The sequence below is a fragment of the Leptodactylus fuscus genome, chromosome 5, assembly GCF_031893055.1.
Source record: "Leptodactylus fuscus isolate aLepFus1 chromosome 5, aLepFus1.hap2, whole genome shotgun sequence".
In the NCBI taxonomy this organism is placed as follows: Eukaryota; Metazoa; Chordata; class Amphibia; order Anura; family Leptodactylidae; genus Leptodactylus; species Leptodactylus fuscus.
Genome location: NC_134269.1, coordinates 205,334,670 through 205,623,027, shown reverse-complemented (window position 1 = coordinate 205,623,027; position 288,358 = coordinate 205,334,670). Strand labels below are relative to the sequence as shown.

The 288,358-nt window shown below is 42.3% G+C and overlaps 1 protein-coding gene across 3 annotated transcripts; it reads left to right on the top strand.

Annotated features, from left to right (window-relative positions):
• Nucleotides 1–62,651: 62,651 nt before the first annotated feature.
• On the top strand, nt 62,652–260,501 carry TSPAN9 (tetraspanin 9). Of its 3 annotated transcripts, none has more exons than XM_075275092.1 (8): nt 62,652–62,723; nt 113,078–113,157; nt 239,833–240,024; nt 241,605–241,679; nt 251,030–251,131; nt 251,227–251,358; nt 252,560–252,643; nt 259,486–260,501. In XM_075275092.1, the coding sequence occupies exons 2-8, from the start codon at nt 113,095–113,097 to the stop codon at nt 259,555–259,557; spliced, it is 720 nt and encodes a 239-aa protein (XP_075131193.1). In that variant the 5' UTR covers nt 62,652–62,723; nt 113,078–113,094; the 3' UTR covers nt 259,558–260,501. The 3 variants fall into 3 exon arrangements, with proteins under 3 accessions (XP_075131193.1, XP_075131194.1, XP_075131192.1); XM_075275093.1 differs by lacking the exon at nt 62,652–62,723 and adding an exon at nt 112,418–112,538; XM_075275091.1 differs by lacking the exon at nt 62,652–62,723 and having other exon boundaries at nt 112,618–113,157.
• The last annotated feature ends 27,857 nt before the right edge of the window (nt 260,502–288,358 follow it).

Below are 288,358 nucleotides of genomic sequence, written 5' to 3'. Positions count from 1 at the left end.
CGGGAAGATTGCCAGCTCTTGTAAACGTCTCAGCTGCCGCTCAGGCCGCGCGGCTCCTACTAATCATTAGATCATGAGGAGTGCTCGGGGTTTCTGTGTGATGCGGGCCCTTACAGGCCATCATAAATTATCTATATACAGGGATCATTGACGTCCGCTCTGCAGAATCCTCTACTGCTATTTTATGCCGCCTAATATATAGTCTATGGCTTCAGGGTAGACTTCGCTGCACCAGTGGTCTTTGGTATTCCAGTGCAGTGTTGAACTGGCCCAGAGAATCCTCTGGGGGGCCCAGGCTCTAACACACAGACGGTCCGGCGTAAATTGTGCACTGTACTATTGTCTATATCCAAGGGGCCCCCGGAATCATTGTATGGGATGGGCCAACCCAGAACTATGCAGGACAGAGGCGATGTAGTGACCAGTGCAGGTGCGGAGGATTTATCAGCCATCTTTTTTTCATACCTTATACCATTTCGACCTTTATGTTAGATCAAAATGTGTCCACGCTATTAAAGAAGCATTCCAGTAAAATAATATTGGTGCTCCATTCGGATTCCGTTCCAAGGCAGAGATTGCAACGGGACGTGGAAAAAATCAGGGTCCTGCTTAATCTTGCTACAGTCTGCGCGGCGCGGATTTGCCCCATTCATCTGGGCCTACTCAGCAGAAGAAAGTGGCAATGGAAGACATCGGCATCCCGCGTCAAATACGGTGGTGGAAAATCAAGAGGAATTTCTCTTCATTTTCCGCCATGTGAACCTAGCCTTAGGGTATGTTCATACAGTGGAAAATGAACATGAATTCCCCTTCATTTTACACCGCCGGCAATTTCACCGCAGTCTAGCTGCAATGGGATGGCGATGCACTGCCTCAGCATTCCATCATGGCATCCCGCTCCTGATTAAGCCCAGATGAATCAGGAGGGAGTCTCAAGCCGCGGACTCCGTGGCTGAAGCAACCGCGGAATCCAAGGCAAGATCGAGCAAGACTATGGTTGAGCGATCGGGATCGGAAAAGATCGGATTCCGATCGGCGATCGAGTAAATTTCACGATCGCGATCGGAGTTCCGACCCGATCTTTTCCAGTGGGATTGAGATCGGAGGTTATCTCAAGATCGGCTCACCCCTAAAGTGACTTTTCCCATAGAAAAACAATGACTAGGGTTGAAGATCGGGATCGGAAAAGATCGGATTCCAATCGGCGATCGAGCAAATTTCACGATCGAGATCGGCTGGAAAATGATCGGAAATCGGATTTTAAAATCGATCTTGAAATCTCAAGATCGGCTCAACCCTAAGCAGGACGCTTCTTTCTTCCGCGACCTCTGCCTCCCATTGAAACCAATAGGAGGCGGATTTCAGAAGGAATCTTCTGCGGATTTGGGGGTGAAACCCCCCAAAACCCCCAAACCTGCGGCAAATAAGGGCCCCTTCACACGGCGTAAGCGCTCAGCTCATTCCGAGCCGTTCACGCTTCCGGCTTTACGTGTTCCCACTGAAGTGAATGGGAAGTGTTTAGAAGCGCTCGCGTGTACGGCTCAGAATGAGCCGAGCGCTTACGCCGTGTGAAGGGGCCCCAACAGTGGCCTTACTCCCCTGAGAACCAAAGAATTGGGTGTACTGAACTCCTATCCCCTGGTCTTCCTCCATCAGCTTATGGTGGATGACAAGACAAGAGGCCACCATAGACAACAGACAGTCGGCCATTCCCAGTCTACACTTGGATGCTTCCTATGACACAGATTTTGTTTGTTGCTCGTCCCCCGCATGCTATATACTATTCTACACGTCCAGATGACGTCTCGTATTCTACCGCATCAATAAACAAAATGTAAACGCTTTATTTAAGAGGTCACTGGGAAAAAACAGTAAAAAGTCATCGGATATCCCTGTGCAGCACATAAAAAGCCATCTAAAGACCGGTATACTGGCGTGGAATAACGACACGACTTTTGTTGGCAATACATAAAGAACAGCAGACGACCGGTAGTATTTCCGCTTTGGCATAAGTCATATGAACCCATATAAATACCGATATAAAGTAACAAATTCCTTAAGGATCAGGGCAACTCTATATCCCCCAACGTGCCGTACACTCTACAAAAACAGACGTTTCCATTCAGGGTCTCCGTACTCATCCCAACCCTATAGCGGGGAGGGGGATGCTTATTCCCTCCTATAATAAATCCGCCATATCACCAGTGGTATAATATAAAATCTCATTTTACAGAGAGCCCGGGCCGGTAAATATATCTTTTTTAATGTCAAGCTTTTTTTGTAGGATGGAACGTGAAAGGCCGAACATTCGTAGTGGAAGTAACACGTTTATTTAGACAGCTGTGTTGTAACTTTCTAGCCCCCTACCGGGCGTAGGTCTACCGGCAATACCAGATATTTTCGGTCGAACTGAGAACATAGTTAAAGCAGATGTCCAGCTATGGTCCATGAGTAATGCTTATCCATGCTTATGGATTGCCTCCTGATACTTCCGAAATCCGGAGAATGCCTTGGCGCACAAATCCACAAAAGAAAAGACTAGCTCTGGTGGACGGTGCCCATCATATGACCAAAAACTGCTTCAATTATGACCCTACTACAGGTCTCTGGAGATCAACCCCCTCATCATTCAAACAATTGTGTCCCATTTAGAAGACCCCCTTTCGTATACTTATCTCTTGGGTTGAAGGACAGCTATAAAGAGTATCTCTTGCTCTGGAGGACTTGTCTTACATAGACAATCCACTATATTGAGTGGACATTATGTAGTCCCTAATTTCCCCTGTGGTGGCACTGTAACTTAGTAACATAGTGCATGAGGTTGGAAGAAGACAAGTCCAACATATAATTCTAGAACATTGATCCAACGGAAGGTGAGCCAATGCCAATTCCACCATGTCAGGGGAAAAATTCCTTCCCGACTCCAATCCTGGCCAAGCTCTGGAGAAACGTGTCCATCTCCAAAAATTTTGAACTCGTAACATATAATAATGTTTCTTTGAAGAAAAGCATCCAGTCCCTCCATGAACTTGTCCATTGCGTCCACCATCACAATGTCCTGTCGCAATAAGGTCCATAGTCTCGCCACTCTTATAGTAGAATCCTCATCTATGATGCTGGTGAAATTTTCTTTGGTTGAACAGATTACCCATAGATAACTTTCAACTGCTTGCGAATGGGATCCTAGCATGAAGACCCTTTGTTTATTGTCAAAGGACCCTTCCATCTTAGAAGAAGAAGTAAATATCCAGCTCACCCCGTGAATTAGAAAAACCTGTTCCTGGGCTGCCCGGATGTGGATGGATTTTGGTCCACGTGCTGACCCTTCGATCTTATTGGGATTGTCCAAAGTGGAGAACGCCTTGAAGAACCCGTGCAGAAGGATAATGTCGGGGAACCCATCTAAAATGGTCCATAGACAGGACAATTCTCTCCTTGATGTTTTTCACCGTGAGGATGGTTGGCATACTTTACGAGGTATCTGGAACATTTAGAATTTTCTAGTGGAAGGTCCCTCTTATGTTTTCTCAGCCAGGACAACACAATACTCATGACCATGACTCACGATGAGTCCCAATTATCCTAATTACGTCTATGGTTGTCTTAAAGCCCTAGTGATGTCCATCTTTCTTCTCGAGGGTGCACAAAGCAATGACTAAATCCCAAGTCACACATAAAACTTGAGCTCTGGGAATAATACTTGAGCTGTTGATTGATCTTTTTGGAAGTTCCTTGGTTTCTGCTCTGCTGATCTTTTATATTTTATATCATGGCCGCGTTTCGAGTTGCAGTCACACACGATATCCCCGGCAGTCACAGCTGTTTCACCAAGTGCTTGCCTCATTGCTGGACCATGCCTGATTACACTGGAGATGGTCACGCTAAATACGTCTGGGATTGTTTCAATTTTCGTGAGAGATTCACCCGCGTTTGGTGTACTGGGGGGGAGTAATGACTTTGGAATTCAATCATTTCTGACATTTTCTTTTGGTATGTGACTTTTTCTTAACCATTTTTGTGCCAAATATCAGTGCATTATCCGTGACTTGGGTATTGAAGATCCTCTAGGCTTCCTCTAAGACCCCCTTAAGCCACTTTCCAACCCCTTATTTATTTATCTTCCTTCTATAGCGCCATCCTATTACACAGCGACATTCCCTATCGGGATGTCATTGGAGTGTGGGAGGAAACCGGAGTACCCGGAGGAAACCTTCTGTCAAATAATGGAACAAGACGCCGTATGGTGTAACCATAGCACTGACCATACCTATGAGCAACCTCAAACATCTCAATGACCACCAACCTAGACCTATAGTCTGTATCCTAAACCCCTATACCACTGACCAAAATCTTACTAAGGGTCCAGGAATTAGCAGACTCCATATTTGCAATATAAGATACTTGACCTGACCTGACCTCCGCCTACTCACCCCCTACTCCAATAGGCTTTATCTTCTATGAGTTTCTTTTCTTCCGTATCTCTGCCTCCCATTGAAAACAATGGGAGATGGATTCCAGGAGGAATCTGCTCCGGATTCGGGGGTGATATCCACCTCCAAATCTGTGGCAACTCTAAGACCTACCTTCATCTTACTGGTAACACTTAATCTCTCCACCCTTTACCATGACTCCCATCCATTCCCGAGACTTCCAAAAATAATGGCGACCTACCGGACTCCCAGGAGTGTGCCACGTGTTATATGGTGAACGTGTCACCAACAAAGGGACATGGCCATGTACAAAAAGGGATGTATCCCAGCCCAAAAGGGGGCATGTCATCCCCAAAGGAACATGACAACTAGAGATCAGCGAACACTAAAATGTCCGAGGTTCGAAATCCGATTCGAACAGCCGCACACTGTTCGGCTGTTCGAACGGATTTTGAACCCCATTATAGTCTATGGGGGGAAATGCTCATTTCAGAGGTAGGCAAAATTCGATACAATTATACTTACCAAGTCCACGAGTGACTGTCGGGCTGGATTCCCCTTGAAGTCTTCTCCCGGTGCAGCGCCCCCGCAGCGTCTTCCGGCTGGAATTCACTCTGCCTAAGCATCCGGGCCTAGGCAGAGCCGACTGCGCATGCGAGGTCGGCTCTGCCCGGCCCGACACCTCAGCAGAGCCGACTGCACATGCGAGGGCATGCTCGTGCATGCACAGTCGGCTCTGCCTAGGCCGGGTGCCTAGGCAGAGTGAATTCCAGCCGGAAGACGCCGCGGGGACGCTGCACGGAGAAGACTTCTAAAGGTAAGAGAAGAACCAGCGTTGATTGGCAGAATGTATAGCATTCTACCAATCAACGCTGGTTCTGCATCGAACCTTAAACTTCGAACAGCTAGTAGTGTTCGATCGAGTACGAGTATTTCGAATACCATAGTATTTGATCGAACACCTACTCGATCGAACACTACTCGCTCATCTCTAATGACAACCCCCAAAAAATTTGCACCGTTCTCTGAGGGCTGGATAACAAAAATTACCAAGATGAGGAACCGTATCTCCATTAAACCAATCATTGTACCATAATGTTGACATCTTGGCCCTATATGAACATAAATTTCGGTTTGGATATGGGCCACCAATGTTTCCGGACCTGGGGTGTAGATTCAGTCCTAGAGCTTTGCCCTACATGACGGAAAGCCTGGCTTCTAGCTTTATAGGACGAAACATGGCTGCATCACGTACAGAATCTTTTTTTATAGGACTGCCGCTGAGCGCGTTATCACTTCTTCCTGCCATAGATTCAATTCATTTCATATTCATATTTGTTCTGGTAAATTTACAGTTGCCGACTCTGTATTTATGGCGCGGTGGCGGCCACATTTTTAAATCCGCTAACGCGGCTTATTAGTGCACGTGCCGGTTTGTACAGATTAAATATTCATGCAAATATTTGTTTTTCAAATATATCAACGCAGGATAACAACATATGTTCACGGCGCATATAAATTTTTAAGCAATTTTTTTTTTTTTTTGCTACAAGAAGTCACAGATTTGCAAGAAAATGACGGATAAAATACCGAGTGGAAAATTCTTTAAAAAAATGGAATCTGCAGTGAAGTTCCCCTTAGGGTAAGTTCACATTGGGTTTTTTGGTCAGGATTTTGAGGCCGTATCTGACCAAAAAGACGGCTCCAGTTGAAATCAATGGGAGCTGATCAGTTTTTTGTCCCGGGAGCGGTTTGTTCCGGCTCTCGGAACAAAGAAGCGAGATGCTCATTCTTTCAAGTGGAGTCGCCTCACGACATCAACCTGAAGACACTCCCTTCCGACTAGGCCCATTCATTTGGGCCTAATCCAGAGCGGAGTGCACTGCACCGGCATCCAGTCGCAGCTACCCGTATCTTGGACCGGAACCTGAGGCGGCCTCCGCCTCAGGTGGCGGTCCAAAAAACCCAGTGTGAACTTACCCTCATTAGACAAAATGCACGGAGCGTTAATCCGCGTGAAGGCTAAAAGCCTCCCATTGATTTCAATGTGTAGCGCCCGTAAGCCGACACATTGAAATGAATGGGATCTGTTTTGAGCGCTCACACTCTGACACATGTATACGTGCCAAAATGCGCGCGCGTTAACTCCGTGTGAACGGAGCCTTATTAAATGGATTCGTCTTAGAAATGGGGTAATCTTTATTTCAGACTAAAGGGTTAAAAAAAAACAAAAAACAGTGCTCATCTTACCAGTCCTCTAACGTTCCTGTTCTGATAGTTAGGTTAGGTTCACATGGCGCAATGTTCGTAGAGGAATCTGCCACAAAAATTTCATTTCACTTAAAGAAACATCAGATGGGGGGGCAAAAAATAAGCCTCCTGCACAATCTTTGGGCCTAAAGCTCCCATTGAAGTGAATGGGAGTAGGAAATCTTTTTGCCCCCGTCAGAGCAATATCCGCAATAGATTTAGCATGACTGGTCCCAGTGCAAAATCCACCATGTGAATATAGTCTTACCGGGATCCTAGATGTTGGAAAGGTAGAACATGGGTTCTCCCCGAACTACAATAAATCATTAGGTCTTACTGAACTAAACCATAGGGCTTCCACTGGTCTATAGACTAGTGGAACTGATCTACTTGGCAATCCTATCTTCCTCTAAGCATTGGCAGATTGTGTAATGTGTTTGGTCACCTTAAAGGGAGTCTGTCAGCAAAATCCTGTATATTAACCCAGCCCACACATAGATAGATTAGGGTCACCCGACTCAAACGGTGTTTTCTCCTTGTAAATCGGAGCCTCTGTTCCCAAGATATCGCCATTTTATCTATATGCAAATGAGCTCTTTGAAGACTAAGGGCGCCGCCATTGCTACAAAGTGCTAACTTGCATGTTTACAAAAATCACCATATCTCGGCAACGGAGGCTCCGAATCACAAGGGGAAAACACTTTCTGATTCAGGTGACCCTAACCTATCTATCTATAGGGCTGGGTTGATATGCCAGATTCTGGGGACACCCCCTTTAAGTCTTGAAACCTAAAACGGCAATTACCGTTCATGTCACACAAGAAGCGTGGGCTTTATTTTTGGGGAAAAATACATCCCATAAATGTTTATTACCACCACTATAATGAGGTTAGTCAGTTCCGAGCGTACACACATATTTCCCAGCCACCAGAATTATAATGGAGCAGCTGTCAAATGTACTAACAGTAATTGATATCCAAGTACATTTAACCATGTGATTGTAAGCTCCGCATTCAACGGCGTCCATGCCGCCATCTGCAGATTTTGGCGTCATTAAGCGCAGGCCACAGACTCTACCGTTCTGTTGTAAAAATTCAATATACAAAATACTAAGTACTGTCACATTTCCTTTTACTGTACTCAAGGGCTAGTTTATGAAAAGCCATGAAAACAAATGTGTTTTGCAAACCCATAAAACCATAATGGAGACAGCGTCTAGTAAATTAAATGCTTTAGAAAAGAAAAATAAGCGTGGTTATGGCCCGCCACAAGCACCGAGAGGGCTCCTGGGCTTGTAAATCAAAGACTTCACTCATTAAAGCAAATGTACCAATTGACGCTATTAGGGTAAAGACACGTGTCATGTCGTGAGCTTACAAAGAGCAACTGGCGCCAATCTTGCGTGAAAGTTATTGTAGTACCCTGCCATGAATGCCAACTGGCACCAAGATGGAGGAGAGGACATAGACTTTGGAGGTCCTTATAAGGCCTAACTCCGGTTGCAGCTACTTTCACTTAAATCGTCCTTCTACATGTTTGTCCATCTAGTTGAACGTCATCTGAGATCCTTCCTGTATTGGTGACGACCACATTGTCTGAACCTGTAGTTCAGAAGAAACCCCATAGTGTAGTTTGGCAGAGATCCTATGGATTCATTTGATGGAGAGCTTATGGTCTAGTTCAATGGACACCCTATGGCTTTAGTTTGTTGGAGAACATATGGTCTAGTTCAATCCAGAACTTATGGTTTCATGGAGAACCTACAGTACAGTATAGTTCATTGAAGACCGTTTGGTTTACTTGGATGAAGTATCTGTGATTTAATTTGTGGACAACTTATGGTCAAGTTCAGTTAGAACTCAATTGTTTTGCTTGATAACAATTGTTTAGTGGAGACTCCATGGTCTAGTTTAGTAGAAGTCTTCTAGTTTGGTTCTGTGGATATCTTATGGAGAAGCTTGGTTGTGATTCTACGGTTTAGTGTGGTAGAGAGCTTATGCTGTAATTCAGTTGAAACCCCATAGTGTAACTCAGCAGAGATCCTATGGATTGGTTTGAAGGAAAACCTATGATCTACTTCAGTTGAGAACCATTTGTTTGGTGGAGAACCAAAGGTATAGTTTGATAGAAAACCTACGGTCTAGTTCAGTGGAGACTCCATGGTCTACTTCAGTAGATGCCTTATGAGATCCTATGGATTAGTTTGGTGGAAAACCTATGGTCTAGTTACATTACAAACCTTTAGTTTAGTTTAGTTCACGTGGTTTAGTTTGGTGGAGAACCAAAGGTTTAGTTTGCGGTCAAGTTTGGTTGGAGACTCCATGGTCTACTTCAGTAGATGCCTTATGTAAGTTCACTGGAGATCCTACAGTTTCATTTGGTAGAAACCCAATGGTGTGGGTCAATGGACACCCTGTGGTCTAGTTCAGCAGAGATCCTATGGATAAGTTTGGTGGAGAACCAAAGGTTTAGCTTGTTGTCTAATTCAGTGGAGACTCCATGGTCTACTTAATTCTACTTCAGCCTTAAGGTATAGCGTTGTTAGTTCATTGGAGATCCTATGGTTTCGTTTGGTAGAAACCCAATGGCCTGGGTCAATGGACACCCTGTGGTCTAGTTTAGCAGAGATCCTATGGATAAGTTTGGTGGAGAACCAAAGGTTTAGATTATGGTCTAGTTCAGTGGAGACTCCTTGGTCTACTTTAGTAGATGTCTTATGGTATAGCTTTGTTAGTTCAGTGGAGATCCTACGGTTTTGTTTGGTAGAAACCCAATGGCCTGGGTCAATGGACACCCTGTGGTCTAGTTCAACAGAGATCCTACGGAGAAGAGAACTGAAAAGTTAGTAGAATAGTAGAGCAATTCTAGAAGTTTCCGCTGACAGACTGTAGACTCTTGAAGACTTCTGAATAATTTTGTTTAATTATGAATATTTCAGGCTTTTATTAGTAGAAAAGTTTCTCTTCAATTCACATTCAATTTCACTTAAAAATAGAAGAATCTATGGAATAGAAATATCCATTAAAGATGAAGATAAGGAAATCAAGGTGGAAATTATGCTAATTGTAGTATAATTGGGCGCTGACCCCGGTATAAATTAATGTATATCATCTGTGATTATCTCCCCGGGGCCACTGACCCTAATTAATAAGCAAGTAACCAATTAACTTCTCAGACTATGAAAATTATGAATTGCGGTGAAAATCTGACCTGTGGACGGTCCCTGGTGGCGCTCCGTGGACAGTTTGATTCATATGATGAAGAGGTCGGTCGGTGACATTTGATGGAAAATAATCATTAAAAAGCAATAATTGACTTTGCGGATATTTGTGGGTCACACCTGGAGCAGCTTCTTTTATTCTATGGCTCAGTGTGAAGAACAAAGACATGGCGGTATCTTTCAGCATCACTATCAATCGCCCTCTCACCCTAATGATGCTGAAGATGGGGAAAGTAGAATTATACAGGGGGCCCCAGAGCTTCGTGTTACACCCCTGTACGGACCCTCAGTAATCATACAAGGGGTGACCAACAATGGAAAGTGCTGAGAAAACGTATTAAAACTTTTAACCCCCTGGATAGATAGAACTCATTGTAATTGTAATTACTACCTCCGTACAGCTAGTACATAGATAGAAAGAATAAGATATAGAAAAATAGGCAAATAAATAGGAGATAGATAGATAGATAGATAGATAGATAGATAGATAGATAGGAGATACATAGATAGATAGATAGATAGATAGATAGATAGATAGATAGGAGATAGATAGATAGATAGATAGATAGATAGATAGATAGATAGGAGATAGATAGATAGATAGATAGATAGATAGATAGATAGATAGATAGATAGATAGGAGATATGGATAGATAGATAGATAGATAGATAGATAGATAGATAGATAGATAGATAGATAGATAGATAGATAGATAGAAGATAGATATGAGATATGGATAGATAGATAGATAGATGATAGATAGATAATAGATAGATAGATAGATAGGAGATATGGATAGATAGATAGATAGATAGATAGATAGATAGATGATAGGAGATAGATCGATAGATCGATAGATATTAGATAGATAGAGAGATAGATAGATAGGAGATAGATAGATAGATAGATAGATAGATGATAGATAGATAGATAGATAGATAGATAGATAGATAGATAGGAGATAGATAGATAGATAGATAGATAGATAGATAGATAGATAGGAGATAGATAGATAGATAGATAGATAGATAGATGATAGATAGATAGATAGATAGATAGATAGATAGATAGATATTAGATAGAGAGATAGATAGATAGATAGATAGATAGATAGATAGGAGATAGATAGATAGATAGATAGATAGATAGGAGATAGATAGATAGATAGATAGATAGATAGATATTAGATAGAGAGATAGATAGATAGATAGATAGATAGATAGATAGATAGATAGGAGATAGATAGATAGATAGATAGATAGATAGAAGATAGACAGATAGATAGATAGATAGATAGATAGATAGATAGATAGGAGATAGATAGATAGATAGATAGATAGATAGATAGATAGATAGATAGATAGGAGATATGGATAGATAGATAGATAGATAGATAGATAGATAGATAGATAGATAGATAGATAGATAGATAGAAGATAGATATGAGATATGGATAGATAGATAGATAGATAGATAGATAGATGATAGATAGATAATAGATAGATAGATAGATAGATAGATAGATAGATAGATAGATAGATAGATAGATAGATAGATAGATAGGAGATATGGATAGATAGATAGATAGATAGATAGATAGATAGATAGATGATAGGAGATAGATCGATAGATCGATAGATATTAGATAGATAGAGAGATAGATAGATAGATAGGAGATAGATAGATAGATAGATAGATAGATAGATAGATAGGAGATAGATAGATAGATAGATAGATAGGAGATAGATAGATAGATAGATAGATAGATGATAGATAGATAGATAGATAGATAGATAGATAGATAGATAGATAGATAGGAGATAGATAGATAGATAGATAGATAGGAGATAGATAGATAGATGATAGATAGATAGATAGATAGATAGATAGATAGATAGATATTAGATAGAGAGATAGATAGATAGATAGATAGATAGATAGATAGATAGGAGATAGATAGATAGATAGATAGATAGATAGATAGGAGATAGATAGATAGATAGATAGATATTAGATAGATAGAGAGATAGATAGGAGATAGATAGATAGATAGATAGATAGATAGATAGATAGATTTTTGACACCTCTGAACCAACTGCAAATACAAGCCCAATAGCAACTGCTACCTCTGTACAACTAATAGATAGATAGATAAATAAATAGATAGATATTATACAAATATCTGCCAAACAGTGTGTTACAGCCTGTAAGGGTTAACAAGATGTCGCTTATGACACCGGAGACCTTACAGCCTATATGTGAATAAATTCCTATTTCCACGGCGGTTCCAGTTACAGAATGTAAATACTGTCACCGTCCACGAGATATTTGATATCGGATCAAGAATGTGAACACTTAACACTATGACCCTGTTATGAACCAAAGCGGTATAGAATATACTATCACATCGTATCCTTACGTGACTGCCCGTGCTCCCATATTCCTAACCCTAAGGGTGCAAACTTTTCTTTTTTACAGTTGTGAATTTGGATTTCTGGATCTGCTTTTTAGTAAAGGTGCAAAATCCAAAATCTCAAGTAAAAGCTGCATTTGACTGAAACGCGTTGGTCCAGTGTCCTCACGTACTGGTTCCTTACCAGCGGACACCCCTGAGTTTGCTCTAAATCTTGGACAACCCCTTTAACAAAGCAGACTCTAGTTTGCTGATATTTTCTGCAACTTTTGGCACATCAACAGTTGTGAACCTAGAACTCCCGCGATGCTCTAATTCTAGATCAAGTATCAATGTTAGGAGTTACAGTTTATCAATTGCTGGGGGGCAGAAGGTTGCTCACCCCTGTTGTAGGGCCCATAGAGAAGGGATCATTGTCCAGGTTCACACGATCAGACTCGACCCCCTTTCTCCGAAAACTGTATAGACTGGCTCTACGGTATCTCCAGCCTTGAGATGGCCCTATCAGGCAGGTTCCACCACCTAGCTTGAGAACAATGTGGGACACCTAAAATGGAAGAACCAGGAACCCTGTGAATAGTACTAAACTTGCAGTACCTTTCCCAGCCACTAAACATGTATGGAGCTATGGTGAGGGATCTGGGAATCAGACCCCCATCAACTCTCTAACGTTCAAGAGATTCCAGCCAAAAAGGGGTGACCTCCCGGCATCACGGGAAAGTGGGCTTGGCAGAATCATCTGGCATCTATTGGGCTTGTGATCATTATACATATAATGTGGACACTTTAAATGCCAGTTGGGTTAAACGAAAGGTTACACCAACGCATTTTGGGTCCATGTCACAAAAAGGGGGCAAGACATGCTACAAAAAGTTGCGCGTTACATCCCAAATGGGCAAAAGAGATGACTGCACCAAGCCATCTAACTGCCAGGTTCCACTTAATTTTGGAGTGGTTCAGCAGTGTGGCCATGGACAGGCCAAGGGTGGCAAGTCATACGAAAAAGAGGTGACCTATAGAACTGGAAGAGCTGACACTTGGGTCCCTCATGTCCAAAATGGGGAGTGATTGTGCCCATAAGGGTGTGATTTTGAGGGGGGGGGGGGAATCACGTGAATGTTGGCGAGTATGCGGTAAATGGGGTCACCTATCGGCAGAGGCTTACCGTGCCTTTAGGTAAATATGGACCTTACCATGATCTTCACTTCTATAAGGCTGAACAATAGAGATGAGTGAACACTGTTTGGATCAGCCGATCCGAACAGCACGCACCCATAGAAATGAATGGAAGCACCTGTGACGCTGACTTTGCCGGTGGCCGGTCGCCGTGCCAGGTGCTTCCATTCATTTCTATGGGTGCGTGCTGTTCGGATCGGCTGATCCAAACAGTGTTCGCTCATCTCTACTGGACAACCCTTTAACCATAGAGATCAGTCTTAGAAGTTTCTAATACCCCTTGGCGCGACGTTCCGACGAGGCTTCCGTCCAGTTCGGAGATCTCCAAATGATTCCAATCAGCAGATAATGGTCGTGTTTGTCCTCTACCTGATTTCCATAATGAAATCTTTAGCATACGCTACCCCCCAGTCCCCCGCCTCCTACCCCCCAGTCCCCCCGCCTTCCGGATGATTTGTTCACACTTATTATTAATTGAAGCGTCCAGCTGCGCCGTCGCTGCCAAGTGCTTTCTAATTAATTCACATTAGACCCGGGATCAAGGTGAAGGATTTTAAGGTAATTGCATAAAAGCAATAGTGACCACAAATTACATTGATTTATCTGGTAGCATTTTGGATCCCGGGCCCGGTCACCTCACTATTCTGTAGGTTAGCTCATAATTTACCTTAATATGCTAATCCTGGCGGAGGCGCCGGCCGTACCGATCGTCCTTAGCTGCAATTTAGTAGCTAAGTGCCGGAATTAAAAGACTGTGACCTGAGCAAATCTATTCAGGGGTTAGAGCGCTTCTAGAATCAAGACGTTTCGGGGGAGAGGATTAAAAAAAACTTACAAAAACAATTTTTATTTTTTATTTTTTTTTATTGATATAACTAATTAATAATAATTCAATTATTGTAATATCTGTGACTGTATTAAAAAAAATTATCTGTTTTTATGTTAAACAGTTTCAATATTTAATATAAATTGTATTATATATTTTTTTATTTTTTTGTTAAAAAACTCTATCCTGCAATTTTCACTCTGACCACTCATCCTAATAATAGACTTAGGCTGAGTTCACAGGGTTTTTTGGTCAGGAATTTGAGGCCGTATCCATATGACCCGGTCAGGTTTTTTTGTCTGGGAGCCGGTTTGTTCCGGCTTCTGTAAAAAGAAGCGAGATGCTCATTCTTCAGGCCGATTCACCTCGCGATTCGGCCTGAAGACACTCCCGACTAGGCCCATTCATTGGGCCTAATCCAGAACGGAGTGCGTGACTGAATGCCGATGCAGCGCATCAGAATTCAGTCGCAGGTACCCATTTTTTGGCCTCCACCTCAGGTTCCGGTCCAAAAAAACCTTGTGCGAACTTACCCTTACACTTTCTGTAGAGGTTTTCTTTGCAGCATTCACCTCATTTACATCACAGACAGGATCACAATAGAAGATAACGCCTCTATAGATAACACCACTGACCCATCATTACATCCACTATTGACAATAGATGATGTCACAGCTTATCTCCTCCCCCCTCTATGCATGGAGCATGTCTAGAAAACGCTCCCATAGACCTCAATGAGTCAGCTCCAGACTACTGCCACCTATGATCATGACTATGCCGTAAAGCAGTTCATTAAATGCTGTTTACAGAGCAGAGGAGAAGCTCAGGCAAGATGGTCGCCCCCATAATCATAGACAGAAAATGGAATTTAAAAAAAAATCTACAATCAGGAAAATAAAAACAAATTTGAAAAACACGATTCATTGTTAAATAAAAAAAAAAAAAATTGGTGGCAGATTCTTATTAAATTTATCCATTTCAAAATTCTAATAATCTGATATGAAATTCCAACTATGTTATTTTTGCTCTTCATGTAGCATCAACATATTCTGTAGAGTTGTATAGAGACTGCAGTCTCTCACATGAGTTCCTGTTCCTCAGGGGCGGAACCAGGAGGAGGGGCTTACTGTCTATGCGCTATTCATGAAGGTGTTTAGGTACAGGACTAGGGAAAAGAACTGTCATTAACTTGGCCACAATTTTACCCAATGTTATCCCCCTCGATGAGCCTGTGAGGATGTTATTGGTGTTCGGGAGGATATGAGAGAACCCTGAGGAACCTTACATAAGCACGGGGGGCAAATTCATACACCCTGAAGATGTTGACCTAGGTCAGATTTGATCCTAGGCCCTTAGTGTTTCAAGACAACAGTGTTGACCACATCTTAAGAAATGAGGCCCTCCATGTTTTATAGTACTGGAGGTCATATGTCCACCTGGGGGCGCATTATCATCATGTGCTAGCAGATTTCCCATAGGCGGTCTCCACATGTAGACAGGGATCCGGCCTAGTCACCTGCTGACATGGCACTGCGCTGGATTTCGAGAGTCTGGAGGTCTTCCTATGGAATATGACTATGGACGTGTTGTGTTGTATGTTGCCAATGGTGCGGGATAAATAACACACAACTATCTCGCACTCTATATATACCGTATACCTATTGTTAGGGCATTGCCAGTGCGAAGCCATAAATATCCATTCCATCTAATGGTTGTAAATCCTCCGGGAGGGCGATGAGGATAATCTGACACCGGATCAACTATGTCAGGTATGAACACTCAACACTGTGAACTTGTCCTGAACCTACGAGGCCGCGATAACGCCGACCACTGACATAGTCCGCATCACGAAACATTGGGTGACTTTGTATTACAAGTAGTGGATCGGTTTCTTTTCCAGTAAAAAAAAATAAATCACCAAACCCCAAATTTAAGAACAAGGGGTTAATACCATGAAGTGACTCTCTTTAGGATAGACCACCAGTTTTTGGTTGGTAGGGATTGAAAGGATTTATCGGGACATACATATCTAAAAAGTGGGGGTTCAACTTCTGAGACCCTCACCGATCAGCTGGTGGAAGAGGCCGCAGCATTGGGGTGAGTGCTGTGACCTCTTCACCGAATACCAAGAACAGCTCTGTACTGGGGTTGAGCCAATCTTGAGATTTCAGGATCGTTTTTAAAATCCGATTTTTGATCATTTTCCAGCCGATCGCAATCGTGAAATTTACTCAATCGCAGATCGGGATCCGATCTTTCCCGATCCCGATCCCTCAACCCTACTCCGTACTTTGTATAGTGGTTGTGCTTGGTATTGCAGTTGAATGGAACAGAAATTCTGCTGTACCATGTGACCAATGAAAGTAATGTCATCGGTACAAGGATAAGGTTGCCGCACTCGTGACCCGGAGAGGGTCCAAGTGTCTGATCACATATCCTAAGGCCACGTTCAGATGACCAAGGCTGTGAACAACATCCGTTCTTCACGGTCGTCTTGCACCCGAGGGTCACCCGTTTTCACAATATCCTCCATACATTAGAGTGTATGGAAGGATCCGTAAAAAAGGACAAAAATAAGACATGGCCTATATTTTGACAGTCCGTGAGAACCATTGGCAGAGGTTCTTTTTGGTTTTTTGGCCATGGGGGAAAAAAACCCATACTTGCCAAGATTTCCCCAAAAACTCAAAAAATCGTTAACCTTTTTGTGTGCACAGCCATGCCCCCTTTGAATGAGACTATGCTCCCTTTGTGACATCATCACACCCCCTTTTGTATACCACTATGCCCCCCTTTGGGCATTGAATGTGCTGGCCGTGACCTCTTTTTGGAAGTGCCCAAGGTAACTGCGACTCCAGGTTTGTCTGCTCTTCCAAAAGTCCAGGAGGTCTCGGCCAGTATGGCAACTTTGCAGGTCACGGGGGGATTGTTTTATAGGATGTCACCCTGGCCCTGGAGCTCGGAGCCCCTGTGCTACATCAGAAGACCAAGGTAACTATAAAAGCTCTGTCCTAACATTCTGTGCCGCGGCCGCTTCAGTTCCTGCAGCCTTGGATGTCAGAGAGTTTAGGATAAGATCTCAGCCTTTATCCCATGCGGAGATGGAGTACCCTCATGTGCCGCGCCGGCCATAACTGACCACAACCTAAAAGTTACTACCAGTCCTCCGTGCAATGTTCCCGCCAGCACTTCCAGAATCATCCCATACATCTGGTGTCTCTTTGAAGGTAACAGAGAAAACAACTCGGTATATCACTGGTTTCCAGATAGGGATGGTCAACCTGGAGGTCATCCAGTTAGTTAATAGATACTGATGTAGCAGAGCTGAGTGTTATATAGTGTGCTTTTGTACATAGGACCTAACACACTACATTCAGCATTGTCACATGGAGTGCTAGTAATTCTCACCTACAGCCAAAATTTTCTTAAAGGGGTTCTGCCAAATTGAATATGGTGTCGAACATGTTATAAAGCAGGAAAAGCTGAGCAGGTTGATATATAGTTCTGCTGGGAAAAAATCAGGATAACCTGTATTTTATAGACATAAATCCTTGCCTGCTTATGAGTCAAGGGGGCGGTCCTATGTAGTGATACAGGGAGTGTTGCGAATCAAGTAACTCCACCCACTTGACTCATATATCAAACTGCTCAGCTCCTCCTCCTCTCTACAATGCTGCCTACAGACAGAGCGTCTTATCTAGGATGTGAGTTATTATTAGATATCTGTGTGACTCCTATTTAGGTCAATAAAATCCATATAAGTCATATTCAGACAGGCCCCCCTAGTGGTGACTTTACCATAGAAGCATACTGAGCAGGACGCATGATTGTTCCGGCACAGCTTCATTGGGATATAAAATTTATTATTCTAATTAAACTGCTTGGATTTTTTGATTGAATTAATAAAAATTAAAGAATATGCCCAGAAATGAGAAATTCCTAATCTACGGCAATAAATCAGTCTCTACGGACTCATATCCTTAGACCTTTGTAATAATTGGATGTGGTAAAAATCATGACAGAATTTACTTAATATAAGTTTTACTCCATATTATGAAGTCCTAGTAAAATTTAGCTGACCGCCATCTCTAGTGTCCACCTTGTTTCATACAATGTGATATCAACATGACCATCTCTAGTGTCCGCCTTGTGTCATACAGTGGTGATATCAACATGACCATCTCTAGTGTCTACCTTGTGTCTTACAGTGGTGATATCAAGATGACCGTCTCTAGTGTCCACCTTGTGTCATACAGTTGTGATATCAAAATGGCCTTCTCTGTTGTCCACTTTGTGTCATACAGTGTGATATCAACATGACCATCTCTAGTGTCTACCTTGTGTCTTACAGTGGTGATATCAAGATGACCGTCTCTAGTGTCCACCTTGTGTCATACAGTTGTGATATCAACATGACCTTCTCTGTTGTCCACTTTGTGTCATACAGTGTGATATCAAGATGACCATCTCTAGTGTCCACCTTGTGTCATACAGTGTGATATTAACATGACCGTCTCTAGTGTCCACCTTGTGTCATACAGTTGTGATATCAACATGACCTTCTCTGTTGTCCACTTTGTGTCATACAGTTGTGATATCAACATGACCATCTCTAGTGTCCGCCTTGTGTCATACAGTGTGATATCAAGATGACCGTCTCTAGTGTCCACCTTGTTTCATACAGTTGTGATATCAACATGACCTTCTCTGTTGTCCACTTTGTGTCATACAGTGTGATATCAAGATGACCATTTCTAGTGTCCACCTTGTGTCATACAGTGTAATATCAACATGACCATCTCTAGTGTCCACTTTATTCATATAGTGTGATATCGTGACCATCTCTAGTGTCCACCATGTGTCATACAGTTTTGATATCAACATGACCATCTCTAGTGTCCGCCTTGTGTCATACAGTGATGAGGTCATCGTGAAGTCATGATCTTGATAAAATTAGAAGACCTGCAAAGCCCAAGAGAGTCAAATGGATCTTGAAAGCCAAAGCAGAGATGGAGGAGAGTTCATGGTGACATGGTGGACTATGTCTTAACACCCCTCCCCAACGTCTTATGAAATATATTAAACAGCTACTTTGATAAATAGACATCAAGAATACAGATAACTAGGCTATTGCCCTGTGGTGCTACCCCATGGTAGGCGATCCCCAGTGTCAAATAAAACCTAAGGGGCCCATACTCATCAGATTGAAGTTGTCCCAATCCTCTGATTTTGGTGGAGTTGGCCAATTACCTGAATCTCATGGAATATAAGCAACCACCAGAGGTATCTGACGGAAAGGATTCAGGGTTCGGCCTAAGACTGTTGAAGGTTATTTCTTAATCCACAAGTAAAAAGGTAGATCCTAGCAGGGATTGGCTCTGATGTCAATTTAAAGTCAGATAGTCTTCTACTGGATTTTTGGGATGGATTATTTGCTTTCCCCAACCCAGCCACTTGCTGCTAAGGTAAGAGCTCCAAAGTCAACTCCATGTGAGATAGTCTTCTGCAGAACCTTGTCGATTATATCAGAACCTTAGTCTACCAAATGATCTCTGGTAGGCCATCCCAGCCTTGGAGGTGACCCAGATTGGTACACCCCATACACTCAACTTTACTTCTTCTAGCGATAGGAAGATGAAGAACTTGGTGGAGAAACATTGTGTGGTGGTCAGAACTAGGACATGTAACTGGTAGACCATAACGTCAAGTGATTGGCTCCAAAGTCAACTCTAACTGGATTAGTCTACTGCTGGACATTTGGGGCTCATTACTGTGCCAGAACCTTGGTCCACCTCTCTAGTAGGCCACCACTTCCTTCGAGTGGTCCATACATTAATCTTTACTCCTTTTAGCAATAGGAAGGTGAGGAACTTGACAGAGGAACATTGCCAAAACATGCGTGTGGTGGTCACCACTGTGATGTTGTTATAAGTATGTTCTGTATGTTCTGTTCTGCTTACTTATTCTGCTTTGTCTGCCTAGCAACAGTGAGGTAGTAATGGAGGAGGAGCTGAGCTTAGGGGGAGGAGTTGTTAGACAGGGAGCCATGATGGAGCATGGAATAAAGTGTTCTGATCTACAAGAGTAACCATCTCATAGTGGACTTATTCCAGAAGACCTGCATCCTCACTACAACACTACAATTGGCGACGAGGATTAAGAATAATCAGCTAAAGGTATTTCACTGCTACAGAAAACTGTGTACAAGACTGCAATCCTAGCACCAGCCATGGCCTGCTTACCCTCCTTTGCTGTATTTGATGTGCACCAGCCCCAAGCAAACTTGGCAGCATGCTGGAATAAATGGCTGAAACGCTTTGAGATATTCCTGCAAGCAATGAACATTACTGACAATGCAAGAAAGAAAGCCATGTTGTTACACTATGCAGGGGAGCAAGTCTATGATATCTTCACAACTCTGCCCAATACAGGGGAGGACAGTGACTATGAGCTAAGCAAAGCAGCACTAACTAAGCATTTCTCTCCATACATAAATGCAGCTTTTGAAATTTTCAAGTTTAGACAGTCAAAACAGTCAGCAACAGAAACCATTGATGAATATCATGTCCGCTTAAGACAACTTGCAACTTACTGTGAATTTTCTGATATAGACAAGGAAATTCTGATGCAAATCATACAAGGTTGTGTGTCCTCTAAGTTAAGGAGACAAGCACTCAGAGATCCCACCATGACTTTAGCAAAGCTACTGGACATTGCACGTATTCATGATGCAGCAGAGAATCAAGCTAAACTTATAGAGAACACAGACTGTATACCAGAGCAGCCATCTTCTGTAGCAAAGCTCACTCAGAAGCCACATGTGCCTCACACACAGGCTGCAGCCTGCTACAACTGTGGAGGTCCTTATCCTCATCAGAAACCATGCCCAGCAAAGGGAGGAACTTGTCATAACTGTGGGAAACAAAATCACTTTGCAAAAGTCTGCAGATCAAAATCACAATCTTCTCTCTCTGCTAAACAAGCCTTGCCACAGAAAGTTCAGGCAGTGCAGTCAGTGTCCCCTGCGGATGAGCCCAGCAGCACCTGCTTATTCTCAGTGACTGAGGGGTCTCGCAATGTGCATGCAATGTCTAATCCCAAACAAGTCATCTTAATACATGGCAATCCGGTGGAGACACTGGTAGACACAGGGGCGTCTGTCAATGTTATTAGTCATGCCACTTATAGCCAGCTAAAGAACAAACCTGCTTTGCAAGGCACTAACCTGAAGATATATCCTTATGGTTCAGCTACTGCATTACCCCTATGTGGCAAATTTCAGGCATTACTAACGGCTGAAGGGAAATCCATCACGGACACTTTCTATGTAGTGGAGTGTTCTGCAGACACTCTTCTCAGCTGCAATAGTGCGGTATCTCTGGGCCTAGTGAAACTGGCAAACAGCGTAACACACTCCTCTGTCCAAAATGTTATGCAGAAATATCCTCAACTCTTTCAAGGCATAGGAAAGCTGAAAGACTTTCAAGTGAAATTACACATTGACCAGTCAGTCCAGCCGTCAGTTCAACCTCACAGGCGCATCCCATTCCATGTCCGCAAGCTAGTGGAGAAAGAGCTACAAGACCTTGAGACAGATGATGTTATTGAACGTGTCGAGGGCCCAACTCCCTGGGTCTCACCAATTGTTGTTGCGCCTAAACCTAAGCAGCCTGGTAAAATCAGGTTATGTGTGGATATGCGACATGCCAATCGAGCCATTCAAAGAGAAAGGCACATTACACCTACCATTGATGACATTCTCACAGATCTAAATGGTGCAAAAGTATTCTCAAAAATTGATCTAAAATCTGGTTATCATCAGCTTGAATTGCATCCAGACTCCAGATATATCACAACTTTTAGCACTCATGTCGGTCTAAGAAGGTTCAAGAGGCTGAACTTTGGCATTTCATCGGCTGCAGAAATCTTTCAGAATGTTATCAGGCAGGTTCTTTCAGGAATACCTGGAGTCCTCAATGTTAGTGATGACATCCTTATCTTTGGCACAACCCAAGAGGAACATGACAATCACCTAGAACAAGTCTTTCAGAGACTGCAAACCTGCAATTTAACTGTTAATCCATCAAAATGCGAGTTCAACAAGACGTCATTGAATTTTTTTGGCTACATTTTTTCTGAAAATGGTGTTTCTGCAGACCCTGAGAAAGTAGCAGCCATAACCTCTGCTAGCCAGCCACAAAATGTCTCAGATGTTCGAAGTTTTCTTGGTCTGGTCACATACTGTGGACGATTCATACCTGATCTGGCTACTGTTTCTGAACCCCTACGACAACTCACTAAAAAGGATACTCCTTGGTCATGGACAGTTGAACATCAATCAGCTTTTGATACACTTAAGTCCAGTCTTTCTAGTGACGCGGTCATGGCCTATTTTGACCCACTAAAGTCTACTGAGCTCATTGTGGATGCCAGTCCTGTAGGCCTTGGTGCAATTTTAACTCAGGTGTCCAAAACTGGCAGTATCTCCACAGTCTCCTATGCGAGCAAGGCTTTAACAGAAACGGAACAGCGCTATTCTCAAACTGAGAGGGAAGCTCTCGCAGTTGTATGGGGATGCCTTCATTTTCATCTTTACCTCTTTGGTCGTCCATTCACAGTGGTCAGTGATCATAAACCACTCATTCCAATCTTCAATAAACATTCATCAAAGCCACCCCCACGACTTGAACGCTGGCTACTACGCCTGCAGAACTATCGCTTTCACTTGAGATATGAGGCAGGAGCTGGGAACCCTGCAGACTATTTTTCAAGACACCCTTCACCACAGTCTACCAAAGACAACTTGCCTGCCACTGTCTTAGCTGAGGAGCATGTAAATTTCATTGTTACTCACTCTGTGCCAAGAGCAATGACCCTCGAAGAAATTAAACATGCAGTGGATTCTGATCCCCAACTTCAGTTGGTAATTGACACTGTTCGGTCTAAGAACTGGAACTCTTTTCTAGCTGAGACTCGTATTCAACCGCAGGGTCAAACAGCATATTTACAGGCCTTCTTTAATGCAAGACACTCTCTTTCTGTATCTGACTCAAACATACTACTACGTGACAACCGCCTGGTCATTCCTCAGAAACTTCAGAGTAGAGTGATCGATCTGGCCCATGAGGCCCATCAAGGTATAGTTAAAACAAAGCAATTACTTAGGGAGAAAGTATGGTTTCCTGGACTAGATAAACAAGTGGAAGCACTTATTGCCACATGTATACCTTGCCAAGCAACTACGGTGGACCATAGCCGAGCACCAGTACAAATGACACCTCTACCAGACAATCCATGGACTGCTGTGAGTGTTGATTTCTGCACTTTGCCGGATCATTCCTATTTACTGGTTGTCATAGATGATTTTTCTAGGTTTCCAGTCATTGAACCCGTTTCCACCACCTCTGCAAGAGCTGTCATACCAAAACTGGACAAAATCTTTTCTGCGTATGGCATACCTGAAACAGTGAAGACTGACAATGGGCCACCTTTCAATAGTGCAGATTTTCAGTCTTTTGCAACTTATCTTGGTTTTAACCACAGGAAAATAACTCCTTACTGGCCTCAAGCCAATGGTGAAGTGGAGCGCTTCATGCAATCAATCAACAAAACTCTTCGGATTGCTACCATGGAACACAAGGATTTGCAGCAAGAATTGTACAGATTCCTTAGACAGTACAGAGCCACCCCACACTCTACTACAGGAACTCCGCCAGCGACTGCGCTTTTCGGCAGGCCTTTGCGCATTAAGCTTCCAAACATCCCAGTAGTTCACGTCCAGACTCCATTGGTCCTCAATGATTCCCTTGCCAAAGGCAGGATGAAAAGATATGCAGATAAGAGAAGTTGTCGCTTCAAACAGCTGGATGTGGGAGACTGGGTCCTTGTTAAAAGGCTGAGACCCAGTGACAAGTTATCATCCCCTTATCATCCAGAACCCTTTCAAATCACACACGTTAAAGGTACCATGGTTACTGCTCAACGCCAGGGTCATCAAGTGACACGAAATGTCTCCCATTTTAAAAAGCTTCGTGACTACAACCCAGGAGCAAGTGCAGAGGAGACAGATGATGAGGACATTTCACCAGGTACAACTGGTTCAGCAACACCAACAAGAGATACCGAAAATTCACAGACTGTTTCTGATAACGAGATGTCTCAACGCTACCCGACAAGGATGAGTCGAAGGCCACCAACGCACCTCAGGGACTATGTTCTGCAGTAAAATTTTCTTTTCAGTTCGGACCTTTTATTTATTGTTCATTTATAATGTTTGCATTTTATTTTTTTTTTATAAGAAGGGGAGAGATGTGATGTTGTTATAAGTATGTTCTGTATGTTCTGTTCTGCTTACTTATTCTGCTTTGTCTGCCTAGCAACAGTGAGGTAGTAAGGGAGGAGGAGCTGAGCTTAGGGGGAGGAGTGGTTAGACAGGGAGCCATGATGGAGCATGGAATAAAGTGTTCTGATCTACAAGAGTAACCATCTCATAGTGGACTTATTCCAGAAGACCTGCATCCTCACTACAACACTACAACCACCAAGAGGAGCCCCATTATGACTTTGACTTGAGTCTCCTTCCCCTCTATTTTTGTTCTTGACCTTGGTATAGATACACTATATGATTTAGGGGAAGGTTTTACCAAGTATTTACCATGTACAGTGGGAAGCTTCTTTTATTAGCGGAGTGTATTATTTTGACTAACAGAAGCCGGAGCAGCATGAATCTTCATAATGTTCTCACCTAATCTACAATCTCAGAAGAAAAAGAGAGAGAAAAAAATTGGAAATGCAATAGAGTAAGTCATGTTGATGAATGTGTCCCGGCGGAGGGGAGAGCGTTTGTTTGTCCTGGCTTCCTTTCAGCTCCATTTCTATGCAGTTCGCTATAGTCTTGTAGACCTCCCATGTCTTGTAGTCTAAATCGGTATCGGTAGATGACTTCAGAGACCGTCACAGACCAGGTGACTTTGTATTATAAAACTTCCAGCCGAGATCTGTCTATTCTTTGATGGTTCTTATAATACTATGGTAATAATGTGTCTTATAAGACGAAGGATTCCATGGCTGTGCGTGGTGGGGGCTACCATGGGGGACTACTTAATATACAGTATACAGCTCAATACCTTCAGAGGAGATGTCCTGCAGCCTGGTAGTAATATGGACCCGGGACATCCCATGTTATCAGGTCTCTTGTCCACCATGCCCAGGTCTTTAGCACTGGGTCACACATGTAGTGCCAGGCAAACAAGCATTTAGGCAACAGGTAATTCCCTCCACTCCCCTGTAACTGTGCATGCTCGGACCGGCCAAGTATGCTGATATACTGATAGCTGATATACTACCCGGGGCTCAGTATGTTGCTTTAGATCTGTATCTAAATACTATAGATAAGATTCAGTATCTATCTATCTATCTATCTATCTATCTATCTATCTATCACTGTCTAATCCCGTATCTCATATCACTACGTATTTGGGATATATTATTGGGTTCTCTTGATATGCATGTTATTCATTGATCTCCAGCTGGACATAGTGAGAGGTATCACAGACATACATGTATAGGTCAGATATCAGTATACAGGCGGTGCTCTGTATCATGTACACTGTGGAAAACACCCAAATGTTGCCTGGAATTTTTCATGCGGTGACTGATCTGTGCAAGATCTGATGTCATTTCACATTGTGTACAAGGATCTCTCAAAAAGCTTGGTCTATCCTATCATCTATCTATCTATCTATCTATCTATCTATCTATCTATCTATCTCCTATCTATCTATCTATCTATCTATCTATCTATATTCTAGGTTATCGGAGGACTTTATGTCCCCTGACCTCCTGATCCTTGGAGGACACGGCAATATGGCTCCCGGCGATTGGATACTTATCTTCTGTCCTGTGGATATGGGGATAACCATCCATAAAGGCACAAACCCCTTTAAGTAGAAGGTCTGGGTGCCCCCTGCAGAATATGCATCTAACACAACCAGTCTGTCTGAATGAGGCTTTATAGGTGACAATAAAATTCAGTCTATTTACCTGGGTTTTTTTTGTTATTTTTTCTAGAATTTTTGGAGAACGCCTCGGCCTCCCAGGAGCGGCAGCAGGTAAGCCCCATAAATGTTATCTGGCTGTTTTTGGCAGGCCTGAGCTGCATTTACAATGTGTAACATAACACAGCTGGACCTCGGGGCTGACCAAGAAAAATAAGGCTGTGTGTGATTTTACTGCGGCCAGTCGTGTGTCCAGGGGCCCGGCCGGAAATGATAACTTGGAGAATAATAAATCTCGGCGGCCCCGTCTGCCGACCCCCGAGCAGCTTCTGTTACTGCGGAGAGTCACTTGTCAGACGGGGTTTTGATATTGAGATTCTCATTTTAGATTTAGATATGAACAAAGTGAGAAATTTACTGTGGTGGGCAACAAACACCCCCCATTATAGGAGCGGCCCCACAGTGGTGATCTGTATGACCCCTTCAGCCAATCAGTGGTCCATACCGTTACGTTCATAGGTCACATGGCCTGAGCGCGCCTCAGTCCTATTTCAGTTGCAATACCAAGCACGGCCACTGTACAATATATGGCGCTGTGCTAGGTAACTACTAAGGGCTAGTTCACGCGTGAAAACAGTGTCGATGATTTTGGTCCTTAGTAGTTACCAAGCACAGCGCCATATATTGTATAGTGGCCGTGCTTGGTATTGCAACTGAAATGGGACTCAGGCCATGTGACCTATGAACGTGACGGTATGGACCACTGATTGGCTGAATGGGTCATACAGCTCACCGCTGCGGGGCCGCTCCTATAATGGGGGGGTGTTTGTTGCCCACCTATCTTATATTCTGCAGTAAATGAACTTGCCAAAACCGCAACCAAAAACCGCAACGTGGATTTTTCCACCTTCCATTGACTCCCATTTAGAGATGAGCGAACACTGTTCGAATCAGCCGATCCGAACAGCACGCACCCATAGAAATTAATGGAAGCATCTGTGACGCTGACTTTGCCGGCGGCCGGCTGGCGTCACAGGTACTTCCATTCATTTCTATGGGAGCGTGCTGTTCGGATCGGCTGATTCGAACAGTGTTCGCTCATCTCTACTCCCATTCATTTCTTCAGGCGGAATCCGCTAGTGGAAAATCGAACACTAGCGGTTGCCATAGGGCTCCATTGTATCGAGGCGGATTTTGAGGCCAATTCCGCGGTCAAAATCCGCTCCATTGGCCCCGTGTGAACTAGCCCTTAAAGAGCCCGCAGCACTCACCTGAATGCTGCAGCCTCTTCAAACAGCTGATCAGCCTGGGTCCCGGGTGTTGGACCCCTACCGATCTTTAAGAGCCCAGAAAAACAATTTATTTTTTAATATCCTTTTTTCTCCAAATTTTTAAGCTCCATTTCATTCTTTTTTAAATGTATTCATCGATTATATATCATTAATATCTTTATATTTAACTTCTTATTCCTTTTTATTATATTTTTATCTATTTCATATTTTATTTATTCCATTTTTATGACACCTTTTACGTATTTTTACGTTCTATTTTCCGCCGTTATTCTTTCGCTTATCTATTTTATTTATCCGTTCTGTATTTTACATATTGGCGCATTAATTTACGACATTTAAATTTTTCCTTTATTATTTCCATTTATTTGATGTATTTATTCATGTGTTTCTCTTCGACCCGTCACTCACTTATCTTTGTATCTTCTTTAGATTTGCGCATTATTTATTCATTCATTTGTTCTTTTATGTTCTTTACTTAATTAGGCATTCGCTTATTTTTTTATTTATTTTTTTATTTTTATTTTTTTATTTTATTTTTTTATTTTTTATTTATTGGGTAAATTATTTATGCGATCTTTTATTTATTTATTTTTTATTTGGTAAATTATTTATTGTGCGTTTTATGTTATTTACGTATCAAATTTATTTTATTTTATTATTTTTCTGGATTTTATTTATTTATTTTTTATTTATTTTTTATTTATTTATTTTATTTTTTATTTATTTTTTGGGTAAATTATTTATGCGATCTTTTATTTATTTCTTTTTTATTTTTTATTTATTTATTTATTTATTTAATTTTTTTAATTTATTTTTTGGGTAAATTATTTATGCAATCTTTTATTTATTTATTTTTTTTAATTTGGTAAATTATTTATCGTGCGTTTTATGTTATTTACGTATCTAATTGAATTTATTTTATTATTTTTCTGGATTTTATTTATTTATTTATTTTTATTTTCTATCAGTCTGTAGTTATTATATGACTCTGATATTTGCAATAATTATAAGCGAAGCCATATGACCCAGGACGACCGTAAGATATTAATATGAACATGGTGATAAATAGCGCACATACTTTATGATACGATACCGGGCTGTAATGTATACGCCATATGTAACAGATCTCCCTAATACACAAGTTTCCATTGCCCGGGTATATATGTGCAGGACTGTATTTGGCCAAAGTATTGCTATACGCTAAATCCATCTAATCCACCGAACCCCCGCCGCCCTCGGATTACAGTCTAGTTTACATTACCTATGACAACGAGCCTACAAGACATATATACAATCATGTATATACTGTATATGTATATAAATAATATTTGTAAACACAAATAGTCACACAAAGTTGTATCATTTTGTATTTTAGATACATTGTAACAGTAACAAAAAGTGAGAGTCGCTTTTCAGTGTCAGTTTCCACTGCGGCACTAGAATTATATTCATGGATCAGGAAGATCAGGATGAACAATTCACATGATTAAATGGAAACTTATTGCACTAATATTATATTGTTCATCCTATAAGCAGACAAAAGACCAATGTGACCAAATCCATGACTGGTGTCTTCCTTCTACACCCCATGGACATAAATCAGAGCCCCGGTGCCGATCCTGTAATTCTGCCGCAGCTCATATTTCAATGGCTGACATGGAGCATATGGCTATAGGGTAACAGGATCTAGAAATCTGTTGCGGTGATTTACTAAATAGCGGTATTATTAGACAAATGAGCGGATTAACACACGCGGTACGTCTGATCGCTCAAACCCCGGACTACAAAGGCGCAGACACAGGTCAGGACAGCTGGGCGGGCGCAGGAATGTCCTCATCCGGTGAAATAGATCCCCACATAGGCTTTGATATAGGACATAGAGGAGTCGGATCAAGAGGGTGAAAAAAACAGACATTGGAAAATCTGATTCATACCGTCATATACCGCCATAGCATATACACCGTAAATAATATGTATATATATATATATATATATATATATATATATATATATATATGACTGCCATCTCTGCTCCCCTATAGCTACGCCCCTGTCTTACTTTATTATTTAACAACTTTTTAGACCCATTTATATAGGACATACCGCCAACATGAGACCCATATATCACTAGTACATATGGTACATACAGCAGACCCCATAAATATATAGCGACGACGCAGCAGATTCCACATGTATATACTTTATAGACCTGAGACCAGACCCATAAGTCAGTATATATTCTCCCAGGACCCTAAATATTTAAGTAAATATGGAGCCCAGACCAGGCCCTCCCATTACAGACCCTGACCAGATCCTCTAGTATATTGACCCCAGACCGCCGAACCAGCCCATATACAGACCCCAGACTAGTCACATAGACAACCCCCTGTATATAGACACTCAGATCAGATCCGTTCTTAACACAGACCCCAAGCCCCACTGTATACAGATCCCAGACCAGATCCTCCTTAGTGCAGACTCCATACCGGGCGCCCCTAAACACAGACCCTAAACAAGTCCTAATACAGACCCCAGTTTACGCTGAGACCAGATCTTCCTTAATACAAACCCCAAACCTAATTCCAACTCAACACAAATCCTTTATACAGACCCCAGACCCAGAGTCCAGATCAGCCCTTATACAGACTTTATACTAGGTGAGTGCTTATACATATCCCAAGACCAGACCACACTGTATACAGACCCCAGACCGCACTGTATACAGACCCCTGACCATACCGTATACAGATCCTAGACCGCACTGTATACAGAACCCTAGTATAGACCCCAGACCCGATCACTCCTTAAAGGGGTATTCCCACCTCACATACTCATCAGTCTTTACTGCTGTAAAATCTTCTTTCTTCCTGGTTTCTTGCATCATTTGGTGGGCGGGGTTTCATATGCAACCTGCCGTTTAGCTTCGCCCCCAAATTAGCATGTAGCTCCGCCCGCCCATATTGGACTATGAAGTACAGGCAGCAGCAACTCCATTCTGTGTTACATAAAGAGACTGCCTGTCTCTGCCATAATGAACACAACTGAATTAGCTAGCCTGATAACTGGGAGAACAGAAGAAATGAAAGCAGCTCCTCTCCCCTATCTGCTAACAGGGAGCTAGGTCACGTGGTGCAGACACAGGAATAGCTAGAAACACAGGCTCGCTCCCTGTACTTAGCCCCCCCCTGAGAGCAGCAGATACATCACTTGACTCATGAGCAGCTAAGTCAGGGCTGTGGCCACAAAGAACTGAATAAAGTAAGATAGTGGACAAACAAAGCAGTTTTGCTGAAGCAGTGTATTTAGGAAAAGTCTTACATCCACATTAACAAGCAGTATAGATAGGATCCTTGTGATGGGACAACCCCTTTAACACAGACACTTTTATATAGACCCCAGACCCCTGATTACAGATCTTAGACCAGGCCCCAATCTACACCACACATTCGGATACCCCGTCTCTCTGGGTCCCTCCAGTCCTGGGCATTGCTGCAGACAACATCTTGCACTATAGATCCCAGCCAGGCTGCTCCATCCAGCTTCACTATATCTACCAAGCTTCTCCCTATTACAGCCAGCACTGCTACATGTGACCGTCTCAGCTCTGCTATATGTGACTCTTCAGTTCTGCTACATGTGACCGTCTCAGCTCTGCTACATGTGACTGTCTCAGTTTTCCTATATGTGATGTCTCAGCTCTGCTATATCTGACGTCTCAGTTCTTCTACATGTAACCATCTCAGTTTTCCTATATGTGACCATCTCGGCTTTGCTATATGTGACCGTCTCAGTTCTGCTATATGTGATGTCTCAGCTCTGCTACATGTGACTGTCTCTGTTTTGCTATATGTGATGTCTAAGCTCTGCTATATGTGACCATCTCAGCTCTGCTATATCTGACGTCTCAGTTCTGCTACATGTCACTGTCTCAGTTTTGCTATATGTGACGTCATCTCTGCTACATGTGACCGTCTCAGCTCTGCTATATGTGACGTCATCTCTGCTACATGTGACCATCTCAGCTCTGCTATATGTGACGTCTCAGCTCTGCTACGTGACCGTCCCAGCTCTGCTACATGTGACCGTCTCAGCTCTGCTATATGTGACGTCTCAGCTCTGCTACATGTGACCGTCTCAGCTCTGCTACATGTGACCGTCTCAGCTCTGCTATATGTGACGTCTCAGTTCTGCTACAAGTGACCGTCTCAGTTCTGCTACAAGTGACCGTCTCAGCTTTGCTATATGTGACGTCTCAGCTCTGCTATATGTGACGTCTCAGTTCTGCTACAAGTGACCGTCTCAGCTCTGCTATATGTGACGTCTCAGTTCTGCTACAAGTGACCGTCTCAGCTCTGCTACATGTGACCGTCTCAGCTCTGCTATATGTGACGTCTCAGTTCTGCTACAAGTGACCGTCTCAGCTCTGCTACATGTGACCGTCTCAGCTCTGCTACATGTGACCGTCTCAGCTCTGCTACATGTGACCGTCTCAGCTCTGCTATATGTGACGTCTCAGTTCTGCTACAAGTGACCGTCTCAGTTCTGCTACAAGTGACCGTCTCAGCTCTGCTACATGTGACCGTCTCAGCTCTGCTATATGTGACGTCTCAGTTCTGCTACAAGTGACCGTCTCAGCTCTGCTACATGTGACCGTCTCAGTTCTGCTACAAGTGACCGTCTCAGCTTTGCTATATGTGACGTCTCAGCTCTGCTACATATGCACACAATAACCCCTGTCCTGCCTCTCCTCGCTGCGCCGCACTTTCCGAGCACTTGAGATTCCTGTCAGACATTGGAAACTTGACGCTACTTTTTCCCATTATTTCGCCTTTTCAAGGCTCGCAGCTAATTTGCAAATCATTTCCAATATTCTGAATAATGGTTTTCAGGCGTCGCCGACAAACACCTTGAATACTTAATAGTTCTTCTTATGAAACAATAGCGAGTGTTCATAATAAGAGGCGCTCGCCGCCCCCCCCCCCCACCCCCACCGCTCCGCCAGGCGAATATTTCATCTTCCTTGTAGACGACTTGGCACAAGTACTTATTAAGTACTGCACAATATTGCATTCCCCTGTAGCGCGGCGCTTGGTGGGCGCTGGTCGGAAACCGTTACTATTTGTGCTAAAGAATGTGATTAAAAATTAAAGACTGTGTTTAATACAAAAGTGATGCATAGCTCTGCACTGGAGCTGCATACACAATACGGCAAACCACGACTATATGCAAAATTGTTCCATTTTGTTAGTTTAGATGCATTGGAGCAATACAAATATTGGTTGAAAAAGTACATTTCCTTTAAGTGTCAGTCTCCACTGTGGCTCTTGCATTTTATTCATGAATCAATCATTGATATTTGCATTGGAATGATAGAAATATTGGTTGCAAAAGTACATTCCCTTTAAGTGTCAGTCTCCACTGTGGATTTTACATTATATTCGTGAACCAATTTGTGGTAAGCTGGCGGCAGGAGTCGTGGTGATTGGTTTTATACTGAGACCGATACATATATTTCCTCTACATTGTATCTAGATTTTAAGAAATAAATGGAGGTATATTATAAGGGGGGCCCCTGCTATAAGCTTAAAGGAGTCTTGTGGGGTTTACATGTTGGATAAGTCCTTGAGCTAACTTGTGAGGGTCCAATCTGGGACCCCACTGTAAAGGGCACTGTGCTCATGAGCGTTAAAATTATTGCTGACTTGGTATAACAGCAGCTCAGTCCCATTCAAGTGAATGGGGCTAAGCTGCAATACCAAGCACAGCCACTAGTATATGTACAGCACTGAGTTTGTAATCAAATTCTGCAGTCTCTTCAATCAGCTCATCTGTGAAGTTCTCAGGTGTCAGACATCAATGTGTATGTCCTGGAAAATCCCTTTAACAAGGAACTTACACCACCTCCATTGCATCTCATAGCTGCCGCTCCACTGATTCCAGTGCAGTTGGAATTTTTTCTCTAGCCCTCACCGTTCCTGAGCAGTCAGTGCTGTTAGTTTTGCTGCCTGATGCGTGACTAGACTCTCTAATATCAAGTGGGTGGTGTCAGACAAGGTCCAATCAGAGGCAGACAGTGTAAGACCCCGCCCCTTTTTCACCCACTTGCTATGAGAGAGTTTAGTTAGCACATCAAGTACCAAAATTATCATTGTCTATTACTCATGAATGGTGGGGGCTAGAGAAAAAATTCCAACTGTGCCAGAATCAGTAGAGTGGCACCTATTAAAGGATGAACAGAGGGGCTAGGGATGGTGAAAGGTCCTCTTTAAAGGGATATTCCAGGATCAGAAAAGTGATCGCCCAATCATATGACTCTTGGCTCCCCTGTCTACCAGTACTGTGGCAGATTGAAGACTAAGGTAAGAAGCAGTGTAGCTAATGTTCCGAGGTTAAGACACCTACTATGGGCATCAATGTCGCCCCCTTCAGGTCAGGACCATTTACCCTAGGGACCACTGCTCAGCCATATTCAATCAATATGTGATAGATCCTCATTCATTGTGGGTATTAATGGCACCCCCTCAAGGTTGAGGCCCACTGATCAGCCATATCCAGTCAACAGGCCTCAGTGGTGCCCCCTTCAGGTCAGGACGCACACGTCTCACCACCCCAAAGGCCCTATCCAAACAGATACATTGTTTCACCCGCTGACTTTTACCGCAGATTCACCGGTTAAACTTTATTTCAAGACAAACGCAATATATTCTAATCAGGGTCCAGATGAAAACAGGGATATGGCGGTGTAAAAAATGAATAGTTTATTCTGTAAATGAGATGTCTGGTGATAACCGCAGGTTCCTAAGGCAAATTCATGTTTGATTCGCCCTCATCTGCCGGATTTGTTATATCTGTCAGATTCACTTAATGCAAATGCGATTTTGATTTCCGAACTTCATTGTAATATATTATTGTCTGTGCCGGTTAACGGGGGACACGGCACGGCGCCGAACCGGTAATTGAAAGTGACTGATTAACTTGCTAGGACTTGGCACATACTCAGAGCGCAGTCTGAATCTTGAAGTTTCCTCTACTTCTGAAATACTCCGTAAAGCCACACTGACATATTGAGACCGCAATTTAGACTCCCTACTAGGGATACGACGTTTGCGATCCCTCTGTTATTCCTCCTGTAAATGAATGGATGAATAAAATAATAAAGGGATACAACCATTCCCTTATTAATAGGCTGTGACTCACTCGGCCTTCTCTGGACAGTAACATCTAGGTGTCAATTTATTCATACATTTCCAGGAGTAATTACAGAGGAACGGCAGTGACAATTTAACAATACATTTCCAGGTGGAATAACAGTAACGAAACACAGTCTATTTGGTAATAGATTTCCAGAAAGAATAACATTACTTTGTGCTATTCCTCTATTATTCCTCCTGGAAATTTATGAATACATCAACAAGTTGTCAGCGCTGATTAGATAGGGTTACACCATGTAGAGACTCAACTTGTTGGCAAGAGAACAATAATATCCAGGTATCAATTTAGTCATACATTGCCAAGAGGAATAACAGAGGAATGAGCAATGCAGAGTTTGGAGAAAAATGTTTGAAATTTGCATATTAAAAGTGCAGGGACACGTGACGGACAAAGGGAGAGTAACATCCAGTTGTCAATTTGTTCAGGCACTTCCAAGAGGAATAACAGAGGAACGACATAATGCTCAGAAAAGGAGATTTGAAGTTTGCATAAAAAGTGGAATATTAACCAAAACATATTTTCATGTTTTGTGTTATCCCTCTGTTATTCCTCCTGGAGATGTATGAATAATACCCTGGAACTAAAATTGAACAGGGTCACTTTATGTAGGTACTCATCCTATTGACATGGCCACAGTATCATCCAGGTGTCAATTTCTTCCTACATTTCCAGGAAGAATAACAGAGGATCAACACTATGCAGCGTTCTTAAAAAAAAAATGCTTGAAATTTGCATGGAAAGTGCAAATACTATCTAAAACTGACATCCTCTTGATATTCCTCCTGGAAATGTATGAATAATTTAACAACGAGGCACAAGCATTGAATAGGGTTACTCTGTGGAGGGACACACGCTATTGACAAGGGGACAGAAACATCCAGTTGTCAGTTTAGTCTTACATTTCCAGGAGGTGTAACAGAGGAATGACAACATGTTCTAAGAAAAATGGTTGACATTTTTATGACATCTTTATGTTTTTATAGGTAAAACTGACTGAAGAAAGTTTTCTTGTTGTGTACTGTTCCTCTACTGTTCTTCCTGGAAATCTATGGATTAGTTATCAACCTGGCATAACTATTGGAGGAGGTCATTCTTTGTCGGGACACTCCTTATTGACAAGGGAACGGTAACCTCCAGGTATCATACATTCCCAGGAGGAATAACAGAGGAATGTGTTCTCTTGTATGAGATCATTCTTTGTCGGGACACTCCTTATTGACAAGGGAATGGTAACCTCCAGGTATCATACATTGCCAGGAGGAATAACAGAGGAATGTGTTCTCTTGCATGAGATCATTCTTTGTCGGGACACTCCTTATTGACAAGGGAACGGTAACCTCCAGGTATCATACATTCACAGGAGGAATAACAGAGGAATGTGTTCTCTTGGATGAAGACATTCTTTGTCGGGACACTCCTTACTGACAAGGGAACGGTAACCTCCAGGTATCATACATTCCCAGGAGGAATAACAGAGGGATGTGTAAGTAGTAACAAAAACTGAGATATTTGTATTCCCCATTTAGTAAGAATTCTACATTATGAAGTTCCTCTGTTATTCCTCAGTCCAATTTGTCAAAATAGTCATACATTTCCAGGAGGAACAGCAGGGGAACATCACAATGTAGAATTATAAGGAATACAGATACTTACTAACTATATCTTTCACGGCTACAAATCTATTGCACCAACCGAGAGCAATGGAGTATTTGGTCAAGTAATATCTCCATCCATGCTGAAAAGAAGCCGAGTGTGAACATGTTTCTATCCCAGCTCAGTTCTCCTGCCCTGTCCCCTCTCACTTTTTGCTTTGGTATTTAGTAGATGTCGGCCCCTGTGTCTTTGCACTATGTGGTCCTGGAATAGTGCGGATTCCCTGGCGGTCACAGACGGAGGGGCCGGTCCTCTGCAGGCACTTGACTCGTTGACAGGGCCAGATTTAGTCCTGGATGACGTATTCTCCTGGGGCCGCCCCACCCCAGGGCACTTCAGGGCTTTAGTGCTGGAGTCGTCCTACATGTCATACTAACAGCATTTAGAATGATGATTCAGAGGCCTAGCTTCTAGTGATCAACCTCTACGTCCCCCTGTTATTCCTCTGGGAAATGTATTTCTAAATTGACAGCTTGCTCTTGCGAAAAGTGGACAGGAGGAATTGTAACGTGCAGATATGTCTGCCTAAGATAACTAAAGTATATTTGCATTCTGTTGTTCTTCTGTCATTACTCCTGGAAATACATTATTCATACATTTCCAGGAGGCATAATAGAGGGATAACACAAAGCAAGAAGAAATGCTTCAGTAGACATCAGTTTTTAGATAATATTTGCACTTCTCATCCACATTTCATACGTTTTTATCTTTGAACGCTGCATTGTGTCATTCCTCTGTTATTCCTCCTGGAAATGTATTAATAACTTGACAACTGGAGGTTACTGTTCCCTTGTCAAAAGGGTGTATCCCTACATAAAGCGGTGCTTTCAATGATTCAATGTTTGTGCACATTTGTTAAATGTCATATGTTTCCAGGAGGAATAGCAGAGGGATATCTCAAAGCATGATAAGATGCTCCAGATGAGATAAGATGTCAGTTTTAGCTAATAATTGTATTTGCACTTTCCATACCAATTTCAAATATTTATTCTTACTATACTGTGCATTGTAGCGTTGCTCTGTTATTACTCCTGGAAATGTTACTCTTCCTTTTTCAACAGGATCCATTGCCCTCCTATATACCCTTTCCCGGGGTGGCCACATTACAGCAGTCTGAATCTCATGCAAAGATCTGTCACCCCTTGGCTTTGCTGAAGTGTCTTGCTTTGTGCTATTCCTCTCTTATTCCTCCTGGAAATGAATAGATGAAAAAAATTAACAACCGGACATAATTCCCTCTATCAGCATGACTGACAATGGATCTGATTGGACAGGATCAGGGGATCAGTATCATCCAAGTGTCAGTTTTTGTTCATCTATTTCCAGGAGGAACAACAGAGTTTCCCTCTGTTGTTCCTCCTGGAAATAGAAAGAAAAGCAAGAAAAAATGTTCCAGGCCTTGTGAGTTTTAGCTCACTAGCCTATTATTAGGCTTAGTGGCCAGACAGTAAATTGCAGGTTAGAGTCCTTTTTTAAAAAATATAGTTAAAAAAAAAAAAAAATCTCAAAAAGTAATTTTTTGTGCCGCGTTCCCTTTAAACCGGAAATGTGAATTTTCCTTGTGCGCGACCAATATAAAGTAGATGATTTATTTTTATGCAGAACAGAAGAGGAGATAGAAGGGATTATCGTCTACCCTTTGCGTTTATAACGGAGGAAGAAGCGGCGGCGGCAGGTTTTTTTTTTTTTGTTTTTTTTTTTAAGGTTTTTTTAATACGGTTTCACATAAAAGATTGGATGACAAACATCTTGTTTAAGGCCGGTGCGAGAAGTTCAAGCGCTATTATGTGTACAATAAAGCAGAATGTAATAGCCGCTCGCTCAATGGGCTTAGCCTGTTTTGTGCCTCTGTAAAAATCCATGGGGGAGGGGATTACGGTCGGACCTCCGCGTTTTATGTCCGCTCATTTAAATGGCGGTAAAAGAGATTATCCGAAATAGAGGGCACAAGTTGCCTGTTGCTAATAGTCTGCGACATTGTGGCCATTGTTATGGGTGTTTTATCCAAAAATGTCACCACCAGACCTTGAGTCCTCCTCATATGTCAGCTTCTTAGTGATATCTGTTACTGGGAAAGCTGGGTAGCCAGTCGAAACATCTTTTAAGATTTCGGTGCCAGTATGCAGTGATACCTCCCCTTTAACACCATCATAGAAGAAGAGGATTCGGTGGCTATAGGGCCAGAATGTTATAGAGCAGATTGTTATCTTGTTGCATAGAATGTGGTGCAAATTGTTATCACGTTATATAGAATGTGGCGCAAATTGTTATCACGTTATATAGAATGGGGCACAGATTGTTATCTCGTTGCATAGAATGGGGCACAGATTTGGTCGCACAGAATGTTTCACAGATTGTTTTTTTGTGGCACGGATTGTTTTTTTTCTGACACATTATTTTGTTGCCTACAATATTTCCCAGAATTTTATCTGGTAAGGCATAATTTGTTTTCTAAAAACAACAACACCAAACACATCATGTCACAAAAAAACAATCCGAGCCAGAAAAACATCTCTACAAGAAAACGTCTCCCAATAAGAATTGGCCCAAGGGGACTTAGTTGCCCATTTGATGCCCTTTCTCCTGCACATGTCCATGACCTCGTCACCCCATAAGAATCAGCCCAAGAGCACTTAGTTGCCCATTTTAAGCTCTGTGCACGCCCTTGACCTCGTCGCCCCATAAAAATCGGCCCAAGGGCACTTAGTTGCCCATATTAAGCCCTGTGCATGCCCTTGACCTCGTTGCCCCATAAGAATCGGCCCAAGGGCACTTAGTTGCCCATTTTAAGCCCTGTGCACGCCCCTGACCTCGTCGCCCCATTTCAACTGGATATAACAAAAACTAAAGATGCCAAATTCCCATAGAGGGGGTAGGGGCTTGGTAATCCAGTACACCCTACGATTAACCCTTTGCCTGTGGCCCGGGTCGCTCCAAAAGTTCACCTTTCCAGCCCCTGTGTTCTATATTTGCGAAGACGTCATGTGTCACGCTCACGCCGCAGTCGTCATTCCTGTAACAGATGCTTAATGGATGGCCACGTGTAAAGGATCACTCTTTGCTAAGATCTATTACCCTGTGGGATTCACTGAGTCTGCACGTCGGTGGTATTTCCTGACTTCAATCTCCCGGCTTGCATTTTTTACCCAGTACAGCATATGACAGGCACTGTGTGTGCTAACCTCCATAGCGCGCTGCTGATTCATGCATCTGCGGAGCGCGCGCTGACATGATAAATGGTATACCTGGAGAGAGTAGATTTGCCGCTTCTGAGCCCACTTATGCCTTAAATTACGGAAAAATTCCAAGAAAAAAAATTCCACACGAGCTTTTTGACTCATAACCGTAATAACGTTTTCCATAACAAAATATCGATTTGCATATAGGCGGATTTATGCAAATTGAAAACCGGTCTTTTGAATTTTTTTTAAAAAATTTTTTCCATTGCAATTCATTCCAGAGAGAGATCTGTGCTTGCTGCTTCATACAATTTTAAAGGAGAGCCCCAGGCAAGGGTGAAGAGCCAAAATTTCAACCCGGTCTTATTAAATCTCATTAGTACGAGATATGGATTTTGGCTCCAAAGCTGCGGTGCAAGATTGTACGAGTCCCAGGGCAAAGAAGTCTTATAGATTACAAAATTGTACATAGAGGCTCATAAAATATACAGAGGTGTCTGGTATTGGTTAAATAAAGGACTAGATTGGTTAAATAAAATAGTGACCCCCAACCAAAGTTTGAAGGATATTGGATGTATGAGAATTTAATGAGAAAAGCGTCTTAAAGGGGAACTCTCACCAGAACCAACATATCAATCCAACCCTGCAGATAGATAGGTTAGGGTCACCTGAATCATAAGGTGTTTTCCCTTTGTGAATCGGAGCCTCCACTCCTGAGATATGACTGTTTTTGTCCACATGTAAATGAGCTCAAGGGCGCCGCCATTGCTCTAAAGAGGTAGTGACCTATTGACAAAAACAGTGATATCTCAGCAATGGAGGCTCCGATTCACAAGAGGCAAAGACTGTTTGATTCAGGTGACCCTAAGCTATCTATCTGCAGGGATAGCTTGATATTGATTCTGGTGACCAGGCTCCCTTTAAAGCTCCTGTACATGTATTATATGTAGTATAATGATGAAATAGCGAGTACAATTGCATCCACTTAGGCCTCACAGAGAAGTTTTTGAGTTGGGATCACTGAATCAGACACGTTACATTGTATGCATATTTTTGCTAGGTGGTACTGGAACCTGTCAACAATTTGTTGACAGACACTCTGCTTAGTCCAATAATGTAGTGCATTCTGGGAGTTCTAGGTTTAGTTACGTCCGTATTTGCCAACTCTCCTTCAGTTTCTTCTGCCAAGAATAGATGAGACCTCCCGGAAGATTTGGCAAATATCCCAGGGGCCTCCCAGGGAGTAGTGCTCTGTGGTCCTTCACTGTGTGTGATACCAGGATGCTTCATCATCACCAGATATCCAAATGCACACACCACATAAAGGGGTGTGGTCTGTTAAACAGGTGTGGTCTATAAAACGGGGGCAAATTTTTTTTATTTTTTTTTTGGCTTCTTAAATACTCCCACACTTCCCAGAAACCAAAAGTTGTCCCGGGCATAACGCAAGGGACTGTATAAAATTTACTAACTTGGAACTAAGTAACTAACTTGTCCATGGCCAGGGTACTTAGATACAGTGAGAGGGCACCTATCACTTTTGTTCCAAGTAGAGTAGGCCTATGACTCTCCATTTTTGGCCCAGCTAATCCAGGTATTGGAGAGAAGTGGGGGTAGGTGAGTATCACTTCTTTTTTTCTAGTTTATACCACCCACAGACTTACCCTTTATCCCAGCCAACCCCTTTAAAGCGGTTATCACCAGCAACTCTCTATAAGCCTAAGGGTGTATGGATGTCTTGGGACAAATTTCGCTCTCACAATAAAAGCCCATCTGTGTATTACTTGGTCAACCGTTCTTTGGAGTGGCCAGCATGTAATACCACATTTCACCTGTAGTGGCCACTGCAGTGAAACCTCTGGCAAGCAACGATCGCTAGGATTGATCACCAGGCCTGCTTTATTTGAGGATAGAAAACAACAACTTCATATCCAAAAATTTTCGAAAGTCCGAATAGAGGCAAAAAAGTTTGTGAACCATCAGTCTATCAGCCAGGGGTGTGAGCAATGACTTGGCCATAGCTGGGATTGATCTTCAATAGATTTCCTTAATTTTGGAGACACATTCGACCACTGATAACATCTGAGCTGGCGTCACGTAGCGCCCCTGTGTGCAGAATTTTCGGCATGCTGTCAGTATTTGTATCGGTTTTAATAAGGTCACCTTGGTGTGTACTGCGTCCGACAGTAGACAAGAAGCTCCCAACAGATTGCGGTATTATTTATAGCATTGTAGGAGCTTTTTTGTCTTCCTTATATACAACGTGTCGCCGCCGTCGTCTTCCGAGAGGAATGCAGTGTATAGCGAAGCCGTTTAGAGAGATTATATTGTGTGACTCCGGCCTTGCAGGATATGAAACAGCGTTCAGGAGTCATTAATGCCTTGACCCCGCGGTGTCACGCGCTTCCATGCTTTCTATTCTTAGATTTCTTTTGTCATCTGAAGTTGAAATACGGCAAACACAATGGCATTCGGTGTTTAGTTTTTCCCCATCCGTCAAAACTGGACCTGTTTCTGGTCATTCGGTAAATGGTCCCAATATCGATTCTCATTGTAGAGGGAGACGACAAAAATAGACCTCATGGGTATTAGCATAAACAGGGCAAATGTCAGGGCCCTGTGGGCTTGTTGGGCCAATGGTGATTGGTTAAACACCTTCTACGTGCCAAGCAAGGGTTAGACGGGGAACCTACATACATCTGGAGTAGACCCTACATAGCAAGAACTGGGGTCAAGTTTGGCCCTTGGCATGGAACATAGCTATAGGAAGCTCAGAGGTGGAGGCTGTACCTAGGCCCCGCTCAGGGCCATTTTAATACAATGGTGGGCCCTGTGAAAAAGTTTCATAAATGGGTCCTCCCCACCATCAATACCTGACTCATGGGAATTATAATGCCCCGTCAGTGGTATAGTGCCCATTAGTAGCCCTCACACTGTATAATGCCTCCCTAGTGGTCCCATACAATAAAATACCCGTCAATGGCCCCTCACACTATTAAATTCACCTGCAGAGGTGTCCCCCAGTGGCCACTCAGACATTACATCCCCCTACGCTTTGCCCCCACAGTATAATGTTAATACCGGGCCCTGGAGCCTCAGGGGAACCCAAAAGTGTCTCTATTACATAAAGCAAAATTATTATAGATAACACATGGGAAGAGGTGAACAAAGACAATAAAAATATAAATCATTTGGTGTGACATTTGCCCTTTGGAGGAGGAGTCCTGGAAGTGATGATCCGGCCCCTGCAGAGCCCTGATCTCAATGTTATCCACTCTGGGATGACATGAAGAGAGAGAAGGATTGGAGCAAGCCTACATCCTCAGAAGATCTGTGCTTAGTTCTCCCAGATGGCGGCGGGAAAGGCAAAGGTCACACCAAATATTGATGGGACTTACATTTGTGTTTCTTCATTTTGGTAATTCCATAAATGAACCATTAACCCTTCTATTCCTGAAAGCACTCTTACGTCTTACCACCCAGGAATCCAACAATTTTGATGGAAACCAAAGTTCCTTCTAGATCTTCTATGATTGACGTAAATGTCACCCACTGCGGGGCTTGATATGTTCACTGGCATGTAGGATCAGACTCTTCTAGGTTTTCTCAGAAAGTGTCTAGGAATATTCACGGAGTATGTAAGGTAACAAGTCTGCCTGGGTAGAGGAATCCTTGGAATTTGGGCAGCCTTATCTTGGTGACTAGATGACAATTGGTGACCTCGAGGCAGAGCCACCTTTCCGCACCCTCTGTTCTTCCTCTTGCAGCCTCGCTCATTTGTCACCCTCTGTGACTAACAACTAGAACTATCTGTAAATTACATCATTGGTATTCATAGAGCAGAATTGAGAAGGTTCTTTGTGCATTTCCAGCCATTGCATTCAGGCAAATGTGAAGGAACGGAGTGATCATTACTAGAAATGGAAAGAAGGAGAAGCTTCTGATTTAGTCATTTTTCATCCTGTCCTATTGTTTTTTCATGTCTTAATACGTTATATAATATCCAGTCCCAATATCAGAACGAGAATTAATGAAGATAACAACCTGTATATACCAGCAAAAACATCAACAAAATACACGTACGCCATAGTAACCATATAGACAGCGGTGTCCTACTGGTAGACCCTCTACGATGGTGATAATGAGGGTCCTTGTCCAAATTGAAGCAACATCAATCAAATGGTCCTTCCCTTAAGCAAGGACTTGTATAGACTCCCAAAAATAGTGCCATATAGTACTGACAAAGCAAGGTCTTAAAGGGAGTGTGTCAACAGAACCAGCATATCATCCAAGTCCTGCAGATAGATAGGTTAGTGTCACCAGAACCAGCATATCACCCCATCCATGCAGATAGATAGGTTACTGTCCCAGAACCAGCATATCACCCCAGCCCTGCAGATAGATAGGTTACTGTCACCAGAACCAGTATATCACCCCAGCCCTGCAGATAGATAGGTTACTGTCACCAGAACTAGTATATCACCCCAGCCCTGCAGATAGATAGGTTACTGTCACCAGAACCAGCATATCACCCCAGCCCTGCAGATAGATAGGTTAGTGTCACCAGAACCAGCATATCACCCCAGCCCTGCAGATAGATAGGTTACTGTCACCAGAACCAGCATATCACCCCAGCCCTGCAGATAGATAGGTTACTGTCACCAGAACCAGCATATCACCCCAGCCCTGCAGATAGATAGGTTAGTGTCACCAGAACCAGCATATCACCCCAGCCCTGCAGATAGATAGGTTACTGTCACCAGAACCAGCATATCACCCCAGCCCTGCAGATAGATAGGTTAGTGTCACCAGAACCAGCATATCACCCCAGCCCTGCAGATAGATAGGTTACTGTCACCAGAACCAGCATATCACCCCAGCCCTGCAGATAGATAGGTTACTGTCACCAGAACCAGCATATCACCCCAGCCCTGCAGATAGATAGGTTAGTGTCACCAGAACCAGCATATCACCCCAGTCCTGCATATAGATAGGTTAGTGTCACCAGAACCAGCATATCACCCCAGCCATGCAGATAGATAGGTTACTGTCCCAGAACCAGTATATCACTCCAGTCCTGCATATAGATAGGTTAGTGTCACCAGAACCAGCATATCACCCCAACCCTGCAGATAGATAGGTTAGTGTCACCAGACCCAGCATATCACCCCAGCCCTGCAGATAGATAGGTTAGTGTCACCAGACCCAGCATATCACCCCAGCCCTGCAGATAGATAGGTTAGTGTCACCAGACCCAGCATATCACCCCAGTCCTGCAAATAGATAGGTTACTGTCACCAGAACCAGCATATCACCCCAGCCCTGCAGATAGATAGGTTAGTGTCACCAGACCCACCATATCACCCCAGCCCTGCAGATAGATAGGTTACTGTCCCAGAACCAGCATATCACCCCAGTCCTGCATATAGATAGGTTAGTGTCACCAGAACCAGCAGATCACCCCAGTCCCTGTAAAGTCTGATCAGTAGGGGGTCTGACTCCTCCAGCTCCCACCTCTGGATCATGAGCCTAGTGATGTCTGGAGAACTGCCATGGCAATGATGTCAATGTAGGAGATTCTCTGCATCTGCTTTGGGTATCTATTGACTTGCAATCTGTGGTCATAAACTGGGATACCGGCTATCGACAGCCTCGAGTCTGCTGACATATGGGTAAAGAGCCCAGGGGATCCAAATCCCCCTGGCTTCCTGCCCTACTCTATGTTCAGATCTCTAATACTACAGTCCCACAATATATTCGGCAATTATTAAGTAACTGTTTATACAGTATCCAAGTATTCTATGGAAAGTACCTCCGAGCAGTTGGTTCGCTCTAAATAAATGGTGCGAAATAAGTCGGAGTTGTAGCTCAGATACAGGAACCTATTTTCATGTTGGGTGACTTTGCTGCCAACTCGGACAGTTGTCTACCAGTCTTGAATCAATTCTTCCATCTTTACTAGTCCAAGGTCCTCCCAGCTCGGCAACTACAATTTTAATTTGGATCACCACAACCAGTGTGCTGGTTTCCAATGGGTCCACCAAGTAGAACTTGAGGGAGCGATCCACTGGGGGTTATGATCTTGTGATTCGTTTTTTGTCCATATAGAAGCCATGGCTCTTCTATAGAGACTTTTTCCAGCTAAGGATCCATACACTGTATGTAAAGTATTGTGAAAAAGTTTTAGGCAGGTGTGGAAAAAATAGCGCAACGTAAGAATGCTTTCAGAAATCAAGCGTATTGTTTTTCAATTAACAAAATGAAGTGAATGAAGAAAAGAGAAATGTAATCCCATCAATATTTGGTGTGACCTTTACCCTTTACCTTCCATCATTTCTTCTCGGTTCTTGCAGAGTGTTTGGCAGGAATCAGTAGGGAGATTGTTGACGCCACCATCTTTTAGACCTAAGCCCAGATCTTCTGAGGATGTAGGCTTGCTCCAATCCTACTGTCTCCTCATGTAATCCCAGACAGACTGGATGGTGTTGAGATCAGGGCTCTGTGGGGGCCGGATCATCACTTCCAGGACTCCTCCTCCAAAAGGTAGCCACACCAACCCTATAGCATGACCATCTGATTTTTGTTTTTATTTCAACCTATGGGCCTCACCATTGACCATCCAATAGGTAGCATGAACTTCAGGGTCCGAGGTTGATGGAACAGATTTAGGAACCCGATCTTGGCACCGTCCCATCTATGCTTTAGCAGACTAAAGCAACCAAACTAAGCAACCCCATAGCCTGTCCTGTTTTTAGTTTTTAGTCCAAGCTATGGGCTTTACGACTGTCCATCCAACAGTTATCATCCAGGTTACAAGGCTGGTGAGGCATATTTATAAACCGTCGCTTGGCAAAGTGAGAACTTGCTCCGCCCATGCTTAATGTAAGCAATTCACCAACTCCAACTCTTTGGATCCTTTAATAGGTTCCTCTCCAATGATTTTGGCATAGCTTTCCTGCACCAATCAAAGGATGGAGTTGGTGGAGGTGGTGGAGGGTCCTCTTTGATCTCACCAACCCCATAGCATGTCCCCCTGTTTTTACTGCAATTTTTCTACATTGTCTCCCTACAAAATATTTTTTAGAAAACCCCTATGGCACAGTTCAGTCCTGGCGCTCTCCTAATCCGGGCTTATCCCGTAAAATAGCGAGGTGATTCGATAAGGACATAGTCGTTTAATTCTCTACGCCAAGCCGCATCGGTTTTCTTTCATACAAGTAAGGAAAGATGTTACAAACCCTGAAATGCGATTGTAAAATCCCCGCTTTTATTTATGGAATCTGTGCACAATTTCTCATGCCAAAGTCTAAGTGTTAGAATCAAATACTGTTTTATGGATACTCGCTAATCCCCATTGCCTGCAACCAGCTCATAGACGCAATATATTTCCAGAGCTCAAACGGCTTTAGCTGTCCCACTGTACTGAGTCATACATCGTGTACGGTGAGCGAGGGATGGCAGGCCGCAGCTGTCTAAGGCCACTGGAACTCTATTCTGGGTTCTGTTGCTGTGGGAGGCGAAAATGGGGAAAAATCTATATATCACAATAGCAGCTTTTTACTTTTACTCAAAAGTTTGCAGCTGTGATATAGATCTGATTATATATAGCAAGTCCCAAGTAATGTCAGCGATGGGAATTGCTCAAAAATATAAAGTGATTTATTAGAATAATATAAAATTCTAAAAAATATAAAATGATGTATTAAAATAATATAAAATACTAAAAAATAAAATATAAAATGATGTATTAAAAAGTATCTAAAAATATAAAATGATGTATCAAAAAATATATAAAAATATAAAATGATTTATTCAAATAATATAAAATACTAAAAAATAAAATATAAAATGATGTATTAAAAATATATAAAAATATAAAATGATGTATTAAAATAATCTAAAATACTAAAAAATAAAATATAAAATGATGTATTAAAAATATATATATAAATATAAAGTGATTTACTAAAATAATATAAAATACGAAAAAATATAAAATGATGTATTAAAAAAATATAAAAATATAAAATGATGCATTAACATAATATACAAAAAATCTAAAATGATGTATTTAAAAATATATAAAAATATAAAATGATTTATTAAATAGTATAATCAAAAATTGATTTATATAAAAAATAAAATATAAAAAAACTTATTAAAAATATAAAATATAAAAATCTAGAATGATGTAATAAAATAATATAAAATACCAAAATAAATACAATGATTTATTTAAAAATATTTAAGGATTTATAAAAAAAAATATATAAAATATAAAATGTTGATTAAAAATATATAAAATGATTGATTAAAAAGCATAGAATAAAAATAAAGATTATATATATATATATATATATATATATATATATATATATATATATATAATGAAATAATTTATTAAACAAATATAAAAATCTAACAGGATTTATAAAAAAAAAGTATAACAATATCCAATTATTAAAAAATATAAATGATAAAAGAAGAAAGTTAAAAAAAAATGTAACATATAAAAGTAGAAAACTATTTATTAAAAAATATAAAATGAATTAGAAATAGAAAATATTTTATCAAAATATTAAATACAAAATACAAAAAAATATAAATTGATTTAGTAAAGAAATCTAGCAATTGATATGTTAATTATTTATGGCGGCCATTTTTGTCATTCGGTTGGTATGTACAACTGCATCAGAGACAGGTAAATGTGATGCGACTTTGGAGAGTTGTTCACGCATATGACTGGTTTTGAGCGCACTTGGGTAGCATTAGAATCAATGCTATCCTGCAGGCTCATGTACACATCAAGTTGGAGTAAACTTTTAGAGTAAATTGGAGTCAACTTTTAGACAGTCTGTGCAAAAGTCTCCATTCAGTGGTGGCCTTCTCTCCTCGGGATAGGCCATAAATGCTTGATCGGTAGGGGCCAACAACCGGCTGTACAGAGGAGCCATAGTGACCAGGCACCTTCACTGCAGCTCAGCTCCCACTCCCAATGCATTACACACTTTAATGCCTCCATAAAGTATATTGTCCCTCAACACTGCCTCACACAATATAATGGCCCCATCACTGGTTTCCATACAGTATGGGGTGGACCAGTGAAGTGGCCACTGTGTAGGGGGACCAGTGAAGGGGCCACTGTGTAGGCGGACCAGTGAAGGGGCCAGTATTAGCTCATTACCTGTATCGTCCCAAGCCTTGTTCCTTCCTGCTCCAGGCACAAATGACAGGAAGAAGCAGGAGGTCGCTGGGGAGCAGGAAGGTAAGTACCAATACTTACTCCTTGTCCTCCAGGTTGTATGCAACCACTAGGGGAACCTTGCTGTTGTTTTCCAGGTTGTATGTAACCACTAGGGGCACTCTGCTTCTGTTTGTACTCTAGTAGACTGCTCCTTGGAATTCTTGTATCTCTGTAAATCTGCTCATCTACAACCCATAGATGATATCCCTATTGTATAACTGCTATTATAGTTTAGTACATAAAAGTGCAAAACCAGCCCATAAGTAGTAGGAATCTGCTCACTAGTATCTCAGGAAACTTGTAGGCCACTTTTTAAATTTTCGATGAACCATTTTCTGGATGACTCTCCAGGTTTCTAAACTATGGTGTAGACCGGAGACCGGAAGGTCAAACTGCTGCAGCCCATATGACCACTCCAGGGCCTAGATAGTGGCCAAGCAAAAAGAAAATATAGCTTCCAAAAGACTAAAGCCAAAAAAGTTAGGTGCCAGCTCCAAATCATAATGATTAGAGATGAGCAAGTAGTACTCGATCGAGTAGGTATTCGATCGAATACTACGGTATTCTAAATACTCGTACTCGATCAAGTACCACTCGCTATTCGAATGTAAAAGTTCTATGCAGAACCAGCATTGATTGGCCGAATGCTATACAGTCGGCCAATCAACGCTGGTTCTTCTCCTACCTTTAGAAGTCTTCTCTGTGCAGCTTCCCCGCTGCGTCTTCCGGCTCTTCATTCACTCTGCCAGGCATCGGGCCGCTTGTAGTGCGGGCATGTGCAGTCGGCTCTGCCCAGGACCGATGCCTGGCAGAGTGAATTCAGAGCCGGAAAATGCCGCGGGGACGCTGCACAGAGAAGACTGCTCGGAGGATCCAGCCCGACCCTCACTCGTGGACTTGGTAATTATAATTTGATCGAACGTTGCCTACCCCTGAAACAAGCATTTCCCCCCCATAGACTATAATAGGGTTAGATATTCGATTCGAGTAGTCGAATATTGAGGGGCTACTCGAAACGAATATCGAACCTCAAACATTTTACTGTTCGCTCATCTCTAATAATGATCCCTTGACTGGTGGAATTCGTCCAGTCGTAATGTAGAGCTCCGAGAGGTGACATGTCTAAATAACGTCGTCAATAGACCCGTAACAGCGACAACCTGGATAAATAGGGCAGCCACTTTGAAATTGTCTGCAAACCACAAAGTCATCGAAAATTTTTTTCTTTCCCACCAGCTTTATTCATCCTCACCAGGAACAGAAACATTAGTAGGTTTTCATAAAGGCATACGTTTGGCTCTAAATCACAGACTTTGCCTCGACTTAACGTTGTTATGTATTCAGATTTTGAACCCATATGCCTCCACGAGAAAACTGCTGAGCTTAATTTTTTTTCCTTAAGTTATTAAAAAGGAATTTGTTGCCTGGCATTTCATTTCAGAAGGTGAAAATTCTTCTTCACAGCTGTTTTGCTTAAGTGACAAAGTGGTCGTATCTTGTCCACCGCCAGCAGAAAAGCAGTTTATCTTCTGACTCCACACCGTGATGTCTCTCTCTTTTTTTATAAGTAGAATGATTAAATCGTGGTAGAGTAATAAACCGATGCAGAATACAGCCAGGGAATAAATATCCGAGCCCAAGACTCCTACAAGGAACAAATCACCGGAAAGATCTTTCCGACATCTCACTGCTATATTCACGGGGAGTGGAAACCAGACGACGGTATCATTAAGGAGCGTTTCTCCCTAAAATCTCCAGTAAATATAAATTCTTAAGACGTCTTCTTCTGACAAGTTCTGTTTATCTGATTTTTAGTTCAGTCTGTTTTTTGGAGACGCGGGAAGTCAACCTTAATGTTTAGCATTAAGGCCTCAAAGCGGTTGTCATACAACTTCATGATGGTGAGGAACGTTGCTCTTCGTGCCGTAGGTTGGACTCTAGGAAACAAGCACGTTATGGCTGCCGTATTGGATCAGTAAAAAGTAACTTAATGATGTAAAATTTACAAAAAGTTGATGGATGACCGACTCAAGGTGGCCATACTTTAGGTCAAGAGCTTTTCAGCCAAGGTTATGTGTGTTATAGTTGGGGAGCATGGAGTAAGTTTGTCTTGTCATCTTCAAAAAGAAAGGGTCAAGCATGTTAAGTAGAGATGAGCGAACAGTAAAATGTTCGAGGTTCGATATTCATTTCGAGTAGCCCCTCAATATTCGACTACTCGAATCGAATATCGAATCCTATTATAGTCTATGGGGGAAAATGCTCGTTTCAGGAGTAGGCAACGTTCGATCAAATTATACTTACCAAGTCCACGAGTGACGATCGGGCTGGATCCTCCGAGCAGTCTTCTCCTTGCAGGGTCCCCGTGGTGTCTTCCGGCTCTGAATTCACTCTGCCAGGCATCGGGCCTGGGCAGAGCCGACTGCGCATGCCCGCACTACAAGCCCAATGCCTGGCAGAGTGAATGAAGAGCCAGAAGACGCCGCGGGGAAGCTGCACGGAGAAGACTTCTAAAGGTAGGAGAAGAACCAGCGTTGATTGGCCGACTGTATAGCATTCGGCCAATCAATGCTGGTTCTGCATCAAACTTTTACATTTGAAGAGCGAGTGGTACTCGACGAGTATTTTGAATACCGTAGTATTCGATCGAGTACCTACTCGCTCATCTCTAATGTTAAGCTGTAACATGCACAACAACCCCCCCAACACATACAGATATGGCAAATAATTTTGAGGCCACATGGTATGCGGCCTCTGGAAATGCAGGACCTGGACTACCGAGACAATGACTAGGAGAATCGGCTTGTTCTATGTTCCTCGTTCATATGTTTCTTAATATTCTGTATAATTTATTGTCATGTTTGTTTCGAGGGAGTTGAATACAGAGACAGTCTTTTAGCACCATGGTCATATTTAACTTTGGGTATTCGTACTGTATTTTATTTTTGTTTTGCTTTGCTCATTTTCCATTAGGGAAGGGCATGTCCTAATTTTAGTTTGTTGCCCTACCCTGTGTAGAATGAGGTGTGTTCATGCTTCGCTGCTGAGTAGTAGGAACAATAAAGTCCTAAATGTGTCTAAAGACATTGGTAGACTATAAACACTATCCACAGCTCAGCAAATGTTTGGTATCTATGAAGATAAGCTTAAAGGGCAACTCCATAAAAAGAGATGCTTATAGTCCAGTACAAAAGAATATAGGCACCTAATAAATTACCTAACCCTATCTATCTGCAGGGCTGGGGTGATATGCTGGATCTGGTGACAGTAACCTATCTATCTGCAGGGCTGGGGTGATATGCTGGCTCTGGTGACAGTAACCTATCTATCTGCAGGGCTGGGGTGATATGCTGGTTCTGGTGACAGTAACCTATCTATCTGCAGGACTGGAGTGATATGCTGGTTCTGGTGACACTAACCTATCTATCTGCAGGGCTGGGGTGATATGCTGGTTCTGGTGACACTAACCTATCTATCTGCAGGGCTGGGGTGATATGCTGGTTCTGGTGACACTAACCTATCTATCTGCAGGGCTGGGGTGATATGCTGGTTCTGGTGACAGTAACCTATCTATCTGCAGGGCTGGGGTGATATGATGGCTCTGGTGACAGTAACCTATCTATCTGCAGGGCTGGGGTGATATGCTGGATCTGGTGACAGTAACCTATCTATCTGCAGGGCTGGGGTGATATGCTGGTTCTGGTGACACTAACCTATCTATCTGCAGGACTGGGGTGATATGCTGGATCTGGTGACAGTAACCTATCTATCTGTAGGGCTGGGGTGATATGCTGGTTCTGGTGACAGTAACCTATCTATCTGCAGGGCTGGGGTGATATGCTGGTTCTGGTGACAGTAACCTATCTATCTGCAGGGATGGGGTGATATGCTGGTTCTGTTAACAGTAACCTATCTATCTGCAGGGCTGGGGTGATATGCTGGGTCTGATGACACTAACCTATTTATCTGCAGGACTGGGGTGATATGCTGGTTCTAGTGACACTAACCTATCTATCTGCAGGGCTGGGGTGATATGCTGGTTCTGGTGACAGTAACCTATCTATCTGCAGGGCTGGGGTGATATGCTGGTTCTGGTGACAGTAACCTATCTATCTGCAGGGCTGGGGTGATATGCTGGTTCTGGTGACAGTAACCTATCTATCTGCAGGGCTGGGGTGATATGCTGGTTCTGGTGACAGTAACCTATCTATCTGCAGGGCTGGGGTGATATGCTGGTTCTGGTGACACTAACCTATCTATCTGCAGGGCTGGGGTGATATGCTGGTTCTGGTGACAGTAACCTATCTATCTGCAGGGCTGGGGTGATATGCTGGTTCTGGTGACAGTAACCTATCTATCTGCAGGGCTGGGGTGATATGCTGGGTCTGGTGACACTAACCTATCTATCTGCAGGGCTGGGGTGATATGCTGGGTCTGGTGACACTAACCTATCTATCTGCAGGGCTGGGGTGATATTCTGGTTCTGGTGACAGTAACCTATCTATCTGCAGGACTGGGGTGATATGCTGGGTCTGGTGACACTAACCTATCTATCTGCAGGGCTGGGGTGATATGCTGGGTCTGGTGACACTAACCTATCTATCTGCAGGGCTGGGGTGATATGCTGGTTCTGGTGACACTAACCTATCTATCTGCAGGGCTGGGGTGATATGCTGGGTCTGGTGACAGTAACCTATCTATCTGCAGGGCTGGGGTGATATGCTGGTTCTGGTGACAGTAACCTATCTATCTGCAGGGCTGGGGTGATATGCTGGTTCTGGTGACACTAACCTATCTATCTGCAGGGCCAGGTTAGTATGCTGGGTCCCTTTATTTCAGATTTCCCTAGTAGGATATTTCCAAATGTAAAGTTTAGTAAATCCATAGCCTAAGATAACTAAATTTCTATTTACACACACTCAATGGTCTGGAAAATACAATTGGTGTATTATGTTTAATGTAATTTTTTATGATCTTTGTTCCCTGTATCTGCATTGAGGAAGGGAATATGCTAATTCCATTGTTAAGGCAGTGTTACATATTACAGGTGAGGGAGCTCGCTGCGGCGCCGGATCTAGTATAACACAGATTGCTTCTAATGGGCTGTGAAACTAAACAGTTCCTGAAATCTCCTGGTGCAAATGACAGCTAAAAACTGTGCCATCTCCGCTCCCTTGTTTGCAATAGGATTAAGCATTTTACTCACATAATAAAAGAAGTGCCATCAAATTAGCCGTATCTGTAAAGCAAAAGCTTTTCCTTGTTGCTCTTCGACCACCAGCTCTTGATACTTTCGGGATGGATTTTCTTGGGGTGGACAATAGAGATAGAGTAGTTTATGGTCTAGAAAAGTAGTCTGGGGGTGAAGAAGCATGATGCGGATCATTGAGACACTGCTGGATGGCTTCAAGGAGGTATCGGTGGGCCCAGAGTTTAACTATACCCTTGAGACTATAATGTCTATGAATGCAATAACTCCATTTAGAGGTGACTTCAAGGCCTTTGACGTACTAGTAGGGTTTACTTCTTATGGATTGATTCACAGGTAACATATTATGGTCAACCAGAGTACCAGATATCCTAAATGGGTCCCAATGAACATAAGACAACTCAATTTGGAGTTGACTTTAGACCTATTGACTTACCAGTAGGGTCTATTTATTGGGAATTGATTGTCAAGTTGTGGGTCAAGGGTGGTTATAGTATAGGAGATCCCAAACGGGTCACAAAGTCCAGAAGACATTTGAGGTGACCCTTGAGCCAGTGAGTTACCAATAGGGTTAACTTTTTATGAATTGATTCACAAGTAACATATTAGAGTTGAACTAACCCATAAGAGTAATGGACATCCCAAATATGTTCCAAAGGATTGGCCCACAAGAGTACCAGAGATCCCAAGTGGGTCTCAAAGGACTGTAAACAACTCCATTTGGAAGTGACTTTAGAGCCAGTCCATCACCAACAGGGGCGACTTTTGCGGGTTATATTAGGGTCAAATTGGCCCAAAAGAGTACCAGAGATCCCAAGTGGGTCTCAAAGGACTGAAGACAACTCCATTTGGGGGTGACTTTAGAGCTAGTCCATCACCAACAGGGGCGACTTTTGCGGGTTATATTAGGGTCAAATTGGCCCAAAAGAGTACCAGAGATCCCAAGTGGGTCTCAAAGGACTGAAGACAACTCCATTTGGAGGTGACTTTAGAGCTAGTCCATCACCAACAGGGGCGACTTTTGCGGGTTATATTAGGGTCAAATTGGCCCAAAAGAGTACCAGAGATTCCAAGTGGTTCTCAAAGGACTGAAGACAACTCCATTTGGAGGTGACTTTAGAGCTAGTCCATCACCAACAGGGGCGTCTTTTATGGATTATATTAAGGTCAAATTGATCCACAAGAGTACCAGAGATCCCAAGAGGGTCTCAAAGGACTGAAGACTAGAGATGAGCGAACAGTGTTCTATCGAACACATGTTCGATCGGATATCAGGGTGTTCGCTATGTTCGAATCGAATCGAACACCGCGTGGTAAAGTGCGCCAAAATTCGATTCCCCTCCCACCTTCCCTGGCGCCTTTTTTGCACCAATAACAGCGCAGGGGAGGTGGGACAGGAACTACGACACCGGGGGCATTGAAAAAAATTGGAAAAAGTCATTGGCTGCCGAAATCAGGTGACCTCCATTTTAGACGAATAGTGGATTTCAAATCCGGGTCATATGAGAATGTGAACTTTGTGACTATGAGACAGGGATAGCTGTACAGGCAGGGATAGCTAGGGATAACCTTTATTTAGGGGGGAATGTTATTAAAAATAACTTTTTGGGGCTCTATCGGGTGTGTAATTGTGATTTTTGTGAGATAAACTTTTTCCCATAGGGATGCATTGGCCAGCGCTGATTGGCCGAATTCCGTACTCTGGCCAATCAGTGCTGGCCAATGCATTCTATTAGCTTGATGAAGCAGAGTGTGCACAAGGGTTCAAGCGCACCCTCGGCTCTGATGTAGCAGAGCCGAGGCTGCACAAGGGTTCAAGCGCACCCTCGGCTCTGATGTAGGAGAGCCGAGGGTGCACTTGAACCCTTGTGCACCCTCAGCTCTGCTACATCAGAGCCGAGGGTGCGCTTGAACCCTTGTGCACACTCTGCTTCATCAAGCTAATAGAATGCATTGGCCAGCGCTGATTGGCCAATGTATTCTATTAGCCTGATGAAGTAGAGCTGAATGTGTGTGCTAAGCACACACATTCAGCTCTACTTCATCGGGCTAATAGAATGCATTGGCCAGCGATGATTGGCCAGAGTACGGAACTCGACCAATCAGCGCTGGCTCTGCTGGAGGAGGCGGAGTCTAAGATCGCTCCACACCAGTCTCCATTCAGGTCCGACCTTAGACTCCGCCTCCTCCGGCAGAGCCAGCGCTGATTGGCCGAAGGCTGGCCAATGCATTCCTATGCGAATGCAGAGACTTAGCAGTGCTGAGTCAGTTTTGCTCAACTACACATCTGATGCACACTCGGCACTGCTACATCAGATGTAGCAATCTGATGTAGCAGAGCCGAGGGTGCACTAGAACCCCTGTGCAAACTCAGTTCACGCTAATAGAATGCATTGGCCAGCGCTGATTGGCCAATGCATTCTATTAGCCCGATGAAGTAGAGCTGAATGTGTGTGCTAAGCACACTCATTCAGCACTGCTTCATCACGCCAATACAATGCATTAGCCAGTGCTGATTGGCCAGAGTACGGAATTCGGCCAATCAGCGCTGGCCAATGCATTCTATTAGCCCGATGAAGTAGAGCTGAATGTGTGTGCTAAGCACACACATTCAGCACTGCTTCATCACGCCAATACAATGCATTAGCCAGTGCTGATTGGCCGAATTCCGTACTCTGGCCAATCAGCGCTGGCTCTGCTGGAGGAGGCGGAGTCTAAGGTCGGACCTGAATGGAGACTGGTGTGGAGCGATCTTAGACTCCGCCTCCTCCAGCAGAGCCAGCGCTGATTGGCCGAATTCCGTACTCTGGCCAATCAGCGCTGGCCAATGCATTCTATTAGCCCGATGAAGTAGAGCTGAATGTGTGTGCTAAGCACACACATTCAGCACTGCTTCATCACGCCAATACAATGCATTAGCCAGTGCTGATTGGCCAGAGTACGGAATTCGGCCAATCAGCGCTGGCTCTGCTAGAGGAGGCGGAGTCTAAGGTCGGACCTGAATGGAGACTGGTGTGGAGCGATCTTAGACTCCGCCTCCTCCAGCAGAGCCAGCGCTGATTGGCCGAATTCCGTACTCTGGCCAATCAGCACTGGCTAATGCATTGTATTGGCGTGATGAAGCAGTGCTGAATGTGTGTGCTTAGCACACACATTCAGCTCTACTTCATCGGGCTAATAGAATGCATTGGCCAGCGCTGATTGGCCAGAGTACGGAATTCGGCCAATCAGCGCTGGCTCTGCTGGAGGAGGCGGAGTCTAAGATCGCTCCACACCAGTCTCCATTCAGGTCCGACCTTAGACTCCGCCTCCTCCAGCAGAGCCAGCGCTGATTGGCCAGAGTACGGAATTCGGCCAATCAGCACTGGCTAATGCATTGTATTGGCGTGATGAAGCAGTGCTGAATGTGTGTGCTTAGCACACACATTCAGCTCTACTTCATCGGGCTAATAGAATGCATTGGCCAGCGCTGATTGGCCGAATTCCGTACTCTGGCCAATCAGCACTGGCTAATGCATTGTATTGGCGTGATGAAGCAGTGCTGAATGAGTGTGCTTAGCACACACATTCAGCTCTACTTCATCGGGCTAATAGAATGCATTGGCCAATCAGCGCTGGCCAATGCATTCTATTAGCGTGAACTGAGTTTGCACAGGGGTTCTAGTGCACCCTCGGCTCTGCTACATCAGATTGCTACATCTGATGTAGCAGTGCCGAGTGTGCATCAGATGTGTAGTTGAGCAAAACTGACTCAGCACTGCTAAGTCTCTGCATTCGCATAGGAATGCATTGGCCAGCCTTCGGCCAATCAGCGCTGGCTCTGCCGGAGGAGGCGGAGTCTAAGGTCGGACCTGAATGGAGACTGGTGTGGAGCGATCTTAGACTCCGCCTCCTCCAGCAGAGCCAGCGCTGATTGGTCGAGTTCCGTACTCTGGCCAATCAGCACTGGCCAATGCATTTCTATGGGGAAAAGTTAGCTTGCGAAAATCGCAAACTGACAGGGATTTCCATGAAATAAAGTGACTTTTATGCCCCCAGACATGCTTCCCCTGCTGTCCCAGTGTCATTCCAGGGTGTTGGTATCATTTCCTGGGGTGTCATAGTGGACTTGGTGACCCTCCAGACACGAATTTGGGTTTCCCCCTTAACGAGTTTATGTTCCCCATAGACTATAATGGGGTTCGAAACCCATTCGAACACTCGAACAGTGAGCGGCTGTTCGAATCGAATTTCGAACCTCGAACATTTTAGTGTTCGCTCATCTCTACTGAAGACAACTCCATTTGGAGGTGACTTTGGAGCCAGTCCATCACCAACAAAGTCTACTTTTATGGATTATATTAAGGTCAAATTGGCCCACAAGACTACCAAAGATCCCAAGTGGGTCTCAAAAAACTGAAGACAACTCCATTTGGAGGTGACTTTGGAACCATTAACTTACTAATAGGGTCAATTTCTTATGGATTGATTCACAAGAAACATATTAGATTATTGGTTATAGGTACTGTGTATACAATAACAAATATTATGGTGTGTATCTGTGGGCCCAAATAACCCTAGCATGGTATGTCTCTTTACAACACCCGTTCACTTAATATAGTAGACCAAAATAGAACCTGTGTAGTAAGAATCACTGTCAAAATAACGAGGTTGTACCCCTTTGAGCTGTACAAGTCAAACACAGCAGAAAATCTAACCCACAACGGGCATTCAACTGAAACCAAAGTCAGATGTTGATAGGGAATATTTTACAGAAGAAACTATCCTGTTGACCAGTTGACCTTCTGGATACTTACTGATGGAAACTATCCAAGGCTAGAGCTATAGGTGGTGCAGATGTAGCAATCTGAACTGTGCCTGATGTCCCACATAAACATACAGTAGTGTTATGTATAGCACACGGTAGGTGGGGGTCCTGTTAGAAAAATTTGTATCGGGGTCAGGAACATGTCTCTACTTTGTGTGGTATCTGCCCTAAATCTGCTATCCTTTGGGTGAACTGGAAACCCATAATTGGACATTTTCTCCTGAAGCATGACCCTGGTGAAAAGTGGTCAGATGTTAGAAACATAACAACGCTCCCCGTCCTGTATAGAAGCCAGAGTTTGTTCTGATAGCTCTTGTCCTTGATCAAGAAGATCTTGTGAGCAAAGGATGTTCACAAGATCTTCCAGAAATATGAGAGTTGTCCTTGGTGGACAAACCCTTTACTGAAATAGTCAACATGGTTATGGATGTCCTTGACCATGGAGGACAAGCTCGTTATAGCTCGTTACTGCTCGTTATGGCAGTTGACATGATTTTAAGTTTTGTAGACCTACATCAGATTTGGTGCAAGGTTTGGTCTTCAGATTTTGGATCTACTGGGCAAATATGATCACTTATTTTTGCTCTCGTTGAATTGAGTAGACCGGATGTCTCCAACTTGTGGATCTCCAGCTTTCGTCTGTCAGAACATGGTAGAAATTCAGTTGACCACTGAAATAGGATGTAGGCCATTGGAAGTCTGGCGATTTTACCGAAATGTGTCCGGTTAACAAAGGGTCAGCACATTTAAGAGAACCATCTGAATTTGATTTCTTCTGTAATGGTCAGAATGGATGACATAGTGAAATTCTTGATAGCGATTGGTGAACAGTAAGCAGACAGGAGACATCTCCATCTCTCCGAAGAACAAAACATAACATTGACTTGCACCTGAGCTATATGATTCCACATTACAAGAATTTGGAGTTGTATTCCCCCGGTGGACAGATTGATGTATTAGTAGCCTAAACTCTCAGACTTTTTGGCATGGTTTCCGTAGTGTGTAGTGTCTGATCTGTAGCCACCTAATTCACTGTAATTATTTTATTGTGTGCTTCATGGAGGTTCTAGAGGCTTAGCTAAAGAAGTGTCCTTTGAGGCCAAGTCTGGTTTTTGTAACTCTACATGATCCAAAAGCTGTATGTAAGACTTTGCCGTAATCCCAAAAAAGCAAATACAAGACAGACAAGTAGAGCTAATGGCCTCAGTAAATTATGTCCTTTGAAAGCCTAACCTGATATCCAGTTACCCCCCCATATCATATTCCCCTGGGCCCAGGGAGGTGAGATATGGGGAGGTGTTTGGTGGCCTCCTCGACTGTTTTTTTAATAAAATATCAACCCTGTAGTATAAAATTAGAATTAGTTTTACTTGGTGGGCCTACAACACCTGTATTATATGGGCCAATTCCTGGATACCACCATGTCCCACCCACTATTCATATAACATTTTTTTCAGTGTATTTAATTTTGTGTAATACCTAATTGCTCCTGTGGGAGTGCTGTAGGGAAATTGAAACCCTTGAAGGTTTTGCTACAGATCACAAGTGATCACTGGGTTTTCCATCAGTTCATTGCCCAGGAACCCTTGTAAAAACGAGGAATTTTACAAAGTGGAGAAGTTTTTTAGGCAACTACTTGCTGTTGTGTTGTTATACGCATGAAAAATCAATAATAAAGGCAAAAATCATATTCTATCAGAGCTAAAATTGCTTCCAGAATATTATTTAGCGTAATATTGCATTTTGTGAGAGTTTCTGCCATACAAATTGTTGGTTTGCAGTTAATTTTAGGTTGATATTCATATCCAAGGTTATAGGAAAGGACAATGAGTTGTAAATAAATGGATGAATTCATGAATAAAGAATCTAAGGATGATCACTTGTCAGAAGCCGTGGACCAAAGCAGTCTTTTTCCTTGGTGAGAAGCCTAAGACTCTTCTTTGGTGACAGAAATAGCAAAAAACAAAAACATAAAGTCACATTATATTATTCATTAGCTTTAAAAAATTCCAAAAATTAGATCAAATCTATCCGATCCTGTTATGGGTTTGTGCCCCGAACTTATTCAATGTAAGAACCTAGAAATGAGTCCGATGAGTCTCACCGAAGTCATTTCTGGTACTTCCGGCGCATGCATGGTTGTTGGAGAAGTACATTATTCACTGCGCATGCGTCCGAGTTCTGGCGCATGCGTACTGAAGCCAATGGGCACTGCTCTGGCTGTAGTGAAGAACAGGACAAGAACTTTTCTTTATTGTATGTAAAATGTGGATATGGACATGGTTAGAGATTTAATGTCCTAAATAGACCAGACTGCCTCACTGACAGGTTCCCTTTAAGCTCTACTGTGTTATTACTATCTTTAAGTCCCGTCAATGAGCTATTCCTCTGTTGGACATGGAGCAGACTGGCAGGAGATTGTAGCGAAGAGTACATGAGGAATGCATCTTCTCGGATTGCTGGTGGTGAGGGTTTTCCAGATCTGGCCAGCCCACTAAATGTTGGAATCCAGGAGGGGTGGGCTCGTAGGAGTCTATATTTGGCCTGTGCTTTGGTATGTAATGTGTAGTGGATACATAGATGGACCAAGATATTATGGTGCATAGTGTATCTCAGGCCCCAAAGAACCCAAGTATGGCAACCAAGAGGTCAGGAAAACAGAATGAGGGGTGACAGAATAGCGAAGTCCAGAGAGAGAGTTTGGAGAGGTGTACATCATCACTCGGTAACCAGCAAATGAATAGTGGGGTCGCAGTGGCAGCATGACAAGCCCCATATGAGAGCCCCTTGCCCATGTCAGGTAGAAGACATCATCATTATTCTTCTGTTGGTTCTCTTTCCCAAGTTGCTCTTCATCTTTGACCCCCAGTAAATTGGTTGAAGCTCCAAACCCGATTGCCGTCTTGTGTCCATCACTGGCACGTTGTACTTCTATCATTCATTTCTAGGTTCAGTGTTCCATTAAGGGGGTTGTCTAAGATTTATCCATTTATCTATCCTTAGGAAAGGCCCTTCCTCAGATCAGCTGTTCCAAAGCCACTTCCAACAACCATACCATACAAAACAAGGGGCCAAAAGCAGTTGGCTCCGTGCCCCACATATAGTGGCCCAGCTCCGATACTGCATCTCCGTTCCGATGGTCACTATACAAGTTGCCCCCTTCACGATCAGTTGTTTAGGCAATAAGACATACATTTTGGACAATCCCTTTGAAATTAATCAACAGAACCCAACTGTATCTGTTTCACCATCGCACTATAGATGGCAACGAAAATGTGGTTCCATTTGCTGTGTTACCATGTGGTGGTGCACGGCGATAGCAAGCGCCATCTTAAGGCAGGATTCTATAAACTACCACTATTTTATAAGCGGATATGTGCGCAGATACCAAAAATATCCCTTTTTATGGTCGCATTAATGGCTTCGAGGGACTTACCAAAGAAGAACAAGACCTGCAGTAAGAATTCCAGCTCCTCCACTCGTGACTCTTTCCTTCCTAGCACCGACTTTGAAGCCAGCAGTGATATTTCTTCTATGACAGTATAATTTAGGACCCGCATTACTATTTATTGGTTAAATGCAAAATAGTGGATTCATAAAGGGAAATGTATATCTACTTCCATTTCCAACGCTCAGGCAATTCTTCTTGTATCTCTCGCTCTCTAAATAATAGAATACTCGGCTTTTGTTCCGTGACCTCCTTTTTACACTTTTTTTTCTAATCTTCTTTCGCAGGGCTCGCTTGCGCTTGCACTTCTAAGCAGACTCCGGGATTGATTAATTTGTAACATCTGGATATCCCATTATAGAAGCAGGTGAGTTGTAAGAGCAAACAGAAGGTCAGAGAAAAAGCTTTGTTTAGAGGAATCATTCTGGGAAGATGATTTAATAAGAGCGAAATGGAGTCTTCAGAAGTCGAAATTACCACATACAAATGTGGAAGGAGCGTGGCGGGAGGAGATGACAAATAACAATATCGGGAGATGAACATTTCGTGTTTTTAGGTTCCTGGATAGCGGGGAAAGGAAATAACAAAGTTTCAAAAATTTTCAAAAATGTAAAAATTGTTCACAAATTTTACTTCCAATGTAGTGACGTTGGATCTTCTGTCTCAGGTTTTTGTAAAGGGCCAAGCTTCGAATTGTATAGACTCATAATATGGCACCTTCTCCATCACATGGTATATTAAGAGTCCCTGCCCACGTGGACAGTTTTGGTATGGAAACTTTGCTCTTTCCAAGACAGCACTGTGCTCGGAGACCTAAACCCACAATATGTATGAGGTCCCTTCTTCACTATGGGACAACTGTCTGATACGGTATTCAGGGAAGTAGTCCCATGTTGAGTAGAACTATGATACTCTGAGTCCAGGTGTCCGGACACAATGCAGTGTGGATTATATGGACTGCCCGTAAAACAGGTACCCTTAAGAGATTATCTCATAATCAACACTTAGGCCCCATGCACATGACCATTTGGGCTTCCACTATGGGGCCGAGCTTGTATTTGGATGACCCTCAGCGTGACATCTGAGTTCATTTCATGGTCCACTCACCTCTATGGGGGCTCCCAATACTTACCTTTCCGAAGACACAGAACAGGACCTACTCTATAATCATCCATGTCATTGCACCAAAATGGATCAGAAGCCTCCATAGATGTGAATGGACTCAGATGTTACTCTGAGGATGACAAACTGTGCCCTGCACCGAAAGCAAACATGGTCATGTGCATGGAGTCTTATGGCCTATCCAGAGGATGTGGGTTACGTATCGATAGTTGGATGTCCCACCGTTGGGATCCCTACCGATCAAACAAATGAGGTTCTCTTGGAACCTGTCTGAATGGTGTGGTGGTGGCACATGACTTGACTCAGCTTTTTTCCAACAATTCTATAGACAATGACTTTGACTACCATTCCAATGGGACCTTGGTTCTTGTCATCGTGGGGGTAGGTGATAAGCATTAATCATGGCACAGCCCCTTAAAGAAGCTACCATATTAGGGCAGCCCATGGAGTGCCAACAACTCTCTAATATGGGACCATAGAGGCTCGACTATGTTGCCTAATAACCAAACCTTTATCCCAAAAATGTCTACTAAAAATAAACTGATGTCCCAAAATATTTCCGCCAGATATCTTCTCTTCCCCTAGCGTTTACGGTTAGTTCACCACCCGCTCTATGGAGTTGGTGATACAAAGTTCTCAGCTACATAAAGAAACTTTAAAAAAAATGTTTTCTCCACTAGATTTTGTTTTGTATTTTGTCAAATCAAATTTGTCCTTTTCTTTTTTACATTCTCGACTGTTTTTGTAAATATGAAATTTTGTTATTTTTTCAAATATTTCTTAAAATTGCTTTCTGAAGACTCCGAAATCTTTAGCGGTAAGAATATAGCGAAGGCCTAACAACATTTCACCTGTTAGTTTTTGATGTGCGGATTATATCAGTAACTCACAAATCGCATTGTACCGGGTGGAAATCGTTCATGTTGTTTGCCGTAACGTAATAAGGACTTCATTACCCGAATTCATGGAAATGCTTCGTACTATTAGTTGCAGATTCCTGGCTCGTCCCGATATGTGTATATAGGTACAAAAAAATGAATCCCTAATAGGATTTTAAATTTTAATCTATTTTTTTGTGTACCATAAAATTTTACCAAAATTTTGTCAAAATTTAATCAGTAAATTAGATTTTTTTTCAATTTTTTTTAAATTTTTTTAAACTTTTTGAAATTTCCTATCCTGTGTCACGTATAGTTGGGACCTGTGGATCAGTTTCCCATCTTGGCCAGCACTTGCCCACTCATTCCATTCTTTAGAATATTTGGCCCGTTCCCATGGGGTCTATTATTATTTTTTGATATTATTTCAAATCTCGTCAAGATGAACAAACACAGACAATGATCCCTGAGGAAAAGTATGCAAATTAGCTGTCCTCCAGACGAAGAAGTAATTTGCATCCTATATTTTATGTGTATTTTTTTTTTTACATTTTTAATATTTTTTTTGTTTTTTTTTCCAAAAACACCAATTACAAAGTCTAAAAATAAATCTATGAAAAAAAAAATGCCCATAGCGCTTTACTTTCAATTTCATTCCTAGATTAAAATGAAGTATTACAAAACAATTACGTCAAGATCAAATGGCCTCGACTAGGGAATCGGGAGGGGGTCCTGTTGTATAAATTTGCCACCAGCTAAATCTACAAAAGACTTTAAGTGCTGAGTTGTTAAAAAACGTTATTGTGGATTTATATGCGCGGTTAATGAGAGACGCTCCGCATCCGAGATATGGAGGAATATGATTACATTGCCGTTTATAGGCATATGGATCAAATATATCCTGTACTAACTGCTCAGTAGAGATTTACGGCAGGAACGTCTTCGCCTTTGTTTCGATATTGTTATTGTTCGGTATAATCTGCAGTGATATCCCTGTTGTCAAAAACTCTGTAACCTCCATCCAACGCTCATGGGCCAATTATAGGTTAGATGGGTCCACCAAGCCCCATTGGTTTCACTGGGATATTTGGGATTGGGCTCACTGTTGTCAAAAACTCCGTAACCTCCACCCAACGCTCATGGGCCAATTATAGGTTAGATGGGTCCACCAGGCCCCATTGGGATCATTGAGATCTTTGGGATTGGGCTCACTGTTGTCAAAAACTCTGTAACCTCCACCCAACTCTCATGGGCCAATTATAGGTTAGATGGGTCCACCAGGCCCCATTGGGATCATTGAGATCTTTGGGATTGGGCTCACTGTTGTCAAAAACTCTGTAACCTCTACCCAATGCTCATGGACCAATTATAGGTTAGATGGGTCCACCAGGCCCCATTGGGATCATTGGGATCTTTGGGATTGGGTTCACTTAGGGGTGGTGGCCAAATGTATTGAGACTTGTTTCGTGAACATTCTTGAGCTTCACTGGGGAAATTTGCGTCAGAGTATAATAATCGAAGGTCAGGGAAAGTACCCCAAAATCACTCATCTCTAGAGATGGACAAGTTTTTTGGGTCGAACAGGTTCTGTACAAACCACACCTTAAATTGGCGTAAAACATGACATCACGACACGTCAAGGCATGCTCATGTGACCACTGGTGGCCCAATCATAGGCCTCAGGGATGGACATGATGTTACCAGCAGCAAAAGAGGCAAAGGAAGGTTCCAGCACAGACCCCGCCAATCAGATATTGATGACCTATCCTGAAACCACCTGGGGGTTGGAAACCCCCTTTAGGCTGGGGCCCCACGTTGCAGAAAGGCAGATTTTGTCACGTTTTTTTGAGCCACAGATAGGACTAGATTGAGCAGAAGTTACAAGTATAAGAGCCTTCTATATATTTCCAATTCCATTTGTAGCCATTCTTGGCTTTGGCTCAAAAAAACGCAACAAAAAAAGCTGCGTTTCCGCAACGTGGGGCCCTAGCCTTAAAATACATATAGCAAAGTATTCCCAAACTTTCACCAGGCTCACCAATATTACATAAATTCCCTTTTTTTTATTTTCTGTCCAGAAACAGCGCCACTTGTGTCCATGGGTGTATTTGGAATTCATTTATTTTAATGGGGATGAGCTGTAATACCATTTGCAACCCATGGATAAGAGTGGCGCTGTGGCGTAAAAAAAAATTCTGACCCATCTTTGACTTTGTGAACAATCCCTTTAATTTGTTAGTAAATGAAGTTGTCCATTAGGGATGGGGAGGTTGTCAGGCTGCGCATTAGTCTTCCAGGCTGTTGGTTGAGCTTACAGACATCTCCTTCTTATTTTGCAGCTACTTCCCCTTTCATCACATTCTGTCATTTTCTTTGGGAAATGAAAAGTGCTGTTTCTCCCTGTGTTACCTTCCCTCTGAAAGGCATCGCAGCGGGGAGCCGCACGTCCCCGCACATATTATTCTCTCTGTGCAGATGGGGAATGTTTCAGCATCTCAAATTGATATTTTCGGAGGCCCTTCAATCCGACATCTTTTTGTTCTGGTTAAGCCCTGGATATGGCAAATAGAATAGCCCCTTATCTAATGGACTGCCCCAGTGAGGAGGAGGAGAGGGAGGAGGAGAGGGAGGAGGCGCCCCGCTGTAATTTACTTCTAGACATTTGTAACTATTAGTAGATTTTTTTTTAATGTGTCATTTATTTACTTTTGTGCATTTTGACATAAAAATTAATTACCGGTAACTAAATGACAATAAATTACAGTAAGTGACATTTTTAGCGCCTATAAATTTCTATCATCTATCTTCTATCTATCTATCTATCTATCTATCTATCTATCTATCTATTATCTATCTATCATCTATCTATCTATCTATTATCTATCTATCTATCTATCTATCTATCTATCTATCAATCATCTATCTATCTATCTATCATCTATCTATCTATCTATCTATCTATCTATCTATCCATCCATCCATCCATCTATCTATCATCTATCTATCTATCTATCTATCTATCTATCTATCTATCTATCTATCATCTATCTATCTATCTATCTATCTATCTATCTATCTATCATCTATCTATCTATCTATCTATCTATCTATCTATCATCTATCTATCTATCTATCTATCTATCTATCTATCCATCCATCCATCTATCTATCTATCATCTATCTATCTATCTATCTATCTATCTATCTATCTATCATCTATCTATCTATCTATCTATCTATCTATCTATCTATCTATCATCTATCTATCTATCTATCTATCTATCTATCTATTATCTATCTATCTATCTATCTATCTATCTATCTATCTATCATCTATCTATCTATCTATTATCTATCTATCTATCTATCTATCTATCTATCAATCATCTATCTATCATCTATCTATCTATCTATCCATCCATCTATCTATCTATCTATCTATCTATCTATCTATCATCTATCTATCTATCTATCTATCTATCTATCTATCTATCATCTATCTATCTATCATCTATCTATCTATCTATCTATCTATCCATCCATCTATCTATCTATTATCTATCTATTATCTATCTATCTATCTATCTATCTATCTATCTATCATCTATCTATCTATTTATCTATCATCTATCTATCTATCTATCTATCTATCTATCTATCTAGCTATACATCCATCCATCTATCTATCCATCCATCCATCTATCATCTATCTATCCAGGGGCGTAACTACCGTGGTAGCAGCAGTAGCAGCTGCCACAGGGCCCGGGCCATTAGGGGGCCCGGTGACAGCCGCTACTGCTGCGTTTTTTTTTTTTTTTTTTTTAAGTCCGTTACGGGCCCTATTCACTTGCCGATCCTGGCGGGGCCGGGATCGGCAAGTGACACTGCGGGCCCCACAGAGGCTATCATTATACTCGGGGGTCTTTGCAGACCCCCGAGTATAATGATCGGCGGACCGGAGAGGTAAGGTAACATAAAAAACAGTGTTACTTACCTCTCCGCGATCCTGCCAGGCCTCCGTCATTCGTGTCTGACGTCACATGACCCAGGCCAGCTTCCCGGGTCATGTGACGTCTGACGTCATTAAAGCTGGACCAGAGCGGCAGCCGACAGGAACAGGTAAGCAACTATCTCTGTTCTTTTAATGGTTTTAATCCCCCGGGTCTCCGATTATTATACTCTGGGTATAATAAATGTTTATAGGTGTCCACAGTGGGACATATGGGGACACTATAGGGGTTAATACTGTGTGTGCAGGGGACACTATAGGGGTTAATACTGTGTGCAGGGGACACTATGGGGGTTAATACTGTGTGTGCATTGGACACTATAGGGGTTAATAATACTGTGTGCAGGGGACACTATAGGGGTTAATACTGTGTGTGCATTGGACACTATAGGGGTTAATAATACTGTGTGTGCATTGGACACTATAGGGGTTAATACTGTGTGTGCAGGGGACACTATAGGGGTTAATACTGTGTGTGCAGGGGACACTATTGGGGATAATACTGTGTGCAGAGGCCACTAATGGACATAATACTGTGTGCAGGGCTTACTAAGGGACATAATAGAGTGCGGAGGAGGGGGTCAGTCAAGGTCTTCGGCATCGGTTTGGGGAGGGCTGGGCCCCATGTCAAAAGTTCGCCACGGGGCCCCGCCATTCCTAGTTACGCCACTGCTTCTATTAATATGAGGCACATGGAGTTACTAAATTGTAATGCACAGGACCAGATTTTTTTTTATCCACAATTTGTCCTGATATAGCGGTCAGCGGTGACAGTATTTAGTCCTGTAGGGGCCACTAAGGGACATAATACTGTGTGCAGGGGGCCACTATTGGGTATAATACTGTGTGCAGGGGCCACTGAGGGACATAATACTGTGTACAGGGGCCACTAAGGGACATAATACTGTGTGCAGGGGCCACTATGGGACATAATACTGTGTGCAGGGGCCACTATGGGACATAATAGAGCGCGCAGGAATGCGTAGGAGGGACTCGGTCGAGATCTTCGGTGTCGGGGGGGGCCCCATGTCAAAAGTTCGCCACGGGGCCCCGCCATTCCTAGTTACGCCACTGTATCTATCTATCTATCATCTATCTATCTATCTATCTATCTATCTATCTATCTATCTATCTATTTATCCATCCATCCATCTATCTATCATCTATCTATCTATCTATCTATCTATCTATCTATCTATCTATCTATCATCTATCTATCATCTATCTATCTATCTATCTATCTATCTATCTATCTATCTATCTATCATCTATCTATCTATCTATCTATCTATCATCTATCTATCATCTATCTATCTATCTATCTATCTATCTATCTATCATCTATCTATCTATCTATCTATCTATCTATCTATCATCTATCCATCTATCATCTATCTATCTATCTATCTATCTATCTATCTATCCATCCATCCATCCATCCATCTATCATCTATCTATCTATCTATCTATCTATCTATCTATCTATCTATCTATTTATCTCCTATCTATTATCTATCTATCTATCTATCTATCTATCTATCTATCTATCTATCTCCTATCTATCTATCTATCTATCTATCTATCTAGTATTTTTTGTTGTAATCCTTCACCCTTCCACAGTAAATTCCCTCTAATCCATCATCTAATAATCCTGGGATTCTCGTATTCCCGCATTTATTCCAGAAACTGCAAATTATCTTGGCAGCGAATCACTTGAGAGAATCATCCCCATATGCTCCTGCACTACTCATCTGATGACAAATATTGTTCTCCGACATCCAATAATCCACCACTTCAATAATCCGGCATCGTAAAATCCCATTGTTGGCCGATTAAAGGGATTCTATTAAGTAACGCTCTCTTATTAACCCTTGCAGCGTCCATTGCCAGCCTGGGCAGTGCGGTGGTCTGGGCCTACATCCCCTGTTCTAGGATTGCAGGGGACAGAGGCTTGTAATGCAGTTTTGGATGGAGGACGAGTGACGCGGCTTCTGCCCTGTCCTCTGCATTGTGTAAAATCCAGCGGGTAGGATATAGCGTGTACAGCACCCAGTTTGGAGGGGGGGTTGGCGAGGATTGTGCTGGGTGCCAGGTGGGATTGCCAACAAGCCACTCTGCCTTGGCCAGGGTATTTAGATATAGGAAACTTTGAAGGAAAACCAACGCATAGCGGGTGCTTTACATAACAAATATTCTGCTATTATAGCCCCAGGATACGGCCGACTTCTCCCGCACAAGCTGCAGGCAGGGATCTACATATGTGACTTGAATGCAATTCATATGAGGTTATTAGAAATATTTTACATTTCCTTTAACTTCTATAGCGTTCTGTTGGCGAGCCAGGCAGACGTGCCAGTCATTTCATTGTATTTGATGATATCATAACAAAGGGAGATTGAATCACTAGAAAATAACCCACATTGTAATGTTAAGCATATTTTTTGAGAATTTTTGATAATTAAAAAAAAATTAATGTCAATATTATAATATATTATCTTTATATTATATTATATTTATATTTATTTATATTTATATTATATTATTATAATATATTATCTATATATTTATTTATTTTTTATTTATTTAATTTTTTAGTACTATATTCTTAGATAATTCTTACTCTGACCACTACGCCTAATAATAGACAGATACTTGCCAATTTCTATATATTTATATATTTTATTTATTTAATTTTTTAGTACTATATTCTTAGATAATTCTCACTCTGACCACTACGCCTAATAATAGACAGATACTTGCCAATTTCATAAAGGCTTTCTTTGTAGCAGCCTCTTCATTTAGATCACAAACAGGATTACAATGGAACATAACACCTCCATAAATGACATAATTACGTCACTACTGACAATAGATGATGTCACGGCTTAACTCCTCCCCCTCCCTACTCTGAGCATGTCTAAAAAACTCTCCCATTGAACTCAGCTCCAGTCTATTGCTGCCTATGGACTTGACAATGCCAGAAACCACATCACTAAACGCTGTTAACAGAGAAAAGAAGAAGCTCCATCAAGATGGCCGCCGCCAGAAAATAGAATTTAAAAAAAAATCTAAAATCAGAAATATAAAAGGTTCTAAAAAGTTATAGATTTCACTGATTTTAATAAATAAATTTTAAAAAATTGACTACAAATTCCCTTGAAGATCCTGAACCCGTCTACAATATTCTGGGATTACTGTGGTTTGATATCAAATGGATAACTGGATAGTTATAGAAAATTTATCCCTAAGGCTGGGGTTACATGGAGGAAGGAGACAATGGGAAAGAAGAAATTGTGAAAAAGTTGCGACACCATTGGATTTTTCTCAAAAAATTACCCTTGGTCATATTTCCCATAGATCACTGCAGCTTCAGTAATTTACTGGGATCTGTTGGGGGAACAGATACATATTAGCCATCTGGTCCCGCTGACATTGGTTGGTTTGGTCAACATTCATCTAATGTTAATGGCCACCATAAGGGAAGAGAACCTCAAGGAAGCTCCTTGACTTGCCCCTGAATACTCGGTGATCTCTTGGCCCAGAATGATTAAGGACACAAGTGAAATTCCTCTGATGTAACTTTCTGTAACTTCACATGTCGTTCATAAAGGGACAGATCCATGAAAGAAGATATCACATCTCAGGAGGCTTTGCCATTCTTGAAATATTTGGCAGCTCCGACATGGTACACTTGAATATTACATCATCTGAGATTCCTCATGGGACCGTACAGAGTGCTACAAGGAATAAAATGTAATAATCGTGGGCTCCATGCTTCCAAAGTAGGTGCAACATCAATAGTATTCATAGCTTCCTGTAATCCCCCAACCCCCGTTGCAGATCCATAGGATGGAGCATTGACATGTCCACTCTTGATGGTTGTACGGTTGTCTTCACACGCGTTGACCATACATAATTTTCTATAGAAACCTGGGAATTACTTCTCCATTAGATTGAAAGGATTTATTCCCATGTAAATCATAGAGGGCAGGACCTTCTTAGAATAAATGGTTAATAATGTGGTTACTTCTCTCCGAGATTCTTGCACCGTAATGTAGTTCAGTGTCAGGAAATCAATAAGTAGTAATAAATTGTAGAGATACGGCTCCAATTACATCCAATTCCTCGTTAGTACATTAAATCATCAAGGGCTATGGTGCGACTGGATGTCCATACAGAGCAGTAACATCAGCTCGGAAATAATCAGGATCTCCATGTGACATTAATGTGTAAAGTCGCAACGTAATTTACTTCTATTTGCATAATGAAGCTGGACTTGGCCTTCTGACTGCCCTGAATTCCCGGCCTGTGCGAAAATTGGAAAACTAGGAAATCAAATCCAATATTATTAAAGGCTATAGACACATTTGCACGTATTGTTATTGTTTCTTTGCTTCCTAAAAATCCTCTTTAAAATCCTATCATTTTACTGCTGTAGAGTCTGTGTTACTCCTTCACATAGTTGGCTGTGCTGTTGCTGTTGATGTAGATCAGTGCACTGCTCCTGGCTGTGTTCACACATTCTAATCCCCCCTTCCTTCTCTTGAAGATAGCATCAGGGGGAATGTCACCGTTTAGATAAGGGGGAATGCATCCGAGTCTTCAGGAAGTGCAGCTCATACACTGTATGGTATCAGAATATAGATAGGGATATGAGTTATTTGGAAAGTTGTAACATTGGGAAATCTAATCTAACATTATTACATCTATCTCTACTCTTCCTCCTTCATTCTCTTGGTGTTGTGGATGCATCTAAGTCTTCAGGGAGGGCAGCTCACACACTGTATGGTAGCAGAGTATAGATATGGATATGAGTTCCTGGCTAATGGGAAAAATCTAAAATTAATAAATCTAATCTAATGTTAGTAAAGGCTATAGACACATTTGCACAGATTTTTGTTGTTGTTGTTTATTTGTTTACTAAAATGAAGCAAAAAGTCTTCATTAAAAATCCTATCATTTTACTGCTGTAGAGTCTGTGTTACTCCTTTACATAGCTGGCTGTGCCACTGCTCTTGATGTAGATCAGTACACTGCTCCTGGATGTGTCGATTTCTTCTAATCTCTCCCTTCCTTCTAAGATAGCATCAGGGAGAATGTCAGAGTTTAGAAAAGGGGGAATGTATCCAAGTCTTCACACACTGTATGGTATGGGAGTATAGATTGGGATTTGAGTTACTGGAAAAGTTGTAACATCGGGAAATCTAATCTAACATTACTAAAGGCTATAGACAGATTTGTATTGTTTATTTGCTTCCTATATTAAGCAAAAAGTCTTCCTTTAAAAAAAAATCATATGATTTTACTGCTCTAGAGTCTGTGTCACTCCTTCACATAATGGGTCGTGTGGCTATTCTCGATGTAGATCTGATAGCACACTACTCCTAGTTGTATCAGGTGCCTCTATTCTTCTCCCTACCTTCTCTTGTTGGGGATATAATCAGGGGCCAGATTAGAGTATAGAAAAGGTGGATAACATCCGAGTCATCAGGGAGGGCAGATCACACACTGTATTGTATCCAGATATAGATAGGGATAACAGCATACTTTCTACATGGGGATGGATCACACAGACTGTGTACCAGTGTAGAGAGAAAGGAGAGCAACCTGAAAGATAGAACAACTCTTGTAACTCAAGGCAACTGCTGATGTATTAATAATCTGTGGATAAAACCAATAAAACTTGACCCTAATAGAAAATAACTTCAAATCTGATGTGAGAAGTTGTCTGCCACTGGACCCTTGGAGTCCAAAGCTGGGTCCATTAGAACTGGTGGGCCAGCCTGACCTTGATGTTAACCAAGCTGTTCTGTTTGCTCGAGTTGCACCTTAGAAGTCTAATGGAACGGTCGACTGAACCATGACTAACCCTCCACGAGGTTCAAGTCATGTACACCCCTATTATTCTAGACACTAATGAGGTAATATACAGTCCGTGGCCTTATAACAAGGTGACAATCACAGTAATGTTTAGTGACTTCCTTTGGTCACAGGTTTTAAGGCTTGTAACCTGCTGATAATGATCTCAGAGGATCATCAAGTAATGAGATTAAAATAACAAGATTCACCTCTAGAAAAACCTTGGATTTCTTCCTGCGGGTTTAAAAAAATAAGAGCAGTAATGAGGAGAAAAGTAGAATTGTCTGGAGAACGGCGGCATGGAAAGTGAAGACATCAAATATTTATGTAAAATATCGACATGCGGGAGAATAGGAATGTGATTATTGTTACTGTTTACTGGGTTAAAACCTTAATATTATGAAATAACAATAATGTAAATACAAGTTTTCTCGTCCTTCTTTGTTTATGTAACTACTTCCTCCTCTTCTTTTTTCTTTCTTCTTAATCTTCTTTCTGTTCTTCCTTCTTTTTTTCTTCGTTTGTTTCTTGTTCTTCTTCATCCGTCTTTCTTATTTGCTTCCACTCTTTCTTCCTCCATACCTTCCAACATTCCTTCAATAATCCCTTTTTTCTTCCACTCATCTTCCCATCCATCCAATCTCACTTCCTCCTTCTCTTCTTTCCTTCCATTCAATATTTTTTCCTCCATTCCTTTCTTTTTATTGACTTTCCTATTTCTTTCCTTTATGTCTTCCTTCCTTCCTCCCCCTTCCTTCCACTTCTTTCTGCCTTCCAACTTTCCTTCCTTCTTTCCTTATGTTATTTACTTCATTCCATCTTGTGGTCTATTGCTAATTTCTTCCCTTCTCTCTTACTCAATTTTCTTCCATCTTTCCTCACTTCTTCCCTCCTTTTCTCTGCCTTCCTTCCTCTCATCCATTGTTTGTTCCTTCTTTCCTCCCATTATTTTTTCTTTGCTTCTTTCCTCCCTTCCTTCCTTCCTTCCTTCCCTCCTTCTTTCCTTCATTCCTTTCTTATTCCTTCCTCCTTTCTTTCCTTCCTTCCTTCCATCGCTTCCATTTCTTCCTTCCTTCTTTCCTTCCTTTCTTCTTCCTCCCTCCCTTCCTCCTTTCCTTCCTTTCTTCTTCCTCTCTTCCTTCCTTTCTTTGTCCTCCTTCCATCACTTCTTTTTCCTTCCTCTCTGCATTAAATCTGTACCCGGACCCCTACCTTCCTTCCTTCCTTCCTTCCTTCCTTCTTTTCTTCCTTCCTTCCTTCCTCCTCCTTCCATCGCTTCCATTTCTTCCTTCCTCCTTTCCTTCCTTTCTTCTTTCTTTCTTTCTTTCTTTCTTTCTTTCTTTCTTTCTTTCTTTCTTTCTTTCTTTCTTTCTTCCTTCCTTCCTTCTTCTTTTCCTTCCTTTCTTCTTCCTTCCTTCCTTCCTTCCTTCTTCCTTTCCTTCCTTTCTTCTTCCTCTCTTCCTTCCTTCCTTCCTTCCTTCCTTCCTTCCTTCCTTCTTTCCTTCCTTTCTTCTTCCTTTCCTTCCTTCCTCCTCCTTCCATTGCTTCCATTTCTTCCTTCATTCCTCCTTTCCTTCCTTTCTTCTTACTCCCTTCCTTTCTTCTTTCCTTCCTTTCTTCTTCCTTCCTTCCTTCCTTCCTTCCTTCCTCCTTTCCTTCCTTTCTTCTTCCTCCCTTCCTTCCTTCCTTTCTTCCTTCCTTCCTTCCTTCCTTCCTTCCTTCCTTCCTTCCTTCCTTCCTCCTTTCCTTCCTTTCTTCTTCCACCCTTCCTTCCTTCCTTCCTTCCTTCCTTCCTTCCTCCTTTCCTTCCTTTCTTCTTCCACCCTTCCTTCCTTCCTTCCTTCCTTCCTCCTTTCCTTCCTTTCTTCTTCCACCCTTCCTTCCTTCCTTCCTTCCTTCCTTCCTTCCTTCCTTCCTTCCTTCCTTCCTTCCTTCCTTCCTTCCTTCCTTCCTTTCTTCTTCCTCCCTTCATTCTTCCTTTCTTTCCTTTCTTCTTCCTCTCTTCCTTCCTTCCTTTCTCCTCCTTCCATCACTTCCTTTTCCTTCCTCTCTCCACTAAATCTGTACCCGGACCCCTACCTCTTATATGCATGGAGGTGGAGTAGGTGAGCTATAGACCATCGCCTATTGTCAATGGTGGATCCTGTGTTATCTATATACTAGGCGTTAACTGCCATTGTAATCCTGCCTGTGATGCTAATAAGAAGTGATCTCTACAAAACAGGAAGTGCCAGTACATTATGAAGTTCAGTTGTCAAAGCGAAATCTGAACAATCTCAGGAGTTTTTGAAGGCATGGAAATTTTTAAAAAATTCTTGAAAAATATGTTTAATGTAAAATTCTAAATTTAATCAATTTTTCTTATAAATGTTTTTTAAAAAAAAGTCAAAATCAATCTAAAATAAAAATCATTTCTAAGGTCAGACATGATAACGCCGTAGCCGTACGAGCTGTATTGTGTATGTCGCATCCTCAGATACAGACGGTTTTTCAAGGTTAGCGGGCCCCGTCAGTGCACTTATCCTGTCTACAGCTATTGATGCACTTTGGGGAGAGACATTTACACCAGATTGATATTTGGAGAGCACATGACACGCACACGAGTTGTCGGCATCTGACAGAATCTCCCCAGAACGCTGCAGAAATGGAGGCCGCTCGGCAATGTTTGAGGAATCAGTGAAAATAAACATTTGGTCTGGCAGCTAATTAGAAATTAATGCCCCGTCTATTCCTAAAGCCTTCTATGTGAGGAGAGGATCTTGGCTTCAAAGGAAACGTTCAATTTGTTCTATGCATGGAAGGCGGCAGCGATGCCTGATTTAGTCTATTCCCTAAGTATAGTGCTGCTCTATAGAAATAGGAAAATTGTATTTTCAGCTCTGTTCACACTGCGTTTGCCGTTTATGAGCTTCAGGCTTGTATATTGAACATTTCAATAGGTCTGATTGATGTGACAAATGCCAAATAAGAGTCCACATGGGATATGTCAGGCTGGTTGGTATCAGGGCCAGCCTTACATTAAATGATGCCATGCGTATGTTATGCTGTTGTACCGTTATATAGTGTGTCAATAACCATACCACGTCTAAGTATCAGAGCCTTATAGTATGGTACCTAAATAAAAGGGCTATAGGTTACCCAAACTGAAATTCAGTTATGTGTATAACAATTCTGTTGTATTGTACTGTAAATAAGTAGTCACATAACACCGTCATATAGTGCTCAAATAATACTGTTATATAGTGCTCAAATAATACCATCATATAGTAGTCACATAATACCGTCATATAGTGCTCAAATAATATTATCATATAGTAGTCACATAACACTGTCATAGTGCTCAAATAATACCGTTATATAGTGCTCAAATAATACAGTTATACAGTAGTCACATAACACCATCATATAGTGCTCAAATAATACCGTTATATAGTGCTCAAATAATACCGTTATATAGTGCTCAAATAATACCATCATATAGTAGTCACATACCATCAAATATTGCTCACATAATACCATCATATAGTAGTCACATAACACCATCAACATGATGACGATGAGCTGTAAGCCTCGCCCTTCTGACAGTGGAGGGATATACTGTATCTAGCACCCCGGCGTATACACTGAATTCAGCGCACTTTCTGCTTTCTAGCGTTATATAATACCGCCTGTCTCTTTAACTATTTTTTCAGCCAGATTCATGGACCATCCATAATCACTTTTAAAGAACTTAAAGGGGCTATCCCGCTATAAACATGTAGCCTCTATCCTGTGGATCTGTGATCTTTGAGGGTCTGACCAGTAGGATCTTCAGCAATCTAATGATCAGATGCTAAGCAAGTGGGGACCCTTTACAAGAACTACTTTCTTCCCAGCAACAGCGCCACCCCTGGCTGTTTTTGGTATTGCACTCACTTGAATGAGGATGTCTATAACCAGAGAATAAGTGTTGCCTCCTCCTTTATACCACTACCGGCTAGATTTCCTAGACCGTCTATGGCCCACCTCCGAGACCTTTCATTGGGTGCGATCAATCATCCTGTCCTTGTAGACGTTGCCGATCCGTTCTCCTCCCAGCACAGCCAAATGTTAAAACAACTTATTTTAGGACAAACCGAGCACAAATCACGGTGTAATTCTGAGATATGATTAGCTCCTCGATCACAGAATTATATCCCGGTGTCTCGGTTTCCAAAGTCAATAATTGGTGTGTGTTTGATAGAACATCATGCCAGTCTCGGGAGTAGAGACCTCATTACTGAAAGTACGTGGGCCTGGTTTTTGGACGACAGTCAATTGCTTGTTCTATTCTTCACGTTAAGTCCTGGGCGGGTGGTGGCGGTAACGCTGCCTTTGCATTTTCGAGGCGCGTAAATGAGGCCTGTGCTTAATGACGACAGGGTCATAAAGCGTAGATTAGGTACACCTGTAATGCGTTTGCATTTAGAAAGCCTCATTAATTTGATTAATCTAGAATAAAAAAACTAAACAACCCGTTCAGTAAAACTCCCGCTATTGTATATCGCGTGTCGGCACCGGCCGGCCATGGCGTTTTACGGGAAAAGAGAAATGAGGCCACCAGGGTAATGTTTCACAACTGGGTGGTGGCGCTGAAACTTCTATACCAGGCTAACATGGTGTCCACGTGGTCCTATACTATGGACTTGTAGGTCTCCGATGTGCCACCATGTAGTCAGTTTTGTTGGAGTCTGCCTTGGCCTAATTTGCGCCAATTTTTGCAACTTTTAAAAAAGTTGCAATTGATAAATCAGGAGTTCAGACAACGGGACGGGCTAAACACGCCAGCCAAAGAGCTAGAAAAGGTTGAAAGTCCCTGCTCTGCAATTTTTTTTCTTGCCATTGCAGGGTTATTTCTATCGAGAGCATCTCCATGATAGAAGGAACCTGGAGAAGGACGCTATGGGCCCATAGACATCTATAGGTGTGGTATGTTGGGGTCATGTCAGGATAAGCGTTGTTTAGGAACAGAGGAGCAGATGGAACAGGCAAGATTGATCCATCTAATGACGGACATCAATGTTACCGAGGAACCTCATTGACTATAGTGGGATATGTTGGGTATCCAACATCTTCAGCACAGAACCTATCCTGACATGGAGCAGACCAACTACGATTGTTTAAGGGATGTTCCATGGTTCTTTTTTGATGACCATTTAGATACGTGATTGGTATGGGGCCATCACCAGCACCGAACCTCTTCTTGGCCCCTATCCATCTAGTACACATGGCTCTATACGTTTTGCAGTGGCGGCAATACTGTAGCTGCACCCACTTTGGAGCAGAGCGGTAATAGTATGGTTTGGCCATTATAATGTACCATCAAACAGTTGAACGATGTTGGAGCTATGGCTTGGGCTAGCTTAACAAAATATGGAAAATCCCAAAAATTTCATACACAAAAGATAAAAGTTTGCCCAACCGGCCAACTATGTGCATGTGGGTCTACCAAAAGAAGGATCGGGCATGTTGAATTTCAATGCTCAACCCTTATGTTCCAAACTTTTAGCTTACTCCCCTCTCCATATTGAGAAGACATGCATGCTTGGCTGAATTAAGCCATGTATGTGTAAGGGTGGTGGGGAATGGTCAGGAGTAGGGTTGAGCCGATCTTGACTTTTCAGGATCGATTTTGAAATCCGATTTCCGATAATTTTTCATTCAGACCCGATCTCGATCCCAATTCCGATCCCAATGCAGGTCAATGGGATTTTTTACTAATCGGAGATCGGATTTTTGAAAACAATCCTATTCATTATACAGCACGGAGTCTAACAATTGAACGCTTTAATTGTTAGAATCCACGCTGTGTAGCGAATCACTAAGTAGCCAGAGGAATTTTTTTTTATCCTCTGGCTACTTAGTTTCCCCTAGTGTCCACTTACCTGCAGAGATGGCTGGTCTGGTGTTCTCGTTCTTCTTCGCCTCTCTGCCCCCTGCCTCCCAGGTTAGGAGAGTGTGGGCGGGTACTGGGAGGGGAGACGTCACGTTTCCCCGCCCTGTACCCACCCACACTCTCCTAAGCCACAAGTACCACTTTCTTCCTAGCTCTTTAACACTAACCTGGTAGGCGGGGGCAGCGAGGCTAAGAAGAATGAGAACACCGGGCACCGGACCAGCCATCTCTGCAGGTAAGTAGCTACTAGAGATGTTAGCTAGTCTCCCATTAGAATGAATGGACGCTCCCGGCGCGCAGTGGGTTAAGGCTGTATGCCAGTTGCTTCCATTGATTGCTATGGAACCACAGCGGAGCCTTCACACTGAGTATACACTCCGCTCAGAATGAGCGGAGTGTATACTCAGTGTGAAGGCTAACATTGTTAGCTTTTCCCACAATGCTTGGCCAGTAGCATAGCATTGTGGGAAATAATCAACGATCTCGATCCCACCTAAAAAGATCGTGTTCAGAATTCCGATCGTGATCGTGAAATTTTCTCGATCGCCAATCGGAATCCGATCTTTTCCAAACACGATCACTCAACCCTAGTCAGGAGGAATAGTTAATGGCCATCCAAGTATTCATCCATCAGCTAGTCCTCTAGGCTAGACTACTGATCACCAACGTAAGAGTTACCAACTACAACCCTCAGCGTATGAAGGACTTGTTTACTTAAAGTTACTATGCTGACTATCTGCAGCCACCACTAGAGGGAGCTTAGGAGCCTACTCTAAAATTATTATACAGCTCCTCAGCTCCCTCTAGTGGTGGCTGCAGCATGTTAAAATGTTGTCTTTCCTGTTCATGTCCATGCAGGGGTGAAATGATGCTTCAACCACACTTATGACATGATAAGAAGTTATTCAGCAGAGAATTTTGGATCTAAAAACCGCTTCATGATAAAAATGGACAATCCCTTTAAGACTAGTTTAATATAAAAGAGCCCAATGGCTAAATAAGCTTGCTAATTACTTCCTTAAAATGTTTAGGTAGCGTCTTTTGCACTTGAGCACTAGTCCCTTAGCCTACGGCCCTCTGTCTTAGTGATGAATGAACCTACACAGGAAAACATAAGTAACGCTAAATTCCGGTGGGAATGAAGCAATGACCTCTAGTTGGCGGAGCCGGAGCCATAATTGCATCATTTCTGCATTGACTAAGTGATCTATTTTTAATTTGCGCGGTTACAATATCTCGACTCGGTATATCACGGTGTCACAGACGTATTAGAAAAGAGTGGGATGATCTATGCCGGTTTACCGTTCGGCGCAGTCGAGCACTTGTCCGCTTTGATTAAGTGTAACATATCCTTTACCCAGAGACGTCGCGAAGATGAGACTTCTGTATTTTGACAACGGGATTCATAATACTCTCTGCCATCTTTTATCTTCCAGATTCCAGAAACAGATCAAAACCCAATATCTAAGCTCGAGGAAGCGTCATTGAGTTTTATGATTAAATCTAATCCTGATAGATTAACGGGAACAAATGCTTGTGGTCAGAAGTATTAAGTGGAATTCGTTTCATTATGCAGCGTCTAAGGAGCCGCTTCCTTATCGATGGCTGCTGCAGACTAAGCCGCGCCATTATAGTCACCTTGCGCGTGGCGTATGACTACTCATACATAAAGTAATGATTGTTTTCGGACTGAAATGATACGTTATTGAATAGAATCATTAGAGACGTGTCTAGATTCTTCCATGATTCTGCTGGTTGAAAATTGCATTCTCTGTTTTGTTCACCGCTGTCTCTTGTTCCCTTATAATATCAAAAACAATCATTTTAAGAGGACCTTTCACCTCCATGACCATCCCCAACTCTCTGCTCTACTGATTCCGACGCAGTTGGAATTTTTTCTCTAGCCCGCACCATTCCCAAGCAATCATTGTTGTTAGTTTCAACACAATTCGTTTCTCTGTTGGTAGGTGGGCGGGCCTTAATCTGTCTGCTTTGGGTCAGGGACCGCCCACTTACCAGTAGAGAGCAAACGTGTACTGAAACTAACAGAGGTGATTGCTCAGGAACGGTGTGAGCTAGAGAAAAAATTCCAACTGCGCCGGAATCAGTGGAGCAGCAACTATTGAAGGATGCAAAGAGGTGGAGGTGATATGGTTGTGAAAGGTTCTCCTTTAAATGGGTTTTGTTGTGTTACCAATATTGTACAGGTGTGTCTTTCCATATGTTCCCTCTTTTTTTGAGATGTTCAGATGTGTATGTCACTAGATAATTATCTTTTCAAAACAACATGATTCTTTGATACTCTATCACAAGAAGTCTTATATGTTTCCACCCAGTGATTGTATTGTGCATGTCGAGAATTTGGCTAGGCTGCTTTAGCACCACTACGTGATTGCTGAGGCCCAATCGAAGGTATAAGTGGTGACCCAGGTCCTACTGGCATCACAAGGGGAGAACCAAAGAAGGACTGGGAAAAGAAAATTGGTAGAGCCTCGGAAAAGGGAGGAAATAGTTGGTTTGTAGTGAACCTCAAAAATCTCTAGTTCATCCAAAATTTTTTGAAAATTTGTAACAAACCAGGTTTGATACAAACCGGTTTGCTCATCTCTAGTCATGAGCTTTTCAACAACTGATCAGCAGAGATCTGATACTGATGACTGATCCTAAGACCAGTCAACTTTGTATGTGTACAGCCAACTGTAGAGTGGAGAATATAAGCTTTTAAAACCTCAGACCACCAGGGATTCTATTAACTTGACTACCCTAGACCTCCAGGAGCTTTACCATTAAACCCTTTGGTTGCCCTAGACCACTAGGAGTTTTATCATTAATCCCTTGGTTGCCCTAGACCACCAGGAGCTTTACCTTTAATCCCTTGGTTGCCCTAGACCACCAGGAGCTTTACCATTAATCCCTTGATTGCCCTAGACCACCAGGAGCTTTACCATTAATCCCTTGGTTGCCCTAGACCACCAGGAGCTTTACCTTTAATCCATTGGTTGCCCTAGGCCACCAGGAGCTTTACCATTAATATCTTGGTAGCCCAGGTCTAGACCACCAGGAGCTTTACCATTAATCCCTTGATTGCCCTAGACCACCAGGAGCTTTACCATTAATCCCTTGGTTGCCCTAGACCACCAGGAGCTTTACCATTAATTCCTTGGTTGCCCTAGGCCACCAGGAGCTTTACCATTAATATCTTGGTAGCCCAGGCCTAGATCACCAGGAGCTTTACCATTAAGCTCTTGGTAGCCCTAGACCACCAGGAGCTTTACCATTAACCTCTTGGTTGTCTTAGACCTACAGAAACATTCTCATTAACCCTTTACTATTTGGCCCCTGAATAGCAGTAAGTCTGGGTACTTCAATGGAAGTTCAACCTCCCCACACTTATCTTCCAGGTCTCCATTATCTATAACGAGACCCTGTGGCAAGACTTTGGATATTCCCTCTGGGTTCTTCCACCTCTTGAGCTGACTGTGTGGGAAACATCTCATGTTATCGGCATTAACGTTATTAACTGCAGAGATCAATGTGGATGAGGAGTTCCTTGGAGTGTATTACCCTGGTTTTATCTGGGGGGGGGTGTATATATTTTCTCTGAGGAGCTGTCTCACTATTGGGATGAATGCAAACAGAGATTATGTGCTATAAGGTCTATGTCAGGAACAGCTGGGGCACATGTTGCTTATACAAGGAGGAATGTGGGGAATGCCTGGGAGAAGGTCGAATCCAGTGAAGTTTTACAACAGGTGTAGAAAGAGAAAACTTTACACAAGGACACTTCCCCCATCGTGTAACCTTAGATAACATAGCCGGGCAGAACTTCAAGGGAAAAATTGCAATTTGACATTTTTCCCGGCTTTTTTTTTTTCATTCAATTAATTTTAATGGGGGAAAATTCAAAAATTTGCTACAATTTCTTAATTTTTTTATATCTTCTTTTGCCCACACTGATACATTGGAAAAGGCTTCAGATGAGTAGGGCTTAGGTCAATGGGACGGGGGTAGCAGTGTTGAACTGGCCCATCCTCCTGGAACGCAGGTTCTAACACAATAATGGTCCAAGAGAAAGTCACCCAAATATGAAGGGTACTATGGTCTATGTCCTAGGAACCACAAGGGTCATTTTATCTGGAGGGCCCAAGGAACCTCAGTCCAACACTGGGGTATGGCTAAGGTGCTTTCCAATTTCTTTTACACCCTTTCATAACTCTCAATGTTTCTTGTTTCTGCATCTTTTCCTTTATGCAAATTTGCCCCAAAGTGACATCTCAGGCCATTCCCATGGGCTGGTGGTCCCAATTTTGGGAGCCAAATTTTGCTAAATATGATAAAGCAAAGTCGCATGCAAGGAGCCTACCTTTAGTCACACAGAATCCCTAAAGTTCCATATTACTCACCCGAAAATATTCCTTGCACTGCTGTATGATACCTCCATGAGGCGTTGTAGGCACCCCTAGAAACATTTCCTTCTTCATATACCCACATGGGTAGTAAGCCTTCTTGCCAAAATTGTAAAGTTGTCTTCAGGTGGACTTGCACACAAATTTATTTTTCTTTGCAAGGTTTTGTCATAGTCATGCCCCTTTTTTGTGTGTCACATCCCTTTTCTATGAGGGGGGCAAGGTAATGGGCTCCCTTTATGGGACGTGTCCAGCACAGAAAATGCCCAAGTCATATGTTAAACAATAAAAGCCCAGCAAATTTGGGAGTATTCCACCAAGTCAGGGAGATTTGCAGACTCTTCAATGACTTCGAGAGGTCACCCCTCTTTTCGTGAGGCTCTCAGAGTTGGCCAGTGTGGTTGAAAGATGAGCCAATCCTCAATGTACCTTCTTATGAGGTCAGAGGTACAATATAGGACCATGATGGAGACAATGGGCACCCTTGTACCATACATAATATGGCCGTGTACATAGTCCTCAAGGGCTAGGGCGCTAAATCTGTGCCCCAAGCGATGGAGCTTCCAGCTTTGACTACAGGTATAGCTTCCAGTGACTTCTTCAATACAAATAGCTAGTGGACATGGTCTCAAATGGAACTTCTTTGTCCATAAATAGGGTTGAGCGATCTAGATCGAGAAAGATCGGATCCCAATCGGCGACGAGCGAATTTCATGATCGGGATCGGCTGGAATATGATCCTGAACTCTCAAGATCGGCTCAACCCCTACCTATGACTTATTGCATTTAGTGTTGAGCGATCAGGATCGGGAAAGATCAGATCCCGATCGGCGATCGAGCAAATTTTACGATCACAATTGGGATTGGCTGGAAAATGATCGGAAATCGGATTTTAAAAACGATCCTGAACCCCATCCATAAATGAATCAGGGACCTGAGCCAGCCACGCCCGAAACAACACAAATCTTGGGTGGCTCACCCATCTCTGGTAGTCACCCAGACAGGAAGTCTTGTCGTGGCTAGGCAACCTGCCATACGACTGTCAGAAGAGAATATTTAGGCCCAAAATATCGACTCTGTCAACTTATTTATGCCATGTGAATGCCGGGACTGTGTCAGGTTCTCATTTCATTCAGGCAATGGGAAGATCTTTCCTAGTAGATTGCAATCAAGTGCCAAGCACAATTTAGAATTTTTTTTTAGACAACGTTGAAAGCCATTATCGATCGGCCGCGTTGTCTTTTCCGGTTTGGTGTAAGTGCTGCGGAGAGTTGTGTGTCATCAGATGACAACTTAGCGGGAAGGAAATACTCTGCCCCAAGCATTGCTTGTAAGCCAGGATTGCAGCTCTGGGGGATGCATAATGCATATTGTTTAGACGTCCTGACAGCTGATCGTAGCGTCCACCCCGGTAACTAGACATCAGTGTCACATGAAGAGATTGTAGAACTTTCCGGAGGTAATTAAAGACTACGGTGCGGAGAAATTCTGGAAATTTACATACAAGTAGGAGAGACGCGTTTTCTAAAAATATAGCTAACTATCGCTTGCGGGGAAGAAATATTCAGTGAGATTCCTGAGCAGATGCTTATATTAGATCATATGGGAATTTTTCTTTAGGGTTTGAAATGTAAAGGTTTTCTGAACTTCCCGTCAGTCATCCATTAGCCTAAAATGGCCGCTTACAGGGAATCACAGATGCAATGACAGCTGTATAAATCTGTATACAGAGAGCTCCCTCTAGTGGCAGCAGCAGGTAGCTGCTATAGCAATATCAAGATGAGGCTTAAAGGTAGAGATGGGTGAACTGTTTCATCACAAGATGAACCTTTAGTGAGTCCAATAAATGCACCATTTCCCTGAAAATGCAGGGTATTTTTTTAGAAATATTCAGATCAGTCTCAAGTGCAATGGGGGCGTGTCAGAAGCTCAAGTGCACTTAAGCCTCATTTGCATATTTCTAAAGGCATCAAATGGTGCATCTGCTGGGCTTTATAGAGGAATGATGGTGCTCAGTATAATGTCCCCAAGGACTTTTCTGCTGATAAACTCCCTTTAAAGGGGTTGTCTGGGAAAGACCAGGGAGAAACTCAGGGGATACCAGGAACACCGGGGTGGGTATAAAACAAAAAGAGTTATACTCATCCATCCCCAGTACCCCATGACTCAGTGGGCTGGAAGCAGAGAGGCTCACCAATGACCTCAGTGGTCCCTGGTAAGGAGCTGGTGACATCTGCATGATGTCATTGGATTCCTCAACTCATTTGAACAAACCAGTCCTTTGGGCTTCCAATTTGCTAAGTCCCAGCACGAGAGGGGACCGGAACTGTACAATGGATCACCAATATGACTTTTTCTTGTTTTATACCCACCCTGGCTGCTGTGTAGCTTCCTATAAATTCCTGGACAACCCCTTTAAGCTGGCCATACACCTTCCCTAGTTGGTGGCCAATCCCCCATTGGACAACAGATGTTCTTTCCATTGTGGATTCTCAATGGGGTGAGGGGTGAAATCCACTGCCAGATACCTCTGTCAATTTTTGTTTTTGGCATCAAATGTGGGAACGGAGGTGCAAGCTCCAGGTCCCGCCAAAAAATGGCACATGGTCCCTCTTCTGTAATTTAAAGGGGTTGTCCAGGGAATACAGTTTTTTCCTGGCCACAAGTGACCGCTGAGTCCTAAGGTCACTACCACTGGAAGAAGCCTTAGGTTGAGTTCAGATGGGGTTTTTTAGTCCGGAATTTGATGTGGTGGCAGCCTCAGATTCCGGACCAAAAAACGGGTAGCCGCGACAATGCAGTGCACCCGCATCCAGTCACGGCACTTCCCTCCGGATTAGATCCAAATGAATGAGCCTAGTCGGGAGGGAGGTGTCGCGAGGCGGATGAATCAGCCGCAGAATCCGCCTGTAGAAAGGGCATGTCGCTTCTTTTTCCTCAAGCGGGAACCAACTGCTCCCATTGATTTCAATGGGAGGCGGTTTTTTTAACCAGGATTTTGACACGGAAACCCTGACCAAAAAGACCCCGTGTGAGCCCGGCCTTAGGGCGCTGCCGGACTGGAAGACACCAGAAAACCGGGAATGGGAGAGTATGTTTTTGTTTTTCCCCTGCCTTCAGGAAACAAAAACTTTACTTCCTGGACAACCCCTTTAAGCTAATGCGCTCCTTGTGACCAAGCAGGTCAACCCTGACCAAGTCTTTGTGTCGATGGCCTTTTCCTTTAAGAATTAGTCAGTCCTGTATTGTAGATCAGTAATGGGATAGAGAATTAGGCATCTGGCGTCTCATTTCCTTTAAGTAAGTACCCAGATAATGGGGGGGGGGGGAAGTATCGTCATGATGAGCGATAAATCAACGTAAGTGGCGGAGACGCGGATTAAATTCTGCATGTAATTGAAACTATCGAGATTATTTTATAAGCTGGTCCTGAGTGTACAAATCACTCCGGTCATCTCTAAGCCCCGCAGATGGATTCCTGACAGCGACGGAGACAAGTCGTATTTCTAAAAAATATTCTTACTCGACTTGGGGTCTAATAATGTTTCGGTGACGATGACAGCTCCATCCCAATGACACTAATGAATACTGTAGTGAAATATGGCCCTTCCGGCGCACTCTATATGGATTGATTTATGGACACCAGTACCTAGGCTGCAATTCACACGGGGCTTTGTTTTCCTATAAAAATTGTTAGTTCTACTATTTCCAAAATAGCTCCGACTAAAATGTAAGTTGATACATGGATCGGATACAGGTTTAGGAACGGGAATCTGTCCGGTGTAGTAAGTCCGGTGTATATGGATTCAATTCACCCGATTATTGTCAACTCAACATATTGGGCCGTAAAATTTTTGCCCTGTGCCCCTTTTAGGAAGTGACACCTTAAACCATGCCCCTTTAATGAGGTGGGCATTTTTTGTTAACATGACCAGCACATAACATGCCAACATCACATACGGAATGACGAACAGATCGGTAGATGCCACTGGACCCAGGAGGTTTGACAATTTTTTGGAGGCTCTGGGAGGTCACCTCAGGTTCTGGTCCAAATATGGGTAGCCGCGACTGACCGGCATCCAGTTGCACACTCCGCTCTGGATTAGGCCCAATGAATGGGCCTAGTCGGGAGGAGGGAGTGTCTTCAGGCCGAATCCTAAAACTTACCGGTTCACTTGTACCCAAAATTTTGGCAAAATTTGCAACAAATTGGTTCATTATAAACTGCCAGTGTACCAAGCTTCTACCGACCCTTTTCTGGGTGACATGTCCACCCCGGTAGCTGGGTCAGATGACCACCAAGGTCTTCATCGTCCACAGGCCTCCCATACTTCCCCTTTAAATTGCTGCTAGTCCTGTAGGAAGCAATTAAGTAACCATTTACTTACATTTTCCTGACGCGATCGATACCCTGGAACCTAGCGCGGAAGGAAGTTATTTTGTATCTGTCAGGCTTTTCATACCGGGGCTTCTACTTAATTAAATCCACTATTTTACCGACTCGCTGTATTAGCATATTATGACTTGCAACTTTTTTTTATTGGTAGGGGCGAGATTTTTTTTTTTTTTTTCAATTTTTTTTTTCTCTTTTTGCATAAATCATAAGTTTTCCTACCCGGAATGATTGGGTTGAGATTATTGCGGTACGTTGAGTGATTATCAGTGGCGAGTCCAGGCGGTGTTTACCGAATAAACATCCCCCGAGCCGGGAGCCCATATTTAATGTATGAGGAATGTAATGACATTTTTTGCAGGCAATTTCAGGCCCATCAAAATGACTGTTTGGCAATGCGACTAAGCGGCAGGTTTTTATACGGGACGCCGTTTGCGGCCACGTGTGCGGGCCCTTGGCACCGAGGAGGTCCGATTCAGTTGCCTTTTATTTACAGATGGTGCCCGTTCGCTCTCGGAGGGTGCTTGCTTTAATTTAGAGCAAGCGCTTGGCTATGTAAATGGTTATTGATATTTGCTGTATAATCAATAGGCATTAACAGAACAGCGCGAGGACAAGCGGGCAAATTCAGAACATTGTCGGGATATTAAATACTACTACTTGGGTTATTAAAGGGCCAGCCAGGTATATACTGCACTACAGTCTACAGGCTGGTACCCAGTTCAAGTGATTGATTGCTGCGGCCTCTTCGCTACTTACCAAAGCACAGCGCCGTATTTTGTATAGTGGCGGGGCTGGGTATTGCAGCTCAGCCCCATTGACTAGAATGGAGCTGAGCTGCAGTATGACCATGTGACCAATGGACTACGTAGAGGAAATCCATATCGCGGTCCTAGACAACCCCTTGTTGTTAGAGATGAGCGAGTAGTATTCGATCGAATACTACGGTATTCGAAATACTCGTACTCGATTGAGTACCACTCGCTGTTCGAATGGAAAAGTTCGATGCAGAACAAGCATTGATTGGCCGAATGCTATACAGTCGTCCAATCAACGCTGGTTCTTCTCCTACCTTTAGAAGTCTTCTCCGTGCAGCTTCCCCGCGGCGTCTTCCGGCTCTTCATTCACTCTGCCAGGCATCGGGCCTAGGCAGAGCCGACTGCGCATGTCCGCTTGTAGTGAGGGCATGTGTAGTCGGCTCTGCCCAGGCCCCCTGACAGAGTGAATTCAGAGCCGGAAGACGCCGCAGGGACGCTGCAAGGAGAAGACTGCACGGAGGATCCAGCCCGACCCTCACTCATGGACTTCGTAATTTCTATTTGAGCGAATGTTGCCTACCCCTGAAATGAGCATTTTCCCCCCATAGACTATAATAGGGTTCGATATTCGATTCGAGTAGTCGAATATTGAGGGGCTACTCGAAATGAATATCGAACCTCGAACATTTTAATTCACGAATCAGGTGCCAACCTTCTCAAAACATTCAGGAGGTTCCTGCATAAAAGGGTGGCCTCCTTGCAGGCAAATCTCTCAGACATATTTCTGATCACGTTTCGGTCATGAAAAGGGGCAGGACTGTGTGTCCATGTCCCAATAAGGGGTATGACACTCTACAAAATATGGCCATGCCATGTCCCAAAATAGGACGATGCTTGGAACATGTGAGGCGCTCTTGGAAGGAGGCGGCCATGTTCTTCTAACCCTCTGTCACCCCTTTAAGCGTCCACCAAATTTATAGCACAAGTCTCCGCGCCGCAGCCCCTTGGTAGTGATAGAACTTTCCAATCACAAATTTTATATAAGCTATTGTATTCTTCTGTGGCTATACTGACCCCTGGGTATTGTATTGTGAGATCATTAGGACAAGTCAATAAGACTGACAGCAGAGCTTCACCAGCAGATGATGATATATAACATGGCGTCTGTAATAAATGACTGCAGATGGAATGGATTCATGATCACAGAAAATGGGTTAAGGTTCACCCTTAAATAGAATAAAAGAAACAAACCCCCCCCCCCCCCCCAAAAAAAAAAAAAAAAAAAAATCGTAATTATTCTGGAGTCCTCCAGATGTCTAAGTGAAAAGAGATGAATACATTCTAGATGTAGCCAGTCGGCGACTACCCTGGGTCTCTGTTATTCTGTGGTCCGTACTTGCCCGCTATGTATTACATTGTATCTGAATATACTAAGGAGAATCTTTTCACCTTCTCGAGGCTTTTGCTACAAAAATTTTCTTTACAAATAGAGATGGGCGAACCGGGTTGTTCCCGAATATTCCAGGGGCCACTCGGCGATCGAGTAAATTTCACGATCGAGATCGGAATTCTGATCCCGATCTTTTCCGGCGGGATGGAGGTCAGAGGTTATCTCAAGATCGGTTCAACCCTATTCATCTATATATCATGAATAGGGTTGAGCGATCGGAATCGAGAAAGAGTGGATCCCGATCGGCAATCGATCAAATTTCACGATCGAGATCGGCTGGAAAATGATCGGAAAACAGATTTTAAAATCGATCCTGAAATCTCAAGATCGGCTCAGCCCTATCCATCTCCCTAATCTTTCATCTGCAAGACATACAGGTACACCCGGACATATACAGTCAATGAGTGGTCTGGAACCGGTTAAAGAACAACATTCATGTCCGTGTCCATTAAAGAACATAAAGGGAACATAGAAACATAGAATTGTCCATCATATTAAAGAGTTCTAATCCAAAGCTGCAGTACCCCTCATGACCTCTGGGTGTGCAATACCAATCAGTAATTTGTTATACTATTCTAGGGTAAAATTAATAGGCACCAATCGTCACCTGCTGGGAGTTGTAGATTTGCAGCAGCTGGAGAAATACATGTTGTCCCTTAGCAGCGTGCCTGAAAGCGCAGAGTTGCACATGTTTCCCACAGATGACATTGCAGGACTAGGAACAGCTGAACATTATCCTGGCTCCAGATCTCAGGCCATTTGTTATTTAGTCTTTATCTGCCTTTGCAGAAACTGTGACCTGTTGCCGGCCGGGGAGTTAATGGGGAGATCTCGCATCCTGAACGCTCCTATTTTATGACACTTTATACATTGGCGCTGTTTTTTCCCTCTTCCTGTCTTAATGACTCAAGTGTCGATCTCATTAAAAAACACAAACACGTGTGACCCATGAACCGGGGACAGCGCGGGGACAGCGCGGGGTAATATTCACAGGATGTTCACAAACAGTAATAGGTTTTTATTTTCGAATTGGAGAAAAAGCAGATGAATTTTTTGATTATTTCATAGGAGATAAAATAGATTTTCAGTTTTATATAAAAGAAAGAAAACGGTAATAAGTCATCCTTAAAGGGGTCTTCCAGTGAGACAAAATGGATTCCAAAAATTCAAAAATATTACTACCCCTATTGCTTCCTACTTAGGAAATGGTCACACAGGCGATCGCTGATTGTTCTAGTGACCCATATAGGCTACGCCAAATTTACTACAGGAAGTAAAGAAGCAATTGGGAATCGGCTTCTATTAATCTTTAACCTGTTCTGTCCCCTTTCTCAAAAATATTAGCCTGCTAGATAACCCCTTTAAAACCATCAAATATCTTGTTCAGCCCAGCTCATCCTAATTCATGAATGGAAATGTAGTGATCTGGACAGCTATACATTGTGATTGTACATATGTATGTATGTAAGCAAACGTTTGTGGGTTGTTCCCGGTGGGTTGTGGTGACAAATGTCAATAACAATGTCTTTTTGTTAAGGGTGTCCCTACGTTAAGTTGTTCATATGATGCAATTGAGAATGGAGCGTAAGAACAAGTGTTTAATTTCCCTGCACTGCCTCCGCAGGTGGAACAAAGTATTACACTGTTATCACTGTTAATCTGTGGATTGTTTAAGCAAAGCACAGACATTTTGGATGCTCCAGAGAGAGTTCCCCCTATAGAATAATGTCCCCCGTTGATGCCCCACTCACAGTATAATGGCTCCATTGGTGCCCCACACACAGTATAATGACTCCACTGGTGACCCACTCACAGTATAATGTCCCGATTGGTGCCCCAGTAACAGTACAATGGCCTACTCATTGCCACTGTACACAGTATAATGGCCCCCTCAGTGCCCCCACAACCAGTTGATTGGCTCCCAATATGCCTAAAACAATCACATAACCAGCAAGGAAGCTTGTTTAATTTTTTTATTTTTTTTTTTGGGGGGAGGCTCCTTCTGCAGTCAGCTATCCCACAGCCAGACACAGGGCAATCAGGTAGAGAAGGGTAAACGTGGCTGAGGTCCTGGGATACACAGGGATGATTTCATTCCCATTTTTTTGGGAATTTAGAATGTTTTCTGTTGCGTGTTGTAGTGATTAGAAGCTTCTATTTCCTTCATTTCCTCTTGTATGTGGTGGGGTGGATTACGCCGGGTATGGCACTAGTAATGCACTGCAGGAGATCAATCAGCTCAAGGTGTTGATACCTATGTAAATGAGTCGCTGTTAATGAGGAGATTTTACCACTTACAGAATGTCACCTTTTAAATGGATTTTCTTTTACACTTGGCTTCTCTTTATGTTGAGTCGCATTTCTCTCATTTCTTGACGAATAAAATTAGATGACTAGTCTCGAGCATCAGATCTTCTTGTTTCCATACCTCTCGTGCTTTAAGTACTTTTAGGCTTTGACTTACTTAAAAAAGACCAAATTTGAGATCTTTACAGTAATTATTATTTAATGAGGTGCAGAGACGGAGTTTGTGCATATTTTAGTGTCTTACTTTTAGGCCAGAAATCACTAAACCGCCTCAAGCACGCTTAGATTTTTCTTACCTTCAAGGTCGAAGCTCTGACCCGCCGCATTTAGTCATAACAGGATCCGGTTTTCTGTCCATATTTAACTTCTTTTGCACTTGAGTTAAAGGGGACCTTTCACCAACTTCAACTTTTTGTAACCTCCAATAGGCACCGCTCCACTGATTCTGGTGCAGTTGGAATTTTTGCTCTAGCCCCCACCGTTCCTGAGCAATTGTGTTGTTAGTTTTAGCACCCAATATACTAATTTGGCTCTCTCCTCTCAGGTAGGTGGTCACAGACTACCTGTTCCATCCCAGGACCGCCCACCTAATAGTAATATTGGGTGTTTAAAGTATCTGCACTGATTCCTCGGGATTGGTGTGGGCTAGAGAAAAAATTCCAACTGCGCCGGAATCAGTGGAGCGGTGACAATTAATGAAAGTAAAGAGCAGGAGTTGGTAGAGGTGGTGAAAGGTCCACTTTAAAGAGATTCTATCATCAGAAAACCATTTTTAACTAAACCCATGTCGGAATAGCCTTAAGAACGGCTATTCTTCCCCTACCTTTAGAAGCCTTCTCTGCACCACCGTTTGGTTTATAGTCCCGGTTTCTTCCTTATGGTAATGAGTCTTCTCACATCACTGGGAGTGATCTCCAGCACGCAAACAGCACTGGGGGCGTCCCCTGTGCTGCAAAAAGATTCTTCCAGCGCCGCCTTCTTCGTGATCTTCGCCTCCGCTTCTTCTCTCCTGTTCAACCACAACAGAATATCCGACTGCGCCCACTGCGCATGCCCGTTGACCTTTTTTCTGTGGCGTCTCCCATTCGAGTCTCTTCAGTCTCTACTTCCTGTTTCCTCTTAGCGCACAGGAAGTGACCTCTGAGCCAATCACTGATTGTTTCTGCTGTGATTGGATAAGTTATCGCTTCCTGTGTGTCAAAAGGGACCAGGATGGGTCAGAATAGGAACAGCAGAAGAATCGATGAGGAGGTTATGTTTATCTGATTAGGATTATCACTTCTTTTAGGGGTTTTCTTGCCTTTCTAACCTATTTCTGAGCTAGACATCCCCTTTAAGAACAGGACCATCCTGACAATAGGAGCAAAGTCATTATGGAAATCAGTTTAGGTTCACCAAAGGTGTCATCTGATGGGTTCCCTATAGCACCAAGACCCCTATGCCTGCACTAATTACATTACACCCTAATCACTCCCTAGGGGACTGTTCAGACAAGAGGAACAATTAAAGTCACTGAAGCAATCTCTAATCCAAGAAACTGGGCCTCCAAGTCCATGTAAAATGTGAATGTGTAGATCCTTTGAACATTTTCAGTGCGTTCTGGAATTCATCCGAGTCTTTTACAGTCACTACCATTTGGAATAAAAATCTTAACATCACCGAGAAGAAATCTTTACAACTGTATTTCAGTATTTCCCCCTTCACGATCCTACTTTAGAAGCCCAAATAAACATAAATTATGGCTTAGGAGTGCACAAATCTCCCGCTAATCTGTCTTGCAGGGAGGAAGATATCCTATTACCATAGACATTACATTTGTGGACTGTGTGAACACCTTCATCAGGACAAATGACAAATTTAATGTATATAACAAATTCATATTTTCTCTTCTGCCGGTGGATTGAACCGGGGATTCGTGTTATTTTTCACTTAATGGTATGGTTTTTCTGTCTGCTGCAGGAATGCAGACATCCGTCGATCTTCCTAATAACTGCTCCTAATGGACACAAAGAGAGTCTATGAGTGAATAATGACCCCCGAATTTATACATATGAAAAAAGTTATTGTCCGACAGGCCGCGTTTACAGAATTAAAGAGCGCGCGGTGAGCACCTGCAGGGCATTACTCATTTCTGGGGAGCTTTGTAAGAGGGTTGTCAGTCTAAACCAGTTTTAGTAGATGCCATCTCATTTACCTTTTAGGAAAAGCACAAACAGTGTTTTATGGATGTAGGATACAAGAGAGTAAAAGACAAATTTACTGTATTAGTCATGAGGTCTATACAGTACATCAAGTTCATCAGGGTATGAGGTCCACCAGGTCTATGAGGTTCATCTGGTCTATGAGGTTCATCTTGTCTAAGAAGTCAATCAGGTCTATGAGTTTCATCTTTTCTATGAGGTCCATCAGGTCTATAAGGTTCATCTTGTCTATGAGGTGCATTAGGTCTATGAGGTCCATCAGGTCTATGAGGTTCATCTTGTCTATGAGGTCCATCAGGTCTATGAGGTTCATCTTGTCTATGAGGTGCATTAGGTCTATGAGATCCATCAGGTCTTTGAGGTTCATCTGGTCTATGAGGTCCATCAGGTCTATGAGGTTCATCTTGTCTATGAGGTCTGTCAGGTCTATGAGGTCCATTAGGTCTATGAGGTTCATCAGGTCTACGAGGTTCATCTTGTCTATGAGGTCCATCAAGTTACAGCACTGTATTGAAGATGGAGCATGCACTATAAAGTTCCTGGGCCTATTATAGGAGATGGTCTAAGGTTCTCCCATATACTAGGCTCCACCAGGGGATCGGAATGACGGGCAGTCCATCCACTAAAACAGTGGTTACCCACAAACTGTAAGTGTGTCCGTCAAGTGCCCACATTTTTAGCTGAAATTTCAGCTAGCCCCTCAGTCATAGGTTACGCTGTGATCATCTTATTATCGAGCAACCCTTTCACAACGAGAGGATTATCCAAAGTGGACAACATCTTTACCTTCACTCAATCCCCGAGTGGAGGGACAAACCATTTGATAAAAGACCGCTTGGGATGTTAAGTTCCCCCCTTATATTAAAACTGATCAATATCAACAGGACACTCTTTAATCAGTTTATTATCAGGAGACTCTTCCAAGAAAAAGGAATAATCAACCTCTTTTAACCCTATTTTAGATAATATTGAGGCAAGTTCTATATGCCACCACTTCCGTATGGGATATGCCATATCCTGAGACCAGTTCAGGTGTGTATATATTGAAAGCAATCACCCCCAGCTCAGGTATTGAATAGTAAACCATTCCTTAAAGTGATCACAAGCAAGTGTACAGAAGAGTATGGATACTACCAATCTCCTCAGATCTATGAGGTCCATCAGGTCTATGAGGTTCATCTTGTCTACGAGGTTCATCTTGCCTATGAGGTCCATCAGGACATGAGGACCTCACGTGTTAAGTGATTCACCACCTGGGGAAAATTTATGTAAAAAAAATTTTCATCAAGGATGACTGGGAAGCTTAGGTGGGGTGTCTACTTTGACTAAATCCTTTCCATAATCGGTATTAAAAGGGTCCATTTGCTCAGGATCTCCTCTATTTGCCAGAGTGGCTTCCAGTTTGGAGGACCTAACATGTCCATGAGATTGACTTCAATAAGTGTCATGTAGTGTTTTATTACAGTAAGTGGCTGATTTTCCTTGAGACATCTAACCATCATGGGTCCTAGTTGTGGTACCCACATCCACCATTGGCTCATGATACGAAGAAGAAGTTTGTGGACAAAAGTTGTACAATTTAGACCATTCAATGGCTACGTTGTAGTCAAGCACTATTAGGCACTCTGCCGGGGGGTCAGTCATTGTATCCCATTAAATTTTCTGCCTTAGATGAAAAGCCATTCATTATACAACAATTCTGTAGCGTTGCTCAAAAAATAGTCATTGACGTCAAGACTTGTGCTTAAGAAATCCTGAAAAAGGAGCAGTCATCTGTCCAGGGGCTCTGAAACGGCATCTGGTAATGTATTACGATACTCTATATTACACCCGTCTTTTTGGTATTAAAAACTGACAATTCATTCATCTACGAAGCCATCAATGTATAATTTCTAACTCATAATTTTCTACGAGTAATCTGGGAAAATTCCTTCGCACCTTTGTTGGGTCATATTTCTTTTCCCGTCTTCCTTTTGCCCATAGGGACCATGTAGAAAAGTAATTTGTTCTATTATAAACTTCACATCTTGGCGACTGCTGTGGATTTATGCCCTGTTCAGTCATGCAGTAGAGGAAATAAAGAAGATACCGTATTTAGGCTGCGCGTGGTAAAATGCATGGACCATTAATTGAGCTTGAAGTCCATGAGACTATATTTACGAAACTGGTGGCAACCATCTACACCAAAGGCTAGAATAGTCATGACTACTGCAATGAGATATCAAGAACACGTAGACTATTTTTGTATGTGTTATTCAACAAGTCAAAGAAGCCATGACCACCATTTGTTACCATTGACCACACCAATAGTCAGACACTATAAAAGTCAATGGAGATCATGTCCAACTTTGAGAGTCCACAACATTTCTCTTGACTTGTAAGAGGATGCCACAAGGTTCCGAGTCACCATAAAGCTGGCCAAACCTATTAGATAGCTATCGGACTAATTTTACTTTGGACAACAGCTAACTTTCTCCAACATCCTTTACGCATGCGCGAAGAGTGTGTATATGTTCTGAATGAGGAGTAGTGAGAAGGTCACTGGTGTTGGAAGTAAGTTGGGAGCTCTCTTTTAGAGGCTTGACTGGTCTTGCCAAAATTGAAGTGTTTGCCCGACATTACTCATACAAATATGATCAACTCATCTAAATTTTACTTGGGTTAGGTCTCGTAATCCAATTATCATTTCCCAGAGGTCTCCAATGTATCTTATTTGGCTATATTGGCTGATCTGCCCAATGCGGTTGAAAATTTTAAATATAACATTTTAGTAAGTGGTGGACTTGGGTCTCCTCCATGTATCTTCATGTCATGTGGCCATATGGCAGTGATGGAGTCATATATACAACTATCTTCGCTAACTGACCAAATGTTTGGGCTAAAATGGTCCAAATAAAGTTGCACATTAGAATTTTTTTTACAGATGAAACATTACCAAAGTCTACTTAGAAGACCCTTCCTTTTGGGCTCAAAGTAGAACCAAGATGAGTGGCCCGATATGCCCAAATTCTTTTCAGGGCTTCCTAATAAAGTAATTTTGTGCCACCAATCTTGAGCCAAAAGGAAAGATACAAGGACACAAGACAGGGCACAAGCCATGACCACATCTTATATTCTTTAAAGAGTCATTCTCTGAACCCAGAGGTTTTAAAGTTTAGGGTTATAGCGAAAGATCAGCGAACAGTAAAATGTTCGAGGTTCGATATTCGTTTCGAGTAGCCCCTCAATATTCATCTACTCGAATCGAATATCGAACCCTATTATACTCTATGGGGGGAAAATGCTCGTTTCAGGGGTAGGCAATGTTCAATCAAATTATACTTACCAAGTCCATGAGTGAGGATCGGGCTGGATCCTTCAAGAAGTCTTCTACGTGCAACGTCCCCGCGGCGTCTTCCGGCTCTGAATTCACTCTGCCAGGCATCAGGCCTGGGCAGAGCCGACTGTGCATGTCCGCACTACAAGCGGACATGCGCAGTCGGCTCTGCCCAGGCCTGATGCCTGGCAGAGTGAATGAAGAGCCGGAAGAAGCCGCGGGGAAGCTGCACGGAGAAGACTTCTAAAGGTAGGAGAAGAACCAGCGTTGATTGGCCGACTCTATAGCATTCCGCCAATCAATGCTGGTTCTGCATCAAACTTTTACATTCGAATAGCGAGTGGTACTCGATCGAGTACGAGTATTTCGAATACCATAGTATTCGATCGAATACCTACTCGATCGAGTACTACTCGCTCATCTCTAGTTATAGCGCCAACAATGACAGCGATCAGCTTCAAATTTTTGCAACAATTTTTGATTGGCCAACAAAAGTTTTCCTATTTGCGCTTGCACTACAAACTTTTAGCAAAAAAAAAAAAAAAAAAATCCAGCCCACCCCTGAAAAACTTCATTTCTTCTAATCATATAACCTTTGACCTTATGATAGGCCAGGATTAATAACGCGCGTATCTCTGCTAACCATTTCCAACACGCCTGCACTTTGCAGATCAAACCAATCAATACGGCGGCTTCACCGGGGACAGGGCTTCAAGCAAATGCATAGTGTATACTTTTCGATTGATTTGTGTTGAGATTGTTGTAGAATTGGTTTATACCTCTTCGCAGTGTGTCAGGAGTGAAAAATGTGTCCGATTGGTAGAGTAACTATTTGGTAAAGGTCAGGGGATGCTGGGAGAAAAAAAAAATTAAGGTTTTTCTCACTTTCCATCTATATAACCTGACTATGAGGCAGGAAAAAAAATTGAGGGTTTAGTTGGTGTATTAACTCCTTCATGAAAGTCACAAAATCAGAACTTTTTACCTTCGTAGACCAAGTTTTTGCTATAGTACTGTAGGCTTTGTATTGCTTTATCATAGTCAATGGGGTTATATTATAGACATTATGATTGTACAATATGTAGCCTTTACAATGGCAAGTTTTTGGTTTGTGGAGATGGTATGGCTTTCGGTTTTACCAATACCACCCGGGTGAATACTATTTAGAATTAGGGCTAGTTCACACGTAAAAACCTCCTGGCTTATTTTGGTCCTGAAAAAAACCGCTTCCTAATTAGGAAGCTTTTTTTGACATTGCCAGGCTTTTTTTGGAGCTTTTTTTTGTAAAAACCGCTTCCAAAAAAAGCCAGGCTGTTTTCCCCTCCCATAGAAGTGAATGGGCTAAAAAAAACCGCTAGCGGTTTTTTCCGCACGGTTTTTTGCAAAAAACAGCTAGCGTTTTTTGCAAAAAAACGCGCTGAAAAAAACCTGCGCTGTTTTTGCCTCCCATTCACTTCTATTGCTTTCTTCAGGCGGAAAACGCCTGAAGAAAGGTCATGTCGCTTCTTTTTTCTGCTAGCTGAAAAATAACTAGCAGAAAAAAAAAAGCTAGTGGAAAAAAAAGCTAGCGGAAAAAAAAAGCTAGCTGTTCACATAGGGCTCCATTGTAAAGGGGCTGATTTTGAAGCGAAATCCGCTGTCAAAAAACTCCCCTTTGCCCACGTGTGAACTAGCCCTTAGGATGTTACGAAGGCTGGTTTTAATGATTTTAGGTGTCTAATATGGCCAATATTTTGCAGACTGGCCATTGTTGACTCTACTGAAAGCAGGTTTGTATGGGGAAAATCAATTGGACATGTTGGATCTTTTTGAACATTGTTGGGTACAGTCAATGGCGACATTTTGAGAGTCATTCATGTCCAACAACAGATGACCAACGCATCAATAGAAGCCCAATATAGGTCAGGCAGATCTAGGAGTAGATAGATCAACGATTTGTTCTTCAAATTTATGACATTGTCCTACAGAACCATGACCCTCAAGTCCTTTTGAAAACCACCATGTAAAATCTCTTTGACGTTAGATTGGTTGTTACATTGGACCATGCTTGGTCCAGTACTATGCGTTTAATTACAGTGACAGTTTTTTTTTAATCTTAAGACCCTTTTGTGTTTCATAAGGGTTCTTCACCAAGGTTATCATAGCCGAACACAACGTGACTCATCGCTCACAGTGTGACCCATCAGTAGGTTCGATCAACAATCTGTACTAAACCTACCAAAGAGGGTTCAACTTTCCTGTAGCACCATTGGAGGTGGAGTAAAGTATATATGTTGGGTTCTCCAGTGTCAGAAGGATTCTTTGTTGCTGTTCTCCCTAATTATAAAAATGAAAGCCCAGAAAGAACTATCCTACCAAGATCCCACCATCTCTGCACCAAACTTCTCATCGCTTGGCAGTCCAATGTTCCCTCACGTCTTCTGTGGGTCTTGAACCTCTACAATTACAACAGGGGTTTTACCATCCCAGACTTTCGTCTACCTAGGCTTGACACATTGTCCATGTTGGTAAGAGTAGCACCTTCTGGACTTCCAAAACTTGGTTACACTTTATGTTACACAGTTGGTAGCTAAAATCTGCCCATGATTCAACATTTTGATATTTTCAACTTTTTATCACATAATTTCCATTATTCCTTAGTATTTTATTCTGTATCAGTTTCAATCTATGTTCCATTTGCAACTTTACTTCATTGACTTAAGAAACCTCCTACCAATCTAATTTTCTCAGTTTTTAGCCGTTTCCGGGCTGAAATAGTAGAAGGAATGTCAGTGATGAAGGAAACATCTCAAAGTGAAGTTTTTGCTCATGGTTATGTGGTTCACAAGATATCTCTACCTCAGTTCTTACTAGTGGTTATAGTTAATCTTCCCCTATATAGCAGCTTCCATTTTGCAGGTGGAACTAACTAATGTAGCCCAATGGTCTATTATGGTGGACGAAATGGACAGATGTCCCACCTAGACAGTCTGGTAAACCTTGGACTTTCTGACCATTCTACCTTCTCATAATTGACAAATATTCATCTCAAGGAGATTTTCTACCATGTGGATTTGGCTGTAGTAGTTTACCCCTCTTCTTTAACCCCTTATCCTAAAATTGGACCTTGGACGCTTTGACAAGTAGAGTGTTCTACACATAGTTTTCAGCCTTATCCTATTGTCCATGTATAACTGGTGACTACTGGGCAGCATCTCTGTTAGGTTACAATCATATTGGTTGTTAGTTGATCAGGAACAGAAGACAGCTGATATAGCTATATTGCCTTGTGTCCACCAGCATATTCCCCCTCCCAGTGGGCATGACTGCCGGCTTACCATCTCTTCCCACCGTGTCGATTTGCTGTCGGGTTATCAAATCTTCCCACTGTATAGATTTGCCTCTCCATTGCCATGCATGTGTTCTGTTTTCTGCATCAGTAGCATGAACGTGCTTCTGGCATAAGGTATTCCTGTATCTGACCTGTATCTGACCTGACCTCTCATTGGACCCTTAGCATGGTACTGACTTTATACGTGTCCGCTTCTCCTATCCTACCTGTTACCTGTGTTCAACCTTGGCTTGATCCTGACTTCTGAACCTTTGTTGCCTGTCCTGGCTTCCAACTTGTTCCTGACATGTTCTTGCCTAAACGCTGGTGCTCACACTGGAGTCTCTCCACCAACAGGACCTACTGCTATCAATATTGGGACCACCTCAGAAGGTACCAACCTCCAGATCCCTGTACAAGGATTAAGGGGTGACCACCAAAGAAGTTGCTTAGACAACGTCCTTTAAGGTGACCCAAAGCCAAACCAATCTGTTAGCACAGTGGGTTAATGGAGTAGGTTAATACATGTGAAGATATGGCTAAAAAATTTGAAAAAATGACACAATGGGTGGTCAATTATTGCCCCGCAGGTTTGCAAGTCGATGGCTTCCCTTGTCATACGGGTGATTTTCCTGATTGTTTCCCAGCGGTTGCATCGCCGGTAGCTCATTCGTGTAGAGCGTTCCCTCCAGGATCCATCTGTAGCCCAAGACGTTCCATTTGCATGAAGAGCATACAATTAGCATACGGCTCCTCGCTGAATGACGACATTAAGACCTTTGTAATTTTAATTAAAGTACACGGAAAAAAAGAGAATAATCCCTTTAAGACGGGACGGATCACAATACAAATAATTGCATCGTCTGATCCAGTGTTGGAGGAGAACACGACTGTATTTTATCCCCCCGCAAAATGACTTCAGATCCATCTTCTGGACGTAAAAACCATAATGATGTAGCAGCAAGACACCGCTCTAGAATGGCTCACCGTGAAATTTAAACCTTTTTCATGATAACCTTTGGAGTAGTAAATTAGAAGTTTTATGAAAATCATATTTCTTGTTAAGCGTCTCGGATCACGCGAGGTCTTTGGGGGAGAAAAAACAATTTTGACTTTTTAATGATAGAGTTTTATTATCGGGTTTTGACAAACTAGGACAAACTTGGCATTTCTTTTTATTCGTCTTTCACTTAGGAAGCTTTTATCGCGAGCGCTGTTTACGGGAGTATTCGGGGGCGTTGGGCGGTAACTTTTTATTAGGGTCATCTGTGTTTGATCGGCGGAGGTTCAGCCTCGGCATTGAGTCTGGACAAAGCTTCTGTAAACTGTGAAGAGGACGTGGTGCTCACAGGATCACCCTGGTTCCTCCATTGCACTGCTGGGCAGGGGGTTCTGGAGGGCAAACGACTGGTGATCAAAGATTGATAATAAGGAAAGGCCATTGGTGTCCATGTCCAATTGAAGTTTTTGGCCTGGGAAAGGACCAATGATTTATGAAGCCTCATGTGGACGATAGAGTCATAGGCGCCATATGGTGCTGTGCCCCTGGACTAACAAGTGTTTACACTCCTGGTACCTTGATATTAGTAGCGGAAGGGGAACAAGTTGTTCTAGGCTGTACAACCAAAACCAGTCCTTTTTGTGTAAGCAGAGCCCCCCGACTAGAGTGAGTGAACTTCCAAAGCTTTGATTTGTTTCAGGTTCGAATGGCTCAGGTCCCTGATTTGTTTTGGGTCAAACAAGTTCAGGTAGAACCAGAAGTGACATTATTACTCGATGAGGTCTCGTCAGACCCCAGAGTATAATAGGGGGAGGCCCAAGGGCGGTGTACAAAATAAAAAACACTAACATTCACCTTTCCTCTCCTATAGAGGATGAGTTGAATACAATGGTGAAGCGGGGAGGTTCAGTGGTAGCACCAGGAGAGGGACATAATACTGTGGGAGAAACTGCAGGGGGAATATTTATTGTGAGTGAAGCAGGGAGGGGGCATTAAACTGTGGGGGTAGCTGGAAGGGGACATTATACTGAGGAGGTAACTGAAAGGGGGCATTATAATGTGGGAGCACCAGGAGAGGTACTTTATACTGTGTGGCCAACTAAAGGGGACATTATACTGTGGGGCCAACTGGAGGAGGACTTTATACTATAAGGTCACCAGAGAAGGACTGTATACTGTGGGGGAAACTGGAGGAGGTCACTTTAATGTGGGTGCACCAAGAGAGGGACTTTATACTATGGGGCCAATTGGAGGGGGGCATTATAATGGGGGGCAGCTGGAGGGGGATATTATAATGTGAGAGCATCAGGAGAGGGACTTTATACTGCAGGGCCAACTAAAGGGCAACATTATACTTTGAGGACAACTAGATCGGAACTTTATACTATGAGGTCACCAGAAAGGGACTGCATACTGTGAAGGCACCTGGGGAGGGACTGTATACTGTGGAAGAAATTGGAGGAGGACATTATAATATGGGTGCACCAAGAGAGGGACTTTATACTTTGGGGCCAATTGGAGGGGGGCATTATAATGGGGGGCAGCTGGAGAGGGACATTACAATCTACAATTTTGCCATCAATTTCTGAGGAGTTAATTCAAAAATGAAAACCAATATGGCTGCACTTCCTGTCACTTTTACAAAAACGACTGCCATGACAATATCTTTGTGAATAAAACGAGCATACTTTCCAAACTTTGTCTACCATGTTAACTTTCAGTTTACTACTACATCGCCAGTTTTAAGTTTTCGGTGGAAATGCCCTTTAAATCCACCCTGTACAGAGAAAAAAAGTCAATTTTCTCTTTATTGTAAGTAAAATCAACTTTTTCTGCTACAAGATCAAATCTGTAAATTGCTCTTTTACATTTCGAGATCTCATATTTCTAGTTAAACCACATCAATTTACCATGATACCTATAAGAACATTACTTACTTTCACACTCGCCTTCCAGGATTAGCTATAATGCTTTATGGAACCTCATGGGATTAACCCAATGTGAGCCCAAATGAACGAAATAAGTGTAGGGCCGGGCTCGGGGCCAAAGACAGAAACCCTAGTAGAATATATTCAGCTTCGCAATAGCTGAAACATAAAGGATTGGTATTGAAAATGAGCTTTTCTTATACAAGTTGATCTAGTATGGTGTCTTGATTATTTGAGGCTGTTTTTGATACTGATATATCACTTAAAGGGAGTGTGTCACCCAACCCTAGCATATCAATTAGACCCTGCAGATAGATAGGTTAGGGTCACCTGAACCAAACGGTGTATTCCCCTTGTGAATAGCTGCCTCCATTGCCGAGATATCACTGTTTATATTGATATAAGAATGATCATTTTGGAGGAACAAGGGCGCCGCCATTGCTACAAATACCTCATTTGCATATTGAAAAAACAGCAATATCTCGGCAATGCAGCCACCGATTCACATGAGGAAAACACCATTTGATTTAGCTGATCCTAGCCTATCTATCCATGGGGCTGGGATGATATGCTGAATTTTGGTGACACACTCCCTTTAAAGGGATTATCTCATGAAAACAGCCCCTATTCCATATGCCCTATGGTCAAGGCGTCCTGTATTAGCCAGAAAGGTGAGCCACTGCCCCTTGTTCTAAGATTCTTGGCTTGTGAACATAATAACAGAACTGCAGTAAAGACTGACATCTACATTGACAAATTGTAAAAATAAGAGGGATATAACTTCTGGAACTCTAAAAAGGTGAGTGAGCAGACATATATTACCAATGTTGTAGACCAAGACTTCCCACAAGAGGAGAACTCAAGGACTTATATCTCCAGGCGCTATTTTCTTCCAAAAAAATATCTGTTTAATGTATGTTTTTTAATGAAATAACCCGGAGAGCTTAGTTATATTTAATGCATTTGACATTTCAAAGTTTCGGCTTTTAAGATTTATTTGAATACTACCTTTTCCATTACACAGTTGACCAACCCAGGTAATGAAAAAATTACATACAAGATATTCCTAAAACCTTTCTGGACGGACTCCTGTAAACGGAAAGCACTTAATGGTTATTTATGGGACCCCAAGACGGAGAGAGTCACCTACTGATGGGGCCACTGGTATAGATTGTCTCACCTTAGGTTCAGAACTTGTAAGCATAAGTTTGTGTGTCCTCTTCTTGCAAGTTACGCTACGTTTTTGCAAGTACTGGTGTAACAGAGTCCCCGAGGATCTGGTACCCATTGGGTACCCATTGGGCCAAGACTCAATAACAGACCCCAAAAGAGACCCCAAAGCACAACCCTCTTTGGGGTTGTCACGTGGCTTTCATAGAGTTTTAATAGCAAACTCTGCCTAACTGGGGAGAGGGATCATGGCATAACCTCACCGTTAGTGTCCCATGATTGGGTCAATGCAAAAATGCCCCATAATCAGCGGTTCCTAAGTGTATAGGGGCAGGTCTTAAAGGAGTTGTTCGGCCACTTGAAAAATTTACAATGGCTTACAAAACAAAAAAACAAACAAACATAAAAGGACTAATACTCACCTTATATCACATTTGGGGCACTTTGGGGGCCATTATATTACATATGGGGCACTGACTAGGCCATTATATTACTTGAGGAGTACGGAGCAGACCATTATATTGCTGGTGGGGACCATTATATTATATGTGGGGCCATTATATTACACGCAGGGAACGGAATGGACCATTATATTACATCTGAGGACACTATGGGGGCCATTATATTACATGTGGTGCACTACAGGGGTCATTATATTATATAGGGGGAACTGACTGGACCATTATATTGCTTGTACTGTGTGGCCATTGTATTACAATATTACACGTTAGGTGTTGTGGGACCATTATAATAAATCTGGGGCATTGACTGGGCCATCAATTTACATTTGGTTCACTTTAGGGGCCATTATATTACATATGGGACTTTGACTAGGCCATTATATTACATGCGGGGTGCTGACCAGAACTTTATATTGCTTGTAGGGATACTGTGAGGGCAAGTACATTACATGTGGGGTGCTGTGGGGGTCTTTATATTACACATAGGACAGCATATAAGCCATTATACTACATGTGGGAACACTGTAGGACCCATTATATTACATATAGGACACTGTGGGGCCATTATATTACATATAGGACACTGTGGGGCCATTATATTACATATTGGACACTGTGGGGCCATTATATTACATATAGGACACTGTGGGGCCATTATATTACATGTGGGAACACTGTGGGGCCATTATATTACATATAGGACACTGTGGGTCCATTCTATTACATATAGGACACTGTGGGGCCATTCTATTACATATAGGACACTGTGGGGCCATTCTATTACATATAGGACACTGCGGGGCCATTATATTACATATAGGACACTGTGGGGCCATTCTATTACATATAGGACACTGCAGGGCCATTATATTACATATAGGACACTGTGGGGCCATTATATTACATGTGGGAACACTGTGGGGCCATTCTATTACATATAGGACACTGCGGGGCCATTATATTACATATAGGACATTGTGGGGCCATTCTATTACATATAGGACACTGTGGGGCCATTCTATTACATATAGGACACTGTGGGGCCATTATATTACATATAGGACACCGTGGGGCCATTATATTACATGTGGGAACACTGTGGGGCCATTGTATTACATATAGGACACTGTGGGTCCATTATATTACATATAGGACACTGTGGGGCCATTCTATTACATATAGGACACTGTGGGGCCATTCTATTACATATAGGACACTGTGGGGCCATTCTATTACATATAGGACACTGTGGGGCCATTCTATTACATATAGGACACTGTGGGGCCATTCTATTACATATAGGACACTGTGGGGCCATTCTATTACATATAGGACACTGTGGGGCCATTCTATTACATATAGGACACTGTGGGGCCATTCTATTACATATAGGACACTGTGGGGCCATTCTATTACATATAGGACACTGTGGGGCCATTATATTACATATAGGACACCGTGAGGCCATTATATTACATATAGGACACCGTGGGGCCATTATATTACATACAGGACACTGTGGGGCCATTATATTACATATAGGACACTGTGGGGCCATTCTATTACATATAGGACACTGTGGGGCCATTATATTACATATAGGACACCGTGGGGCCATTATATTACATACAGGACACTGTGGGGCCATTATATTACATATAGGACACTGTGGGGCCATTATATTACATATAGGACACTGTGGGGGCCATTATATTACATGTTGGGGTCGGTACATAATTGTTAGCCTTATTTTATTAACATTGATATTAATTATATGACGGCCACGTTGGGTGTTCTCGGTTGGACTATTTTCTCACTAGGGGCTATTGGTTGAGAAACACAATATACAATATTTGTGATTTTTTTTTTTTTAAATGTTTTTGAAGTCTGAATGCTTTTAGTGTAATGTACAGAACAGATATCAAATACGGCATCTTCCCCCCCCCTGACCCGGCCGACACGACACATACAGTCAGTAATGGCAAATACAATGACTGGTTACAGATGCCTGACACGCGTGTAATTATGATAGATAGAGCTCAGATCTTGATTATGACCCAACCCCCGGATCATTCCAGCTGGCGGGAAATAGGTCATAGCCTTACCGAGAGCAACAGGTCGGAGAAGAAAGAACACAGAGCGTCTCCTGATAATTACCGCCATTACATTCTCCAAAAATCCTGTGTTATTAAGGCTCACCTCGGAGCCATGCCGCAAAGAGGCAGAATTTTGGGCTATTTTTAGTAAATAGTTGCTTGAAAAAAGCAAAAATGCTGGAAAAGTCAATGTAGGGTGTGAATTTTTGCATGACATAAAGTTTTTTTTTTTTATATGAAGTCTTCTACGCAGTCAGTGCCGAGGAGAATGGGGCTTTAAATTTGCCCTGAGTTTGGGGTTGAAATGTTTGAAGGTATGGTCATACCAAAGAGATAGGACACATGGGTCAAGGACAATGGTCCATTCAACAAAGTCACTCTTAAAGGGATTCTATCATTAAAATTTAATTTTTTTTGTCCCTACCATGTAAGAATAGCCTTAAGAAAGACTATTCGTCTCCTACCTTTAGATGTCTTCTCTGTGCCGCCGTTCTGAAGAAATCCAAGTTTTTGCTGGTATGCAAATGAGTTCTCTTGCAGCACTGGGGGCGGTACTTAGCGCTCAAACAGCACTGGGGGCATCCCCAATGCTGTGAAAGAACTCTCCAGCACCGCCTTCATCTTCTTCAGGAACGGGGTCTTCTTTGTGTCTTCTTCCAGTGTTGGCTTCAACCTTCTAGGCCTCGGGCAGCTGCCCGCCACAAGAAAATGGCCACTTACACTTACTGTGTAAGCGGCCATTTTCTTGTGGCTGGCGGGCATGCACCATCAGCTTTGCTCTAGGCCCGAGCCCTAGAAGTTTGAAGCATATCCCTGGAAGAAGACGCAAAGAAGATCCCGTTCCTGAAGAAGATGGAGGCGGCGCTGGAGAGTTCTCTCACAGCATTGGGGACTCATTTGCATACCAGCGAAAACCAGGATTTCTGTGGAACGGCGGCGCGGAGAAGACATCTAAAGGTAGGAGACGAATAAACTTTCTTAAGGCTATTCCTACGTGGTAGGGACAAAAAATTCAATTTTAATGATAAGATCCCTTTAAAGGAATTTTTCACTGAACATAACTCTATTTAAATTTGTAAATTTAAACTGAAATTGAATTTTTGCAAAATCAAATCATTAAAAATTTTGCTGAGTTTCAAGGATTTTCTACCAAAATCATGACCAGGTTTCTGATCCCAAGTCCCGACCACAGAAAGTTCCTGCATTTCTGGTCCTATCCATTGGCAACCGATCAAGACAACAGATGTCACCGCTAAGACAGTTAGAGAAAATCTATAAGACTCTGCAAATTTTTTAATTGCTTATATTTGCAGAAATGTTTAAATTTTGTGATTCTGTTCATGGAGAAAGTCTGCGGGCTTCTACTTTATGTCACCTGACTAGTGAATTACAAAGGCTTTGGATTGCAAGGGTTTCGACAAATCTTGGCGAAGGAGTTCTGCTGTATTACATCTTGTTGGTGTTTACTGACAGCCTCAAGGTTATTTTCTGTATCACAGATATGGCTGAACATTATTTCACGTTGCGGCATAAACATACAAAATTCTGCAGATCAAGGTGAAAATTTAAGTCTCCCACTCGTGCAATGACTACCAATGCGGTGTCAATGTAAAGTTTGATAGCGAGAACCAAAGGTTCACAGAACTGCAACTGAGAAATGTGTCTGTGCGGGTTTTATCTACGTGTCGGATTATTTTTTTTTTAAGACCCCCGAGTATAATCGGAGACCCGGGGGAGGGGCGGAAAAGTAGTAAACCCTGATACTCCATTCCCTCTGGGCTCCCTGCACTTCATCACAGTTGTCTTCGGTTATCTTCTGGCCTCTTCCGGTCTCCTGTGTGACATCACGGGTCCGCTACAGAGTGTGCTGATATCATGATGACCCTTTTTCCGCACTTCCCATGGTCCTCTGCTTATTATATTCTAGGATCTGAAGAGGCCCAAGAACATAATAATAGCACTTTGGTCTTGTAAACTGAGTTAATGGTGGGGGGTCCTGAATGTCCTCATCTCTTGGCCAAAGTGGAGAGAGTGTTTATGGATCTGAAGACCCCCGAATATAAGCGGAGACCCAAGGGAGGGGCAGGAATATAATAAACCCTGATACTCACCTTCCCTCGGCCCCATGCACTTCATCACAGTCGTCTTCAGTTAACTTATGGTGGACCGACATAACGGAGAGCCCGATGCGGGTGAAGTAATGTAAGTTCTTGAGTCATCCATCAATATGTCCCCCAATGAAATCGTAGACATATGGAAGAGCAGTAGGGTGCCATGTTATGGTTGTATACAATGGTGGTATACAGACAGGTAAAACTCCTATACATTACCTCAAAGGTCAAAGTGACTCTATTGATGTCTATTATTATATGTCTAGCACAATATTATTATTATTATTATTATTATTATTATTATTATTTTATTACTATTATATATTATTAGGGTTGAGCCGATCTTGAGATTTCAGGATCAATTTTAAAATCCGATTTCCGATCATTTTCCAGCCGATCGGAATCCGATCTCCCAACCCTAGTCAAGGCTTCTCTATGGGAAAAGTCACTTTTACTGTTGAGCCGATCTTGAGATAACCTCCGACCTCGATCCTGCTGGAAAAGATCGGGATCGGAATTCCGTTCGCGATCGTGAAATTTACTCGATCGCCGATTGGAATCCGATCTTTTCCAATCCTGATCGCTCAACCCTGTATATTATACTTTGCATATGATTATTTATACAGTTTTATTATATTTTGTCTATTATTATATATCTTGCACAATATTATTATTATTATTATTATTATTAATAATAATTATTATTATATTATTATTATTATTACTTTTTTATTGCTATTATATATTATACTTTGCATATGATTTTTTATACAGTGTATTATATTTTGTCTATTAAATATTATTAATTATTATTATTATATTAATTATTATTATTATATTATTATTATTATTATTATATTATTAATTATTATATTATTATTATATTATTAATTATTATATTATTATTATTATTATTACTATATTAATTATTATTATTATTGTTATTATTATTATTATTATTATTACTTTTTATTGCTATTATATATTATACTTTGCATGCTATTCTTTATACAGTGTATTATATTTTGTCTATTATTATATATCTTGCCCAATCTTATTATTAGCATTCCTTTTTCTTATGATTACTTATTATATGTTGCATATCGCTCCCATCTTTAGCTCTGATCTGACACTTGATTGCGTTGCGAGCTGATCTCCTGCTCCCTGCTCTTCATTTTTCGAGCTGACCCTGACATTCGAGAGATTGTCTGGCATGCACATGTATAGTATAAGCCTTTTAAAGATATTATGTCATGTAGGCCATGCCTACGAGTGCTTTGCAGTCTCCATTGGCTAATTGCGGAGCCGGGAGGGGTGGGCTTGCCGGAGTGTATTACTTGAGAGCTGCTTGAGGGATTTCTGTGGGATTGCCCAGTAGTGCAGCAGCTGCTGATGCTGCTCCGTATACACCGCAGCCTAATACAGATCCAAGAGCAGATATCACAGGGACACACACACTGCCCCGACTTCTCAGCCCTTACAAAGTCTCTTAGGTGATGCCAATAGGATTTTACAGGCTGGACGCAATTTTTTAAAATTTTTTATTTTTTTCTTCCATTGGCGATGATTCTTGAAAGTTCGGATAATTCTTAGATAGACCAAATTTTATGGTGTGATCCTATTATCCGGAGACGCTACCACCCCCCTTATCGCCCCCTCCTCCCGCATCCCAGTGTGCGGGTCTCTCATTAGGACAGTGACAGCCGGCTACTAGATTTTATACCGTGTGCCGGATTTAATGCTGAGACATGCAAAACAATAGCTCGGGGAACGGTGAAGCTAAAGACTATGGAAAAGTCGAGTAGCGAAGACTCTTCTATACACCGAAGTCCGTCTGTGGACAGCAGGGACTCAGCTAAACCTTCTACCTCAAGCAGGGAATTTGGTAGAGGATTCACCGCCGGAGCTTTTTATGGCAATGCAGGATCTCGTACACAGAGCCATGCCGGCGTAAAGAGGGACAAGTACACTGCACCCAAAGGAGGCAAATATGTGGTCTTTTATCTGGATCTATCCTTTGTTTTTCTTCTAGAATTTAAGAAGTGCAACATGGCGAGAGGCTGTCTGTGTTGTTTGAAATATATGATGTTCCTCTTTAACTTGATATTTTGGGTAAGTCCATTTATATTATTCTTTGAAGTGTTGTGTGTGTAGAGCGCCGGCGCCAGCCTATACCGTAGCGTCGCGGGCAGAGTATGTATCCTGGGTACTCACCGCTTGTCTCCAGCAGCAGTGGGGTTAAAGCAGGTGCCATAGTATCTTAAATATAAGTGATGTATATGTCTATGGCGCCAACCTATACTGTAGCGTTGTGTGCAGAACACTTGAATGTGTACCCTGTGAGCCGACCCCTTGTCTCCAGCAGCAATGGGGTTAAAGCAGGCGTCACAGCACCTAAAATATAAGTGACATAGATGTCTATGGTGCCAACCTATACTGTAGCGTTGTATGCAGCACCCCTGAATATGTACTGACCACTTGTCTCCAGCAGCAGTGGGGTTAAAGCAGGTGCCATAGTACCTTAAATGTAAGCAGTTTATATGCTTATGGCGCCATCCTATACTGTAGCGTTGTGTGGCGAACTCTTGAATACGTAACTTGGGTACTGACCCCTTGTCTCCAGCAGCAGTGGGGTTAAACCAGGCACCACAGCACCTAAAATATAAGTGATATAGATGTCTATGGCGCCAACCTATACTGTAGCGTTACGTGCAGAGCACGTACCCTGGGTACTGACCGCTTGTCTCCAGCAGCAGTGGGGTTAAAGCAGGCGCCACAGCACCTAAAATATAAGTGATATAGATGTCTATGGTGCCAACCTATACTGTAGCGTTGTATGCAGCACTCCTGAATATGTATTCTGTGTACTGACCACTTGTCTCCAGCAGCAGTGGGGTTAAAGTGGCTTAAATGTAAGTGATTTATATGCATATGGAGCCAACCTATACTGTAGCATTGTGTGCAGAAATCTGGAATAGCTATCCTGTGTACTGACCACTTGTCTCCAGCAGCAGTGGGGTTAAATCAGGCGCCATAGTACCTTACATGTCAGCAATTTATATGTCTATGTCGTCAACCTATACTGTAGTGTTGTATGCAGAACTCCTGAGTACGTAAACTGTGTACTGACCGCTTGTCTCCAGCAGCAGTGGGGTTAAAGCAGGCACCACAGCACCTAAAATATAAGTGATATATATGTCTATGGTGCCAACCTATACTGTAGCGTTGTATGCAGCACTCCTGAACATGTATTCTGTGTACTGACTACTTGTCTCCAGCAGCAGTGGGGTTAAAGTAGCTTAAATGTAAGTGATTTATATGTCTATGGAGCCAACCTATACTGTAGCGTTGTATGCAGCATTCCTGAATATGTATCCTGTGCACTGACCACTTGCCTCCAGCAGCAATAGGGTTAAAGCAGGTGCCATAGCACCTGGGTTAAGAGTTATATGTAAATGATGTATAGGTGTACGGTGCCAACCTATGCTGTAGCGTCATGCACAACACTTAAGCATGCATGCTATGTATTTATGCACTTCTCTCCAGCAGCTGTGGGGTTAAAGTAGCTGCCCTATCCCCTGGGTTCTAAGAGTTGTATGTAAATGATGTACATGTCTATGGCGCCAACTTATACTGTAGCGTCGTATGCACACGCTCTGTGTATTGGTGACTTCACTCCAGCAGTAGTGGGGTTAAACCAGACCTATACTGTTGCGTTATTAAGTATGCGCTCTGTGTCCTTACACCCCCTTTCCGAAAAAGTGAGGATACAGTAGATGCCACTGGATTAAAAGTGAGATGTGAATGAATTTTTATGTCTATGGCGCCAACCTATACTGTAGCATTGTATGCACACACTATGCCTATGTATTCATGTATCAAAGGTTTCGTCCCAGCAGTAACGGGGTTAAAGCAAACGCCACAGCACCTGGATTAAGGGTTAAACACGTGTGGCACCAACCTATACCGTAGCCTCGTATGCAGAACTCCTAAGCATGCACTCTGTATAGACCACTTCTCTCTGGAAGCAAAGGGGTTAAAGAATTTGCACTACGTTGGCGGGGACAGGTGGCAGTTTGCACATTTTCATTCTATTCGTTTCCTATTGCACCATAGATGCTGGGATCTGAAATTTTTACAAAATTTCGACTACCTCTTGTGTTATGTGCATAGCACCGACATAGTCCGAGGCGTAGTCTGTAGGGTGCAAGTTGTTTCTATGGGGCTGCCTAATTTAACTCTTTCATACGCGGCTGGAAAGTAGAACTCTGGGTGCACTTGAGCCCCCCCTGTGGTGCAGGACAACTGTGCAAACCAATGTACTAGTATAATGTGCGATTAATAGAATAGAATAATATATAATAATAATAAAAATATAATAATAATAATAATAATAAAATAATAATAAAAAATATAATAATAATAATAATAATAATAATAATAATAATAATTAATAATAATATAAAATAATATAAATCTTGCATTCCTAATACAGCGCCCCTTGTCCAGCCCCTCGGTCGCCTCTAAGTCGTATTTCACCGCCACTTGCAGAGTCTTTGCAGGTATCTTCAGGATATTATCCAGAGTGACCCCAGACATTGTAGGTTTATGTTAGGATAATCACATAGTGTATACCCAGTGGGCACGAGGTGCGGGCATCTATCATACCTTACCCTGTTACCAACCGAAATAACTTCAGAAATGGGGGGGGGGGGTATTGAATATAAGAGGGTGACTGCATCAGGGACCAGGAAAGGGGGAGGGGGGATAGGAGGATGCAGCAGGATGAGCACTGCCCACCCGCCGCCAGGTATATGCCATGCATTGGGAGTTAATGACTGAGCTGTGGGCATGGTGTTAGATTTACGGAGCAGCAGAGCTGGATTTGTCAGTCTAATAACTGTCCGAATATAATAAAGGGGGTCCCCTCGTTCACTATACATTGGGCAAGTGGGAGGGGGGCTATCCAAGCTAAACAACCCCTCTATTGTGGTATCCTGATACTTTGCGACCGCTGACAAACTCAGCTCTGCTACATAATAAGAATGTGTTGAAGCCTGATCTGGCTCGATGCCCGTTTAGCGACATGGGAAAAGATGCCCTGACTGCGGAGCGGTGGGGGGTACTTAGTGCGGAAGGGGTTAATGGACTGTGACCCCCCCTCCCCTCTTCTCTCCAGGCGGGCTCGGTGCAGCAGTGCTGGTTATGCGCACAGCTCAGACTAATCAGAATAAGATAGATGTCCTTATGCCGCATTATTAGTTAGTGAAAGCCCCAGTGTGGCACTTTATACCATCGATTACCCTGGCACAGTCTGCAGCTCGCAGCCATTCAGACACACTAGCGTTATAGATGGCGGTATAGAACTATAGCATTACACCGGTAAGCCGCCGGCCTCTCATCAACCATCGCCTATTGTTCACTACTGCGATGGCGCCAGCGTAGACCATAGCGCTGCACAGGGAATACCCTCACTGGGGTCTCCGTCCCCCATGGGGCTCATAAGCTAGTGAATGTGAGCTCAGTGAGCTGTCAGGTTCTCTCTCGCTCGCCCAAAGCTTCCCCTATGGCTTCTATGTGCATAATTATTTCTATGGGGACGTAAAATACATAGAAAAAGAGAAATCTGCAGATTCTCCGAGAACAGGAGGAATGATCAAAAGGTTCTCCAGTTCCCCCCACGGGAGGTGTCCCGGCTCTGTTAACTATTTGGGGTCCTGATGTTTGATTTGTAGGTTGTGTTATAATGTAATGTTATATTATACTGGTATATTATATGTTATTATTGCATGATATATTATATTATATTACATTATATTATATTACATTATATATTATATTACTTTATATTATATATTATATTACTTTATATTATATTACATTATATTATATTACATTATATATTATATTACTTTATATTATATATTACATTATATTACTTTATATTATATTATATTACATTATATATTATATTACTTTATATTATATATTATATTATATTACTTTATATTATATTATATTACATTATATATTATATTACTTTATATTATATTATATATTATATTATATTACTTTATATTATATTACATTATATATCATTATTTTCATTATTTTATTACATTATAATACTATATATATATATATATATATATATATAATTTTATTATATTATTATATTATATATTTTATTATATTATATATCATATTATCTTATATTACATATTATACAGTATTATATTCACACCTATTATTGTGTTATATTATATTTATACTGTACGTATTGATTTTCAGTTATAGTTATTAATAAAGCGCACACCTATGCCATAGCGGTGTATTCTCCATAGACAGGACAAGTTACCCATAAGGGGTTAATCTGGCGCACAAAATATAGCATACAATACAAGACTATTAGACAACAATGAGTTAATAGAGGAGGGTCCTGGTAAAGAAACAAGAGTGTCTCTCTCACTGGAGGACTCCGCGTGTCCTGCATTATACAGGCAACCTATTGAGTTTAATAGGAATGGTGTAATACATCATTACTCCTGAGGGGGTGCTGTGGGGAAACTAAACACTTGCCACTGATTTCCCTGCTGGTTACTTTTAATTGTTGCCGGTACAAGGGGCAAGAAAACAATGTACTTAAAGTCACAGGACCCTTTTCTTTAAGAAAAAGCAGGATCAAAAGTGGATGATCCATTTAAAGGGGTTATCCAAGACTATGATGTTGACCTCCACTGCCTTTTCTCAGACCAGTGACATCACGTCCATTCGCCCATTGGCTATGCTGCAGCTCAGTCCCACTCAAATAAATGGAGCTAAGCTGCAATACCAAGCACAGCCACCATGCAATGGTAAACAGTAGAGATGAGCGAGTACTACTGGAAACGGCCGTTTCGAATAGCACGCACCCGCTTCCATTCATTCCTATGGGTGCGTGCTATTCGAAACGGCCGTTTCCAGTAGTACTCGCTCATCTCTAGTAAGCAGTGAAGAGGCCACAGCATTTAATATTATAGACCTAGAACACCCCTTTATATTGCTATTAACTGTTATTTTTTTTGTTTAAAGGGGTTTCTTTCAAAAACAGCGCCACACTTTCAATCAGTTTGTTTGTGGTATTGCAGTTCAGTCACAGTCGCAGATTTGCAATACCAGACACAACCTGTGGACAGGTGTGGCACTGTTTTTGGAAAAAAAGTAACAGTGTCTTTCTAATCCTAGGCCAATGTAATATTAGAGTGCCTCTATCACATATTAGAACATCTCCTGTCCCAATAATATCCAGTAGAGGGGGCTCATGGTTTGGGGGAGTCATCCAGGGCAGATTCAGTTTGCAGACGTAGGTCTATATCTATGTTCCCTACCCAAGGCAGACTGGTACCCCCATCGCCCAGCACCTGACCCCTCCGCCAGCCTAATCCTGGCACCTTAGGGGTATCTCCATGGGGTTAATTCTTCCCATTCCTAGTCTAGGGGGATGGTATTGCGGCGCACACTATATCACTAGTATATGTCAGATTGCTTCGTACCATCTGCTGCTGCTTCTTACACAGATTAGACTTGTCTGAGCCGGGGTTGTTTGCTTATGGGTTTTAATTATGACTCCAAGATGTTGAGATGTAACAGACAAGACGTATAGGGGGCTGCAGAAGCCCAAATTAAGGGCACAGGACTCTACGTGCAGCCTACTGGTACTAGGGGTGACCTAGTGTCCTGTTATTACGTCCGACACTGATGGGGAGAGGGGGGTCGTTGGTGAAACAATTCCTGGTATCTTCTGATTGGCCACATGATACCAGGGCTCTCAGCTTAAAGTGGACCGGTCACCGCTCCTGACATCTCGGCTGTACTAAATACCCGCATTGACATTGAGATGACAATTCTGTACAAAGTCATCTTAGAACTCAGAGTTGCCCAGTTCCTCTGTTATTCCTCCTGGAAATGTATGACTAAACTGAGAACTGGGTGAGGTTGACAGCTTTGTTACTGTCCAATCAGTGTTGGGGGCGTGTGTACTTGATTTAATGGTGTCCAATCAATCCTTGTGGTCCCTAAATAGATTGCTACTGTCCAATGAGTCCTGGGGGCGTGTCTCTAGTCTGTTTGATACTTGGCCATCAGTCCTGGGGGCGTGTCTCTCTTTAGTTTGAGACTGTCCAATCAGTCCTGGGGGTGTGTCTATTTAGTTTATACTGTCCAATCAGTCCTGGGGGCGTGTCTCTATTTAGTTTATACTGTCCAATCAGTCCTGGGGGCGTGTCTCTATTTAGTTTATACTGTCCAATCATTTCTGGGGGGGGGGTCTCTCTTTAGTTTGAGACTGTCCAATCAGTCCTGGGAGTGTGTCTATTTAGTTTATACTGTCCGATCAGTCCTGGGGGCGTGTCTCTATTTAGTTTATATTGTCCAATCAGTCCTGGGGGGCGTGTCTCTATTTAGTTTATACTGTCCAATCAGTCATAGGGGCGTGTCTCTATTTAGTTTATACTGTCCAATCAGTCCTGGGGGGTGTCTCTATTTAGTTTATACTGTCCAATCAGTCCTGGGGGGGTGTCTCTTTATTTTGAGACTGTCCAATCATTTCTTGGGGAGTGTCTCTATTTAATTTGATACTTGACAATCAGTCTTGGGGGGGTGTCCCTATTTGGATTGCTACTGACCAATCAGTCCTGAGGTTGTGTCTCTATTTGGTTTGATACTGTCCAATCAATCCTGGGGGGCGTGTCCCTATTTAGTTGGATTCTGTCCAATCAGCGCTGGGGGCGTGTCCCTATTTAGTCTGTTACGGTGGGGGGCGTGTCCCTATTTAGTTTGATACTGTCCTATCAATCCTGGGGGGTGTGTCCCTATTTTGTTTTATACTGTCCGATCAGTCTGGGGAGGCGTGTCCCTATTTAGTTGGATTCTGTCCAATCAGCGCCGGGGCGTGTCCCTATTTAGTCTGATACTGTGGGGGGCGTGTCCCTATTTAGTCTGATACTGTGGGGGGCGTGTCCCTATTTAGTTTGATACTGTCCTATCAATCCTGGGGGGCGTGTCCCTATTTTGTTTTATACTGTCCGATCAGTCCGGGGGGGCGTGTCCCTATTTAGTTTGATACTGTCCAATCAACGCTGGGGGCGTGTCCCTATTTAATTTGATACTGTCCAATCCGTCCTGGGGGGGCCCTATTTAGTTTGATACTCTCCAGTCAGCGTTGGGGGTGTGTCCCTATTTAGTTGGATACTGTTCAATCAGTGATGGTAGTGTTAGAATGTTTGAACACACCCCTTTGACCAGGTGAAAGGTAAAACCCAGTTGTATATTTCCAAGAGGAACAACATAGGAACAGCAAAATACAAGTTACAAGAGGTCAAAAAGTAGTCAGAAAGTTGTATGTAAATGTATTTAAAGGGCCCTTGAAGTGTTGTCCAACTATATACTGTATATAATGCACTGTAAAGACCTGATAACAGAGAACAATAGAGTGCACTGAACAGTAACTATATAAGACTAACCACATATTGGTTATTGTTGGGGCGCGGGCTCCTATATTGATGTGCTTCGGCGCTCTTTGGCGGCCGACTTATTATATGGTGCTCTTATGTGCAGGATAAATCCTCAGCTGTGCTGCCAGTGACATCCAGGTGACAGAAACCAATGTAGGAATTAGAGAGGGTGTGAGGGAGCTACAGATGAGGTTATTTGTAAGCAGAGGAGACAGTAGCGGCCACCATATGCTGCCCTACTGAGGGACACAATGCAGGATTTATCCATACAAACCTATAAGCAGCCATATAGATAATGATATCTAATAATACACTTAATAATACACTAATAATACACTTAAAGGGAGTGTGTCATCAAAACCAGCATATCAACCAAGCCCCACAGATAGATAGGTAAGGGTCTCCTGAATCAAATGCCGTTTTCCTCTTGTAAATAGGCGGCTCCGTTGCAGAGATATAGCTGTTTTATCAATATGCAAATGAGCTCTTCGGAGTAATAAGGGCGCCATTGCTCATTTTCTTATTGACCAAAATGGGGATATCTCGACAATGGAGGCAGCGATTCATATGGGCAAAACAGCATATGATTCAGGTGACCTTAAGCTATCTGTCTGCTGGGTTAGATAGATAGTCTGGATTCTGGTGACAAAGTCCCTTTAATACTTTTCGAAACATTTACTGTATGTGGCTTACTATGTCCCTATAGAACAAAACTGAAAAGTATATACTGCATAAAAACTATATTACTAATATATCTAAATTGTACAGGATTAGAAATAAATAGATGCTTGCTTGTGAAATAGCGCCACACTTGTCTGCAGGTTGTTTGCGGTATTGCAGCTCAACACTGTCCCACAATAGCAATTGATAACCCGTCCATGGGATAGAGAATTAGTATCTGAATGCAGGGGGTCTCACTGATGACAAGAATGGAGGTCCTCTGTCGAATGGAGCGATGGACATAGACCAAGACTGCTCAGCTAGTCGGTCCCATAGAATCCCGTCACTCCATGGCCCATGAGACATAGGACTCCGGTTCTCTTGATCAGGTCCTGGCCCTGTAGATAGGTGATGCATTGTTGTTATGCAATGACCTGTTTCATTTCAGTAACAGCACCACTATTATCCAAGGTTTAGCCGCAATACCAGACACAATCCATGCACAAGAGTGGCGCTATTTCGGGGATAAAAAAGTAGACCCATATAAAATCTATGCCCCGATATTGCAGCTCAGTCCCATTCACTGTACCATGTGACTGATGAATATGATGTCATCGGCACAGACTGCGGTTGCCTCTCCCTTCATCTGAATTGGGCATTCCAGAACCTGGTTCTGGGCTAGTTCTGACCCTGGGTCATGTGATCAAAACCAGTTTTCCCCCTTCCTCCTCTCGTGGTACCTGTGCTATTGGGATGGGCTTTACCATGTCATAGGAGGAGGGAAGGGGCGAAGTGCCCCGGTGCTGGTTCTGATCATGTGACCCAGAGGTCGGAATCCTCATATCGCCAACATTCTATCGGATAAATCTGAGTCATTTTTATTCCTCCGACAACCCCTTTAAGGATAAGTCGTGGATATGTAAGCCCCTTTAAATACCATACATGTTTGTCAGACAATGCCCATGTCAGTGGCAGCTGCTCCCAGATGACCCCTACTTAAAACAATATGGTGGGGTGGGAGACAGCTGTCCCCGTGAGTCAGATAATACATCAACTCAGATGCCACCGGCTTGGCGCGGTCACTACAGGTGTAGGCCATGTTTGATAGAAAAACAACAGGTGGGGGTGGATGGCACATGTCCTGTCTGACGGGTGGTGGTCTCGCCCCATTAAAGGAGAAGTCCACTTTAAAAAGTTTCCCATCCTCCCGGCCACCCCTGACAGATGGCTGCGATCTTTCCATCAGGCTCAGCTCACGATACAGCGACGCCTCAGTGTCACGTCAGGGGAACACCAGAATAGCAGAAGGCGCTGGTCCTGCGGCGCGCACGGCCAAGACGGGAGCTCGGCTTCCCATATCAGCGGCCAAAATCGTATTTCCCCTGGGTTTGACGTCCAGCGTCATTTTCTATTTAGGTCTTGGTTTGGTCGCGCTAATGTAATATACCGCGCTGACGGTGTCCCCCGACAATTGCTAATCCTCGCTATATGAATTTATTGGAGATTTTCTCCCCGTTTCCGCCTCTTTTTTTTTTTTTTTGCGCCAGCAGGAACGTATAGGAAGTTTTTGATTTATTGCGGTAATTTTACAGCTCACCCTACTTTAATTAACTATTGCTTCCTCATTACTGGGGTTTCACAGCAAAGGCATAAATCATCATTTCGGGATTACGGGTCTTGTAATAAATCACCCGCTTTGATGTAAATGCAAGTGATGGGATATTTCTATATGGCTGGGATGGGCAGAGGGTCACATGTAGCCCTCAGAGGGTCACGTATACTGTACGGGGCGAGAACATGCAGTCATACAGTCCATGTAGACAGGGCCGGCGTCAGCGCACGGCATAGTCGGGCAAGTGCCGGGGCCCACAGAGCCTCTGGGGCCCCCCGGCACTTGCCTGTCACAATTTCAGCTCATCGGCGTCCGTCCGCCGATGAGCTGGAATACATACGCGATGCAGGAGCTGTGAGATCAGCTCCTGCTTTAAAGCTCCGGCCCGGCTTGCGTGTGTAGGCGCGATGACGTCATCGCATCACGCCTACACACGCAAGCCGGTCCGGAGCTAAGCAGGAGCTGATCTCACAACTCCTGCATCGCGTATGTGATTGGAGGGAGAGAGAGAGGAGCGTCGGGGAACGATGGAAGGTGAGTGATAGAAGGTGAGTGATAGAAGGTGAGTGATGTAAGTGTTTGTTTTGTATTACATTACATATTAAGGTGAAACATAATGAAGGGGGCCCATGAAACTGGGGGGCAAATGAAGGGGAGGGGGGGAACGGCATGACACTGGGGCAGATGGAGGGGGGGGGGACGGCATGACACTGGAGAAGATGAAGGGGGTGGGGAGAGAATGGCATGGAACTGGGGACAGAGATGGAGGGGGCCCAATGAAACTGGGGGGCAAATGAAGGGGATCGGGGAACAGCATGACACTGGGGCAGATGGAGGGGGTGGGGAGAGAACGGCATGGAACTGGGGACAGAGATGGAGGGGGCCCAATGAAACTGAAGGGGCAAATGAAGGGGAGGGGGAGAACGGCATGACACTGGGGCAGAGACGGGGGACATGAAACTGTGGGCAGATGAAGGGGGAGAACGTGATGAAACTGGGGACAGAGATGGAGGGGGGACATGAAACTGGGGGCAGAGGAAGGGTGTATATGAAACTGGGGGAGAGATGGAGGGGGGGCATATAATTTACAGGTGACTGTAGGAGGATTATACTGTGTGGGAGCACATAAATGAATGGGTGGAATCAACATAAAAGTGGGTGGAGCTATATTTGCAGCGGCGCGCACATTTTGCCCCTCTTTCTACTCTTTAAAAGATTGGGAGGTATGGCGTTGGTGATGCCACACTCCTGCATGACGTCACTCGCTTCATCTGCAACGCACAGTGTCTCGACTCCCCCACCTCCTTTACAAGGGGGCCCACTGAGGCTCTGTCGCTCAAGGGCCCATAAAAACCTGGAGCCGGCCCTGCATGTAGTGATCATAGTGCAGTCTCACAGTCCATGTAGTGATCATAGTGCAGTCTCATAGTCCATGTAGTGATCATAGTGCAGTCTCACAGTCCATGTAGTGATCATAGTGCAGTCTCACAGTCCATGTAGTGATCATAGTGCAGTCTCATAGTCCATGTAGTGATCATAGTGCAGTCTCATAGTCCATGTAGTGATCATAGTGCAGTCTCACAGTCTATGTAGTGATCATAGTGCAGTCTCATAGTCCATGTAGTGATCATAGTGCAGTCTCACAGTCCATGTAGTGATCATAGTGCAGTCTCATAGTCCATGTAGTGATCATAGTGCAGTCTCACAGTCCATGTAGTGATCATAGTGCAGTCTCACAGTCCATGTAGTGATCATAGTGCAGTCTCACAGTCCATGTAGTGATCATAGTGCAGTCATACAGTCCATGTAGTGATCATAGTGCAGTCTCATAGTCCATGTAGTGATCATAGTGCAGTCATACAGTCCATGTAGTGATCATAGTGCAGTCTCATAGTCCATGTAGTGATCATAGTGCAGTCTCACAGTCCATGTAGTGATCATAGTGCAGTCTCACAGTCCATGTAGTGATCATAGTGCAGTCACACAGTCCATGTAGTGATCATAGTGCAGTCTCACAGTCCATGTAGTGATCATAGTGCAGTCATACAGTCCATGTAGTGATCATAGTGCAGTCTCATAGTCCATGTAGTGATCATAGTGCAGTCTCACAGTCCATGTAGTGATCATAGTGCAGTCATACAGTCCATGTAGTGATCATAGTGCAGTCTCATAGTCCATGTAGTGATCATAGTGCAGTCTCACAGTCCATGTAGTGATCATAGTGCAGTCTCACAGTCCATGTAGTGATCATAGTGCAGTCTCACAGTCCATGTAGTGATCATAGTGCAGTCTCACAGTCCATGTAGTGATCATAGTGCAGTCATACAGTCCATGTAGTGATCATAGTGCAGTCTCATAGTCCATGTAGTGATCATAGTGCAGTCTCACAGTCCATGTAGTGATCATAGTGCAGTCTCACAGTCCATGTAGTGATCATAGTGCAGTCTCATAGTCCATGTAGTGATCATAGTGCAGTCTCATAGTCCATGTAGTGATCATAGTGCAGTCTCACAGTCCATGTAGTGATCATAGTGCAGTCTCACAGTCCATGTAGTGATCATAGTGCAGTCTCACAGTCCATGTAGTGATCATAGTGCAGTCTCACAGTCCATGTAGTGATCATAGTGCAGTCTCACAGTCCATGTAGTGATCATAGTGCAGTCTCATAGTCCATGTAGTGATCATAGTGCAGTCATACAGTCCATGTAGTGATCATAGTGCAGTCTCATAGTCCATGTAGTGATCATAGTGCAGTCTCACAGTCCATGTAGTGATCATAGTGCAGTCTCACAGTCCATGTAGTGATCATAGTGCAGTCTCATAGTCCATGTAGTGATCATAGTGCAGTCTCATAGTCCATGTAGTGATCATAGTGCAGTCTCACAGTCTATGTAGTGATCATAGTGCAGTCTCACAGTCCATGTAGTGATCATAGTGCAGTCTCATAGTCCATGTAGTGATCATAGTGCAGTCTCACAGTCCATGTAGTGATCATAGTGCAGTCTCACAGTCCATGTAGTGATCATAGTGCAGTCTCACAGTCCATGTAGTGATCATAGTGCAGTCTCACAGTCCATGTAGTGATCATAGTGCAGTCATACAGTCCATGTAGTGATCATAGTGCAGTCTCATAGTCCATGTAGTGATCATAGTGCAGTCATACAGTCCATGTAGTGATCATAGTGCAGTCTCATAGTCCATGTAGTGATCATAGTGCAGTCTCACAGTCCATGTAGTGATCATAGTGCAGTCTCACAGTCCATGTAGTGATCATAGTGCAGTCACACAGTCCATGTAGTGATCATAGTGCAGTCTCACAGTCCATGTAGTGATCATAGTGCAGTCTCATAGTCCATGTAGTGATCATAGTGCAGTCTCACAGTCCATGTAGTGATCATAGTGCAGTCATACAGTCCATGTAGTGATCATAGTGCAGTCTCATAGTCCATGTAGTGATCATAGTGCAGTCTCACAGTCCATGTAGTGATCATAGTGCAGTCTCACAGTCCATGTAGTGATCATAGTGCAGTCTCACAGTCCATGTAGTGATCATAGTGCAGTCTCACAGTCCATGTAGTGATCATAGTGCAGTCATACAGTCCATGTAGTGATCATAGTGCAGTCTCATAGTCCATGTAGTGATCATAGTGCAGTCTCATAGTCCATGTAGTGATCATAGTGCAGTCTCACAGTCCATGTAGTGATCATAGTGCAGTCTCACAGTCCATGTAGTGATCATAGTGCAGTCTCATAGTCCATGTAGTGATCATAGTGCAGTCTCACAGTCCATGTAGTGATCATAGTGCAGTCTCACAGTCTATGTAGTGATCATAGTGCAGTCTCACAGTCCATGTAGTGATCATAGTGCAGTCTCACAGTCCATGTAGTGATCATAGTGCAGTCTCACAGTCCATGTAGTGATCATAGTGCAGTCTCACAGTCCATGTAGTGATCATAGTGCACTCTCACAGTCCATGTAGTGATCATAGTGCAGTCTCACAGTCCATGTAGTGATCATAGTGCAGTCTCACAGTCCATGTAGTGATCATAGTGCAGTCTCATAGTCCATGTAGTGATCATAGTGCAGTCTCACAGTCCATGTAGTGATCATAGTGCAGTCATACAGTCCATGTAGTGATCATAGTGCAGTCTCATAGTCCATGTAGTGATCATAGTGCAGTCTCACAGTCCATGTAGTGATCATAGTGCAGTCTCATAGTCCATGTAGTGATCATAGTGCAGTCTCACAGTCTATGTAGTGATTATAGTGCAGTCTCACAGTCCATGTAGTGATCATAGTGCAGTCTCACAGTCCATGTAGTGATCATAGTGCAGTCTCACAGTCCATGTAGTGATCATAGTGCAGTCTCATAGTCCATGTAGTGATCATAGTGCAGTCTCACAGTCTATGTAGTGATTATAGTGCAGTCTCATAGTCCATGTAGTGATCATAGTGCAGTCTCACAGTCTATGTAGTGATTATAGTGCAGTCATACAGTCCATGTAGTGATCATAGTGCAGTCTCACAGTCCATGTAGTGATCATAGTGCAGTCTCACAGTCCATGTAGTGATCATAGTGCAGTCTCACAGTCCATGTAGTGATCACAGTGCAGTCTCACAGTCTGAGCCTTCCTGATACCATTGCCCACCACTACTGTATTAGACAAGATCTGACTCTTTGCAGCATTTGTGGCTTTTCTATTTGTCGTAGGGACAGATTCTATAAAGAAGGGACCAATCCAAACTGCGGGGCTTATCAGGGTGCAGGAATTTATTTGAAGCTCCTGTCATAGACTTCTCATTCTTTCCTGACAGGGCTCTTAGGCCTCGTCTTCCTCCTCCTCCTCCTCCTCCTGTATTCTGCAGTACTTACTATCAGGTGTTTTTTACTGATGCAGAAAGTGATACACGGAGAGATTTACAGATTGCTGAGCTGGTAGATGTGCGAGTACACAGGAAGTCTGGAGGGGAATAATATATGGCTGGGGGATGGCGGCAGGGCAGAATTATTCACTGGCGGCATTGTATTCTATTCTCATTTTTTTTTTATTGTAGAGCCGTTATTAAAGGGGTTGTAGCTTTTATAAAAAGGCACCTGGCTATCTGCCTATCAGCACTAGTCCTTTCCTTTAAGGGTCCACACTTATCCCTTGTACGCGGCTTATTGTTCTAGGTCATAGGGTGGGAGGGGGCTTTATAACGTCTATGGATTCTAGGCCACATGGTCATGGGCAATTCCTTTATCCGAGCGCTGCATGGTGGTACTATATAAGCTCTGTACTATCTGAGCGCTGCATGGTGGTACTATCTAAGCTATGTACTACATGAGCGCTGCATGGTGGTACTATCTAAGCTATGTACTACATGAGCGCTGCATGGTGGTACTATCTAAGCTATGTACTACATGAGCGCTGCATGGTGGTACTATATAAGCTCTGTACTATCTGAGAGCTGCATGGTGGTACTATATTACCTCTGTACTATCTGAGCGCTGCATGGTGGTACTATCTAAGCTATGTACTACATGAGCGCTGCATGGTGGTACTATATGAGCGCTGCATGGTGCTACAATATGAGCTCTCTACTATCTGAGTGCTGAATGGTGGTACTATATTAGCTCTGTACTATAGGAGCGCTGCATGGGGGTACTATATGAGGGCTGCATGGTGGTACTATATTAGCTCTGTACTATATGAGGGCTGCATGGTGGTACTATATTAGCTCTGTACTATATGAGCGCTGCATGGTGGTACTATATGAGGGCTGCATGGTGGTACTATATTAGCTCTGTACTATATGAGCGCTGCATGGGGGTACTATATGAGGGCTGCATGGTTGTACTATATTACCTCTGTACTATCTGAGCACTGCATGGTGGTACTATATGAGCGCTGGGTGGTGGTACTATATGAGCTCTCTACTATCTGAGTGCTGAATGATGGTACTATATTAGCTCTGTACTATATGAGCACTGCATGGTGGTACTATATGAGCTCTCTACTATCTGAGCACTGCATCATGGTATTAACTTGGCACTATATCATGGTACTATCTGAACACTGCATGGTGATACTGTCTGAGCACTATATCATGGTATTACCTGAGCACTATATGGTGGTATTATATGAGCACTGTATGGTTGCACTGTATGATGATACTGTTTGAGTACTGCATGGTGGTATTACTAGAACACGGCATTGTGGTACTGTCTGAGCACTGCATGGTGGATTTACCTGAGCACTATGTGGTGGTACCGTTTTAACACTGTATGGTGATACTATCTGAGCACTGTATTGTAATACTGTCTGAGCACTGCATGGCAGTACTGTCTGATCACTGAATGATGATATTATCTGAGCACTTCCAGGTGCTATCACGGTGTCATATTTATCTAGGCAGCTGTATTTACCTATGACATTTGTGCACCATATTGTGTGGCTATTGTTATTCACCATTGTATGGTATGATATTTGTATATCATATGACAGTGTACCATATTGGTGGGGAGTGTCAGCAGAAGGTTCCTCATAGTGCATCATATGGCTGGCCTGGAGAGGAGATCACATACAGAACAGAGGTTGCATCGGGGCAGTATGAAGATTATTGTAACGTGCGTGTGGACCCATTGCGCACCTAACCGGTTTGACTTTGGGTCACTCCTGGGGGAATTCTCTAGGTGACAGCTTACCCTGATGTATCGAGAGATACAATTCATAGCACGAAGGGTTAGGCAAGGTCAGAGTTAGGTATCCAGACACAGGTCCAGAGTGAGGTATATAAATGGCAGGGCAGGTGGCGCAGGTTCAATGCACGGTACGAAGATGGTCATACAGATATTACAAGCACAGATTCCTTGGCAGAATACAAGGTACCTTCGAATCGGACAGAGACGTGGTCAGGAATCAGGCCAAGGTCAGGGCTGGATCAGAGTCAGATAACAAGGTCATACTTGAGGACTGGAGCTTAGAATAGGTGGACGCTGGCAAGTACGACCAGGCGGTATGTAGCTCCTAAGATGCCCATACACCCTCGATAATTCATCCAGCAGCCATTCCTCCCCACTCCCCCATACATATGTACACTCGGCTTGATGAAAAGAGAGTAAGTCACTTGTCAGACAGCACTGGCAGCAGCTCATCTCCCAGTATGTGTGATGTATATTTATAGATGCACACTATAATATATTATAGATGCACAGTATAGTATATTTATACAGCCCTGTAATTCGTCTCCATTGAAGTCTTGCATTACATTTACTTGGAGGAATCTTTGTAAACACCGAAGCCCGGGACGCTCGACTCAATCTTCCTTGTTAAATTGCACAATGACTCACAAAGCATCTCCGGACCTTGTACATCAGACCTGAGATGGGATGACAGTCACTCAGGCAGTGCACTTGTAGTGTACATTATGTCCTTGTCCAGATTTATACCCTTTACCATGTAAGCATAAACAGTACATTATCTGCGCGACGTGTGAACAGGAAGGTTAAAAGTCAGCGGCGTGTATCAGGCGGCTAGCTGTCAGCTCCCACTTTTCCGTATTTCAATCAATAGTAAGCGCTGAAGCTTTCCCTCCTGTATTTATGTGAAGTGGAAGCATAAAAAGAATCTTATTTTAAGGCTATGTTCACACGTCGTAAATCCGACAAAGGTATCTTGCATTTTGATGTGGATGTGCAGCAGGTTTGCCAGTGGATTAAAGGAGTTTTTACAGGATTTACATTTGATTTAGTTAAGTTCTCAGTATATAAATAAAAAATGTGTAGTATTATTGATAGTCAATCCATAAGGTAGGTCTTCAGTATCTGATGAGTCAGGGTCTGACCCTTGGGATCCCCACCGATCCTCTATTTGAAGAGATCACAGCATTGCAGTAAGCGATGCGGCCTCTTGACTGTATGCCAAGGACAGCGCTGTAAATGCTATAGTGGCCGTGCTTGGTATTGCCTTTACTTGAATGGGACTGGGCTGTGAACGGACTACGAGATGAATGAACATCGCCCATGAAGTGGAAGCAGTGGTCACCCAAGGAGTTGATCTGAGGCAGTCCAGGGTGTCCAACCCCCCCCCCCCACACACACACACACACACTAGAACATCCATATGTAAGTCCTGGAAAACCCCTTTAACCCTATTAAATGTAAAGGGGCATAGGCTTGGTATGTCCATCCAGAGATACTGTAGTGAATTTGTCAACAGGGTTGCAGGAACTCTGTACACATGTATGGGCTTCAGACTTTTAGCAGATTCTATGCAAATTTAGGCATGGGATCTTCAACTTGGTGTGAAATTCCATATGTGTGAACATGCCCATCTTTTTCCCCTTCTATGGTTGATCAAAATTAAAATAAAGCAGTATATACCGACAGAATGACAGCCAAATCTGGCATTACTTCAGCTCTAGGTGTCAACCTGGCCTCCAACCCAAATGTCTGTTTGCCAGGTTCGGAATGGCCGTATATACTTCACACATTATACGAGTTCATGGAAAAGCTTCCCCCATCCAGGGTCCTCATCTATTAGTGAAGTGAAAAGCAACTTTAAATTTGGAGAACTCAGCATTGATTTTAATAGGAATTGTGTAATACTCCATTTCTCCTGTGGGGTTGCTGTGGGGAAATTTAACACTTGTTTTTGACAGTTCACCTTATATCACAGGAAGTTGCAGCTCTGGGATATCCTGTGATCAACTGATCATTAGGGAATTGTAACTAATTGGGATTAATGAAAGCAGTTATTAATTATTAAATTATTAATTATTATCATTGCCTACAAATACGAAGATCTTTTGATGGACATTCCCCATTACCAAAGTGTCCTCCAAGATGCTGATGAAAGCTAGTTCATTACTGGGATACCCAGTGATCTGATGTAACCTGCAGCAGGTGTTTAATTTCCCAGCAGCACTCCCGCAGGAGAAATAAAGTATTACATAATTCCCAATAAAATGACTGAGATGTCTATGTAACGTGTGGATAAGTTGGGTCCTCCAAAAAGGAGGACGTGTTTCTATCTTAGTAATAGATGAAGGGAACCTTAAAATCAGAAGTATAAGATCAACTTAAGTCATTGCTTATCGCTATTGTCTTATTGACAAATCGTGGATCTGAAGAGTTAAAGAGTCAGTTGCCGCAATATCGAAATGGACAGGGCAATTCATCGTTGAGCGGTTTTATTGCCTTTTACAGCTTGGCAAGGAGGAGTTGACACTAATATTGTGTGTAGATGGGTCTTGAACACGTTCCTCTCTATCTCCACCTCAATAACGGCATCCATTGAGGCAAGGCAGTCGTGCATTTTGCATAAGCGTCATGAGCTGGGGTGTAATGAGCATGAAGATTAGAGGAAATTGTGTTATTAAATTGGACATTGATGAAATGAAGCAGACACAGGAAAAAAGAATCACACTGGGAACAAGCAATAATATGAAGGCCTCGAGTCCCCGAATCAGCCAGATGGAGACATTTACAATTACATCGGAAATATGATCTATACACTGCACACATCATTGAGACTCAGAAGAAGGTTCTCGAGCCCGACTTGTCTCCTACACAATGGATCAAACCAATGTAAATTCTCTAAAAGTGACTGGAAGGACTAGAGAACCTCATCTATTATCACTAGCTGAGACATACACAGTCTATAGAATAAGAGATCAATGGTGTGGACAATCCCTACTTGTTAGAAATGTCCTTGTCTACTGGAATCCTGACCGATCAGCTGGAATATGTAGGGTACACCCAGCTGAAGGTGTTCAGTTTCCCTGTAGTGCCACCACTGGAGAAATTAGATATTACACATTAACCATTCAAGCCAAGGTACGTAGGACACAATAAGTCCTCCGGGGCAAGAGACACTCATCCAAGGATGAGGAGACTGGACCAGGAGACTACACCCAATGACTTAGAATTCTGAGAGGTGGAAAATATTAACCCAGAGCCGAGAGAGGGTTCGCCCCTGTACATGTTTGCCATACCCCCTTTTCGGGAAAGTGGCGAAGATGATGCAGGTTTTAGAAAGTCACAATTTCTTTGTGCAAAACCACTTCGAAACTAGCATACAAGGCATAATAGCATCTGCCCCATTGTGTCTTTTGATCTATCTATCTATCTATCTATCTATCTATATCCTATCTATCTATCTATCTATCTATCTATCTATATCCTATCTATCTATCTATCTATCTATCTATCTATCTCCTATTAAACTAGTTATCTAACCATCTATGGTATCTACCTAGCTCTTTCTCTGTGTTATCGACCTTTTTATCTATATATAGTATCTATCTATCTCCTATCTATCTATCTATCTATCTATCTATCCATCCATCGTATCTATTTACGTATTTATCACCTCTCTCTGTCTATATTTATCTATCGATTTATCTCTCTCATATCTGTTCTATCTATCTATCTATCTATCTATCTATCTATCTATCTCCTATCTATCTATCTATCTATCTATCTATCTATCTATCTATCTATCTATCTATCTATCTCCTATCTATCTATCTATCTCCTATCTATCTATCTATCTATCTATCTCCTATCTATCTATCTATCTATCTATCTATCTATCTATCTATCTATAGTATATATCTATGGTATCTATGTATCTATCTCATATCTATCTACCTCTCTATTGTATACCTTGTGTATATATACAGTATATGTTGTATATATTCCAGACTTCCGTAGCTCTCTATGTGTCTGGGATTGATAAATCCGTGGCCACATTGATTACTTTCCGCTGCCTCTGACTGTGAGCGGTTGCTTCTGACTAATCCTCTCATCACTCACATCTCAGAGATGGTTTTTTTCTCTCCTACGACACGAAATGACAAAGACCACAACACGAGGTGGGGACGACGTGGGGACGTATAATTATTTACCTCCATTCACCTCAGACAGCTATAGGTGCTAAAGAAATTAGACAGAGGAGATCTGCCGAGCAAGGGATTTAATCACCGCTTTCCCAGACTTCATTGTCCAATCTGCTGAAGGACAACCTCAAGACGTCTCCCAGAGTTTCACATGGACAGAGGAAAATTTCAACAAAATGTCCTGTGACAGTTGGCACTTAGCCTAACAAGTACAGATTGGACAGCTGCTTTGGTCGCGGCTAGAGTAGAATTGGCCATTAATCACCTTTCATCTCTTCCCACCATGTAGGTTCACTCCCCGTCATCCAGTTACAGTCTCATTTTCTTTCACGGCGTAGGAAAGGAATCCTATTGTTGAGTAGACTGAAGCAGACACATGTAACCGGGGTTATTGTCCCCCTGGGTGGCGGCAATGTGGAGCAATATTTGGTGTGCCATCACTGGTATTCTCCTGCTATCAATCACATTGACTCGTACAGAACATTCCTAGACAGTCCCATATCTACACCGTAGGATCAGAAATCTCCTATAGATCTAGTTTGTTACATTTATTTTATAAAAGGGTTGTCCAGCTTAGAAAACACAACACAAACCATTGATATGAATGAGCATAGTGTAATATTCTATTTCACCTGCGGGGGCACTGCAGGGAAATCGAACAGTTACTGCCAGGCTTTCCACCAGATCAGACAATCACTGGAGGTCCAGCAGGAAAATAATTCCTGATGAGGCTGTTGTCAAGGGAGCCGTCTGACGTGTCCATTGCTGAGCCTTAAAGGGAGTATGGCAACAGAACTCAACATATCATCCCCGCTGTGCAGATAGATAGGTTAGTGTCACCAGACCCAGCATATCACCCCAGCCCTGCAGATAGATAGGTTAGGGTCACCAGAACCAGCATATCACCCCAGCCCTGCAGATAGATAGGTTAGTGTCACCAGATCCAGCATATCACCCCAGTCCTGCAGATAGATAGGTTAGTATCACCAGACCCAGTATATCACCCCAGCCCTGCAGATAGATAGGTTGGTGTCACCAGAACCAGCATATCACCCCAGCCCTGCAGATAGATAGGTTACTGTCACCAGAACCAGCATATCACCCCAGCCCTGCAGATAGATAGGTTAGTGTCACCAGAACCAGCATATCACCCCAGCCCTGCAGATAGATAGGTTACTGTCACCAGAACCAGCATATCACCCCAGCCCTGCAGATAGATAGGTTACTGTCACCAGAACCAGCATATCACCCCAGCCCTGCAGATAGATAGGTTACTGTCACCAGAACCAGCATATCACCCCAGCCCTGCAGATAGATAGGTTACTGTCACCAGAACCAGCATATCACCCCAGCCCTGCAGATAGATAGGTTACTGTCACCAGAACCAGCATATCACCCCAGCCCTGCAGATAGATAGGTTACTGTCACCAGAACCAGCATATTACCCCAGCCCTGCAGATAGATAGGTTACTGTCACCAGAACCAGCATATCACCCCAGCCCTGCAGATAGATAGGTTAGTGTCACCAAAACCAGCATATCACCCCAGCCCTGCAGATAGAAAGGTTAATGTCACCAGAACCAGCATATCACCCCAGCCCTGCAGATAGATAGGTTAGTGTCACCAGAACCAGCATATTACCCCAGCCCTGCAGATAGATAGGTTACTGTCACCAGAACCAGCATATCACCCCAGCCCTGCAGATAGATAGGTTAGGGTCACCAGATTGAAACAGTGTTTTACCCTTGTATTCCATTTATTGAACAATGTAATAGAAGTAACATGAAAATCTGTTATATTTCTGTGAGCCGTTCCAATTCATTCTGACCCTGAAGGGTTTTCTAGTTTAACGTGTCCATGAAATCCTTCAAGGAATTTACCCCTGTTGAAAGTCATGGACCTGGCTACGTCAGCTTCTTTACGATAGGAACATGTGAAATTTAGAAGCACCTAAGGCTAAACATGTCAGCTCCGTCATATCACAAGGCCCTGACACAAGAAATCTGTGTATTACTGGGGTGAGGTTAGGAGGTCAAATTAGTCAGAGAAGGTATGGGCCGTGTATAGGGCCGATTCCCTAAAGGGAAGTGGGACTGCAGAACACTTGCATTGAGCAAACATGCTCTAGTCCATACATAAGCAATGGGCAACCAGAGGCCACAGGACTACATGTGTATTGTAGATGGAGATAGCTCAACTACTGTTGATGTCAGATTCTCAGCATTGTGGGCAATAAGATCCTGAGATTTGACAGCAGCAGAGGATGACTGTGTTTCTTGTAGGATGAGGCAGCGACTTGTCTTTTAATTTGGAAATTTTGCTTCCTCTCTATGTATTGTTGGCACGGTGTCTATTGTTGAGATCAGGCAGGGAGAAAACCCTCTATAGTCAGTCAGATCCTGGGAATCCTCAGCAGCAGAAGATGACTGTGTTGCTTGTAGGAGGAGGCAGTGACATTTAATTTGAAAATTGTCTTTCTTCTCGTTTCAATGTTGACAAGCCTCAACTATTGCCAATTAGATCATCAGAATTGTGGGCAGGGATAGAAATCTATGTAGCCAATGAGATCCTGAGATTTGTCAGCAGCAGAGGATTACTATGTTTCCTGTAGTTGAAGGCAGTGACTTTTCAATTAATTTCGAAATTTTCCTTCCTATCTATTGCTGACAATCCTCAACTATTGCTAATGAGATCATCAGCATTTTGGTCATGACTAGAACTCTCTGTAGCAGCAGAAGAGGGTGACTGTGTTTCTTGCAGGTGGAGGAAGTCACGTAATTTAATTTGGAAATTTTTCTTTCTCTCGAGTCAGTGTTGACAAGCCTCAACTATTGCCAATAAAATCATCAGAATTGAAGATATTGATAGGACCCCCTGTAGCCAATCAGCTCCTGTGACTCAACAGCAGTAGAGGGTGACGGTTTTTCTTGTAGGAGGAGGCAGTGACTTGACATTTAATTTGAAAATTGTCTCACTTCTCTGTTTATTGTAGACAACTGTCAACTAGTGCTAATAAGATCATCAGAGTAGCCAATCAGATCCTGAGACTCACAGCAGCAGAGGATTATCGTGTTTCCAATAGGAAGAGGCAGTGACTTGTCACTTAATTTGGAAATTTCCCCTTTCTCTATCTATTATTGACAATTCTCAACTATTGCTGATGAGATCATCATTATTGAGGGCAGTGATAGAACCCCCTGTAGTCAATCAGCTGTCAATCAGCTCCTTAGACTTAACTGCAGCAGAGGATAACTGTGTTTCTTGTAGAAGGAGACAGTGACTTGTCACTTAATTTGGAAATTTTCCTTCCTATCTATTATTGACAATCCTCAGCTACTGCTGATGAGATCTTCTGAATTGAGGACAGTGGTAGTCAACCAGCTCCTGAGACTCAACAGCAGTAGAGGATAACTGTGTTTCTTGTAGAAGGAGGCAGTGACTTGTCACTTAATTTGGAAATTCTCCTTCTTATCTATTGTTGACAATCCTTAACAATTGCTGATGAGATCATCAGAATTGAGGGCAGTGGTAGATCCCTCTGTAGTCAATCATCTCCTGAGACTCAACGGCAACAGAGGATAACTGTGTTTCTTGTAGAAGGAGGCAGTGACTTGTCACTTAATTTGGAAATTTTCCTTCCTATCTATTGTTGACAATCCTCAACTACTGCTGATGAGATCATCAGAATTGAGGGCAGTGCTAGATCCCCCTGTAGTCAATCAGCTCCTGAGACTCAACAGCAGCAGAGGATGACTGTGTTTGCTGTAGGAGGAAGCAGTGACTTATCATTTAATTTGGACATTTTCCTTCCTATCTATTGTTGACAATCCTCAACTACTTCTGATGAGATCTTCTGAATTGAGGACAGTGGTAGTCAACCAGTTCCTGAGACTCAACAGCAGCAGAGGATGACTGTGTTTCTTGTAGGAGGAGGCAGTGACTTGTCATTTAATTTGTAAAATTCCTCCATTCTCTATCTATTGTTGACAATCCTCATATATTACCCTGCGCACATTAGAGGAATTTCATGTTGAGGTTGACAGAGGTCGTATGGTAACATAGGCGGCATACGTGATGCAAAAGCAGGTGATTTATCAAAGCCGCTGTAATATTGAGCACAGAACAGCAGCTACTGATTTATCGAAGGAGCAATTCCCACCGGTCCCAATGACGTTTTCCGTCTTATTTGATAGATTTGTTTTTCTGCGGGTTTATTACAGACAGTACTTTGCGCCGCTCCAGGTAAAAGTTTTAACCCCATTTGTTGCGTTGTTGTATATTTTGCTTTATTGTTGTCATTGATCTTGCGAGATAAAGCGTCGCTCTCGAGCTGCCAGATGGAAAATTGATAAACCCTATTTAAATGGATTTTATGTTTTTTTTCTATTTTTATTTTTTTTAATTTTCCTCTATTAAATAATTGCCGAAAATATATTACTTTCACCTTTTTATACATTTATTTAACTTCCATTTGTGATTGTTTCGATTGTGGAGCTGAGCGAAACATTAAAATAAAAAATTATATTTGCATATTTCAATTTCTTTACATGATAAGTGAACCTGTCTCGTATATGCGCAGGCTCGGTAATAATTTACACCTCTGAATTACCATATCCTTCATGACAAGGTTAGTTTCTAGTGATTTAGTAAGCCATGTGCTTGTTTAAAAAGACAAGTCTCCATTTTTTTTTTTTTCAGAAACAGCGCCACCCCTGTGAACAGGCTGTGGATGGTACTGCAGCCAAGTTCCATTCACTTAACAGCGCTCAAGTGTGACTAATAGAACATATTTCACAAAAATATTGTAAAAAAAAAAGATCAATAAGTCCATCAGAGAATCCCTTGTAAGTTCCCCTTTAAATAATCCTTTCCTATACCCATTATCCTAAAGGTTGTACTGTTCACCGAATCATATCGCCGCTCTCATCGTGTAATTTACAAACTGTAATCTATCTTCCCCTCCTCGCCCCCTTCCTCCCACAAACACTCGCCCTACCCTATCTGGTTTATAGCAGCTCATTTATTATCCCACCTGTATTTTCTCTGCCGGAATATTAACTGTTTCACATTTTGGGATAAATTGGTCGGTTTTGGGAGTATTTTGTTATATTTTGGTAGGTGTATCTGCCCTAAGACAAGCTGGAATCTGCTGAAACGTATAGGTTGTCCTTCTTAGGAGTTGGAAGCATAGAATTGTCTATCTGTCTATATCCTTCTTGGAGTCTTTATGGGGGGGGGTCCATCTGAACTAATATATATATATATATATATATATATATATATATATATATATATATATATATATATATATATCATGTCTCCTGCAAAGCCACTACAAAGGTCGCTTTCAGACATCTGCAATACAATTACATTGTAAAATCTGTATTATGACCATAGTGCTGAGATACTAATCTATCTATCTATCTATCTATCTATCTATCTATCTATCTATCTATCTATCTATCTTCTATCTATCTATCTATCTATCTATCTAATCTCTATCATCTATCTATCTATCTATCTATCTATCTATCTATCTATCTAATCTCTATCATCTATCTATCTATCTATCTATCTATCTATCTATCTATCTATCACATGACTTCTTTCTTTCTTTCTTTCTTTCTTTCTTTCTTTCTTTCTTTCTTTCTTTCTTTCTTTTTTTCTTTCTCTCCCTCCCTCTTCCTTTCACTCTCTCTCCCTTCCTTCCTTTCTTTCTCTTGCTCTCTCTCCTTCCTTCCTTCCTTCCTTCCTTCCTTCCTTCCTTCCTTCTCTCCTTCCTTCCTTGCTCTCGCTCTCTCATTCCTTCCTTCTTCCTTGTTTCCTTCCTTTCTCCCTCCATCTTCCTTCCTTCTCTCTTTCCTTCCTTGCTCTTGTTCTCTCTCCTTCCTTCCTTCCTTCCTTCCTTCCTTCCTTCCTTCCTTCCTTCCTTCCTTCCTTCCTTCCATGATTACATGTTCTGTACTCCCATGGAGGTCTCAGTGTAGGTCCCTGGTGGTCTGGAGTGTGGTCGTGTAGCACATGAGATGATGGCTGTTGATCTTTATCTACAGCTCGGTCTCCTTACAGATTCCCCTTGTAGACGTATGAGCTGTTGCTGCAGTGCTGATGTTCTCAGGTTCAGTAACCCGGCAGCTTGGCCCTATTCTTCTCTCTCCTGGCTGCCTTGGATCGGCTCCAGCCAATTATGTCTTCATTCAGGTGGAGCCGGAGCTGCTGATGTTTAGAACGTGCCGATAAAATGCAAACGTTTGTTTTCAGGGCTGTTGCTTGTAGTAAAGTCGCCCTCCATGTTCAATAGTCCTCGCTTTATTTATTTATTTTATGTCTCGTAAAAAATTTTGTGACTTTTTATGTCACATCTGTCTGCGCGGGCAAAGGCTTCATTTTATATTCACTATATAAAAGTTATATCTACTGTACATTAATTATAATAATGGTTATTAAGATGTAATAGAGAACTGCTGAATAGCCTAACCTGTATCAAATCTATCTAACTACCTTAGGAAACCGGTGGACCCCATAGACCGGTGGACCCCATGGGGTCTGTGTGGTTTCCTCTCGGTTTCCACATGAAAAATGCGGACAGAAAAGTGATGCTTGCAGGACTTTTCGATCCTCATATTTCCTGCGGATAGGGGAACGGTATGGCCCAAAAGCAGATGTTAACCGGGCCTCAGCCTTGCCCCTACATGTACATGCATACACAGTTCAGCCAACGAGAAGTCCACATAAGATGGAAACAATAGGTCCATATAAGGTGGTAACAATAGGTCCATGTAAGGTGGTAACAATAGGTCCATATAAGGTGGTAACAATAGGTCCATGTAAGGTGGTAACAATAGGTCCATATAAGGTGGTAACAATAGGTCCATGTAAGGTGGTAACAATAGGTCCATATAAGGTGGTAACAATAGGTCCATGTAAGGTGGTAACAATAGGTCCATATAAGAAGGTAACAATAGGTCCATATAAGGTGGTAACAATAGGTCCATGTAAGGTGGTAACAATAGGTCCATATAAGGTGGTAACAATAGGTCCATGTAAGGTGGTAACAATAGGTCCATATAAGGTGGTAACAATAGGTCCATATAAGGTGGTAACAATAGGTCCATGTAAGGTGGTAACAATAGGTCCATATAAGGTGGTAACAATAGGTCCATATAAGGTGGTAACAATAGGTCCATGTAAGGTGGTAACAATAGGTCCATGTAAGGTGTTAACAATAGGTCCATATAAGGTGGTAACAATAGGTCCATATAAGGTGGTAACAATAGGTCCATATAAGGTGGTAACAATAGGTCCATATAAGGTGGTAACAATAGGTCCATATAAGGTGGTAACAATAGGTCCATATAAGGTGGTAACAATAGGTCCATGTAAGGTGGTAACAATAGGTCCATATAAGGTGGTAACAATAGGTCCATATAAGGTGGTAACAATAGGTCCATGTAAAGTGGTAACAATAGGTCCATATAAGGTGCTAACAATAGGTCCATATAAGGTGGTAACAATAGGTCCATATAAGGTGCTAACAATAGGTCCATATAAGGTGGTAACAATAGGTCCATATAAGGTGGTAACAATAGGTCCATATAAGGTGGTAACAATAGGTCCATATAAGGTGGTAACAATAGGTCCATATAAGGTGCTAACAATAGGTCCATATAAGGAGAACCCCCCTTCCTTCTAATCCTTAGAAGACTGAATACTTGTACCTATTATTTGAGGTCACACAATGCCTGCTTCCACTTTAAGAAATTGGCTGTCTTGGAGCACTTTAGGAGTTGGGTAAATTGCCGGTACATGATAAACAGAGCGATCTTTAGATAGAAGCAGCGCTGTATGACAACGTATGACGCCAATAAATAGAATGTAAGCTGCACGGTGTGAACCTGGATATAATACACCGCTAGTTATCATCCAGCGATCCTTCTTAACTAAGACTTAGAGTGTCCATTTTGGTGCATTCTGGAGTTTACGCCACGATGCCACATAATTGAGCACTTAAATGGCAGTAAAGAGTGGTATATAATGATATATAATGGTGGGCACACTGAGAACACCTATAATCTGAGCATGGATTCACAGGAGCTACATAGAGTAGTAAAATCTGAGATTGTCATCCACGTAATAGCAGAAAATAACCGTATACCTGAGTGTCCAGGGTGAGTAAGATGGAAATAATATGTTATACTGCACCTATAGTATATATACATAGAGAGAGACAGAAACATGGACACAAGAGAACATTCTACATAGATAGATAGATAGATAGATAGATAGATAGATAGATAGATAGGAGATAGATAGATAGATAGATAGATAGATAGATACTATCTCCTATCTATCTATCTATCTATCTATCTATCTATCTATCTATCTATCTCCTATCTATCTATCTATCTATCTATCTATCTATCTCCTATCTATTTATCTATCTATCTATCTATCTATCTCCTATCTATCTATCTATCTATCTATCTATCTATCTCCTATCTATTTATCTATCTATCTATCTATCTATCTATCTATCTATCTATCTCCTATCTATCTATCTATCTATCTATCTATCTATCTCCTATCTATTTATCTATCTATCTATCTATCTATCTATCTATCTATCTATCTATCTCCTATCTATCTATCTATCTAATCTATCTATCTCCTATCTATCTATCTATCTATCTATCTATCTATCTATCTCCTATCTATCTATCTATCTATCTATCTATCTATCTATCTCCTATCTATCTATCTATCTATCTATCTATCTATCTATCTATCTATCATCTATCTATCTATCTATCTATCTATCTATCTATCTATCTCCTATCTATCTATCTCCTATCTATCTATCTATCTCCTATCTATCTATCTATCTATCTATCTATCTATCTCCTATCTATCTATCTATCTATCTATCTATCTATCTATCTCCTATCTATCTATCTATCTCCTATCTATCTATCTATCTATCTATCTATCTATCTATCTATCTCCTATCTATCTATCTATCTATCTATCTATCTCCTATCTATCTATCTATCTATCTATCTATCTATCTATCTATCTATCTATCTATCTATCTGTCTCTCATGTCTATCTATACACAGAGCATACGCCTATATACTGTATATACCCTGTACATCCCTGTACTGCACATAATCTCATTAGGAGGTAATTTTAGAAATCTGCAGCAATTACTATTGGTTCAGACTCATTAAGTCGTCTGCTTCATTGATCACTAACAATAAGCTATGGCGCGGTTATTACTGCAGACCGATATACGGTATATACTGAGAGTACACTAGTAATACATGTCTATACAGCAGGATACAGTATATACTGAGAGTACACTAGTAATACATGTCTATACAGGAGGATACAGTATATACTGATAGTACACTAGTAATACATATCTATACAGCAGGATACAGTATATACTGAGAGTACACTAGTAATACATGTCTATACAGGAGGATACAGTATATACTGATAGTACACTAGTAATACATGTATATACAGCAGGATACAGTATATACTGATAGTACACTAGTAATACATGTATATACAGCAGGATACAGTATATACTGAGAGTACACTAGTAATACATGTCTATACAGGAGGATACAGTATATACTGATAGTACACTAGTAATACATGTATATACAGCAGGATACAGTATATACTGAGAGTACACTAGTAATACATGTCTATACAGGAGGATACAGTATATACACAGCAGCTGCCGGTAGATTCTCTGAGGTCGGTGTCCTGGTATAAAATCCCTCATCTACATGATCCATTGTCGTCAGTGACACTTCATCCTGAATATGGTGTCTTGTAGGAACTGCAGAAAGAGGATTTGTCACCACACAGACCTCTAGAAATGAGGACATCCATGAGCGAGGCTGGTGGGGGCAGCTGTGCCCAGGACACAACCCTGGGAACACAAATTGTTATAATGAGCGGCGACATTATTAGAATTCACATGTAATGTCCTGGATCGGGGATGTAGGTCGTGGTCGGTATTCAAACTCTTCCCTTTTAAGTAGATCAGGCTGAGCTGCAATGCCAGACACAATCTATGGAGCAAAGTGGCGCTGTCCCTAATTTTTTTTGGGAAACAGTGAATGCAAATCATCTCATTGTAAAGAAGACCTTTCACCTCCTCAACCAACTCTTGACGTCTTCCAATAGGTGGAGCTCCACTGATTCCAGCACGGTTGGAATTTCTTCTCTAGCCCCCACCGTTCCTGAATAATTGGTGCGGTTAGTTTCAGTACCTAGCATAATAATTCGGTTCTCTACTGTCAGGTGGGCGGTCCCTATCTCAATGTCCAGTCTAGGAACACCCATTTGGCAGTAGAGAACCTAATTAACTTATTGGATGCTGTAACTAAACTAATTCATTACTCAGGAATGGTGGGGGCTAGAGAAAAAAATCCAACCGTGCTGGAATCAGTGGAGCAGCACTCAGTTAGTCAAGATGGTGAAAGATCCTCCTTAAAGGGATTTTCCAGAACCAAAGCATTAGATCTTAAGTCAGACACCTGTTTAGCAGTTTGACATCACGCTCTTTGGTCACATGGTCAAGCAGCAGCTCAGTCCCATGCAAGAGAATGGAGCTGAGCTGCCATATCAAACACAGCCCCTAGCCAAAGTATAGCGCTGTGCTTGATATTCACCCTACTATGGGTAGATCATCAACATGTCAGTTCCAGAAAACGCCTTTAAGAACACTGAGGTGTAGTACCAGACATAACCTGTGATCTTATAGTGGCGCTGTTTGGAAAAAAAAATCTAACCCCATTAACCCACATTGATCAGATTTTACCCTGTATACAGATATACTGTCTACATTCATATCCCGCACATACGCCTTGTACGCCGGATCTCCTACGCGTTTTCTTCCGTGGTAATTAATTTCTCTGTTTTTTTTTTTTTCAGTCCAAAGCGAATTTTCTCCTGTTTGTCATCCATAGGATTTAGCTGTGTGTGCTGGAAAGGCTTGACATAAGCCTCTGGGGACAGGTTACCATTGGGGGAGCCGTTTCCTGCTTCAGCAGTCTTGAGGATTTTTTTGCCTCTCCTTGGTATATTGCATTATGTGGCTGACCCAATCCTTAGTGACAGCTTGTCGGGCTGATTAATGCGGACTCTGGAGAATAGCTATCTGCTGTCTGATTGATTCACGCTGCCAATGCAATCCTCTCCTACCTTTCCCATAGTCCCCGCCATAAACAAATGATTTAATGAGTAACCAAAATCCATTCCTTTGAGCTGCAGATCGGAGATGTGAGAAGAAATCGCCAAAAGATAGCGCAAAAAAATCCTTAAATCAACCGTATCTGCCAACACAAGATTTACTAATCTCTCACAAGTCACGGCTCAGTGATTTTCTGTGTCCAATCATTATCATGTTGTTTCGTTAATATCTTTTTAAGAGCTATAGCGCCTCTCCTGGTCGTAGGACGGGTCTGGTATTGCAGCTTTGGAAAAATATGTTTAAATACAAATATGTTTTATCGCCTTCACTAACGCCAGTACTTACATCCTTTCATAGCCACTACTCCGCTGATTCTGATGCAGTTGGAATTTTTTCTCTAGCCCACACCATTCCTGAGCAATCAGTGTTAGTTTTGGTGCCTGGTGTGGTAAAGTGGGCGGTTTCAGTGGAGACAGTGTCAGAGCTCAGAATCACGCCCCTTGCCTGCCCCGCCCATTTCACAGTAGACAGTTTATAAGGCTCCAAAACTATCAGCATTGATTGCTCTGGAATGGTGAGGGCTAGAGAAAAAAATTCCAACTGCAAAAGAATCAGCGGAGCTATGCCTATTAAAGAATTTTAAGAACTAGAATATTCTTGTGCTTAGGAGTCCAGTGGGTGGAGCAAATCAGTGATTGACGGCCTTGCCTGTCCTTCCAGAGATAGCTCTGCAGATAGATAGATTAGTGTCACCAGAACCAGCATATCACCCCAGCCCTGCAGATAGATAGATTAGTGTCACCAGAACCAGCATATCACTCCAGCCCTGCAGATAGATAGGTTACTGTCACCAGAACCAGCATATGACCCCAGCCCTGCAGATAGATAGGTTAGTGTCACCAGGACCAGCATATCACCCCAGTCCTGCAGATAGATAGGTTAGTGTCACCAGAACCAGCATATGACCCCAGCCCTGCAGATAGATAGGTTAGTGTCACCAGGACCAGCATATCACCCCAGTCCTGCAGATAGATAGGTTAGTGTCCCCAGAACCAGCATATCACCCCAGCACTGCAGATAGATAGGTTACTGTCACCAGACCCAGCATATCACCCCAGCCCTGCAGATAGATAGGTTACTGTCACCAGACCCAGCATATCACCCCAGCCCTGCAGATAGATAGGTTACTGTCACCAGACCCAGCATATCACCCCAGCCCTGCAGATAGATAGGTTAGTGTCACCAGACCCAGCATATCACCCCAGCCCTGCAGATAGATAGGTTACTGTCACCAGAACCAGCATATCACCCCAGTCCTGCAGATAGATAGGTTAGTGTCCCCAGAACCAGTATATCACCCCAGCCCTGCAGATAGATAGGTTAGTGTCACCAGAACCAGCATATCACCCCAGCCCTGCAGATAGATAGGTTAGTGTCACCAGAACCAGCATATCACCCCAGCCCTGCAGATAGATAGGTTATTGTCGCCTGAATCATACAGTGTTTACCCTTTGTGAATCGGTGCTTCTGTTACTGAGATATAACGTTTTTATCAGTATGCAAATGATCTCTTTGTAGCGACAAGGAAGCTGAAATTGCTGCAAAGAGCTAATTTGCATATTGACAAAGCATCAATATCTCAGCAACAGAGGCTCCTATTCACAAGGAGAAAGCAGCATCTGATTCAGGGGACCCTAACCTATCTATCTGTGGGGCTGGGCCAATATGCTTGGGGGTCTGGTGAGAATCCCTTTAAGCCATTTTCACTCTTTCCTGACAGATTATATTGATTGTTCCAAATCTTGTCCGGCAGCGGCTAACAGCATATACGCATTCACAACGCATGTGCGATCTGAGTATGCATGTGTATAGAGGGGTCAGAAGGAATAGCTGCCGCCAATAGTTGTAGTTAGTCTTTTCCCCAACCTGAAACGCCTGATAACAGAAAGCAATAGATTATAATACGGACCCTTTAGAGTCCCTGTACTCGCAGTAGTCACAGTAAATCCTGAGCCCCGCGACTATGAACGATCCGGTTGCCCCCCGCCACTTAACGTTCGGTATCTAATTCTGTCAGTACGGCAGCTGCGCTATTTTAAGTCGTCCTTTCAACGATTTGTCATTTATTCAATCCAACGCAAAAAAAAACAAAACCTGGAAGTGCTGGTAGAATAGTAATCTAACCGTATTGTACATGTCAATCATAAAAAGCTCCAGTGACAAAGAGACGGCAAAAAGTTACATCGGGTAATAATCAGATTTAGTGGGAAAATTACCTTCCAAATCTTCTTATTCAATCTCGGAACATTCTAATGCAGTCAAATCACCGCACAATCTGCGACTCCGGAGCCGTGATTATAACGTTACCGGTCTGCAGGCGATGGGAGAAGTTTAATATTAAAAAAAAAACTTTCCCCCTACAGTATAGAGAGAAGGTCAGGCCGTACATCTCCGAGATGACCTCTGCGGCAGGTCCACCGAGCCAATTTTCTGGCAGAAAAACCCGATCACCTTAAATAACTCGCTATTTCACTTGTGCCGGCTCCTTCCAGCTTACTTTTTTTTCCCGGAGAGATACAGCCCCCGCAATAAAAACCTTTCTGAAGATCAGATAATTTTTTTTTTTCTTAAAGTGGTTCTTCGCTTTGGAAAATATTTACTTTGTAGACGGGTCACCAGACAATTGGTTAAGCTCAACCAATATCTCCATTGCCGAGGTATTTTGTCAGATGTGTGTGTGCAAATTATCTTTTTGGATCAACAAGGACATGGTTATTAATCCATCTATTTTTCAAGCATGATTTAGAATACAGTTTCCTAATTTAAATGAAACCTGGCTATAGGGGGAAATGTGAATGTAGTAGAGCTGAGTGTCTGGAGGGAATTGTGGATGTAGTAGAGCTGAGTGTCTGCAGGGAAATGTGGATGTAGTAGAGCTGAGTGTCTGGAGGGAAATGTGGATGTAGTAGAGCTGAGTGTCTGGAGGGAAATGTGGATGTAGTAGAGCTGAGTGTCTGGAGGGAAATGTGGATGTAGTAGAGCTGAGTGTCTGGAGGGAAATGTGAATGTAGTAGAGCTGAGTGTCTGGAGGGAAATGTGAATGTGCCAGAGCTGAGTGTCAGGAGGGAAAAGTGAATGTAGTAGAGCTGAGTGTCTGGAGGGAAATGTGAATGTAGTAGAGCTGAGTGTCTGGAGGGAAATATGGATGTAGTAGAGCTGAGTGTCTGGAGGGAAATGTGGATGTAGTAGAGCTGAGTGTCTGCAATGAAATGTGAATGTAGTAGAGCTGAGTGTCTGGAGGGAAATGTGGATGTAGTAGAGCTGAGTGTCTGGAGGGAAATATGAATGTAGTAGAGCTGAGTGTCTGGAGGGAAATGTGGATGTAGTAGAGCTGAGTGTCTGCAATGAAATGTGAATGTAGTAGAGCTGAGTGTCTGGAGGGAAATGTGGATGTAGTAGAGCTGAGTGTCTGGAGGGAAATATGAATGTAGTAGAGCTGAGTGTCTGGAGGGAAATGTGGATGTAGTAGAGCTGAGTGTCTGCAATGAAATGTGAATGTAGTAGAGCTGAGTGTCTGGAGGGAAATGTGGATGTAGTAGAGCTGAGTGTCTGGAGGGAAATGTGAATGTAGTAGAGCTGAGTGTCTGGAGGGAAATGTGAATGTAGTAGAGCTGAGTGTCTGGAGGGAAATGTGGATGTAGTAGAGCTGAGTGTCTGGAGGGAAATGTGGATGTAGTAGAGCTGAGTGTCTGCAATGAAATGTGAATGTAGTAGAGCTGAGTTTCTGGAGGGAAATGTGGATGTAGTAGAGCTGAGTGTCTGGAGGGAAATATGAATGTAGTAGAGCTGAGTGTCTGGAGGGAAATGTGGATGTAGTAGAGCTGAGTGTCTGGAGGGAAATGTGGATGTAGTAGAGCTGAGTGTCTGGAGGGAAATGTGGAAGTAGTAGAGCTGAGTGTCTGGAGGGAAATGTGAATGTAGTAGAGCTGAGTGTCTGGAGGGAAATGTGAATGTAGTAGAGCTGAGTGTCTGGAGGGAAATGTGAATGTAGTAGAGCTGAGTTTCTGGAGGGAAATGTGAATGTAGTAGAGCTGAGTGTCTGGAGGGAAATGTGGATGTAGTAGAGCTGAGTGTGTGGAGGGAAATATGAATGTAGTAGAGCTGAGTGTCTGGAGGGAAATGTGGATGTAGTAGAGCTGAGTGTCTGAAGGGAAATGTGAAAGTAGTAGAGCTGAGTGTCTGGAGGGAAATGTGAATGTAGTAGAGCTGAGTGTCTGGAGGGAAATGTGGATGTAGTACAGCTGAGTGTCTGGAGGGAAATGTGGATGTAGTAGAGTTGAGTGTCTTGGAGGGAAATGTGGATGTAGTAGAGCGGAGTGTCTGGAGGGAAAGTGGATGTAGTAGAGCTGAGTGTCTGGAGGGAAATGTGAATGTAGTAGAGCTGAGTGTCTGGAGGGAAATGTGGAAGTGGTAGAGCGGAGTGTCTGGAGGGAAATGTGAATGTAGTAGAGCTGAGTGTCTGGAGGGAAATGTGAATGTAGTAGAGCTGAGTTTCTGGAGGGAAATGTGAATGTAGTAGAGCTGAGTGTCTGGAGGGAAATGTGGATGTAGTAGAGCTGAGTGTGTGGAGGGAAATATGAATGTAGTAGAGCTGAGTGTCTGGAGGGAAATGTGGATGTAGTAGAGCTGAGTGTCTGAAGGGAAATGTGAAAGTAGTAGAGCTGAGTGTCTGGAGGGAAATGTGAATGTAGTAGAGCTGAGTGTCTGGAGGGAAATGTGGATGTAGTACAGCTGAGTGTCTGGAGGGAAATGTGGATGTAGTAGAGTTGAGTGTCTTGGAGGGAAATGTGGATGTAGTAGAGCGGAGTGTCTGGAGGGAAAGTGGATGTAGTAGAGCTGAGTGTCTGGAGGGAAATGTGAATGTAGTAGAGCTGAGTGTCTGGAGGGAAATGTGGAAGTGGTAGAGCGGAGTGTGTGGAACGGTGTGGGTGCTGTGAAATGTGTGTGGGACATGGATGCAGCAGAAATGAGTGTATGGAGGGAACAGGTTGTAAGCAGGGGAGAACCATGAAAGTGGCAGAATTGTGGGTGTAGGGGGAAGCATGAAGGTGGGAGAGTTTTGTGTGCAGGAAGGAAAACATGGTGGCAGCAGTGGTGCGTGTACTGGAGGAGGGAAATGTGGACATAGCATAGCTAAGTGTGTGAAAGGAAGGTATTGTAGTAGAAATGACTGGTGAGGTATATTGATGTCACATAGCTCAGTGTGTAGTGGGAACAGACTGTATGCAAAGAATAAACATGAAAATAGCAGAACTGTGGGTATAGGGGGAATAAAGAGGTAGCAGAGCTGTGTGTGCAGGAAGGGAAACATGGAGTAGCAGTGGTATGTGTGTGTGGAGATTGGACAGCTAGATGTTGGTTTGGAGAATATGGAGGTAGCAAAGCTGTGTGTGTAACAGGAAAAATAAGGAGAACAGAGGCAGAATATAACTTTTTTTTTTTTTATATATGGGCCTTAGAACATTAATAGGGGGGGGGGGGGGTCTTGAGTCCCACCCATAGGGTTTGGGATCAGCTGGTGTGTCATGATATGTACTGTTCCTTTTAAATTTACATATTCTTTAAAAGACATTTGTTAAATGTTCAGAGATTTTTTTTTCTCCAAGGTTCTGAACTGCTGCATATTATGGAAATTTTTTCTTGACATTGAGCTCGGCGATGAAGACGCTCAGTCGTTGGAAGATATGGTTTGATAATTACCTAAGAGTCTGCTAATTGAGAATTGATTATATTTTATGATCCCATGTTCCCAGAATAACTACTGAACAGCTGACCATAAATTTCGACAAGTCGACCAGAAGATTGTGAACATTTGTATGGCCTAGCAAAACGGCGCTGCGGCTTTTAATATTTAATCCTAATGATCGCCGCCATATAAAAACCGCTTCTCGTAGACCTTCGCCAAGGAAAAGGCGAGACGCCCGGCTTACTTGTGGGCACCTCAGCTAAAAATGACAATGAAGATGACTTAATATTCTCAAGGTCATACCAAGTTCTTCTCCCACAACCTTCAGACTGACAAAGAAACCTACATAACATTGTAACTGATAGCGGTATACGTATTTTATTCCATAGACTGCGCATGGTTATTGTATTTTATTCTCTTTTTAGAAAATTGACACAATGCTATAACCAAATATAACATAGGATTCTCTTGACACCAAGTAGTTCAGTTCCCTGCAGTGACACCACTGGTGAACTAAGGTATTACACCGCTCTTGCTGCAATCAGTGTACTACATGGACATTCTAGGTCCTCCAGAGTGAGAGACACTCTTTACTCTTCATTGTAGTTGAGGTTCTTAAAAAGAGAAGGCTACCCCTTTATTAAAAGGAAATATTGCCAATTGTTTTTTATTTTATTATGTTTTATTTGTTTTAAATTCAGTTATTAAAGCCAGATTGTGAAATCTATCACTTTTTATCCAAATCTGTATTTATTTTTTGATTTTTTTTATTATTATATTTTCTGTACATGATTATGGTGGCAGCCATCTTTCCTGAGCTTCTGTATGCCTATATAGTGCTATGGGCGATACTTACGAGAGGTGGAGGTGATGTATGTTATTCCGTGAAACCACTTCCCGCTGCTGTATGTTGTATAAATATCATGACATTTAGGGTAACGGCAACGGTAATTCCTCATAGGAGGTAGATGATTAATAGCATTAATAGAATTTGGATGAGATGTCGCTTGTGGTTTACACCTTCTTAGATTCCATTGTTATGTTAGACTGTGATACAGGGTGGGGGATTCTGGCATTTGCCAGAGAAAATTATTCTTAAAGAGAGTGTATCACTAGAACTTGGTCAATCCTACTGAATTTGTCAAGAATAGCTTTTGGCCTAACAGGTGTTCGGCTGCCAGGTATAGTAGATGTATGGCCAGCTGTAGGGCTTACCATCCGTCAGGACATTTGTCCATTCTGATGGACCTTTTGGTTCCCTACATAGGATCGTCTGTCAACTTAAAGGGCCGGTCCAATCCTGCTATGCCATTTTCTTTCCATGACATAACATTCCTTAAGAACACCAAAAAATATTTAACTTTTTGATTTACTTGAATTTGTTGTTTTTGTTTTTTTTTTAGTATTTTTTTTTTGAATGCCTTCTATGCTATGGGTTGTTGGAAAAGGAATGAGACGTCTTGTAGAAAATGTTCACAATGAATAATCTTGGTGGACCAGGTGGCTCTTTTCTGTTGTCAACATCTATGCTAAGACTCTTCGGAAACAACTGTTGCAACCACCAACCCGAGCACCTTCTGTTTCCCAAGCGAACTATAATGCCCCCTCCTCTTCTCAGGAAATGAATCAGATTTACACTTCCTAGGAGTTAGCTGCTGAGAAGACCAGATGGCTCTCCATCATCTCCTGTTACCAGAACGTAGCCTTAAAATGTTCAGCCCAATTTAATCTTCCTTCCAAAGCCAAGAAACCCCCCCGAGGACTGGTCATAAGCCGTACGTCAACAAGGACCTTAGGAGACACGATTCTGTGCAGTTATCTTCATTGAGTTCCCATGTGGTCAGAATGTCACTTTAGGAGATCGGGTAGACAATACCTTGGATTAAGGAGTGACCAACTGAATGAAATCGGAGTCAGCTGGGTTCCTTTTTGTTTTTTTTTTTTACAAGACCTGTCTTGGAACCTCATGAGATGGAGTCTAAGTCTTTGTACAGCTGGGAAAAGATCAATCTGTAGACGGTGTATTGACCAAAAGATATTGGACATGTTTGTGCTACAACAAAATGGCGGCATCATTAAATTTTCCATTACATAGAATCCAAAAATTGTAATTTTTTTTTGTTATATGGGACTGAGCTGGAGCACGGCCATGTGACCAATGGTGATAAGATCAGCAAGTGAGTCTTGGATAACCCCTTTAAACCACATCTTGGGAAAACCTTATAGAGTCCCATAGAGCGGCTGTTTTTTTTTTATATTTTTTTCTCCTTTTCAAAAATGTGCATAGAACACACTCCCTGGATGGGCTGTAAAAATAGCTAGAATCTTCTTTCTTAAAGGAACTCTCCATACAAAACCTTTACGCTGTTATGCACCACTTTTTCGTCTCTAACATGTAGGAATAGCCTTAAGAAAGACTATTCTTCTCCGCGCCGCCTTTCGGTATAAATCCCTTTTTTTATCGGTATGCAAATGAGTTCTCTCGCAGCACTGGGGGCGTCCTCAATGCTGCGAGAGAACTCTCCAGCGACGCCTCCATCTTCTTCAGGAACGGGTCCTCTTTGCGTCTTCTTCGGGCCTAGGGCAAAGCCGACTGTGCATGCTCATCGGCCACAAGAAAATGGCCGCTTACACAGTAAGCCAGCATTGGATGAAGACGCGAAGAGAGTGCATTTCTGAAGAAGATGGAGGTGGCGCTGGAGAGTTCTCTTGCAGCATTGGGGATGCCCCCAGTGCTATTTGAGCGCTAGGGCCCGCAACTCAAAAAATTGAGTTTTAATGATAGGATCCCTTTAAATAATCTCTGGGTTTTTTTTTTTTTTTTTTTTTACTTTTATAAATTTTTTGAAAAAATGGATCAAATTTAACTATAAATTTACATCGTCTTCACCTTAGCCCCGCCCCTTTTCTTAGACAAATTTCTAAACCGTTCTTTTTTTTTTTTTTTTTTCCACCTTTACTCCTTTTATAGCATTCATTGATATTCTGCTACACCTCCTTGGGGAATGAAAGCAATCCCGAGCCGCTTGCACTAAGTGTTTGCATCCCCCTGTCATGGAGGACGGGCCTCGTGAAATTTAATGAGTTGATCTGACTATAATTTCTTTGACCTTTGGTCATGATACATGTGCCGGTTGCCATCGATTCCTGATACTGCGCTGGATGGTAACTGGATTATTGCTGTACGCTGCAGCACGAGCTCGAGTAATGACAGACGTCAACCTGTAACTTAATAAAAGGGCCGCGGATAATGAGAGGCCCAACCTGACATTATGGGATGTGGATTCTATAAGATGAATATAGTAATATACAAGCTCCTGGGCCCCAATGCAAAATCTGTAATGGACTCTTCCCTTACCAGGGTGTATGGGTCCTTAAATAATAAAGAGGCTTTTGGTCACCTGCAGGCCCCAGGGCCCGGCAGGGTTTGTCACCCTTGTACCTCCTGGTAAGATAATAGCTCCAACCTATAACCCTACAGTATTGATAGGAGGGCAAGAAACCCCCATGAAGCGGATGCCAATTGCCCCATTAGGGGGAAAAGATTCCTTCTCGACTCCCAATCCAGCAATCCCATGGGGCAATCGGGAGATCTTGAGGATCTTCATTCAACCGATCGATGGGAGCTTGAGGATCTTGAGGATCCTCATTCAACCGATCGATGGGATCCCAGTGGTCAGAACTTATCCCCTATCCCGTAGATAAGGGACATGTAATACGTGTGGAGGAAATTTCACAGATTTTCCATATATTTTACATTCTTATGTGATGCCTCCTACAAATAGAGAGTAAGGCCGGTTGCAGACGACCGTGGCCGTGTTCAGTGTGCTATCCGGATGACACACTGACCCCTTCATTTCTATGGGCCCGTACACATGACAACGAATTACATGGTCCCATATAGAACAGGTCCTATTTTGCGGCTCCTATTCATTTAATGAAAGGGACCGCGGAAACATGGCCCGTGCATGGGCAGCACACGGGAAACATCCACGTGTCCCCCGTGCGCCACCCATTCCTTTAATTCACAACTGGCCGGCAGCACATGGTCATGTGCAACCGGCCTGATATTAATATATATGAGATAAGGATAGAATTCTATTTTCGTAGAAACAGCGCCGCTTTTGTGCACAGGCCATGTCCAGTATGAATTCTCCATTTTGAATGGTACCATTACAAAATACACTTTGTCCCATAAACTCTAAGCCCTCCTATGGCTCTGTGAATAGGAAAATTTATGGGGTTTGGAGGGTGGGGAGTCAAAAATGAAAACCGAAGGGGTTAAGCAGGACATACAGACTTTGTATTTACTTGGCCTTTCTGTCTACATTACCTGGCTCAAGCGTCTGCGCTTTCCTGGCAGTCATTACATATTTAGTCGTGTTGCATCCCAACCGTAGGCAACGATTATGTCATGCGGCTTGGTCAGGCCATAGCCACGGGCGGTGTCGTTCAACCTTGAGAGATGACATTTTGCATTCCTTCTCCTGGTTGCCACCTGTCCACTCTTGTGTGTTACGTCGCCGTACGCACTGACCCGAACCATCCGGCGGTCACAGTCCTCCGTCCTAGGAGGCGACTATCGTACGTTACAGCCTCTCCTAGATTATCATGCAGATGACAACGCAGGTATATAGGAAATTCAATTACCTGCGGCGGCCGCGGCGGCCTCAGCATCGCATCCGAAGTGATGTTTTTCACGAGTGTCTCTTTATCGCCCGCGGGCCGGGGAAGAATAACACATTTTTTGGTGTTTATGTGGGATAAAGCGCTCGCTTGTGTTGTTACAAGGATCCGCTTTAAGGCCGTTTCGCCGTTCTTTTCACTGAGCATACTTTTAATTACTTCGGAGAACGCGATAGACAAAACACGGCAGATGTAAGGAAAAAAAAATCATTCTTGCATTCATAATTCTGAACAATTGGGCAATGACCTGATTCTAATTGCTGGAAATGTGAAATGTAAGGTTGTTTTGTTGCAGCTGGTTTATTAACATAAAACTTCCATGTGAAGGGGGGGGGGATTTTGCATGGCGGGGTTAACCCTTAAGGCGAGGATTGAAAAATCGGGGTGGGGTGGTGGTAAAAATTTGCTTTGGAATTTTAAATTTTTTAAAAAAATTTACGTAAATATTTAAAAATTTGAGTGGGGGGGGGTATTTTGCATTGCGGGGTTAACTCTTAAGGCGAGGATTGAAAAATCGGGGTGGGGTGGTGGTAAAAATTTGCTTTGGAATTTTAAATTTTTTTAAAAAATTTACGTAAATATTTAAAAATTTGAGTGTGGGGGGGGGTATTTTGCATGGCGGGGTTAACCCTTAAGGCAAGGATTGAAAAATTGGGATGGAGGGGTGGTAAAAATTTGCTTTGGAGTTTTTTAATTTTTAAAAAAATTTACGTAAATATTTTAAAATTTGAACGAGGGGGGGGGGGAGGTTATTTTGCATAGCGGCGTTAACCCTTAAGGCAAGGATTGAAAAATCAGGGTGGGGTGGTGGTAAAAATTTGCTTTGGAATTTTGATATTTTTTTAAAAAAATTACGTAAATATTTTAAAATTTGAACGGGGGGGTTATTTTGCATAGCGGGGTTAACCCTTAAGGCGAGGAATGAACAATGGAGGTGGGGGGTGGTGGTAAAAATTTGCTTTGGAATTTTGATATTTTTTAAAAAAATTTACGTAAATATTTTAAAATTTGAACGGGGGGGAGTTATTTTGCATGGCGGGGTTAACCCTTAAGGCGAGGATTAAAAAATCGGGGTGGGGGGTGGTAAAAATTTGCTTTGGAATTTTGCTTAGTTTTTAAAAAAAAATTACGTAAATATTTTAAAATTTGTAAAATTTGTTAAGAAAAATGTAAAAAATTTGCTTTTTTTTTTTTTTTTTTTTTTTTTTTTTTTTGATCTGTTGATATTACCAAGGGTATGTTTTGGATCTGAGACTCTTCAATACTTCATTCTCTTCTAAGGTTTCGGCATCTTCTGTTAGGGGTATGTTCACACATCTTTATTTTCAGTATCCTTCCTATCTTGAGTCAGAATCCGCTCTTAAATCCTGTAAAATCAATAGAAGGCTTAAAAAAAATAAAGAGCAGTTCACCAAAAAAACCCGTGCCTGGCTACGTTACATTTAGAAACAGCGCCACAACGGTCTACAGGTTAGGTATGGTATTGCAACTTGGCTCAATTTAAGAGAATAGAGTTGCAATACCATATACAACCTGTGACCAGGAGTGGCAGTGTTTATTCTAATCTTGGACATCCCCTTTATCATGACTGTGTTTCTATGGGGTGAGGTGTCTGGGACGTCCCTGTAATATTACGTATGACCCTAATTTTCCGTTACTGGTTACGGTATGTAGATGATCGCCATGTCTGAGCTTCAGATGGAAATAAACTGAAGCTGTAAGCGGGGGAATTCTCACAATGCTGTAAGATATCTCCCATGCTCGGCTCGTAGGAAGATTACATGCAGTTATGTCAGGCAGGCAGGTCAGCTGTGTATCGCTGCCGCAATATTGCTTTACCATATGGAATCCCCAAGGTGCCGACTACAAGCCAATTTGTAACTCACTAGTTACTAGAATGGCAAAATCTGTCTCTAAGCAATGGCAGGCTGTGCAATGAAAAATCCTGCATTGTATATTGACTCGAAAATAGATCTGTCTGTGTGAGACTGTAGAAGATTGTATGAGACTATGATAGACTCTATAAGACTGTACAAGACTGTATTACACTGTACTAGACTCTATAAGACTATGTTATACTATAAAAGACTATATTATACCTTACAAGACTGTATTACACTATACTAGACTCTATAAGACTGTACAAGACTGTATTACATTATACTAGACTCTATAAGACTATGTTATACCTTATAAGATTGTATTACACTATACTAGACTGTAGAAGACTGTACAAGACTGTATTACACTATACTAGACTCTATAAGACTATGCTATGCTATAAAAGACTATATTATACCTTATAAGATTGTATTACACTATACTAGACTGTAGAAGACTGTACAAGACTGTATTACAGTGTACTAGACTCTATAAGACTATATTAGACTATAAAAGACTATATTATACTATACAAGACTTTATAAAGCTTTTTTAGACTATACAAGACGGTATTACACTATATAAGACTATATTAGATGCTATACAATTATTTTAAACTATGTAATACCATATTAGACTCTATAAGACTGTATCAAACTATATAGGACTATCTTAAACACTTTAAGACTATATTAGACTCTATAAGACTATATAGGACTATTTTAGACATTATAAGACTATATCACACTATATAGGACTATCTTAGACTCTACAAGACTATATTAGACTGTATAAGACTATATAGGACTATTTTAGGCACTATAAGACTATATTAGACTCTATAAGACTATATAGGACTATATTAGACTCTATAAGACTATATCAAACTATATAGGACTGTCTTAGACAATATAAGGCTATATTAGACTCTATAAGACTGTATCAAACTATATAGGACTATTTTAGGCACTATAAGACTATATCAATCTATATAGGACTGTCTTATACAATATAAGGCTATATTAGACTCTATAAGACTATATCAAACTATATAGAACTATTTTAGACACTATAAGACTATATTAGACTCTATAAGACTATATAGGACTATTTTAGACACTATAAGACTATATTAGACTATATAAGACTGTATCAAACTATATAGGACTATCTTATACAATATAAGGCTATATTAGACTCTATAAGACTATATCAAACTATATAGGACTATCTTAGACACTATAAGACTATATTAGACTCTGTAAGACTGTGTAAGACTATATTGGACTATATTTGACTATTTTAGACACTGTCAGATGATTTTATAGTATGTAAGACTATATTGGACTCTATATGAATATATTAGAATATGCAATGCTATATTAGACTCTATAAGACTATATTAGACCATATCAAACTATATAGGACTATAGTAGACTGTGTAAGACTATATTAAACACAATAAGACCATATTGAACTTGATAGGACTATATTAGACTGTATCAGACACTATAAGACAATGTCAGCCTATATATATGATTTTATTAGACTATATAAGACTAGACTTTGATAGATGGGATAGGGGTCTCTACCAAATGGTGAATTGCCATAAGGACCCTAGTGGGTGGTCACCCAATAGAAAATGCCGAATAGTCACGATTTATTGCTCCAAGAATGGAGTGTACCACAAATGGTGCTTTTTGTATGTCAGAAAACTGACATATAAGGCATAGTAAATCAACCCAATTATTTTTTCCTGAAGAGAAGCAAGGTGAGGTCTAGGTATGACCCCTGATATCTCCTGAAGGACACTAGAGGGTGAGATGTTGGTTGGGGTGTTGGGGCTCTTGGCTGGTTCAGTCGGGCACATCTCTATACTAAACTTCTCTCGATACAGTCTCCACTATCTTATTCCAGCTCTGAATCCTTACGGTACATGGCTAGACACTAATAAATTATTATATACTGCAATAAAACGTGTAGACTAGTCGGGGAGGTCAAAGGACACTCGAAATGTCCCTAAGAGCCACATCTGGCTCCCAGGTTTGAATTGTAAAATTTGACCACAACATTGTGATGAAAAAGGGGACCACAAAGTGGAAACAGATGGGGCTGTGACTCCGGACCTGTAACATGAAGTCAGGGCTGGGTCACCGGGGACTGTAAATTTGTTCTGGTCCCTTAATGAAAGAACTATAAATAATCTGTATAAGGCCCAACGGTAACGCCGGCAGCGACAGTCTAACCTGCAGAGGTCCCTCTATGACCCATGGAGCCGAGACACAAGCAACATGGCTGCCGTAATAACTGACGTGAAGGAGGTAATTGCCAACAATGCCCCTCGGTAGTGGCCATAAGTACTAGCATAGTGTTAATGGATGGGGGAACTCACTCTCTATTTGAGTGGTCTCTGACCTGTGGCTCACCAATGGGGTATAGCTAGGAAAGACTGTGCCCCATAGCACACTTTTGACTAGGGTGCCCAAGATACACAATATGATGCCCCCTCACCCCCTATACTGGCCCCCACACAGCATAACGCTCCCTTTACTGGGCCCTACTCAGTATCACATCTCATTTACTGACCCCCACACTGTATAACATCCTCTTTGCTGGCCCCCACACAGTATAACACCCCCTTTACTGGCGCCCATACAGTATAATGTCCTCTTTATTGGCCCCCATTGAGTAACTGCTCCTTTTATTGGACCCCACGCAGTGTAATGCCTCCTTTACTGTCCCCCACTCAGTATAACTCCCCCTTTACTAGCCCCCACACAGTATATCATCCTCTTTGCTGGCCCCCATACAGTATAACACCCCCTTTACTAGCCCTCACACAGTATAACTCCCCCTTTACTAGCCCCCACACAGTATAACATCCTTTTTGCTGGCCCCCATACAGTATAACACCCCCTTTACTAGCCCTCACACAGTATAACACCCCCTTTACTGGCCCCCACACAGTATAACATCCTCTTTGCTGGCCCCCATACAGTATAACATCCTCTTTGCTGGCCCCCATACAGTATAACGCCCCCTTTACTGGCCCCCACGCAGTATAACAGCCCCTTTACTATCCCTCACATAGTATAACACCCCCTTTACTATCCCTCACACAGTATAACACCCCCTTTACTGGCCCCCACACAGTGTAATGTCCTCTTTATTGACCCCCATTGAGTAACTGCTCCTTTTATTGGACCCCACTCAGTGTAATGCCTCCTTTACTGTCCCCCACTCAGTATAACTCCCCCTTTACTGGTCCCCACTCATTATATTGCCCCTCCACAGGCCCCCACACAGTAAATTCTTGACCCCCACACAGTCTACTATTCACTTTACTGGCCACATACTGATTTCCTCCATTATAAGCCCCATACACTAGACCGTTCCCCTTACTAGCCCCCTACACAGTAATTTCCCTCTTGACTGACATCCATTCACTATTCTGCCCCCTTTGCTTGTTCCCAAGCAGTAACTGCCCCCTTTCCTGGCCCACCCCCACAGGTTGACATTAGGCCACAGTCTACTGATTGACATTTGGACATTGTTCAGATCGCAATGGGAGGCCATTGGAGGGGATGAGTAAGTGAATATGGACCATTCCAGCAGGAAACTGAGGCCATGTCCCCTACTATTGGGCCCCATAGCACCCACTTTGGTAGTTACTCTACTGATTGTGAAGACATGATGGAAGTTGTAGCTTGGAGACCACCACTCATGATACCATCATTGCTCATAATGACAGTCTCCGAGACTATTTTACCCGTTTCTCCAGACATTCGGAGCAGAACTGATGCCATGACCCCAATGCCCATACCTGATTGATGGTCTCCATATATTTCCTTGCCCGCCATATGTCTGCTGTGTTTATTTGGCCTCCAACCACAATGACTTGACTATTTTTCATGTGGGAAATGTACATTTTGCTAAATGTTTGCCGGGGAACAGACTAAATGAAATAGAAGTGACTTATCTGAATGTGCAGCGTATGGCTGTATGAATAAAATATCTGCGCTAATTCAATGAACTTTCTCGAAAGCGCCCGCAGCTCCTTCCGCTGAACATGCCTCATAGGTTAGCGCTGCTTAGCAAATCCGCCTTTTATTGCCTCATATTAAAGCAATACGTTACGTGAAGCTTAAGTACTGTCTCGCCTCTAGACCTGCACTGACAGTAAAGTGATTTATGGGATTCTGACCCCATGGGGGTCAAAGTATTCTGCGTGATGTGCCGTAACGTATGTCTATACCGGAGAGTGATCTCAGATGGTGGTGAAAAAAAATCTCAGGGTTATGGTACAGGTGACCATTGGCGGACATTGCTTTGAAGGAATGCGCTTGGAATTTTTGAAGACTTGGAAGAATTTCTATTACGTTAAATGGTGGATCCCATGGCAAGAATGGAGGAGAAACTATGAAGTAAAGAATGGGGAGGGGCTTAAAGGGGAGAACCAGCCAAAATTAACCTGATGAAGTCAGAGATTCATTTAAGTGAGTGTGTCCCCATATCACCCCAGCCCTGCAGATAGATAGGTTACTGTCACCAGAACCAGCATATCACCCCAGTCCTGCAGATAGATAGGTTAGTGTCACCAGAACCAGCATATCACCCCAGCCCTGCAGATAGATAGGTTAGTGTCACCAGACCCCAGCATATCACCTCAGCCCTGCAGATAGATAGGTTAGTGTCACCAGACCCCAGCATATCACCCCAGCCCTGCAGATAGATAGGTTAGTGTCACCAGAACCAGCATATCACCTCAGTCCTGCAGATAGATAGGTTACTGTCACCAGAACCAGCATATCACCCCAGCCCTGCAGATAGATAGGTTAGTGTCACCAGACCCCAGCATATCACCTCAGCCCTGCAGATAGATAGGTTAGTGTCACCAGACCCCAGCATATCACCCCAGCCCTGCAGATAGATAGGTTAGTGTCACCAGAACCAGCATATCACCCCAGCCCTGCAGATAGATAGGTTACTGTCACCAGAACCAGCATATCACCCCAGCCCTGCAGATAGATAGGTTAGTGTCACCAGAACCAGCATATCACCCCAGCCCTGCAGATAGATAGGTTAAGGTCACCAGATCCAGCATATCACCCCAGCCCTGCAGATAGATAGGTTATGGTCACCAGACCCCAGCATATCACCCCAGCCTGGCAGATAGATAGGTTATGAGACACTAACCTATCTATCTGCAGGACTGGGGTGATATGCTGGTTGTGGTGACAGATAGTTTAGGGTCACCAGAACCCAATATATTAACCCAGCCCCATAGGTAAGTAGCTTATGGTCACGAGAACCCAGCATATCTACCTGTGGGGTCTGGTGAAAGATTCCCTTTCTGGTTCTCCCCTTTAAGAAGATATCACATTGGTAATGTCCATGATCACAAATCATAACTGATTTTCAAGACTGAAGGACTATATCGATTTTGGGGAATCTGCTGCAACCTTCTGATGCTAGCCACCTTCAATAGCCCTCAACTGAAATTCTTCTGGTCTAGTTGTTTTATCTGTCGGGGGTTTGGCCATGTCCAATCAAATTAGTGTCATATTTTGTGTAGTAGAAATTTCTGAGCAGTACCAAATAGGTTTCAGTGATCTGTAGAGATCTTTCATTTGGCAATCCATGGTGGTCTGACCAGATGTCATATGTATCTATGACACATGAAAAGATCATGCTGACTTGAGTCCCCGGAAGAGAATTTTCTTGTATATAGCTTAAGGGTAGAGGCAGTGACCAGAAATGATTCAGACGTGGTTGCCCTCAAGGTATTTTTTTATAAAGCAGGAGGCACATGACATATGAAGAGATACAATTCTTGAAGGGGGTGAACAATACCTAAATCATTCATAAAGACTCAAAGAAGCTTCTTAAACTTAAAGTTGGCCTCTTCTCTGAGATGTAGACCTTAATAATAGTTAGAGGTTGTAGCAGAGGAGACCATGACCAGATCAGTCATTGTTATGAAGCACTGATACACATTGTCTCGGATAGATGGGGCATAATAATCACTGGATCATTCAGTGTTACGGTTGAGGGCACTTTTGGCGTACATTGTCTTCAAGGATAGCCGTTCAAGGATATTTAGAGAGTGGGATGGTACCTTTAGGAAGAACTGCTTTTCCATTATCTGGTGGGTCCCTTAACTAGAATGACATATGAAAGGATGCTGTATCCATGACCCATGAGAAGATCATGCTGACTAGAGATCCACATGAGGAGAATTTCTTGAAGATATGACCAGAAATGATTTAGACATAGTTGCCCTCAAGGTATTTTTATAAAGCACGAGGTACCTGACGTATAAAGAGAAACAAATCATTAAAGGAGTCAGCCATGCCTTATTGATTAAATGAAACCTCCAAGATGTTCCTCAAACACTTGACCTCTTCCCCGTAAATCCAGTCCTTATTAATCATTAGCCAATCTACAGTAGCAGAGGAGACCAAGCAGGACATCTTAGGGCATTAGAAACATCTTCTCGAAAACCACAGAAGGAAGATCTTCTCTTTGATGGTCTTCAAAACCTTTCAATCATATGTCTTCAAGGTCAAGTTTGATTTCACGAAGGAGCTGACCTCATAAATTCTTTTACTTGTAGGATTGTAGGAACTATCCATACCCAGCTACTGAGTGGTGGTCCCATGTTCCTTATTCTCACAGATGTGATTTGTAAAAGCCACTTTATGTCAGCCTGTGGCCAATTTGGATAACTAAGTTCTGGATTTCAGGTCTTCGTTCTTAATCCTTCTGCTGTCTTGGCTGGTGACTGATGTTACCGTAATTCAGATCTGTTCTTTTTGGAAGAAAATTATGAACTGAAGATTTGAGTCTGGAGAGTTGTCTATAGTACAAATGAATGAATTATAGTTACAGTTTTGGAAGGATGCTTCGTATAATTTGGACAGACGGTATCGTCTCCACTCTAAGAGTTTCGGTACTTGCTGCGCACTACGGGGATTGCATGTCTTCGAAAACGAGCAGAAGACTCAAGCCCCGGAACAAACAGAACTATTTAAATATGTATAAATTGCCTGGTTTTCTGCAAACAGAGCACGTGGATGGCTTCTCAACTATCAGCCCCTGTCAGCTACACAGTAGGACGTCAAGGAAAAACAGAAGATAAGCTTCTCAGTATTAACATCATTCTGTTGGTCTAGGTTCCTGAAGCTACAACCACGTTTCTGATCTGTGATAAAAACCTATTAAGGTGCTCTTACCTGTTCGATAGCTGGTGGACAGACACTCGTGTTCGGAATGGGAAGAGTAGAGTAAGCCAATGCCAGACACCTTATCTTCCCTGAGAACAGAAGGCTCTAGCATGTAAAACTCAACATGCCCAATCCTTCTTTCTTCTGACATTAACCGTTGGAGGAGAACGAAGAAACCCCAGATTGTCCACTGAAATTGTTGGTTTTTCCAACACTAGTGTATGGGCTCCTGTAATATCTTATGTTATCCATGATACTGATGTTGAGTGTTGGGAATGTTTATTGGGCACTCATGATGCCCATAAACCAATGGTCTCACCAACAAAGTCAAGACCACAAGCAGTGGTCTATGTTTCTGTCCAACACACCCAAGAACATAAAACGACCAGTCATCGAAGCCAGACCATAGCATACAAAGATCACCAATTAAGTGAATACTCATCTTTTCAATACACGTTGAGGTCTAGTAATGTTCATCGCTCAAAACAGATGGAAGTCACTCAATATCTCGTTCTGGATTTTCCACTCCACTTGGAGACCACTTCAAGTGGTCACAAGTAGTTCGGCAGATTTTGATTAGTTCTGTTTTATTGCTGTTTAAGGCAGTGGTCCCCAACCTAGGGATCTCCAAACTTCAAGCCCACGACCTCCCCAAATTGTTATTGTTTGATTTTTCTGAAATTCCGAAGTCCAAATGAGGTGTCACCTACCTGTCCATATAACATGTCAAGAATACAGAGTAAAAACTAGAATGCTATCACCCCCTTCCAACCTCAGGACATAGGGTTACAATTGGAACTTAAGGGGCCGGAAGAGTCATTCTGTCTGATATATGTGTCCTTCTTTAACTGTCTTCTAAGACATAGGGTTGAAACCGAAACTTCAGGAGCCCAAAAGGTCCCTCGGGTTGACAAATGTGTCCTTCCTTACCTTTCCACTTAGCTTAACATATGCCAAGATGTGTGGCTAATGATGATCAGCTTTAAGAAAAACATGATTTTGCATTATTCTATGGGGTGTTGTTTAGGCTACAACACTATCATCGCCCTACATAGGGTTGCAACTGGAAGTTTAGAGACCCAAAAGATCCCTCGGCCTGACAAATTTGTCCTTCCTTACCTTTCCTCCTGACTCAACATATCCCGAGATGTGTGGCACATGATCACCAGCTTTGACAATAATATGATTCTGCACTACTCTATCAGGAATTGCTTATACTACATGTCTATGTGCGACCACCCAGTGGTTATTATGCGAACTGTAGTCTGTTGAGGATGTTCCAAAAAATTTTTTTATTTTTTTTATGTAGATTGTGAGCCCCATATAGGGATCACAATGTACAATTTTTTCCTATCAGTATGTCTTTGTAGAATGGGAGGAAATCCACACAAACACGGGGAGAACATACAAACTCCTTGCAGATGTTGTTCCTGGTGGATTTGAACCCAGGACTCCAGCGCTGCAAGGCTGCAGTGCTAACCACTGAGCCACCGTGTTGTCCCTTGGATGTTCCAAAAATTTGTACAAAAATTAGAACAAAATTCAGGTAACCTGTTTCCGATTTTGCATTGGGGCAGAAGCGTTACCCATAGGGTTGAGCCGATCTTGAAATTTCAGGATCGATTTCTGATCATTTTCCAGTCGATCGCGATCGTGAAATTTGCTCGATCTTTCCCGATCCCGATCTCTGAACCCTGGTTACCCCCTCCCACCCTCACTTACCCCATAAATACCCCCAATATGAAAGTCCCATCATTTTACATTGTTTTTCTTGTTTTCTCCCGTTTCCTGACCCCCCCCCATCTCTAGTCTGCTCTGACAGTCTCAGCATTTGCTATAATTTATGAACTTTCAGAATTTACGGATGCCAATAAATAAAGGATGATTGTAATAAATGGCCATCTCTATTTAATGTCTCACCGCCGCAGCCTGACCAGCAAAAACCCATTTTTCACACTTTAAGAACCTAATCAGTCTCCTCCGTTATTGACTTTCTGTTGTCGTCCCGCTAAGCACCTGCCCTTTTTTACATTCTTGATTGATACATAAGACTGATGCAGTCAAATCGGCGCTCGCGGAGGGAAAAAAATGAGCAGAAAACGGGCAAAATATACATCACGTCCAACTCGAATTATTACGGACATTGATTACTATTTAACTATGTTAATTGTTGTATTTATGTATCGCACATTGGGCGATGTAGACGAGTTATTACATGGTCGCTGGGAAAATCTATGGACAGATGTAGCAGAGCTGAGCGCGACTGATGTTGAATTTGTCATTTGCTCCGAAATGGCAATAGGTTATGTTGGGTCTTGTATTAAAGGGGACACGACGTAAAATGTGTATTAAATATTCTTTATATGTCTTTGTTGGGGTGTCACTCTGTTATTGCTCCTGGAAGTGTATGAATAAACTGACAACTGGGCGTTACCAGGTAATGTTATCCAATCAGTGCTGACAGGCAGATTGTGTAGGATACGCCCCCTTAACAACTGGGCGTTACCAGGTAATATCATCCAATCAGTGCTGACAGGCAGATTGTGTAGGATACGCCCCCTTTAACAACTGGGCGTTACCAGTCTAATATCATCCAATCAGTGCTGACATTATTAGATTGTGTAGGATACGCCCCCTTAACAACTGGGCGTTACCAGGTAATATCATCCAATCAGTGCTGACATTATTATATTGTGTAGGATACGCCCCTTTAACAACTGGGCGTTACCAGGTAATATCATCCAATCAGTGCTGACATTATTAGATTGTGTAGGATACGCCCCCTTAAAAACTTGGAGTTTCTTTTCTCCAGGTCAAGTGTGTCCTACTAGGTAGCTCTGATGATTTAGGGACCCCCCCCCCCCCTCCCCAGCTGGTAATGCCTTGTTGTCAATTTATTCATTCATTTCCAGGAGGAATAACAGAGGAATAATGCAACACAGTGTTCTAGGAAAACAAACCCCAAAATTGGTGTATCACAAAGAATAAAAGTATTTACTGGTACAGATATGGAAAACAGAGGACCCTCTACTGGGCCCTGGTATCCTAAGGGGCCCCAAAGGTGCAATATAGACAACTCCTCTTGGAACTGACTTGGAAGCCAATCATTTACCCCGGGGTCTATTTCATATCATATGACTTTATTAATTTATTACGATATACTTAAAATGGGGGGGGGGGATTCTGTAGAAATAAGGAGTGGGCCCTTAATAAGGAGTGGGCCCTTAAATTTATTTACTTTAAAGGGTCCTAGGAACCCCCATCTGACACTAAACTGATGACAGATTCAACTCTGCTACATCCAACCTATGTGGGGCTACTGGCCCCATGGTAAAAGTGGGTTAATACTACTTCTACCTATCCTTGCATTTGCCTGTAGCTGCCACTAGGGACAGTTTAGAGCAACGTAGCCTTGGTACACGTCTTTAGCTCCCCCTAGTGGTGGCTGTGTGCGGACAGAGTTTTAACATTTGTATAGAGGGAAAAAGGGAATTTGTAGCTCGTAAATCACACTTGATGAAATTTTGGAAATTATCATAAAGTTGTAGGACATTTGGCAGGTTTGTGGCCATGTCTGACCCCGTCTATTGTATATTGTATTTCTACAGATACGGGAAGGCTATAAATTAGTAATATAATATGAAATGTATGTACGGCTCCGCTCATGTCCATTGACAGCTGTCATATCGGATTCCTTTCACCTCTGCCCTTCTCATAAAGGCAAATTTGATTTGTATCATCGGTCACAACATTTGTGGATTTGTCGCGGCCATTAGGGGATTCCTTATGTCATGTTTTATTTATGGCAGGAATGTGCTTGTGTTATGTCGTACATAGGTGGGATGAAGGCAGGGGCTGCCGCATGTGTCTTATACGGCGGAAGATTTATGGAAATCCATTTAGAAACTGATTTCAGCCCTGCTTTGCTGCAGAGATGCATTCTGGGTAAAAAATGCAAACAAGCTGTTTCTACACATTGATTGCAACTTTATCAATGGATTTGCTAAATGCACAGTCTTCACGGCTGCATCGCCTACACAAGGACATTAAATATTCACGATATTCACGGAGCGCGGCCGCTCTATAGTAGGCCGCGGAGATCGCTGAATTTCAATCATTGCTGCCGATAGATTCCCACTTGAAATGTTTGTGTTTAATGCAAAACAATGAAGCAGAGGCGGAGAGCGGTAGTCAAACACTTTAAGATTCATAGATTTGTGTTTTTTATATGTTCCGCCACAATACAATCAACAGAAGTGGAAAAGAACAGGTTTGTCCTGAGCTTTCCGATTTAGGAATAGAATACTAAAGCTGCAGTGAAGACTGACACTAATGACAGAGCTTTTCAAAAGTGACATTTAATTTTTAAATTTCTTTAAATGACTCTCCATGGAAGCGTTAAAGTCATGTTTACTTGGTTTCTGCCAATCTGGAGAACCATGGGTGTCGTCTTGTAGCCTGCTAACACCCTGATGTCCCAGGAAAATAACTCTCTAGTATATCTATAGATTACGTAAATTTGGGGTAAAGTTGGGGCTACCACCCCTAGAGGGTTGCTTAAAGAGGACCTTTTACTATCTCCAAATCGTTATAGTCTTGAATCCACACCATTTTACTGATTCTGGAACAGTTGGAATTTTTTCTCTAGCCCTCACCATTCCTGAGCAATCAGTGCTGTTGGTTTCAGCACCAATATGCGGTTCTCTACTGTCAAGTGGGCGGTCCTGGACTTGAGCAAATAATATAGGAACGCCTACCTAGCTTACTGGGTGCTGAAAGTAAAAGCATTGATTGCTCAGGAATGGTGGGGGCTAGAGTAAAAATTCCAACTGTGCTGGTATCAGTAGAACAGATACTATTAAAGGGTGCAAAGAGGTGTAGGTGGTAACAGGTCTCTTTTAAAGGGGTTTTCCCTAGCCACAGGTTACAGTATAAGTGTCTGATTGCTGGGGATATGACCAGTAGGACCCCCAGTGTTCAGGTGTGCAAGTTAGCCTGTATGCTTCATGTGAATAGTGTGGTGATGAGCATGTTCTATTCACTTCTATGGAACATTTGGAGACCCCCTGTGATCAGAAGTCATTCCATATCCTAAGTGTTATTGATTGTTCTTAAGGACCTTTTGATAAACTTGAGTGAACCAGCTCATAACCATCTAGACCTGTTCCAAGTTTTCCAAAAAATTTGAGTTTGGTGTAACCTATTTTTGGGGGTTCACTACCCATGAATCGTTTTTATACTCTGGGGTCTCTTCACCCCCTAGACTATAATAATCGGGGTCAATCAAAGACCTCACCACTCCCCGGGGATACAACCAATGAGGCAGGTAGAGGCAAGAAGATGTCAGAAAGGAAGACTAGACACCGCGGTAGAGTCCTGAAGAAGTAAGAAGATGTCAGGAAGGAAGACCAGACACCGCGGTAGAGTCCTGAAGAAGTAAGAAGATGTCAGGAAGGAAGACCAGACACCACGGTAGAGTCCTGAAGAAGTAAGAAGATGCCAGGAAGGAAGACCAGACACTGCGGTGGAGTCCGAATAGGTAAGAAGATGCCAGGAAGGAAGACCAGGCGCCGCGGTAGAGTCCTGAAGAGTTAAGAAGATGCCAGGAATGAAGACCAGACGCCGCGGTAGAGTCCTGAAGAGGTAAGAAGATGCCAGGAAGGAAGACCAGACACCGCGGTAGAGTCCTGAAGAGGTAAGAAGATTCGAGGATGAACTGCTTATTATTTTTCCACACCACCCCAGGACCTCCGATTATTGTACCAATTGTAAAGTATAATAACGCCACTTCCAGAGCCAAAACTTGCCGGAAAACCTCACCAATAATACCTATTCACGGTAAACCAATTTCAGAGACCTCCCCCAAAGTCTTCTCCTGGCATTCCGTTCATGATTGTAGATGACTTTTCCCTTTAAAGCCCCGTACATATCGCTGCTTTAGTTCCTCACAATGCGAATATTTCAGCTCGCCGCGTTTAATACATTTAATTTCGATGTTTGTTAACAGACTTGAAATGACCCTCTCCGCTTATTACCCTATTGTACGGCTTAGAAATACATAATGCTAATAGCGCAAATCTAAAGCCCGGGATCCATTCCGGCGGTGCAGGCTCAGGCAATTACGTTCCATTGATTTGCAGTTTATTATGTATATAGTGTGTGACCATCCCGGCCTCCGCAAACCCCTTCTTGCCGGCCCTAATCCGGAGGACAGAGTCAGATTAGACGGCGGTTTTCCGTCCTTTGTATACCGCCATTTACATAATAGACTTCCATGGTTTGCTCAAACTTTTATTGATGAAATTGAAGGGCAGCTGGGAGGAAATATATTTTATAAGGTTTTACAGTTACTCCGCTCCTGCTTAATGAAGCGCGGGGATGATTAGGGGTTTGCTTTGCAGCGGTTTGGAAAAGTGTTGAATATTCAGCATCGGAGGATTAGTTACTGTCATAAACTCATTTTGTTCTCCTGGCTGAGGACCGGCTGTGATTTATTGAAATCTGTATTCTCCTTGCAGATTTAGGACGTAGTATAAGGGAATCGTTAATAAAGATGGCCGCCTGCATTTGTGCAGGTTTTTTTTTCCCCCGGTTATTTAGCTATAAATGTTCTTTAGGGATGTAGGACAATTTAACGGTGCTGGATATTAGTTCCTTGCGGTATTTAAAGAGGTTGTATTAAAAAAAAAAAAAACATGGCTGCATTCTGTAAGAAACAGCGCCACTTCTCTTTACAGGTTAGGTGTGGTATTGCAGGAGCTGAGCTGGAATGCAAGACGTAACCCATAGTCAGGTGTGGTGCTGTTCCTGGAATAAAGCAAAAATGGGGTCTATTTGTGGTTCCCATCAGGAAAGGGAGCCCCCTTCTGGTGCTTGTTAACTATACATGTAAACTCTCTTGGGACATCTAGGTGTCACTCGGAATAAAGGGTAACCGCCAAGAAGAGCTGGCGAGTCTGCCGACTCTCTATAAGGGTTTTTTGGACCGGAACCTGAGGCAGAGGCCGACTCAGGTTCCGGTCCAAAATACGGGTAGCTGCCACTGGATGCCATTGCAGTGCACCGGCATCCAGTCGCGCACTCCGCTCCAGATTAGGCCCAAATTAATAGGCCTTGTTGGGAGGGAGTGTCTTCAGGCGAATGTCGCATCCGACTGAAAAAATGAGCATGTTACTTCTTTTTCTAGGAGACGGAACAAACTGGCTCCCGGAAAAAAGAACTGACCATCTCCCATTGATTTCATTGATGGCCTCAAAATTCTGACCAAAAAACTGTGTGAACTTACCCTAATTCTATTAATAGGTGCGGCCATCGCATTTTCTTGCCCGTGTCACAAAAAGGGAGCGGCCTGCCTAAAAAATTTCCATCGCCGCACCTCAATTTTATCCGAAAGCTGTAATCTAAATTCCCCTGCAGCTCCCCCACAGGAGAGAGAAAGCATTGCAGGATGTCCTTGAAATTGTATGTTATACTGTTGGGAATTCATTTTCCAAAGGTTAAGTTCAATTTTTATTTTTATTTTTTTGTGTTTTTTTTTTTTCTCAACCAATTCATTTTTTTGTTACTCTTCAAGAGAAAATTAGATTTTTGCTTTTTTAAAAAAAAAAAAAAAAAAAAAATTCCTTCTAATACATTTGGAAATTAGATTCTGAGCCTACCCAAATGACAATTTGTCACTTCTCGCTCTCGCGTCTTTTCATCTCAATTCCCAAATCCCTGGAAACGTGAAAGTCACGACGAGGTAAATGATACCCATCAATCTCCGTGAGCATAAATCTCCGGCCCTCTGCTCGTCTCATTATCACTCTGCATATTGATTGATTAATTAAGCGTGTTACAAGTAGCCTCATGACCCGACCAGACGAGACGATTCCGTTCAGCGGAAATTCGACGATAACTTAAAAGTAGCATTTTTGCGGCTTATTACTGTATCGGAGAAGATATAATGGTTATTCCCAAGATGCCGTCCTACTGTTAGCCGTACGGAAGACCAAATGATGGTTTAATAGAAAGGAGCAAAGTTCCTTGTAAGATCTTTTGTAGAAACAAGACACTACATGATGATACTCATTACGGCCTAGAATTTTCAAAAGCAAACAGATTTTCTAAGTGTTACCGTTTCAAGAATATGTTCACTCCAAGGAGACAATCATTCTGCAGATGTTAAGATTGCCGTGCCGAGAATGTAAGTGTCTCTACTGTTTCATAAGATAGGACGTGTAGCTGATTCTAGACGGCATGGATCTACAGCTCGATGACATAATAAAACATGGAGGATGGTTAATGGTTATCTATCATGAAACCAATATATCTCAGAATTTTGGCATGGATCTATTTTGACTTATGAATCATAAGGGGTTGAGCGATCAGGATCGGAAAAGACCGGATTCTGATCGGCGATCGAGTAAATTTCACGATCGAGATCGGAATTCCGACCCGATCTTTTCCAGTGGGATCGAGATCGGAGGTTATCTCAAGATCGGCTCAACCCTAAAAGTGACTTTTCCCATAGAAAAGCATTGACTAGGGTTGAAGATCGGGATCGGAAAAGATCGGATTCCGATCGGCGATCGAGCAAATTTCACGATCGAGATCGGCTGGAAAATGATCAGAAATCGGATTTTAAAATCGATCTTGAAATCTCAAGATCGGCTCAACCCTACTTATGCCCGCGCATGCACAGTCGGCTCTGCCTAGGCCGGATGCCTAGGCAGAGTGAATTCCAGCCAGAAGACGCCGCGGGGACGCTGCATGGAGAAGACTTCTGAAGGTAAGAGAAGAACCAGCGTTGATTGGCAGAATGTATAGCATTCTACCAATCAACGCTGGTTCTGCATCGAACCTTAAACTTCGAACAGCTAGTAGTGTTCGATCGAGTATGAGTATTTCGAATACCATAGTATTCGATCGAACACCTACTCGATCGAACACTACTCGCTCATCTCTATTGTAGACCATGCCCCTTTCCCAGTACAACAGGCCACTTTTAAAATAAACCATACCCCTTATCATATGACTTATCAAAAGTGGGTATCTAAAGCACATAACAAATGAGGCAGAAGGCACGTAGGCCAGGTTTTGGTGCATGGTGCCCTGAATTCTGGTGTATTTTCATTAGTATATCTGCCCCTTTTTGTTACAACTTTAGGGCATTGGGCACGACACAGATCCTTGTGTCTTGCCCTACACCAGTGATTTCCAAAGTGGTCCAGGTGGACCCCCAGGGGTCTCAGCCTCGACGCAAATTTCCATCATTAGATCTAATCTTCACATTTTTCGACAAGTTTTGGGAATATGGTAGAAATGTGGCAGCAGGGGGTCCACCGAAACCAGTAATATTTTGAAAGTGGTCTACAAGAAAAAAAAGTTTGGGAACTTCTGCTCTATACTAGGAAACTAGTGCATCACTTTTGCCTTTGGAAGAATACCTATCCTTTAACCTACTCTGACCTACTATGTATCTTCGGGGCACTGTTCTTCTGTGCATAACTCCATTCCAAAATTTATGACCTTGTTATTTTCCCATCAAAGTACCCGTATGAGGGCTTATTTTTTGCAGGATGCAATGACTTGCCAATGGGATAACAAAGCGCCCACTCATTCCAACAGATCCTTTAGATGCAGCAGTTGACACAACCATTAAATTCACCACCCAACTATGCCATGATGGAGTTAAATATGACAATATGGCCAACGCTTTGACATCATATTATGAATACAGGGCTCGAGTGTCTTGCACAACATTGTTCTGGATACATGTAATACCGTGCGCGCATAGCGGGATCGATCGATAGACCTTAGGGAAAACCACCTTGATCTGCACGGCCGTGTGACCTGATATGACAGGAGAGTCACATAGAAGTCGGGATAAGATATCATGTTTAATTTTTAATAGGATTTAGTGGCTACACATGCAGTAAATATTGCTTACTGGTACAAATGAAATATACCGCTGTTACGAGATAAAGTGTGAGTATATAAGATTACACGCCGTTAAATCGGACTCATACTTAATATATCTCGGATCTCGCTAAATATATAAGTGGATTTCTAATGAACGAGCCAGTATTTACAAGAGTTTTTGCATATTTTATAGCGCGACATAGTAGTATATGTTGAATAATGTATTAACAGTTCCATAACTTTTTAACATTCATCTCTAGTTTTATTGTACTTTTTAATATTGATACACTGAGTGTTTTATCGTCCATAACTCATGCCCTGCGAGGCGCAGTATAAAGGATTTGTCAGTTTCAGCATTTTTGGAGTGATGGTGCAATGCCTCGAATGAGGAAGAAGTAGGCCTGTTTGGGTTTAGGCGGTTCTTCCGCAATGGAATGGAAGGCAACACACGTGTGTCACGTGATGGGGAAACCGTGGGAGGCTACGTAAGGGGTTGCACTCAGGAGAAATTGTAAAAAATAGTGTCAAGCGTCTTGTAGGGCATCTTGAAAGTTACAAATTAGCTTCTCTGGATGGATGATAAGGTTGGAGAAAGACCCAAGGCCAACACATAAACCTACTAAGTAGGGTTGAGCCATCGTGTTCAGAAAAAATCGGATTCCGATCGGCGAAAGAGAAAATTTCACGATCGCGATCGGAATTCCGAACACGATCTTTTTAGGTGGGATCGAGATCGGTACTATTTCCCACAATGCTTTGCTTAGCCTTCACACTGAGTATACGCGCCACTCATTCTCAGTGTATACTCACTGTGAAGGCTCCGCTGCGGTTCCATAGGAATGAATGGAAGCAGCCGGCACACAGCCTTAACCCCCTGCGCGCCGGCTGCCTCCATTCATTCTAATGAAAGACTAAACTAACATCTCTAGTACCTACTTACCTTACCAGAGATGGCTGGTCCAGTGCCCGGTGTTCTTCTTCGCCTCGCTGCCGCTCCACGCTGCTCTTCTCGTCTTACTGCCCCGCCTCCCAGGTTAGTGTTTAAAGAGCTAGGAAGGCGGGGCTTGTGGCTTAGGAGAGTGTGGGAGGTCTCCCCTCCCTGTACCCGCCCACACTCTCCTAACCCACCCACACTCTCCTAATCTGGGAGGCAGGGGGCAGTGAGGTAAAGAAGAACACCGGAGCAGCCATCTCTTCAGGTAAGTGGACACCAGGGGGGACTAAGTAGCCAGAGGATTAAAAAAAATCCTCTGGCTACTTAATGATTCACTACACAGTGTGGATTCTAACAAAGCGTTCAATTGTTAGATTCCATGCTGTATAGGGAATAGGATTGCTTTTAAAATCTGATCTCCGATTACTAAAAAAAATTCCATTGACTTGCATTGGGATCGGAATTGGGATCCAGATCGGGTTCGAATGAAAAATGATCGGAAATCAGATTTTAAAATCGATCCTGAAAAGTCAGGATCAGCTCAACCCTAATAAAGACACAAGTCCATCGAGACCAACCCATAAACTTAAAATGGTGATCCAGAGGAAGGCAAAAATCCTTAGAGAAAACCCCCTACAAGATGACAAGCATCTTGGGTATAAAAGTTAGGGCCCCCTGATAGCTGATAAGTTGGATAAAGACCAAAGTCCATCAAGACTATAAAACTACTTAGTTGATCCAGAAGAAGACAAAACCACCCTATAAGACTGCCACCAATTGTCCCATCAGAGGACTAAAATTTCTTCCCAACTCCAAATCTGGCAATTGGATCAAATCCCTGGATATAACATTTTATACAAAAAGTTTCCATAAAAGTTTTTACTTTCAAAAAGTAGTAGTTTATCAGGTCAAAGCTTAGTCCCATTGGAATGAAGCATGGTCATGTGACTGAAAGACAAGATATCAGATCCCAAGAAGAGGAAATGCAGTTTGATATCCTAGTTCTGGACACCCCCTTTAAATGTCTCTATCTTGGCTGGTTATGTGTCATAACTACACAAGACTGATACCCTTGAGAAGGTTGTACCTGACACCGGAATCTTCTCTGTCCCAACACCCTCCCAAGCCTAGCACAGGCATAACATAGTTGGTCAGTTTTGCCAAGAGCGTTCCTTATCGGAGTCGGACCCCTCAACATTTGGCCCTGCCTGATTCTCCAATATCCCACCACCCTTCCTGAGTCACCCCAGTAATGTTTTCTTCCCGCACGGCTTACACTCATTGCTCTCCATATAATGACTCCTCTTTATGCTGACTCAGAAAGCTGAACTTACCCGAGTGTCACATTTAATTATGTTACAGTCCATACTGAGCAGTTGTTATTTTCCAGGTACGCCCATGGCAGTCACATCCACATTACTTTCCACTGCAGAATATTCTTCCCTCCGCTTGTTTTCTTCTCCATTATTACTTGTTTATATCCTGGATTAGCGATAATTGGGACACTTCTATGTTCTGTCTCCCGAACCTTCATGTATTGTTATTTTTAGAACTTCAGCCCGGAATTTCTCGCCAATTAGCGTAATCATCCTTCGCTGACTCTTTCTAGAAAGTAATGATACATTTGTTTTTTAGAAAGCAAAGGAATAAATTGTTTATGTAGGAATGATATCTATAATTAATAGGAATATCAAAATGAAGAAAAATAGATCAACACGTAATAAAAACATTGCTTTACATATAAAATTAATTTACTTAAGGAGATGAATTACATTGTATTATATATCCAGTACTGATCCTGAGTTACATCCTGTATTATACTCCAGAGCTGCACTCACTATTCTGCTGGTGCAGTCACTGTGTACATACATTACATTACTTATCCTGTATTATACTCCAGAGCTGCGCTCACTATTCTGCTGGTGCAGTCACTGTGTACATACATTACATTACTTATCCTGTATTATACTCCAGAGCTGCGCTCACTATTCTGCTGGTGCAGTCACTGTGTACATACATTACATTACTTATCCTGTATTATACTCCAGAGCTGCGCTCACTATTCTGCTGGTACAGTCACTGTGTACATACATTACATTACTTATCCTGTATTATACTCCAGAGCTGCGCTCACTATTCTGCTGGTACAGTCGCTGTGTACATACATTACATTACTTATCCTGTATTATACTCCAGAGCTGCGCTCACTATTCTGCTGGTGCAGTCGCTGTGTACATACATTACATTACTTATCCTGTATTATACTCCAGAGCTGCGCTCACTATTCTGCTGGTGCAGTCACTGTGTACATACATTACATTACTTATCCTGTATTATACTCCAGAGCTGCACTCACTATTCTGCTGGTGCAGTCACTGTGTACATACATTACATTACTTATCCTGTATTATACTCCAGAGCTGCGCTCACTATTCTGCTGGTGCAGTCGCTGTGTACATACATTACATTACTTATCCTGTATTATACTCCAGAGCTGCGCTCACTATTCTGCTGGTGCAGTCACTGTGTACATACATTACATTACTTATCCTGTATTATACTCCAGAGCTGCACTCACTATTCTGCTGGTGCAGTCACTGTGTACATACATTACATTACTTATCCTGTATTATACTCCAGAGCTGCACTCACTATTCTGCTGGTGCAGTTACTGTGTACATACATTACATTACTTATCCTGTATTATACTCCAGAGCTGCGCTCACTATTCTGCTGGTGCAGTCACTGTGTACATACATTACATTACTTATCCTGTATTATACTCCAGAGCTGCGCTCACTATTCTGCTGGTACAGTCACTGTGTACATACATTACATTACTTATCCTGTATTATACCCCAGAGCTGCGCTCACTATTCTGCTGGTGCAGTTACTGTGTACATACATTACATTACTTATCCTGTATTATACTCCAGAGCTGCGCTCACTATTCTGCTGGTGCAGTCACTGTGTACATACATTACATTACTTATCCTGTATTATACTCCAGAGCTGCGCTCACTATTCTGCTGGTACAGTCACTGTGTACATACATTACATTACTTATCCTGTATTATACTCCAGAGCTGCGCTCACTATTCTGCTGGTGCAGTCACTGTGTATATACATTACATTACTTATCCTGTATTATACTCCAGAGCTGCGCTCACTATTCTGCTGGTGCAGTCACTGTGTATATACATTACATTACTTATCCTGTACTGATCCTGAGTTACATCCTGTATTATACTCCAGAGCTGCACCTAATCTAATGCCCATTGAAAACAGCTACACAAAGGGGCATTTCACTCTGGAGGACCCAACATGTCCATGCTTTACATGGACAGCCTATTGCTTTTTAATGGGGACGGTGTAATACTTCATTTGTCCTGCGGTGGCACTGCAGGGAAATGAAACACTTGCTCTTAGATTCACCTACAGGTTACAATTGGGCTCAAGTTTTCAAGATTGATTTTTTTGAATCAATGGCCAATGGATAGCAAATCTATAAAAATAGAAACACAATAAAAGACAATTGCATGATCGAAACGAAACAAGGAAATACGCCGCCGCTGATGGTGGGGAAGTAATTGCTTCTCGGCACTACGCTTACCATGTAAGTAGATTTATTCCAGCTGTGCCGAGTTCAAACAGGCAGCTGTTACCGTGGAGTTGGAGGTTATTATTGCCTCCATATGCAGCTAATTCCACTTTTTTCCAGAATTTTAAAAAGCCACATTTTCTCATCCTGTTTACGAGGCGGTGGGAGAAGTTTGCTTACCGCCATAAACTACAAAGCTGCGAAAGGAGAAGAAAAATCTAATAAAGGAGGATTAGTGATAAACACCTGTCACCATCTCTCTTCCCTTTACAGTGAAGTTCTTTTTTGAAAGATGCGTTTGGCAAAAAAAAATAAAAAAAAAAATTTCGGAATCGTAATTTGAACATTTGAAGTTTTTTAAATTTGTTGGTTGGGACGCGTTTCCTCTTTTAGCTGCATATATAATGTGTATTATGTATGATGTCTGTAAGTGGAGATAAAGGAGACGTCGCTATAGGAGGCAACAGGTGTTGTAATCTGTAAAGTATCATATTATAATGAATATTAGCTACAAAGAGTGTCCCTCCCTCTGGAGGACCCAACATGTCCATGCAATGCATAAGATTTAAAGGGGTTTTCAGGGAATAGAGATCACTCCTTAGGATAGGTCATCAATATCTGTAGGGGTCTAAATCTGATCTGTTCGGTTCCTGTATGTTGGATTTCCAATGATCGCATTATGATTGGTGGTCATAAATGTGTAAATCCTGGAAACCCCTTTAATTTCCTGATGTGGTGGCACTCCAGGGAAGTAGCATACTTGATGTCAGGTTCTTCTTCACCATAAGATCAATTTGTACCACTTTTTGCCACTATTTGTAATAGGGTTTGGTGTTTTGTCCAACTCCAGATGCATTACAAAACACTTCAGGCAATTCCTTGCAGTTCCTCAGGGGAGGGGCATCCTGGCTAGCATTGAAATTCCTCAGGGGAGAGGCATCCTACCTAACATTGCAGTTCCTCAGGGGAGGGGCATCCTGGCCAGCATTGAAATTCCTCAGGGGAGAGGCATCCTACCTAACATTGCAGTTCCTCAGGGAAGGGGCATCCTGGCTAAAATTGCAGTTCCTCAGGGGAGGGGCATCCTACCTAACATTTCAGATCCTCAGGGGAGGGGCATCCTACCTAACATTTCAGATCCTCAGGGGAGGGGCATCCTACCTAACATTGCACTTCCTCAGAGAAGGAACTCTCACTCACAAACATGTGGAGTTCCATATTATGGAATGAGGTTGTCTAAGTTGTATAATCCTTTAACATTAAGCTCTTGACCCAAACAAGAACTTATACGGGCAGATGCTTGGTGGTGCATGTTCCCAAGTCCTTGATGCCAGGTGGGTACCAACAAGCCTTTCCAACTGGCTAGGATACAAACATATTAGATGCCTGACCATCTGATACATATGAAGATGCCCCAGTTTGTCAACAGCCGCAACTGTTGGGGTAAAGAAGAAGAACAAGGAACGTTCAAAAACATTTCCATATCCAAAATCAGGACATTTAGGTTCTGCCCTGAGAAGCTACGGCCCTACTTATCCTATTTCTTATTGTATCTGTCATCCACGACTCACACGATCTTATGTACAGGCTATATAAGGTGACTGTGATTACTTCTCCGTACCAGGCTGAAAAAGGGTTAAAAGTAAAAAACACAAGAAATGGCTACAGCAATGCAGAACCTGAGAGCTCTTCTCAGAAATTCTCAAATTTTGGCAAACCCAGTTAAAGCGTAAAAAAAAAAAATATCTTCCAAGTCTAAGTGCTTTTTTAAAGCTGCCATCGTGCTGCGCGGAGCGCACAGTAATCGCTCAGGTTACCTGCTCCGATCCTACAAGGGCCCGCTGTTATAGGAGAATTTGGCATTGTTCCATTTTCTTTTAACTGCATAGAGAAATGTAACAATAATGAACGCAACGAATACGAATACGAATAATGTCTCCAGGAGAAGTCAAATGTTACTAGACAGGCATTCCCTGAGCCGGGTCACAAGATATTCAAGACAATGCAAGTTTGTAGTCTAGTGACAGCAACAATGTATCAGTTCGGTGACATCATCAGATTATTAATCTAGTGACATCGTCAGTTTATTGATCCGGTGACATTACTAATCTACTGAAATCTGATATATGCTCCTGCACCTTTTTGTAGGGCCAAATTGGAGACCAAAAAGGGGCAATTGCCTAGAGGCCTCCACCACCTATGGGCCACCCACTCAGTTCATTCACACATGTAAGGAGACTATACAAATACGGTTAGAGATCCTTCTACCCATCTGCTTAGATAGATAGATAGATAGATAGATAGATAGATAGATAGATAGGAGATAGATAGATAGATAGATAGATAGATAGATAGATAGATAGGAGATAGATAGATAGATAGATAGATAGATAGATAGATAGATAGATAGGAGATAGATAGATAGATAGATAGATAGATAGATAGATAGATATGAGAGATAGATAGATATGTAGCTAGATAGATAGGAGATAGATAGATAGATAGATAGATAGATAGATAGATAGATAGATAGATAGATAGATATGCGAGATAGATAGATAGATAGATAGATAGATAGATAGATAGATAGATAGATAGATAGATAGATATGAGAGATAGATAGATAGATAGATAGATAGATAGATAGATAGATAGATAGATATGTAGATAGATAGATAGGAGATAGATAGATAGATAGATAGATAGATAGATAGGGAGATAGATAGGAGATAGATAGATAGATAGATAGATAGATAGATAGATAGGAGATAGATAGATAGATAGATAGATAGATAGATATTTAGATATGAGAGATAGATAGATGGATAGATGGATAGGAGCGATAGATATGAGAGAGAGAGATAGATAGATAGATAGATAGATAGATAGATAGATAGATAGATAGAGATATAGATAGATAGATAGATAGATAGATAGATAGATATGAGAGATAGATAGATAGATAGATAGATAGATAGATAGATAGATAGATAGATATGAAAGATAGATAGATAGATAGATAGATAGATAGATAGATAGATAGATAGATAGATAGAAGAGATAGATATGAGAGATAGATATGAGAGATAGATGATAGATAGATAGATAGATAGATAGATAGATAGATAGGAGATAGATAGATAGATAGATAGATAGATAGATAGATATTTAGATATGAGAGATAGATAGATGGATAGATGGATAGGAGAGATAGATATGAGAGAGATAGATAGATAGATAGATAGATAGATAGATAGATAGATAGATAGATATGAGAGATAGATAGATAGATATGAGATGTAGATACATGTCAGCTGACAGCTATATCACAGTGTATATTACATATACTATGGCACATGTATCCCAGCCCTCTGTTGCAGTGAGTTCACGCTGTCTTGTTCTCTAGCAGTGCGGCAGAACCGCTTTACACTCCGGCGTTCCAGTAATCGCTATAGAAGGTCATCAGGAAAGGCAGTAAAAGCTCTAGGCCGGCTCTAATTGTTTCATTTACATACTGAAGTGTTCTCTGAAAGCTGGAGAAGTGAATACACCGACTCCATCTAATTGCTACACAAGGATACGGCCTGGTCATGTCCTATACTGTAAGGGACATCAACGCCGCCCGTAAACAACCGCTTAAAGGGATTTTTAATTGATGACCTAGCCTTAAAATAAGTTATCATTTGAAGATCTATGAGGGCGCCGATATCTGGGACACCTTCAAATTACATCAAAATGTGAAAACACAAGTAAAATATCTTATTTCTACACTAAGATGTGATGGTTTGTAATGACAGGCCCAAAGCCTGAGGCTGTACTACTGAGAGCGTCCAATTCGCAGGACTGGGATGCAGCAATATCTACTGTAATGTGTAGACAGATTTGGAGACCATCTATACAAGTTCTCCACATTCTCTTCATCACCATTTTTCAGTAGTGCAGCCTCAGGCATTAGGCCTTCAACTTCAGTCAATTATATCTCAGTTTAGAAATAAGATATTAGAGAGCAGTTTTCAGATTTTTCATATACACCAAAGAGTCTATTGTAGGGAATGTTCTTCTGGTAGACGTCCTTAGTCAGCACTGTAGGGTGAGATAACGTATTATATACTGTGCTGTGACCCCTCCATCATCTGCGCTGAGCTGCCCGATCCCCGCTGTTCATCGTCTCAGATGTTGTATCACGGCGCGGCGCCGGCTTTGCTGCTAAATAATATCATACTTAAATGTTCACTTTGTAATTAAACTCTGAGCTTCATATGTTGAATGGACGCAGAGGAACAGTTATAGGAATGGATGAGCGCAGATCACTGACTTACTAAATCACATTTCGTAATGGCTTTTTTTTTGTGTTGTTGTTAGAAAGAAAACTGCAGAGAAATCCTCCGAAATGTAGATTATATAGTATGTACTTATCCGTCTGATATGGATCTACCTACCTGTATAAAATATCTATCTATCTATCTATCTATCTATCTATCTATCTATCTATCTATCTTTCTTACCCATAACTTATCTACTTACCCTATATCTGTGTACCTACCTTCCTAAATTCTATCTACTCCATATCTAGGTATACAATAGCTATCTGTCTGCCTATCTTATAGCTATCTTTCTATTTACCTGTCTATCTAGCTGGTGATATCTATCTATCTCCTATCTATCTATCTATCTATCTATCTATCTATCTATCTATCTATCTATCTATCTCCTATCTATCTATCTATCTATCTATCTATCTATCTATCTATCTCCTATCTATTTATCATCTATCTATCTCCTATCTATCTATCTATCTATCTATCTATCTATCTCCTATCTATCTATCTATCTATCTATCTCCTATCTATCTATCTATCTATCTATCTCCTATCTATCTATCTATCTATCTATCTATCTATCTATCTCCTATCTATTTATCATCTATCTATCTCCTATCTATCTATCTATCTATCTATCTATCTATCTCCTATCTATCTATCTATCTATCTATCTATCTCCTATCTATCTATCTATCTATCTATCTATCTATCTATTTATCATCTATCTATCTATCTATCTCCTATCTATCTATCTATCTATCTATCTATCTATCTCCTATCTATCTATCTATCTATCTATCTATCTATCTATTTATCATCTATCTATCTATCTATCTCCTATCTATCTATCTATCTATCTATCTATCTATCTCCTATCTATCTATCTATCTATCTATCTATCTATCTATCTCCTATCTATCTATCTATCTATCTATCTATCTATCTATCTATCTATCTATCATCTATCTATCTATCTATCTATCTATCTATCTATCTATCATCCATCTATCTATCTCCTATCTTTCTTTCTTTCTTTCTTTCTTTCTTTCTTTCTTTCTTTCTTTCTTTCTTTCTTTCTTTCTTCTATCTATCTATCTATCTATCTATCTATCTATCTCATATCTATCTATCTATCTATCTATCTATCTATCTATCTATCTATCTATCTAGTAGCCCATGTTACTTACAGTTGTTCTGCCTTCACATAATTCCTATCTCAGCCCTGACTATCATGCCGCCCCCAGATACTTCCTTCCTTCTAGATACAGCTCAGTTATATTTGCTGAATGCTCACCTACACTATATATAGCTCCCCCCGCCTATAAATATTTTGCCTTCTGTCATTTTCCTATTCATTGACTCGCAGATAATGATATTCGCTCTGGAGCCGGGTTTTATTTTCATGTACTTTATGTTCATTATCCTAATAACATGTGTCCGCCTTGTTTGCATTCAGTTGGGCTTGTCTGGAGATTGTGCGCCACACTGACAGCGAAACGTCTCCTTGTTTAATTGGAAGCTGATAAATATACCGCCGCCAGACGGGTCACAAAGGTTTTATAGACGACCTTAAAAATGGGGAATTATTTGTCACTTACATTCAATGCCTTGAGTCTAGAGGCGAGGGAATAGGATACAATCAGTTCTGGTTTTTGGAAATGTCACAACCTAGGAGGTGCTGTCTCCAGGACCTACCAGAATGGAGAAACCAGACAAACCAGAACCATGTCTACAGCCTAGGTCACAGCAATAGTATACAATAACCTACCATCTACTGTCAAACCTCTCCAAAAGTCCACCTCTTTCAGAAGACCACTCCTTTAACCAGACCACCAGAGGTTTTCAGTTTTCCGTACTAGCCATCTTCTTTGAAGACCACTTTTGGGAGGTCTCACTGTATGTAGAACTACCAAGTAGGGTTCTATCTGGAGAACCACCTAACGTTACCATGTACCATAAAGACATGGTCACCAAAATCCCCATGATTACACTGCAAAGGTCATCCTGCTGATGGGATCTTTAGAGATCAATCATAACCAGTGAGTAAATTGACAGCCTTCTTTCCCTACAGCACCCCTGCAGGTGACATGAAGCATTACACAATTTCCATTGAAATCTATCCATGTAATGCTTGGACATAACCGGTCCTCCAGAATGAGAGACACTCTTTGAAGCTTTCATCTACTCTGGTTAATTGGCAGCACATGTTCATTTTCTCTACAGCACCACCGCAGGCGAAATAAGGCATTACACACTCTCCATTGACATCTATCCATGTCATACCTAGACCTAATAGGTCCTCCGTCTAAAACAAATTCACCTTTTTTTTTGTCAATATATACATGTAGATGAGCTTTTTGAAGCAATGAGGAAAATGAGGTATCAGCCCCGCCCTCATTGCGCCAAAGAGCTCATTTGCATATTGACAAAAACAGCAATATTTTAGCAATGGAACCTCCGATTCACAATTGGGGAACGCTGTCTGATTCATGTGACCTTAATCTATCTCTCTGGAGGGCTTGGTTGATATTCCAGGTTCTGAGGGCAACTAGGATAGTCCTCCAAGAAATCAATCCTCTTGCTTAATACAGTAAAAAAGTTCTTGAGCTAAATTAGGACAAAGTGGAGCTGTTCTGGTTTACAAAACTTATAATATCACTGTCTCCTTGGTATGTCCCTGCATTTCATAGCTCATTAATATCAATGGATAAAAGCGTAATACTTCATTTCTCCTGCGGAGGCACTGTAGGGAAGCTGAACACCTACATAATGACAGCTGCCTTAAATAGAGGGATTGTAGGATGCGGACAACCCCCTTAGCTTTATACAGAGTACAGTAAATATATATTTTCTTAGCTTAAATTATTTTCACGGCTGGAATGAAACCTTTCCTATAAACATGTCTAGAGATTTACCCAGAATCCCGCTGTACAAATCCCTAAACCGCGGTCACCTCCCCGTAGTGTGGCAATGAACAGACGTACCTATAGTCTATTAATTATGGGGGCGGCACATTAGGGTAATAGCCCTCAATGGCTGCTGTGATTATTCGCAAAGTGCTTTACTCTCTCATTTTTAAGTTACCGTTCACATTTCCAGATGATGATAAAAAGTGTATATGGCAAAAATATTCATTATCACAGCGGGGAAACGACATTCTAATGACACGAGCCTAATGGCCGACCGAGGGAATGGATATTTCCAGGTCAGAATATTTTCTCGCTTTTTAATTTTTTTTTAATATTTGCTCTTTCGGAACACAGTAAATCGGAAGTATAAAGTATTGGGGATGTAATCATGTAATAAGCGACAATCCGAGGTTTTTCTTGACGTAAATTGGTACTGTCTGGAAGTTTTGAATACTCAAGTTTGATGGCGCGGGAGTATCTAGAAAATAACAATTCCGAGACAAACTGTGCTGAGCCGTCGCCGAAGACTGAAATTAGAATTTCAAAAAGCAGGTAATGGAAAACAAAAACATCAGCCGATCTGAACGAAAAAACCAAAGTGTTCTTATTCCCCCGGGGTCTTATATTCTGTCTCCGCTTAAAGGGAATGTGTCACCTCAAAATGACTTTAGGTTTTTATGATGGACGTGGTGTTTTTTTTAAAAATATTTTTGAAAAATATGTTTAAAAGACTATATCCTGCAATATTCACTGAGGCCACTAAGCCTAATAATAGGCGGCTACTTTCTAATTATGTAGGGTTTTTATTTGCAGCAGTGTCTTCATTTACATCACATAGAAGATAACACCTCTAAAGATATCTATTACATCACTACTGACAATAGATGATGTCATAGCTTAGCTCCTCCCCCTCCCTGCACTAAGTATATCTAGAAAGCTCTCCCATAGACTTTAATGAGTTGGCTCCAGGCTATTGCCGCCTATGGCCATGACGCTGCTGTAAATATAGATATGCTGTGGATATAGCCCTGATCTCAATATCATCCAGTCTGTCTGGGATGACGTAGAGAGAGACGGATTGGAGCAAGCCTACATCCACAGAAGATCTGGGCTTACTTCTTCAAGATGGCGGTAACAACCTCCCTGCCGAGTTCCTCTCTTCAAGTGTCCCCAGAAGAATTGATGGAAGGCAAAGATTGAAGAGATTTCCATTTCTCTTTTATTCATTCATTTCATTTTGTTAATTTGGTTTATCCCCATGCCTGCCTAAAACTTTTGAACCATTTGATGGTTTTTTTTCTTTTGGAGGAGATCTAACTTGCTCCAATGCAATATAATAGAGTAGCGAGCCATGGAGGATCTACCAGTGCCTTCCTTCATTACAGGAATAGCTAATGGACACAGTGTAATACCTCATTTCACCAGTGGGGGCAGTGTAGGAAAATAAAACACTTCCTTTAGAGTTGATCGCTGGAGATCTCAGTGTTAGGATCAGTTTATCATCAGTGGATTCATCTAACAAATCTAGATGAATGTCGAAGATCCTTAAGCTTTGGTCTAGAAGGTCTACAGGTCAAGATCAGTGGGATGATTGTGAAGAAGTAAATGGGGGCATAGCTGTGAAAGTATGTGACTATAGGAAGCCGAAGACAAAAAATCTGAACAGGGCCCTTGGTCGCCTAAACCTTGTGAAAGAAGAAAGAGATGTCTCCCTAAAGACTCTCCTTCGCACGCACTGTCTTCTCAGCCCTTTGATCTTGGTGGGAGTTCACCGGACACCGAGATTCCTCAGCGACTACAACTCTCCTTTATGTCATAAACCGAAAATAGAAGGTAAAATCTGCCAGCAGGCAGCCGGCCCCTCGGAGGTGTCCAAGAAAGATGCTACGTGGTCATTTGGGCGGCTTTTTTGATATTTGACCTGCGAGAGAAAACCAGTGGACTGCCTTGAGACAGGAAATTCCTGGTTTCTCATAACCCTATACCTTGTCTTCCAATAGGTAAATCTCTCTCAGCAGTGATTATGTCAGCAGGAGAAGCTGAGAAGCTTACGGCACAAATAGATCAGGAGGTGAAATTACAGTAAGAAGCTCTTCCTAATATAGCGCCCGGCCTAATAGATTTCATTTGATTTCATCTATGTTGGAGGACTAGATCCGTTAGATAAAAAAAGTCACCATTTATTAGGGTATATCAATGTCATCTGGGAGGGCACTCACCTCCAAGCAGCATCTCCCAGTATTGTGGGCTTAAAGGGACTGTCCTCAGGAACCAGCATATCACCCCAGCCCTGCAGATAGATAGGTTAGTGTCACCAGACCCAGCATATCACCCCAGCCCTGCAGATAGATAGGTTAGTGTCACCAGACCCAGCATATCACCCCAGCCCTGCAGATAGATAGGTTAGTGTCACCAGAACTAGCATATCACCCCAGCCCTGCAGATAGATAGGTTAGTGTCACCAGACCCAGCATATCACCCCAGCCCTGCAGATAGATAGGTTACTGCTACCAGAACCAGCATATCACCCCAGCCCTGCAGATAGATAGGTTAGTGTCACCAGACCCAGCATATCACCCCAGCCCTGCAGATAGATAGGTTACTGTCACCAGAACCAGCATATCACCCCAGCCCTGCAGATAGATAGGTTAGGTCCATGTGGGGGGTCACCAGGTAGCCCCTGAACATGCCCAAGCCATGAAAGTCAGTGGGCCCCCACCAATAAGACAGAATAGGCCACAACATAAAATAAAACAATACAGGATAACCTTTAGTTAGTGTCACCAGGACCTACTGTAATACCTAATTCTTTTCCCACTTCTATTCCCCCTCGTAGAAGAGTCCGGAGACCCCTAGCCCGCATGTCACGAGAGCCGAATCCGCTTCTGTAAAGAACCTTTCAGTCACCGCTTATATATAGTCCAATCCTACAGGGCATGAAAAAGGACAAAAACATTATTTTGATAAATCCTATTATAAAAATGGCAGATAATTAGTCGGTGTTATTAGCCGAGCTAATGACTAATTAAAGCCACCCGGCGAGGTTCCATTGTTATCTCTTGTTTCCTAAAGCTAAACCCTGCGCTATTCTGCAGAATGAGCCTATTCTTCTATATAAAAGCAATTTATAGCGCAGGAGAGCTCGGTCACATGCATAAATAAAGAGAGCCATCAGGACCGGGCTACACAGGGCTAAGTGCCATGATTTAAACCATATTATGCTGAATTATGGCCGTAAGAGCTGCCGCGGCTCACTCAGGAGGAGAACCATCTCCTTACATTAAAGCTAGATTTGTGTGCGGCTATGATCCAATACATTATACATATAGTACGTATCTAGAGGTGAGGGGACCCCATAACAATGCTTAAAGAGGACCAATGACATCCGTCATCTGATCGGCGCTGTCACCCTGAGAATTTTGGTGTTCTGTTTTCCCAAATCTGTTCAGCTATTCCAAAGATATAAGCCCCATAAGCACGTTAAGGTCTTCTAGCCAAGTGGGTGGTAGAATGGCATGACATAGAGAACACAGAGAAACCACATTGTTACCGCCCATTTGGCTAATAGAACCTAATCTGCATCAACAATGACAGGGCTTATATCTTTGGAATAACTGAATGGATATGGATAAACAAAATACCAAAGTGCGCAGGCGATGATGGATGTCATTGGGATTATTAAACCTGGTGACAGGTCCTCTTTAAATTGGGGCTTCCATTTGGTATTGTTGAACATCACCACACTGCTAAGCACCACCGATTGGAAACCACATTGTTACCGCCCACTAGACTAATAGAAACCAATCTGCATCCATAGTAACAGGCTATTCCAAAGATATAAGCCCCATAAGCACGTTAAGATCTACTAGCCAAGTGGGTGGTAGAATGGCATGACATAGAGAACACAGAGAAACCACATTGTTACCGCCCACTTGGCTAATAGAACCTAATCTACATCAACAATGACAGGGCTTATATCTTTGGAATAACTGAATGGATATGGATAAACAAAATACCAAAGTGCGCAGGCGATGATGGATGTCATTGGGATTATTAAACCTGGTGACAGGTCCTCTTTAAATTGGGGCTTCCATTTGGTATTGTTGAACATCACCACACTGCTAAGCACCACCGATTGGAAACCACATTGTTACCGCCCACTAGACTAATAGAAACTAATCTGCATCCATAGTAACAGGGCTTATATCTATGGAGTAGCTGAACGGATTTGGATAAAGAAGACATCAAAGTACACAGGGGATGATGGATGTTATTGGGATTATTAAACCTGGTCCCCTTTAAATTTGGGCTTGCATTTGGTATTGGTGAACATCATCACACTGCTAAGCACCACCGATTGGAGAACCTAGTACTTGTTTCCCTTTCCTTTCCATGATTGTTGACTTGATTTCCATACCATGCATGCTAAGATTTTTGGGTATGTGGGTAAACTGGGCTTGGCCTCCTCCTGGGTTGTCTCTATGGTGTCCATGCCCCTGAGTTTACCATTCACAACTCCCAGTAGGTCCCAGATTATCACGAGGCCATGCTATATTGTACAAAAACCTAATTAATACACTAATGAAATATAGAAGGATCTGTCATTTGAGGAATATCGGATCTCCTCGCTGTTTCTCTGCCATCTGTTGTGGCCTTGTGATGAAAAACAGAGGCAAAAAAAAAACACTTGGCTGTTTTTGCTGCAATTTTTTTGAGCCATGGCCAAAAATGGATTCAAAAGGAATTGGATATAGAGAGAGAGGATTTGTATTTCTCTGTGTGGACCCATTTCTGGATTGGATGGAAAAACCTGCAGAAGAAACTGGAACAAAAAGACCACGTGTGACCACAGCCCAACAACAAAAAAAATTCAGGGCATTTTTAGGTGTCCCAGCTAGCCATAGCTTGAATCTCAGAATCATTCACTTCCTACAAACTGTAGAGTCTTGTGTTGATGTTTTTGGAAGACGTCAGCCATGTTTTCCTAATCCGGTACAACCACTTGACCATAACCATGACCATGACCACCAAGATTGGTGACCGATGAAGTGACCGATAATGGAAAAATGGACACCGGGACTCTTTTTGATCGATCAAGAGCCTGTACGTATGAAATATATAGTATTATAATGACCTGGCTCTGGGTAATCTGGATGTTTTTTTTTTGTTTTTTTTTTAATTTTATGTCGATAATTACCAACGGTGTAAATGTCTAGACAAAAAGCCAGTTCTACAGAAATCGGCCCCAGATGCTGCTTCATAGTTTCATAAAAATGTAGAAATCTCCTTTATGTAGCTGAGCAAACAACTGCCAAGAAAACCTGGAACTTCATCAGACTCTTGTGTAGAATGCAAACAAACAAACAAAAAAAAATAAAATAAAAATTTGAGCCTCCTTTGAACATTCATTAAAAATAACTGCAGGTGCACAAAGATGGCAGAATTTCTTTGCTATTCATTAATCTTCGCTATTACTTAATTACGGAATTAATTAAGGATACGGTAATTAACATGTGGTTGTTTATTTATTATTATAAATATTATTTATTAATATTATATATAATTATATTATTATTTATTATTAATATTATATATATTTAGATATTATTTATTTATTATTTTTATTTACTAAAATTCCCCCAAAAATTTGAAATGCTAAAAATTCATAAAAATGTTTAGAAAATAATAAAAAATATAAAAAATATATATTTCTAAAAATGAAAAAAAATATTCATTAGAGTCCTTTTAAAATTTTTAAAATTAGATTTTATTTATACGTAAAAAAATTATACGTTTTAATTCACATTTTATATCATTTATATGCATTTTTTTCCACTTAAAATTTTAAATATAATTTTTTAAAAAAATAATCCTATAACAATCAATTTTATTTAACTGTATTGTAATTGTTTTAAATTTTTTAAATCAATTTTAGTAGTATGGGAGGAAATCCACGCAAACACGGGGAGAACATACAAACTCCTTGCAGATGTAACTCCTGGTGGGATTTAAACCTAGGACTCCAGCGCTGCAAGGCTACAATGCTAACCACTGAGCCACTGTGTTGCCCCTAATTTTTAAACAATTTTTTGTGACCCTTTTATTCCACTGTTTTGTTTATTTTATAGTTCAATTACCTAAAGGAAATTGTAAAAATTCTATCTGAATTTTCTCGTTACGTCGTATCGCTACGTATTGCTAGTGGATGACCAGTGAAGAGTTAACGTATTGCTTATACCAGACAAACAGCTTAGATTTGGCTCTACAGTAAAGACTCAATGGCTGTTTAGACAGGAGGGTTGTGTAAGGGGAATGCCAGTTTTTCTTACACGACATCTGTCATTCGCAGCGGGCAGGAACAACATTGTGCTACTTGTTGCAGGATATCATTCTAGGTGCCATTAAAGGAGACCATAGATTTGGTCGCTTTTATTAGTAACCATATACAATCCAATAATTTACACAATTTGTTAAAATTGACCTAGAGCCCCATCGTTGAGCCACTTATCGTAACATGAGATATTCTTATTCACTTACTAAAATCCCATATCCAAAATTCTCCATATTTCTTACGATTTTTTTAATATATTTTTTTAATTGTTTCCAAAAATCCCTCCACCCCCCCACCCCCCCTCAAAAAAAAAAGAAAAAAAATCAGGATACCGATCTATCAACTTGAGCGGAGATTCTCTTGCTCTGGAGGACCTGGCACAACTTAACAGTCTATGAGTTAAATGGGAACGGTGTAATACTTCATTTCTCCTCTGGTGGTGCTGTAGGGAAAACAAACACTTCGGATTTCAGTTGATCATCTGTTTTTTAACAAAAAAGGGTTTGTCAAAAGTGGACAGCCCCTTAACACTGCAGTACCAGTGTAGAATGGGAGTCTTTCAAGGTTCACTTTCCATGTGTTTAAAGAATGGATGGGCTGCCACCTTGTTGAATGGTCATTTGGGATATTTCTGATAGGTATTACATCTTGTATCCATATCTGACCCCCTATCTTCATTGTCTCCTTAGGAGTGGCCTCTTGCACGTATAGCATTGCACCATTTTCTCAGCATCCTTCTATCTTTGTTGTTGCGTTGTACATTGTATATTCACATCAGAATCCTTGGGCATATTGGCTAACAAGCCTGTGCATGTAACTACTGGGAAGGAAACAATGCTTCGGTATCTTATTTCATAGCCAGCCTTCAGGTCTACCACCTGTGTAATTATTTGCGTGTTTGGTGCCCGGGCAACCCAGAACCAGCAACTCGCATCCATACCCAGTTATAGTCCCAATTTTGAGACTATTTCAACTTTTTGTGTCTCATTTCGAAACCTAAAGTTTCATTCGACAACTTTCAAGGTTAGGGTTTTGTTTGGAGCCTTCATTGAGGCTTTGTATTTGACGTAGTCAGCTATAGTGCATTGTGCGGTCAGGCCCAACAGAGCAAAAGAACCTGTAATATAATTTAATTTTTGTTATCTGTAACACAGGGAGATGGATTGGTTTGCCTAAGGACACATGAAGTTGGTCTTGGAACAATAGGATTTGGTTCTCATTATAAAATCTCGGTCAACGTATCGCCCTTCTGCCTAGTGATTACAAAGCTCACACCGTAAGGACACGCTGGATGGAAATGTTGCTTTGTGTTTCCCCTTCTGTGCTTAGTTAACATTCACAAAGAATGTTATTTTAAATTGGAAAAAAAAAACCTGTTCATTTGTCACAAAACAATGATAAAATAATTCGGCCCCGGGCAAATATTCTGTTCGGCTTGTGAAGGTCCTACGGGGACCCAGAAACAATGAATAATCTTAACAGCTTTCAAATATTTCCACTTTGTGATAAATGAAGATAGCAACGCTGGACCTGTGTTCATTATGACCCGTCTGGTGGTTGTAGGATGGAGAAGGACGTTTTTGGCCAGTTGATGGCTGAGAGATACAAGGAGAGATTTTCCATTTGTTGATATTTTTAGAGTGGGCCCAGGGGTGAACCTACCTTTTTTGCCGCCCGAGGCGGACGACAGAAAAACGCCCCCCCCCCCCCGGAGCGGAGGGGGGTGGGGCGGAGGGGGGTGGGGTGAAGGGGGGCGGAGCAAAGGGGGTGGGCGGAGCAGGCAGGGAAGGGAGGCCGCTAGAGCAGTGCTGCGTCCACAGGGCCTCCCCAATCCACCGCTCGGTGACGGTGATGCTAAGCCAGTCCAGGACAGCTTGTCCTGGACTGGCTTAGGTAAGCAAAAATGTCGCCCTCCCCGGGGTCCTTGCATAGCGCCGCCTGAAGCGGTCGCCTCATGGGAGGTGCGGCGCTGAGTGGGCCAGAATATTTTTGTTATTATCAAGTAAAAGGGTAACCTGGGTAGATATGCCATCACTATAGGAGATTTAGGTCGTTGTCCTAGAACAACGACCCTAAGGGGGCAAAAAGATCCTCTGACACATAAAAAGACTCCACTTGTGACATGTGAAGCCCAGTTACATCATTTAGTTCATGGAGACCACGGAAATGCATCTCCTTTGACATTCGCCCCATAGACATGTGACTCTAGAGCCCAACAAGTTCAGTCAATCCTACTAAGATCTTCTGTGTTACTTTAACATCTCTATGTGTAGTATTGAATTTGTGTGATCGTCATCTGGATTGGCCCATTCATTTTGATGTCTTCCAGTCAAGTACCGTAGAACAATGAATATCCCCTTCCACATAACCGTAGATTGCTTTAAGAGATACCATGATGATACTTTTGTGAATTAAAGGGGTTTTCTGGCCCCCACTGGGTAGGTCAGCCATTTGGGAGGTCCAACATCCCAATCCTGGCTGCCTCTTGGTATCCAAAGTGGGTGAAGCCAGAAGAAACTCCTATTCAAGTAATTTCTTGAAAATATTTCCGGCCTCGTACATAGCAGTAACTTCTGGTACCCCAAGACAGCAAGATCAGCTGATCGGTGTGGGATCCAGGTATTGACCAATCACAGGATAGGTCATTAATAGAAAAAACCCTTTAAGATACTTTTGTCAATTAGAGCAAAGTTAACTGTTCTCTCTGATTCACAAAGGACCACCTGACTATCTCATCTGTATGGATACCTTCAAACGTCTCAGCAGATGATATCAAGGGGAAAGAAGGACCGAGTGTCATGAATTTCAATCTTTTTGTTATCAGGGGAGACATTCACCACCAGAGGTGTCTGACAGCAGATTACGTCCCCCTCTCCTGTCACAACACAAGCTGTGAAGCCATGTCTAGAGAAAGAGCTGTTGGCCAAACAGATTTTAAAGAGATACGAGCACCTTTATTTGTGCCATCTGATATCTAGTTAGAGTGTCATTCAACTCAAGCGACGTGACTTTTATATTATTCAAGTCTTTGTTTTCCACCCACCGAGGTCAGAAGAGTTGATCATTTTTCATTGTCTGCTCTGGCAGGTGGGTGGATCAGTCTGCAAGTGGATGGATGGTTGGAAGATCTAGTTGTCAGATGATTGAGCGGAATGAAAATCCCTTCTTGATTACATATTATTCCATGACTTTGATGGCACGTTGTGTGGTCAAACCTGCAAGGGAATGGATGGTTGGAAGGTCTAGCTGTCAACCGAATGAGTGTTTGGCTGAAAAAGAATAAGAATTCCTTCTTGATCTTATCTTTTTCCATGACTGTTACGACATGTTGGATGGCCAAAAGTGCAAGTGAATGGAAGGTTGGACTCGGCACTTGGCCGAAGTAGAACGAAAATCCCTTCTTGATTATATCTTTTTCCATGACTTTGATGGCACGTTGGATGGTCAAGCCTGCAAGTGAATGGATGGTTGGAAGGTCTAGCTGGCAACTGAATGAGTGTTTGACCGAAAAACAATAAAAATTCCTTCTTGATCGTATCTTTTTCCATCACTGTTACATGTTGGATGTTCAGTTGTGCAAGTTAGAGATGAGCGAACACTAAAATGTCCGAGGTTTGAAATCCGATTCGAACAGCCGCACACTGTTCGACTGTTTGAACGGATTTCAAACCCCATTATAGTCTATGGGGGGAAATGCTCGTTTCAGAGGTAGGCAAAATTCGATAAAATTATACTTACCAAGTCCACGAGTGACGATCGGGCTGGATTCTCCTTGAAGTCTTCTCCCGGCGCAATGTCCCCCCGTCGTCTTCCGGCTGGAATTCACTCTGCCTAGGCATCGGGGCCTAGGCAGAGCCGACTGCACATGCGCAGTCGGCTCTGCCCGGCCCGACGCCTGAGCAGAGCCAACTGCGCATGTGAGGGCATGCCGGCGCATGCGCAGTCGGCTCTGCCTAGGCCAGATGCCTAGGCAGAGTGAATTCCAGCCGGAAGATGCCGCGGGGACGCTGCACGGAGAAGACTTCTAAAGGTAAGAGAAGAACCAGCGTTGATTGGCAGAATGTATAGCATTCTGCCACTCAACGCTGGTTCTGCATCGAACCTTAAACTTCGAACAGCTAGTAGTGTTCGATCGAGTACGAGTATTTTGAATACCGTAGTATTCGATCGAACACCTACTTGATCGAACACTACTCGCTCATCTCTAGTGCAAGTAAATGGAAGCTTGGCCGAAATAGAACGAAAGTCTCTTCTTGATCGTATCATGTCATATGTACGAGAGGCCTACAAAGAACTTTACAGGAGATCCTTAGATTCGGAGAACACAATAGAATACAATGTATTTACTGGATTAATACACAGGGTAATATTCTAATTTTTTGGCCTCGCTTTGTATTCCCATTACCTTTATAGAATGAGGAGTTATATCTTGGTTCCTCCTCTGAAAGCCAAGTAAATCTGCAGAACACACCAACAGCCTAGTAACATCTGTTTATATTCTGGATTTGCGACGTAGTAATATATCTTTATGGAAGAGTTGTAGCTTAAAAACATTTTCATTTTCTTCCGTGAAGGTTTTTTGTTTTCCCGGTGAATGTAAGCGGGTTGTTTGCTGACAGTTATTAATGGTTGCACCGTAACACAAACAAGCAGATTGAGGCGAAATGAATATACTTGTTATAGTTGCCAGATACATTTTCACTTCCCCATATATTTGTTTTTAAAAGCATCGGGTAATGTGATTTTTACGCATTTGAACTGGAGCCTAATTTCTTAGCAAAGACTAATATAATTTTATCGCTTTCTAAAGTAGATCTGTAAACAGGCAGCGCTCTTAAATTAAAGAAAATTCTGCTACGAAAAATAAACAATAAGAAACTGGAAAAGTTCAGGGCGCCAATGAATGGTAAAGGAAATTCGTCTGTTGTTTATGATATATGAAGATAATGGCTATCCCTCCCAATTCCCCCATACCCATATATGCCAGCTTGGCTTGACTAAGTTGGCTAATAGTAACCGCTTGGCTAAGCGGTCATGGGTTCCTCGTTGGGAGAGGGGTGTAAACTAGAGATGAGCGAGTAGTATTCGATCGAGTAGGTATTCGATCAAATACTACGGTAATCGAAATACTCGTACTCGATCGAATACCACTCGCTATTCAAATGGAAAAATTTGATGCAGAACCAGCGTTGATTGGCCGAATGCTATACAGTCGGCCAATCAACGCTGGTTCTTCTCCTACCTGTCTTCTCCGTGCTGCGTCCCCGCGGCGTCTTCCGGCTCTGAATTCACTCTGCCAATCATCGGGCCTGGGCAGAGCCGACTGCGCATGCCCCGGAACAAGAAAATGGCCGCTTTGACTGTAAGTGGACATTTTCTTGTAGTGCGGGCATGCGCAGTCGGCTCTGCCCAGGCCCGATGCTTGGCAGAGTGAATTCAGAGCCGGAAGACGCCGCGGGGACGCAGCACGGAGAAGACTTCTCGGAGAATCCAGCCCGACCCTCACTCGTGGACTTGGTAAGTTCTATTTGATCGAATGTTGCCTACCCCTGAAACGAGTATTTTTCCCCCATAGATTATAATAGGATTCGATATTCGATTCGAGTAGTCGAATATTGCGGGGCTACTCGAAACGAATATCGAACCTCGAACATTTTACTGTTTGCTCATCTCTAGTGTAAACCACTACCAAAGTCAACTTCGAAGAATTTCAATATGTCCAATTCTAGTTCCTCCTCCATACCACTTGAGTCAACAGCCTCACCAAGATAACAGTCGGTAAAGATAGGCGAAACGGTTCGTCACGAGGATACCCCAAACTGAACAACTGGGGATCTGTCTCGGAACAAGATAAAATGGCCACCACAGCAAGCATTGTGGTACCTTATTTTAGGAAGAAGAGACCCCAGAATATAGTAATGTCACTTACGTCTCTATCAAAACTGGTTTGACCTGAGATAGTCCAAAATTACTCTTGAGTGGTTTGTCCATGTCTAGTCAGCTAGTCTTACCAAAATTTTCAACTTTGGTCTCTATATAGGCACCTTAATACTTAAAGGGATTCAGTCACCAGGACACAACATAGCAAGTCAAACTCCGATATAGATAGGTTAGGGTCACCCAAATCAAGTAATGTTTTTCCCAATTGGTGCCTCCATTGTTGAGGTATCACCATTTTTGTCTACAATTTTGTAGCCGCTTACCTCTTTGGCGCAACAGTGCATTACACTAATGTAAATTATACTTTTATGTACTGTCCCTTGGATAGGGTCATAGCTATAGAAGTTGAACCCAAGGGAAAACCACTTTTCCACCATATATGAAGACAACCAGTGTTCTAGTTGACACTTCATGATCACCGGCGGTCACTGGTATAGATTTTCCACCGTCGCTCATGTTACGCCTCTGCCCTTGAAGAGTGACACCTTAGACATCTGCCATGTCTGCCTGATAGATAACTACTCCCATAGGGCTTTCTAATCTCCAAACCTTATCGTAGTTGAATTCACCCATCGAACATATAATATGTAGTTAATCTGGTAAATCGCATCGCCACGTGCCATTCATCGACGGTAATGTGAAACGCACTTCTGAATAAACATTGAAGTGACTATTATGTCTCCATTCAGAAGACAAGCTATAATACATGTAATTTGTAGGATAGTTAAGCGGAGAGCATCATTTTATCTTTCCATCACGCCTGAGCAAATCACAAAGCCGAATATGACAAGCGTCATTCTTTATTTTCCACTCTACTTACGGAGTCAGATGTCTCCTGTTTTCCCATCACGCATTATACCAATTGTCTCACGTATGACAGTCTGTATTGATCTTTGGCTCCTCGTAGAGTACATCACGGTTTTCTGTCAAATTTAGCTCTAGCCGGTAAATGGAGTCGCTTTCTATTACGTTTTCTATTGGAAAATGGGAAAATCTAAAAAACAAAAAATAATATTCAAAAATCTAGATTGTCAAACCATGAAAGCCGGAAACTCCTGATGTCCTACCTTCTATTTGGGAAGCTTTGTTTCCTTATTCCTTGTTATTGGTCATCCACTTCATCTGTAGTATTTTCCAAAAGTAGGTGGCGCTAGAGAGTTAGGTTTTGTCCAATTGGATGAGAAGTAATTTGCATACAAAGTTTCTCAGGAGTCAGGAATCATTGCCTGGTCTACCAGAGTCCTCATGTCAACTTGTAACCTCCTACGCCCTAGAGATAAATCTCATCGTAATATATCCAAACTTCAGTCTGGATAAAGCAGTTAGCCAGTAATTTTTATTTTATTTTATGGCCCATCCTATCTTATTGGTGGGGGCCCACTGACTTCCATGGCATGGGCATGGGCAGGGGCTGCCTGTTGATTCCCCACATAGCAGATATTTATGGCCTACTCTAAGGACCTAACCTATCTATCTGCAGGGCTGGGGTGATATGCTGGTTCTGGTGACACTAACCTATCTATCTGCAGGGCTGGGGTGATATGCTGGTTCTGGTGACACTAACCTATCTATCTGCAGGGCTGGGGTGATATGCTGGGATCTGGTGACAGTAACCTATCTATCTGCAGGGCTGGGGTCATATGCTGGTTCTGGTGACAGTAACCTATCTATCTGCAGGGCTGGGGTGATATGCTGGTTCTGGTGACAGTAACCTATCTATCTGCAGGGCTGGGGTGATATGCTGGTTCTGGTGACACTAACCTATCTATCTGCAGGGCTGGGGTGATATGCTGGTTCTGGTGACACTAACCTATCTATCTGCAGGGCTGGGGTGATATGCTGGTTCTGGTGACACTAACCTATCTATCTGCAGGGCTGGGGTGATATGCTGGGGTCTGGTGACAGTAACCTATCTATCTGCAGGGGTGGGGTGATATGCTGGTTCTGGTGACACTAACCTATCTGCAGGACTGGGGTGATATGCTGGTCTGGTGACACTAACCTATCTATCTGCAGGGCTGGGGTGATATGCTGGTTCTGGTGACACTAACCTATCTATCTGCAGGGCTGGGGTGATATGCTGGGGTCTGGTGACAGTAACCTATCTATCTGCAGGGCTGGGTTGATATGCTGGTTCTCGTGACACTAACCTATCTATCTGCAGGGCTGGGGTGATATGCTGGTACTGGTGACAGTAACCTATCTATCTGAAGGGCTGGGGTGATATGCTGGGTCTGGTGAAACTAACCTATCTATCTGCAGGGCTGGGGTGATATGCTGGTTCTGGTGACACTAACCTATCTATCTGCAGGGCTGGGGTGATATGCTGGGTCTGGTGACAGTAACCTATCTATCTGCAGGGCTGGGGTGATATGCTGGTTCTGGTGACAGTAACCTATCTATCTGCAGGACTGGGTGATATGCTGGTTCTGGTGACAGTAACCTATCTATCTGCAGGGCTGGGGTGATATGCTGGTTCTGGTGACAGTAACCTATCTATCTGCAGGGCTGGGGTGATATGCTGGTTCTGGTGACAGTAACCTATCTATCTGCAGGACTGGGTGATATGCTGGTTCTGGTGACAGTAACCTATCTATCTGCAGGGCTGGGGTGATACACTGAATCTGTTGTTCTTAACCTATTTGTGGGGCTATTCTAGAGTCTAGTGACTCCCTTTAAGACTACTATAATTTTGGTAAATTATGGCAACCCCTGGTTCATAAAAGTCGCCGAGATCTGTCTGTCTTTGAATCCTTTTTCTTCTATGGAGCTTCAGTGACTTTCTCTTTGCTTTAGTCATTTCGTTGCCCGTTATTGGCAGCCGCTTGTCATTTCCCATTTTTCTGCTCCCGACATCTGTATATATTACTTCTCCGCAGGTCTGTGAGAATGTTAGATACAGGCAGCCGTGCTATTATATTGCTGTACATATCTGTGCCATCAGTCATCAAGTATTCATGGTGTCACCGCCATGGGAATTTCAGAGTTATGTACTTCTCTTGGCATGGACATGCTAATCACCCACTTGGCATGGCTTTTGTTGTAATGTGCTCATCGCGGCAGCCAGACAAGAAACAGATGACATCAAATACCAAGCACCAGCGCCCTCTCCTTCTTTTTTACACTTATTCAGAACATCTTGTCAAGGAAGCCCTTGTTCTTCTTCAACGTGAAGCCCCCAGGCATCAAACAGGACCATCAGAAATTTTGGCTCCTTGAAGTGATGATGAGCCTTTGTTTGTTGGCTTTGTTGCTTAAGAGCCCATGGTGTGTGGCACTAAAGATCCTCTGTCATCTCGAAAGCGTGGAGAAATATTGTAAGACTACAAGATCGGAGCGTTCTTAAAGGAGACCGTTGTGACATTACAGAATTGAATTCTCAAGAGTTGCGAAAAGTATAGAATAATTCTTATTGGGTTTTTGGATGGTGCCCAAGCTTCAAATTCTTTCTTCCTCCTTGAGGAGTTTCGGAAGGGAAGTGACAACTGGAAATTGGTTGTCATGATCAAGCGAACCATGTCCTGCCAAAGAATGCTGAATTGTACCAATACTATTATGGTATTGTCCCCCAAATAAAAGGAGGCCCAGGCCAATGGGCATATTTGCCAACTCTCTTGTAGGCTTCCAAAAAAAAGGGACCCCCAGAAGAGCAAACACATAGGGGGTAGCAGTCATTGTATAGGTGACTTGGGCAGTTCGTGTCTGAACAGTGGGCGTGGCTAACAGAGGTAGTGCCCAAATGGATGTGGTGATGTACTGAGAGGGGATGGTCACACCCACAGGGGTCATGGCTTCACCCAAAAATTTTCAAATGCATCGTTCTCCCAGACTCTACCAGCCAAATATTGGATATTTAGTAACATACTGTAAGTCTGATGGCTTCTTTTCCATGGGTTATGTCTAAACTGGCCATTTACCGTCAACAGTTGTCAGACAAATGCGTCAACAGTTGTCAGACACCCCACACACACATGCTCAACTGGGCTAAGGATGCATGTGCTCTGAAGGTGACATTGAGCCTGTGCCAAATTCCGCTGGTTGTGGTTTATGTCCATGAGAAGGATAGGGCACGTTGAAATTCAGCATGTCTGAGCCAAATAAGGTAGTTGTCCAGTCCAGTCCTGGCTCAGACGACTTTACTCCTATGTATATGGCAACCTTAACATTGCAATTCATTGCAATCTGCAATACCAGAAACTTCCTTAAGACAAGGGAGGCGCTATTTTGTTTTTTAACTTTTAACTATTGTGTACAACTTGTGGCCCCATTATAGTCAAAAGGCTCCCTTTGGGCAAGAAGAAGTAAACCAACGGTACAAGTGAACATAGCCTCACCAGAAAATCCCAGCGACCCATTCTATACACTGAGAGCGACTATAGCATCTGGTTGTTTGGCACCAGTCGTAAAATGCATCAATAAATCATAAAAATCCACCTTGAAGCGAGCGAAGCATCTCCGTAAATCACCAATCTCTTGTTGTTTCTTCACCTAATCGATAGAACCTCTCGCTCCCGGCCACTCCGTAATCCTGCCTTACTGGATCCGAAGGTGCGAGATTACTTGCAGTGTTGTAAAGGAGCTCTCATGGTAGGCGGCAGCATCGGAGAGCACTTTCCCGTAAGGGTCGGCGTGCTATGTCTGTGCCAGGAAGCCTGCTCTCCGCCGCTTATCATTGGCGCCATTACACTATTCTCTCTGTCGTCTATTTTTACAAGGAGTCGTAATAGAATTTTTGTTAGTCATTGAGCTTTATGTTTTAATTCTCATGATTCACAATTGGCTTTCGTTCCGCGCAAAATAACGTTTTATTGTCCCCTTTAAAATGTAACTTCCTCTAAAATAATCGCAGATAATGGTTGTCACAAAACTGTCCCCATTATTCCCTACGGGCAATGGAGTTGGAAGGCAACGGACAGAAAATAACACAAGTTGCGTTCGCGTAATAACGTTCCTGCGGTGTAAAGACTCCACCTTACGGTGACATCAGATATGTGTAGTGAAAATGGTGGTAACTAGAGATGAGCGAACAGTAAAATGTTCGATATTCGATATTCGTTTCGAGTAGCCGCTCAATATTCGACTACTAGAATCAAATATCGAATCCTATTATAGTCTATGGGGGGAAAATGCTCGTTTCAGGGGTAGGCAACATTCTATCAAATTACACTTACCAAGTCCACGAGTGAGGGTCGGGCTGGATCCTCCGAGAAGTCTTCTCCGTGCATCGTCCCCGCGGCGTCTTCTGGCTCTGAATTCACTCTGCCAGGCATCGGGCCTGGGCAGAGCCAACTGCGCATGCCCGAACTACAAGAAAATGGCCGCTTACAGTCAAAGCGGCCATTTTCTTGTAGCGCGAGCACGCGCAGTCGGCTCTGCCCAGGCCCGATGCCTGGCAGAGTGAATTCAGAGCCGGAAGACGCCGTGGGGAAGCTGCACGGAGAAGACTTGTAAAGGTAGAAGAAGAACCAGCGTTGATTGGCCGACTGTATAGCATTCGGCCAATCAATGCTGGTTCTGCATCAAACTTTTCCATTCAAATAGCGAGTGGTACTCGATCGAGTACGAGTATTTCGAATACCATAGTATTCGATCGAATACCTACTTGATCAAATACTACTCGCTCATCTCTAGTGGTAACATGTCATATTACCCATTAGGGGGCCAACTTCTACCCTTTCCTCCTTACCTTATCTTCCTTCACTTCCTCCGTCCTTCCTTCCTTCCTCCTCCTTCCATCCTTCTTTACTTCCTTCTCTCTTCCTTTCCTCCCTTCTTTACTTCTTTTTCTCTTCCATGCATGCCCAATCCTTTATCATCTACTAAGTTGGCCAAACATCTGACACACATTAGATCAATGGCTGCTCCTGCCGAAATGGACAAACTCAACTGATTCACGTCTTTAGGGAGACCTATCAGGACCATCCATCTATCCATGGTGGTGTCCCAACTGGTGTCCCAAAAAGAGTCGGGCATGGTGGACCTTAAGGGAAAGGACTAAGCCACTGCTGGAAAAGTCTTACACCCACATAGCCCCCCATACCTTTTGAGAATATGTTCAAACTTGGCCAAGCCGAGCGTGCACGTTTATGAAGAACCCAACATATCTTTGGTCGACAGCCATCTAAACTTTATGTCCAGAATTAGCTTGCTATCTATCCAGAATTTTTTGATGACCCCAGCTTAGTGCAGGTACTAAAATGTATCATGTTCGATGTAATGCATATCTCGATGTCCAGCATGTTTCCATTTAGATTGGAATACCCCCTGGTGACGGTCTGTCTGCAGTCCATGTAACACTAGGCTCGCAGTTCCTACTCTTAATCCTTTCAATGGAAGGAGTTTAATGTAAGTCAGCTGGAGAATTTCGAGCCGTAATCCTTGAATCAAGAACAACAGGCAGTATCATCCTAGGCCAGTGGCTAATTGAATGTATAGGATATGCAACGACCAGTTACGATGTCAAGGACTGGGTGTCATGTCATGTAATTGGCTGCACTCTCTATGAACCTCTAGTCAGGAACAATACTCTAGGAGCATCTGGTATGGAGCCGTAACCTCAACAGGGCCTCAATGTTCCTACCGAACCAAAGACGTTTTAGGAAGGCACAATGACTGCTGAAGATTGGCAGCTCCGTTCACATCATAAAGTTGCTGCCGTAAAAGTCAGCTGTTCTGTACTGCTGGCCCCGGCCACCGTGAACTATGTTGTCTCTTGGCCAAGAAGCTCATATCAGCTTGGCAAGTTCTTCAATGTCTATGTTTGGAATCTCCCGAGTCGTTCAAGTAGAGTTAGAAGAACCCAACACTCAGGAAGTCAGGTGAAATGTAATGATTAGAGATGAGCGAACACTAAAATGTTCGAGGTTCGAAATTCGATTCGAACAGCCGCTCACTGTTCGAGTGTTCGAATGGGTTTCGAACCCCATTATAGTCTATGGGGAACATAAACTCGTTAAGGGGGAAACCCAAATCCGTGTCTGGAGGGTCACCAAGTCCACTATGACACCCCAGGAAATGATACCAACACCCTGGAATGACACTGGGACAGCAGGGGAAGCATGTCTGGGGGCATAAAAGTCACTTTATTTCATGGAAATCCCTGTCAGTTTGCGATTTTCGCAAGCTAACTTTTCCCCATAGAAATGCATTGGCCAGTGCTGATTGGCCAGAGTACGGAACTCGACCAATCAGCGCTGGCTCTGCTGGAGGAGGCGGAGTCTAAGATCGCTCCACACCAGTCTCCATTCAGGTCCGACCTTAGACTCCGCCTCCTCCGGCAGAGCCAGCGCTGATTGGCCGAAGGCTGGCCAATGCATTCCTATGCGAATGCAGAGACTTAGCAGTGCTGAGTCAGTTTTGCTCAACTACACATCTGATGCACACTCGGCACTGCTACATCAGATGTAGCAATCTGATGTAGCAGAGCCGAGGGTGCACTAGAACCCCTGTGCAAACTCAGTTCACGCTAATAGAATGCATTGGCCAGCGCTGATTGGCCAATGCATTCTATTAGCCCGATGAAGTAGAGCTGAATGTGTGTGCTAAGCACACACATTCAGCACTGCTTCATCACGCCAATACAATGCATTAGCCAGTGCTGATTGGCCAGAGTACGGAATTCGGCCAATCAGCGCTGGCTCTGCTGGAGGAGGCGGAGTCTAAGGTCGGACCTGAATGGAGACTGGTGTGGAGCGATCTTAGACTCCGCCTCCTCCAGCAGAGCCAGCGCTGATTGGCCGAATTCCGTACTCTGGCCAATCAGCGCTGGCCAATGCATTCTATTAGCCCGATGAAGTAGAGCTGAATGTGTGTGCTTAGCACACACATTCAGCTCTACTTCATCGAGCTAATAGAATGCATTGGCCAATCAGCGCTGGCCAATGCATTCTATTAGCTTGATGAAGCAGAGTGTGCACAAGGGTTCAAGCGCACCCTCGGCTCTGATGTAGCAGAGCCGAGGGTGCACAAGGGTTCAAGTGCACCCTCGGCTCTCCTACATCAGAGCCGAGGGTGCGCTTGAACCCTTGTGCACACTCTGCTTCATCAAGCTAATAGAATGCATTGGCCAGCACTGATTGGCCAGAGTACGGAATTCGGCCAATCAGCGCTGGCCAATGCATCCCTATGGGAAAAAGTTTATCTCACAAAAATCACAATTACACACCCGATAGAGCCCCAAAAAGTTATTTTTAATAACATTCCCCCCTAAATAAAGGTTATCCCTAGCTATCCCTGCCTGTACAGCTATCCCTGTCTCATAGTCACAAAGTTCACATTCTCATATGACCCGGATTTGAAATCCACTATTCGTCTAAAATGGAGGTCACCTGATTTCGGCAGCCAATGACTTTTTCCAATTTTTTTCAATGCCCCCGGTGTCGTAGTTCCTGTCCCACCTCCCTTGCGCTGTTATTGGTGCAAAAAAGGCGCCAGGGAAGGTGGGAGGGGAATCGAATTTTGGCGCACTTTACCACGCGGTGTTTGATTCGATTCGAACATGGCGAACACCCTGATATCCGATCGAACATGTGTTCGATAGAACACTGTTCGCTCATCTCTAGTAATGATATATCTTAAAAATCTAAAATACAAGTACACATATCTAAAAAAAAAATTTGATAGAAAGTCGTATGTTTTTTTAGAGGCTTGCACCTGCAACGTTTCACATTTGTTCATAGTCAACGTTGCGGTGATTTCCAATTAACAAGTCAAACAAAGGCTAGACACTTTCGGGTTAGATCCAAATTTGCAAGTTTTAGCATAAATTACCTCAATTCTGTTTGTTAAATCCTGTCATTTTAATTGGATTTCGGGGGGGAGAGGGGGAGATGTGATGAGGGCCAAAAAAAAAAAAAAAACTATCGCAACATCTGCTCCAAAAATACATTTTGGAACAAACACATCGGTATGACGTGAGCCCGGAGTGGAGATGATTGAGGTTCGAGTAATGGAATAAATTTTTGGTGAATTTTTTCCTCTTTTTATACTACTCTTATCCATGAGTGTCACTTCTAGACAATGAGGCTTTAAGGACCACTCGACTTTTTGTGTTTAGATTTTGTAGATATGACTTTGGAGTGAATCATCTGAAAAGTAAGGGTTTTGTATCATTATTTAGCATTGACTCATCTCGAGGGAATGAAATGGAAAATATCAGGCAAAATATATGGCTGAATGTTTTGGGACACCTGAGACCTAAGCATGACCAGGTGCTCCTCTCCTACCTAAGAACATACCAGTATTGTAAGTTCTATAGGATACCTGAGGGCCTTGTTATAGATTTTGTAACGGGCCTACTGGGCAAATCCAAATCACTAGACCCCAAGTTCTTTAAGCCCACCAAATAAAATATTTCTGAGGAACCATTCTCCAATATCCCTAGGAGATAGACCATTGTACCCTTCGATATTGGGTGCATTCTGCTGGACCATTAGTGAGTTATAGCCTGGACCCACAGGAGCATCCTCGTGCACTCTAGTGGGTCAACCCAAAGAATGATCCAGTTTCCAGTTTTTATGGAACCACTTGAATAGATGTTTCCTTTTTAGTACATCCTCTCATGGCATTCATTGGGTATCTTCATTCAATACATTATTGAGCTGGAGAAGACAACACAGTGAAACCTCTTTGAGGTGACCTCCCAGAATTGTGCTAAGAAATGGTCTTCTAGGGGGTCTTCTCAAAGCTTCTTCTGTAGAAAGCTGAAAATCCATCTCAGAAAATGTTGCCTGGGTAAGGGGGTGTTCTTCATCACTGTCTACAAAGATTCTCCATCACTTTGGAGGACCCAGCAGGACGATGGATTCAATTGACAGTCAATGCAATACTTCATTTCTCCTGTGGAGGCACTGTGGGGAAATTAAGCACAAATGACATCTTATGTGTAAGGGCCTTGCACTAGGATTTTCATAGAGAAAAACGTTCTGCTTACCTTTGTATGAAATTAGGAGGCCTACAGAAATACAGTCAAGTACCACTGAACCTCTGACGGCCATCGTATGTCTCCACATAAGACAAAGCCATTAGACAGTTTACTACCCGAGTCTGTATGGCCACCCACAAGACTATGTTAAAGAGCGTTAAACCTCCAGAGTTTCATGGGTCATGCTTGAGTCACCCAATATTTGAGATGTACAATTAGACTAATGGACCAAATAATGGATATTATGGCAGATAATGAAGCTTAATTCATCACATTAGGTTCTCAAATTGTATATTTATCAGCATAGAAACACAGTAATCACCAATTACTAGGACCGATGTATTCCTGCGAGAGATCTTGAGTCAAATCAATAATGAAATTGTTTAATTGACAGATTTAGTGTGGAGCTGAATGTGTCATTTATTAGAACGTATTTTGTAGGGTCTTCATAAGACCGCAAATTGAACTATACTTCATCATCATCGCAATAGACAAGCAATGTAGACCAGTCACGTGACTAATTCATACTGTGCTACGTCTTTAGACTGAGCATGAGAATACATATGTTGTCGAGCTGAAGAGTCTCTTATACTCTGAGTCATTACTCAAAATATGGGGCTCGAAATCAAGATATCCTGTAGGCTCCAGGTCAGATAAGGATCTCTGACAACTCACGCCTAACAGCAAACCTATCTGTGGTCTCTACTAGAGATGAGCGAACAGTAAAATGTTCGAGATTCGATATTCGTTTCGAGTAGCCCCTCAATATTTGACTACTCAAATCGAATATCGAACCCTATTATAGTCTATGGGGGGAAAAAGGCTCGTTTCAGAGGTAGGCAACATTCGACCAAATTATACTTACCAAGTCCACGAGTGAGGGTCGGGCTGGATCCTCCGAGAAGTCTTCTCCGTGCAGCGTCCCTGCGGCGTCTTCCGGCTCTTCATTCACTCTGCCAGGCATCGGGCCTGGGCAGAGCTGGCTGCGCATGTCTGCACTACAAGCGGACACTACAAGCGGACATGCGCGGTCGGCTCTGCCCAGGCCCGATGCCTAGCAGAGTGAAATCAGAGCCGGAAGACGCCGCGGGGAAGCTGCATGGAGAAGACTTCTAAAGGTAGGAGAAGAACCAGCGTTGATTGGACGACTGTATAGCATTCGGCCAATCAATGCTGGTTCTGCATCGAACTTTTCCATTCGAATAGTGAGTGGTACTCGATCGAGTACGAGTATTTCGAATACAGTAGTATTCGATCAAATACCTACTCAATCGAATACTACTCGCTCATCTCTAGTCTCTATGTTGTGATATATCTGCCTTCTAATAAGCAAAGTTTTGCGTCATGACATCATGGCTAAACTCATCAATAGAGATGAGCGAGTAATGAAATATGCAAGATTCGATATTCGTTTCGAGTAGAGCCTCAATATTCGGCTACTCGATCAAGTATCGAATCCCATTATAATCTATGGGAATCAAAAGCTTGTTTCAGAGGAAACCACTATTCGACAAATGGGAGTCACCAAATCTACGAGTAACAGGAGGAGAGTGTTGTGGAGGAGTGAAGGAGAGTGTGGTACTTGGGCAGTCAGCACTGGGAACTATCTAGGCTAGATGCGGTTTCTGTATATTACCACGAGAGCACAGACTGTCAAAACTCGCCTAGTACCCGAGCGCTGGACGAGTAAAAGCAAAGCGGAAGGAGTCCAGGCCCACATACAGAGGAAGAACCGTACAGAGTAGGACACGGCGCAGGGAGAATGATAGACCTGCAGGATAGTATTTTACCTTTGAGTAGCAATCCCCAGCATCCCTCCTGTAGAACCAGCTTTGATTGGCCGAACTCTATAGAGTGTACAGCATTCGGCCAATCAACGCTGGTTCTGCCGCAGGCTCATCTTTGGTGATGTGGAGTCTAAGATTGGACCACAATGAAAACTGCATATTTAACATTAGAGCAGTCTTCATTGTGGGCTGATCTTATACTCCGCCTCGTCAAAGACAAGCCTCCTACAGAACCAGCGTTGATTGGCTGAATGCTATACACTCTATAGCATTCAGCCAATCAACGCTGGTTCTGCAGGAGGGATGCTGGGGATTGCTACTCAAAAATACTATCCTGCGGGTCTATCATTCTCCCCGCGCCGTGTCCTGCTCTTTACGGTTCTTTCTCTGTATGTGGGCCGAACTCCTTCCGCTTTGCTTTTACTCGTCATGCAGAACCAGCGTTGATTGGCCGAATGCTATACACTGTATATTCGAATTTTTACTGCGAATAGCGAGTGGTATTCGATCGAGTACAAGTATTTTGAATACCGTAGTATTCGATCGAATATCTACTCAATCGAATACTACTCACTCATCTCTACTCATCAAGTTTGGTGGGACCAGTCAACCATCTAATTTTTATGGTGGTGTTCCAACACTTGTTGGTGTTGACAACACTTGGTGGAAAAAAGGATTGGGCATGTTGGATTTTAACAATCCTTAGTTCTCAAGGTAGATACATATCCATACTTGGCCAAACTGAGCATGCCTTTGTAATAGATGTTGACTTCCAGCTCTCTAAGGTGTGGGGTTAGCTTAAGTTTAATTTTTCAAGAAGAACATCCACCACCAAGACCAAAATTTTTAAATTTTCCTATCTTCTGTATATATTGGTACCTTCTCGGAGAGTTCAGACTCCAGAAGACCATTTTTCTTGCTTATTGTGGTTAGTCATCTATAAAGAACTTACATTACTGCATGTGATTTCATGTCATACATAATATATAGCCATATAAGTTCCCTTAATGTCACTCATTTCCAAAGATATACTCATAAAACTTGTGGAAATCCTTCGAAGACGAGCGGAGGACAACACTGGACTAAGTTTCTTTGTCCTACCAGATAAAACTGTTCTAGGGTCCCATCCTCCAATAGGAAGTTGACCATAATTTGGGTCTTCTACTGGACCATTATTGGGTTAGAGCAGAGGTTCCCAAACTTTTTTTTCTTGTAGACCACTTTCAAAATTTTACTGGTTTCAGTGGACCCCCTGCTGCTACATTTCTACCATATTCCCAAAACTCATCAAAAAAGGTGAAGATTAGATCTAATGATGGTCCCGTCGAGTTTCCCGAGGGTTCACCTGGACCACTTTGGGAATCACTGGTCCTTTGGTGATCTGGTGGGTCAGTCAGACACTGGTGGAGGCTGTTGGAACCCACCGCCAAGATTTTGGATTAGGATGTCCTACAAGCTCATGTAAGTGTGAAGGCCAGATGTCCACATACATAGGGCCATATAGAATATCACACCAGAAGCTTGGTTGATACCGTCTTCATCCGATATCAACTGCAGCTGCCCGTTTTTTCTCCGACTCATCTCTGATGGCTTCCGAACTTTGATTGGAAATAAAACTTCTTACTTTGCCGGGTTTTCATGTCCCAATCCACTGCCAGCCCTTTAAATCACGAAGAGGCTTTTATTTTCTGCTTCAGTCCCCATCTACAACTCATTAGAGGCCGATATTCTTATCATAGGTGTGTTCGGTAAGCTCTTAGCACCCAAGAGTACAACAACAGAGGAGAACTGGCAGCCGACAATGCAATGTTAGCGGAAATATATCATGTTTTATCTAAAATCTGATGTTCTTCTCGGGGCTTTACTTGGCTTACGTCTTATGAAAGAAAATGTGATTGTGAGATATCACAAACAGGATTTCGGGTTTTACGGCTTCTATATTGGCCTTTCTCTTGTTTGACAGTGACAGGTTTATTGCTCAAATATTGTAATACATCTAACATGGAGATGCAATGAATTGTGTTATGTCTTATGCTGCTAGAAAATCACTTTAAAACCAGATCCCAGCCCAGAATATGCTGAATAATAGAGATGTAAGATGTGATTTCAAGAACTTGTATCTCTGGGTAACTTTTTAGACAAAGATTTACCGCGGATTTTTCTTGAAATAAAGGAAATATAAGTTGCCGTCTTAGATCATTTACCACTGATAAGATCACCTCACCCTCTGGTATGGCTATGATCTCCAGGGCAATAGGGGCAGAAGTCAAATCTAGGACCTATGTCCGAGGGGGCTCAAAGACTCCCATCCTGAAGGTGAAGATATTATTTTACATTGAGGACTTGGAGCTTCAACGACCTATTGTTTGTTACAAATTTTCAGCCAAACTTGAAATTTTGGGTAAAAACTCATACTGACCTTTCCTTACCTCTCCTGGGACCCTCGAGGCATCCCAGGGACCTTCAAGGCCTGCAAGTGTTCATGTGAATCACAATGACGTGAGCCGGTACAGACTGAGCGCCCACAACCTGGAGATGGAGACGGGGCGACACAGGCAGACATACAATCCAAGGGAAAACAGACTGTGCCAGCACTGTGACCAGGGGGCCCTAGAAGACGAGACCCACTTTCTGCTACACTGCACCAAATCGCTGCCCAATACGTGTCCAGCTGTCACCAAACAAGAGGAAGATGAGACTCCACGGACTGTTATACCCCAAACCACCCCCCACCTCCCCATATAGCGGTCACCAACTAAGAGGAAGATGAGACTCCACGGACTGTTATACCCCAAACCACCACCCCACCTCCCCATATAGCGGTCACTAACTAAGAGGAAGATGAGACTCCATGGACTGTTATACCCCAAACCACCCCCCCACCTCCCCATATAGCGGTCATCAACTAAGAGGAAGATGAGACTCCATGGACTGTTATACCCCAAATCAACCCCCCCCCATACCCACCACGCACACCCTCGACCCCAACTCCCCCCCGACACACACACACTTTACTAGCTTTGGCAATGCCAAATATTTATTCGGACGTGCCAATAAAGCTTGTTTGATTTGATCTGATTTGATTTGAACTTTAGCGAAAGTGTCAACACATGAGCCCATGAAGTGGTTCAGGAAGCTGGCAGATGCCCCCAAAAGGACCCAAGAGTGGTGAGGGAAGGTGAGCGCCGAATATATTATGTTCAGTACCTGGGTCTTCACTTATTATACTCCTTTGGTCTGAAGTTACCCAGAGTATAATTGTGATTCATCCAAAAGTTTCACATTGTCAAACTCGAAAATTTTGGTAAAATTTGTAACAAATCCGGTTCATTATGAATTTATATGCTCATCTCCAGTTCCAAGTAATGGAAACTGTTGGCTTAGGACATTCACTTGGACCTCCTGGCTGACCATTGACTGCGACGGCCATGAAAAAGCCAAATGTCTATGGTTAGATAACCCCATACTTTTGATGAGTGGGAAAAGAAGCGAACCCAGCTCTGCTAAACCTTAATATGATATATTTTCCCATAGGCTAACGCAACGTTTTAGACTTCTATATAATGAAGTGAATGGGGAATTTGGATTCTTCGGTGACCATGCAGTGACTTCTGGAGGGGGGATTAGCTCGGCTCATATCATATGGTACAAGAGGATAAAAAAGCGACTAATTCCCAATCCTCTCCAGGCACGTGGTGCTCCCGGAAAGGCCCCGGCTGGATGGCTGCCAGGAGGCGGCTTGAGATACTATCTCATTGTGAAACAAGAGGTCTAATAATCTCACTAAGCACAAGCAGAAGAATCAAGTATAAACAAGGCAGAAATGCATCAAAGAATTGTCACTTTGGCGCGGCGTCCTCCTCTGTTTAGCCGGCTGCGTCGCACTCAGCGCTGCTTTTGATTAGCCGGCGAGCGCCATTCATCTTGCGCCTTGCTTTTACCTAGCAACATTTCAAGTAGCAGCAGCAGAAATTCCTCCGCTCGAGATGAGTCTTAAGGGCTCTATATATCAAGATTTCTCAGATGTGTTTCTTTACAAGTAAACGAAATATGGAGTCAATTTTGCGATTCCGTTAAAAGGGACGGAAATAAACACGGGAAATAGAAAAACAAAAAGAAAAAAAAATGCTACCAGCTCCGGGCGCAGGACATGAGATGTTTTATCCTGGATCTTTTTAAATATATGGCGGTGTGTCAACAATTTTTGATTTTCATTGCAATGGGCTCCATTGGATGACAACTTTACAAAAATGTATATGTTTAGAGCATGAAAATAGACGGGGTCTCCGGACATTAAAGGGGTTTTCCCAGCTATGATATTGAGCTCCACTTCCCAGGCCAATGACATCACATTCAGTCTAATTGAAATGAATAGGGATGATCTGCAATACCAAACACAGCAACTATACAATAGGTGGCGCTGTGCTTGATAAATAGTGAAGAAGCTACTGCAATCAATATCATTGTCCCAGACAACTCCTTTAAAGATCGTAAGCTTCTTGCAAGCAACAATTGTCATAATACATCTGTGTTAATAAAGATTTGTATATTTTTTTGCATGCCCTGCCCCTGAGGTGAATGCCCCACCCCTGAGGGACTGAAATGCAATATCAGACACAGTTCATGTACAAGAGGGGGGGGAGGAAGAATAGAACATTATTTCTAAGTAGGGTCAACCTCTTTAGTGACTTTTCTTATAGATCAAGCAGCGGTGGTCATGAGTCCTCTGGCGCTGCCCAGAGGGTCTGGGAGAATAAACAAAGGTTTTTGTTTTCTTTCTTTGTTTTCATTTTCTTATGCCCATTGAACGTGTTCGCTGAAGATAATTTTGACACCAGGACATAGATAATAGGATTTTGACCGGAATGATCCAATCTAAATGATCCTCTAAAGGGCTTGTCCACCTTCTCCAAACCCCATTTTAATTTGTTGCCTCCTAAAGGGCTTGTCATTATTGTACTATCCCATTCTGTTCGAAAATTGCCTCAAAATAAGCCCGTCACAGGGTGTCCTGCTGAGTAGATCTCCAGTGATCAGCTCTAATCTGATATCAAGTGTGATGTTTCTCTACAGCACCGCCACAGGAGAAATGAAGCATTACATGGTGTTAATGGAAATCAATTCCATTCTAGGTCCTCCAGAGACAAGGAAAGGCTCTTCGCAGCTGGTTAATTAATGGAGGTCTTGACCACTCCTCTATTAACCCCTAATGTCCAATCAGCTCGGTGTGAACAGGCCCTTGACATCTTTATTTCATCAGCGAAGCAAAATTCATCAGTATTTTAATTATTCACCAATGATGTAAGGCAGGCAGGTCTATTAAACATCTCATTTCTGCCGCCCCAGTGATATATCACAGCTACCTCCATGTTCTCCTGTATCCTCTATCGGTTTTACTGTACAATGTCTCTTTCTTGCGTCTCTGGCATAGCGAGTAATGCAATTTTAATGTTTATTAAGGCACTTAGTTCATCACTTTGATGCAAAGGACTTGACGGCAGACAAGAACCAATTGACCCATCTAGCGTGCAGAGTTTCCTATTTGCTTTAAAAACCCTTCACATCATTAGATCGCTGGCCTTGTTTCACGTTCAATAGAGAGATGGGTAATGAGCTATAGTACTGGCCGTCTAGGCAAAGTTTTAAAGGGATCTGCGTCTGCAGGTATTTTTTTGCTGTAACTTAGAATTTTCTGCTTATTATGTAAAACCTTGTTTTTCATGAGTTGTATTTTGGTGAATTTGCTGAGTTACACAGTGGTAGATCCTTAGATTTCTGTATTGATGGATAGAAAGTGCAGCCGGGTGACATGATGGCTGTTTTTGTGGGGGGGGGGGGGGGGGGGGGTTGGGGGGAGGGGTTGGCACTATGTAAGCAAATACAGCTCACTGACTGCCAGATACCAGTCAATACATCATATATCTCCATTTGAACATGCAATCCCCTGCATTTGTCCTGTAGAGTGAAATGGACAAATTCTGGCTGCCTCCAGCCACCACTAGGGGGAGCCTAGAAGTTTAACGCATACTTTCTTCACATTGAACTCAATAATAAAATAGTATGCAGTAAGCAACTAAGCTCCCCCTAGTGGTGGCCACAAGCAACAATAATTTTACTATTACGGGAGTTAAATATTGATGACTTATCCTTAGGACATCAATACCTAATCTGTGTGGGTTCGATAACCAGGACTCCCACAAATCAGTACTCTTATGGGTGCTGCTCCCCTATCTCAGGGCCATGAGGTCACATTTATTTGTCACTTGGCTTGTTTGCAGCTCAGTCTCATTCAAGTGATTGGGGCTGAGCTGCAATACCAAGGACAGCCACTGTAAAATGTATGGTGCTGTGCTTGGTATTTGGTGAAAAAGCTGCAGTGCTCACTTGAACGCTCCAGTCGGACTCCAAGCAATCTGATATTAATAACCTATACTATCTTAAAGACCCAGAAAACCCCTTTAAACTCTCTTTAAATTTTTTTATGGCAATTTCACCCAATTCTGGTGACATCACGCCTCTTGGTCACATGGCCATGCTGCAGCTCATTTCTATTCAAATGAGATGCAATACCAAGAACAGCCACTATACAATATGTGGTGCTGTGCTTGGTAAGTAAGGAAGAGACCACAGCAGTCTTGGACAATCCCTTTAATAACAAAGCACACCACTACGCCTTATTTAATGAATGCTACGTCTATACTACAGAAATTTCCACATGTGACCTACTCGTGATCGGGTTATTGTGGGCTCTTCATTAGGCAAGACGTAGGTGTCTAGTTCCAGTCTTAAGATCATCACATCGCGGCCTCTTTTATCTCGATGGAGCATGTTACTTGTATGTCGATTCTGATGAGGAAGGAGTCGGATTCTTGTTGTGAACCCATAAATCATTTAAAGGGTGACCTACTTACCCAAGAACTGGCGAAAATCCCAAACCAAATATCAGAACAAAGCCTTGACTTTTAAAATTGCAGCATAGACAACGGCATTGATGGGATTAAAGGGGAAAATATACGATCGCCTCGGCTTTATTTAGATGTCAGCTGAAAAGGAAAATTGCCTATAAAATTAGAATTAGATATAATGAACGGGCGCAACATCGTATTACATCGAATCTCCCCGTCAATGAATAATGGATGGGTTTATACGGTCTATCCAATTATTAGAGGGTTGAATGTGAGTTCAACCTTGGAATTCGTGGAGGACGATAGGTCATCAGCTTTATAAAGTTGACTCTACAAATTTGGAATTTTTTTTTTTTCCACAAGACTAAATAATTGCAATCCTTGTTTGAGGCAGAAGCAAAGTTTTCATTTTTTTAATGTTTATAGGGGATGTCACATAAGAGACTGCTCCGTGAGATGATCAAGGATCTGGCTGGTAGAAACCACAGCTAGATAGTAGTGTTGAGCTGATCTAGAAATTTTAGGATTGTTGTTAAAATCCGATTTACGATCATTTTCCATTCGAACCAGATCCTAATTCCTAAGTCAATGGGATTTTTTTTAATGATTGAAGATCGGATTTTCATAATGATCCTATTCACTACACAGCATGGAGTCCAAAAATTGTTTAAATTTTTGGACTACATGCTGTGTAGTGATTAAGAAAAAAAAAAAAACCCTGGCTACTTAGCCCCCCTTTTGTCCACTTACCTGCACAGATCCGTTGCCGCTCCCCGTTCTTCTCGGTCTGGTCCTCTCTCATTGACATGCCTTCAGAGCGCTGTGCACGCCGCCACATCCCTAGGCTAGTGTTAGAGATGATGGGAGTAGGTGGGACTTGTTGTGGCTTAGGAGAGTGCGGGTGGGGAGACGTGAGTGCAACACTCATGTCTCCCCTCTCAGTACCCGCCCGCACTCTCCTAAGCTACAAGTCCCGCCTTCTCCCAGCATCTGTAACACTAGTCTAGGGAGGCAGGGGCGCGCAGGGCGCTCTGAAGGCATGTGAAGGAGAAAGAAGAGGAGTAAGAAGAATGAGGAGCGGCAGCACTTCTGTGCAGGTAAGTTGAGCGATCGGGATCGGAATTCCATTCCAATCTTACTCGATCACCGATCGGAATCCGATCTTTTCCGATCCCGATCGCTCAACCCTACTAGATAGACATTGCTCTACAGTGGCCACTGCAGGTGAAATGTAGTATTACACCGTGGCTATTTAGATGACATAGTAGGAGCTTCTCTTCCTTTATAGTCTATGGGGTAACTTTGCCTATATATAAAGTAAATAATTAAAGGGATCTTAAGAGATTTGAAAAACATCCATCCAAAAATAGTTTATGGTCTTTGTCTGGTTTTAAAAGGCAACCACATTCAAGTGCAATACCAAACACCGCCTATAATCAGGAGTGGCACTGTTTCCAATTTTTTTTCTTAACGCTTCCCCTTTAAATGCACATCTTCGCAAAAACAAGTGTTGTGTCCATAGTAATTAATGAATTATGCCCAAGCATGACGGATTTCTATTACCATTATTCATCAAGGTGCTCATTATAATTAGTGGCGCTTATCTATTATATAAGTGCTCACACACCATAGAAACGATCCCGCCACAGCGTACTATGTGCATGTTAAACATGGGATGTGAGGACATGTCTTGATTAAAATGACGGAGAATGATTGCAATTAACAATTCCGAGCGATAAAACCAATGTTTTATTAATTCCGAAAGCAATGTTTCCCCAGGCAACAGCATGTGTACTGCTTACTCCTTGCTGGGCGCCTCGTTCATTTTCAGTTCTTAAAAGTCTCGGTAATTGAAAGAGCGCGATGAGTAAAGAGAAGGGGGAAAAAAATCAATCTTCATCAAACCATACTCGAGTTAGGAATTTAATGGCTTGAGAATGTATCTACTGACACAGCAAGTACCAAACAGAGTGCCTAGGAAACCGCCGATAGTTTCGTCATTTACAATATTACCTTTGCCTGCTGGAACTTAATGATAGCCGGGGCGCCGCGTCTTCTAAATTGATTATTTGGGTGTCAGATATGGCAAACAAATAGGATACCTATTATGATAATAAAATTGCTGTTGTGAACTGCAAACCGGCTGATTCTCATAGGCAAATTCTGATTATGTATAAATATACATCAGCAGCAGGATAGGGGGGTGTTGACTTTGTGGAAGACAGTGACCTATCGTCTCGTGTGGGTTTGTTTTTGAATCAAGGTTACATATAGTCCTAAAATGGGTGGGGGTAAAACAGTTGAAGGGAATCAGACCACGAGGATAGATGGTAACAGCGGGAGATGAGGTTTTTTACTTTGTAGGAGACAGTGACCTAACCACTAAGCAATTGATTTTGTAGGAGACAGTGACCCAACCACTCATGCACTTAGTAGGGATAGGGTTACACGTAAAAGGAATATAGGAATAGAACATTCCAAGTCATTTGGGTAAAGGAAATGAGGATAACAGCAGGAGAGGGGTGTGCAGATTTTGTAGGAGGCAGTGACTTGTTCAATGATGTATTTATATTAGTAAGAACAAGGCTGCATGTTTTAGATATATAGTCATGAAGTGAGTATTGATGGAGTAGTTTTGTCAATCCATTAATGGAGATGGTGATGACAGATGGAGAAGAGTGTTTTGATTATGTTGGAGACAGTGACTTGTCCACTAATAGGATTATGTGAGTGAAGACAAGGCTGGAGACAGTGACCTGTCCTCTTGTATGTTTTTTTTTTTTTTTTAAACAGGGCTGTATATAGTCCTAAAATGGGTGGGAGTAAAACAGTCCGAGCAAATCAGAGCACGAGGATAGATGGTAACAGCGGGAGATGAGTTTTTTACTTTGTAGGAGACAGTAACCTAACCACTCAGCAATTGATTTTTTAGGAGACAGTGACCTAACCACTCGTGCGCTCAGTAGGGATAGAGTTACACGTAACAGGAATATAGTAATAGAACATTCTAAGTCGTTTGGGTAATGAAAATGAGGATAACAGCAGAAACGGGGTGTGTAGATTTTGTAGGAGGCAGTGACTTGACCATTAATGTGTTTATATTTGTAAGGACAAGGCTGCATGTTATAGAAATAAAGTCATGAAGTTAGTATTGATGGAGTAGTTAAACCAATCCATTAAAGGAGATGGCGATGACAGATGGAGAAGAGTGTTTTGATTATGTTGGAGACAGTGACTTGTCCACTAATAGGATTATGTGAGTGAAGACAAGGCTGAATGCTATGTGTTAGTTATATATGCGTTAGTATGTTAGGTGGTTGGGGATAGACCCCTCCAAACCAGACCATGGGAATGATGGAGCAGCAGGGGATGAGTATGTTGACTTTTGGAAGGCAGAAACTTAGATATCCATGAAGAATGTGTTAAAGAAAAAGAAGATAAAATGTGAAAAGTGGAAGCAGGATCCTGCGTTCTTCCTGAAAATCTTCTCCAGCAATGAGATAGATTTAGATGGCCTAGAAAACTTGTTTTAGTGAAGTACTAAAAAATTGCAAGATGTATGAGCGGCAACCGGAAATTTCTCAGAATTTGTAAGATCCTTTGTTTTCACGAAGGAAATGTCAGAATTCTGTGAGAGAAGTGGCATCAAGTCTTTGTGATTGACACTTTTGATGTCACCGCTTCACATACAATATGACTTTATATATTGATGGATCTTTTGCTGTAAACCCTTTTAGGTTTTATGATTTGCTCAGGGAGATGGAATAGCAAAAGGGTATTGTTCTCCCGACTCCTGCCAGAGCTCTCAGCAGACTTATCCTTGTACAATAGTTTAAGGGGCTTCCCGAAAACAGACATGTATCATCTGTTCACAAGACGGATTGCTTGGAAAACCAACGCTGGACCACCACTGACCAAATGGGGGTGCCTTGTGCCCGAGTCATTCTCACTGAACCTGCCCTTTGGATAGGTGATAGAAAACTTCAAGGCTTAAAATTTTTGCTTCTGAGACTACATGGGTTGGATGAGAAATGTCTGGTCAAGGGTGGCCAAGCACTGGGAACACCATCAATCACTAGAATGGGTATAGTGGCATGATCCACCCCATGCGGTATTATGTTAAGTAAGCACCATATGATGGCACATGGAGTGCTAGTGGATCCTTAAGACAGATCTGTAGGGATTCCCATATGGGTTGCTGTATACATGGCGGTGTATAGATAGTCCAATGACCGCCTTTGGTATGAGATGACCAGCAATGCAAAAAACTTGATTTTCTGATACTCTGTCAAGAGTTTTTTTTTATAGGTGGCCACCCAGTGATGTGTATTGTGGTGTGCCACAGCTTTTTCTAGCATGTCATCATGTATATTGAATTTGTATCAAGGTAAATTGAAGTCTGTAGTGAAATTTTTGTAAGAGTAATGGTGGACTCTTTGGGATGAGAAGCGTAACCTTAATTCATCCGTAGGAATAGATTGTTCCATGATATAGTAACTCCGTGTTTAAGACTTCAGACCTAAGGAGTAAAAACTATTCCTCTGCTTTCTAAAGAATGGAGTAGGGAATGTCGATAAAGTCTCACTCCAAGTCTAGGACTTGTGTGATGAACCAACATGTAATCCTGGTCTGGGATCAGTGCCAGACTGGCCCAGCAGAATACAAGGATCCTCCGATGGGCTCAGGCTCCAACACAATAATGGTCCGGGATCAGTGCCAGGCTGGCCCAGCAGAATACGAGGATCCTCCGATGGGCTCAGGCTCCAACACAATAATGGTCCGGGATCAGTGCCAGACTGGCCCAGCAGAATACGAGGATCCTCCGATGGGCTCAGGCTCCAACACAATAATGGTCCGGGATCAGTGCCACACTGGCCCAACAGAGCACCAGAGGATCCTCCGATGGGCCCGAGCTCTAAGACAATAATGGTCCAGCAGAAGACACCCAATTTGAAGGGCACTGTGGTCTAGGAGTTGTTGGATAAGCTGCAATGCAATATTCTGTACTAGAAAGCTTAGGCAGCCACAAGGTTGCGTTCAGCATCTGCAATTTAGCGTAATATCTTGCATTTCTACTTTACGGTAATAGGAAGCATTGGCTGGGTAGTGCGGAGCTTTTTGGCAAGAGCGAGTAGGATGAACTTTATTGGCACTTCATAAAATATTTAACATTAAAAGGAATAACAAGGAACAGCCTAAATGCATCTGTCGTGCAATTAGATAGGATATCAGCTCTGGAATACATAGCATGTGTTAGCGTACATAGCTCAGTAGGGGGCAATTGTTAATACAGCAGTTGTTCGGAAGCCCTGCGAGCTGGAATTTTCCCAGAATTGACACTTGTTGTGAAGTAGCCAGAGTGGCCCGTGTCATAATGTGCAGATTACTGGCTGTAAAACTGATATGATGTAATAATCATCCTCATAGTCCCTTGTCTTTCCACCAAATTCTTGAATAACTACTGTACACTTTTGACCCGGGCAGCACCTAGAGGACTCATGGGACCAACATTAGATGTAATGGTTATATTCAGCAATCTAAATAATGACTTCTTAAAGATCTGAACCACAAAATATAATTTTTATTCTATTCTATGCTTCTGGTTTCAAGATGGAAATTTGTAACATTGGTTGGAACACTTATTGTTTCAAGTTTCTTCGGTCGTTACTAGTAAACGCTGCAATCTGTGGCATTACGTGGTGTTTGCCCTTGATATTTTGCTCAATGCCTTGGTATTTTGGGACCAAAAATCATCACATTTACTTGATCTGTGTCATCTGCTTGGCTTTTGGCCTGATCCAGAGGGCTGGAAAATGGAGAGGAATCCGAGTCTTCAGTCTGTCTTAATTCTTCATTTTCTAATGTGCCTTGAGCTCTGGATAGTAAGTAGCAAGATGTTGAAAAGGTTCTTCTCACCATGTTAATAGCAAGTTGCATGAAGATTAATAGAAAGTTGCAAGAAGGTGCAAATGGTTCTCACCATGTTAATAGAAAGTTCCATGAAGGTGCAGAAGTTCCCATCACGTAAATAGCAAATTTCATCAAGGTGCAGAAGGTTCTCATCATGTTAATATAAAGTAGCATCAATCTGTAGAAGTTTCTCACCTTGTTAATAAAAAGTTGCATGAAGGTGCAGAAGGTTCTTATCTTGTTAATAAAAAGTTGCATGAAGGTGCAGAAGGTTCTTACCTTGTTAATAAAAAGTTGCATGAAGGTGCAAAAGGTGCTCACCATGTTAATAGAAAGTTGCATGAAAGCACAGAAGGTTCTCGCCATCTTAGTAGAAAGTTGCAAGAAGGTGCAAAAGGTTCTCACCATGTTAATAGAAAGTTGCATGAAGACACAGAAAGGCCACCATGTAAATAACAAATTGCATCATATTGCAGAAGGTTCTCGCCATGTTAACAGTGAGTTACAAGAAAGTGCAGAAGGTTCTTACCATGTTAATAGAAAGTAGCATCAAGATGCAGAAGGTGCTCATCCTGTAAAAAGAAAGTTGCATCAAGGTGCAGAAGGTTCTCACCATGTTATGACAAACTTGCATGAAGCTTCTCACTATAAGCCTCACATAGCCTGACCGTTGACAACGTCTATAAGATTTCCTCTCCTTGATGACTACATTTCACACATGTATTGGCAAAATATGGGCCTTGTGGATCAACTTCACTTACGATATGATGAATGTTTTTGACTTTTTCGCTACACCAGACAACACTCATAATGCTTTGTGTGAATAGTGTTAAGTAAACCTGAGCCGCCGGTAATGACTTGTTAGCTATAACAGGCTACTTTGAACAGCTTCCCAGTATTTTTTTTCCTCTCGCAACGCACAAAGTTTATCTCCATGCGCTGTTGAGTTCACCCGTCAGCAGCTGGCCGTATCGATCCGGTGAATTCCATGCAGTGTAACGAGAGTTGCTGCAACTGACATCTCCTTTCGCTTTGTATCAGCTCAGATTTTGCTTTATTGATCTAGGCCATCCAAACTGTTCATCTTACTGCACATCCATTATTGGGATTGTGCTTCTCCAAGCCCAGACACATTTTAATGATCTTTTTGGCTATCACTTCAAAGAGTGCTTGGATGTAAACCGGATTGCGTAAAGGACAAAGTACATTGGAAGGGGTATTAAAAGAAAGATCTATGTTAACCCTTCAACTGACCGAATAAATAACATGTGTAATCTATAGAGGAGACATAGCGAAGAAGCAAAAAGTTGACCAAACTTTTTGATCTAAAAAACCCCACTTATCAACATGGTTATGGTACCAAACCAAGGAAATAGTATAGAGTATCAACTTATGTATAGTAGTGATGGTCTGACCATTGGGAATATTAGTGGTGTGCCCAAAGACCCACGGGCAAAGGAAGCCTCCAGTGCTCAAGACCTAGATACCAAGGTGGAGCGAACCATTATTTCATTAGGTTGGGTGGAGAACCTGTCCTATCTTTGGTCATGAGGCTTCAACAAAACATGCTTAGATTGTTTTTATGCAGGTTGTCGCCATCTAGAATGAATTGACTTCTGATATAGTAGTCCATGGCAGGAGACATATGTGTTTCCATTGCTTTAATAATACAGACTTGTTATTAGGGTTGACCTAAAAGGCTACCAGATGGTCCTTCGGTAGACCACTATCAGAAGAGGTCCTCCATGTGAATCAGTCTGTCTCAAATTACTCAGATCTTCAGCTCAATGCCAAGATGGGGTGGAGAAGGGATCCGCTTTGCACTACTCAAGCCATGGTTTTCTTTCTTCTAGTGCCATATTGATCGTTAGTTGAAGGGCTCATTTTAATAAACTTCAGACTGAAGGCAAATATGAGTAAAGGTCTTACTTGGTATGGGCGAACTGATTTCTATGACTACCTGGTGGACTTTCGTTATGGACCACCATCCGAAGATGGTGAATCAATAAAACAGACTTGTTATTAGACATGTAACTATCAGATGGTCCTTCAGTAGACCACTATCCGAAGAGGTCTTCCATGTGAATCAGTCTGTCTCAGATTACTCAGCTCTTCAGCTCAATGCCAAGTTGGGACAGAGAAGGGAGGAGCGTTGTAGTATTCGAACCATGGTTTCCATTATTTTCTTTCATTGATCGCAACCATAGGTGAACAATCACTTTAATAAAATGCCATGGACCTAGTTTCTCAGGGTAGACCAGCGCCGCACCTCCCATGAGGCGACCTGAAGGCGGCACTATACCGGGCCCCCCGGGGGGAGGCGGCATTTTTGCTGACGTAAGCCAGTCCAGGACAAGCTGTCCTGGACTGGCTTAGCATCACCGTCTCGCCAGCCTGGCACGGGAAGTGAGTGGTGGATTGGGGAGGCCCTGTGGACACAGTGCTGCTCCACCGGCCTCCCCTCACGCTCAGGCAGAGAGCAGGTCCTCTCCCTGCCTGCTCTCTGCCTGCTAATGCCGCCCCGTCCGCCCCGCCCCCCTTCGCTCCACTTCACCCCGCCCCCTCCTCTGAGGGGGGGGGCTTTCTGTCGTCCGCCTCAGGCGGCATAAAAGCCAGGTTCACCCCTGGGGTAGACTCTAGGCTAAGGACAAACAATGGAGAAGGCTTTTCTCATGGACCACTATAAGAAGTCCTCTGTGTGAATCAGTCTGTCTTGAATTACCCAGAGCTCCAGCTCAATGCCAGTTTGGCACTTAAAGAGGGATTGAAATGGGAGACTCTTTACAATATTCAAGCCACGGTTTTACAACCACCATAGATGAATATCCACTTTAATGAAATGCTACGCTTCACCGACGAAAGCACTTTCTCATGGTAGACCATAGACCGAGGGCACCTACGAGTACAGGTGAGAGCTCGAATGCCGTTTTCTCAGCCAAAAAGCAGTCACAGAGCAATTTACATCCTGACATCCCAATGCCAATGAACATAACCTCACCAATTGACCTTGTTAAAAATGCTGCTCTTTCAGAAATGTCTGCCTTGCCTCATAAAGCTGCAAATGCCGGAGGATGGGTAATGATGCAACCTGTTTACATTATTATTGCATATTCCACATGCAGTTTAGATTAATTGGCAAATGAATAAATTAAATAGTAAAGTTCCTGTTTAGAGTAATCGCCTCGTGTCATTAAAACTTTATGATGTCATAAAATCCCCACAGAAATGCCTTAATAATAAATGGCGTACAGGCCTGAACCGCTAAATTACAACCTGTTTTATACGGCCTGGCCGTTCCGCCTGTTAATGTATTTTACTTTATTCTTTCTTTTGTATATTGCCAGATATTATGTTTGGATTAGCTGGATTGATTTTGCCATATTCAATGCCTTTAAAGTTTGCTGGGATCATTGTAAAGCATTTAATATCGACGCCGGTGTTTTTTCCGGCCGTAGCGATTTTGCTTTTTTCGGTGCACCGTTGTTGTTTTTACTTTGCATATTGTATGAATTGTTCATGTATGGTCTTTGGCTTTGTTGATTATGGTAGAATAATTAAGGGAATTGTTCCTAAAGGTGCCCAGGCGTCATAAAATAATATCCATAGAATCCACCAACATTGGCGAAGTCCTCCCAACCATCTCTTTCCAACAGTAGTTGGACTTCTACTTGCCCAATATTTTGGTTCTCACAGGAGTCAAGCCACCACCAGAGGTGTTTGGCTTATTCTCCACTCCCCATTCAGAGTGTGTATATGTAGTGTGAACTTTAGCCAATAGTTATCCCTTCCGACCCCCTTCCACAAAGAGATAACAATTGGCTAAATTAGCTTTTGGCTATCTGAAGTGTAGGGTCAGCTTAATCAGTGTGTTGCCCAAGTATCCTTCGAAGGAGTTGACTATGGAATAACTTTCATGTCAACGAGGGCAACCAAAGTCAATGAAGACTGAAAGCAGGAAGATGATGCCAAGGGCAACGAAAGTCAATGTAGATCAAATACAAGAAGATGATACCAAGAGCAACCAAAGACAACGAAGATCAAATACAGGAAGATGATACCAAGGGCAACCAAAACCGATGAAGATCGAATACAGGAAGTTGAAACCAAGGCCAACCAAAGCCAATGAAGATTGCACATAACAAGATGATACCAAGGCCAACCAAAGCCAATGAAGATTGCACATAACAAGATGATACCAAGGCCAACCAAAGTAAATGAAGATCAAATGCAGGAAGTTGAAACCAAGGCCAACCAAAGCCAATGAAGATCGAATACAGGAAGTTGAAACCAAGGCCAACCAAAATCAACGAGGATCAAATACAGGAAGATGATGCCAAGGGCAACCAAAGTCAATGAAAAGTGAATACAGGAAGATGAAATCAAAATAGCTAAGACCTCATAGAGAATGAGCAGATCTTGGTTTTGACCTTCATTTCAGCTCAAAACTTTCTTTCTATGGCTATAAAGATAAAGAAACCTGCAAGACTGGTGGGCAGTCCGACTCCTGCATTGTCAGTCTCTATTGTAATGAATGAAAGTTATAGAGATCAGGAGATCGTCCTATCTTCTAATATTTTCATTGAGTGGTGACTATGTATTTAGAAGGAAACCAGGATCGAATCAGAACCTGTTCCTTCTATACATTGGCAGGATCATAGCCAGCGAAGGAACGTCTATTAGTCTGTAGTGAATTTCACCTACTTTGGCTGCAGTTTGTACTTCAGTGCTGTTCTTTATACAGGAAGTTATACCAAGGGCAGCCATTTTGGAGGATATAGTTAGTCACTCAGTCACCCACCTCCATTCATGTATACCCAAACACCTTATAGCGTCCTCTTCCCTCCTGTCTCTCACCCAAGCATAATGAGAAGGTACCCTTTACATTCTCATCCATATACCTACTATATATAATGGATATGAGTATGAACACCTCCTCCCAGTCTTTGGAGGTCACATCCTGGGAGCAGATATAGAAACTGAATAATAAGCGTTCCTAAGACTGGAGCTTCTGTTATTCAGAATATCTATTTCTATAGAATATTTATAGTACTACAAGGTTATTGCTGCATTTGTGTGTGTGATGTGACTTAATGCTTGGAGGTGACATTCTACAGACCTTGTTATATGCAAGTGAGTATTGACAAGCAGGTATGAAGTGCCGAAACTGTGCTGCATGCGGATCCCCTCCCCGGCTTCCTTCTCTTTTATTTTTCCTATTTTGCAATAGAAGGGAACTGAAAATGAGATGGCATAAAAATTGACCCACTTACAATACCTGAACAAGTTTTGAGCAGCGGAGTGGATGTGATCCTACTCCCACACGCTTCAACTTTTAATGTGCCGAAGAAAAAAAGGATGTATTATTCTTCTTAATTAATATTTCCCATTTTAAGGCTTAGAAAATGTAGAGCATCTGTACTCCAACCTAAAAGGGCATTGTATAACCAGTTAGGGTAATGTCTGTCATAGAAGGGGGTCCTCTGGTTCGAGTAGAGGGCCATGAAAAAAAGGAGGACTAATGCATGCAATACCACACTTCTCCTGTAGAGGCCTCTATTCAAAAAATGTGCAGCTGCTCATGGATTCACCAAGTAATCATAGCTGATCATCAGTGATCTTGATCTGATCAGGTCTGATTTCCAGCTGCATCTCAGTAGGGCAACCCCATCTATATATTTTATTGGGAATCATGAAGGGGAGTAGCATAGAGTAGACAGTAATCTCAGCTTTAGAGGAGTATGTAGACATCCTGTAATACCACATTTCTCCTGCTGTTAAAAATACATTCCACTGCAGCAGCTCCACCAAGATGATCTCCCGTTACCTAAATCAGACCTGAACCAAACCTGGTCTCCTACATAGCCTCAAATAGAGAAGATGCTACACTCACATCTGGGTCAGAGTCTTTCTTCAATAATGGACAAAAAGTCCTGCAAGCATGACTTTATCATCTGGCGATGTCAAGGAGAAGGCAATGGATACCCAATGGACCTCATAATAGTCAGTGAGGCCCTTCAGGATCTATTGTTGTCCATCATTGGACTGTTTTTACCGTTTCATCCATTCTTTTGGTCCTACGATGGGCCAAAGACTGGCTCAAAGGATGCAAATGTGAATGCACCCTTAATGTCCCAATCCAAAAATAATTGGGATTGGGACATTACAATCTTAACTCAAGAGCCCTATTGCTATATAGATCAAACACTGCTCTAGACATTACATTTTTATTGTCAGTTTTTGAGGTGACAATCAAATATCTATGGAGACTTCCCAAACCAGACATATCCAGAGTGAGAGGTGGGTAGCTTCCAGTTGGACCTACAATTTATTGAGACCATCTCGATGGAGGAGTCAGAACTTGGTAGCCATTTTTTATTTTTAGGCATTTAACCCCAAATATGTCAATTCAACTCAATGGAACTGTATGTCAATGGGGTACAGACAGATAGGAACACCAAAGAATCCAATTTTTTAGGTGTAAGGGTCAACAAAAAAAATTTAACATGATAGAGTGGTGGTTATTTTTTAGTGACAACCATGTGATCTCTTTATTTTTTGGAGATCTAATACAAAATTGGTCAATTCAACTCAAGGGACACCAACGACACCAATTTATTGGGCGTCAAAGGCCAACATCCACAGGTTAACACGAGAAGGGTGGGATTTATTGCTAAAAATGTACAGCAAAAAGCAACAAACCATGGATAAAATACACCGTCCATATAAAATGCAGCCTATAACATTTCTATTATGTATTGTTTTGAGCACCGGGAGAGTCATCGGTAACTCTAACACCTTCTATTGCTCTTTTACTATCATTTCCCACCTTTACTGTGAATTGTTATGGTCCTAAATGGAATTAAAGACCATATTTTACGAGATACCACAAACCCAAGAGTGACCTGCTTCAGGAGGCTTCTCTTAGTGAAGAAGATGTTATAACTCTTCTAATATGAGGTGTGTTAAACAAAATGTTATTTTTTTTTTGTAAAAGCGGGAGTAAAGCTGTATCATCTATCACTGTTCCCAGGCGGTTTTCTGTTCCATTATATGGGCGAGAAATTTAACATGGCATATAACAACATGGCAGACCCTTTACGGCATCTTGTAGCGGCCGTAAATATGTTATTCTATACATTAGCTGACAGGGCAAAATGAAATATGATATAATATTGGGTTATGGGTATTACTGTAAGTGCTTACTTAGCGGGATATATGTAGAAAATATAGTTCCTTACACCAACTTCTATAGGGAAACAAAGCAATACCTTTGACACTGTAGACGTCCACCGAAATTGATGGGATTTAATCGTTGAGAGGTCTGGTTGGGATTAGTGTAAGGTTCGTGTAATGCGGCTTTTATGTAATAACTCTTGGTTGGTCTGAGTGGTTGTCAAAGAAGGCAAATGCATTTGGGGGTTTTCGGGACTAAATTATTTATGACCTGAGGTTCTGTGGTCATCAATATCAGATTGACGGGACTCCAACACGGATCGGACTGCAACATTCAAACAAGGGTGTATGGTGTATGGAGCTATACTTAAGGGCAATGGACCATGGAAAAAAAGTTGAAGGCTACATTGGTTTGGCTGTTATGAACCAGATACGCATGAATATTGTTCTACTTCCGTTTCATACATTCTCAGTTTGCTAGGAGAATGGTTGAAGAAACCTAAAATATGACTCTGAGATCTTACTGAGAAGAAGATATCTAGTCAACCCTCATCTCATCATCTTCCTACCCTAACTTTTTCATAAGTTCCCACATCCCAGATTTCACATCTGCAGACGAGAAGAGGAAACTCTACATTCTACTGGGAGAAGAGGTGTCCACTATGGAGATCACTGCCCAATATGTGTCCAGCTGTCACCAAATGAGGGGAAGATGAAACCCTATGGACTGTTATACCCCCTAATCACCCATTCAGACCCCTAATTACCCACCCCCATGTTTCCGAACCATTCCTTCTGGCACCAATAAAGCACTTCTGTCTTGTCTTAATCTGATTGTTTTATGAGAAGAGAAAATTTTACATCCTACTGGGAGAAGGGGAGTCGAATGTGGAGATCGCTGCCCAATAGGTGTCTACCTGCCACCAACTAAGGAAGGAAGATGAGACCCCAAAGACTATTATACCCCAAATCACCCACCCCCATACCCACCATTCTCCCTCCCCCCAACTCCAACTCTCTCCCCCCACTTTACTTGCTTTGGCAGTGCTAAATATCTACTCTGACGTGCCAATAAAGCTTATTTGATTTGATTTGTTCCTCTATATCGTCATTATTATCTCCATGTCCATCAAATTCGATCCATCTATTCCCTGAAATCATCTACTGGGACAGAGTTGGTGCAATCCCATTCTCAAAAGATGGTCAACTGGTCCCACCATGTTTGGTTGACATTAATCTGTAGTGTATGGCTCCTATACTCTCATCTTCTACTCTGAAAGATCATCTCTTTGAGATCATCCACCAGATCCACTTTTGGATCCACCATATACATGCTTTTTTGAGAAGACGTGCCTAGAAGACCAAATTTCAATGCAATTTTGGGAGTTCGCCTCTACAAGTTTTCTCTGCAGTTTGGTAAGTGAGTACAACATACCGAATGGACATCTCATCTCCTTCAGAAGGCGTCTTGTTTAATAACAAGAGACTAATGAAGCAAAGTTTTTCCGCCTTTTGATCGGCGCTGTAATTAACGTGAACTCGCTAGTGACACATAAGTAACAGGAGGATGTGAAGGCTAAAGCTCGCTGCTCAATTCTCAGCCACTTGTTAGGAAATCATTTGTTAGAACATTTTCAGTTGCGGCATCAAATCTAATTAAATTGCAAAATGTTAAAAAGTAGCAAGAAAAAAATTCCTCACTTTCAATTATTTCTCAAGGTTTCCATTACTGGACCTTGGACACTTAAGAACATTTTACAAAGTATGTCGTACCATTGTCAAACGGATCGCTCAGAATTACAAAATTGAGCTTTTTGGAAATAAGTTCTTGTCCATGAACAATGCTTATTCAACTCTGTTCATTCCCATGCCTTCTAATATGGTATCGAGACGGAATTTCATTGTAGTCATAAGGTGCCTGAATATAGGTATCATGAAAACGGAACAAATTTTGCCAAACTGGGGCAACATGGTGGCTCAGTGGTTAGCACTGCAGCCTGGCAGCGCTGGAGTCCTGGATTTGAATCCCACCAGGAACAACATCTGCAAGGAGTTTGTATGTTCTTCCCGTGTTTGCGTGAATTTCCTCCCATTCTACAAAGACATACTCTGCCAAATTTATGAAAATGGTGGACATGGCTTGGATTTGAAGCAACTTGCAAGACACGATAGACACGATAGACACTTATGGTTAAAGTTCCTATAAAGAAATTGGGTTATCTGGCCTATTAAAATTTTTGATCAAAAAGAAGTGGCCTGAAGTCGGAGTACCTTACTGATCACTGTCACTCTCATGCCACCAATTTCCAGGTTCCTCTCCAATTTCTGTATCCTGACTCCCAATGACCAAATTTTGACATGGTTCTTCACTGGTTGTCCATGTTGAAATGTCATCGTTTGAGGCTAGGGTATGGCTGGTGGACCTGGGAAGCAGCAGTGTAGGGAGGTAAGGTGAATATTATTTTTGGAGAACAAAACCCAGCAAATCGCTGACTCTAATTTTTTGCCAATCGGCAAATGAGAGCAACAAGGTCATCACCGCTAAAGAGATAAGAGGCAACACCCTCATTGCTTCAAAAAGTTGCAGATAGACAAAAACTAGAATATTTCGGCAACAGAGGCAACGATTCGCAAAGGGAGAACATCCTTTTATTCAGAGGACTCTATCTGGTTCTGGTAGAAGACTCCTAATTTTAAAATTTGGAGCATTTACCTTTTTCCTTTGGGGCTCTTCCTTTTATAGAGACTTGTCTTGTTTTGTAGAAGTTGTAAAAAGACTCTAAGACTCGAAACAAATTTGGCACTCCCCACGTTCTCTAATTTTCGATTCAATTTTGCCACATTGCTTAGTGAATCTCCCCCATTGACTCTCTTAAGGATGCTTCACTTGATAGGGACGAGCACTGATACAGATATTCGCTGAATGACTATGACACAGTGAATATTCCTTTTGTTTAAGCGGAGTGACCTTGTTCTTGAAGCGCCCCGCTGCTGCCAAATCGTCCGGCCGAGATAAGTTACTGAGTAATTAATACCCTGGAACATATTCCTTTCAGTAGTGCGAGGATTTACCAGTATGCAGTGTACGGGCATAAAAAGCATTCAGCCCGACACATGCTACATATTTTCAGCCTCCTCGTTTTCGGTTTGTTTTTTTTTCCGCTTTTCCAATTTGCAATCCACTGAAATGTATTCAGGTGTAAAGAAATGTATAAATCACTCCGCACCAAACCCATAGAGTTCCACAATAAAGAAATAAATCACAAAGACTACAAATGGAAATTAATATTTGAAGGATTTTTTTCCCCACCATCTCTGTGAAAGCAATTGTACCAGGAAGAGGCATCTGTAATATTAACCTGCCGCTGTGCGCCTTCATGCAACTTTTACTAACTACATCAAGATCTCTTTAATCCAGAAATAGTCCGATAATTCATACAAGTTGGCATTTTGTCCGGAATGAAGCCAATTTACTGGAATTGGAAAACTTGACAGAGCTGAAGGTATTACACTGACAGCCTATTGGCTTTAATGAAGATTGTGTAATTCTTCATTTTTCCTCTGGGAGTGCTGCAGGGAATTCTACTCTTGATTAAATTCCTAGCTAGGGTCACTTTGGATAGTCATTTTTTGTTAGGAGGTCCATAACTGTTGGAATCCCGTATGCATGTGTTCTGAATAGGCAGAAACGAGTAAGCTTCTACTAGACACCTCTGGCAGTAGATGTAGGAAAAAAACAGGCATTTTCACATCCAACAGCCAGATTCTCTATCCACCGGTGGGTGGGAAGTCAGAACGCCCCTTGCACATTGGCCATGTCTAAGGCCACCTTTGCTCCTTTCTACATAGCACTGAGCTGATATTAGATGAGAGATTTGTTGGTGCTGCCTCTTCAGGTTAAACATGGTATTACATGGTCCCCAATCAGAAGAATGGATGACCATAGAAGTGGTACCTTGGATGCCAACCACTTCTATGATGTTGATATGTCTTATAAGGCCATCAGGACAACCCCTTCAATATCAAGTAGGCCATGTATGTTGACGTAAACTTCCCCTTTAAGGTAGAATCTTTAATGATGACACTTTCGTTGAATCCTATAAGAGTTACACCGCTGATTTACAATATCTTTTTATGGTTTCTGCAGCAAAGACTTTTATTAAATGCTGTTGGCGCATCAGTTTAGTAAAAAGTTAGTATACTTCAGAGAGCGCCGTCTGATTTCAGTGATGAGAATGCTTCGCTCTTCTCAAATTTTTGTCAATGCTGTAGGGTAAAATTTTGTGACTATTATTCTAGGTGAAAAGTGTTTTCCATACATCTGGTAACAGTTAAAGCAACAGCGTGGGAGCCTCAGAGGATTTACGATATTAAAGTTTTACATTCAAAATCTGTCCATCCTTGAACGTTGGAAATTACACGCAATATTTCAAAAAACTATCTAAGGTTTTATAACAGAAGCTCCTTAATGTCGACTACATCGGGGATTGTCTTTCTCTTTTTATCTCTGTTCTTCAGCTCCCCTTCAGGGTATTCTGAGGGTAGTTGCCGTTTCAGCAACTGCTTGTGACTCCACCTTTAATACACATTCTTACAAACAGGAAGTTCTCTTTGAGGAACATGATACTTCCTGTCATCCTTGTTTAAGATCCGGCCTACTAGTGTGAAAGTTTTGTTCTTGAACCATTGTTAGGAAGTGATGATAAAGGATAAGTAATATGGATCCACTGAATTCTATGGGCCCATCCAAATTTACATAGAGGTGCGTGAAAGGTAGAATATGGTGGTAGAAAAAGTAATACGAGATGAGAAAGAACAGGTGGGTTGACCCACAAAAACCACAAGGTAAGCAGCTACCCTGCTTGAAAAGGAGGAACAAATCTGCTCCTTTGAAATCTATGGCGATAGTCAAGATCTATGAACCTTAAGTGTCCCTCAAGGAACATCCAAAAAGTTGGAAGTTATGGTATAGCTCAGGGATATACAGTAAGCTTTAAGGCCCCCATACACATAAGACATATGTTGACTGAGCCAGTCGATTTCACCAGACCAGTCAATTGTTTTATGTATATGGAGACCTCGAAGAAGATGGTGTTGGGGAAATAAAAATTTAGCATGTTGGACATTATCCAACCAATGATAGATAAGCCACTGTCAGACTCTCTTCTCCCCATTAAAAGCAAAACTAAATATGTATGTGAATGGAAGAATCAGAAGGAGTAGTTATTGGCTGAAGCCATACAGGCACCTTTAGAAGAACTGTCTAAAGGGGGTTTCTGAGAAATTTACATCAATAGACCATCCTATGGATAAACCATTATTTTTTGTTGACCCTCAGGCCCTTATGATGGCGGGCCTCCATACGATTACATATAGTGTGTATGATACTGTAGCTCATCCCATCCTTTTGAATGGGATTGAGCATCAACCACAGACCAGACGCCTTCACATGGCAAATCTATCAATGTAAATTTCTGAAAAGCCCCTTTAAAGGGAGTCTGTGACCAGAATCAGCATATCAGCCCATCCTGTGGAAAGATAGGTTAGGGTCACCTGAATAAAACGGTGTTTTTCTCATGCGAATTGGAGCCTCGGTTGCTGAGATATTGGCATTTTTGTCCGTATGCAAATGAGCTCCTTAAGTAATGGCGGCATCCTCGTTGAGCTCATTCGCCTTGACAAAAATGGTGATATCTCAGCAACCGAGGCTCCAATTCACTAGGGAAAAACACCGTTTTATTCAGGTGACCCTAACCTATCCATCTGCAGGGCTGAATTGATATGCTGGGTGCTGGTGACACATTCCCTTTAAGCAGCATAATGTAAAATGCGTGATCACCTGTGATTTCCTAGGAAGATCTCGCTAATCGTCTGTATATAACAAACACTTTAGGGCCTTACCTGCCCGCTATCGAAATCCAACTACTATCTCAAGTCAATCTAGCCTAAGTCACAATCTCAAATTTACATAAAATATCGGGTAAAACAAATCCTGAAGAACAAAGTCGTCTAATTGGAGCAAAAAAATTTAGCTTATCATAGGAACGAAGCGAGCGCACGTCTTCTGTCTGGTAAGTCGGGGCTGCGGCGTAAGCCTATGGCTTAGCTGTAGGCAGCAACACAATTGCAGAGCTGCAGTCAGTGTCATTCCCAGCTCAGGTTTTGTTATCCTAACCAATCACTGTCTCCATCAAACAGAATGCGGAAAATTCTTAAATGATGGGGGGGGGGGGGTTACGGAGGAGAGAGAGAGATTGGAAGGCCTGCCACTGTGGCTGTAAATATCCACCCGGTCGCACTCGTCATTTCGCTGTCCCCGCTCTAATTTCTCGTAAATTATACACCGTACTGGTGAGATTGATCTCACACTGATAAACTGGCCAATTTTTTTGCGTGGCATTTGTGAAGAACTTCATCTTGTGGCTCGGAAACATAAATCTTTGGCGCCAACGTGCATGTTATACATACGGACACAATTTTTTTTCCACCGATTTTTGATTAATAGAGAGCAGATTGAGTAGGCAGGTGACGAATTCAGCACTATCGCCGGTTCAATATTTCCGCTATGGTGTCTATGTACTTTTTGTAAGGAACAAAGTTACATATAATATTTGAGTTCGAGAAAAAAATTCCACTTTATTTATTTTGGGCATATTTTGCTTGATTTGTTGTAGTTTCGAGTTATTGGAGTTTTTTCTCCATTCACAACCAAAGCTAAATTCTAATTTTGTCCTGGCTTCCTTCATCAGGTTTCTAGGGTGCAATGGATCATGGGAGTTTAAATAACTTGCCATACATGTAACGATAAACTTTACAGAGCTGACTGATTTATGGATCGTAAATAATAGTCATTGGGGAGAGTTTATTAAAACCGACGCATGGTGCGAAAGTCTTAGTATTGTAGATTGGTGGTAGATGCTCCAGCCTGTCGCACCATGCGAGCCTTAGGGTGCATTCACACTGAGTAAACGCTAGCTTATTTTGTAAAGTAAAATTACACTTGTAAATTTTGCTATCCCATTGACTTCAATGACATTTTACAGGCGTATTTTTACAGGCGTATTTTTACAGGCGTATTTTTTACAGGCGTATTTTTACACTTGTAAAAAAATATCATTGAAGTCAATGGGATAGCAAAATTTACAAGTGTAATTTTACTCTACAAAATAAGCTAGCGTTTACTCAGTGTGAATGCACCCTTAGAATGAATAGCTATGCCAGTCAGGAACTGGTGTAAATTTCAGGTATAACTCACACCAGTTTTCTAGCATGAGTTATAGTAAATCTGTCTGGTCGAGGTGTCCCATTCTGGCACCCCATCATCCCTGTCCTATGCCAGTTCTTCTCAAAATTGGCAAGCATGTTGGAAAATTTACCAAATTTTCAAAATTTTTGGCCATTTCTATGACCTACCTTGAGGATATTCGATTGGAGGAAGGGTTACCTAGTCCCTACACAAGTCAACTGTTCGGGACTAGGGTTGAGCGATCGGGATCGGGAGAGATCGCATCCTGATGGGCAATCAAGCAAATTTCACAATCACGATCGGGATCGGCTAGAAAATATTGAAAATTGGATTTTAAAAACGATCCTGAAATCTCAAGATCAGCTCAACCCCAGAATACATAAACTCCTAAATAGGGCTGAGCAATTGGGATCGGGAAAGCTCGTATCCTGATCGGCGATTGAGCACATATCATGATCGCGATCAGCTGGAAAATGATCAAAAATCGGATTTTAAAATGATCCTGAAATCTCAAGATCGGGTCAACCCTATTCAGGACATTAAAAAAAGCCATAGACCTATAACCATAGGTGTAACTATTCTCTTCTACTTCACTCATATACTGTACATTCGCTATTGGAAATTTGGGGTCCCTTCGTATTCATTTTGGTACGCTACAGCTGTATCCATAATTCCTATACATATTGGAGGTCACTGCACTCAATATTCTTCTATATGGTCCACCATTACCATCCTCCAAGAGGTGCCAATTAAGTAGGATTACCCCTTTAAGTCACATTTTTGTTATTTTTAGGAGTAGAGGATCCTCTAGGCCGTGGAGCTTGTAAGATCCAAAGGTCCCTCTACTCCATATTAGGAGATTAGTGTTGTGTCATGGTTGGTGGCCCTGTTCACGGCACATACCGCAAGCCTAGGACTGTTTAACGCATTGAATCATCTATAGCTTATTATCCACCATGCAGATATTATAATGTTGTCTTAAACTCGATGAAACTCATTTTTCTTAACTCCTGGAAAAAAAAAATTGGAATAACTCTAGTAATATCCTGTGGTCTTGTGTTTTCCGCACAACTTCCTTTATAGTCCTTGTGGTCAATTACATCGGTCTTTTACTCAAAATAATGGAAAATGCGCAGCGGAGCTGAAGGGCCACTTAGCAAGGTATGTTAAAGGACTATAAAGTGAAATAGGCACTCAACTAAAAATCTGTAGTCACGTTCCCCGTGTCATAATTTAATCAGAACTTTATGGGATTTTGAGGGCCTCACGTAAAAAAGTCGTCTTTCAGAAGGACTATTTGACAGATTTGAGTTCTCACAACTATTTTTTCAGAGTTTAATATTCATCTAAAAAAAAAAACGTGAGTGATTGAGTAGTAAATTAGAAAGCAATTGTAACTAAATTCCTATGGGGGCCATTACTTCAAATCCAATTCTCTCTTGATATACAGTAGACGATTTCTTAGTGATAAATGGTAGAAGAACCTGGAGAGGCGAATACAGGATAAATGATTACGGCAAAACTCTGGCCAAGACAAAAAAATAACCGGTAAATATGTTGCGAGAAGAGCTGAACCTGCTGGATATCAGGCGTCTCGAAAGTTGGCCATAGAGCTGAGAACTGGGCCATGGAAGAAAGCAATTAGAACCAAGGAAATTTTCCAAAATGTTAGAAAATTTCCATTTTAGGGACCATTTTTATACACTGGGGAAGTTCAAGGCTCGTAAGATGCCTGTCTATACATCTATGATGTCTACCCTTCAATGGTCGCCCATATCAAACCATGAATGGAGACATTTTGCAGCCTACTTGGCAATTTTTTAAGTGTCCTGTGGGTTAAACATTGGATTTCCACTTACAACCCTAGTTTTCCTTGTGTCCATATGACTTGATAATAGCCAAATGTGTCCATATGCATTGTTGGTAGCCAATCTCAAGACCAACCAGCAGACCATCTATCATGGAGGCACCCTAAAAGAAGGTCAACCTTCAATCTGTTTGTTCTTAGGGGTAATAAGCCATGGTCGATGGTGTCTATCCATTGAGGACACAAGCACAACCCTTCGAACCAAGTGGGTACAGGTTGGTTGGGTGGGACAACTATTGGCCAAATAATTGTTCAGCTTTGAACAGTGCATGTCCTGACTTGGTGGACACGTTTGACCTTGTGTCATGTATGCTTCTTACCCCCCTCTAAAGTGACAATTGTGGGACCAATAAATTTGGTAGATAACTTGTTCCTGATAATATTTGTCAAGACCTAGAGATATTTTGGGACTCGTGTAGACTCTCTGCCACTGGAATTGCTCTTCGAATTGAATGGGAAGCTCAAGTTCGTCCATATTGTTTTGACATCTCTATAAAGTGTTGGCTCCATGTTGGCCAAAAACTTTACCATAACATAGTAAACTAAAGTAGAACGTTCTTATAGTGAATTCTTGATCATTGACTATATAGAAAATGAATAGCAAAGTCATTGAATTTTCTTCTTCTTCTTTCTTCCAGCTCTGTGGCTGTGGACTGCTCGGAGTCGGAATATGGCTTTCTGTATCGCAAGGAAACTTTGCAACATTTTCTCCCAGTTTCCCGTCGCTGTCGGCAGCAAATCTAGTTATTGCCATTGGCACAATCGTTATGGTGACTGGCTTCCTCGGTTGCCTTGGTGCTATAAAGGAAAACAAGTGCCTCCTCTTAAGTGTAAGTTACTATAAATGGCATATAATGTGATTATATCGCGGTGCGTACTGGGAAATCTTGTCTGTAACTTCAACAGTAACCTTGTTAAGACCTTTAGGGTAGACGATGTTTGTGGCCCATAATTCCACTCACAACAAAGACTGTATTTCCTACACAAGTCCTAATAAACTCTCTGATTGTAATACATTTTTGGGGCCAAGACATTGCTCTCCGCTCACTTTTTACAAAAAGTTGCGAGTAAGGCTCAGAACGAAGAATGGAACTCGTCTTTGGTGCAACGATGCGCCACAATTGCACTCATCTACGCCACAATTCTGGCGTGGATAGGCTAATAAATTCCCCCCATGCTGTATATATTTTAGTACATGGCCAACTTGGACCAGACAGTCTTATACCATGCCAAATTTATCAAAGAGTCTAATCCTGTTTGTAAAATCTGGTGTACTTTTAGACTGGCTGGTCTAACTTCACGCCAATTATTTGTTGCCTTAATTTCCGACAAAAACGGTGTACAAATTTTGCCACGTTTTAGACAAAGTGTTTCATATCAAACTCCGCCTCTTTGCCAATTTTTCGCCCATTTGTTAATAAGTCCACTTCCAAGATGAAAAGCAGAAACCATGAAAAAGTGCAAATTGTGCCAGAATTTTTTTCTCCAAATTTTCCTTATATTATCTTCCCCAGAATGAGTGTGTCCTAGTATGCTCCTAAGTTTTCCCTAGTGGTGTCATTTCATATAAGTAACTATTAGGGTTGAGCCATCGGGTTCGGAAAAGATCAGACCCCGATCAGCGATCAAGCAAATTTCACGATTGGGATCGGCTGGAGAGTGATCGGAAATCGGATTTTGAAATCTCAAGATCGGCTCAACCCTAAAAGTGACTTTTCCCATAGAGAAGCATTAACTAGAGTTGAGCGATCGAGATCGGGAAAGATCGGATCCCGATCGGCGATGGAGCAAATTTCACGATCAGGATCGGCTGGAAAATGATCGGAAATTGAATTTTAAAATTGATCCTGAAGTCTCAAGATTGGCTCAACCCTAGTAACTATAACTATGGATGAGCTGTTTGGATAAAACAGGACTAGACTACAAAGTATAATAAATGGAGGTCCAAGGCTGGTGAGTAAAAACAGTGAACACCTTACCTTACCTCTCCTGGGCTTCTGGTGCTCCCCCAGCATCTTCTTCAGGACTGTTACTGCCTCTGGTTGAAGTCATGCAACCTGGGACACGGTTACATCATGAGGTCCAGAAGGTCTCAGCAGTGACCCCAGGACAAATGACGTCAACCAGAGGCAGGGAAAGGCCTGAAGAGGAGGCCAGGGACCACCGGACACTCAGGAAGGGTGAGGCAAGGTAAGTGTAAGTGTTTGTTATTTTTACTCACCTACCCTGGACCTCCACCTATTATACTCTGAAGTTTTAGGAGACCCCAGAATATAAGAACAGAACTTTTGGTTTAAACCGGATACCAAACCTTATGAATATTCCCCGAAACGAATCTCCCGATGTTCCCCCATCTCTATATATTGCAATTAACATAAATTAAATTAAGTTTCTGTTCATTTTCTTTCAGTTTTTCATCATTTTGCTGATAATTCTTTTGGCCGAGCTGATACTCATTATCCTCTTCTTCGTCTATATGGACAGGGTAAGTCTTAAAGGATTTGTCCATATTTTTTTTATATATGGTCTTTACTTAGGATAGGCAATAAATATCATGCCGGTGGACCACTCATACCCCATGAAATCAAAAGTAACACATTCTCTGAGAATTAAAGGGATCTTATCATTTAGAAGGAAGTTTTTGTCCCTAACACTTCGGAATAGCCTTAAGAAAGGCTATTCGTCTCCTACCTTTAGATGTCTTCCGTTCCCGTGAAAACCGGGAATTCTACGGAACGACGGCGTGGAGAAGACATCTAAAGGTAGAAGACGAATAGCCTTTCTTAAGGCTATTCCGACTTGATAGGGACAACAAATTCCATCTGAATGATAGGATCCCTTTAAAGACTGATATATTTTACTTATCTTAGACAACCCCTTTAAGTACAATCATGTACGAGTCTTTTGTCTGTGCACGTGGCTTGGTCTATTCTTATATTGCCAGAGGGTTATTGTTGTACCCATTTGTTCAAAAAAATGTAAAAAAAAATCCAAATTTAAAATTTCAGTTTTTTAATCGCTTTAAATCATCACTCTCCTTGTATTAATAACCTGGAACGTTGCAGAAGACAGATGTTTAATGCCCTGAAATTGGCCCGGAAACTTTCTTCCTTGTTCATTTCCAACATGCCGAAAATAATAAACAGCTGTCACCGGAATATGCTTTATTGGATTGTATTTGACGGAATCAGCGCCGTTCTTCAGTATGGTAATGGCGGGCATTGTGCGAAGTATTTTTGTGCATTAGCATTTTAAATACCTATTGAGGGGATGAAAACACTCCATAAAACTGAACTGATTTCACTTGTGCGAGATGGCAGCTTTGTGCGCTCACCAGCGACAGAGCATTTCATAGGACTGACTAATGGCCGGCTGGAGCTGTCTGGCGTTAGACAGTTTATCAATCCGACGAGGCGATGCTGCGAAGGCCCGGCATAACACCGAGAGCGTGTGTTCATCCGACATTAAAACCTATGAACTGAAGCCACCCGGCTGCTTGGGCAACCTTTCCATAGTCAGTGGAAATTGAGCAAAATTCTATATATTTTAGAGTCGACTACTACAGTAAAATTCGTGATGAATAGAACCTGATATATACTGGGGAATCCGATCATCTGGATCAGTGGTTCTCAACCTTTTTACCTTATCAGTACTACATGAGCAGTTATGTAATGGCACCCTCAGTTCCCCCACATATAGTATAATGGTCCCTTCAGTGCCCCCATACTCAGTAGAATGGCCACTCAGTGCCCCCACATGTAATACAATGACCCCCATATATAATGTAATAACCCTCTCAGTTCCCATGTAGTATAACAGCCCTCACACTTAGTATAATGGCCCCTTCAATGACCCATATATAATAAAATGGGGCCCCACATGTAGAATAATGGTCCCCATGCTCAGTAGAATGGCCCCCTCAGTGCCACCACGTGTAGTAGAAGGACTCTCTCCGTGCTCCCACTTGTAATACAATGGCCCCTATATGTAGTATAATGACCCCGTCAATGTAGCATAACAGTCCACACAGTTAGTATAATGGCCCATTCAGTGACCCACATGTAATAAAATGACCCCCTTCTGTTTACCACGTGTAATAAATGGCCCCCACTCTCAGTAGAATGATCCCTTCAGTGCAACCACATGTAAGAATAATGGTCCCCATGCTCAGTAGAATGACAACCTTGGGACCCCAACCTTTAATATAATGACCTCCATATGAAGTAGAATGGCCTCCACAGTGCCCTCTCTGTAATATAATGGCCCCCATATGTAGTAGAATGACTCCCTTAGTGCCTCCAACTTCAGTAGAATGGCCCCCAGATTCAGTGCCCTCACCTGTAATATAATGACCCCATGTAGTATAATGCCCCCCCCCAGTTCTCCCACTTGTAATATAATGGTCCCCATATGTAGTATAATGGCTCCCTTAGTGCCTCCAACTTCAGTAGAATGGCCCCCAGATTCAGTGCCGTCATCTGTAATATAATTATCCCCATGTAGTATAATGGCCCCCCAGTTCTCCCACCTGTAATATAATGGTCCCCATATGTGGTATAATGGTTCCCTCACTGCTGCCACATGTAGTAGTGGCCTATCAATTCTCCCACATGTAATATAATGGCCCCCTCACAGAATATAATGGTCTCCGCACTCAGTAAAATGTCCCCTACGTTCAGTATAATGGCCCCCACACCAATCACTTCCTGTATGTCAGGAGGGACAAAGTAATATGGGGGATTGGTGAGGTAAGAATTGCTTACTTTTTTAACCCCTTGTATAACATTTACCCACCAGACATTAAGGATTCCTGGTTTTGACTTGTCCTGAAAATCAGCATCAAAACCTACCTGTGTGAGCAGCGCTTATTGATCTACTTTTTTTTTCAAGCAGATCACAGGGTTTCCTCAGTCATTTTGATCTCAAGGTGTTTTTTTTTTCTTATCTTCTGACATGCAAGACAAAGATAGTTATAAAGATGGTGCAAAAACACACAACTACTAGAAAGAGAAGAAAAATACCAATGTATCAATATTACAAATTTTATAAAAATGAAATTTGGAAATTAATAAATTAAATTTGTAAGAATTTGAAATAAAAACAAAAACAAAATGGAAAATGTAAGCCTCTGTTCTAGGGTTGACCCGAACTTGAGATTTCAGGATCAATTTTAAATTCCGGTTTCCGATCATTTTCCAGCCAATCCGGAAATTTGCTCGATCGCCGATCAGGATCTGATCTTTCCCAATCCCTAGTCAATGCTTCTCTATGGGAAAAGTCACTTTTGGGGTTGAGCCGATCCTGAGATTTCAAAATCCGATTTCTGATCATTTTCCAGCCGATCGCGATCGTGAAATTTGCTCGATCGCTGATCGGGATCCAATCTTTTCTGATCCTGATCACTCAGCCTACTCTGCTCACATTTGTTTATAACAGAAACCCATCATAAGACTGACCGTTGGACCCCATTGGCTTATAATCCGAACCATGGTGCCTTGGTGTCCATTGTTTTGAGGGAAAAGTACCTGTATGTAATGAAATTTTTCAATTAAATGTGATAGAATCCATAATGGAGTCTCTTAAAGGGATTGGCCAGAAATTTTTTATCTTTAGGATTGGCCATAAATATCCAACATCTGGCCACCACACTGCTCAGTTGTACAGGGGCACTTCCTACACTAAACTGGCGGCCAATACGCCAACTGCTTCTGGCTGTGTATACTAAAGGTGTCGGAAGTGAGCCCCATAGACCAGGAGGGCCAGCTGTTAGACTTCCACCGATCCTAAGGATAGGCCCTGCATTTAAAAAAAAATCATATACAACCAAAGCCTTTGAAAGAATTGTGAACAGACCCTAACCTGAAAAAGGAAAAATATTGCTTCTAGATTTATATTCTGTTAGCTCTAGGGTTGAGCCGATCTTTCAGGATTTCCGGATCGATTTTAAAATCTGATTTCTGATCATTTTCCAGCCGATCCCGATCATGAAATTTACTCGATCGACGATCAGAATCCGATCTTTTCCGATCCCGATCGCTCAACCCTAGTCAATGCTTCTCTATGGGAAAAGTCACTTTTGGGGCTGAGCCGATCTTGAGATAACCTCCGACCTCGATCCCGCTGGAAAAGATCGGGATCGGTATTCTGATCGCGATCGTGAAATTTACTCGGTCGCCGATCGGAATCCGATCTTTTCCCATCCCGATCACTCAACCCTAATCAGATCTTAATTCCTGCCTAAAATATCACAATTGGTTACAAAAAAAAAGAAAAAAATTGATTTAAAAAATGTTCAAAATTGTGAATTTTTTGAATATCCCCTATACTTGTTTTCCTACTTTTCCATATAGTTTAATCCTATTTCTGGATTAATTTTTTACCAAACATCGACATATGTATTAAATAAAATCTTGTCTATTGAAAAGTTGATATTTTCGCGATTATCTATTTGAGCGCGGAGCGACAAGTAAGAAGATTTATGTTAATGTAGCAAACAAAGCAACCACAGTCAATTAGGAAAAGAAACAGAAAATGACTTGTGTTCATCATCTGTCTTATAGCTTTTAAGATCTTTCTTGGGTAGGAACAAGTGCTACTGAATAACAAACACTTTTCTTATCATTACCAACGCTCCTTCGTTTAAGTAGCGCCTCATTTCCATATCAAAGTGGAAGACTGTTTGTAGGGACGACTTTTTTTTTTGGAGAAGCAATTGCCACAGCGTCTAACAGGATTTGAGAGACTTAATAACGCCGTAGAAGAACTTCAAAGTTATTGCAGTCGATTCCGAGTAAAAATGGAGTTTGGACTGACGGCACAAGTAATGGGGCCCGTTTAGACCAATTAAAACTCCATTAAATCAACAGGAAGATCAAAGTTTATCACTAAAGAAAATCTGAATCCTGTTGGTAGGACTCACGTATCGAGTGGTACAAAGCTAGAATATGGCACCCATTGATGTGTAGAGAAAATGGTTTCCAAAATAGAAGTAATTTATTTTTTTCAATTAAAAAATTAAAGGGATCCTATCTTTCAAATTCCTTTTTTTCTCAGTAACACGTAGGAATCACCTTAAGAAAGGCTATTCTTCTCCTACCTTTCTTTGTCTTCTCTGCGTCACCATTCACTTGAAATCCCGGTTTTTGTCGGTACGCAAATAAGTTCTCCCGCAGCACTGGAGGCGGGTCCCAGTGCTCAAACAGCACTGGGGGCATCCCCAATACTGCGAGAGAACTCTCTCCAGTGCCGCCTCTAGCTTAGTCAGCAATGGCCTTTTCACGCGTCTTCTTCCGGCGCGCGGGAGGTCAAAATTCAATGCATGAGCCGTCTTCACATGCGGACAGCCATAGAACTTCAGAAGCGTACTGCGCATGCTCGCGTAAGCGTCCACAAAAAAATGGCCGCCCACATGTGAAGTTGGCTCTGCCCAAGGCCCACTGGCAGAGCCAACTTGCGCTTGCATTGAATTTTGACCACCCCACACCTCGGAAGAAAATGTGTGAAGAGGCCGTTGCTGACATAGATGGAGGCGGCACTGGAGAGAGTTCTCTTGCAGCATTGGAGACGCCCCCAGTGCTGAGAGAGAATTCATTTGCATACCGACAGAAACCGGGATTTCGAGCAAACGGCGGCACGGAGAAGACAACGAAAGGTAGGAGAAGAATAGCTTTTCTTAAGGCTATTCCTTCGTGTTACTGAGTAAAAAAGGCGTTTGAAAGATAGGATCCCTTTAAGTAAATGAAGAAGAGAAATATTTGATGTGACTTTTACCCATTGCCCTCCATCAATTCTTCTCAATACAGAAATTTTGAAGGACCTCGGCTGAGAGGTTGTTCCACCGCCGTCCTAGAGAACTGTGTTTCAGTCCTTCTGTCTCTTCATGTCATCCCAGACAGACTAGACTGGCTCATGTTGAGATCAGGGCTCTGCAGGGGCCGGATCATCACGTCCAAGACTCCTCCTCCAAAGGGCAAAGGTCACACCAACTATTGGTGGAATTTACATTTCTCTTTTCTTTAATCCTTCTATTTTCGAAAGCATTCTTACTTTGCCGCATTTTTCCACAACCGCCTAAAACATTTGCACAGTATTGTATGTCTACAATATTGTACAAAGGCACAGAGATGTCTGCTTGCATATGATAAATACGAAAGCCCCATCAGATACTACACAATAGAGATAGTTCTAGGGGAATTAATTCCTATAATACAGTACGGCATGGCACCATATGGCGGCACACTGAGAGCCCGTGGCTTAGTTTGCCTCCGAACAGGCTTTCTGACAATAATCGAGCTGCAATTTAGCAGCCTGGATGATAATCTACTAATCAAGAGTGACAATCCAATTGTCTAAGACCAGTAGAAATCTGTTCCACAGTCCAGAAAAAAATTGGCTACTTGCTGTTATTTTTAGTATCATCGCATTAACAAAAATCAGCCAAGAATTCAATTACAAAAATTGGCCAAGAATATGGAGTGCTTATTTATAATTCCAAAAAAAAAAAATTACTGATAGATATATGTAAATCCTGGAAATTCTACAGGTGTGACATGTATGGATAAAAGTGTGAGCGACGGAACCTTCGTAAAATTCTTCAAAACTTCCCAAAAATTTTAAAAAATGAAGTAGCAAACAAAAAGTTTCCTAATGACAGAAAGTAAGGTGTTGATTACCATTTAGGCCGACTGGTAAAACCTTTCTTGTGGTGGCCACATTGGAGGTATACACTTCCTGTATAGTGAGTTGCATGTATACTGCATAATCTAATCTAGGCTAGCGGTAGATCAAAAGAACTGACACCTGTCTCTAAAGAGGACCCTTCACCGCCTCTACCAACTCCACTGATTCTGACGCAGTTGGAATTTTTTCTCTAGCCCCTACCGTTCCCAAGCAATCCTATGTTCTCTGCTGTCATAGGGGTGGTTCCCATCTATCTGCTTCTGCCTGACACCACCCACATGACAGTAGACATTATAGTTCCTTCTTAATAGCCAACCCTCCACAGATTCTGGTACAGCTGGAATTTTGACTCTATCCCCCACCATTCCTAAGCAATCAGTGTTGTTAGTTTTGGTGCCTGATATACCAACTAGACTCTCTAATATCAAGTGGGTGGTGTCAGACCAGAGGGGATAAGGGGGTGTGGCTCAGAGCTCCAATCAGAATCAGTCTGTGTCACACACCCCTTACCTGGTACAACCCACTGGTCATTAGGGAGTCTAGTTGGCGTATCAGGCACCAAAACTAACAGCACTGATTGCTCTGGAATGGTGTGAACTAGAGAAAAAATTCCAACTGCTCTAGAATCAGTGGAGCAGCAGCCTATTGGTGGAGGTGCTGAAAGGTCCTCTTTAACACTAGAAGTCCCAGACATTTCGAGCTCCCATTTAAAGCAATGGTAGAAATGTTAAATGACCCCTCTCTGGGACTTCTAGTGTCCTTTTGTTTTACTACTCCAACTTTTGATTTAGTATACATCAAAGAACCGCTTTCCCCTCCAGACCGGTCTGTAGAAGGTGTCCCCAGTAGTTTGGGATCATTGATCATATGCACAGGACTACTGTACGTCTTTTGCTCTCACCCTCTAATGAGATGACTCTGCTGATCATGTCCCAGACTATACAGAAAAGTTGAAAAGAGACCTTGATGGAATGAAACACGTCAGGCCATTGTGCCTTCTCCTGAGGCCCATAAAGAACCTGTTTCATAGCGAGATAAAAAAATCTCCAAAAATTTTTATATATTTCCTTTCTATGTTCTTTTTTTTCCAACTATGCAAATATTCTCAATTATACCTCCACGAATTCACATTTTACAAGTGCTCCCCTGGACGAAGGCTTCTAGAAATAGAATAATAAATGGTAGGAGGACTTCATAAAATCCAGATGTTTATTGTCCACAAGTTGAGAGCAATGCACAATTGGTTTTTCATATCAGGAGCGCTTGGTTCACAGACCTTGCATTAAGCACGCTCTACTGCACATTAATTGAGAAACACTCCTTTGACGACGCTGCAATTGAGAGCATTAGCCGGGAAGAAATGTAGGTTACATACAATTTTGGATGAACCGTTGCCCTCTTTTAAGCAACCGGTTATTTTAAAAACCCATTGTGAAAAGTATTCACGCGGTCACAGCTCATGTATTTGACTTTGGCAAGTTGGGTAAAGGTCAGTCTGTGCGTCTTCGTTTTTTTTTCGCAGTACTTGTAAACCTGGTCATGTTTATGTGCACGGTGTTTTTTTTTTTTTTCCGTTTTCCCATAACACCCAGTGATGAATTTTGTGAGTCCATAATGGACCGCGAATCAGAATCTCGTATATAAGTCAGATCATTCCCATCTATCCTATATCAAGGACAGTTTGTAATTATTACTGTGACCCAACCGGCTATTAATAGGTTAATAGATTTTTCCTATCTAAGGGGTTGTCCACCTTTTAATAATCAGATCAGGTCTTCCATTGGAAGGTTACCAAGAAATTACCTGTATTTTGCATGACCACCCAGCAGAAAAAGTTAAATTCCACTGTAGGGTGTCCAGAAGGTGCCCGTCTAAAGAAGACCTTTCACTACCTCCATCAGTTCCAACTCTTCCAATAGTTGGGATTGGCGGAGGTAGCCGCCCCCTCAATAGCCGCCCCTCCACTGATTTTGGCGCAGTTGGAATTTTTTCTCTAGCCCCTACCATTCCCAAGGAATCAGTGTTGTTAGTTTCATCATCCAATATGCTAATAAGGTTCTCTATTGTCAGGTGGGTGGTCCTGGACTGGAACAAAAAGTGGAACAGAGAGGCTAAGACCACCCACATGATAGTAGAAAGGATAATTGTGCTGAAAATAGCTGAAATGATTGCTCAAGAATAACGAGGGATAGAGAAAAAGTTCCAACTGTGCCAGAAATGGTGGAGCGTGCCTTGAAGGGTTCAAAGAGCTAACATTGGTAGAGGTGGTGGCAGGATGTCCATGTAATCCCAATCCTCTACAGCCAAAGACTCTATTCAAAATTGCTCTTCCCTCTGATGAACATCCCGAACAATGAATGTCCTATATGTCCTATATTTATTGCTCTCGTGCTCAACAAAAGCCATACTTCCATCTCAGCTTCTTCTCTAGTGCACTTCTATTCAGTTCTTATAGATTTTTATTAACTTATGCTGTCAATCAGGTTGTAGAACCGCTAGTTGCACCTCTTGGACCATCTCTGTGGAATTATTCTCCAACTTGGGGCTTCTTAAAAAGTTTATTTGGCAATGCATCAACAAAACAAATACATAGAAGTAAGGAGACCCTACTGAGCCTTCATTATAATGCTAAGTTTTACCACCAAGGACAGAAGGACCTGGACCTCCATTTCCCTCTGATCAACTTTCTGAGCAACGGGTGCTACATTTAGAATACTATCATGCTCAACAAGCCATACTTCCATCCAGCTTCTTCTCTAGTATACTCCCATTCAGTTCAGACAAATATTATATCTTTTGGGAAATTGTGTAGGTGGTAAAAGGTGGTAGATCTGTTGGCTGCATCTGTTGGATTGTCTACGTGGAATTATTTTCAGATTGAGGCTTCTTAAAAATTTTATTTGGGAACTGAGTTGGCTTACTGTAGAAGAAGAGAGGATACCCACTGGGCCTTCATTATAATGCTAAATTTTACCACCAAGGATGGAAGGTCCTGGTGGTTGCTTCCCCCTTGGCCTCCTTCCTATGACTTTCGAACCAAAGTCCTACACCTTACCTTTCAATATGTCTAAAGGGGGTCCTAGCTGTTTATGAAAATGCCCCTTTAAGCAATGACTTCCTGTGAAATTTCTATACTTTTTCTCTTTCTTCTCCTAGGTCAATGAGAACGCAAAGCAGGATTTGAAAGACGGTTTATTGCTTTACAATACGGAAAATAATGTAGGGCTGAAGAACGCTTGGAACATTATTCAGGCTGAAGTAGGTTTCTCGATCTTCATGTGTGTATTGTGTCTTGTACCACTTGATTTGTGTATGCGGGGAGATATTTATGTGGTTATTCGGGTTGGTTTCAGATGCACTGTTGTGGAGTGACAGATTATACTGACTGGTATCCGGTGCTGGGAGAGAACACAGTTCCCGATCGATGCTGTATGGAAAACTCTCAAGATTGTGGCCACAACTCGACCAGCTTAGTATGGAAGAAAGTGAGTATGATTTGGACGTGGATGCACTAGTAATGCGTTTTCCTGTACTTTGGGACATAGTGCTGGGAAGTGACAACCGTTCAGAGGTCCCAGCCAGTGGGAACCTTGCTCCTGCTATGAGGGGTCATTAATATTGTATGATCTGTATCTAGGCACTGCTTGCATCGAATGTTATCGGTCCATATTACGAGTGAAAAGTCACCATCTGTAGACAAAAATATCCATTGAGCAGATATAATTTGGTAGGGTGTCCATACACATAAGAGTAAAGCCCACCAGAGATTTGTCCACCAGGGATGTGTCCACCAGGGATGTATCCACCAGGGATGTGTCCACCAGAGATGTGTCCACTAGGGATATGTCCACCAGAGATGTGTCCACCAGGGATGTGTCCACCAGGGATGTGTCCACCAGGGATGGGTCCACTCTCTCCCAACACATAACATCATGGGAAAGAAGGTTCGGGGACATCAAATTTTATTCTGATGTTCTCAAGGAAGACACAAGATGCCAGGCAGCAGTTTCGACTTCACCCCCATCTAAAACACTTGCATTCTCAGCCAATACAAAGATTTATAGACATAGGAGGAGATGGAGAGAAAAGCTCTTGGCCCAATGACCATTCGGTCAACAGCTATTGAAGATGTATCTTTGCTTTAGAATTACAGAAGAACATAATATCATCTTTGTACCATCCAGTTGGGTCTCCAATTGGGCCAATTGACCACTTTTTTGCCCAAATTGAATCTCTTGACCCTTTTGGCATTGCTACTTAGCACGCTAAATTCAGTTTACATGTACACTACCTTGGTTTTATAGTAGAGGGGGAGATGAGTTACACGTTTTTCGAAATTCTGGCCTGAATGGCCCCATTCATGCTGTTTTCAGTATTGCTGCTCAACCCCATTGACCCGCTCCTTTGCTAGCCTCATACAACCCCTATTAGATATGTAAAGTGAATCCTGTAAACAGCGAATGGAGAAGCCGAGCAGTTGTTATGTTGCCCTGATGTTTTATCTTTCAATATGTGTCTTCAGCTTTCGCTAGAACGCGTTTCTTTGTAAACTTGACATTATCTTGAGTATTTTAGACCTTTGCTTATTTGCAAACACTTGTAAATGAAGGGAGTCAAGGATAAATGCGTCTTCTTATACGGAAACATCTGATATCAAATAAATGTGATGTTTGCTTTGGTCTATAGGGTTGTTATGAGAAAGTGAAGATGTGGTTTGATGACCATAAGCATGTCCTTGGAACGATCGGGATGTGTATACTTATAATACAGGTACGTAGGCTGATTTTTTTTATCATCTGGTACATATGTTCTGCATTTAGGGTCAGCAGAGTAATAGAGGATCCTAAGGTAAACAATAAGGGATCTCGAAAAAGACCTCTCCATTTGGAGGTGACTTTGGAGCCACGTATTTGCCCCACAAAATCCTCTCCAATTTCTGGCCAGAATCTGCCTCCTATTGTTCAGACAAGGCTCATGTCGATCCATTGCGGCAGATTAATTGACTAGTGCACCCAAAACCCCGACAGGCACAAGAGGCGCCATGCCTGAGAATGGACGTCTACAACAGTAAGGAACTGGCATAGATTTCCTATAAAACCGACTGCCATGAATCACCTATATTGGGCCACGGTGCCCCAGCTTGCTCCACTCTCCACCTACATTCATGGAAAGTGGGGAACTAGACGCTAAAGGGGCCCTTGCCCCAAATATGTGCACCATATTATCAATCATATCCCCCGAAACTGGCATAGATGGGAAAATATATTTCCCCCATTGTGTCTGAGTCTAAGACAAGCAAACTCATGGCAAAGAATTGAGAACTTTCAGTCGCAAGTTCCACAGGGATGGAATTTAAAGGAATTTGAGGCGGACTCTCAAAAAATGTACTATCAATCTTGATTCATTGTCTTTTTACCTCTTTGGACAATATCTTTAGATGGATCCCCTGGCGATAGGTTGACCCTAAAGTGCCCTGATCAGTTGCAATCTGTTTGGAAACCTGGTAACAAATGTGCAAATCCTCTACAGCTCCTCCGCAGGGGAAATTAGGTATTACATTGGATCGAAATCAACAGGCTGTTTCATATAATACACAGCTGTGCTGAGTCCTCCAGAGCTAGAGATAATAATGTAGCCATTCTCCACTCATGAGGATCCAATGGGAACCTTAAACCAATAACTCAGAATATCTGTTAATAGGCAGTTGCCTCTAAAGTAATAATGCGAAGCGGCATCCGCATCTTCCTATTCCAGGTCGGTGTCTGACATCATATGATCCCTTAAACATGGAAAGTCCAGAAGTGAAAATGTAAAAAAAAAAAAAAATCTCATATAAACTCCCCCCAGTAAAGCGGAGTATTTATAGAATATTTCTCAGAGAAATCAGTTTAGGGGGAGCAATAAAATGGCTGTTACCCTCTGCAGATATAATTTCAGACTGAAGCCGGCACAGCTGCTCTACCAGCATGAGGTGGTCACTTATGGGACAGATAGACATTATTAAAAAATTCATTTTTTGTTGCCTTTAGACAGGAAGGAAATATTGTTCACTGAGAAAGAGAGAAAGATGAATAGATGTGAGATTGATGATACACGGAGAGAGAGAAATAACTATGAAATAGATTGGTAGATAGATGGGATGGATGGATGGATGGATGGATAGATAGATAGATAGATAGATAGATAGATAGATAGATAGGAGATAGATAGATAGATAGATAGATAGATAGATAGATAGATAGATAGATGATAGATAGATAGATAGATAGATAGATAGATAGATAGGAGACAGATAGATAGATAGATAGATAGATAGATAGATAGATAGATGATAGATAGATAGATAGATAGATAGATAGATAGATAGATAGATAGATAGATAGGAGATAGATGGATGGATAGATAGATAGATAGATAGATAGATGATAGATAGATAGATAGATAGATAGATAGATAGGAGATAGATGGATGGATAGATAGATAGATAGATAGATAGATAGATAGATAGATAGATAGGAGACAGATAGATAGATAGATAGATAGTTAGATGATAGATAGATAGATAGATAGATAGGAGATAGATAGATAGATAGATAGATAGATAGATAGATAGATAGGAGATAGATGGATGGATAGATAGATAGATAGATAGATAGATAGGAGATAGATGGATGGATAGATAGATAGATAGATAGATAGATAGATAGATAGATAGGAGATAGATGGATGGATAGATAGATAGATAGATAGATAGATAGGAGATAGATGGATAGATAGATAGATAGATAGATAGATAGATAGATAGGAGATAGATGGATGGATAGATAGATAGATAGATAGATAGATAGGAGATAGATGGATAGATAGATAGATAGATAGATAGATAGATAGATAGATAGATAGGAGATAGATGGATAGATAGATAGATAGATAGATAGATAGATAGATAGATAGATAGATATTCTTCAGTTGCAGGTACATTTTTCCACATATTCCAAGTGCCACCTACTAAGCTGACAATACAATTCCGGATGTTCTTCCATTGCCCTGTATGTGCTTCTGTGTCCTTATTATCAGGTATATGTACGGTATTATATACATCGCCTCTGGTGCCCCTTGAGCCATGTTAAGGGCAAACATAGCCCTGTCTCTATAGAGTCATCTTCAAAAAAAATCTGCTGACTGCCGAAACCATATTCTCCCACCGTCTCCTACTCATTCTTTTTTAAAATAGGTCACTTGTCTCATCCTGAAAATCGCTCACTGAGATACGACTGCCCTGCAGGGTCCTCTGTGGCAATGCCAATCTGAGGAGCTATAATAAATGCCCTATAAACCAATATAAGCTTCACGGCGCTACAATCTGGGTCAGGCTGCATGACTAACACATGACACGGGATCATTATAGAAATTGATCATTTTTCAAAAATATAAGCAAAAAGTTGCAAAAAAAATTGAGCGCCCGGTAGGTGGCCGTTCTTGCACAGCACAGCATTCGCACGGCGGTGGAGTTAATGGCAATATATTGCGGGGATATTTATATGGCGGTATGCGCCATTACAGTGCGGTCGATTGGGTTTACGGCACCTCTATGCAGATAGCGTTATTTAACTTTGTTTTAATCCGACCTCAATGGAGCAAGCAGGAGCCGAAATTTGCCCAAAGCCGTTCACTTTTTTCTTTATTGTTTATAAGCTCAATTAAACTTTATTTAAAGCCAGATACCTCTGGTGTGAGATGTATATGAAGCGTACGACCGCGCGCCGTGTAGCCGCCGCTCCTGGACGGGTAATGTATGCCTCGTTTAACCTTTACAAAGATGAACCTTTCCACCGATACAGTTTCTAAAGATAGAAGCCGGTCCCTTTGAAGAGTTATGGTAGACGTTACTTCATCTCTGAGCTGTGACCACCATGCCACGGTATGGGACAGACATATAGTACGCGGCTAATGAGACCGGCTTCTATTTCACAGGTTACTTCATCTGTCAGCAGAATTTACCCCTATTAACCACCAGCACGCGTGACCTTAAAAATAGTTTTCTAAAGTTATACCTACTCTACAACGTACACAAATGAAGGACAGTCTAAGTGTCCTGGTCCATCTTTGCCAAGCCGCCCCATTGAGGGATACCTAGAACATCATCCAAAAGCTGCATGAAAACCTGCGCATGCGCAGAGTGTTTACCCTTGTATGGGCAGAGTAAGCCATTTTGGTGCGCAATAACCCAAGTGACCTTGAGACTAGCACATAAGACCACAAGTGAATTCTCTGTCCACACAAGGGTAAAGGCACGGCGCATGCGCCAGCTCTCAGATCTGTGTAAATTGATGCAACCGGATACAACCAGTAGACACTTGAGCTTTCCTTGGCATACAGCACCGGAATTTTGCATAGTATTTTTATAAGGTATTTTAAGTTTATGAATGATGAAGTCACCATGATAATTAATGGCCTTGAGGGGGACTTAAGAAGATTGACAGGACACTTAGATGGTCCAGATACACCCAGTGGGCACCGGAGCCTTCATTTACATACGGCACAGGAGGTTTACTTTTTATGACTTTACAAAGTCCTTTTCAGGTCCAAACAGTGACGTGAGAAGTTTATAGAGGTGACTTTGGAGCTACGATGGTCACTTACCACTAGGTTCTTGTGTAGATCAAAAGTTGGTCATCAAAACCATTTGTTGGGTAGACCAACGAACCCTAGTCTGACACCTCAGTCAAACTTTTTGGTATCAGACCATAAAATCAACTATATATGGTGGCCCCCAGTCTGATTGGTTGAACGGGACATCACGGTCATTTCTGTGGCCAAAGGACTCAGGTACCTCTTGGCCAATCAGAAGTAAAAGGACAACATGGTCACCATCTAGGCACTCTAGACCAAGAAGAGTCCTATCTATCACATGATGGCCCTCAACCAATCGGACTGCGAAGTGCCACAATGGAGATATTACTAAATATGGCCAAAATTAATGGCACCGAAACCACAAACCATGCCCGAGATGCCTGCATGTTCTATGATACATTTCCACTCTCTCGCTGCCTGCCCGGCTCCTTGTTCTAGTCTACTGTCAGCATTTGTAGCAATCAGCATTTATGTGCAGGAAATGATTTTAATCCCTCCGGCAATGTAAGATTTCAGCACAGCCAGATTATTTTTCTTGCCTAATTTTTAGCTTCTTAAACAATGGATTCAGCCAGTGCGGCTCTCGGCCTCATCTGGAATATAATGATTGTGGATAATTGGAGCAAATGACAAAAATGTAATTGTTAAATTAAGGGAACAGAAACATTACAGTTTATTAATTGAAGGATGCCGGCCATACACGCTGTCATAACCGCAATACTATATTGTAAAATAGCTCTTGTGACGAGTAATGGGCAGATCAGAATCGATTGGACCATTAGCTGTTTGTAGAATTTCGCCTCGAGATGCCCTCGGTTGACCCGATGGGATCTCAATGTGCTCCTGTTATCTTACTAACAAGCAAGTCCATATGATACTAAGTGGAGATGGTTACCTGGTAAATGTACGACATGAACACGTTGGCTATTTGTGCTCTTACGGTCGTTATCGTCAGTTTTTGGTAGGATATCTTCACACTAACATAAATTTCTACCCAGGTGGCTTCAGGTTTGGAAACCCAAGCCCTAGTATCTGATCTTGCCCAAAGGCCCCTTTTTTCTTATGAAGGGTATGTGTCAGATATTTTCCATTGGTGCCCATGAACCTCAAGTTATGCCTTTGGGGAAGAATACGTTGGGTGGTCTTGCCAGTAACTAAATACTGTCTATACTTGGGTTGACTTTTTTGGCCTCATCATAGCTTAGTCAAGTATTCAGGTCTAAGAAGACTACGTTCATATCTTTGTCAGAGTCTTTGGCACAGAGTCCGGCAGGAATCCCGGAAAAAAAAGTTGTGCAAAGTTGACTTTTTGTCCAAATGGACCTCCTTATAGCCAATGAGGTCCTCCAGAATCTATTGCTGTCCATCATTAGACTGACCATTTTTCCATTCTTCTAATCCTGTGATGGACCCAGAGACTGGAAACTCTGATGCAAGTGTGAACGTAGTGTAAGGTTAGAGGTGGCCATGGTAAATCGTTGTCTTACCATGTTTTCGTGGTAGAATGACAATCGCCATTTTATTTTCAAGAGGGTCAAGAATTAAACTAATCTGCAGTATTAACCCCATCTAACCGGGGTATGGTGTGGCCTCCATGGTCTAAAGCTGACCATGCACATTAGATGTATGTCAACCAAACCTGCCGCTAACCATCTACTGTGTGTGTAGGCCTTCCAACTCTACAGCAGATGACAGGAAGAGAAGGGTCAGACATGTTTGATATCAACATGACCGATCCATCTATTTTCTGGGAGACATATGGCAGCAACTTCTTCCACTCTCCCCATTCAGAACTCACACCCAAATATCCTAGAGATGTAAAAGTTGGACTCAATATAAGCCAGCTGTTGAATTTTGGAGGAACTACCGGGGAATTTCTCTATTGTTCTCCATGATAGGTATAGTAACTCCAGTAATGATCCATTGGCCTACAAGTAGGGTTGAGCCGATCTTGAGATTTCAAGATCGATTTTAAAATCCAATTTCCGATCATTTTCCAGCCGATCTCGATCCCGATCTCGATCATGAAATTTGCTCGATCGCCGATCGGAATCTGATCTTTTCCGATCCCGATCCTCAACCCTAGTCAATGCTTTTCTATGGGAAAAGTCACTTTTGAGGTTGAGCCGATCTTGAGATAACCTCCGATCTCGATCCCGCTGGAAAAGATCGGGTCGGAATTCCGATTGCGATCGTGAAATTTACTTGATCGCCGATCGGAATCCGATCTTTTCCGATCCCGATCGCTCATCCCTACCTACAAGTTTACAGGCTCACCATGTAAGTGAGACATAACCTCAGTTGCATGTGAAGATACTTCTCTCATATGTCAAGAAACTTGGAAAGAAGTTTAAAAGCTCTACAAACCAAACAGAGGAGACCAAAATCCTCCAAACCGTAGCCAGTGCTTTGATCCGATGATCCCTAAGCTCTATCTCTGCTCCCATTGTTAGTCTTTTCCCTCAACAGATGCAAAAGACATTTTTACGAGAGGACATCCCTGTCCTACGAAAGATTGTCTTATCGTTCTATTTTTACAGACGGATATTCGAGACCCTTCATTTAAATACATCCTATACATTTCACTATGGGGAGATACAATCTCTGGTTTAGGGTCCGTAGAAGAACGCGTTCCCTGGTATTAAGAGATCAGATTTCAATTTCTGAGCCAAGAGAGAAGTTATTGTTGTCCTTTACATCGAGTACTTGAAATAATTGAACCAAGGTCCTTCATCCAACCATCTCCGGATCAATATAATTACAGGAGTCAGGGGAATTAACAAAACTTTGACAGACGCGTCTTTTTTTAACCTTGATAAATACGTTACTAGGTAAACAGATTTACTGTTCCTTGGACACCACAACCAAAACAACCGGCCAGGAAACATAACGTAATCCCGATTGTATAAGTTGAATGTGTTTATCCCTACGAGGTTTCGATCTAATATTGACCTAATGCCATTTGTCAACTTTTTCAGATTCTCGGAATGGCCTTTTCTATGACCCTCTTCCAGCAAATCCACAGGACTGGCAAAAAATATGACGCCTAAGGGCTTCTCCAGAAAGACGTTTGTATAAATATACTTTGCCATAAACAATGTCAAGAACCAAGGAATCGGAACGTTGGTCACCAGACGAAACTTTACCGTACACCTGCTATTAATTTGCCAAAGAAGAAAGGAAATGCTTAGAGCCGGTTTCTCGCTCTAACACTCTTCTTGAACGTCTCGAAAAGATTGAGCTTTGCTTACTAATACACTTAAGACTCCTACCAATACATGATGGATATGCTTATGCTTCTGGGACATTTTTGAATTGCAAAAATATAGGTGAAGAACACTACATAAATGGGTGACTTACGAAAGCCATTGAAAACTGGAGCCCCTCCGCATCAGTGCTATGGGCCGGTTTGCATGGAATGGACTGAATTTTTTTTTGTACCTTATGGGACATGTTTTTGTTACTCTGTTTAGGACTTAGCGTTTTCATTGACATGTTTTTTTGGACGTTTCGTTTTTCTTTATTTTTGCTCGTTTTTTTTTCTTTGGTTCATTTTTCACTGGTATTATTTTAACCACAAAACTACAAAGTTCTGTGTGATCTTTAAAGGATGCGCCTGCAGTAAGTAGGTTTCCGAAATGAGCATTGAGGTTGATATTGAGAAATTGTTTTGGTTTATATATCATAGCCAAGTTACCTTCAGCTAACCAAAAGTAAGGTTTGCATCAAAGATGTTACTTGTTTTTTTACGATGTAAAGGTATATTGATTATATTGAGTTATTTTTATAGTCTTGTATTGGATTCAAATGTCACTTTTGTCATTTTAAAGTGTTCTTCCACCTAAACTATGTACTAAGACGTGACAACTACTATCCTGAGCACAACATGTGCATTGAGTAATTGTCACTTCCCTTCCCCCGCACAGCTACATCAGCCTGGACAGAATGACCATAAACAAATCTTAACGTGGGTCCCACTTCAATTGGGTTGTCTCTTTGGTAAAAATTTTTCTTAAAAAAAAATGTCAAAATGGATTAAAAAATTAAAGAGGCAAGTGGCAATGTCCTTGTTGACAAAAACAACATCTTGGCAATGGAGGCTCCGATTTACAAGGGAATAACACCATTTGATCCAAGTGACCCTAACCTATCTATCTGCGGGGATTGATATCCTGGGTTCTGGTGACACTCTCTTTGAGGCTGGGTTCACACGGGGTATTTTGGTCAGGATTTTGAGGCCGTATTCGCCTCAAAATCCTGACCAAAAAGACGGCTTCCATTGAAATCAATGGGAGCTGGTCAGGTCTTTTTTCCGGGAGCCGTTTGTTCTGGACATGTGGACATGCTCATTCTTCAGGTCAATTTGTCTAGTGAATCCACCTGAAGTCACTCTCTCTTCCCGACTAGGCCCATTCATTGGGCCTAATCCGGAGCGGAGTGCGCAACTGGATGCCGGTGCACTGCACCGGCATCCAGTCGCGGCTACCCGTTTTTTGGTCTGGAAACTGAGGAGGCCTCCGCCTCAGTTTCTGGACCAATAAACCCTGAGTGCACTCAGCCTAATTTTTGATCCATTTTGCCAATCACTGAGGCACCTCAACTGGTTTACTGGGCTGTCCAAATAATGAGACAGACCAGGATAAAGAGACCAGTGGGGCACCCAGGAAAGACCAGAACGGGAGCACCAGGGGATCGGTGGTATATGTATGACTTTGTTGATGTTTTTTTTCTACTGACTGGACAACCCCTTTGAAGCACTTGGTCCACACATATCAGGTCAATGGTATGTTAAGATGGCCATATTTTGTCATGCCAGGATCCTAGGTTTGCCACTTGATAGGTTTGTTCCAGTTGAACCAGGCATGACCCATGTCTTTTGGTCATAGTAGGGATACTCAAATATGGCCACAATACGACCATCCTAATTTACTATATGGATGAATATTTTTTTAGAAATGGCCCCCAGTCATATTTTCACCTCATTGCTGATGGCTTCCATGTATACATTTGATTTGGGTGGAAAAATACACTTTAAAGCAACAATCCATATGCAATATTTCATGTTATAATTTAATATATATATATAATCTGAGGCATTAACATTACAATGGATACTTGTCTAAATAAGTATTATGTACTCGAGGACAAAAACAATGCAAGTTATTATTCCAGAGGGACTTGGAAAGTAGGTCTCGTGAATCCAGACAGTTACCACATTTTTGGGTAGATGATGTTGGCATTGACAAAATTAAGTTTCTGTAAGTCGCAATTCATGATCTACAGGTGTTGATGACTCTTAACTATAACCTGAGGAGTTTTTAGATTGGATTTCTACGTTTAAGGAACCTAAAGTATGTTTGTAACCTAAAAAGTGGTGGTAGGCTCAGCCAAACGTCATGGCTATGAGGCCTACCATGATGTAATTCCGGCAGAACCAGTATTAAGGAACTTGAAGCCAATGAATTCTCTTAGGCTCACCTAACCAATATTCACGAGAATGCATCCGATCCATATACTAGTAGTCAGTGATACTTCTAAAGCTCACCAAACGTGGCCCAATTCTAGAGGCCTACTAGTACAGCTAGACTTGACAAACCAGGATTGGTCTTGTAGGGGGAAGAGGATGGTGGAGGAGGTGTTAATGACTGAAAGGGTCTAAGACCAGGCAGATGTCTCTTTGACCACCAGTTTCCATATCTGCCTGTCCACCTTGGCCACCGTGAGAACAAGCGTGTGGAACTGTTTGCATGGATTGTTGCTCTGTCACGTAGCAGATCAATTGTTTCTTTGCACATATTCTTTTCCGATAATCTACAACATTTACAAACCATGTACAATATTTTAAAGGACATTCCTTCTAGACACTTCAGCACATACCTCTATTCTCATTGCTGCTTTACTTTGGCAATGCCTGTAATTCGGTCCGCGGTGTGGGCATTGCTTACATTTTTGCTGCTTTACAAACTCGTGACAATGAGCGAGAAGAAATCAGCAGTTTCTATTGATGTTCTTGCATTCATCCTGGATTAACCGTCGTCGTAACATCACAGCTTGTATCTGTTAGAACTCGAGAAATGGAATGAGTCATGTACCATACTAAACGCATGAGGGGGAAAAAATTGTGAAAATGTGACTTTTTGAAACTCGTGTATCTTCTCGGCTATTGAGAATATGACTATATTGTGAGAGGTTTCCAGTCACATGGTGCTCCGGGTGGTTTTTCCTTTTCTAGGACAGAAAAAAAAAAGTCATGTGACACCAGACGTAGAATCCTCTTATCAAATGACATTCCGACATAGAGGTGAAATTAAATTCTTCAGTAAGTGGTCATATCTCTACCAGTACAATCATCATTGTCTTCGTAGACATAATGAGATCCATCAGACACTTTCTGATATTAATGGATGTTCACTTGGTATCATCTATAAAGATTAGTTTAGACAAAAATTTGATGTGGTGCCCAGGCATCCACTCCGATTCCAAGGTACTCTATGGAAATTTTTCAACTGATGGGGGTTTTCCAACCCCACAACAAACCACTTACCAACCACTTTCCAATCCTCTACCACTCCCATGCTAACATTTCTCCGATCCCTCACCAGACTTGGGTTACCGAGTTCCCATGGCAAAGTGGTATGTGGACACGTCCAACCGGTCACTAGCTGTAGTGGCGTCAACCCCACCGAGGTGACTATTCTAAATTCTCTGAAATGCCACAGCCAGATGGTGACTTGTTACCATGGGGTTAACAATGAATTGTTTCACGCTGTCTATTATTGGGAAATTATTGTGAACATTTTTGGGAAATGATTCAGATTTCTCACTTTTTGCATTCATCAAGCATTCCTTCAAAATTCAGAATTTTTTTTTTGAGAACGAGGCGAGCAAGTATTACTCATCACTTCAAAATAGGTCCGAAATCTTATATCGTAAGGGCCAACTCAGAAGACCATGAATGGTCCAGATGGCACGGTCAATGATGATGTCTTCCTGATACTTTGTAGATCTCCATGATGTTATGAGTTCAGATCAGCGGAGACGCGATCGGAACTGGGAAATTCAGTCATCAGATGGACCATGTTTTCCAGACCATTCATGGTCATCTGTGGGTACCTTCAATGGTCTTAAAAGGTGCCATTTTTAAGCCCTACTCTTCATAATTCTGTTTTTTGGTGATGACAATGTTGGTCTAAGATCAAAAATAATAAGCGAGACGAAGAGAAAAAAGTGCAAACAAGGTAAAACAAAAAAAACAAAAACAGTTTACTATAAGTTTTATCAAAAATACATTAAAAAAATGGGACCATGATGTCAGATTTACATTTTTACAATGGAACTGACGTAAGCATATTTGCTGCTATCTAGAAATTTCTTCACGGGGTCTGACTTTAATCTAAGGCCTAAGTCTTTCTAAGTTGGAACTTTCTCATGGACAAGGTTTTCGGATGATCCAGTGTTGGTGTGTATACCGACCCATCATCATTTAAAGGAGATGTCTGGTTTAGAAAACCTATTTTTATAGAGTTAATAGAAGGGGGTTCTCTGTTCTAGAGTCAGTACCAAGAGCATCTTGCTCTCTGGAGGACCCAGTGTACCCATGTATTACATGGACGGCCCATTGAGTTCATGGGCATTGTGCAATTTCTTCTTACTCCTGTGGTGTCGCTGCAGGAAAATTTTACACTTGATACAGGGTTCGCGAGTGATCACTGGTAGTACCAGGAATAGGATACTCTGTGATCAACTTATCATTGGAAGAGCCTTCCAAAGAGGACAAACCCTGTAATGGAACGAGTGACATCCAATGGAGTTGATGTCCTTGATTTATTAATAGTCTGACATACCGTATAAACCCTTCATGTTACCTTTTTAATCAAAATACCTTTACATTTTTGTCCTCAGAAAATTACTCCAGATGATCAAACATGTAGACCAGGTGTCATGATAGACCCAAAGGTGCCGTAAAGCTGGCCACTGTCCTTCAAACAATGGTTTGCCAAGAGCTATCTTCCCTGTCCCCCCCTACTTTAGATGGTGGCTTATCTCCCCTTAAAACAAAATAATCAGACATGTTGAAACCCATCTGCCCAATCCTTATCTCCCCTGACATCAGGAGGCCATCATGAACACTTGATGGTCATTCACTCTGCCATCAATAATGGTAATTTAAGACTTTCTTGGGGTAAAAATCTACCCTGTATTTTAAAAAAACATAGCCATGTTGGAGTGGTTTGTTGCTGCTCCTCTTAACATCCTGGGCACATGCCTACCCAGTCCCGCCCCCAAGGAACATATCCTTGGGCAAACCCTTATAACCAAATCCAAACAGGCTAGTAATTGCACCAAATGGCATGATCAAGACAAAGCAGTCATTGGCTAGTAAATTACATGTCGTATGAAAAATAGCGCCACTCTTGTTCATAGGCGGTGCCTGGTATTGCAGCTCTGTTCTACTCAAATTGGTGAATTTTTCTAACAATTGTTGCTCAGCTACAGTATTCATCCTTTACAAAGTTCATGCAGGATACTTGATAAATCTTAAGCGTACCTACTGGTTGGTTTTTGTAAAATGTATTTATAGAACACATTCTTAGAATATTGTAGATTTACGATGATCAAATTGAGTTTCTTTCAAATTATTTTTATTTTTTTATTTTATTTTTTGCTGTGGTGGCATAATCTATTTATTTTTTGCAATTTTTTTTTTTTTTTTTTACAAATTAGAAGATGTGTTTTTGATTTTTTTTTTTTAGAAATTTTAGGATAGGATCGGTCACCGAGATATTTTTTTCTGTTGTCAGCATGGTACAATTTTACGTAGGCAGTGTACTGTAAAAAACAAATGAATACATAAAATCACAAAAACCAACCGTACGTCATATTGTATTATTTATCACGTGTATAACTTTCAGTTTGTCTTTAGTATATTTTTAGATTATACATGAATTCTTTATTTTTTAAGAAAATTGCACCTTTTTGCTTGTTATTACAGTTGTTTGTGCTTTTTAAAAAAAAATTCCAAAAAAAAAACAAAAAAAAAAAAGGAAAAATATTCTTGGCATTTAATAGCAGTTTTTTTTATTCTAGCATGTTTTTGAGTTAAGATATTTTACAAAATACATAGACTGAGTATCTGGTCACAGGTTCGACCTTAAGTTTTTGAGGATTTTTGTTACCTTGGGTTATTTAATATATAAGGTTCTGTTCACACTGGCGCTTTTTTTCGTTCCACCAGGGTTCCAGTATTTTTGAGCATTGCATAGCCCAAAACACTGGAACTCTATGAGAAAACAGACTCCATAATAAGTGGAATCAGTAAAGGTAAGTTCACACGGGGAGCGTGTGGGCGGATTTTGGCACCGAGAGTGGAGCGGGGAGCCGCGTCACTCTTGGGTCAAAACCCGCCTGCCACAATTGTCGCGGCTTCCGACAGTCACGGTTTCCCCCTCCGGAGCAGGCTCAAATGAATGGGCCGACTCTGGAGGTTGCTGCCACGAGGCGGACGCCGCGACTCAACGAGCCACGGAATCTGCCTGAAGAAAGGGCAGGCCACTACTTTTTTTCCGTGAGTGGCATGTTCCATAGACCACCATTGTGAGGGGGCGGATTATGATGTGGATTACACGCCATAATCCGCCCTCTCTGTGCCCGTGTGAACAGGCCCTAAAGATTGTTGAGAATGGATCCATCCCAGCTGCCATGGCTCTGTAATGGATGGAGGCCATGACCGTAGTGTGAACAGAGTCAAATTCTGCTGCCTGTATATTTATTTTTCTAACATAAAATGTATAAAAAAAAGTCAATCCATGCAAATATGGAATCTGCCAAAAGAACAACTTAGGCCGGGGCCCCATGGGACGTAAACGCTGTGAACTTTCTCTTAAAAACGCTGCGGAAAGAACGCTTTAGCGCTGCGATTACGGCCCGTGGGGCCTTAGCCTTAAACGTTTTTATTAAAAAAAAATATTTCGAATCGACTCAAAAATACAAAAAATCTTGATATTCGAAAGCGAATACTTTGAAATAAAAAACCCTACTATAACAAAAAAAAGTTTAATATTCTTCAAAATATTTAAAAACATCAAATTAGTATAATCATCGATTGATAAAAAAAATATTGTTTAGGAATTTTTTTCAATGGAAGTGCAAGGATACCACAAATTTTTTATTTTGCAAAGTTATATTGTGATTGGATAATTCTCTACTTACGTGTATGATATGATTTGCCATATTATAGGCTCCTAATGATTACATTTGCCACCAGATCACATATATTCAATTTGGTGTGAGTTTTTGATTTTTTATTTTCAGATTGGTTTTTAGCATAAGCAAAATTGAAAGAATTAATTGCAAAATTTTCATTATGTGTCATGGCTGAAATACCTAAACATCTCACGATATCTCAACCACACAGATGACCATAGAACCCTATGTCCTTCCATAAGGAAGGTCTTGGATATGGTGGTCATAAATAGGACATTAATCCTAATTAAATATTTAACCAAAATTTTACCAAAATTTTATTAAAATCGCACTAGTCAATAAAATCTGAAGATCATTTACATAATTATGGAATTAATTCATTCAATATCACAAATATTGTATTTTATTTTACTTGCTTACAGCTGCCACCGACAAGTCACTTTTTGTGTTTTTTTTTCTTTTTGTTTTATTTTTTTTTCTCATTTTTTTGTTGATTTTTTTTTTGTTCTGCTTTTATTTCATTTTAACACCTTACGCATTGTTTGTGCTTCTTCTCATGCTATGCATGCTGTTACTCTATTTTTTAGGCTAGCCCATCCTCGGCTTGAGGTTATTTTTTCCGATATAAGAGGCATTGTTCGCTAGGTTTATATTATACACTTATTTATTATAGTTTTGTTTTACATTTCAATAAATCGTCCTTTAGAGATGGGGGAAAAAATTTGGATTGGCCATTAGGATTTTTTTGGTAAATGGATTTGCTAAGTTTGAGATTCGATTTTTCAAAAATAACAGTTATAGGAACGATTTTGGTGGACGTATAATTCGCTCATCTATAGTTTACCTACGTAAGTTATTATACTCTTCTCACAATGGCAGCCATTTTTGTTTTCAATTATCTACAAACTACCAATTTACTGTGAAATAATCACATCACCGGTCACCCTCGAATTGAGGAGTCAAGTTACAAAATGGCTACCTTTGGGCTGGGGCATTGGTAATGTTAAAAAAAAAAAGTTGCTAAATTTCCAACCATGTTAAATTCTTAAGGATAGTCACAAAGTCACTTTCAACCTTTTCTTAACGGAAATAAATTTGAGTTCTGACCGTTATTTTACAGAAATTTTAGACGACATAGATATCAGCGTAATAGTTAAGGTATTTGCACAAACGGGTATCATCAAACAAAAATTGGATCTTTTCAGTAATTTTGTAAATTTAATATTTTATTAAAAATGTTCACTAAAGTGTAAAAAATTTCATGGCACTCTGTAAAAGGTCTCTCAAAAATCCAAAAAGTTGTAAAAAAAATTTGAAATCAGTGAAGATAAATAATTTTTTCTTTATATGTAGCACTGTGAAGATTTAACTAACTACTGGAAATCTGATATCATATGAGATGAATTGTACATTGAATTGAGATATTGTTAAAAAAAATTGCCCAAATTTACAAAAACATCCACAACGTAGATCTGAAAATCTCAATCGTTTCTTTGTTCTTTAAGTGGGTAGTATGTTATAACCCTTGTATAAAAGTTGAAGATATTTTTGTATGCCCTGCCAAATTCAGCCATTTTTGATGTGGTAGGTGTTAGGATCCCAGTGTGCCATTCCATCCAGGTTTTCTTTCACTCCAGTGTTCCTTCTATGCAATACTTATGTTAGCCTTTGTACAAATTATTTTGTATTAGTAATAATGATAAGAAAAAAAAATAATAAATCATGTGATATATTAATTGGGATGTGGTCAGAGTGTATTTTTTCAGAAATTCAACAGCTTCATTCAGCTTACAACCGAACTCCACCAGCCCTGACCTGTGCCCTGTCCAACCTGTCTTGACTGCTACTTTGGTCATTTCATAGTACATTGAAGGGAAGATAAGCTAAGCCCAAACCTGGTGATTTTAGCGAGACTGGGAACCAGTTAATATCTTTGGGGTGTACCCAAATTTCCCTGTATTAAAGATGTTTATGGTAAAAGGATTGGGCATGTTGGATTTAAACATGTCTGATCCTTTTACTGTTGGAGGAGATACGATGATGACAGGGGTGTCTGACTGTGACCCTTCATTCGACTGAGCCAAGAGTGTATGTATATGATGGGGTCAGCAGGTACAGCCATTTGAACCAAATTCCAGCATTAAAAGTATTCGTTAGATGTTCATCATTAAAGTTGAGCGAAGCAATTTGGAATGATACCATTTAACCCAAACCCCAGGGAAAGTCCAAAAACATAATAAGCATGGATACTCGCCTTTCCTCTCCAGTTCATCCTTATGGCATCTAGAGCTCCCGCATGGTCCTCTTTTGGCATCCTAGGTGATGTCATGTGCCCTGGTGGACTGCTGAGACCCGTGACACATGGGCTGTGCCTATTTACCGATAAAGCATCATGACATCAGCGCACCCCACATGACTTCTGAGGCCCATTCACAGGCCTGAGCAGTTCCCTAGATGAGGCCCAGTCACAGGCCTTGGTAGTTCTCCAAATGAGGCCCAATCACAGGCCTTGGTGGTTTCCCAGATGAGGCCCAATCACAGCCCTTGGCGATTCCCCAGAAGAGGCCCAATCACAGACCTCGGCGGTTCCCCAGATGAGGCCCAATCACAGGCCTTGGTGGTTCCCCAGATGAGGCCCGATCACAGGCGTTGGTAGTTCCCCAGATGAGGCCCAATCACAGGCCTTGGCAGTTCCCCAGGTGAGGCCCAATCACAGGCCTTGGTGGTTACCCAGATGAGGCCCGATCACAGGTGTTGGCAGTTCCTCAGATGAGGCCCAATCACAGGCCTTGGCAGTTCCCCAGATGAGGCCCAATCACAGGCCTTGGCAGTTCCCCAGATGAGGCCCAATCACAGCCCTTGGCAATTCCCCAGGCACATGACATCACCCAGAAGGCCAGAAGAGGACCCAGAGGGAAAGCCCAACACTACAAAGAAGTGTTCATCATGCTTCTGCACCTCCCCTGGGCCTCCGTTTATTATAATAATAGCACTTCAGGTTCAGCCAGGAATGACATAAGCAGATGAAGTTTGTGAAACAAATCTCATGAGGTTCACCCATCTCTATGCCTCTATGCCTATGTTGGGTCTAGTGATATCTCAAAGCTAGGCTCTGACTACAGTTGGACACTTTGGAGACACAAGGATCTCAATCATAGTAGGGTTTTCCTGTAACACATTCATGTACGTTCCGATGGAGTTCCCCTTTAAATGTGAATATGCGTCTCATTTACATATCCTCCCATCAATTCCTATTACCTCAATTGTTTTTACGAGGAGACAGCTTGCTGATATCACAGCTCAGTAACTATACTTAAAAGGCCCCTCACCATGAATGAGTAATTATTTATGGTCTTTACCTTCAAACAATTTATCTAATCCCGAAAATAGGGCCGCTGATCCATATCAGAGGCGGGGGAGGCCCAGCCAGCCAAATTAGGATGAACGACACCATCGTAAATAATGAAGATTGCAAACACAGCCTCCATATAATTACCAAACAGTGTGATACCATCATAGTCGCAACTGTCGACATTATGGTTTCTCGAGAGAAAAAAAAAAAAACTGAGAAGATCTAATTCATCTCGTGCCCCGTCCTCATTCATGGAACGTACGACTCCCCGCCTCGCGAAATTCGTTTGAAGAGAACTGGCAATTCTCCAACCTCGAGGCATCTATGTAAACACCATATTTCAAGATCCAGCATGGCAAATGAAAGACAGAGACAACGTGATGATGTGATGGAACGTTTTTGGGAAAAAAAAAACTAAATTCCTGGCATAAGAAATTCTGCATCGAAGAATATGCTGCGTTACAATGTGATGATGTGATACAATGTTTTTGGGGGATAAAAAAAAAATTCCCGGCCGAAGAATATTCCACATCGAAAACTTTTACGCCGCGTTACATCCAGGTCACCTTCCCCCTCGTGAGGACTGGTGTAGGATTCTAGTGTGAGTAGGATTTCCGTTCCTTCAGCTGCAGCTGCCTAATCAATTATATCTGGATCTCGGCCTATAATATAAACCCCCAGGTGTTTCGCAACGTGGCTGATGGCTGATTTAGCGAGCCTTTGACCGGAAAGCTTGTCAATCATCTGCAGACTCTTGGGTTGTCTGTTCAGCTTTACGCTATAGTCTCACTTTATCACTCCACAACATTGTGGAGCAGAACGTAACTTCTTATTCCGTATCTGGGAAGCGAAATATAACAAGGAGGAGAGACTGGTTAACATGAAACGAAGGACAAGGGCCAAGAGGATGGGAGAACTCAACTGGGTTGTACTGGGTTAGAAAAAACATGGCTGCTTTCTTCCAAAATTGGGGGTGCACTTATTCTTGGGATGAGTCTGGAAGGGAAAAAATGCTCACAGACATAGTTCAAAATTTTTTGGTCAATTAACATAATGAAGAATAGAGAAATGTCAATCCCATCAATATTTGGTGTGACCTTTGCCCTTTACTGTGTATCAATTCTTCTTGGTGCTTGAAGTAAATCTATGGAAGAACTTCGCAGGGACGTTGTTCCCGGCATCTTGGAGAAGTACAAATCTTCATTGTACTTCATTCATGCCATCCAAGACAGACTTGATGATTTTGAGATCAAAGCTAGAGATGAACAAACCTCTCAAGATTCATTTCGTGTTTGGGTTCGGTGACTAAGGTACCCAGTTCGTTTTGGGATAAAAAAGTTTGCTACAAACCACACTTTATATTGACTTTAAATTGTCATAGTATATGACACTGTCAGGGATCCTAGGAACCTATCTATAAAATATAGTGTATAACATGGTCAGGGCTCCTAGGAACCTATCTATAAAACATAGTGTATAACACTGTCAGGGCTCCTAGGAACCTATCAATAAAACATAGTGTATTACACTGTCAGGGCTCCTAGGAACCTATCAATAAAACATAGTGTATTACACTGTCAGGGCTCCTAGGAACCTATCTATAATACATAGTGTAGAACACTGTCAGGGCTCCTAGGAACCTATCTATAATACATAGTGTATAACACTGTCAGGGCTCCTAGGAACCTATCTATAATACATAGTGTATAACACTGTCAGGGCTTCTAGGAATCTATCTATAAAACAGTGTAGAACACTGTCAGGGCTCCTAGGAACCTATCTATAAAACATAGTGTATAACACTGTCAGGGCTCCTAGGAACCTATCTATAAAACATAGTGTATAACACTGTCAGGGCTCCTAGGAACCTATCTATAAAACATAGTGTATGACACTGTCAGGGCTCCTAGGAACCTATCTATAATACATAGTGTAGAACACTGTCAGGGCTCCTAGGAACCTATCTATAATACATAGTGTATAGCACTGTCAGGGCTTCTAGGAATCTATCTATAATACATAGTGTATAACACTGTCAGGGCTCCTAGGAACCTATCTATAATACATAGTGTATGACACTGTCAGGGCTCCTAGGAATCTATCTATAAAACATAGTGTATGACACTGTCAGGGCTCCTAGGAACCTATCTATAAAACATAGTGTATAACACTGTCAGGGCTCCTAGGAACCTATCTATAAAACATAGTGTATAACACTGTCAGGGCTTCTAGGAACCTATCTATAAAACATAGTGTAGAACACTGTCAGGGCTCCTAGGAACCTATCTATAAAACATAGTGTATAACACTGTCAGGGCTCCTAGGAACCTATCAATAAAACATAGTGTATTACACTGTCAGGGCTCCTAGGAACCTATCAATAAAACATAGTGTATTACACTGTCAGGGCTCCTAGGAACCTATCTATAATACATAGTGTAGAACACTGTCAGGGCTCCTAGGAACCTATCTATAATACATAGTGTATAACACTGTCAGGGCTCCTAGGAACCTATCTATAATACATAGTGTATAACACTGTCAGGGCTTCTAGGAATCTATCTATAAAACAGTGTAGAACACTGTCAGGGCTCCTAGGAACCTATCTATAAAACATAGTGTATAACACTGTCAGGGCTCCTAGGAACCTATCTATAAAACATAGTGTATAACACTGTCAGGGCTCCTAGGAACCTATCTATAAAACATAGTGTATGACACTGTCAGGGCTCCTAGGAACCTATCTATAATACATAGTGTAGAACACTGTCAGGGCTCCTAGGAACCTATCTATAATACATAGTGTATAGCACTGTCAGGGCTTCTAGGAATCTATCTATAATACATAGTGTATAACACTGTCAGGGCTCCTAGGAACCTATCTATAATACATAGTGTATGACACTGTCAGGGCTCCTAGGAATCTATCTATAAAACATAGTGTATGACACTGTCAGGGCTCCTAGGAACCTATCTATAAAACATAGTGTATAACACTGTCAGGGCTCCTAGGAACCTATCTATAAAACATAGTGTATAACACTGTCAGGGCTTCTAGGAACCTATCTATAAAACATAGTGTAGAACACTGTCAGGGCTCCTAGGAACCTATCTATAAAACATAGTGTAGAAAATGCTTAGAAATTGTTGCAATTCCAGACACAACCTGTGGACAGTAGTGGCGCTGTTTCAGCAAGAACTCAGTCATATAATTCTGTACAACCAATTTAATTTCCATCACTTTACTCGATAAAAAAATGAATAGAGCGATGTCAGGACTATGGACACATTTTTCATCTACTTCTATCTCTTTGACTTTTCACCTCTGCACCTAATTTTTTTCCCCCAGCTGGTAGATTTACGGTAATTAAATCCGCCCTCGGTCCTATTCTGCCTGCGGTTTATTGAGAGCGTTCATCTTATATGAGATGATACATAACATTTTGCATAGTCTCGGTATAGCAATTACTGTAAGATGGAGACAGGTACAATATGAGGAGTGATGGATACTGAGATGTATAGGAATAATGAGCAGCAGGTCGCAGTTCTCGAGTCCCCGGGAGATTCACCCTGGCTGATAAATCTTACTGGACACTGCCTTTCATGTTCGCAGGAGGAAGGTGAGAGAGCAGAAGCAGAAGTCAGGAGAGAAGGGGCCGCCTAGGCTTTCATGTACTGTATATATTAGTAATACTGCTCAGGAATACGAGACGGACTGTGCCAATGGAGTGTAACATATATCTCGGAGAAATATCCCATTGACATGTTTGTAAATAATCTCCATATCACATCCTGAAGTCAGAAACCGAGGACTAAACAGAGAAGAGCGGAGAGACCAGGCGCTGCTTATCACATCCTGCAGTAACAGTATAAAGGGGGTTGTTGAAGAGCTGCAGTATATACTATACACTTAGCTGCTGCAGAACATCATAGTACACACATCAGCTGCTGCAGAACCTCATAATACACACCTCAGCTACTGCAGAACATTATAATACACACCTCAGCTACTGCAGAATCTCATAATACACACCTCAGCTGCTGCAGAACATCATAATACATAGCTCAGCTGCTGCAGAACCTCATAATACACACCCCAGCTGCTGCAGAACATCATAATACACACCTCAGCTGCTGCAGAACATTATAATACACACCTCAGCTGCTGCAGAACATTATAATACACACCTCAGCTACTGCAGAATCTCATAATACATACCTCAGCTGCTGCAGAACCTCATAATACATAGCTCAGCTGCTGCAGAACCTCATAATACACACCCCAGCTGCTGCAGAACATCATAATATACACCTCAGCTGCTGCAGAATCTCATAATACACACCTCAGCTGCTGCAGAACATCATAATACATAGCTCAGCTGCTGCAGAACCTCATAATACACACCTCAGCTACTGCAGAACATTATAATACACACCTCAGCTGCTGCAGAACATCATAATACACACCTCAGCTACTGCAGAACATTATAATACACACCTCAGCTGCTGCAGAACATCATAATACACACCTCAGCTACTGCAGAATCTCATAATACATACCTCAGCTGCTGCAGAACATCATAATACAGACCTCAGCTGCTGCAGAACATCATAATACACACCCCAGCTGCTGCAGAACATCATAATACACACCTCAGCTGCTGCAGAACATTATAATACACACCTCAGCTGCTGCAGAACATTATAATACACACCTCAGCTGCTGCAGAACCTCATAATACATACCTCAGCTGCTGCAGAACATCATAATACATAGCTCAGCTGCTGCAGAACCTCATAATACACACCTCAGCTGCTGCAAAACATTATAATACACACCTCAGCTGCTGCAGAACATTATAATACACACCTCAGCTGCTGCAGAACCTCATAATACATAGCCCAGCTGTCGCAGAACATCATAATATACACCTCAGCTGCTGCAGAACCTCATAATACACCTCAGCTGCTGCAGAATCTCATAATACACAGCTCGGCTGCTGCAGAACATCATAATACAGACCTCAGCTGCTGCAGAACATCATAATACACACCTCGGCTGCTGCAGAACATCATAATACACCTCAGCTGCTGCAGAACCTCATAATACACACCTCAGCTGCTGTAGAACTCCCTTTTCTACCAAAGAACGCTGGGACAACCTCCAACTCCCTCTGTATTGCTAATAAATGGAGTTACATTGTGCTGACTGATTTTTAGATGACCACTGCTCGACCCTCTTGTGACTCTATGTTGTGGTCGCACCTCCACTCTCTAATATAATGGAGTTACAAGACAACCCTGCCATCTTTGGTCATGTGCTGAACGTCTCTCTGTAGCCATTGCCTTAATACATGCATGACGACTGAGGCGCACCCCCTGGGATTGGGTTTAAAAGGTGCCCCAGGCCTGTGACATCACCCAAGAGGTCAGAAGAGGACCCTGAGGGGGCGCTAGAAGGTCAGTAGTGGTTTTTATGTTTCTGCACCATCCCTAATACTTCAGTTGTGTCGAATTCCAAAATTTCCAGATAAAGGACAAACCCAAAACTTTTGAAAATTCAGGACAAATCAAGTTTGTCCATTACTATCTGGGTGTGACTTGAGGGGGCGCTGAAGGAGCAGTCACCTCTTTGCCCAGGAGCCTTGGGGGGCCCATAAGGTGTCTGATATTAGGGGGACCTGGTACAGATTTTGCATTGGGGCTGCGTGTTGCACCTCTGATCCTGAAGGAGACCAGTTCCTTGAGGTCCATATCATCTATGCGAGGAGCATCGGGAATCCAAGACTAATGGCTGACGTTGACTATGTTTGACATAACGAGAGGGAGCCAAAGACTGGAGTGACATAACGGAGTATGATAAGTAGCCATTATCACCACATCATAAAGAGACACAAATTATTTTATGCAAATGACTGTTTTCCAGCTGTTTTTCCGTCGCCGAGACTTTTGCCGTCTTCATTTCTTACCCTGAGACACTTGGCTTCTTCAGACTCCTATGCATATAGCAGGTAATTTACGATCGCTGCACTTAACCTTTAAAAGCAAAATTTATGAGATGGAGACACCACAAGGATCCATCTGTCTTCCCGTTCTGGAGCAGGTAAATGAGTATACAAGGCTGTGATTTGCAAATGAACTTATTAAAAATGTATCGTTTCCGTGAATGAATTTACGCTCGCCCTTTACTATGCTAATAGTGAATTAAAAAGTATCAGACGTTTGTCTTAGAATTTGTAATTACTCAGGATATGATGGGGTGACAGAGCGTGGACGTCGCGAGGAGTGACACAGCGTGGACATCAGAAGGAGCGACACAGTGTGGACATCAGGCGGAGTGACACAGCGTGGACATCAGAAGGAGTGACAGCGTGGACATCAGGCGGAGTGACACAGCGTGGACATCAGAAGGGGTGACATAGCGTGGACATCAGGAGGAGTGACACAGCGTGGACATCAGAAGGAGCGACACAGCGTGGACATCAGAAGGGGTGACATAGCGTGGACATCAGAAGGGGTGACACAGCGTGGACATCAGAAGGGGTGACACAGTGTGGACATCAGAAGGGGTGACATAGCGTGGACATCACAAGGAGCGACACAGCGTGGACATCAGAAGGGGTGACATAGCGTGGACATCACAAGGAGTGACACAGCGTGGACATCAGAAGGAGCGACACAGTGTGGACATCAGAAGGAGTGACACAGCGTGGACATCAGAAGGAGTGACAGCGTGGACATCAGGCGGAGTGACACAGCGTGGACATCAGAAGGGGTGACATAGCGTGGACATCAGGAGGAGTGACACAGCGTGGACATCAGAAGGAGCGACACAGCGTGGACATCAGAAGGGGTGACATAGCGTGGACATCAGAAGGGGTGACACAGCGTGGACATCAGAAGGGGTGACACAGCGTGGACATCAGAAGGGGTGACATAGCGTGGACATCACAAGGAGCGACACAGCGTGGACATCAGAAGGGGTGACATAGCGTGGACATCAGAAGGGGTGACACAGCGTGGACATCAGAAGGGGTGACACAGCGTGGACATCAGAAGGGGTGACATAGCGTGGACATCACAAGGAGCGACACAGCGTGGACATCACATGGAGCGGCAGAGCGTGGACATCAGAAGGAGCAACACAGCGTGGACATCAGAAGGAGCGACACAGTGTGGACATCACAAGGAGCGACACAGCGTGGACATCACATGGAGCGGCAGAGCGTGGACGTCAAAAGGAGCAACACAGCGTGGACATCAGAAGGAGCGACACAGTGTGGACATCACAAGGAGCGACACAGCGTGGACATCAGAAGGAGCGGCAGAGTGTGGACGTCAAAAGGAGTGACTCAGCGTGGACATCACAATGGAGGCGCAACATAGCGTGGACATCACAAGGAGCGACAGAGCGAGGCCATCACAAAGAGTGACACAGCGTGGACATCACAATGGAGCGATACAGCGTGGACATCACAAGGGGTGACATAACGTGGAAATCATAGTAGAAGAGCAACAAAGCGTGGACACCACAAGGAGCAACACAGTGTGGATATCACAAGGAGCTACACAGCATGGACATCACAATGGAGGAGTGACACAGCGTGAACTTCACAAGGGGTGACATAGCGTGGACATCACAATGGAGGAGCAACACAACGTGGACATCACAAGGAACAACACAGCATGGACATCACAAGAAGCGAGACAGCGTGGACATCAAAAGGAAAAACACAGCATGGACATCACATGGAGTGACACGGCGTGGACATCACAAGGAGTGACAGAGCATGGACATCACAACGGAGGAGCGACACAGCGTGGACATCACACGGAGCGACACAGTGTGGATATCACAATGAAGGAGTGACACAACCCTGGCGGATACTGCGCTCCCCAACAGCGGGGGGGGGGGGGGGGGTACACAGTCCATGTATTAGTCAGAGGGGGGGCCGACGATAGTGCAGGTCAGTAATAATTTGGTGCCAGGACCACCTCAACCACATGGTTTGCTGTCTTTCTGGTGCCATGGTTCCGTATATGGTAGACGAATTGCTGGCGATGATGAGTAAGATCCAGCTGTCATGCTCAATGTGGGTACCCGAGCGCCCCCTATAGCTACACCCCGGTTTGTACATAAAAATACCTTTTTTTTTTTTAAGAATAAGTTTTGCAATTGATCATTTCAGTTTAATACAATTACTCAAACTAAAACGATCCCCCCTCCCCCCACATTCAGTGTTTTTCTCATCTATATTAGATGAATGTTGATTATTTTAATCCACTTTGTCATTTGATAACTTTTTTTTACAGTCCCCCGAGACCCCGCGTTGTATGCGCGACCACGATGAGACGGGTTATCCCATATCTTATCACTACCCGCTTTTTTAGTGACCTTTTGGCCTGACAATATTGCTTAATTAATATTAAAGCCCTGAGACTGCTCGGGGTCGGGGAATCAATCTAATGAAGTTGTACATCGGTAACAGCCTCCTATTGATTCTTCGGTCCTACCAGAGTCTATACAATGACTGCCAATTTAAAGCGAGAAAGAACACGAGAATAATCTCAGGAACACACACGTCTTCATTTAACATTGACAAGATGTTATTGGGTTGGGGTAATGTGACGTACTCTATGGATACCAAGAAACTGGAGGCTTGTAGCTCTTAGGATAAGTCATAAGTGGGGTAGTCAATATAGAAAAGAGAAGGTCCACATACAGATTAGAGATAATTTGGAAGAACCCCCTTATCTGTATGGAAGCGCCCTCACTTTCCCCTGACAGAAGGATCGGGCATGTTGGATTTTGACACACAGGCAAGAAAAGCCACCACTGGAGGTATCTGGCAACAAGATGTCCTTGGGCTCCAAAGTTGTCCCTAGTAGCGTAAAACATTGCCAGGGATGGTCTATCTCATACATACTCTTTATTGCCAGTATGCAAAGAGCTGTATCTCCAGGTTTATACCACCTAGAACAGTAGTATATAGGGATGAGATTTACAAATTTTGGAAAAATTTCAGGTTCAGTAGAGATTTTCCACCCACAAATCGGAGGTGTAAAAAATAAGAAACACCCATAACTACCTTTCCTCAACTTTTCAAGGCTCCACCATGGAGCAATAACAGCAGCCCTGGGTCACCATTGGGGCCTGTGATTGGGTTTTGTTGGGTCACATGGAGGGTGTTGACATAACGACTCTCTGTTGAAGCAAATTTGCCACCACTTATGGAAAAATATCATTAATTAAGCAATTGGTTGATTTTTGTTCAATGAACACAAGACCGCAAGTTAAAGGTGTTTTCTCGTTTCTCATTCTCTCCCCCACACCCCCAGTGGGCACGGAATAACTGGAAAGCTGAGACAGCTGGCGGAGGTCATAACGCCTAACTACCAGGTCGCAGTAATTGGCAACCACAAGAATCCAACAAAGAAGAAAAATCTCCAAACAGATACAGAATGTGTAACAGAAATACACTATATATATGTTTTGGAACACATATACATCGCATTACACCTTCAGGAGTTTTTTTGGGAACCCATTCATAGGTATTATTAACATGGAGTTGCCTCCATATTCCTACTTAGAACATCTTCTACTCTTCTGAGAACATTTTGGGGATGTCGAAAATTCAGAAAATGCAGAAGAGCGTTGATGTTGAGAGGGCCTGACTTACCATCTCCATTCCATTTCAAGGATGTTGCATGGGGATAAGGTCAGGGATTTGTGTGGCCAGTCCAGTTCTTCCACAAGAAGTGCCCCTGCCCCAAACGTGCCTTTTTGCTTTCTGAACTGGGGCACAGTCAAAGTTGTAAGTGACTGTCCAAAATCTTTTGATATGCTATGCATTAGGATTCCCCGTCACTGGAACTAAGTGGCCAAGGCCAACCCCTGAAACTCAACCCCAAAACAACCCATCCTCCACCAAATTTTACAAGTAGCACAATTGCTGTAGTTCCTTCCACTTTTCTGTAATACAATTGAAGATGGAATATTTAGGATGGATATCTGGGCCTCCTGGTTGGGCTCCTCCTGTCAATTTTAGAGGCAAGTAGGTGTAAGGTAACACTGGTGGAGTATATGGAGCTGGATAAGCTTATTTACCGCAAAAGATACCAACAAATGTGATTCCATAGACTCATCCCATTCCTCTTCAGTAAGAGAGAGGATAATACGTTTCCATCTATCCTCTTCAACCCGTAGGTGAGGATTAGACAATTCAGACTGAATTATGTGCGTATGTAGGCGTGATATTGGCCCCTTTGGCCAGTTGGGGTTTAGGATGAGATGGATGGACCTAGATCTGGAAACTGAGCTTTAGCAGCATGACGTAGAAGAAGAAAGCTGTAGAAACTGGTCTAAGGAATGAGGTGGGATTCTTAAACTGTAGGCGTGATATTGACCCCTTTGGCCAGTTGGGGTTTAGGATGAGATGGATGGACCCAGATCTGGAAACTGAGCTTTAGAAGCATGACGTAGAAGAAGAAATCTGTAGAAACTGGTCTAAGGAATGGGGTGGGATTCTTATACTGTAGGTGTGATATTGGCCCCTTTGGCCAGTTGGGGTTTAGGATGAGATGGATGGACCTACATCTGGAAACTGAGCTTTAGCAGCATGATGTAGAAGAAGAAATCTGTGGAAACTGGTCTAAGGAATGGGGTGGGATTCTTATACTGTAGGTGTGATATTGGCCCCTTTGGCCAGTTGGGGTTTAGGATGAGATGGATGGACCTAGATCTGGAAACTGAGCTTTCGCAGCATGACGTAGAAGAAGAAATCTGTGGAAACTGGTCTAAGGAATGGGGTGGGATTCTTATAGATGTTCAGAGGTAACATTAATATGGAGATGTTAGAGGCAGGGCATCACTATACAGTAGGTGGTACATAGGTCTAATCACTACCGACCCTGGAACCTAAGGGGGCCTCTCTACAACTTACAAGGACACCCGTATTATAGATACCACTTGGTAAGTGGTGGCCCCATTGCAAATTTTGCATTGGGCCCAGGAGCTTCAAGTGTCTCTGGTGAGGGAAGACCAGTGCCATAGAAAATAATGGGTCAGTGTACCATCCACTAAAAAACTACGGTAGCCAAAAAGTTTGTAAGCGAGTAGACATGGAAAATTTAATGAACGTGGGCCTTTATGTGAACGCCACCACTTCGATAGTAGTCGTATACGCCGTTATTCATTTCCCAGCTCCGTGTATTATCTAAGGCACATTACTCCTATATGGAGGATTGCGTGAAGGATCAAAACATCAATATCTTCTCCATTCCAGACAACTGAATTTGTAGAGCCATCCATGAAACAAGGTATATATTTCTCCATCAGATATTTTCATTACATGTAATTTACATAAATTTCGTCTCTCTGGCTTGCTGCCTTCGCGCTGGATTCATTGAGTGAACACGGCTCGGAGAGAAATTGAATTTTTCTCTCCCTGAATTAAATAAACAAGGATCTGTACACCGGGAGACAAATAAGATCATTGTACAGAGAAATAAATTGCAATCCTTTTCTGCTCTGATAACTCTAAAAAGAGTAAATATGGTAACGTTGTACTTGTGTATTATGATATTGGCGGGATTGTATTCAACATAGTGGACATCAATGGGTTTTCCAGCGAGAGGCATCTATTAAATGTACGGAGGCTGAAATCTCTCTCTGTATGTCATTTGTATCTGAGGGTCTACGAGCGAGGCCATGTCAGGATATCTAATAGACTCCAGCAATCCAATACATCCAACCATGACCACAAGAAGCTCTGGGTAAGATTAAGGAATCCATTGTGTCCTCCATGTTATCAGTAAAGAAGTATAAAGAACACGTCGACCCCAATATGAATTCAATGTCTTATATAGTGTTGGGTGAATCCGGTCGCCAGACTTGTACCGAATATTCCAAATTGTTTGGTTTTTTTCCAATTTGTGATTCATAATACTCACCTTTTCTCACTTCTTTTGGGCCTCCTTGCAACGTCCGGCAATACCTCAGAGGATAACAACTTCACGTCAAACCAGTTCAGACCAAACCGGAGGTTTGCCCACCCTTCCTCCTAAGTTATCCCTAGTTGTGACTACAGGAACCTAGGTTTTTAATGTTTAAAGGTGTTATTGCCCCCATGTGCCCCACCCAATCTGACAACCCAGTAAGCAGTAGGCAGGACAGTTGTTGAAGCACACCTCCCAACCATCCCGATTTCCGCGGGACATTCATCATTCCGGTGACGTGTCCCGCGGTCCTGGTTGGAGGGAGGTATGTCCCGATTTCAACTCAGATCTGCGTCACAGCTCAGCTCCTTGCTTTGCCGCTGCACTGCGGCTAGTGGCTGTGTAGGCGCGATGTGATGACATCACATCGCGCCTACAACTGTGTGCGAGAGAGAGGCGTGGAGAGAGCGGCGGGGGAGCGAGGAGAAGGTAAGTTTAATGTTTACACTGAGGTGGAACGTGAAACTGGGGGCAGATGAAGGAGAGGACGGCATGACACTGGGAGCAGAGATGGAGGGACATGAATCTGGGGGCAGAGATGGAGAGGACATGAATCTGGGGGCAGAGATGTGGAGACATGAATCTGGGGGCAGAGATGGGGGGACATGAATCTGGGGGAAGAGATGGAGGGACATGAATCTGGGGGTAGAGATGGAGAGGACATGAATCTGGGGGCAGAGATGGGGGACATGAATCTGGGGGCAGAGATGGAGAGGACATGAATCTGGGGGCAGAGATGGAGAGGACATGAATCTGGGGGCAGAGATGGGGGGACATGAATCTGGGGGCAGAGATGGAGAGGACATGAATCTGGGGGCAGAGATGGAGAGGACATGAATCTGGGGGAAGAGATGGAGGGACATGAATCTGGGGGTAGAGATGGGGGACATGATTCTGGGGGCAGAGATGAAGGGACATGAATCTGGGGGCAGAGATGGAGAGGACATGAATCTGGGGGCAGAGATGTGGAGACATGAATCTGGGGGCAGAGATGTGGAGACATGAATCTGGGGGCAGAGATGGGGGGACATGAATCTGGGGACAGAGATGGAGGGACATGAATCTGGGGGTAGAGATGGGGGACATGAATCTGGGGACAGAGATGGAGGAGGGACACGAAACTGGGGGCAGAGATGTAGGGGGGACATGAATCTTGGGGTAGAGATGGAGAGGACATGAATCTGGTGGCAGAGATGGGGGGCATGAATCTGGGGGCAGAGATGGAGGGGACATGAATCTGAGGGCAGAGATGGAAGGGACATGAATCTGGGGGCAGAGATGGGGGGATATGAATCTGGGGACAGAGATGGAGGAGGGACATGAAACTGGGGGCAGAGATGGAGGGGGGCCATGAATCTGGGGGCAGAGATGGAGGGGAGACATGAAACTGGGGGCAGATGAAGGGTGTATATGAAACTGGGGGAGAGATAGAAGGGGGACATATAATTTGCGGGTGACTGTAGGAGGATTATACTGTGTGCGGGCACATGAAAAATTAATGAGAATGGGCAGAGTCAACATAAAAGTGGGCGGGGCTAAATTTGCCATGGCACACTACGCACGCCGCACATTTTGACCCTCTTTCGGTTCTGCAAAAGTTGGGACTCTGCAAGTCCTGTGCAAATATCATAGTCTATATAAAAGGGTTGTCTGGGAATTAGACATCTGATTGGTGAAGGACTGACAGGTGGCCCCTTCACAGATCCACTTTACAAATCTGCTTCCAGCACCCAAACTATACACAAGTAGAGGCCGGGAGCCTATATTGAAGCTCAGCTCTCTCATTGTAGTCAATAAATGGCCATATATGGGTATAGTCATGACTACCATGGTGGGAATACCCCTTCTAGAAGCAATAATGGTGGTCAACACAATTGTAGAAATCTTGCAGAAGTTGATTTCCTCCTGATCTCTCACAAGTTTTAGCTAAGGGTTGGGGGAGGATTTACCATTATTTGCTTTGTATTGCAAATAGAGAAAACTTGGGGGAGAAGCTCCTGCTGCAGGAAGTTGCCTTACAGGCAGGCACAGGATTGTGAGGAGCAAGAATGTATAGAAAGAACCCCCCAACAGTATGACTCAAAGTAAAGTTGGGGTATTTAGAACCTGCTGGAGTTCAGTCTTTGCCTGTGATTGTCTAGGACAGTTGGGGTCTTCCTCTGCTGAGAAAGACTTTTCCTACCGATCTCCTGGTTCTTACTGCTGGCTGTTGGTTTCTGACTTGGAATTGGCTTTTACTTCTTGGATTTGACTTTTTGGCTTGGATTCGGCTCTGATCCTCACTTTGTCTACTATTTACTCCCCTCGTACAGCCTTGGCTAGTTTGTTACTCCTTTTGCCCTCCTATTGGTAACTCATTTGGTTCTTTATTTTTCTAGTGCACCTGTTATCTTATACTCCATGGTTTTGTGACCGTGATCTTTAGTAGCCAAGTCCATTCTGCCTCATATTTGGGGTGTCTTACTCCAAAAATAGTGTTGGGCAATTGGTATCAGTTTACTAGCAAAACTCTGACCTAATTTGTTCATGGGGAGTTACAACTACAACTTTTGCCTCTGCTGAGAGTCTGGGTGAAATGTACCATTGCTTGTTTTGCATTGCAGACAGAGAGTTGGGGGGAGGCTCCTGCTGCAGGAAGTTGCCTTACAGTGAAAAATAAAAGGGATTGTGAAGAGAGGAGCTTTAACTTTACAACTAGAGGAATTTTTAGTGTTCCTTTAAGACAGTGATCTAGACTAGGGACAGATGGGGACTACTGGGTTTAATTATGCTTCGGGCTACTACTTTGTACTCATGGCAAGTGTTATGTTGTCTGAAGAACTGAGTTATCCAAGAAGGTTTTTTGCACTAGCAGGGGAACTATAATGTTGATCATCACAGTCTTGTAGAAATCTTGCAGATCTCTTCTACTTTTGTTTAGCTAGAGCCCAGCTCCTCAGCGGTTACTAAAGTGTTAAATATATTGCAGATAGATAAGTGGGGGGAGGCTCCTGCTGCAGGAAGTTGCCTTACAGTCAAAGAAACCAGACTGTGAAGAGGGGAACCTTAAACTTTTTGATGCAAGGGGAAAGAATCTATGACAAAATAGAATCAAAAGACTCAAGGAGAGGAATTGCTGAAGTTTTTTAGTGTTCCGGAGATGTAGTCTAAGGACAGATGGAGACAATTAGGTTTATTTATGCTTCGAGCTACTCCTGAAATTTCTTTCCTTTGTTCCGATGCGATGACAAGTGTTATGTTGTCTTGGAGAACTGACTTGTCCTAGAAGGTCGTTTGCATTAATGACACTTCGATGGTGTCAGGGAGATTTTCTCTTCGGGTCTAAACTGCAGGGAGATTAAGAGATTAACATTGCAGCCTATTAACATGGAAGGTTGCGAGGAGCATCTGCCTAATGCACTTAGCAAACTGGAGGAAGATAGAAATGGGTTTTTGCCGGGTGCCTGGAACTTCTCTGTATGAAACTCAACTGCATTGCGGCCAGTGAAATGTGACTTGGAAAATACCGTGTCTGTGAAGCCTTCTCTGTTATGTCCGTGAAAATTACTTAATACTTCATTGAAATCGCAGTGCGGTGGCTTTATGGTGCCGAGGCCTTTGTGTAATGAATTGAAATTTAGAATAGAGTGATGTATCTGAATGACTATTGTATCCGTAAGGTCACCTTCCTCACGCTATGTAGTTCTAAGTTCCTTTGTGTTAATGCAAAGTCTCTGCCATGTTGTGATGGAGGGTGGAAGAGTGGACTAGATTTACATTCCCCAACAGGAGAAAAATACAATTTGGAAAAGTCCAAAAGTTGAGGACGTTCCAATATGATTTTTTTTTTTTTTCCAGAAACAGCGCCACTCTAGCCTATAGGTTATGAGTGGTATTACAGTTAAGGTCTATCCACTTCAATATTTGCAATACCAGACACTATGGGTAGAATTTATCGAACCTGGCATGTCACAATGTGGCGGTTAAAGTTGTACACCAAATTGATCAAATGCTTTTTTTTTTTTTTTTTGCATCGCCACTTCCAATACCTGTACTATACACAACATGAGACCGAAAGCGGTCCCTGCATGGTGACTGAGCTGAGCTCAACTTCCATTAAAGTCAGGAAGTCGGCCCCAATTGAAGTTGAGGGCCCCCCACCAACCAGATATTTATTAACTTAAAGGGATCCTATCATTTGAACCCTAACACGTAGGAATAGCTTTAAGAAAGACTATTCTTCTCCTACCTGTAGATGTCTTCTCTATGCCGCCGTTAAGTTTTCTTCGATATGCAAATGAGTTCTCTTGCAGCACTGGGGGTGGTCCCAAGCACTCAAACACCAGTTAGCTGGGGTAAGCGGCCATTTTCTTGTGGCCCAGGCATGCTCAGCCTGCAGCCTATAAGATTGAAACCCAAGACAGAAGAAGATACAGGGAGAGGGCGTTCCAGAAGAAGATAGAGGAGAGTTCTCTCGCAGCATTGGGGACGGCCTCCAGTGCTGTTTGAACGCTGAGGACCACCCCCAGTGCTGCGAGAGAACTCATTTGCATACCGAGGAAAACCCAGATTTCTACAGAACGCCGGCGCAGAGAAGACATCTAAAGGTAGGAGAAGAATAGCCTTTCTTAAGGCTATTCCTACGTGTTAGGGAGAAAAAAAGGGTATCCAATGATAGGATCCCTTTAAGCATCGGCCATAAAAAAAATCCTTCACAAACACTCTAATGGGAAAAATTTTTCACCCCATAAACTAAGCCCAGTATATCTGTGTATGACCCTATCAGCCTACTGATTTCAGTGGGAGCTGTGTAGTACCCCTTGTCGACTGCGGAGGCGCTCTAGGGAAATGAAACAATTGTTGCCAGGTTCCCCCACAGATTACAGATGATCACCGGTCACTGAATAATTACATTATAATGGTTGTCTCCCATAGACGGGTGATAGGGAACCTTCTCTGGTTCTGCTGGAAAAAGTTTTTAATTTTCAACTATGATTTCAATTACAGATCTGAAAGTTCTTTAATAACACGACTTGTTCCATCTGTGTCCACATTTCCTTGTCACCAGGAGGAACATTTCCCCTGACTGCTCAGCTTGTAGCTATTACTCAGCGATTGGGTTTTTATGTGACTCCGCTCTGATTTAGCACTTTCCCTTAATTTAGAGCTATTATTTGGGGTGCCTGGAGACAATGGGAGTAAATCTGTTGATTCTATTCTAAAGCCATAGACACTCGAGCAATCACCGAAATCAACTGCCATACACATAGCTGATTGTTGTGCGCGGCCCGAAAACATAGACCGTGCAATATACATATGTATAACAATAAGAACAATGGTCATAAAATACAGAGGCCCGGCTTCTTTGGGGGCCAATACAATTATGAGAGTCTTCAGGTTTACATTGAAGGGTAAATGACTATGGTAAGAAATCTAAGTGACCGCCATTGTTTGTAGAAGGCGAGGGATGGACTGTGTAAAGATACAAAATGACAAAAAATACCACAAAAAGTTGTTGGATTGGAACGAAGCTTTCCCAGGGTTTTGTGATAAGATGAGATACAGATACAGATACAGATAGATTGTCAAAGCAAGCAACCTACCTCTCTCCATCCAATGATGCGCCCCCTCGAAAAGTCTGTCAACTGGGAAAATGTCTTTGAATGCACAGTAAAGGTGTGTCTAGCCTGTGGTCCGGTCATCAGCAGCCATGGGTTGGGGTCTTCGACAGCTCTTTTAAAGAGGACCTTTCATGCGATAGGGTTAGGGTTGAATGATCGTGTTCGGAAAAGATCGGATTCCGATCGGCAATCGAGAAAATTTCACGATCGCCATCGGAATTCCGAACACGATCTTTTTAGGTGGGATCGAGATCGGTATTATTTCCCACAATACTTTGCTTAGCCTTCACACTGAGTATATAGTTCCATAGGAATGAATGGAAGCAGCCGGCACACAGCCTTAACTCCCTGCGCGCCAGCTGCCTCCATTCATTCTAATGGGAGACTAAACTAACATGTCTTGTAGCTACTTACCTGCAGAGATGGCTGGTCCGGTGCCCGGTGTTCTTCTTCGCCTCGCTGCCTCTCCACGCTGCTCTTCTCGCCTTGCTGCCGCCGCCTCCCAGGTTAGTGTTTAAAGAGCTAGGAAGGCGGGGCTTGTGGCTTAGGAGAGTATGGGCGAGTAGAGGGCGGGGAGATGTGACGTCTCCCCTCCCAGTACCCGCCCACACTCTCCTAATATGGGAGGCAGGGGGCAGCGAGGCGAGAGGAGCAGTGTGGAGAGGCAGCGAGGTGAAGAACAGCAGGCACTGGAACAGC

What these genes read in the sequence shown, in the direction of transcription:
- TSPAN9 (XM_075275091.1), top strand. Translation starts at nt 112,834, where the DNA reads ATGGAAAAGTCGAGTAGCGAAGACTCTTCTATACACCGAAGTCCGTCT. An exon ending in CCAGCTTAGTATGGAAGAAA is followed by an intron (nt 251,359 to 252,559) that starts GTGAGTATGATT and finishes TTTGGTCTATAG; the next exon opens with GGTTGTTATGAGAAAGTGAA. An exon ending in TGTGTATACTTATAATACAG is followed by an intron (nt 252,644 to 259,485) that starts GTACGTAGGCTG and finishes CAACTTTTTCAG; the next exon opens with ATTCTCGGAATGGCCTTTTC.